This window comes from Saccopteryx leptura, chromosome 9, assembly GCF_036850995.1.
Source record: "Saccopteryx leptura isolate mSacLep1 chromosome 9, mSacLep1_pri_phased_curated, whole genome shotgun sequence".
Lineage (NCBI taxonomy): Eukaryota > Metazoa > Chordata > Mammalia > Chiroptera > Emballonuridae > Saccopteryx > Saccopteryx leptura.
Genome location: NC_089511.1, coordinates 93,033,027 through 93,321,384, shown reverse-complemented (window position 1 = coordinate 93,321,384; position 288,358 = coordinate 93,033,027). Strand labels below are relative to the sequence as shown.

Sequence of the window (288,358 nt, the reverse complement as noted above, 5' to 3'; positions counted from 1 at the left end):
TGACAAGCCGCCCCAAGAAGGGGCTCCGGACATACCAGAACTTTTGATTCAACACCCACATGCTCGAAGCCCCCCAAGGAGGAGCATTCTGGACATACCAGGACTTTTGCCTCAGTATCCCCTCAGGCTCTCCCAAACACTATATAACTCGCCCCTAGTCTGTAACCGGCGCTCTTCTCCCCCAGGAGAAGTGCCCGGCAGGGTTCCTTTCTTCCTTTCAATAAAGCCTGTTACTCTGGTCTTTCAGACTCCCATGGATTCCAACAGTACCTTACCATACTTCCTCTTCTCTTTTCTTAAAAGCCTTTAGAAAATAATGTTTATGTACCTTAATTAAGAATTCCTACACTCTGACTCACCCTCCCATCCTAAAGTCATGAGAGTAACTATACCTCTAAACAAAGGGATCACAAGCCCCTCCTTACCCATCTCAACCAGTATGTGATTTTGTCTTTAAAAGCAGACTCAGAATGTGAAAGGAGATCTGGAAAAACCAATTTTGGACTAAACTAAGAGGACTCTTTAACCAAGGAACACCAAAGAAGCCACACAGACTGGTAGGAAAAGCGGAAATGTGGAGAGGGCTGCCAGCTCCCAGGAGCGTACGGCAGCCCAGAGAGACCTGTGTGACAGGAAGTGAGTTTAGCAGAGAGGGGAGGGCCCTGAGCCCCAGGACCAAAGCTCCAGCCTGCATCCCCAGAGCCTAGAAGAGGTGTATGGACAGTATTTAGCTATGAAACAAGTCAGGATACTGTTTGTGAGAAAGAGACAGATTTCTCAGACCCAGGATTCTTCTTAAAGAGACCGCACAGAAAACCTCTTTCACAACCACTCACCGGGGGCTCCAGGGGGATCAGGAGAGCTGAGAGGACCAGAGTAGCAGGGAGAGAGTGTAATCTAGGAGGCACAGGGAGAAACACTTTGAGGGACAGCCATCCTAACCACTGGGCTGAGTCACTCCCCAAGTCTGAAGAGAATATTTCCCCTGGAAACAGCAATACCAGCAAAGGGAAGCAGGACACCAGCCAAACAAGCTTTTCTGTGGCACTCAGAACAGAGTTGCTTAGAAGGAAGGAGCCTTAAGGAATACAGTATTGAGTGCTAGGGTCTGAGGTGCAGTGCACCCAACCACACTGCTAAAGGCTAGCAGGAGGGCGGGCAGTGGCAGGACATGGAAGCGTGGACCCATCAGCGGGGGCAGAAGCTGGGCCTGCCATGACTGAGGCCTGGCATGAGCTCAGTCTCGCCCGGCAGGGGCAGAAGGGGCACACCAAAGTGGTCCAGCCGGCTGCAGGCCAGCCTGCAATCCCACCTGCAGGGGAAAGGCAAAATCCTGGGATCTGTAGAAACCCGCAGCTGAGTGCAGGCCTGGAGCCCCGCCTGGCCTGCAGAACCTGGGATTGCTGCCTGATGTGTGAACGCAACTCTGCCCACGGGGGTGGGGCAAAAGCCCAGGAACAGGCTGAGAACCACTGCTGAGTTCAGGCATGCAGCCCCTTGGCTGCGAGGGTGCAGCAAAAGCCCGGGAACAGGAGCAGAACCACGGCTGAGCTCAGGCATGCAGCCCTGCCTGGCCCGCAGAGCCCGGGGCTTGCAGCCAGACTCATGAGCACAGCTCCGCCTGTGGGGGCAGGGTGAAAGCCTGGGAATAGGTGGAGACCCACGGCTGAGCAAAGGTGCTCACCCCTGACCACAGTGCCGAGGCTTGTGGCCCCAGGCGCAGCACCCAGCCCTACCTGTGGTGACGGGGCGAAGGCTGAGGCCTGTAGACTGGGGCACATAAACACAGCCCCTCCCATGGAAGAGAGGCGGAAACCACAGAAACGTCAGCAGGCAGGGCAACACCCCGACCGCAATGCCCGAGGCAGCGGCAGAAGGGGTGGTGGGCCTGCAGACAGACCACACCCATTTGACTACAGTGGCCACACCCTTCTTATACACAGAAAAAATGAGAAGGTAGAGAAATGCAACCCAATACAATCAAGAAAAATCCCCAGAAAAGAACTTGAATGAGTCAGATATAACCAAATTACCAGATGCAGAGTTTAAAAAAATAATTGTTAGGATGTTCAAAGATTTTAGAACAATAGATGATCATAACAAACAACTAAATAAAGAGATAGCAAGTATAAAAAAGGACATTGAAATAATAAAAAAGAATCAGTCCGAAATGACAAATACAATATCAAAAATAAAGACCACAATGGAAGGAATTAAAAGCAAGGTGGATGAAGCTGAGGCTCAAATCAGTGAGTTAGAGGACAAGCCAAACAAAGACATGAAAGCAGAGCAGCAAAAAAGAAGAGACTCAAAAAGTCTGAGGAAACTCTAAGAGACCTCTGTGACATGAAGAGAAATAACATCCATATCACAGGGGTTCCTGAAGAAGAAGAGAAAGAACAAGGGATAGAGATGTTGTTCAATCAAATCATAGCTGAAAACTTCCCTAAATTGATGCAGAAAAAAGTCACACAAGTTAAAGAAGCACAGAGAATTCCATTAAAGAGAAACCAGAAACCCAAAGAAATCTACACCAAGACACATCATAATTAAAATACCAAAGCTAAGAGATAAAGAGAAACTATTAAAAGTTGCTAAAGAAAAAAGGCTATCATCTATGAAGGAGCACCAATAAGGATGACATTCGACTTCTCAACAGAAACACTGAGGCCAGAAGGGAATGGTAAGAAATATTCAAAGTAATGCAGAACAAGAGCCTACAACCAAGACTACTTTATTCAGCAAGGCTATCGTTTAAAATAGAAAGAGAAATAAAAAACTTCTTAGACAAAAAAAACTCAAGGAATTCATTACAACTAAACCAATGCTGCAAGAAATGTTAAGGGGCCTGCTGTAAACAGATCAAAGGGGAAAAAGAATATAGCAAAAGAGGAATACAGCTTTAAAGAATAAAATGGCAATAAACAACTACATATCAATAATAGCCTTAAATGTAAATGGATTAAATGATCCGATCAGAAGACATAGGGTAGCTGTGTGGATAAGAAAACAGGACCCATACATATGCTGTTTACAAGAGACACACCTCAAAACAAAAGATGTACATAGAATAGACTGAAGGTAAAAGGATGGAAAAAAATATTTTATGCCAATGAAAATGAAAAAAAGCTGGGGTAGCAATACTTATTATATCAGACAAAATGGACTTTAAAACAAAGGCTACAGTAAGAGATAAAGAAGGTCACTACATAATGATGAAGGGAGCAATCCAACAGGAAGATATAACCATTATAAATATCTACACACCTAACATAGGAGCACCTAAATATATAAAGCAGATTATGATGGATATAAAGGCGCGATCAACAGCAATATTATAATTTTATTTATTTATTTATTTTTTTACAGAGACAGAGAGTGAATCAGAGAGGGGGATAGACAGGGACAGACAGACAGGAGCAGAGAGAGATGAGAAGCATCAATCATTAGTTTTTCATTGCATGTTGCAACACCTTAGTTGTTCATTGATTGCTTTCTCATACGTGCCTTGACTGCGGGCCTTCAGCAGACCAAGTAACACCTTGCTGGAGCCAGCGACCTTGGGTTCAAGCTGGTGAGCTTTACTCAAACCAGATGAGCCCATGCTCAAGCTGGCGATCTCGGGGTCTCGAACCTGGGTCATCTGCATCCCAGTCCGACACTCTATCCACTGCGCCACCGCCTGGTCAGGCGAAATATTATAATAGTAGGGGATTTCAATACCCCACTAACATCACTAGATAGACCCTCAAGAAAGAAAATTAACAAAGAAACAGCAGACTTAAAGGACACACTAGATCAACTGGATTTAATAAATATCTTCAGAACCTTTCACCCTAAAGCAGAAGAATATATTCTTTTCAAGTGCTTATGGTACATTCTCTAGGATAGACCACATGTTAGGGCACAAAAGCAGTCTCAACAAATTTAAGAATATTGAAATTATATCAAGCATTTTCTCTGATCACAATGGCATGAAACTAGAAATTAACCACAACAGAAAAACTGAAAAATGCTCAAACACTTGGAAACTAAATAGCATACTATTAAATAACAAATGGATTAACAATGAGATCAAAAAAGAAATTAAAAATTTCCTAGAAACAAATGATAATGAACATAAACAACTCAAAATTTATGGGACACAGCAAAAGCAGTCCTGAGAGTGAAGTTCATAGCATTACAAGCATATCTTAGGAAGCTAGAAAAAGCTTAAATAAACAACTTGACCCTGTATCTAAAAGAACTAGATAAAAAAAAAGCAAGTAAAGCCCAGAGGTAGCAGAAGGAAGGAAATAATAAAGATCAGAGTGGAAATAAATGACATAGAGGTGAAAGAAACAATACAGATGACCAATGAAACAAGGAGCTGGTTCTTTGAAAAGGTAAACAAGATTGATAAACCTTTAACCAGACACACCAAAAAAAGAGAGAGATGACTCAAATAAATAAAATTAGAAATGAGAGTGGAGAAATAACAACTGACACAACAGAAATACAAAGGATTAAAAAAAAATACTATGAAGAACTGTATGCCAAAAAATTAGACAACCTAGATGAAATGAACAAATTCCTTGAAACATAAAATATTTTAAAAATCAATAGAAAATAAGAAAACATAAACAGACTGATTACAACAAATGAGATCGAAACAGTTATCAAAATATTCCCAACAAACAAAAGCCCAGGCCCGATGCCTTCACAAGTGAATTCTATCAAATATTCAAAGAAGAACTGACTCTTATCCTTCTCAAGCTATTTCAAAAAATTCAAGAGTAAGGAAGACTTCCAAGCTCCTTTTTTGGGGCGAGCATAATTCTGATTCCAAAACCAGGCAAAGACAACAGAAAAAAAGAAAAATTATAGGCCAATATCTGTGATGAATCCAAACGCTAAAATCTTCAACAAAATATTAGCCAACCGAATCCAGCAATATATGAAAAAAATCATACACCATGACAAAGTGGGATTTATTCTGGGAAGGCAAGGTTGGTACAATATTTGCAAATCAATCAGTGTGATCATCACATAAACAAAAGGAAGGAGAAAAACCACATGATAATTTCAATAGATGCAGAAAAGGCATTTGATAAAATCCAGCACCCATTCATGATCAAAACTCTCAACAAAGTGGGAATACAGGGAACATACCTCAATATGAGAAAGGCCATCTATGACAAACACACAGCCAACATTATACTCAATGGGCAAAAATTAAAAGTAATCCCCTTAAGATCAGGAACAAGGCAGGGGTGCCCCCTCTCACCACTCTTATTCAACATAGTTCTGGAAGTCCTAGCCACAGCAATCAGATAAGAAAAAGAAATAAAAGGCATCCAAATTGGAAAAGAAGAAGTAAAACTATCATTATTTGCAGATGATATGATATTGTATATAGAAAACCCTAAAGTCTCAGTCAAAAAACTACTGGACCTGATAAATGAATTCAGCAAGGTGGCAGGATATAAAATTAATACTCAGAAATCAAAGGCATTTTTATACACCAACAATGTAATGTCAGAAAGAGAAATTAAGGAAACAATCTCCTTCACTTCTGAAACCAAAAAATAAAATAAAATAAAATAAAGTACCTAGGAGTAAATTTAACCAAGGAGATTAAAGATTTGTACTTGGAAAATTATAAAACATTGATAAAAGAAACCAAGAAAGATTCAAACAAGTGAAAGCATATACCGTGCTCATGGTTAAAATGAATAAAAATCATTAAAATGTCTATATTACTTAAAGCAATTTATAAATTCAATGCAATACCAATTAAAATACCAATGATAGCCTGACCTGTGGTGGCGCAGTGGACAAAGCGTCAACCTGGAAATGCTGAGGTCACCGGTTTGAAACCCTGGGCTTGCCTGGTCAAGGCACATATGGGAGTTGATACTTCCAGCACCTCCCCCTTCTCTCTCTCTGTCTCTCTCTCTCCTCTCTAAAAATGAATAAATAAAAAAAAATACCAATGATATAGAACCAAAAATTTATATGAAACTAAAAAAGAACACGAATAGCCTCAGCAATCTTGAAAAGGAAGAATAAAGTGAAAGGTATCACACTTCCTGATATCAAGTTATACTACAAGGTCATTGTACTCAAAACAGCTTGGTACTGGCATAAGAACAGGCATATAGATCAACGGAACAGAACATAGAACTCAAAAATAAACCCACACCTTTATGGGACAACTAATATTTGACAAAGTATGTAAGAGCATACAATAGAGTAAAGACAGCCTCTTCAACAAATGGTGTTGGGAAAATTGGACAGCTACCTGCAAAAAATGAAGCTAGACCACCAAATTATGCCATTCACAAAAATAAACTCAAAATGAATAAAAGACTTAAATGTAAGCTGTGAAACCATAAGCATCTTAGAAGGAAACATAGGCAGTAAGTTCTCTGACATCTCTCGTAGCAATATATTTGCTGATTTATCTCCATGGGGAAGTGAAATAAAAGACAGGATAAATGAATGGGAGTATATCAAACTAAAAAGTTTTTGCTCAGCTAAAGACTATAAAAAGAGAATAGAAAGACAAACTACACAATGGTAGAACATATTTGACAATATGTCTGATAAGGGGTTAATAGTCAAAATTTATAAAGAACTTGTAAAACTCAACACCAGAAAGATAAATAATCCAATCAAAAAATGGGCAAAAGAAATGAATAGACACTTCTCCAAAGAGGACATACAGATGGCCAATAGGCATATGAAAAAATGCTCAACATCACTAATCATTAGAGAAATGCAAATTAAAACCTCAATGAGATATCACTTCACACCAGTCTGAATGGCGCTCATCAACAAAACAACACAGAATAAGTGCTGGCGACGATGTGGAGAAAAGGGGACCCTCCTGCACTGCTGGTGGGAATGCAGACTGGTGCAGCCACTGTAGAAAACAGTATGGAGATTCCTCAAAAAATTAAAAATGGAACTGCCTTTTGACCCAGCTACCTTACTTTTAGGAATATACACCAAGAACACCATAACACTGTTTCTCTTCTTATTTTTTTTTTATTATTATTAGAGTATCGGTGGTATTAGTATTTTTTTTTCATATTTTTTTTAATTTTATTTGTTTAATGGGGTGACATCAATAAATCAGGATACATATATTCAAAGATAACAAGTCCAGGTTATCTTGTCGTTCAATTATGTTGCATACCCATCACCCTAAGTCAGATTGTCCTCTGTCACCTTCTATCTTGTTTTCTTTGTGCCCCTCCCCCTCCCCCTTTCCCTCTCCCATTCCCCCCTCCCCCCGTAACCACCACACTCTTATCAATGTCTCTTAGTTTCACTTTTATGTCCCACCTACGTATGGAATAATGCAGTTCCTGTTTTTTTCTGATTTACTTATTTCGCTTCGTATCATGTTATCAAGATCCCACCATTTTGCTGTAAATGTTCCGATGTCATCATTTCTTATGGCTGAGTAGTATTCCATAGTGTATATGTGCCACATCTTCTTTATCCAGTCATCTATTGATGGGCTTTTTGGTTGTTTCCATGTCCTGGCCACTGTGAACAATGCTGCAATAAACATGGGGCTGCATGTGTCTTTACGTATCAATGTTTCTGAGTTTTTGGGGTATATACCCAGTAGAGGGATTGCTGGGTCATAAGGTAGTTCTATTTTCAGTTTTTTTGAGGAACCACCATACTTTCTTCCATAATGGTTGTACTACTTTACATTCCCACCAACAGTGTATGAGGGTTCCTTTTTCTCCACAGCCTCTCCAACATTTGCTATTACCTGTCTTGCTAATGATAGCTAATCGAACAGGTGTGAGGTGGTATCTCATTGCCGTTTTGATTTGCGTTTCTCTAATAGCTAAAGAAGATGAGCATCTTTTCATATATCTGTTGGCCATTTGTATTTCTTCCTGGGAGAAGTGTCTGTTCATATCCTCTTCCCATTTTTTTATTGGATTGTTTGTTTGTTTGTTGTTGAGTTTTATGAGTTCTTTGTATATTTTGGATATTAGGCCCTTATCTGAGCTGTTGTTTGAAAATATCATTTCCCATTTAGTTGGCTTTCTGTTTATTTTGTTATCAGTTTCTCTTGCTGAGCAAAAACTTCTTAGTCTGATGTAGTCCCATTCATTAATTTTTGCCTTCACTTCTCTTGCCTGTGGAGTCAAATTCATAAAATGCTCTTTAAAACCCGGTCCAAGAGTTGAGTACCTATGTCTTCTTCTATGTACTTAATTGTTTCAGGTCTTATGTTTAGATCTTTGATCCATTTTGAGTTAATTTTTGTACAGGAGGGCCCCCCCCCCCCCCCCCCCCCCCCCCCCCCCCCCCCCCCCCCCCCCCCCCCCCCCCCCCCCCTGTAGTCCAGTTTCATTCTTTTGCATGTGGCTTTCCAGTTTTCCCAGCACCATTTATTGAAGAGGCTTTCTTTTCTCCATTGTGTGTTGTTGGCCCCTTTATCAAAAATTATTTGACTATATATATGTGGTTTTATTTCTGGACTTTCTATTCTGTTCCATTGGTCTGAGTGTCTATTTTTCTGCCAATACCATGCTGTTTTGATTGTCGTGGCCCTATAATAGAGTTTGAAGTCAGGTATTGTAATGCCCCCAGCTTCATTCTTTTTCTTTAGGATTGCTTTGGCTATTCGGGTTTTTTATAGTTCCATATAAATCTGATGATTTTTTGCTCTATTTCTTTAAAAAACGTCATTGGAAGTTTGATGGGAATTGCATTAAGTTTGTATATTGCTTTGGGTAATATAGCCATCTTGATTATATTCTTCCTAGCCAAGAACAAGGTATATTCTTCCATCTCATTATATCTTTTTCGATTTCCCTTAACAATGGTTTATAGTTTTCATTATATAAGTCCTTTACATTCTTTGTTATGTTTATTCCTAAGTATTTTATTTTTTTTGTTGCAATTGTGAAGGGAATTATTCTTTTGAGTTCGTTCTCAATTGTTTCATTGTTGGCATATAGAAAGGCTATTGACTTCTGTATGTTAATTTTGTATCCTGCGACCTTACTGTATTGGCTTATTGTTTCTAGTAGTCTTTTTGTGGATTCTTTGGGGTTTTCGATGTATAGGATCATATCATCTGCAAAAAAGTGATACCTTTACTTCTTCTTTTCCGATATGGATGCCTTTTATTTCTTTGTCTTGTCTGATTGCTCTGGCTAGAACCTCTAGTACCACATTAAATAAGAGTGGAGAGAGTGGACAACCCTGTCTTGTTCCTGATTTAAGGGGGAAAGCCTTCAGTTTAGTGCCATTTAATATGATGTTAGCTGATGGTTTATCATATATGGCCTTTATCATGTTGAGATATTTTCCTTCTATACCCATTTTGTTGAGAGTCTTAAACATAAAATTGTGTTGTATTTTATCAAAAGCCTTTTCTGCGTCTATTGATAAGATCATGTGGTTTTTGTTCTTTGTTTTGTTGATATGGTGTATTACGTTAACCGTTTTACGTATGTTGAACCATCCTTGAGATTCTGGGATGAATCCCACTTGATCATGATGTATTATTTTTTTAATATGTTGTTGTATTCGATTTGCTAGTATTTTGTTTAGTATTTTAGCATCTGTATTCATTAGAGATATTGGTCTGTAGTTTTCTTTTTTGTGCCATCCTTGCCTGGTTTTGGTATGAGGGTTATGTTGGCCTCATAAAATGTGTTGGAAGTATTGCTTCTTCTTCAATTTTTTGGAAGACTTTGAGTAGAATAGGAACCAAGTCTTCTTTGAATGTTTGATAAAATTCACTGGTATAGCCATCAGGGCCTGGACTTTATTTTTGGGGAGGTTTTTAATGTTTTTTTCTATTTCTTCTCTACTGATAGGTCTGTTTAGGCTTTCTGCTTCTTCTTGACTCAGTCTAGGAAGGTTGTATTGTTCTAGGAATTTATCCATTTCTTCTAGGTTGTTGAATTTAGTGGCATAAAGTTTTTCATAGTATTCTACAATAATTCTTTGTATATCTATGGTGTCTGTGGTGATTTCTCCTCTTTCATTTTGGATTTTGTTTATATGAGTTCTTTCTCTTTTTTCCTTGGTAAGTCTTGCCAAGGGTTTTTCAATTTTGTTGATCTTTTCAAAGAACCAGATCCTTGTTCTATTAATTTTTTCTATAGTTTTTCTGTTCTCTAATTCATTTATTTCTGCTCTGATTTTTATTATCTCCTTTCTTCGGCTGGTTTTGGGTTTTCTTTGTTCTTCTTTTTCTAGTTCCTTAAGGTGTGAAGTTAAGTGATTCACTTGGGCTCTCTCTTGTTTGTTCATATATGCCTGAAGTGATATGAACTTCCCTCTTATCACTGCTTTTGCTGCATCCCATAGATTCTGATATGTCGTATTGTCATTTTCATTAGTCTGTATATATCTTTTGATCTCTGCACTTATTTCTTCTTTGACCCATTCATTTTTTAAAAGTATGTTGTTTAGTTTCCACATTTTTGTGGGATTTTTTTCCTCTTTTTTGCAGTTGAATTCTAGTTTCAAGTCTTTATGATCAGAAAATATGCTTGGTACAACTTCGATTTTACTGAATTTGCTGATGTTGTTTTTTTGGCCCAACATATGGTCAATTCTTGAGAATGATCCATGTACACTGGAGAAAAATGTATACTCAGTCTCTTTGGGATGAAATGTCCTGTAGATGTCTATCATATCCAGGTGCTCTAGTGTTTTGTTTAAGGCCACTATGTCTTTGTTGATTCTCTGTTTGGATGACCGATCTAGAGCCGTCAGTGGTATATTGAGGTCTCCAAGTATGATTGTATTTTTGTCAGTTTTTGTTTTAAGATCAATAAGTAGCTGTCTTATATATTTTGGTGCTCCTTGGTTTGGTGCATATATATTAAGAATTGTTATGTCTTCTTGATTCAGTGTCCCCTTAGCCATTATGAAATGGCCATTTTTGTCTCTGAGTACTTTTCCTGTCTTGTAGTCAGCATTATCCGATATGAGTATTGCTACACCTGTTTTTTTTGGATGTTATTTGCTTGGAGTATTGTTTTCCAGCCTTTCACTTTGAATTTGTTTTTATCCTTGTTATTTAGATGAGTTTCCTGTAGGCAGCATACAGTTGGATTTTCTTTTTTAATCCATTCTGCTACTCTGTGCCTTTTTATTGGTGAGTTTAATCCGTTTACATTTAGTGTAATTATTGACACTTGTGAGTTCCCTATTGCCATTTTATATCTTGCTTTCTGTTAGTTTTGTGTCTTGTTTGATCCTTCTCTTTCATTTTTCTATCTTTTGTTTTTATTTGGTTGTATTCCATACATCTTTCCTCTGTTGCTATCTCTTTTATCTCATGTGCTTCTGTGGTGGTTTTTTCAATGGTGGTTACCTTTGAGTAATGAAAAGGGTCCCTACCCTGTTCATTGTAGCGAACTATTTTGTGAGTACTTTTGCACTCCATCGTCCTTTGCTACTGTTAATCTCCATCTTCTCCCCCCCTTTCTTTTTGTTGTTGTCACAGTTTAAATTTGGTTTTATTGTGTGCTTCATTGGATGCATTTACTTGTGGCTCTGTTTTTTTTTTTTTCTTTGTATCTGATTAGGAGAACCCCCCTTTAGTAATTCCTGGAGTGGGGGTTTCTGATGATAAATTCCCTCATCTTTTCTGTATCTGTGAATGTTTTTATTTCTCCTTCATATTTGAAGGATAGCTTTGATGGGTATAGTATTCGTGGCTGAAAGTTCCTCTCTTTCAGGACTTTAAATATTGGGGTCCACTCTCTTCTAGCTTGTAGAGTTTCTGCTGAGAAATCTGATGATAATCTAATGGGCCTTCCTTTATATGTTGTATTCTTCTTTTCCCTGGCTGCCTTGAGAATTTTTTCTTTGCTGTTGGTTTGTGTCAATTTCATTATGATATGCCTTGGAGTAGGTTTGTTCGGGTTAAGAAAACTCGGAGTTTTGTTTGCTTCTTGAACTTGAGGCTTTAGTTCTTTCCACAGGCTTGGGAAGTTCTCATCTATTATTTGTTTGAGTATGTTCTCCATTCCATTTTCTCTCTCTTCTCCCTCTGATATACCTATAATTCTTATGTTATTCTTTTTGATGGAGTCAGATAATTCTTGTAGGGTACCTCATTTTTTTTATTTTTGAGTCTCTTTCTTCTTCTCTCTGTTGTGCCTCAAGTTGCTTGTCTTCTATTTCACTAATCCTCTCTTCTATCTGACCTGTTCTATTAGCTAAGCTTGTTACTTCGTTTTTCAGCTCGTGAATTGAGTTTTTTTAATCTCTGTTTGATTTGTTTTTATAGTTTCAATTTCCTTCGATATATATTCTGTGTGTTCATTGAATTGTTTTCTGAGCTCCCTAAATTGCCTTTCTGTGTTTTCTTGTATATCTCGGAGGATTTTTAGGATTTCTATCTTGAATTCTCTGTCATTTAGCTCCAAGGTTTCCAATATATTAAATTTTTTCTCCATAGATTTTTCCTCATCTAGCTGTTACTTCTCTCTTTCTTTTGTGATATTTGATTTTCTCTTCCTTAATGGCATCTGAGGGTGGTTTTGTTGATAGTATTAATGAGATTTAATAAAGAATAAAAAATAAAAAAAATAAAAAATCGAAAAGAGTTGTTTTTTTAAAAAAAATTAATAATGAAATAAAGAAAAATAAAATAAAATAAAAATTTTAAAAAAGGAAATTATTCCCCCCCCTCCTTTTTTCCTCTCCTCTCCTCTCCCCTCTTTCTTGAGAAAATCTTGTGGTGAACTGTGAATTATAACAAACAATGCCTGTGATGGAGGGCCTGAATTGGGGAAAAGTAATAAAGGGGCAAAAAAAAGAAAAAAAGAAAGAAAAAATAAGGGGGTATTGACCCACAAAAAGCAAATAAGGAAAAAATTTGGGTCAAGAATAAAATGATTTGCTTTTAGGTGTTGGTTGTCTAAGAGTTATGATGAGAGGAATAAGAGGAAAACAGAAAAATGGGGGGACAAATTAAAAAATTACTATTGTATTTAGTGTAACAAGAACTAGATAAAATGGAGAGCCAGGGATGGGAGCACTGCTAGTGAGTTAAAAAGGTGAAGTAAAAACCCCCGAAAATGCCACAAACATAAGTTTGAGTCCCAGATAAGATAATTTGTTTGTTATTGAGGTTTGAATGAGAGGAGATGTAAAGGAGAAAGGAAGAAACTAATATAGAGGGAGAAAAGAAAGAGAGAGAGAGAAAAAAAGAGGGAACCACTAAAAGAAGAAAAAAGAAAGGAGAGAGAGAGAGAGAGAGTTAAGGGTTTTTGAGTGCAACTCTCATAGAGAGAAAGGAAGAGGAGAGAAAATATAATGGGAGATGTAACACTTATGGGTAGTGTAGTTCAAGGAGAGGAGAGAGTAAGACCGGCAGAGAGTTAATCGGCCAAATTGGAGGAGGAAAATAAGTATCAAGAATGAAGATAAGAGAAACAAATGAACAAATATAATAAAATGGGATAGGTTATAAAGTCTGCAGATTATTCTTGATTTTGAGAGGTTATCTTCTTGCTTTTTCTTTTCTCTCCCTCTTCCTGGTCGGTGACTCTGTACCCCGGGTTCTGCCCCTTTGGCACGCTCAGGTAGAGGTTTGCAGTTGATAAGTCTCTATGGCAATGTCATGTATTGTGCTTTAGTCTCGTTGGCAGTCGAGGCTCATTAGCATTTATAGGCTCCGACAGTGAGAGAGTCCATGTTCCTGGAGCCTTTCTCCTAGTCTTTCCTTCCTCATTTAGTAGCCTGATAATCCAGCTATGGGGTTGCTGCTGCCTCTGCCTGGATAGTAAGAGGCTCAAAGAGCTGGCAACTCCCCACTCTATTTCCACTCAGCACAGGGCTCTGGGTAAGGCTCAGTCAGTCAGAGCTGCTAGCATAATCAGGCAGGGTTTCCGCCCACTCAAAGACCTCTGGCTCTGCCACTCTGTCCGGTAACACAGGCAGGCGCCCACTTCCGGGGCGCTTGGAGGAAACTCTCACTTACTGTCTGCGCGCGCAGACCAGGATATCTGGCCAGCAGTCTCACGCTCTGAGTGAAACCCCCAACCGCATGGAAAAGTTGCAGCGTTGGAATTGGCTTTCGCTCCGTCCCCGTGCGCGGCTTTTGCAAGGCGCTGGGGCAGCCCGAGATTCCACTTTGGCCCACACAAAGGCCCCTGATTCTGCCCCTTTGTGTGATAACACGGGCGCGCACTGCCGAGGCACTTGGAGGAATCTCTCACTCCCTATCTGCGCGCGCAGACCAGGATATGAGGCCAGCCGCGTTTCCCTCTGAGTGAAACCCCCACCAGCACGGAAAATTTCCACCGTTGGAATTAGTTCTCGCTCCCTCCCATGCGCGGCTTTCCCAGGGCACTGGGGCTGCCCAGAGATTCTGATTTCGGCCCACAGAAAGGCCTCTGACTCTGCCTCTCTGTGGGGTAACACGGGAACCACTCCTGGGGCTTAGGAAGAAATCTCTCGCCCACTAACTGCGCACCGACCAGGAGATCGGGTAAAATGGCTGCCCCCCTTGTCTTTCTTTGTTTGGGTTTGGCGCGAGTGTTAGCTTGTATTGCCCAGGTTGCCACAGGATCAGTTTTTCCTCGGCTTGGATCTCCGTGCCACAGCCTGGTTCGGCCGTTTGTGCCGCGGCCTGGATCTATTCACCCCCTTTTCCCGCCTCAGTTTCTATATTCACAGTTACCAGAGGAAGCCGCCCTGTTTAGGTTAGTGAGGAAGGCGGAGCATTTCTTACTCCCTATTTCCTTCGGGGTTTGGGTATATATTTAGCCAATATTTCACTCGACCATACCTTCGGGTGTATTGCGAAGCATCTGGAGGCTCCAAGTATAGGTTTTTCTGTTTCTGGTTGAAGATCTTGTTGAGTTTTGGGGGAGATTTATTGGTATCGCTTCCTACCCCGCCATTACTCTGACGTCATCTCCCCCATAACACTGTTTCTAAAGGAGAAATGCACCCCCATGTTTATGGCAGCATTGTTCACAATAGCAAAGATCTTGAAACAGCCCAAGTGTCCGTCAGTGGACAAGTGGGTTAAAAAGCAGTGGTACATATATACAATGGAATACTATGGGGCCATGAAAAAGAAGGAAATCTTACCTTTTGTGACAACATGAATGGACATGGAAACTATTATGTTAAGTGAAATAAACCAGGCAGAAAAAGAAAAATATCATATGACCTCACTCATTTGAGGAACCCAATGAACAATGTGAACTGAGGAAGGAAATTGAGACAGAGGAGAGATCAAAGGGACCAGAGGAAAAGAGAACAGAGGGAAAAAGGATGATAGGATGGGATAAAGCTGAAGGGAAGAGAGGAGGGCACTATGGGGAGGGTGGCACGGGAGATGTTGAGGGGAATATAAGGGAAGAGGGATGCATTTGGGGCAACATTAGAATCTATGTAAACACAATAAATTAAAATTAATTAAAAAACAGAAAAAAGAAAAATAAGAATGTGAAAGGAGGGGCAAGCCCCTTTCCTGAGAAGGAAGAAATGAAAAGAATACAAGGGAAAGGAATCAGCTGGGGTAACCGAGTCAGCCAGTGAAATTATCTATACCCCATAGTTACAATACAAAACAAGAATAGCAAGATCTGTATGTAACTATGGCCAGTGATCTGGAAACCCCTTCCCCCTGTTTACGCCACCAAAACTTTCCCTCCCCTCTCCTTGAGTCCTGGGAAACCTTAAACAAAGAAACCCCATGCACATTGCTTGGATACTATTATAACATGTAAGAACATCAACTTTGGAGAGCCCGTGTTTTGGAGCTACAAACTTCATGTGCTTCACCAGCTTAATAAATTTTCCCTCCTTTATTGATTGAGTGTGATCTGAGTGTCTATTCTCCGTTGGGTCGCTACCTGCAACAGTTTTGGTACTTGGGCCCGGAAGCAAGGAGGAGAGACGCCCGCATTTGACAGACTTTGGGTACTCCACTGGGGAGCCCCCAAACCGTCCTGTAGATGTGCCTGCTGAGTGCACACTGGGAATTTTCTTGTGCAGACACCTCACAGGGCAGAAAGGGGAATTCCCATCTGCTAGTCCCAGCAAGATTCAGATAACAAAGGAACAGGAACAGAGGCACATCTGAAGCACAGTAACGCATACTGGGCAAGGTTAGCAAGCTGAGGTCCTGCCCTACTGGGCAGAACAAGGACTGATCACCCTCTGGAGAGTCACTAATTGTAAGGTGACCAACATTTTTACAATGAAAAGGAGGACAAAAATAAATGGAAGAAAACAATATTATAAATAAAAGAAACATTTTATTCATTACAACAATAATATGATAAATGCATAATAAAAACATTTGTAATATTTTATATTGTAATTATGCTTACATGCCTATTAATTTTTAATATAATTGTAAGAAAAAAGTACTCATTTAGTAAAACTAATATCAAAAAACCCACTAATTCGGAGTGATATTTGGGTGTATTTATAATTTTCTAATTAAAAAATGTTTGTTTTATGCAACTATTTAATCAAAATGCATTATTAATAGATATGGTTTAGGTTAGATTTCCACTTTAAACTCGAATTTTGGGAAAATACTTGTAAATAAAATTATATATATTTGGGAATTATTAAATAGATAATGAATTAATAAAACGTGAATTGTGCTTACCTGTCTATGATTGAATATTCACTGAGAAATAAATATTCATGAGTCTACAATGTTGTATGTGCCTCACTGTGTTTCAGTAAGAAGTACACAAAGCCATTTGTATGATCAGTATATCGCGCTCTCTCTCTCAAGGTCTCCCGTGCAGAGTGCATGCATCTCATAATTGTGTCTCGCCACACTGTACTGATCCTTGAGGATTCGTCATGTCAAATACAAATATGTCACGTCACATGCAATGGATCGACTCTGCATTGATCGAATGTGGACATTTACAGATTAGTCTTCCAATATCAAAAAGGAGGACACTTTTTGAGTGAGGACGGAACTTACAATAGAAGGATTGTCCTCCCTAAAGGAGGACGATCAGTCACCTTACTAATCGTTCTCCTTAGGTTAGGAGCAGTGACTGTGAATTTTCCACTGGTGTGTGGGAGGTTGAGTGAAAGAGAGTGAGTGCAGAGTGAATGAGATGGACAATGGGAGAGGGTTCTGACTCTTTCCCACAGGGCTGAAGCAAGTGTTGGGTCCCTATCCGCAGTCCCGCAGGGCGTCTCATATGGTTCAGAGGCAGAATTGCATGCTGATGGTTTATATCAGCCTGCCATAAGCCAAGAGGGCCTGCCATTCCCGTGAGGGGAGTGTCTGGTGATGGACTGAAGCGAGTGGTATCCCCTCCAAGTTTCCCTTTTCCTTCCCCCATTCCTTCTTGTGCCATGACCGTTGTCTGTCGTGGGAGGGGGAGTATGAAAGGTTCAGAGGGAAAACCCACTCCTTCAGCCACAATGGTAAAGAATTTTAAGAGAGGGTTCTCAGGGGATTATGGGGTTACTATGTCCCCAGAGAAATTGAGGGCCTTGTGTGAGTTACAATGGCCCACTTTTGGGGTAGGGTAGCCATCAGAAGGAAGCTTGGATAAGTCTGCTGTACAGCAGGTGTGTCAGGAAGTCACTAGAGATCCATGCCACTCTGGCCAGCTTCCCTACATAGACACTGGGCTTACACTAGTTATGCACCCACCCACTTGGCTTAGAGGTCAGGCTTCTACAGTATTGGCAGCTAAGGCAGGAAAGCATTCCACCAGACCCAGAGAGCTGCTGCAGCAACCAAAGCCCAAAATTTTAATCCCTAGTGAACCAAAATAAGCAGAAACTGTGACTCCTCCACCTTATGTACTGGCGAGGCTCTACCTGTTTATACCTGACTCTCTGTCCACCCCAGAGACTGCCACTGACTCAGGCCCATCGTTGCCAGATATATCAGGTCCCAGCATAAGCTTGCCCAAGCCTGAGCTGGAAGTGACTCTCACTGCACTGCCAGAATCAGGCCCAGGCTCTCCTCCCCAGCTGGGAGGTTATGCTAAAAAACAATGCGTGGTATTCAGATGCCTCTGAGAGAAGTAAGAAACAGAGTAATAAATGAGCAAAGAAATATAGTGGAACGTCTAGTGCTGGTGTATCAACCTTTCACCACCATTGACCTCCTCAATTGGAAGAACCCCACTGCCTCTTATACAGAAAAACCTCAGGCCTTAATAGATCTCATGCAATCCATATTCCAGACCCACAATGCTACGTGGGCAGACTGCCATCAATTGCTACTCACTCTGTTCAACATAGAAGAAAGATGCTGGAATATGCAGGTGGCAACTAAATGGCTAGAGGAGAATGCTCCTGAGGAACACCAGGATCCCCAGGAACATGCAAGGGTCCAGATGCCAGGAGAGAATCCTAAGTGGAACCCAAATGAAGAGGAGGGTTTGAGATGACTCAGGAGATATAGAGAGGCTCTCTCTCCTCCAATGCCTACGGAAGAGAGGCCAGAAGGCCACTAATATCAACAAGGTGGCAGAGGAAGGATGAAAGTCCTGGTGACTTTTATGAGAGATTGTGTGAGACCTACAGAATCTATATCCCTTTTGACCCAGAGAATCCAGAGAACCAAAGAATGGTTAATATGGCCTTTGTCAGCCAGGGTGCAGGAGATAGAAAAAAGAAACTCCAGAAATTAGAAGGCTTTGTGGAAATGAATATATTCTAACTCCTGGAAGTAGCCAATAAAGTCTGTGTGAACAGAGAGATTACAAGCAGAAAGGAAAATGAGCGCTGAATGCAGGAAAAGGCAGAATTCATAGCTGCTGCCCTTCAGCAGAAGGAAAAAGGAAAATCTCTCCTGTTTGAAAATGAAAATAAGACAGGCAAAGGCAAGAAAGGGCAGTCAGGTAGAGCTCCCCTGCGTGATCAGTGTGCCATCTGCTGGGAAACTGGTCATTAGAAAAACGAATGTCCCAACCGGGACAAGGGGGAGGCGTGCTCGCCAGCCACCTCCCAAGGGGAAGGCACACTATTCAACAGCTGGGAGTCCCTCTTAGACTGAGGGTGACCAGACTCAGGGGCCCCCACTGAGTCTATGGTCCGCATGGAGGTAAGGGCCAGAAGAGAGACTTCCTGATTGATACAGGGGCTGACCACTCAGTGGTGGCACAGCCAGTAGTGCCACTCTGCACCTGTAGAGTGGACATTATAGGAGCTACAGGAACACAGGCTGAATAGGTGTTCTGTCTGCCCCGTAAATGTACAACAGGAGGTCATGAAGTTATACATCAGTTTTTATACATGCCTGACTGTCCAGTTCCCCTATTAGGACACAATCTGCTGAGCAAGTTAAGGGCTACTATATCTTTTGCTGACAATAGCCAGCTGGACTTACAAGTGCCTAAACCCAGACCTGTTCTAACTCTAACCAACCAGAGAGGAAGAGTGGAGGATTTTTGCTGCCGTGTCTGGGAAGCCTCCAAGCCAAAAACTAATTCAAAACTACCCTGGAGTCTGGGCTGAAGACTCCCCCCCCCCAGGCTGGCAATAAACCAAGTGACAGTGAGGATAGAGTTAAAACCTATCTGACAGAGTTAAAACCTGACAGCGGCCCTGACCGGTTGGCTCAGTGGTAGAGCGTCGGCCTGGCGTGCGGGGGACCCGGGTTCGATTCCCGGCCAGGGCACATAGGAGAAGCGCCCATTTGCTTCTCCACCCACCCCCTCTTTCCTCTCTGTCTCTCTCTTCCCCTCCCGCAGCCAGGGCTCCATTGGAGCAAAGATGGCCCGGGCGCTGGGGATGGCTCCTTGGCCTCTGCCCCAGGCGCTAGAGTGGCTCTGGTCCTGGCAGAGCGACGGCCCCGGAGGGGCAGAGCATCGCCCCCTGGTGGGCAAAGCTTCGCCCCTGGTGGGCGTGCCTGGTGGATCCCGGTCGGGCGCATGCGGGAGTCTGTCTGACTGTCTCTCCCCGTTTCCAGCTTCAGAAAAATACAAAAAACAAACAAACAAACAAAAAAAACAAAACATGACAGGGCACTGCCTATCAGCCAGAAACAATACCCAATTCCTAGGGAGGCCTTAGAAGGGATCCAGGTGCATTTACAAAGACTCAAAGGGTACAAAATCATTATCCCATGCCAAAACAAGTAGCAGTGATCCACTGCCGAGGACCCCAGAAGGGAGGAACGGTAGAAGCCCAGGGAAACGCCAGAGCAGATGCAGAGGCGAAGAGGGCTTCTACCCTGCCCTACCTCAAGGGCACTAGAGCCCCTCTCATCCTATGAGCCCTAGAACTTGCACCCAGATATTCTGAAGGAGAGAAAAGGTAGACAGAAAAAGAATGGGTCAAAGAATTAAAGGACAGCTGGATGCAACTGCCAGATTGTAAAGTTGTTGTTCCTCATCTGTTAGGGCCAGCAGTAGTCCAGGCTTTGCATGCTGCCACCTATCTGGAACAAGAAAAGACAGAAAAACTTCTAGGGAGATATTTCTATATCCCTCTCTTGGCAATCCTAGTCAAGAAAGTCAGCCTACGCTGCTCAACCTGCCATCAGAATAATGCAAAACAAGGACCTTCAGCACCCCCTGGTATTCAGTCCTATGGGGAAGCCCCCTTTGAGAGTATACAGGTAGACTTCACCAAGATGCCCAAGAGTCAAGCTTACCAGTATCTATTGGTGTTAGTGTGCACCTACTCAGGATGGGTAGAGGCCTACCCCACTCGGACTGAAAAGGCTAGAAAAGTAACAAAGGCACTGCTCAGAGAAGTCATTCGAATGTTTGGACTGCCACTTCAGGTAGGCTTCGACAATGGCCCAGGCTTTGTGGCTAAGGTAGTAAAAGGAACAGCTTAAGCATTGGACAACACCTGGAAGCTTCATATGGCATAGACCTCAGAGCTCAGGAAAAGTGGAATGCATGAATAGGACTCTGAAGTTAAGGCTTAGCAAATTATGTCAGGAAAAGGTCTTAAATGGGTACAGGTTTTGCCTTTAATATTGTTTAAGGTTCAGTGCCCCCTCTCCAAGAGCACCAGGTATTCACCTTATGAGATAATATACAATAGGCCTCCCCCAATATTACATAGCTTGCCAGGGACTCCCCGAGAATTAGGAGAAACAGACTACATAGGGCCTATGTCATAGGCAATCAGAAGCTTTAGGTAAGGTAGCTGGTACCATATCCAAGTGGATGCTAGATAGAGCTCCAATCAGTGTGTTTGCCCCTGCCCATTCTTCTTCCCCAGGAGACCAGGTGTGGGACAAGGATTGGAATCCAGCTCCCCTCCGACCCAGGTGGAAGGGACCCTACACCATGATCCTGACCACTCCCACTGCTGCCAAGGTAGAAGGCATACCTGCCTAGATTCCCCATAGCCACCTGAAGCCTGCTGCCCCAGTGAAGACATCTTCGTGGACAGCAGAGACTGACTCTGCCAACTCTTGTAAGTTGAACCTGAGAAGGACAACATGCCCTGCTCCAGTCGCAAACTGGGAGCTGGCTGGTCCATGTACAACCAAAGCCTGAGGAACCTCGCTATGGGACTCCTTACAATCGGACTCCGGGGAGGGAGGGAAACAAGGGCAGAAAACTGTGAACTGTGAATCCATGTCACCAAGGAAGGCCAAAAGGTCTCCACCACCTTGCTTTTCTATAGCTTCTATGAGTGTAAGGGACTCAGAAAGGAACTTGTACCTATAATCAGACTCAATAGTGTGTGACCCAGGGGATAACCAGCCCTATGTCTGTTATAATCCTACAGATCCTCCTACTTCATCAATATTTGAAATAAAAATAACAGCAGGAGGATGGGGGACATGGGTGGAAGGACCAATTACAGCCCAAACCAAAGTTAAAGGAAACCTCAGACAAGTCGCACTGGGTTTGATACACATGCAGCCATGAGCCAGGCACCACGGGATGAAGGAAGGACCTGCAGGTCTCTCCGCTGGGAGAGAAGCTACAGGGTAGAAGAAAAGTACATATGCTCACGAAGTTTCACCTGTGAAACCAGCTGTGTATATTGGTCACGTGTCTTACGGGCAACCTGGGAAAAGGACAGTTCCCAGAAGAGGGAAGTATACCTAAGGAAAGGAACAACCCTGTCCAATTGTACTAGCCATGGGTGCAATCCCTCACAGCTAGTTATAACCAGTCCTCTGGAACCCCGCTGGAGGAAAAATGACGTATTAACCCTTGGCATTGACGGAACTGGCTTAAACCCCTATGCTCAACTCATCATCCAGGGCCAGATACAGAACCACCTGGTTCAAGCCTTCCAATTATATAAATCTTTTTATGAAGAAATAATTAGACCCCTACCACCACTCCCACCAACAACTAAGAACTTGTTCCTCGGGCTGGCTGAGGGAATAGCCCAGTCCCTAAATGTCACCTCTTGCTATGAATGTGGGGGAACTCTTAACAGGGACAGATGGCTGTGGGAAGCCAAGGAACTAGTTCCCACAGAGGCTAGGCCAAATATAATGACCCCCTGCACCTCTGAGGACAGCCAATGGATTTTAAAACATACTATCATAGGGCAGTGCTGCTTAGCCAGGGGAGGAGGAGATCTGACTGAATCAGTCAGGGAACTGACTTGCCGTGGGCAATGGTATTATAATGCCACCTCCAAGCAGAGTGTGTGGTGGGGAAACCAGACGGAGAGAAATCCACTGGCCAGATTCCCTGAGCTAACTGGAGCCTGGCGGTACCCAAGCAGGGCCAGCGACTGGATAGCACCATGTGGACTTTACTGGATCTGTGGGAATAGGGCTTATACCCATCTCTCCAAGAATTGGGAAGGAAGCTATGTGATAGGTATAATAAAGCCCTCCTTTTTCCTCTTGCCTCTGACAACAGGGAAACTGCTTGGCTACCCAGCTCCACAACCCTTACAATGGGTAAAAAGAGAACTCCAGATAGGCTAGAAAGATGATAAGTGGCCCCCAGAGTGTATAATCCAATACTATAGACCTGCCACCAGGGCAGAGGAAAGATCTTGGGGGTACTACACCCCCATTTATATGTTAAACCAGATTATCCAATTGCAGGCAGTTTTAGAAATTATTACCAACCATGTCGGCCTGATGTGTGGATGTCCCGGGTTTGATTCCCGGCCAGGGCACACAAGTGAAGCGCCCATCTGCTTCTCCACCCCTCCCCTTCTCCTTCCTCTCTATCTCTCTCTTCCCCTCAGGAAGCCAAGGCTTCTTTGTAGCAATGCCGGCCTGGGCGCTGAGGATGGCTCTATTGGCCTCCACCTCAGGCGCTAGAATGGCTTCAGCCTCAGCAGAGCAATGGCCTAGATGGGCAGAGCATCGCCCCCTGGTGGGCATGCTGGTGGATCCTGGTTGGGTGCATGCGAGTCTACTGCCTCCCCACTTCGCTTCTAACTTTGGAAAAATACAAAAAAAAAAAAAAAAAAAAAAGAAATTACTACCATTGAGACTGGGAGAACTCTAACCCTCCTTGCACATCAACAGACTCAGATGAGAAATGCCATCTACCAAAACAGGTTGGCACTAGAGCAGCGGTCAGGAACCTATGGCTCACGAGCCAGATGTGGCTCTTTTGATGGCTGCATCTGGCTCACAGACTAATCTTAAATAAAAAAAACAGTAACGTTAAAAATATAAAACATTCTCATGTATTACAATCCATTCATTTCCTACCGCTCATGTTCATGGTTGTGGGTGGCTGGAGCCAATCATAGCTGTCCTCCGGGACAACACCAAATTTTTATTGGGTAATGCGTAACATACATGGGTCGTTGTATGGCTCTCACGGAATTATATTTTAAAATATGTGGCGCTCATGGCTCTCTCAGCCAAAAAGGTTCCCGACCCCTGCACTAGAGTATCTGCTAGCAGCAGAAGGAAGAGTGTGTAGGAAATTCAATCTCACTAATTGTTGCCTGCAAATAGATGACCAGGGCCAGGCAGTTGAGGATCTTGTCAAGAAGATGACAAAACTGACACATGTGCCTGTGCAAGTTTGGCATTGATAGCCTAATAGCCTTTTTAGGGGATGGTTCTCAGCCTTTGGTAGGTTTAAAACCCTAATAGGAGCAGTCTTACTACTCCTAGAAATTTGCTTAATAGGTCCATGTTTGTTGCCTCTATTTTTTTATTTATTTATTAAATTTACTGCAGTGACATTGATAAATCAGGGTACATATGTTGAGAGAAAACATCTCTAGATTATTTTGACATTTGATTGTGCTGTATACCCCTCCCCCAAAGTTAAATTGTCTTCTGTCACCTTCTATCTGGTTTTCTTTGTGCCCCTCCCCCTTCCCCAACCCCTCCTCTCCTTCTTCACCCCATCCCCCCACCCCTGTTGCCATCACATTCTTGTTCATGTCTCTGAGTCTCATTTTTATGTCCCTTCTATGTATGGATTCATATAGTTCTTAGTTTTTTTTCTGATTTACTTATTTCACTCCGTGTAATGTTATCAAGGTCCATTCATGTTATTGTAAATGATCCGATATCATCATTTCTTATGGCTGAGTAGTACTCCATAGTATATATGTACCAAAGCTTTTTAATCCACTCGTCCTCTGACGGACACTTGGGTTGTTTCCAGATCTTCGCTATTGTGAACAATGCTGCCACAAACATGGGGGTGCATTTCTCCTTTTCGAGCCATTCTATGGTGTCCTTGGGGTATATTCCTAAAAGTGGGATAGCTGGGTCAAAAGGCAGTTCGATTTTCAGTTTTTTGAGGAATCTCCATACTGTTTTCCACAGAGGCTGCACCAGTCTGCATTCCCACCAGCAGTGCAGAAGGGTTCCCTTTTCTCCACATTCTCGCCAGCACTTATCTGTGTTGTTTTGTTGATGAGCGCCATTCTGACTGGTGTGAGGTGATATCTCATTGTGGTTTTAATTTGCATTTCTCTAATGATTAGTGATGTTGAACATTTTTTCATATGCCTGTTGGCCATCTGTATGTCCTCTTTGGAGAAGTGTCTATTCATCTCTTTTGCCCATTTTTTGGATTGGATTGTTTGTCTTCCTGGTGTTGAGATTTACAAGTTCTTTATAAATTTTGGTTATTAACCCCTTATCAGACATATTGTCAAATATGTTCTCCATTGTGTAGTTTGTCTTTTTATTCTGTTCTTGTTGTCTTTCGCTGTGCAAAAGCTTTTTAATTTGATATAGTCCCATTTGTTTATCCTGTCTTTTATTTCACTTCCCCATGGAGATAAATCAGCAAATATATTGCTGCGAGAGATGTCAGAGAGCTTACTGCCTATGTTTTCTTCTAAGATGCTTATGGTTTCACGGCCTACATTTAAGTCTTTTATCCATTTTGAGTTTATTTTTGTGACTGGTGTAAGCTGGTGATCTAGTTTCATTTTTTTGCAGGTAGCTGTCCAATTTTCCCAACACCATTTGTTAAAGAGGCTGTCTTTACTCCATTGTATTTCCTTGCTCCTTTGTCAAATATCAGTTGTCCATAGAACTGTGGGTTTATTTCTGGGCTCTCTGTTCTGTTCCATTGATCTATATGCCTGTTCTTATGCCAGTACCAGGCTGTTTTGAGTACAATGGCCTTGTAGTATAACTTGATATCAGGAAGTGTGATACCTCCCACTTTATTCTTCTTTTTTAAGATTGCTGAGGCTATTCGTGTTCTCTTTTGGTTCCATATAAATTTTTGAAATATGTGTTCTATATCTTTGAAGTATGTCATTGGTATTTTAATTGGTATTGCATTGAATTAATAGATTGCTTTGGGTAATATAGACATTTTAATGATGTTTATTCTTCCTAACCATGAGCACGGTATATGCTTCCACTTGTTTGTATCTTCCTTGATTTCTTTTATCAATGCTTTGTAATTTTCCAAGTACAAGTCTTTAGTCTCCTTGGTTAAGTTTATTCCTAGGTACTTTATTTTTTTGGTTGTAATTGTGAAGGGGATTGTTTCCTTAATTTCTCTTTCTGACTGTTCATTGTTGGTGTATAAAAATGCCTCTGATTTCTGAGTATTGATTTTATATCCTGCCACTTTGCTGAATTCATTTATCAGGTCCAGTAGCTTTTTGACTGAGACTTTAGGGTTTTCTATATACAATATCATATCATCTGCAAATAATGATAGTTTTACTTCTTTTCCCACTTGAATTCCTTTTATTTCTTCTTCTTGTCTGATAGCTGTGGCTAGGACTTCCAGGACCATGTTAAATAAGAGTGGTGAAAGGGGGCACCCCTGCCTTGTTCCTGATCTTAAGGGTATTGCTTTTAATTTTTACTCATTGAGTAAGATGTTGGCTGTGGGTTTCTCATAGATGGCTTTTATCATGTTGAGGTATGTTCCCTGTATTCCCACTTTGCTGAGAGTTTTGATCATGAATGGGTGCTGGATTTTATCAAATGCTTTTTCTGCATCTATTGAAATTATCATGTGGTTTTTCTCCTTCTTTTTGTTTATGTGATGAATCACATTGATTGATTTACGAATATTGTACCATCCTTGCCTCCCCAGAATAAATCCCACTTGATCATGGTGTATGATTTTTTCCATATATTGTTGATCCGGTTTGCTAATATTTTGTTGAGGATTTTAGCATCTAATTTCATCAGAGATATTGGCCTATAATTTTCTTTCTTTGTGTTGTCTTTGCCTGGTTTTGGAATCAGAATTATGCTCGCCTCATAAAAGGAGCTTGGAAGTCTTCCTTTCCTCTTGAATTTTTTGAAATAGTTGAGAAGGATAGGAGTTAGTTCTTCTTGAATATTTGGTAGAATTCGTTGTGAAGCCATCTGGCCCCGGACTTTTCTTGTTGGGAGTTTTTTGATAATGTTTCGATCTCATTTTGTTGTAATCAGTCTGTTTAGGTTTCTGATTCTTCCAGATTGATTTTTGGAAGATTGTATGTTTCAAGGAATTTGTCCATTTTCATCTAGGTTGTCTAGTTTTTTGGCATACTGGTTCTTCATAGTATATTCTTACAATATTTTGTATTTCTGTTGTGTCAGTTGTTATTTCTCCTCTCCTCATTTCTAATTTTATTTATTTGAGTCCTCTCTCTCTTTTTCTTGGTGAGTCTACTTAAAGGTTCATCAATCTTGTTTACCTTTTCAAAGAACCAGCTACTAGTTTCATTGATCCTCTGTATTGTTTCTTTAGCCTCTATGTCATTTATTTCTGCTCTGATCTTTATTATTTCCTTCCTTCTACTACATTTGGGCTTTACTTGCTGTTCTTTTTCTAAGTTCTTTTAGATGCAGGGTAAGTTGTTTATTTGAGCTTTTTCTAGCTTCTGAAAGTGTGCCTGTAGTGCTATGAACTTCCCTCTCAGTCACTGCTTTCGCTGTGTCCATAAATTTTGAGTTGTTGTATGCTCATTGTCATTTGTTTCTAGGAATTTTTTTATTTCTTCTTTGATCTCTTTCTTAATCCATTCATTATTTTAACAACCTGCTATTTAGTTTCCATGTGTTTGAGAATTTTTGAGCTTTTCTGTTGTGATTAATTTCTAGTTTCATGACGTTGTGATAGGAGAAAGTGCTTGATATGATTTCAGTCTTCTTAAATTTGTTGAGAGCACTTTTGTGCCCTAACATGTGGTCTATCCTAGAGAATGTACCATGAGCACTTGAAAAGAATGTATATTCTGCTGCTTTAGGGTGAAAGGTTCTGAAGATATCTATTAAATCGAGTTGATCTAGTGTGTCCAATAAAGTCTGCTGTTTCTTTGTTAATTTTCTTTCTTGAGGATCTATCTAGTGATGTTAGTGGGGTATTGAAATCCCCTACTATTATAGTATTGCTGTTGAACTCAGCCCTTTAAATCCATCTAAAAGTCTGCTTTATATATTTGGGTGCTCCTTATTAGGTGCATAGATATTTATAATAGTTATATCTTCCTGTTGGATTACTCCCTTTATCATTATGTAGTGGCCTTCCTTATCTCTTACTATATCCTTTGTTTTAAAGTCCAATTTGTCTGATATAAGTATTGCTACCCCAGGTTTTTTTCATTTCCGTTTGCATGAAATGTTTTTTTTCCATCTTTTTACCTTCAATCTATGTGTGTCCTTTTTTTCTAAGGTGTGTCTCTTGTAGACAACATATGTATGGGTCTTGTTTTCTTATCCATACAGCTACCCTATGTCTTTTGATTGGATCATTTAATCCATTTACATTTAAGGTTACTATTGATATGTCATTGTTTATTGTCATTTTCTTCTTTAAAAGTGTACTCCTTTTTTGCTATATTCTTTTCCCACTTGGATCTGTTTACAACAGGCCCCTTAATATTTCCTGCAGCATTGGTTTGGTTGTAATGAATTCCTTGAGTTGTTTCTTTTCTGGGAAACTTTTTTATTTCTCCTTCGATTTTAAATGATAGACTTGCTGAATAAAGTAGTCTTGGTTGTAGGTTCTTGTTCTGCATTACTTTGAATATTTTTTGCCATTCCCTTGTGGTCTCAAGTGTTTCTGTTGAGAAGTCGGATGTCATCCTATGGGGGCTCCTTTGTAGGTGATAACTTTTTTTCCTCTTGCAGCTTTTAATATTTTCTCTTTATCACTTAGCTTTGGTATTTTAATTATGATGTGTCTTGGTGTAGGTTTCTTTGGGTTTCTCTTTAATGGAGTCCTCTGTGCTTCTTGGACTTGTGAGAGTTTCCTCTTGCATTAATTTAGGGAAGTTTTCAGCTATGATATGATTGAACAAAGTCTCTATCCCTTGTTCTTTTCTCTTCTTTTCAGGAACCCCTATGATGCGGATGTTATTTCTCTTCATGTTGTCACAGAGCTCTCTAAGAGTTTCCTCTGACTTTTTGAGTCTCTTCTCTTTTCTTCTCTGCTTTCATGCCTCATTCCAGTTGTCCTCTAACTCGCTGATTCAATCCTCATGCTCTATCTATCCTGTTTTTAATTCCTTCCATTGTGGTCTTTATTTCTGATATTGTATTTGTCATCTCTGACTGATTCTTTTTTATACTTGCTATTTCTTTATTTAGGTGTTTCATAGTGACCATCCATTGTTGTTCTAAGATCCCTAAGCATCCTTACAATCATTATTTTGAACTCCCGTATCTGGAAGTTTGATTATTTCCATATCACTCAGTTCATCTCTTGAAGGTGTCTCTTGTGGTTTCATTTGGATTGCACTCTTTTGTCTTCTCATCCTCTTTTTTTGGGTGTTTTATTTATAGAGTTGGTTGAGTCTAGGCTTGGTGTTGTCTGCCTCCAGTTTTCAGTTGTGTTATTTCTAGGTCTTCTAGGGTTGGTATCAGCTGTTATCTATAATCCACTTTCGGATTTGGGCAGCTTTGAAATCTTGATTTGTTTGTTTTCTTAACAGGTGATAGTCTTGTTTGCTGATCTCAGCAGGGGGCTTCCTTGAAACTGTATCCAGGAATGCGATGGGTGTAACCTGAGACTCTGAAGGCCTCTTTAGCCTGCTAATCTCACTGGGGGCAGGGTGTTTTCTCAGCTTCAGTAGGGGGAGGTATATCTCAGATCTCCATGGAGACCTGAGTTACTGCCCCTCCTCCCCACTTCTTGTTTTCAGCTGTGTCTTGTTGCGCTGATTGGAGCTGGAGAGATGTCCGGAGATCTCTGATCCGGAAGCACTTCAGCTCTGTTTTGTGAAAGGTTCAGTCCCTCCCCCAGCTATGGCTGCCTCCAGCATGGATGAGTCAGCCCTTTTAGCTCGTCTCTTGCATTCCTTAGCCCCTCACAGTCTGTCCCTCTCCCTGTCCTCTCCACCTGGGAGATAAGCTGGTCCTTTCAACGCACCTCGCTCCCTGGTCACCAGGCAAGTGGCTGTGAGCAGTAGTTTCTGCTCCCCTCCCTCTGAGATCTTCTCTGGGCTCTCAGCCCCACCCCCCCCCTCTGTTCCGGCAAGCAGAGGAGGTTCAGGGGCTCCCTACCAGGACTCCTGTGGTTTCTTCTTTGCTCCTTGGTTTTTGAGAGCCGTTCTTGCAGTTCAGAGTTGGTTTCTCATGCTGATTTTTCCTAAATTGATTTGTATTTCAGTTTGGTGGTGAGAGCTGGGCGTCTGTGCATCCGCCTACTCCACTGCAATCTTTTTCTCTGTTGCCTCTATTAATAAACAGCATTGAGAACACGATAGAGGCCACAGTACAGCCACAACCACAGCCCATGTATACTTTACCCACCACTATCAGGCCTTCCCCTTGGGATCAGATGAAGAATGTGAGACTCTAGTATAAAAGAAATTCTGAACTCTCAAAGGGGTGAATGAGGAAGGAAGGTCAGGCCCCTCTTCCCTGAGAAAGAAGAAATGAAAAGAATACAAGAGAAAGGAGCCAGCTGGGGTAACCGAGTCAGCCAGTGATAAATTATCTATATCTCATAATTACAATACAAAACAAGAATAGCAAGATCTGTATGTAACTATGGCCATTGATCTGGAAACCCGTTACCCCTTGTTTATCTCACCAAAACTTTTCCTCCCCTCTCCTTGAGTCCTGGGAAACCTTAAACAAAGAAACTCCATGCACATTGCTTGGATACTATAAAGGTATATAACCTGTAAGAAATCAACTTTGAGGAGCCTGTGTTTTAGAGCTACAAACTCCACATGCTTCACTGGCTCAATAAATTTTCCTTCCTTTATTGATTGAATGATCTGTCTATCCTCCGTCGGGTCACTTCCTGCAACAAGAACTGTAGTGGGGCTACATGACTTGAGATTGTGCCCCGTGTAGCTAGCGGCTAATAAACTCCTCTTTGAAATTTTACTGTAACTTGGGTGTTTTTGTGGAACTTGGTAGTCACTTTACCCATTCCCTCCTTAATTCCAAAAGCATGAAAGAAACTGCTAGTTGTTATTCTCAGGAACATTTGAGATCTTGCTTTCCAGCATAGGACATCAGTTTGGCTCAAATAAACTTTTATAAAAATTCTCTACTGGTTTGGTTGTTCTTACCTCAACACTAGTGACATTAATTAACTGCATAATTATTGCCACTTCTTTATAAGATAGTGATTAAAAATTTAAATTAGGATATATAAAAAATGGCTCAATACACTCCAAGCTTATTTCCTATCATAAACCACGTAGGACAGAAAGCAGTGAGATAACATAAAAAGTATAGAAAAAGTCTGACCAGGCGGTGGCGCAGTGGATAGAGCATCAACCTGGGACAAAGAGGACCCAGGTTCAAAACCCCCATGTCTCCGGCTTGAAGGTTAGCTCATTCAGCTTAAGCATGGGGTCGCTGGCTTGAGTATGGAATCATAGACATGACCCCATGGTCTGGCTTGAAGCCCAAAGATCGCTTGGTTGGAGCCCCTGGGTCAACGCATATATGAGAAAGCAATCAATGAACAACTAAGGTGCTGCAAGAAAGAATTGATGCTTCTCATCTCTCTCCCTTTCTGTCTGTCTGTCCCTATCTGTCCCTCTGTCTCTGTAAGAAAAAAAAGTATGAAAAGAAAAAGGATGTCAAACAAAGATTTTTTTTTTTTTTTTTGAGAGAGAGATACAGAGAGAAAGAGATACAGACAGACAGGCAGGCAAGGAAAGATGAGAAGCATCCACACAGCACTGTTAGTATAATTAAGGACTTTTTTTTTTTTGTATTTTTCCAAAGTTAGAAATGGGGAGGCAGTCAGACAGATTCCCGCATGCGCCCAACCAGGATCCACCCGGCATGCCCACCAGGGGGCAATGTTTTGTCCATCTGGGGTGTTGCTCTGCTGCAATCGGAGCCATTCTAGCACCTGAGGCAGAGGCCACAGAGCCATCCTCAGTGCCTGGGCCAACTTTACTCCAATGGAGCCTTGGCTGCTGGAGGGGAAGAGAGAGATAGAGAGGAAGTAGAGGGGGAAGGGTGGAGAAGCAAATGGGCGCTTCTCCTGTGTGCCCTGACCAGGAATTGAACCCGGGACTTCCTCACACAGAGCCCATACTCTACCACTGAGCCAACCAGCCAGGGGATTTCTTTAATATTGCTATCTGTAGGTGTCTCTCAATTGCTCCCTGTGTTGGCTCATCTCTCTGAAATTCCTGTGACTCCAGATAACTCCTTTGTGTTTCTCACCAAGCCAGGCACAGCATCTCCTCCTTCAGGCCACAGTTTCACCAAGCCCATCATTTTACCCACGCTGGGGCCTTACTAGGGCCTGGCCTTAGAGTCAGGCAGGTTAGGGCCCAGGCTCCCATCCATGGCAGTTTTTATTTGTGGGAAACAGGGCTGAGCCCACCCCCACCAGCCAGAAGGTGGCAGTCAAAGACTGTTCCAGCATTCTCCCTGCCTTTACTGCCACTCTTGCCTCTGAGACAATCCCAGGTAAGTAGTAAAGGGAGGGGAGTAGGATTGGGTGTCAATAAATTTGCTCACTTTTGAAGTTTTCTTTACAAGCCAGGACTGGCCCACTAATTCTCTTTTTTTGTTACTTCGTTTAGCCCACTAATTCTCATTCTCATAACATGTAAAAGGTTGACAGAGTGTCTGACCAGGCGGTGGCGCAGTGAATAGAGTGTCAAACTGGGACATGGAGGACCCAGGTTTGGGACCCTGAGGTCGCCAGCTTGTGTGTGAGCTCATCGGTTTGAGCAAGGCTCACCAGCTTGAGCCCAAGGTTGCTGGCTTGAGCAAGGGGTCACTCGGTCTGCTGTAGCCCCCTGGTCAAGGCAGCTATGAGAAAGCAATCAATGAGCAACTAAGGTGCTGTGAAGAAAGAATTGATGCTTCTCATCTCTCTCCCTTCCTCTCTCTCTGTCCCTATCTGTCCTTCTCTCTGTTTGTCTCTGTCACACACACACACACAAAATTAAATAAAAGGTTGATAGAGTAACCAGTGTACTAAATGTTCCTTTTGGGAGCCCCAACTTTCTCTACTTTAACTTGGTGATATTAGAAAAATTTCCCTCTGGAGGTAATTTGAAATGGGGTGTTCACCCAGTACATACTGAGTGCTCAATGCTGAATCAATACCATTACCATCACTTTCTCATATTTCTCATCCATTCTTACCACTGGCTGGTGCTGCCTCTTTAGGTGTGTGTTCCTATTGTTGCCCTAGGGCACAGCACTGGACAAGAATTGTTCTTGGCTTGACCTGATGAGGTTTTGGTGGGAAAATCTTTTCTTTTTTCTTTTTTTTTTTAAGTGAGAAGAGGGGAGATAGACAGATTCCTGCATACACCCCAACCAGGATCCACCTGACAATTCTCATCTGGGGCTGATGCTTGAATCAGCCAACCTATCCTCAGTGCCAAGGGCCGACCCTGGAACCAATCAAACCATTGGCTGCGAGAGGGAAGGGAAAGAAAAAGAGAAAGGAGAGAGGGAGGGAGGAGAAGAGAAGCAGATGATCACTTCTCATGAGTACCCTGACCGGGGATTAAACCCAGGATATCCGCATGCCGGGCCAATGCTCTATTCACTGAGCATATTGGCCAGGGTAGGAAAAACATTTCAGTGTCCAGGTGCCTTAGCAACTGTACTTAACTATTAAATATCTGAGTATATATTTACACATATAAGTGAGATCATATGGTATTTGTCTTTCTCTTTGGCTGTCCATTTACCATGCCTGTTCTTATGCCAGTGCCAGGCTGGTTTGATTACAATGACCTTGTAGTGTAGCTTGATAACAGAAAGTGTGAAACCTCCTACTTTGTTCTTCATTTTCAAGGTTGCTGAGACTATTTGGCTTATTTCACTTAGCACAATAATCTCCAGGTCCATCCATGCTTCATAGAAGGTAAGATTTCCTTCTCTTTTACAGCCGTGTACCATTCCATTGTGTAAATATACCACAGCTCTTTTATCCATTTATTCATTGTTGGACATTTGGGCTATTTCCAGATCTTGGCTATTGTAAACAATGCTGCAGTGAATATGGGGGTGCATTTCTTCTTTTGAATTAACGTTTTGGGATTCTTTGGATATATTCCTAGAAGTGGGATAGCTGGGTCATAAGGCAGTTCCATTTTTAACATTTTTTGGATAACTCTGTATTGCCTTTTTTTTTTTTTTTTTTGTATTTTTCTGAATCTGGAAACGGGGAGAGACAGTCAGACTCCCGCATGCGCCTGACCGGGATCCACCCAGCACGCCCACCAGGGGGCGACGCTCTGCCCACCAGGGGGCAATGCTCTGCCCCTCTGGGACGTCGCTCTGTTGTGACCAGAGCCACTCTAGCGCCTGGGGCAGAGGCCAAGGAGCCATGCCCAGTGCCTGGGCCATCTTTGCTCCATTGGAGCCTCAGCTGCGGGAGGGGAAGAGAGAGACAGAGAGGAAGGAGAGGGGGAGGGGTGGAGAAGCAGATGGGCGCTTCTCCTGTGTGCCCTGGCCGGGAATCGAACCCGGGACTTCTGCACGCCAGGCCAACGCTCTACCACTGAGCCAACCGGCCAGGGCCTGTATTGCTTCTTGCAGTGGCTGAATGAGTCTGCATTCCCACCAGCAGTGCAGGAGGGCTCCTTTTTCTCCATATCCTCTCCAACCTATGTTGTTTGTTGTTTTGTTGATGAGCGCCATTCTGACAGGTGTGAGGTGGTATCTCATTGTGGTTTTAATTCGCATTTCTCTGATGATCAGTAATGTTGAGCATTTTTTCATATGCCTATTGACCATCTGTATGTCCTCTTTGAAGAAGTGTCTATTCAAGTCCTTTGCCCACTTTTTAATTGGATTGTTTACCATGCTGGTGTTGAGTTTTATATGTTCTTTATAAATTTTGGTTATTAACTCCTTACCAGATGTATCAGCGAATATGTTCTCCCATCGAGTGGGTTATCTTTTTATTTTGTTAATGATTACTTTTGCTCTGCAAAAGCTTTCTAGTTTGATATAGTCCCATTTGTTTTTGTCTTATATTTCCCTTGCCTGAGGAGATATATCGGCAAAAATATTGCTTTATGAGGTGTCTGAGAATCTACTGCTTATGTTTTCTTCTAGGAGTTTTATGGTTTTTATGACTTACATTTAAGTCTTTTATCTATTTTGAGTTTATTTTTGTGAATGGTGTAAGTTGGTGGTCGTTTCATTTTTTTTGCATGTACCTGTCCAATTTTCCCAACACCATTTTTTAAAGAGACTGCCTTTACTCCATTGTATATACACTTGCTTCCTTTGTCAAATATTAATTGGCCATAAAAGCATGGGTTTATTTCTAGATTCTCTATTCTGTTTCATTGATCTGTATGCCAGTTCTTATGCCAGTACCAGGCTGGTTGATTACAATGACCTTGTAGTGTAGCTTGGTAATAGAAACTGTGATACCTCCTATTTTGTTCTTTATTTTTAAGGTTGCTGAGACTATTTGGGTTCCTTTTTGGTTCAATATAATTTTTTGGAATATTTGTTCTAGATCTGTGAAGTATGCCATTGATGTTTTAACAGGAATTGCATTGAATCTATAGATTGTTTTGGGTAGCGTGGACATTTCAAGTTAGTGACCTTTGGGCTCAGGCCAGCAACCATGGGGTCATGTCTATGATCCCACGCTCAAGCTGGCGACCCAGTGCTCAAGCCGGATGAGCCTGCGCTCAAGCTGGTGACCTTGGGGTTTCAAACCTGGGTCCTCTGCATCCCAGGCTGATGCTCTATCCACTGCACCACCGCCAGGTCAGGGTGATAGTTTTACTTCTTTTTTTCAATTTGGATGTCTTTTATTTCTTTTTTTTGTCTGATTGCTGCGGTTAGGACTTCCAGAACTATGTTGAATAAGAGTGGTGGCCCTGGCCGGTTGGCTCAGCGGTAGAGCGTCGGCCTAGCGTGCGGAGGACCCGGGTTCGATTCCCGGCCAGGGCACACAGGAGAAGCGCCCATTTGCTTCTCCACCCCTCCGCCGCGCTTTCCTCTCTGTCTCTCTCTTCCCCTCCCGCAGCCAAGGCTCCATTAGAGCAAAGATGGCCCGGGCGCTGGGGATGGCTCTGTGGCCTCTGCCTCAGGCGCTAGAGTGGCTCTGGTCGCAACATGGCGACACCCAGGATGGGCAGAGCATCGCCCCCTGCTGGGCAGAGCATCGCCCCTGGTGGGCGTGCCGGGTGGATCCCGGTCGGGCGCATGCGGGAGTCTGTCTGACTGTCTCTCCCTGTTTCCAGCTTCAGAAAAATGAAAAAAAAAAAAAAAAAAAAAAGAGTGGTGAAAGGGGGTCACCCCTGCCTTGTTCCTGATCTTAAGGGGATTACTTTTAATTTTTGCCCATTGAGTATAATGTTGGCTGTGGGTTTGTCATAGATGGCCTTTCTCATGTTGAGGTATGTTCCCTGTATTCCCACTTTGCTGAGAGTTTTGACGATAAATGGGTTCTGGGTTTTATCTAATGCTTTTTCTGCATCTATTGATATGATGATGTGAGTCCTTTGAGTTGTTTTAATGAATTGTGGTAGGCAGTTAGACAGACATTAGCAGAGAAAGGACTATAAGCCAGGCACAAAGGGTCATCAGGGTGGAAAGCCCCAGGTGCTGAGCAATGGGCAAAACTGGGAAAACAAGGACCTCTCCCCAGGGTAACTTTTTCTCCTTTAGAATATTGTTGGTCTTGCAGTTTAGACCCTTTGACATTTCTTTCCCTGCCATGTTGCTAGTCATGTGGGTTAGAACCCCTTAGCAGGGGCGTGAACAAGAGGGCCAGGGAATAGCCCTTAAGCTTTAATCACTAGGGATGACATCTAGTTCTCAGTTGTGTTTCAGCTTCAGGCCCAGAAAAACAGCAAAACCGGACAAGTGATGCCATGGCTGTCTCAGGACCAGCTGCATTGGCTAATGACCCCTTGTCCTAGTGCCAACCAACAAATGGGAAACCATGAACTTAAAAGAACACCCCTGGAAAGTTGACATATATTCTATTGAGATCCTCCTATGGGACCTTCCCTAAAATCTCTACCCTTAAAAACCCTTAGGACAGAAGACCCTGCACACTCTCCCTCCTAGGAGTACTCCTGTGCCCTCCTCTCCTCCTTCTCCTCCTCCTCCTTCTCTTTCACTCCTTTTTCTTTTTTCTTCCAGGCACATTTTCTTTGTCTCTCTCTTTCTCCTAATATCTAAGGGACCCCACGAGACTTGCAACCAGGGGAGCAATGGACAGCTGCAGCTTGTCCTGGGCTAACCTCCTGAACCTGTCTCCAAAGCCCTATTTCCTCTGACTTTCCAGTGAACCAAAGCAGCCCCACCTAGGCTCATTTCTTTCCTATAACATTTCTAGAGAACTCAAGCGGGTCCACCTAAGCTTATTCCTGTTGCTTCTTTTATCCCAGGCCTTTCCTTGTTCCATGTCTCCAGCTCTGTAAGAAATCGGGGCATCCATTCTCTCGAGTGAGTTGCCTGCTTAGTCCCTTCTGAGTGCATTCCTGCACAGCCAGTAAATCCTTGCTTTGCTTGTTGCACTTTGTCTCTTGACAAAGTCTCTTAAATTCTTTCCTTCAAGAAAACAAGAATGGAAAAAAAAAAAAAAGAAAAGAAAACAAGAATGGGGATCTCGTCATTCTGCCAGTAACAGAATTATCAAACTTGAGAGGTAATGGGAACCTCCAAATTTATAACCAGTTGGTCAGAATTTCAGGTGGCCTGGGGTCCCTGTGCTTGTGGTTGGTGTCAGAAGTAAGAGCAATCTTGTGGGAACTGTGTTCTTACCAATAAACTTTGTCTTAATGCTGGGTAGTTAGGACCAGAACTGTATATGCAGACACGTCTGTATTAATTCTGTTTCAGGACTGCTGCACCGACTCCTTCTTCTGCTGCAACACCTTGCCCCAGGTGGTATCTGGCACCATCTTCACCCTCTTCAAGTCAGCTTAGATCTCACTCAGTGGGAAACATCATATAAGTGCATCCTCCCAACCTCTGTCATTCATCTCTTTCTCTGCTTTTGTTCCTAATTAGTATTCTCATCTTTTAATATATATACTGTTCACAAAAATTAGGGGATATTTCAATGCTTCATATTCATTTTGAAGTATCCCCTAATTTTTGTGAGCAGTGTAATTTATCTGTTTTTTTTTTTCTGTTTATTGTTGTCATCCACTCCTATAATATGCATATGGGATGGGAATTTTACCTGTTTTGATCACTGTTCCATTGCAATGCTTAAAGTAATGCTTGACAAATAGCAAGTGCTCAAGAAATATTTGTTCAGTAAATAAGTAAATAATTGAAAAAATCTGTCAATTCCCCAAATGTCTACTAATGGGTAGAACTAGTAAACAAATTATAACAATACCAAACAACAGTCAACATGAACAAACAACATTCATCCACATGGGTAACCCTCACATACATAGTATTAATGATACAAGCAAGTGACAGTAGAAAATGTAGAATATGATTCTGTGGGGGCTAAAAAAAATAACTTTTCCTCCTACCTTCTAAGTTCTTCTAGCTGGGCTAATAATGCAAATAACATACAGCAGACTAACAGAAGATAAAATTTTAATACATGCATATGGTGAATTCACATCAGCCTGAAAATTCCAAAGACAGTGAGGCAAAATTGAATATAGATGTCATTTTGGATGATCCAGAAAAGGGGGAAAATAGGCTCTTTGATTTTAAAAGTGAAAATTGGCTATTTACAGGTTTTTGCTAGACAACTCAGAAACAATGGGACACAGATAGTAATGACCTTGTTAACAGGCCCCTGCTTGGTTTCTTCCTGTCTAATGCTAAGGTGGTCATGCTAAGGTTTCCTTCCTGAAGCAGAGGGTCAAAGGTTTGCTTTGAGTCTTATTTCTTTATAACCAAGTTAAAATCAATATCCTCAAAGGCAGTTTTAGGCAAAACTTGGATCCCCTTCAATTCCATTCTCGGAAGTTCTAAAACAGGCATACATATCTAGAAGTGAAAGTTTAAATGAGAGGTGTGGGAATAAAGACCAGTGTAACCAACCCCACTATTCTTTTAAACTTGTTTCTGTAAATGGTGACTTGTAAATTTACACCAATGTACATACTGATAAACAGCCTGTTTGTGGAAAGGATTCTAGGAGATAACCTCAAAGGAAGCAGACTCCAGCCTTCAGGCCTCCAGGAGATTTGCTCACTTTCAACTGGTGACATGTTACCTGAGCTCACTGTGCTGACTCATACAGAGAGCCCAGCATCCTCAAACAAGAGCCTACAACCCCCTCTGGTTTCCTTTGTTCTGCTTTCCCCTTCTCTCCTCACAACCACCCCTGCCTACACTGAGATGTGTGGCCAATAAAGGGGCCACATGCTGAACCTGGCAAGTTCAAGGAGGCCTGCAGGGTGACCATACAAACTCAGAAGCCTACAGTAACCACACAGGAAGACCTGAAATTAAAACATTCTAACTAAAAGCAAGTCATGGTGGGTAGTTGTGTCCTAAGCCAGTATCTTTCTTTTTCTTTTTTTATTAAGTGAGAGGCATGGAGGCAAAGAGACAGATTCCTGCCTGTACCCTGAATGGGATCCATATGGCAAGCCCCCTATGGGGCAATGCTCTGACCATCTGGGGCTGTTGCTTGGCAACTGAGCTATTCTAGCACCTGAGATGAGGCCATGGTGCCATCCTCAGCGGCCAGGGCCAACTTGCTTTAAATAAGCCATGGCTGTGGGAGGGGGAGAGAGAAATAGAGATAGGGATGGAGAGAGAGAGAGAAGGGGGAGAGATGGAGAAGCAGATGGTCACCTCTCCTGTATGTCCTGACCTGGAACTGAACCCAGGACTTCCACATGCCAGGCCAACACTCTACTGCTGAGCCAACTGGCCAGAGCCTGATATCTTTCTTAACAAAGATCAATCGTTCCCTTAATCTTTACCTTAATAGAGCCTGTCTGTTGTCTTTTTGCATCTATAACATACCTTCGGAATGTCAGGGTAATTTCAATTTTCCAGACCCCTCAGGACACAATCTTCCACCAGAAAAGAAGACCATGGAACCCTCATTGTTACCATAATTGTGTCAATTATTAATGGTTAACAATTAATTTTAACTGTTCTATACCCACCAATGTAAAAGAAGTGAATGTCTATTGGTTTTACTTTTTATCCATTCCCAGAGAGACTTCCCTGCTTTACTTTCTCCCGCCTCCCTAAATTTATCACCAGTGAACTTCATGTAACCCCCTTACATCTTCCTGTTTGATTCTGATGTGTAGAATAAGTGGTAAAACTGCCATTTCCTGGAGCATTTTCTCAGTCTATTGACATTTTGCTTCCTGGCAATTGTCGTTGATTTGGCTCAAATAAATTCATAAAAATTCTTACATTGATAGATATTAAGATGGTCTTTGTGCCTGACCAGACAGTGGGGCAGTGGATAGAGTGTCAGACTGGGATGCAGGTTTGAAACCCGGAGGTCGTCAGCTTAACCACAGGCTCATCTGGTTTGAGCAAGGCTCTCCAGCTTGAGCCCAAGGTCGCTGGCTTAAGCAAGGGGTTGCTTGGTCTGCTGTAGCCACCTGGTCAAGGCACATATGAGAGAGCAATCAATGACAATTAAGGTGCTGCAACGAAGAATTAATGCTTCCCATCTCTCTCCCTTCCTGTCTGTCTGTCCTCCCTCTCTCTGTCTCTCTCTCTGTCTCTGTCACACACACACACAAAAAGCAATGGATGACTGAAAGAAGGAATTGACCAACAAACATGAAAGTGCAGCAAGTAAATGAAAAGTAGTAATTGTGGGAGTGAAACTGGAATTGAATGTAAATGAAGCTATAGATGAAATAGTTGACCAGGGAAATGTTGACTCTGCTGTGATTCCAGAGACTCTAAATCTGCAGCCAGAGGAGCTTGTTGAAAAGAAACATCAATATAAATGAGGAAAATGTTTGTGATGAAAGAATGAAGGTGCCCTAAGGGAAGTGATGCTGGTAAATAACCACATTAAAGGAGTTTGGGAGATATTTAATGACATTAAATAGGCAAAGGAAAAAGCCCTGGCCAGGTAGCTCAGTTACTTAAGAGTGTCATCCCATTACCCTAAGGTTGTAGGTTCGATTCCTTGGTCAGTGCATATACAAGAAATCAAGCAATGGCTTAACCAAGCAGTGGCACAGTAGATAGAGCATTGAACTGGGATGCGGAGGACCCAGGCTCGAAACCTTAGGTCACCTGCTCGAGCGTGGACTCATCTGGTTTGAGCAAGGCTCACCAGTTTGAGCCCAAGGTCACTGGCTTGAGTAAGGGGTCAGTTGGTCTGCTGTAGCCCCCTGGTCAAGGCACATATGAGAAAGCAATCAATGAACAACTAAGGTGTCACAATGAAGAATTGATGCTTCTTATCTCTCTCCCTTCCTGTCTGTCTGTCCCTATCTGTCCCTCTTTGACTGTCTCTGTCTCTGTAACAAAAAAAGAAAAAAAAGAAGATGCATCTTGGAGGAATCCAGGGTAAGGTGGGCAGCAAGAGTGCTTAGGGAAACAGGACTGTGCCCTCCTCCCTCTTCTCCAACCCAACCACTTTTGGCTCTATCTGCAGTATACATCCAGTTGCAAACACTTCTCATCACCATGAGCACTACCATTCTGATCTAAACCACCATCATCCATCCTCTGACCATTGCAGCAGGCCTTTAACTGCTCCTTCCATTTACACTGTACACCCTAGAGACCCCTTCATCTTGCTGGCAACAGTAGCAATGCTATATTCATTGGCAGTAATGAATCATCCTGACTCCCCGCCATAATAATAGATATAACAAAAAAAAAAAAGAAAAACAAAAATCTGTGAATAACATCTGAACAGAAAGAAATGACAAGGCAGTCATAGGAACCCCTAACTATAGCTATATCTATATCTATATCTATATCTATATCTATATCTATATCTATATCTATACCTATATATATTTTTTGTGGCAGAGACAGAGAGAGTCAGAGAGAGGGACGGATAGGGACAGACCGACAGGAAGGGAGAGAGATGAGAAACGTCAATTCTTCATTGCAGCTCCTGAGTTGTTCATTGATTGATTTCTCATATGTGCCTTGACCGGGGGGCTATAGCAGACCGAGTGACCCCTTGCTTGAGCCAGCAACCTTGGGCTCAAGATGGTGAGCCTTGCTCAAACCAGATGAGCCCATGCTCAAGCTGGTGACCTTGGGGTTTCAAACCTGGGTCCTCCACATCCCAGTCCGACGCTCTATCCACTATGCCACTGCCTGGTCAGGCAGAACCCCTAATTATATTGAAGATTAAGAATGATTTTAGCGAGGAGTGATGTTGTCAGAGAAATGGCACCGTGAGGGGTGCTCCTGATATCTCCCCCTGAAATTTCAACAAAGCCAACAACTAGAGACAGAAATACAATACAATCTCAGGAGCATCTGAAATACACATACACCAAACAAAGATATGATTGGGCAAAATGGTGGCTGAATATATAATCCACTCTGAAGGAAACAAGACAGAGAATGGAGTATTCCACTTTCCTCACTGATCTGAGGAAGGGCCATTTTTGCTTGGAATTGAGAGGAAGGGAGGGCTAAGGGAGAGGAAAGAAGCTGGGCTAGGGCAGACGATCAAGCCGATGAGCGTGCGTGCCGGGGCTCAGCCTGAGATCACAGACATGGAGCTAGCACAAGTGGCAGACCCCGGCAGAGGTGGGCAAGTGGGTTGCCTGTGGAGGCCGGCACCAGAGTGGCTTTGGGCTTTGTTCACTCCCGATCTGTGATCATGGGCAGTCTGTAAGTGGCTCCACCTGGCACCTCTGGCATGGGTGCGGGTGTTTGTGGATGGACGGGCTAGGGCAGAGACTGTCAGCAGTGGACATCTGCATGGGCTGTAGCCAGAGTTTCTGTGTGGTCCCGGCTCCCCAACCAACAGCACAGGAAGTGCGCAAGGGCCAGGATCCCTAGGCCTGCACCTGTCTGGGCAGAGCGCCTCCCCCAGCCGATACAGGTTACAAAGCACATTCCCACAAAGCAGACCTCAGAGCACTGTGGAAGTGGTGCGGGCTGGGCTACGGGCTTCCAAACAGGGCACAAGGGTAAAAAGCCTGGGGAGAGTAGACCCACGGAGTGCTGAGGCATACTACACACGCCTGGAGGCTCTTAGAAAGGCACCTGAAAAGCAATTGACTCTGTGCCCTGCCTGCTTACGCTGGCGACTCTGGTTGGCAAAGCTTTACCCAGAATTGTGCTTTGAATGGTGTTGGAGGGGGACTTGGCAGCTCTTAGAGCATCTTGCTCTGCAAGCAGTGTCTGGGGCAACTTCATAGCTGGGTCCCCAGGCTGCTGGCTCAGGAGGGAAAGATGTGGGAAGAGGCACCAGGAAAATGGACTCTCCCATTATCAGAGCCTGCAAACCCTAACAAGCCCTGCCTACCAACAGGACTGAGGCCTAGTTTTTGTTATCACCATAGTAACACATCAGCAGATCTCTACTCAAGAGTGCCACAGGGGAAGAACCTGTAGTACAGTGCCACCTGCTGAAAAGAAAAAGAAAAAAGAAGATAACTTCTCAAAACCACAAAAAAAATCACATTTTTTATAACTTTTTCCCAATTTTTTCTTGTATTGTCTTTTTTTTTTTTTTCCACTTTGGTCATTTTATCCTCTTTCCGTCTTATTCTTTCCTTTTCATTTTGAACTTCATTACCCATAGGTGTTACATTTTCCATTCTTATATGTTTTTATTTTATGAGGGTTAGATTCCAAAAACTTTAACTTTTTCTTTCTTCTTTCTTCTTTTCTCTCCCTTTCAATCATCATTCACAAACAAATTATTTTATTCTGGATTCAAATTTTTTCTTTGTAGCATTTTGTGTGTTTTTTACTTCATTTTTTTTTAAATTTTTTTATTTTTTTTTTGTATTTTTTCTGAAGCTGGAAATGGGGAGAGACAGTCAGACAGACTCCTGCATGCGCCCGACCGGGATCCACCCGGCATGCCCACCAGGGGCGACGCTCTGCCCACCAGGGGGCGATGCTCTGCCCCTCCGGGGCGTTGCTCTGCCGCGACCAGAGCCACTCTAGTGCCTGGGGCAGAGGCCAAGGAGCCATCCCCAGTGCCCGGGCCATCTTTGCTCCAATGGAGCCTCGGCTGCAGGAGGGGAAGAGAGAGACAGAGAGGAAGGAGGGGGGATGGAGAAGCAAATGGGCGCTTCTCCTATGTGCCCTGGCCGGGAATCGAACCCGGGTCCCCCGCAGGCCAGGCCGATGCTCTACCGCTGAGCCAACCGGCCAGGGCCTTACTTCATTTTTTATCTCTTTGTCATTTCCCCCCAACTCAGGCTCTCCATTCTATGTAGTTTTTGTTCCACTTAGCACAGTAGAATTTTCATTTTTTCACAGTATTTTTTCAATTTATTTTTTAATCATCTCTTATTAGTGTTATTAACAATACCACTCTCAAATGCCATTAAAGAAAAAGAAATCAAATATCATGGATACAAAAGACAGAGATGTAGCTCAGATAGATGAGGAAAAAATCTATAGAAAAAATTTCAATTGCTTGGAAACCTTGGAGTTAAATGACAGAGAACTAAAAATTGAAGTCCTAAAAATACTCAAAGAAATACAAGAAAGCATAGAAAGGCAATTTAGAGAGCTCAGAAACAATTCAATGAACAAAAAAATACATCACCAAGGAAATTGAAACTATGAAAATGAATCAAACAGAGATGAAAAACTCAATTTGTGAACTGAAAAACGAGGCAACAAGCTTAGCTAATAGAACAGGCCAGATAGAGGAGAGAATTAATGACATAGAAGACAGGCAACTAGAGACACTACAGAGAGAAGAGGAGAGAGACTTATGAATTAAAAAAAATGAGAAAGCTCTACAGGAATTGTCTGACTCCATCAGAAAGAGCAACATAAGAATAATAGGTATATCAGAAAGAGAAGAGAGAGAAAATGGAATGGAGAGCATATTCAAACAAATAACAGACGAGAACTTCCCAAGCCTGTGGAAAGAACTAAAGTCTCAAATTCAAGAAACAAATGAAACACCGAGTTATCGTAACCCCAAAAAACCTACTCCAAGGCACATCATAATGAAATTATCACAAACCAATGACAAAGAAAAAATTCTCAAGGCAGGTAGGGAAAAGAAGAATACAACATATAAAGGAAGGCCCATTAGATTATCATCAGATTTCTCAGCAGAAACTCTACAACCCAGAAGAAGGTGAACCCCAGTATTTAAAGTTCTGAAAGAGAGGAACTTCCAGCCAAGAATACTATAGCCATCAAAGCTGTCCTTCAAATACGAAGGAGAAATAAAACATTTTCAGATATAGAAAAGATGAGGGAATTTTTTTTTTTGTAATTTTAAAATGGTTTTCTTAAATTTTATTTATTTTTAAACATAACACGAGGAAGGTGTTAAAACTGGTGTAATAGCTCAAGAGAATAAGTATTCCAGATTTTGGGGAGGGATGAATAGGGAGATATTCAGAACCCTTCACCAGAATCTCCCCAACTTGATCATAATGAATTAATGATGTGCTTTGTGGATGTGGTTAGTCAATGACACCAGCCTGACGGATCTTTCTTTCTGTACCAAATCCCATTGAGTTATCTGGTCCCCTTGGCTGACGAAGAACCATTAGGCGAGGAGCACTGGCATCATCCAGGGAGCTGTTCTTTAAGCGATTGACCAACCTATCAGGTCGTGGAGCTGCAACAGCCTTGGGGCCCTCGCAGACTCGCCAAACATTACAAGCACTGCACTTGCCAGTGCGCTGATTAAGAATCACCGAGAATTCCACCTTATCTCCAGCCTGTAGCTCAATGCCATCCTGAACTTATTTCACATGGAAAAAGAGCTTCTTGCTATCTCCTACTTCATAGTTAATGAAGCCAAACTGATCTTTCACACACTCCACAGTGGCCCTACGCAGAGGTGTGATGTTGTAGGCCATAGTTTGTGCATTTTGGCCCAGGACACACAATTGAACTTTGACACACTCCCCTTTCTGCAGGCAATCCCCTTTGTTGGCCATTCCAACTATGCCAAATGGATAGACCTCACCTTTCATATCCCCTTCGTCCATGATCTCAATCATTCCTTGGTACTCAGTTTGTGTTGGATCAACACTCCTCAACGGGCGAATGACTTTACCAGAGTAGATGGTGAGATCAGCTTCTTCAGTAATGCCATTCACTGAGTGTGTTTTGTTGACTTTTTCTGCACTGACTTTGTTGCCTTTGCCTTTGGATAAGCTGTATTCGACCATGTCCCCCAGTTCCAAGCTATCGACATCACCAGAGAACTCACTGTAATGAAAAAAGATTTATCATGATTGGCTGTTTCAATAAATCCAAAATTATCCTTCAGAGTTGCCACATAACCCAAGAGCCTCTTGGAGTTAGAATTATGACCTAAAAGTCGCACACAGGTTGCAACCTGCTGTCCAGGCCTCTGTTTGTCACTAATACTAAATTCAATCTTATCCCCTATTTGAGGAGAAGTAGATCCATCCACATCCTTGGCTTGAAAAGCAATAGTCAATTTCACCCCACAGTCATCATATGCAATAACACCATCCTCAGCCTCCTTTTCCTTGCCTTTGTTTGGGCTAGTGGTTTTAGGATTGGAAAAAGTGGCTTCTTTTTCTACAGTGCCCAAAAAGTGATGATCTGAGTGGGAATGGAACGAAACCGTGCCCTTGGGAAGTTTTTTAATCCTAATAGCATGATTTCTCTGGGCAGAGAGCATATCAGGAACCACAGTAAACTCTACTTCATCTGCAATGTGGAGCTGGTTCCCATCCAGAATCTCACTGTAGTAGAAGAACATACGAGCATCCCGGTCCACACACTTGATAAATCCAAAACCATCTCTCATGGCAGCAATTACACCCATTTCTCTGGCTTCATTAGTGAACTGAAATGTATTTGATAGAACTTCTATATTGGTTGCTCGTTCCAATTTGTCACGTCGGTCTGTTGAAATATTAAACCTAACATGGTCGCCTTCCAACAGGGTCACCTTGGATTTTGTATCTTTGTCTCCAAAGGGAAGTTCTTTAGAAATCACAAAGTCAACTTTAATGTGTCCTGGCAATGGGTCATTCTGATTTTTTGGGATAACTTTGGTTACAGTTCCTTCAAAATGTTCAATGCTGATATCTTCAAAAATGACGGTTCCTTGAGGCAATAGTCTGTTGCAACTTCTTTACCATTTCTCTCCTTGATTGTGAACTCCACATCATCTCCAGGCTGTAAGGCCTCTAAGTCACCCTTAAATTCACTATAGTGAAAGAATATCTCTTTTACAACATCACCTCTTTCAATAAAGCCAAACGCCTCCTTCATGGCACAAACTACTCGCTGGCAGCGGGTCTGTTTCTTTTTCAACAGCATAATGTTTCGAGCACTTACAGCACCAGTATGCTTATTGTTATCAATTACAAAGTTTATTTTATCTCCGGTATCCAGCTGAACGTTCCCTTCCACATCGTCAGGGGTGTAAGTCAGATAAAACACTTCTTGTCCATCCATTCGGTCTTCAGGGAGGATTTCTGATTTTATCTTCACCAGTTTGACAGCAATGGGTTTCCCAGTCCTCCGGTCAGATGATACTTCAAATTCAACATCATCTCCTACTTTTAAGTCCTGCAGGTTGCCATTATACTGTGAACAGTGGAAGAAAAGTCTAGCTTGACGTTCTGAACACTGAATAAATCCGTAAGAGGTTAGTAGTTTTTTCAATAACCCCGGTTTCACGCAGTGCTGCTGAAGTACCATTGGGGTACCCATTGTGTCCATTGTTGTGGAGAAGGTTTGGATCAAAGCTCATCTCGCAGTGATATTCAAATATTGCACTTTCAGTAGTATTTGCTGATTCTTCTTCAGCACACGTTTCAAAGGATGAAAGTTGCTAGTATTTTAAAAAAAGAAAATAAAAGAGCGAGAGAAAGTGATCTATCAAGCTAATAAAGAATATAACTGCTGCTGCACCGAGCAATCTCACAGCACAGCACCGAAGAAAACAAAGACTACTACAGCGTTGGGAAGTGCTCTTTCAAAGCTGTTGAGTAGGCACAAACTTCCTGTTTCAGATCAAGTGTTGTGTCTTCAACTTAAGTGTACTCTTCTTTGGTCTTGTTGGTTGTTTCAAGGTATGTTCTTTGTCTGATCTAAACTTGAAGCATCAGTTTCAGGTGGTAAAGTCTGTTCCGTTACACTTCATACCCAACAGCTCAGCGCCCCCTCTCCAGCGCCGCCATCAAGATGAGGGAATTTATTACCAGAAAACCCCCATTTTAGTAAATACTAAAGGGGGTTATCTGATCAGATACAAAGAACAAAACAAAACTACAAGTAAAAGATCCATCAAGATCATAATAAAAACAAGGTTAATCTGTGACAACAAAAACAAAAAAGGGGAAAGGACAAAGATTAGTAGCAAAGGAGAATGGAGTGCAGAAGCACTCATGAGATAATGTACTACAATGAATATGATATGTATTCTTTTTATTACTTAATGATAACCACCCCTGAAAAAATCACCACAGAAACACATGGCTTAAAAACAGAAGAAACAGAGGAAAGAAGTATGGAATACAGCCAAACAAAAACAAATGACAGAAAAACAAAAGAGAAGAACCAAACAAGATACAAAGCTGTCAGAAAGCAATATATAAAATGGCAATAGGAAACCCTCAAGTGTCAATAATTACACTAAATATAAATGGATTGAACTCACAAATAAAAAGACATAGAGTAGCAGAATGGATTAAAAAAGAAAATCCAACTGTATGCTGCCTTCAAGAAACACGTCTAAGCTACAAGGATAAAAACAAATTCAAAGTGAAAGGTTGGAAAATGATTCTCCAAAATAAAGCAGGTGTAGCCATACTCATATCTAACAATGCTGACTACAAAATAGCAAAGATAATCAGAGACAAAGATGGTCATTTCATAATGATAAAGGGGACATTGAATCAAGAAGACATAACACTTCTTAATATATATGCACCAAACCAACGAGCACCAAAATATATGATACCTAACTGACCTAAAAATAAAAACCAACAAAAATACAATCATACTTGGAGACCTCAATACACCACTGATGGCTCTAGATCGTTCATCCAAACAGAAAATCAATAAAGAAATATTGGTCTTAAACAAAACACTAAAACAATTGGATCTGATAGACATCTACAGGACATTTCATCCCAAAGTACCAGAGTATACATTTTTCTCCAGTGTACATGGAACATTCTCAAGAATTGACCATATGTTGGGCCAAAAATAACATCAACAAATTCAGAAAGATTGAAATTATACCAAGCATATTCTCTGACCACAAAGCTTTGAAACTAGAATTCAATGGCAAAAATGAACTAAACAAACCCACAAAAATTTGGAAATTAAACAATATACTTCTAAAAAATGAGTGAGTCAAAGAAGAAATAAAAGCAGAGATCAAAAGATATATACAGACAAACGAAAATGACAATATGACATATCAGAATCTCTGGGATGCAGCAAAAGCATCCCAGAGGGAAGTTCATATTACTACAGGTCTATATGAGAAAACAAGAGAGAGACCAAATAAACAACTTAACTTCACATTTTAAGGAACTAGAGAAAGAAGAACAAAGGCAACCAGCAGAAGAAAGGAAATAATAAAAATCAGGGCAGAAATAAATGAAATAGAGAACAGAAAGACTATAGAAAAAAATCAATAAAACAAAGAGCTAAAAGTTCTAGCCAGAGCAATCAGACAAGAGAAAGAAATAAAAGGCATTCATATTGGGAAAGAAGAAGTAAAGGTTTCACTTTTTGCAGATGATATGATCCTATACATCAAAAACCCCAAAGAGCCCTGGCCGGTTGGCTCAGCGGTAGAGCGTCGGCCTAGCGTGCGGAGGACCCGGGTTCGATTCCCAGCCAGGGCACATAGGAGAAGCGCCCATTTGCTTCTCCACCCCTCCGCCGTGCTTTCCTCTCTGTCTCTCTCTTCCCCTCCCGCAGCCAAGGCTCCATTGGAGCAAAGATGGCCCGGGCGCTGGGGATGGCTCTGTGGCCTCTGCCTCAGGCGCTAGAGTGGCTCTGCTTGCAACATGGCGATGCCCAGGATGGGCAGAGCATCGCCCCCTGGTGGGCAGAGCGTCGCCCCATGGTGGGCGTGCCGGGTGGATCCCGGTCGGGCGCATGCGGGAGTCTGTCTGACTTTCTCTCCCTGTTTCCAGCTTCAGAAAAAATGAAAAGAAAAACAACAACAACAACAAAAAAAAAAAACCCCAAAGACTCCACAAATAGACTATTAGAAACAATAAACCAATACAGTAAGGTCGCAGGATACAAAATTAATATACAGAAGTCTATTGCCTTTCTATATGCCAACAATGAAACATCAGAAAACAAACTAAAAAAAAAAAATCCCCTTCATGGTTACAACAACAACAAAATACCTAGAAATAAACATAACAAAGAATGTAAAGGACCTATATAATGAAAACTACAATGCATTGTTAAGGAAAATTGAAAAAGATACAATGAAATGAAAAAAATATTCCTTGTTCTTGGATAGGAAGAATAAATATAGTCAAAATGACAATATTACCCAAAGCGATATACAAATTCAATGTAACTCCCATCAAAATTCCAATGGTATTTTTTAAAGAAATGGAACAAAAACTCATCGTTTATATGGAACTATAAAAAACCCTGAATGGCCAAAGTAATTCTAAGGAAAAAGAACGAAGCTGGGGGCATTACAATATCTGACTTCAAATTATATTATAGAGCCATGATAATCAAAACAGCATGGTATTGGCAGAAAAATAGACACTCAGACCAATGGAACAGAATAGAAAGCCCAGAAATAAAACCACATGGTCAAATTATTTTCGATAAAGGGGCCAACAACACACAATGGAGAAAAGAAAGCCTTTTCAACAAATGGTGCTGGGAAAACTGGAAAGCCAAGTGCAAAAGAATGAAACTCGACTACAGTTTGTCACCTTGTACTATTAATTCAAAATGGATCAAAGACCTAAATATAAGACCTGAAACAGTAAAGTACATAGAGGATAGAAGAAGACATAGGTACTAAACTCATGGACCTTGGTTACAAAGAGCACTTTATGAATTTGACTCCAAAGGCAAAGGAAGTGAAGACAAAGATAAATGAATGGGACCACATCACACTAAGAAGCTTTTGCACAGCAAGAGAAACCGACAACAAAACAGACAGCCAGCCAGCTAAATGGGAAATGTTATTTTCAAACAACAGCTCAGATAAGGGCCTAATATCCAAAATGTACAAAAAACTCATAAAACTCAACAACAAACAAGCAAACAATCCAATAAAAAAATAAGAAGAGGACATGAACAGACACTTCTCCCAGGAAGAAATACAAATGGCCAACAGATATATGAAAAGATACTCATCTTCATTAGCTATTAGAGAAATGCAAGTCAAAACCACAATGAGATACCTCCTCACACCTGTTAGATTAGCTATTATCAACAAGAAAGGTAATAACAAGTTTTGGAGAGGCTGTGGAGAAAAAGGAACCCTCATTCACTGTTGGTGGGAATGTAAAGTAGTACAACCATTATGGAAGAAAGTATGGTGGTTCCTCAAAAAATTTAAGAATAGAACTACCTTATGACCCAGCAATCCCTCTACTGGGTATATACCCCCAAAACTCAAAAAGATTGTACATAAAGACACACGCCGACCCATGTTCATTGCAGCATTGTTCACAGTAGCCAAGACATGGAAACAACCAAAAAGCCCTTCAATAGAAGACTGGATAAAGAAGATGTGGTACATATATACTATAGACTAATACTACTCAGCCATAAGAAATGATGACATCGGATACAAAAACCTGGATGGACCTTGATAACATTATACTGAGTGAAAAAGTAAATCAGAAAAAACTAAGAACTATATGATTCCGTACATAGGTGGGACATAAAAATGAGACTCAGGGACATGGACAAGAGTATGGTGGTTACCTAGGGAAGGGGAAGAGAAGAGAGGGGGTGGGGGGAGGTTAGGGGCACAAAGAAAACCATATAGAAGGTGATGGAAGACAATTTGGCTTTAGGTGATGGATATATAACATAATCAAATGTCAAAATAAGCTGGAGATGTTTTCTCTGAACCTGTGTACCCTAATTAATCAATGTTACCCCATTAAAATTAATTGTCTAAAAAAAAGAATTATTTTAGCCTGACTCATGGTTGCACAGTGGATAAAGTGTGGACCTGGAATGCTGACATCACTGGTTCGAAACCCCAGGCCTGCCTAGTCAAGGCAGATATGGGAGTTGATTCTTCCTGCTCCTCCCCCATTTCTCTTTCTCTCTCTCTCATTTTTCTTAAAAAAGCTGTTAAAAAAAGAATTCTTTTAAGGGGTGGCCATATAGCTCAGTGGATAGAGCACTGTCCTGATACACAAAGGTTGCTGGTTTGATCCCTAGTTAGGGCACATACAAGAACAGATCAATCTTTTAATCTGTCTGTCTCTCTTTCTCCTCTCCTCTCTCTCAAAAAACAAAACAAAATCACAACCTCCCCAAACCCAAAAATTTATTTCAAATTTACATACAGTAAAATTCACTCTTTTTGATATACAGCTATGTGACCACCACCATGCATCAAGATACAGATACACTTTCAGGGCCCCTAAAATTTCCCGCATGCTGTACAGTTAACCCTCCCTTCCCGCCACTCTACCAGCCCTTGGGCACCACTGATCTGTTCTCCATCTCTATAATTTTGCCTTTTCTAGAAATGTCATATAAATGGATTCATACAGTTTTGAGCTTTTGAGTCTGGCTTCTTTCACTGTCATCCACGTTGTTGCTGAGTAGAATTCAACTGTCTGGATGCAGCACAGTTTGTTTACTTCCTCGCTCAGTGAAGGGCTTGTGGATTGTCTCCAGTTTGTCTTAGGAACTGACAGAATATGAGACACAATTCCATACAACAGAGACTTAGACGTGATTCACCAATCTGACCTAACTAATCTGTATAGAGTAATTATTCTTTTCAAGGACATACAGGACATTTACTAAAACAGAACATATTCTGAGCTATAAAGAACGTCTCAGTAGACTTCAGAAAATTAAAATCATTCAAAGTATATCCTCTGCCTGTGGTATAATTAAATTGGAATCAATAACAGGACAATAAATAGAAAAAACCCCTAATATTTGGAAACTAAAGAACACCCTTTCAAAAAACCCATAGGCCAAAAGAGAAGTCAAAATTGAAATAAAAAAAACAACAACTTGAGCTAGCCTGACCAGGTGATGGCACAGTGGATAGAGTATTGGACTGGGACTCAGAGGACCCAGGATTGAAACCCCGAGGTCTCCAGCTTGAGCACGGGCTCATCCTGCTTGAGTGCAGGCTTACCAGCTTGAGTGCAGGGTCACTGGCTTGAGCCCAAAGGTCACTGGCTTGAAGCCCAAGGTTGCTGGCTTGAGCAAGGGTTCACTCACTCTGCTGTAGACCCAGGTCAAGGCACATATGAGAAAGCAATCAATGAATGACTAAGGTGCTGCAACAAAGAATTGATGCTTCTCATCTCTCCCTTTCTGTCTCTCTGTCCCTAACTGTCCCTGTTTCTCTCTCACCAAAAAAATAAAAATAAAAACAAAAACTTGAGCTAAACAAGAAAAATGCACTTAAAATTTGAGAGGCACAAATTAAGCACAGTAAAATAGTGCTCAAAAGGAAATTTATAGCTTTAAATGTGTATGTGTGTGTGTGTAAAGAAAATATCCTGACCAGGTAGTGGCACAGTGGATAGAGTGTCAGACTGGGATGCAGAAGACCCAGGTTTGAAACCTTGAGGTTGCTGGCTTGAGCGCAGGCTCATCTGATTTGAGCAAGGCTCACCAGCTTGAGCCCAAGGTCACTGACTTGAGCAAGGGGTCACTCGGTCTGCTGTAGCCCCCTAGTCAAGGCACATATGAGAAAGCAATCAATGAAAAACTAAGGTGCCGCAATGAAGAATTGATGCTTCTCATCTCTTCCTGTCCCTCTTTCTGTCTCTCTCTGTCTCTGTCACACACACACAAATGTATATAGCAGAAAAGAAAGTTGAAAATCAATGAGTATAGCCTGACCAGGTGGTGTTGCAGTGGATAGTGTCAGCTTGGGACATTGAGGACCCAGGTTCGAAACCCTGAGTTTGCTGGCTTGAGTGTGGGCTCACCAGCATGGGCTCACCAGCTTGAGTGCAGGTCGCTGGCTTAAGCATGGGATCATAGACAGGACCCTAATGTAGCAGGCTTGAAGCCCAAGGTTGCTGGCTTGAGCCCAAGGTCACTGGCTTGAGCAAGGTGTCACTATCTCAGCTAGAGGCCCCCGGTCAAGGCACATTTGAGAAAGCAATCAATGAGCAACTAAGGTGCCGCAAATATGAGTTGATGCTTTTCATCTCTCTCCTTCTTGTCTGTCCTGTCTCTCACTAAAAAAACCCCAAAAAGCTAAAAACAAACAAAGAAACAAACAACAACAAAAAAGCTAATGAGTGTAGCTTCCAATTTAAGAAACTGAAAAAAAGGATAATAAATATCCCTAGAAGTAGGAATAATAAAACAATGAAATAAAAGGCACAATAGTGAAAACTCAACAAAGTTGATATGTTGGAAAAAATTATAAAATTGACAAAACCCCAGCAAGACTGAAGAAGAAAAGAAAGAGAAAACATAAAGATTTCCAAAATCATAGTGAAAAGTAGGACAACACTACTATAGTCTACAGCATTGGTTCTCAACCGATGGCTTTAGGCGACCTCTGTGTTTTGGTTGTTCGACCCCCGCCGGGGTCGCGACCCACAGGTTGAGAACCGCTGGCCTACAGACACCTGAGAGATAACACAAGAATGTTATGAACAACTTGTCAGTAAATCAGAAAACTTAGATAAAATGCAAAATATTGCAAAAGTGACATAGGAAAAAGTGAATAATCTATCTGGTTCTACATCCATTAAAGAATATGAATCTGTAATCTAAAATTTTCCCATAGTGAAAATCAAGGTGCAGATGGTTATTAATATTCTCACTGAAAGTCAATCAAGCACAAATTTATGATTTGTGTACTACCATCTATGTATATTATACCTACAAAAAGTTATACATCTTCACTTAAATAAGTAATATAGGGAGAGGTAAGTGGTGGTATAGATGAAACAAAATTGGCCATGTATTGATAATTGTTGCAGTAGGGCTATGGGGTTTATTACATCTTCTTAGCTCCTACTTTTGTAAATGTTTGACATTTTCCATTATCAAATGTTTTTGTAAAAAAAAAAAAAAAAAAAATAGACCATAACATTACTCTGTAAAATCCTCCACCAGCTTTGTAAGTTCCTCCCCGTCAGAACTGCAATGGGCCAGTGACACCAGGCTCTTCCTGATCTGTTCACCTGGCAGGTCCTGCAAGCTCACTCTCTACCACTCACTTATTTTCACACCACTCCGGTCTCCTTATTACTCCTGTCTCAGGGCCTTTGCATTTCCTGTTCCCTCTGCCTCAATGTTCATTCCTCAAATTTAGCATGGCTTGCCTCAGTCACCTTTTCAGCAAATATCTCCTGACTACCCAAAATAAAATAACTCCACAAATTGCACTCCCTAACCCCTCTCCCTGCCATGTTTTTCTCTGCATCATTTGGCATGTGGAATATTTTCTTGTGCTTTTTTTTTAAAGTGAGAGGAGGGGAGATAAAGAGATGAACTCCCTCATGTGCCCTGGCTAGGATCTACCCTGGCAAACAAAGTCTGGGGCAGATGCTCCAATCAACAGAGCTATCCTCAGCACCCCAGCTGAGCCACTGGCTGCCAGAAGGGAAGAAAGAGAGAAGGGGGAGAGGGAGGGGAAGAGAAGCAGATGGTTGCTTTTCATGTATATATGTCCTGACCTCTGATGGAACTCGGAAAGTCCTTGGGGCTGATTCTCTCTTCACTGAGCCAACCGGCAGGGCTTTTCTTGTGTTTTTATTGCCTGCTTCCCACAAGAATACAAACTTTAGTCAGACAGGAATATTCACACCAGTATCAGTGTCCAGACATGGCACTTGGCATATAGTAGGTGCTCAATGAACATGTACTTAATGAAATAAGAAAGGTCTTCAGTCTCTCCAAGGGGTGCTACAGGGCACCTCTCCAATCTTCTACCCGGAGACCTCTACCCCGTAGGCTTCCTGTCCCCGGATCCCTTTCACATTCACCTGAGTCTGGGCTGCCTGCAAAGGTCACTCCTGACCCCTTAGGGTTGTCGCTTCATAGACACAGGAGGTTCCACTGGGGGGTCAGAAGGCCTCCTGTTACTGTTTTTGAAGAATGGGGACTATGGAATCTCTCAAATGATTTTGGAGCCTTGCTCTGAGACTTACCAGCTCTGTGATCCTTTAGGATCACTTCACTTCCCCAATCATCAGTTTTCTTACCTGTCCAGTGGGTACAAAACCAACACCAAACTTACTGGGTGGTTGTGATGGTCAAAGGAACTAACCAAAGGGACCAGGATGTGCCCACGGAAGCGCTTTTACTGTCAGATGCCACTGATACAAATTTTGGCAACTCGCGGGAGTCCCCAAAGCACCTTTTACAGGAAGGAGGTGGCCACATTACCTTTTGGGCTGTGTTGTCTTATCCTCCTAAAAACGAAAGCCGGCCGCCCTCTCCCTGCGCCCTTCCCCTCCGACCTCCGCCCTGACTCCGCCCAGCGACCGGCCTCGCCGCTCTCTCTCCGCCACGGCACCTTGTCCTGCGCCCCTCTCCACGCGCCCGCCTGCTCCGAGCTCTCACACCGGCCCCCGCCCTGGCTTCTCTCGGGCTCAAGGCCGGTTCCGCAACTCGCTCCGCGCTCGCTCGCCCGCCCGCGCTCCCGGCGCCAGCTGCGGAGGGAGCCGCTCTGCCCGCAGCCGGCGCCGCGCGGGGGCGGCGGGTGGGCGGGTGCCCGGGCGCGGAGCATGAGCCGCCAGCGCCGGCCGCGCGCTGCTTCGGGCCCGATCGCGGCGAGAGGGTCGTGCAGGAGCTTCGTGGGCCCGGACCCAGGTAGGCAGCGGCTGCCCGGCCTCGGGCTCGCGGTCCCTCTGCTTCCGCGGGCCGTCCCCTCCGGTGCATCTCCCGGGCGCGGCCGTCGTGGGGCCGGGCGTGGGTTCCCGGCGCAGTTCGGCAGGCGCGCGTGGAGAAGGGTGGGCAGAAGCCCCGCGCGGAATTGCTGAGAACTCCCCCTCCGGCTGGACGGAGCACCGGAGGTCTCGGCCTGGGTGTGGCGGGGCCGCGCGTGGCGGGGGCGCACACGGCGGGCGGTCGTAGGCACCGGCCCGCAGGTCCGCTGTCCCGGCCCTGGCGTGGAAGGGGGGCTGGGGAGCCTGTGGAGATCGGGGCTATGCAGTTGGAAGTTTCCCTTTGCTTGTCTGCCTTCTGGGGCCCGCGATGGCATCTCGCTCCCTTGCTGTTTCGGGAGGAATTGGGGATGAGCTCAGCATTTGAGGGGAGATGGCATGGGCCAGGGCGAGAATGGCGCCCCGTGTACCACGGGCAGGGTCATTTGAAGGACCGTGCTATCTTTGCCCCAGGCCTTGCAGGGATCAGGGGCTGGGGCAGGTGCAGCTGGTGATGGTGGTGTGTGTTATGGGGGAGGAGGCATCTGCTGTCTAGGGAACACGCAGCGGGTCGTTCCCCGCATCTCTGTTTGCTTCTGAGGGCAGAAGCCAGTGGATATTCACAAGGATGCTGCCTGCCCATTGGGGGCGGCTTGAGAGCTAAGATGTGGTGCTGGCTGGGGCTCACTCCTTCCCATCTCAGAGCTGGGAGTCCCACTTGTGTCACCCTCCCCACCGCTGTTGTCCTTCTCCTACCCTTTGGTATAAGGGAAGGGTCCAGGTGGCCGCCTGCTAGAGGAGCTCAGGACAGTCAGGTTGGCATGCAGGGCAGCCTCACAGAGGCAGTGGCCTGTTCTGCCCCTCAGGGGTCTCCCAACTCCCTCTGGAGTCTTGCCCAGCCCAGCCTCATCTGGGTCTAGGCTCTTCCCTGCCTAGAGAGGGGGCCTAGAGAGCCAGCCGCAGCTCCTGTCACAAGCAGAGAACCAGGGATGCCACAGGTCTTGACATCTGCACGCCCCTCCAACACTCAGTTTCCCCATTTGTAGAATGATACTGTGGTTTCAGTGACTTATGAGGGAATTTCCCTCTATTACATACAGGGACACTTTGTAGTAGAACTTCAGAACCCCAGCCCAGAATAGGAGGAAGAGGATCCTGAGTGGGAGGAAGTGGGGGAGCTTTGGCTTGGGGCACTTAGGTGGGCTCTCTGTCTCTCCAGCGTTTTATTGCTCTGAGAGATGTGAGTTATACTCTCTGAGAGAACCTGATCAAGGGTGGCAGCAGAACCCACAGGCTCCTGAGAAGGGAGGGAGCAGTTCAAACCCACATACGGACATTCCCAGGGCAGCTGTGTACTCTTGCAGATGGCCCCAGGGTTTGGGAGCACAAGCTGGTGTCCCTGTGTTTGCCTGCCATGGTGCCTGAAAGTCAGCCGGCAAGTTTGTTTGTCTAGAACTGCCAGCCTGATGTCTCCCTTCCACCTGGAAAGTCATGGAAATGGAACAGTTCACACAGAGCAGAGGGATTTTTTTTAATGTAACTTAGCAACTGCAAGCAGAGGAGGAGGAGGGAGAAATGCCCGGACCATCAGCATTTGTACTGGGCAGGCCTGAGCAAGGCTGGTGGCTGGTGGGCTCAGGCTGACTGGGGAGGGTGTCCCTAGCACAAGTAGCCCACCCCCTAGTTGAGGAACAGACCCACTTCTCTGTCCCTTGGCCATCCAGGGCAGAGCTCACTGAGGCCAGATGCTCAGGTGTGGCCCCAGAGCCACTGAGCACACCTGTCTCTCTCTGTACAATCATGAGTAGAATGAGCAGGCTTATGATAACTTTGGTTGACTGCCGGTATTTTGCCACAGAACCCTATTCTCAAGCCACATGTATCACAGAACCCAAATTTATCAAATATGTCAAGTGAAGGTGCAGGGCCAGAACCTGGGCCTTTAAGGTCTAGTCATTGCCCTGGGGTGCTGGAAGGGGGCATGGCTGGTATAGGTGTATGACCCTCCCCGAGGCAGGGCCCCTAGCTTCCCCATAAGGCCTGCTGGGAGAAGGTCCCAGGGACATGGTGGAAGGGACAGAGATGCAGGTGATGGTGACTCAACGTGGCCCCCAGCCCTGGCCCATTTTCCTCTGCCCTGCATGGACTCCTTCCCCTTCTGTCTACCCCCTGAGGCCATCTGCTGCAGCCCTGGTTGCTGGGGCTGGTTTTCTTAGTGCTGAGATCTGCCTTGGGTGCCTCCTACCCACTCCAAGCTGCCGCTTGTTCCTCTGCCCTCGGGTGCCCACCTCCATCTGATGAGTGTTTACTTAGGAACATGTTTCCCAGGCGGGAAGGAGGCTGAGGCGGCACTGGCAGGGAAACTGTCATGGGGGGAGGGCCTCTGACACCCATTAGTCACATGTCAGGACCCCCTGACCTGAGGGGGTCTGAGGAGGACATTCTGCCCTCTTTTAAGAGTGCATGCCCTTCTCACCCCTTTCTGGACACAGAGGGCTGTGTATACATGGGTGTGTGTCAGGGACTGAATGTAAAGGATGCACTGGCCTGACCCAGAGGGGGCTGGCCTCTACAGATCCGTTCAGAACACCCCTGCACTGTGGACACCAGGAAGTGCCGTTCTAACAAACCTGGAGCTGGACTTGGGAAGGTCAGCAGAGGTTAACCTGGCAATGTTGTGGCTGGAGCCACGGAAGGGAAACCCCCTACAATATCCTGGCCTTCTCAGAGTTAAGGAGGGCCAGGGCCAGGGTGGAAGAGCAGGCTTCCTAGGGCAGGAAGGGCCTTGGGAGTGGGCTTCCTGGGATGAGCCTTAGGCCCTGAAAAGAGAGGCTTGTGAGAGGTGTCACCAAAAGTGTGATAGTGTTAGCATCTATCCTGATGCCTACCAGGGCCAGAAGTGGGTGGAGGTGTGAGTGCTGTCTGTCCCCTTGCTGTCCCTGCCTGAGGGTGGGCAGTGTGATAGCCTCAGGTTTCTGAATGCTCTCATCTGCAAAAGAACCATATTTCCTAAGAAACACATAGGTATGTTTTAGCATGATTCAAGATAACAGCCAGTGGTCCTGCCTCACTTATTTGACAGGCAGGCAGCTCCTCAGCGTCAGTGTAGCTTCCAGGATGTAGACAGCACAAGAGAAGAAGAGCCTTTTGTTCCTGTCCCCACCATGACCACCCACACGGAGAGACAGACCGAGCCTCTGCTGCCCAGGACTGTGGCAGGCACTCAGATCCCGCTGTCTCCCCTTTGAGCAGACTGTGGGGTTCTCTGTGGTGGATGGTGAGTTTCGGGAGCAGTTGAGGACCACCAGCTTAGGAGGAGGAGCCCACAGCTGGTTCTCTGTGAGTCTCCCTAACTCTCCAGAGGAGAGCATCCCGTTTCTTCTGTGGGATACACATGGAGAACCCCCCAAGTCAGGGAGCCAGCCCCATGGGGCACAGTGTTGGGCACTCGGGGCACTTCGTTCTGTTTGTCCAGCTCTCGAACCCCCTCCTCATAGGTGAGGTGTTGCTGCCCTAGCTGACAGGTGAAGTTACTTGCATAGAGCTTCTCCCACCTTAAACACAACAAACCTCAGTTGGCTGCCTCTTCAGCTGTTTTCTGCCCTCCTGTCCTCTCCCGTGCACAGGTGGACTTTAAAGCCATGTTCTCTGCTCACTCCACATCCTTACTTCCCACTCCAATCTGGAGTGTTCCCTTCACTCCAGGGAACTGGTCTTCAGAGGCCTGTGGACATCTGTAGGTGCTCACTGCCTCTGCTCTCAGGCGTTGGTCACCTGGGCTCTGCAGGCTCAGCCCTGGGCCTCCGTGTCTGCCGGCCTCCCTACAGGCCTCCCTGCAGGCTCCCTCTCCTCTCCTGGGCGCTCAGTGTTCCGGTTGCTCAGGACCTGGACCTGCAGCCTCTCTTCTCCAACCACAGCTTCTGTTCTCTCCTTGGTGCTGATCCCTTTCCAACTCGTTTTAGCCCCTCCTGACCTCTGGGCTCTGTCGACAATCAAGCTGGTGCATGCTGGATGCCTCCCAGGTGACCATGGGCAGCTTGTGCACAGTCATCACGCCCCAAACCTCTGCTGTCCTTTACACCCCCATCTGAGCAAGTGGGACAGCTGGGGTCTCCCACGTGCCTCTGCCAGACCCCCCTTGCATGGACTGAATTATCAGGCAGTCTGGCCCACCATCCCAGACCTCTCCTCTACTCCCTCTACCTGTCCCTGCCTACCACTGCCTCCCCTGGCCTGGACAGCTGCAGCAGCCTCCTTCTCCTGCAGTCCCTTCTCACACCACTGCCAGGAGACCTTTTCAGCCTTCTCTTTGTAAAGATGCTCAGAGGCTTCTGTTTCCACCAAGTCGGCCCCAGCCTTCCTGGGGGTGCTTTCAGTATGGGCATGCTGTGCCAGGTGGCCTGGGCCTCTGCTGTGTGCTCCCCCAAATGATTTCCCATCTGTGACTCCTTGGAGTCACGTCTACACCTGCGTAGTCTCCGGTTAAACACTGAGCTCAGACATGGTGGCCGCACTGGTAGGCTCAGCAAACATTGGTGGGATATGTGTGTAAAGGTCTGTGAGCAGTTGTTTGTGGTGGGGTGGAGGCACAGACTTGGGTGTGGGAGCCTGCGCCGGGTGGGTGGGTGCCTGGCCTGGATTTCAGTTGCTATCCCCATTCAGGGAGAGGAGAAGGGAGCAGACCCACCAGCTCTGGGACAGGCAAGGAGAAGGCCTCTGGGGTCCCAGACCTGTTTCGGAAGGATTAGTAGTGGGGGTGGGGCTGGAGGCCAGGCTCCTCCTGCCTGTTGTCCCCACCACTTCCATCTGTCCAAGTGTCACCCGCAGACTCTAACTTGAAGAGAGTCCTCCCTGGATCTGGTTGCTGTGGCAACTCTGTTAACAAAGAGTCTCTTGCGTGGAGGAGTCTGGCTCACCCCGAAGCTGAGGGGGCTGGGAGAGGACACACGTTCTGATGGGTTTATTACCAGAGCCTGTTGCCCACCCCACTCAGGCTGCTCACTGTGTGGGCCCCTCTCCTGACACGGTTTGCTCTGTGGCTCTGAGACCCTGGTATCCAGACTCTCCTGATGTAAATGTCATGAAGCCTCAGTTCTTCCTGGGTATTGTCTGGATCTCAGCCTCTGGGTCACCAGGCAGGCCCAGGGGGGGCCTCTGACTTGAGATATAGGGGGTTGTGCCCAGGCATGGCCCTGGGCACTTCCTAGGGGTGAGAGGTCCCACTTTGTCACTGTAGAAATCCAGCTCATGGGCCCAGATTTCTGCTTGAGACTTCCCTGAAGACAGATTCTGTGCCCCAGCCCTGCCATGAACTCTGCACAAGCCCTCTCCAGATTCCAGGTTTCGTGTCTCCTCTGAGGATATGGTCGTGATTCAGTGAGGTAACAGACAGCATGGTGAGAGCTGGCTGGATGTGAAGGGTTGGCCCTGGTTGCTGGGACCCAGGTGTCTGCCCTCAGGAAGCTGGGTGTGTGGACCAGAGGAGGTTAGGACGTTAGGGCTGGTGGAGTTGGAGGCTCATGTAGAAGTAGAAGAAGCTTGTGATCTTCCTAGTGGAGCCTCCATGGCCTTCATGAGTTACTCACTCAGAGCTGGCTGGGTCAGTGATTCACTTCATTTTTGTTGTTGTTAGTGGTGGGTGGCCCCTGCTGGGTGGGTGGGGCCATTAGCAGGAGAACATTTAGGCTGCCCACTGGGAGAGCTCATGTACTATCTAAGTGCCCATGGCAGGCCAGGGCCTTTCTTGCTTGGCCTTACCGCCCAGGCCTTGTGCCTCTCACTCCTCTAGCCTGGGGACCCCACTCACCCCGCATCTAGGTGAGTGTGGTTGATGTGACTCTGTGGGTACTGGCTGCAGTGGGGGACTGGTGGGTGCTGGTACCCTGGGTCACTGCTTGGTCAGCAAAGTGAGGATTCTCAAGGACTAAGGAGGGAGTGATGACACCAGGGATGTCCAGGGTGTGAGCTGCTCCTCTGGGACGGGCCAGAGCAGTTAGAACTGCTTTCACAAGTGGGCATTCCACACAGGCGGGACCTGGGGAACTCCCCACAGCACATGTGCCGTGGCCTGGGGGCAGATGAGCTGCTGCACCCAGCAGAACACCGCGGTCAGTGATGGGAGAGCTTTCCTGATCGCCTGCACACACGCACTGGGATTCTGACCATGCTTTCTGCCCTTCATGCAGTTGTGATAGAAATTAATAACAAACACAGCTTTAAATCATCTAATATTTGGAAAATTTAAAACACATATAAGTATTTACTGAATCAAAGAATAAATCATCATGGGTATGAGATGACAATGGAGTTAAATGGCAAAAATACAATGAGAGGTACTTGTGAGACACAGGCATAGTGGCACAGCAAATACGTCACCAGTTGGTCCTGTCCGGAGAGTCCAGTTCTTTGAGAACTTTGTTCCAGGTGCCCCCTCCTTGGCCTTGGTGATGGGAAATGGGCTATAAAATGGGTGCCTTGGGCAGGGGTTAGAGGAAGGGAGCAGTGGCCAGGCCTCCTGAAGACTAAGTTGTACCCTAGGGAGGTGTGGAATCCCCTGGCTTTTCTGCTTGCTGTTCGGCTTGGTTGGGTCTGGGGGAGTTGCCCTGCCCAGGATCTTGCAGAGACCAGGAGTTTTAAAGCATGCTGTCTGGCCAAGGTGGCCACCAAGATGTGGCCCCAGGTCACAGCCATTCATAGCCTTGGAGGGAAGGACTCCAGGCATGTCCAGAGTTTGGGCTTGAAGAGCTACTGTTAGTGAGGAGCCTGGGGACCCTGTTAGAAGAAGAAAAGGGGAGGATCTGCATCAAGTGACTTATGCCAGGAGGAGCTCAGGTCGCAGTGTGGAGAGAAGAAAGAGCAGCAGGGGTGTGGCAGAGCCCTCGCGCCACCTTGTTCGTGCTCAGTATATTGGTATGCTGGCCGCACGTGTGTGCATGTGTGTGTGCATGTGCAAAGATTTTGCTGAGTGTTTCAATATGGTGTGACTTAATTTAATGTCCTAGACATTATTTTTAATATATTCTTTTTTTTTTTTTTTTAACAGAGACAGAGAGAGAGTCAGAGAGAGAGATAGACAGGGACAGACAGACAGGAACAGAGAGATGAGAAGCATCAATCATTAGTTTTTCGTTGTGCATTGCGACACATAGTTGTTCATTGGTTGCTTTCTCATATGTGCCTTGACTGCGGGCCTTCAGCAGACTGAGTAACTCCTTGCTCGAGCCAGCAACATTGGGTCCAAGTTGGTGAGCTTTTTGCTCAAACCAGATGAGACCACGTTCAAGCTGGCACCACGGGGTCTCGAACCTGGGTCCTCAGCATCCCAGTTTGACACTCTATCTACTGCGCCACCGCCTGGTCAGGCCTAGACATTATTTTTATGGTGGCATCATAACGGTTTCACTGATGATGAGCCTCCTGGGTCTGAAGGGAAGGGCAGAGGCAGGCTTTCCCTCTGTGAGGGGAACACTTTGCAGAGTGGGTAATGTGCTTCTTTAGAGGCTTTTACCTGAGCCTTTCCCCATCTTTCACTGTGACCTCGCCTGCCCCCCGCCATGCTTCCCTGAACTCACATTTGCACCTGAGATTTCAGCGTGGGCAGGACTCCCAGTTTCTCCACTACCTGCAGTTGTTGGGCTGCCCTTCTTGTCCAAGCACAAGGGACTTGTGATGGTGGTAACCAGCATATCCCATGTATTGGGGTGCTCACTCATCTCATCCATGCCTTTTTTTTTTTAAAGATTTTATTTATTCATTATAGAAGTGGGGGGCAGGAAGCATCAACTCCCATATGTGCCTTGACTAGGCAAGCCCAGGGTTTTGAACCGGCAACCTCAGCTTTCCAGGTTGACGCTTTAGCCACTGCGCCACCACAGGTCAGGCCACTCATCCATGCCTTTTAGTGGCCGGCTGAGGTCAAGTTCCGCAGACACGGAGCCCAAGTTGGGGATTCAGAAGCAAGAGGTGCAGGGGTGTGCTCTCAGGAGACACCTGAAGGGGGTGAGCAAGTGTGGTTGGAAAGGGGACGATGTCAGACAAAGGTGCAATTTCCGCAGAGTCTCACCTCAGAATGTGGTTTCCCCGTGGTTAACTCTGAATGTGGACTGAACCACAAGTGTGTGTCACTAAGGCGGGGAGTTGGGCTCTGGTCCTCTGTACTGGTCAGCTGCTAGTTGCTGACCCCTGCGGTCCTCTGGAGAAGGTTAGAGGTGTGAACTGGGCAACATGCCAGCAGCCCTGGGGGACAGGTATCCCAGGCCAGTAGGGGACCTAGCAATGGGTGGGCCCCAGCAGCAGCATCCAGGTTGCACTGTTGCCTCCCTCAGACAGGACATTGTTGCTTTTCCACAGCCTCCCGCTAGCCAGCTTCTGCCTGCAGCGCCCTTGTCCTGGCTCATGCAACCTGGCTGCTTGGCTGTCAGGTCACCTTCCCAGGCACATCCCTGTGTACCTGCATCTTCTGCACTGTGTTGCTCCCTGCTGGGCTCCAGGACTGTGTTCTTTGCATGGAGGGACTCTTTCTAGGGAAGGACAGACTGACACTGAGGGTGGTCAGCCCTGGGCTCAGTGGCAGGAGGCTGGGAAGGACAGGGATAGGAGAACTTGAGACTGAAGACTGTCCAGAGCCCACCACACTTGAAGGTCCCTGGCCTCAGGCCAGTGAGGGCAGTGCAGGTTGAGGAGCCCTGGCCTGGGGGTCTGGGGCCTACAGTCTAGCCCCAGCCACTCTCTCATCACCCACTCCAAGCTGTCATGCTCAGTGATGGCTAGCTCCCTGGGGTCCCCACATGGCCATGGCCTGCAGCAAGGGAGCCCATGAGCTTTTCCTGGCTTCTTGCAGCCTGGCTTAGGGGTGTTAACACATGGACTGACTGGAGAGAGGGTGAAGAGGCTGAGCGCTTGGCAGTCAGTCATGGTGGTTGTGTTTGGCTCAAAGAGGGACTGTGGGCCTGGCCCAAGAGAGTACCAGGTCCAGTGCCTGTTCCACACCTGCCGGGCCCTCAGCAGCTCTGCTGTCCGCACTATTGGCTGGTTCAAACGGAGCTGCCCTCCTCCTCAACCCCACCTTCCCTCTGTGTCCTGTCCTTGCCTTCCCAGTCACACATGTTGGACTTTTCTTTCCTTGTGCTCCAAAGGGTGCATCTTCTTCCAGGGAGGGCCCTAAACTCCCGAGGGAGCTCCCTGCCTCGGGGCAGAAGCCGGAGCTGCTGGCACTAGAGTCCATGAGGTACAGGGGGCCCTCCAGGGGCTAGTGGGGACCAGTTCTGCTTTTCGACTCAATTTGTTCAAAATTAAAAACCCACCCACTTGCACCATTCTGACTGGGTACACACAAGTTTGCAGGGCTGTGGTAAACATGTATCTAACAGTTCCTCAGCTGCCAGCCCCCAGTCCCGAGCAGCTTTGGGCAGAAGGCCTTAGTGGCTGCACTAGGCCAGTGGCCTGGGAGAATAGGAGTCTGTCATTGTGGCCCCAGGGGCCTGCATAAATGCAGCCTGCTGGCATGGGGACATTGGTGGGCATACCAGACTCCAAAGCTGGGAAGGGTCACCCCAAGTTTTCACAGATCAGCAGCCTCAGCAGCATTTTCCACGGAGTGCTCTGGTGCACATGCTGCCGCCCGGAACCTGGAGGTTCTGCGTGCTGGAGGACCCGGGGCCACACTGAGAGCCGGAGAACAGCAGCTGACTCATTGGGGATTACAGAAAGTCACTTCTTTCTAACTCACAATCGCGTGGCTAGGAGGCTACAGAGTGAGATTTGGAACCTGTTCGCAGCTCTCTCTCCCTCACGTAAATACAGCACAAAATGAGGTTAAGATGAGGGTCTCAGTCCCCTCCTGTAGAAGCACTGTGGCCTATTTGCCCAAACTGTGGCCTGTCCTTCCTCTCTCCCTGTCTGCCTTCTGCAGCTTGGGCTCAGCCAGACCTCCCTGTGCGGGCCACTCCACAACTGGTGTGGCCATAGCCCCTCCTCCCCCCGAAAGCACACTATGCCTGTGGTCTCAGACACTGTGTGATAGGTGGTTTGTGGTCTCTCCCTCTGAGGGCTTTTCTCCCCTTGAAGCTGGACATGGGCACCAGGTTGGCCATGAGGAGATGAGGGCAGAGCAGGGGTGGGTAGAGCCCTAACCTTATCCTTCCTGCTCCCTCTGCCAGAAGGCGTCTTTACCCTGCTCCTGCCTTTCACCTTGGCCTTCTGACAGGGTAGGCTCGTCTGTCAGTGCCAGCAGTGGGCATCCTCATGTGTGAATCTCTCATCTCAGAGTTAAATACCCCCATACCCCCCCGATTCAGATGATGCTTAGTTGAATTAATCTGTACTGTGCCTCAGTTTCCCCATATTTCAAGGACAGGTTGACTGGAGCAGTGTCTCTAGAGCCCCAGGTCCCTGTATGGTCCAGAGGCAAGCAGGCCTCTATAAATATGCTTCTGTGCACTGCCCCAGCGACTTGGAGCCTGTCTGTGGTAGGTGCCGCTTTCCCGGAGGGTGTCACTGTTCTCCCACAGGTGACTCTGGAAGCCCTGGCCCTCCACAGTGCTGCCTCAGAGGCCTTTATGTCTGGGCCCCACTCTGACACCCACACTAGACTTCAGCTATGTGTATGGGTCGGAAGCCCTGGCTGCTAGGCCCTGGACAGTGGGAGGAGAGCAGACTGGGACTCCATGAGTATGTCCATTCGTGTCAGTTCTGAGGGGGCACAGCCTTCCCCAGGCCAGCAAGGATGGCCAGTGTGAGGCCCACATGTTCCCTGAGGAAGCCCAGTGAAGAGAAACCCTGGCTGCAGACAGCTGTGTTGCGGGAGGAACAAGAGTGATAAACAGCCTGCGCATGGGTAGTGCGCATGGATTCTGGAAGCTGTCATTGTCCTGCTCTATCACTTGCTGCTGGGTGAAGAGGTCTGGGAAGAATACCCCTTCATAGATGTAGGTGCTGGAGGGGCCTACCAGCCATGTAGGAGAGAGATGGAGGCTGAGGCCTGGAGGAACGGTGGCACCCAGATACTTATGGTGTGAGGCAGTTGTGGAGGGGCGATCAGACAGAGGCTGGTCCAAGGTGAGTGTGAAAATTGCCACCCATGTAGTAGCAAGGTTCTGAGGGTCTAAGAACTCTGCCTGGGGACACAGAGCCAAGGCCTGCCCTTACTGCATCATGTAACACACACACCCTGAGGTGTGGCTCACCCCTCCCCTGAGCTGGATTCAGGCAAAGCCATGGAAGAAGCACAGGGACCTGGGGAGATGTCTGATCATCCTGTTCCCTGAGGTACAGGGGGAGAACCTGTGTGCCAGGCCAGAGTAACTGGGGGCAGGAAGAGGGGCGTGGGGCTTTCAGTTTAGAGCAGAGTGACTAGGGCAGCCTCACTGGGAAGGCAGAACTTGAGGAAAGCCCTGAAAGGAGGAAGCAGGAAACCACAGTGACATCTGGAGGCAGGGGGCTCCCTGCAAAGGCAAGAGCTCGTCCCATGCCCTGATAAGGACAGTGCTGGTTGGGAATGCCAGAAAGGCTGTGGACTTGGACCATCAATGATGAGTTACCCTGGGGTGAGCCAGGGGACCACGGCGTGGCTGGGCTCTCACAGCACTTCACAGTTTACCCATGTTCACATATGGGTGGCTCCGACAGAGGGCACCTCACCTACCACACCAGCAATGTCCTCAGCTCCAGTGTGAGAGCCCTGCACCTCCTCTAGGAGAGAGCCTGAGGGTTATGCTTGGGAGAAGGGGCTGAGATGGAAGGAACAGCATTGGGTCTGGGGCGCCCTGGGAAGCTGAGAGGGAGAGATAAATGGCCATGTGGGTGGGGACTCTGGGAAGACCACTCTGGGTGACCCACTGCACCTTTTTTCTCATCCTTCTCCCTTTTCCCCTCTCTCCAGCTCTTTCTTTCTCTAAGATGAAGGACTCTCCTTCCCCCTCCTTAATTTACAAATCCTATTGATGTATTTAGTTTAATAGCTGTGATGTATTTAATTTAAAAGTAAAAAGCGTCCATGTAGAGCAGGTCCTCTTCCATCCCCACATCTCCTTCCAGCTCCTGCTCCTCTCTGTGCAGGTTGTCTGCTTCTGAGGGCCCTCTGGTCCACACACACATGCAGCGCGTTGTCCTTGCCATGCGCATGGCAGCGCCCTGTCACAGACCACGTGCCCCACTTTGTCTCTCTTCACAGTGCGTCTGGGAGCCCCTTCTCAGTGTATACAGAGCGCCTTGCTGTTTTTAACACCTGCGTGGTCCCCACTGATGGCTGTCTCATAATCCACTCATCACGACACTGCAAGGTGGCCATTCAGACTGTGCTCACTCTCTTCATAAGCAGTGCTTCAGCAACATCCTTGCACATGTGTCATCTTGCACATACGTGAGCATATTGTTAGAATAAATCACTAGGAGAAGAATCGCAAGGTGAAATGGAGGTGCATTGGTAATTTTGAAAAACTGCAGAACAATCCTCCATAGCCACTTTAATTTACACTCCTGTGGTCGAAGTGTGTGGGCACCTGTTTTTCCACCCCCTCATCTTTGCCCAGTTGACAGGTGAGAAATGGTATCTCATTGCAATCTTATTAGCATTTCTCTTACTGTGAATGAGCTTGAGCTTATTTTCATAGGTATAAACTCCACCAGTATTTTCTGTGACCTGGTGTTTGTGTTATTAACACTATTTCTGTTGGGTTTATGGCACTTTTCTTAGTGATTCATAAAAGTGCTCTCTCTATGTTAAGGAAACGGACACTTGGGAATATTAGTTGCAGATCTTTTCCCTAACTTATGGTATGTTCCTTTTGCTGGTTATGGTTTTTGCATGAAGAGTTTTTAAAATTCATGTAGCCAGAACCACAGATTTTCTTACGGTTTTGTAACATATGTATTAGATGTGGACCCTGCAGGATTACTGTTTCTGTAGGTCCACATGATTGCCTAGCAGTAATTTCATGGGGCTTTTCTACTCAGAAACCATTAGGGAATTCTCTTGTTTCTCAGAGGTGTATGGTTTCATTTTTCAAATATGAATATATGATCCATCTGGTAGGACTCCAACTTAATTTTTTTCCAGATGCCACCCATTTGTCCAACATCACTTACTAAATAATTACCTTTCTTCACTGATTTGAAACACCACCTTTATCCTGTCCTCAGCTGCCATCTGTATTGGAGGTAGCTTCTAGATTTCCTACTGTATATATCCCTGAGGTGGTACCATGTTTTAAAGTAATCATTATTATGAAAAACTTCAAATGCACTGTGGGGTATAGAGAGTAGAACAGTGAACTCCTGTGTTCTCATTATCTGGATTCAGCAGTTAAGATTTCACCAGCTTCACTACATAATTTTTTTTCTCCTTTCTTCCTTCCCTCTCTTCCTTTTTCTTTTCTTTTCCTTTGCTCTATTCTTTCTCCTTCTTTCTGAAGTGTTGAGACCAAACCTGTGACTTTAGTGTGGATCTCTAAAACAGACAAGAACTGGCCCTGGCTGGTTGGCTTAGTGGTAGAGCATCTGCCTGGTGTGTAGAAGTCCTGGGTTTGATTCCGGGTCAGGGCACACAGGAGAAGTGACTGTCTGCTTCTCTACCCCTCCCCCATCCCCTCCTCTCTCTCTCTCTCTCCCCCTCTCCATCCCACCTACTGCCATGGCTGTATTGGTTCAAGTGCATCAGCTTTGGGCATTCTGCCTCAGGCACTAAAAATATCTCAGTTTATTCAAGCAATGGCCCCAGATGGGCGGAGCATCCACCCCTGAACAGGGATTGTCAGGTGGATCCTGGTCGGGCCACATGCAGGAGTCTGTCTTTCTATCTCCCATCCTCTCACTTGGAAAAGAAGAAAAAATAAATAAATAAAACAAATGGCCATTTTCAGACAAAACCACACAATCATTCTCACACTTGATAAAATTAACAACTATTCTTTGCTGTCATCCAACACTCAGTACGTAGTCAATGTTCCTTGTCTTGAAAATCCTTTTCACAGTTGCTTTGCAAAGTTGGTAACCAAACTAAATCCATTTGTGGCACCTGGTTATTTTTTTCTTAAGCCCCTTTAACCTAAAGCAGCCTCTCCTTCTCCCACTACCTTTTCGTAAGCCACTGGCTTGTTGAAGAAACTTGGTGAGTCGTCTGCAGGATGTCCTGTTTTTGAGATTCTGTGTGCTTCTTCATGGTGTCATTTAACGAGCTCCTCAACTTTTAGGATTTCCTCTAACCTGGAATTTCGCTCAAATGACTTTGTTCATGGGGGCTTGTGTTATTTTAGCAAGAATCTTTCATGGTGCTGTTCTTGGCGTTGCCTTGCAGTGGGAGTCTACATAGTCAGGTCTGGCTGCAGTGTGTGTGAGCATGGGGGGTAGACCCTCCTTACCAGGCATCCATTCACCAGTCCTGACAGTTTCAAGCACTAATAACCACTATCTGAGTCAAGGATGGCATCGAGGTTTTCTTTCTAATTTTGTCATATCTTCCAACTGCATCTGTAGAATGCTTCTGTAAAGAATGTTCCCTCATCAACAGGGCTCCATAAATGTTCCTTATAAAATCAGTTGTTCCATGAAGCTCCCAGGACCTCCTGTCTGTGTGAGTGGAGTAGTGCTGGACAAAGGCACAATCAGACAAGGCTTTCTTCATAGAAGCCTGGGGTGTGCCTCCCAGCAGTGTGGCCTTCACTTTGAGCCACCTGCTTTTTCGCCCTGCCCAGCATGGCCTAAGCAGCCTGGGCAGGGCCCGGTGGGGCTGGCTGGCCGCACAGCGCCTCCTCCCTCCTGCTTCCCAGACCCTCACACAGATATGATTTCACATCCTCTGGTCTGCTCACCTGCTGGGCAGCCTGGGCACAGAGTGCTGGATGTGCATTAGCAGGAAAGGTAGGTCCAGTGGTGTGGCCACAGTCTGGTTACCTCCTTCCACATGGAGAAGGGATGAGGCTCTGTCAGCCCTGGCAGGTGAGGATGGGTCTTTGTGAGGAATAGACAGCCTCCCACGAGGTCCGAGGAGTTCACTAGGGACGCTTGGAGTTTGAAGGCTGTTTGCTCACAGAGCCCAGGCTGAAGTTTGCCCTTTCCTCACTAGTCCCATGGCACAGTGGGGCCCCTTCTACATGTCTAAGGCTGGGAGCCAGGAAGTGCAAGGGGCAAGTAAATGGGTCCTGGATAGATAAGGGCAGAGATATAGCTGTAGGAGGGGTGTGTGTGGTAGGACCCCTGACCTATCATAGCCCATGGGAAGTCCCATGTGGGGGCAGGTATGTCTGATGCCACAAAACGGCCCTTCCTTCATTCGCCCACAGAGCGGTGTTCACTGGCCAGGGCGACCAGCCTGCTGCCCACTGTGCCTTTCCCCTTCAGCTCCTTCTTCGTCACCCACAGTGACTCTCTCGTGGTTTCCACTCCACCAAGGATGCTGTCCTCCTTTCCCCCATCCCTGTCCAGCCCCCTGGGCCATTGCTTACCCATTGAAGGTGAAGGCCTCCCCTCCATACCCTTAGCTTACAGTGTGCTTGGACCCTGAGCCTCACTGTGGGGGCCTGACACTTGGGAACCTGTGCCTTGGACTGTTTCAGGGCTGGGGCCTGGAACTGAAGCCCTGGCAGAGCCGCACATCTCTGGGCTAAAGTCTGCCTGGTCCTTAGTGAACCCTGACCCAGACTGGACCCTGCCCTGGCACTGCCCTAACTTGGACTGTGTGCAGCCTCTGTCCCTGAGCAGCATACCCCCATGCCCGCCTCCACAGCCTGCATCTGTGCCTCATCCAGCTCCCACCTCCCACAGGTCACACCCTCCCGGCCTCCACCTTCCTCTCCCATAGCTGAGCCACTCACCCTCACCCTGCCCCTCCTGTGGGAGAATGGAATGCCAAATTCTAATGGGAGGAAGCTCAAGCCCAGACCAGCCATGACCTGTGGGGCCTTTTCCATGAGCCCGAGGAGGAAGGACAGGGAGCATCCTCAGGGCCTCTGCAGCCCCTCCTCGCTCCTTCTCTCCTACACGTGGCTGGGGGCCCCCAGAGATAAGCGGCAGGCTTGCCCTTCTGCTCCATAGGTGCCAACACGGGCTGTGAGCATAGGGGCTTATTGAGGGCAGCCCACATATGCCCCGTGGGGCCAGGTGCTGGGGGTATGGGTGGAGGAGGTAATGCTGGCTGTGCCGAGGCTTACAGAGGCTCGTTTGTGTGGGGTATGGTAGGCACCGTGTCTGTGCTCGCACATCCAGTCTGTGTTCATAACCCTGTGAGGCAGGGCTGCTCTGTCCTGCTTTTACAGATGAAAAAACAAGAGGTTAAGGGGCTGGCCAGGAGGTGCAGAGGAGAAAGGGGTACTGTAGGGGAGGGGGCCCGCTATTGGCCTCCAGACAGAACCTGCTCTAGGAGCAGGGGGAGCCCTTGGCACTGCATTCAGAGGTACCACTGAGAGAGGCCTGTGAGGTGCAGAGGCTGGAGGAGGGGAGGAGCACTCTGGGTCAGATGCAATGAGAGAGGGTCCAGGAGAGTTCCCTGAGGGGCTTCAGCAGGTTCTCTGCACACCAGGGGTTGTCCACTTGATATCAGGGCTGTTGGCTCCCATTTTGCTCTCTTTCTCTGTTACAGGAGAGAAGGGAGAAAGAGGAGCTCTGTCAACGTGCCCCAGGTAAACACCTGGGCTCTGGGCACCCTGCTGTGGCTCCAGGCCCTGTAGTCTCCCCTGGTAGGTCTGGCTTCTGAGTCTGCTTGTAGCACCCAGTAGAGGTGGCCCATGCACCGGCACTGTGGGTAACCTCTGTGCTGCTTTGCTGAGTGGGGTGAGGTGGCCAGACTCCCCTCCTCTTGTTGTCCACATGATGTAGTGGAAGCCACACTCAGAGCCACCAGGGTCAGCCCAGTGCCAAGGCCCACAGCCTGACTGAGCTCAGGACAAGCATTGTGACAGTCCCAGCCTCAGTTTCCCCACCTGCCAGTTCTGGCTCTCTCTAGAGTGTACGGAGGCTCAGCACACAATACCCAGGTGGACCCGTTCATAAGTTCCCTAAAGACCATCTCCCCCAGCCCCCATGTGGGTTGATCAGCCACCTTCCCTTGTAGTCCTGCTTGTGTGAGGCCAGGTGACATCCGTAACCATTTTTGAGGCCTGAGTTCCTGGGCCTGATTGGCCCTGTTGTCTCTTGCAAGTGGGCACTTGGATGGTTTGCTAGGGCATGGTTGGTGGGAGGTGCCAAGGATGCCAGGCCCAGGCCTTGGTCAGAGGTGCCCCAGTGTCCTGGCTGGGTCCCCAGGGCTGTAGCTGTGGCTTCTGTCAGGTGTCTCTCCTGGCTGCCCATACTCTGAGACACTGACCCTCCAGGACTGAGCACATGCTCAGGTGTGGGCCCTCTTGCCTTCTTCCCTCTACTAAGGAATCGGGAGACCTCTGTCCCACATGATCTTCTCTCTTAGGTGGAGAGGGTGCAGCGTTACCACCTCCTGCCTTGCAAAAGCGGCTCTTCTGTATCTCCGATGCCTCCTCTGTAAAAGGAGGTAACCTGTAAACTGTGCTCTAGGGCAAGGCAATGCTGCACATGGTTAGGGGCCTGGCCCCTCTCCAGTGTCTCCGCCTGGCATGGAGCCCAGGGCTTCCAGCCCTAGGCCGACATATTCTTACTTGGCTCAGTCTCTCTTGGTCCAGGTCTAGGAGTGTGTGAGTTCTGGCCCACCTGACTGAGTGTGGGAGCTCTGTATAGCAGTCCTGGCCTGTGTCAGGTCTACTCTGGGTCACCTCGGGGGGTAGACTCCTGCCTGCATGGTGCTTCCCCCAGGCAGGGGACACACTGCACAGACTCTACAATAAAAGATACTGGCAGAGGTTCTAGGGCACAGGGCAGGGGTAGAAGGAGGGAAGGTTGGAGGAGCCTCCCTGACTCAGATGCACGAGGCAACTTTTAGTGTTGGCAACCAGAGGAGGAAGGGCGGTGTCCGAGAGGAGTCCAGACTGCTGACGCCCCTGCCCCACTCTGGGCTGGTCTTCCTAGAGGGAGAGGGGCGGGAGCCAGCAGGCAGACAGAGCTGGTATCCAGGCCCTGGTTGCCACAGGCTATCCCTCTAGAGCTGTGTGACAGGTTCTCTTGGAAATGGTCACTCACCTACTGAACCAAAGTCTGACCCCATCTCCCCATCTCCCACCCCAGCACTGGGCTCCACAGGCCCCTGAGGTAGTACTCTGAACTTTGTGGTTTTTTTAGTGAGAGACAGAGAGGGACAGACAGGGACAGACAGACAGGAAGGGAGAGAGATGAGAAGCATCAGTTCTTCATTGCGGCTCCTTAGTTGTTCATTGATTGCTTTCTCATATGTGCCTTGGCCAGGGGTTGGGGGGCTCCAGCAGGGCAACTAACCCCTTGCTTAAGCCAGCGACCTTGGGGTCATGTCTATGCTCCCATGTTCTAGCTGGCAACCCTGTGCTCAAGCTGGTGAGCCCGCACTCAAGCCGGCGACCTCGGGGTTTCGGACCTGGGTCTTCTGCATCCCAGTTCAATGCTCTATCCATTGTGCTACCACTTGTCAGGCTGGGCTTCGGTTTTGACTTTGACCCTGACTAGTGTCCTGTGCCTTGGACACACTGCTTTACATTTCAGACCTCAGTTTGTACTCCTATAAAATGGGCCAGCAGCACTCACAGGGGTTACTATGACAAGTAAATGACAAAGTTGTGATGTTTTAATCCTGGACATTCAGTCCTCGGGAACATACTGAGCAGCCACAAGTGGGACTGGACTCAGGAAGCCCCATGGAAAGCAGCCCCTGCCCTCAGGAGTCTGCGGTCCAAGATCAGCAGAGAAGGACAGGGCTCCAGATTCTCTGCAGCCTTTGGACAGCCTGGGCAGAGGTGCAGCCTGGGCCTGCCTCAGCACTGGAGCCGGCTGGCCCCTCAGCCTGCACCACTGCACATCCCTGGAGGGGCCCACACCAGGGTAATGAGCAAGGCAGGGTGCAGCCTGGGCCTGCCTCAGCACTGGAGCCGGCTGGCCCCTCAGCCTGCACCACTGCACATCCCTGGGGGGGCCCACACCAGGGTAATGAGCAAGGCAGGGTGGTGGCAGTGGGCAGGGACGGAAGGAACACACCTGAGCAGGTGGCCAGCTGGAGGAGTGAAAATGAGTCACAGTGAGAATGGTGGTGGTGCAGGCTGGTGTGGGCTCCTGGGAGCAGACAGTGGCAGAGTAGTGACATTGGAGGGTTTCCTGCATCCACACACATGACCCTCTGTGTCATTTTCACCTCCATCAAGCCAGAGGCCAGGGCTGGGCTGGGCAGCACTTTCCTCTACCTGGGACTTCCCAGGAGGTTGCTGGAAACCCCATTGACCTCTTGGTTTCCTCTCCAGATGCCTGGGAATTTGGCGACCTGTGCCCAGGAGGAAAGTCCCCAGCTTTCGCAGCTTTGCTCTGTGGCTAGGGCTGTTGAGAAGCAGGAGCCTCAGGTGGCACTGGGGGTGGCCCTGGGGCCCACGGATCACTCTCCCATTTGTAGGAGGCAGCCATATCAGGGGTTTCATGTGATTAGACCCCAAAGGGGACATGAGCGCTACTCGTGTCATTGCTCATCTGGCATGAAGAGGCTGCCTCCCTCTCCCTCCTATGAGCCCTGACTTCAGGGTCCCCAGAGAGAACCTCTGCTTGAAACTTGCTCCACAGTGATCTGGGGCTGCAGGAATAGTTCCAGACTTGCTTTAGTAGAAACACTGTGCTTATGAACACAGCCTTATGGAAGGCAGCACCAAATGCCCACTGAGCGGGGCTGCCTGCTGGACCTCCCAGCCTTGCCACCCACTCCTGTTGCTCAGGCTCAGAACACCTGGTGTGCTATCACAATGGTGTGACTTGGGCATGAAGGTGTAAGCTCCAAACCCTCTGAGAAGTAGAGGCCAGTGGGACTCGACTAGATGTATAAGAGCAATAGAGAGCTGGGGAGACCCTGCAGCCCCTGAGACGGAGAGGGTAGCATAGAAGGGCCAGACAGGCTCATTCCCCCACCCTCACCCCCAGCTTCCACTGTAGATTTTAAGAGTTGGGGAATAAGTAAGGAGTTCTAACCCCAATTCACACCCTCCTCCCCTCTTTACAGATGGAAACAAAGCCTTGATCTGCAAAGTGAGCCCTCTGCTTTGGGGGATCCCCATGACCCCTGGCAGAGGGCAGATGCTGGGCTTGGCTTCAGAAGACTGTGGGGAGGCTGCAGGGGAGTCTGCAGCCCTGATGCTGCTCATGGCTGGCTGGACCTAGTTAGAAACAGGGAAGTGCTTCCATCCAGTTGGGAAATAGCTATGGCAGGTTCAGCCACAAAGAGGTAAAAGCTGCCGTCGCTCCAGCTACACTGACAGCTGCAGGCCTCAAGGGAAGGTGTCAGAACCTCGAGGCTTTCTGCACCAGAAGGTGTGGAAAGCCTCTCAGGTACCGTGTATCCCTCCTGGCCCCCAGCTTGTCCACTCTGCTGTGCCTCTGGAGAATGCCAAGGAGAGCTATGGGTGTCCATTTGTCTTTTACTATAGCCCCCGCCCCCCGCCACATTGGTCTTTCTGTGCCTTAAACACACCAAGCTCTTCCTGGCCTTGGGGCCTTTGCACTTGCTGTGCCCCCTGCCTAGCATGCCTGCTTTGGGTACCTCCAGGGACAGCTGTCACCAGCATGGCAGTCTCTGCTCCTGGCTTGCCTTCCCAGGGAAGTCTCCCCTGACTCACCAACTCAGTGCCACAGCCTTTCCCATCATCAGCTGTAATTTTGTTTGTTTACTTGTTTGCCAACCTGCATCTCATGGCCCTATGAGTGAATCACAAGAGCAGGGACCGTGTTTCTGAGAATTTAGCACGTGGTAAATGTTCATCAGCTTTTTAAAAAGTAAATAAGGAAATAGACTAGTTAGGAATGCACCTACCAGTCAATTATTGAAGGACCTGCAAACGAGGGAATCAGACCCTGGCCCTAGTGACTCCTTCTTCACACCTTCCCCTGAGTCAGACATCACTAATCCAACACAGAACATTCAACTCAAGGATCCTGGACAGGAGCTCCGATTCACACAGTGAGGCCCTTCAGGGAGCCATTAGCTGTCCTTGAGATGGTGGGAGGAAGACTAGGACCTAAGGTGTATGTTGTGAATGAACTAGCAGTCCAAAGTGAGGCCTTACAGGCTGCTCCAAGGATCAGGAATGCTTCCTGGAGGAGGTGAAAAGCACTGGGGGCAGAGGAGGAAGGAGAAGGACAATTTGGAGGGTGGGTAATAACATACGGCTTAGAGGTAAAAGTCAAGTGGACGAATCCCCAAGATAATAAAAGCCAGCATGTGTAGAGAGGAGGGCACCTGTTGGGCTGGCTCTGGAGCCCATTTGCCTGCTCACAATCAGCTCCCACAAAGTTTCCCTGCCAAGCGCCAAGCGCAGCCTTCTGGTGTGCCAGCTGGAGGGAGAAGCTAGTGGAGGGCAAGGAGAGGAGGAGAAGTGGTGAGCACTGAGGAGAACACAGAACAGAACAACTCCCGGTGGGTGAGACTGCTCAGCTGTTTGATGACAAAGTTGAGAGTCAGTCCTTCAGGGACCCAGATATCTGGAGGGTGCTGCTCCCATGCAGTCAGGTAAATAACCTGCTTTTCCAGGGTGGGTGCTGAGGCACAGAGGTGAGGTGGCCCTTGGGACCTCAGCACCATGCCCAAGACGGCCCCGTCTGTGTGCAGGGAGTGCAGGCTGCATCAGTCCTGGAGGGAGGGCTTCTCTTTGCTAGGCTCTGCCACACGTGTCTTTGCAGGATGGCGAGCTCCCTGCCAGGCTCAGCGGGATGTGGTGCTGTGTGTCAGGACCCTGCCAGCTGGCAGAGTGCAGGTGTGCTTCTGTACAGTGAGCCCCGCTGCCCTGCCTGCCATGCCTTCAGGTCCCTGCCTGGCCTGTGTGGCCTCAGTACTGCTACCATCCTGTGTGTGGTCCCTGTGCATAGTGGGGCAGGGCAGGTGTGCAGAGAGCTAGGCTGAGGAGTGGGGAGCTGTGGGGCATGTACCTGGCAACCCTGGGGTCAGCTGAGGGCTCTTCTTGACCTGACCACTGCTGGCCTGCTGATGGGAGATCAGTGACAGACTTGGCTGCAGAGACCAGCTGTGTCCCGGGCAGCCTGTTATGGTCAGCTACTCAGTTACGTGCTGGTGACATACATGCAGTTAGTTCCACACCCAGGGTGGGCGGGCATCCTGTCCCTGCATCTGTTACCACATCAGGACAAAGAGAGGCCACAGTTGAAGGACAAGTGAAGGTTGTGAAGAGAGGTCTATGGAGGTTTGAGCCCCCTTGGGGGCTGTTTATTTGGGCAGAGCTGTAACCTCTGAGATATGAGGGGGGCATCATTAGGACTAGCTGTCCCCCCACTCCCCCCCCCCCCATGCACATACCTTTTGTTCTGGTGCTGCCTGGAGTCATTAGTGATTCTTTGGCTTAGAATATTTTGCAAAAGGGAGTATCAATGGGGCAGAGTTAGGAAAATACAGAGGGTGGTATGGGTTCCCCAGGGGACAAATCATGCCCAGCTGGTTCAGGTCTCTTGGGAACAGGATCAGCAGCCAAGGGGAACTGGCACTCCCAACATCTTCCCTGGGTATTGGCACACCTTCCATGGAAAAGAATAACTTAAGCACGGCCCATCACACTCAGGTTGGAACCCAAGCTCTGCCTGCGTGGCTTCCCTGAGGGATGAGTAGGGGTGGATGGCACCCTCAGGCAGTGTGGGGCTGGGGAGTTAGTGCCAGAGACAGAGCCAAACTATTCTGCTCCCCCTCCTCTGCCCACTTGTATATGGTCAGTCCCATGGGCACAGTACAAACTGCCACCCATGCTGGCAACCTGGCCTCCCCTTGACCTCCCCACCCTGAAATCCAGAGCTCTTAGTCTTGCAGGGTCTTAGACCCTGAAGCACCCCCTGGGGGGCACTTAGGATGCCATGTCTTCCTTTGTTCTGCAGGGTCAGTCACCTGCCTCAGGCCTCCTTCCATCTCCAAAACCCAGACGCTAAGGCTCCAGCTTTGTGGAGCAGGGAGCATCTTTCCCATAGGGGCCTGGTCAGATAGTGGGTCATCACCAAGGGACCGCCAGGAGGAGAGACAGCTGTCTCAAAGCTCCTGGGCAAGGGTGGCATCTTAGGGTTGGCCTGGACACTCCTGGGCCCCCCACCCTCCCAGGGCATCCTGTCCCGGGGCCCCCTGCTTCTCCTGTTACAGGAAGCAAGAATCTCACCCCACTTCCTCTCCCCACTCAGCCTCTGGGCTCTCTGGTTCCAGCTCTCTCAGGGAGGGTGTTCCTTAGTCTTCAGTCTTTTTCATCTGAATTCTCAGAGCCTGAGTCAGGGCCACCGCAGAAACGTGGTGGCTGGGAAGACCTGTCACCTGGCAGGATGGCTTCCCAGCGTTGGGACTCCTGGGGATAGGATGACGCCTCAGTGTGTCATGTGTCGGGCCCACCCCGCGTGTGTCTCAGCTGAGTCCTCCCACAGAAGCAGCTGCTGTGTCCCCGCATTCACTACAGGAAATTGAAGGACAGGGTTCAGTGTGGTGGTCAAGGCCAGAGCAGTTTAGAGTGAGCACCCCGTCAAGGGAAGCATTCAAGCCAAACGCCAGCCAAGCACCTGGCTTGTTGCGGTGAGGGGGGCGGGGAGGAAGGCTCAAGGAGGGTGATGAGGGTGTGGGGCTCCCAGAGTGCGGGCTGTGCTCCTACCGCAGCCCCTTGCCCGGCAGGCCTGTGGGGCACCCCCCCCCCCGCTGCCTCTTGCACACCGCAGCCCTGATGTCGCCCCCCCCCCCAGTGCATTTAGCTCCTGCCCCACAGTCCTGCACCCTCTGCAGCATCCATGCCACACCTGTCCACACCCTACCTGCCCTGCCCCATGCCTGCCTGGTTACACCCCACGTCCCCTGCCCCCCACCTGGTCCCCTAGGTTCTCTGCTCCCCTGCACCCCGCTGCCCAGTCCCCTGGGGGCTCCACCCCGACCTCGCCCACCCGAGGCTGTGGGCAGTGTGGGGAGCAGGCAGCCAGGATGATTCTGGAGCCTCTGGTGGGGCTGCAGTGTGTGACACACAGGCTGTGGGCAGTGTGGGGAGCAGGCAGCCAGGATGATTCTGGAGCCTCTGGTGGGGCTGCAGTGTGTGACACACAGGTGCTGGGCAGTGTGGGGAGCAGGCAGCCAGGATGATTCTGGAGCCTCTGGTGGGGCTGCAGTGTGTGACACACAGGCTGTGGGCAGTGTGGGGAGCAGGCAGCCAGGATGATTCTGGAGCCTCTGGTGGGGCTGCAGTGTGTGACACACAGGTGCTGGGCAGTGTGGGGAGCAGGCAGCCAGGATGATTCTGGAGCCTCTGGTGGGGCTGCAGTGTGTGACACACAGGTGCTGGGCAAACACCAGGGCAACCTCTTTTTTTTTTATGATTTCTTTTTTTAAATTTATTTAAATTTATTGTGTTTACAGAGATTCAAGTGTCCCATTGAATACATCCTCCCTATCCCCGAATTCCCCTCAACAACCCCCTCGTCCCCCTCCCACAAATGCCCTCCCCCTTCCCTCCAGGATTTGCTTTTCTGCTCTCTATAACGCTGTGTTATATATATATATAATTTCACCAATCTCTTTCCTTTCTCTGATCCCATCCTCTCATACCCTTTCCCTCTGTCTGCTTTCCCTCTGGTCCCTGTGATCTCTCCTCTGCCTCTATTCCGTTCCTCAGTTCACATTGTTCATTGGATTCCTCAAATGAGTGAGGTCATATGATTTTTTTCTTTCTCTGCCTGGCTTATTTCACTTAACATAATAGTTTCCAGGTCCATCCATGTTGTTGTAAAAGGTAGTATTTCCTTCTTTTTCATGGCCCCATAATATTCCATTGTGTATATGTACTACAGTTTTTTAATCCACATGTCCACTGACGAACACTTGAGCTGTTTCTAGATCTTGGCTATTGTAAACAATGCTGCCATGAACATGGGGGTGCATTTCTTCTTTTGAATCAGTGATTTGGTGTTCTTAGGATATATTCCTAAAAGTAGGATGGCTGGGTCAAAAGGCAGTTTGATTTTTAATTTTTTGAGGAATCTCCATACTGTTTTCCACAGAGGCTGCACCAGTCTGCATTCCCACCAGCAGTGCAGGAGGGTTCCCTTTTCTCCACATCCTCACCAGCACTTATTCTGTGTTGTTTTGTTGATGAGTGTCATTCTGATTGGTGTGAGGTGATATCTCATTGTGGTTTTAATTTGCATTTCTCTAATGATTAGTGATGTTGAGCATTTTTTCTTTTGCTGTTGGCCATCTGTATGTCCTCTTTGAAGTGTCTATTCATTTCTTTTGCCCATTTTTTGATTGGATTATGTCCCTGGCGTAGAGTTTTCATGTTCTTTATAAATTTTGGTTATTAACCCCTTATCAGACATATTTTCAAATATGTTCTCCCATTGTATAGTTTGTCTTTTTATTCTGTTCATATTGTCTGTAGCTGTCCGGGACAACCTCTTGATTCCAGCAGTACCAGGCTGTGGTGGGTCCCTGCTCTGCAGAGCTGAGGAAGGGGTGCTGACCTCCCGTGAAGGAGCGGGACACTCTGGAACACGTCTAGTCTGGCCCAGAGGGAGCCTGCCTGAGGAACCACTTCTGCATTGTCTCTACTAAGGCACCTGCTGCCACATGGGTGGCATCCAGGCCTCAGAACTGGGAGGGGGGTGGCCTAGGCTGCCACTGCCCTTCCCAACAAGTCCTGCTGACACCAGTGATGGGCTGTGGCTGAGGACACCAGCAAACTGGCTGGGACTCCTGTGGAGTGAGCAGGGCAAGGGGAGGCAGGAGCCAGCAGTCCCAGGAGCAGAGCGTTCAAGAGGATGGCTGCCCCAGGACTGGCACAGTCAGGCTTATAAAAGACAAGAGGACCCTGGGTCGTTTCTCAGCCTTGGGGGGCCCACAACCACCTGTTTGCCCTGGAGGAGGTATATGGGGAAGGGGTCTGTGAAGAGAGCACAGGTCCCGGAGTGAGAGTGTGAAATTTCTGGCATGTTTATCTGTAGGGTGTGTGTGAGAGAGGGAGAGGCAGACTTGGGCTCAGGATTCTGCCTTGCGGGCCCACAAGTACCAGTGTGTTTAGGAGTGTGGACTCCAGGGTGAGGGTAACTTCTTCCCTTCTGGAAGGGAAGTTAAGGACCTGTCCTAGAATTGATCCTGAGCATGCAGCAGCATTGCATTTGCATGACTGTTTATTAAAGCCCTGCCTATGAGATGCACCGGCAATGTGAGAGTGCAGTGTGATCCAGGTGCAGTGTGCCCCCATGTTCCGTCCCCCTTAGCATTGAGCAGACGGTGCAGATGAGGGCACCAGAAGACAGCAATGACAGCCTCCTCAGTCTGGCAAGCAGGGCTTCAATGATTTGGTGCCCAGAGTACTGACTCCCAGTGTGGGGGTGCTGTTTGTGCCTTGGGTAGGGTGGTCAAGGAAGGCACCAGCATGTGCGCCCTGTGCATGAAGACCTGACCAGGGGAGTGAGGGAGCAGAGGAGCGCGCCAGGAAAAGGTGGGCCAAGGCCTTGAAGGGGAAGCTACCTGTGTGTCCAGGGTCCAGACTGGAACTGGGGTGTCAGGAGTAGAGCAGGTGAGAGGACACTGAGGCCAGCACAGTGGCCCGGGGGCTCAGAGCAGGGAGGGCTCAGAGTGAGGAGAGAAGGACCAGTGTGGACACACCCTGGAGGTAAAGCACAGTACCTTGCTGGTAGCAGAGGTGGGTGCTACACTCGGAGAAGAGGCAGACCACTTCAGGAGGGAGAGCGCTACCTACCCTCAGCAGAGGTGAGAAAGGATGCAGGTGGAGGAGGGTGGGAGACAGTGGCCAGGCAGCCAGGATGTTTCTGGAGCCCTAGGTAGGGCTTCTGTGTGTGACATGCAGGGTGGTGGGTCCTGGAGGTGGTGCGTGGGCAAGACAACCTGACATCATCTCCGGGAGAGTAAAGTTCCGGCAGAGGTCTGGCCTGGAGTGCAGACTTGTAGACTGAGCTTTCTCCTCCCTGCTCGGTCCTCTCTGCGTACCCCTTGCAGCTTCCTGGCCACACTGCCTACACATGTACCTGCTGGCTAAGGACAGCCTGTCCCTGGGCCCAGCTTGCCCAAGCAACACGCTCCCATCTGCTGGGGCTCCTACCGGCAGGCGCAGGCGGGAGACTCTGCATGTGAGCTCCACCTGGAGGGACGGTGAGCTGAGGGAGCCCCTGCATCTGGTAGGACTTGGCTGCAGCAAGCCTTGGGGTTGGTAGAGGTGCAGGAATACAGGGAACAGCACTATCTGCAGGTCACATAATCACCAAGTACAGGGACCATAGTGGTGCAGTTTTTGAGGGCTGAGCAGTCTGGGAGCCCCCCCAGGGGGAGAGAATCACATATTGGCTTTGGCATATGTAGGGTTTGACTTGGGCCCAGGATGGAGCTGGGGTACCTGTGGAAACTGCCTGCACCCTCCACACCCCTGGCTGCTTCACCTTCACCTTTCAGGGGAGCTGTTGGTAAGGGATCAGAGGAGGGCTGGGTCTGTGGGCACTGAGGTGTCAGCCAGGAAACCTGTGATACTGTTCTTCTGCTCTTTCTTCCCCTAACCCACTGGAAAACTAGTAATCCTTGGAAGCCCATCTCAAAAACCACGCTTTCTAGGAAACCCTTCCTAATTTCTCCATTCAGTATTAGTTCCCCCACCCTTGTGCCTCCTCAACACCCAGCAAAGACCCTTAATCCCAAGTTGCTCACACTGCACTGTGGTGTTACATCGGTCTCCCCTAGCAGACACTGAAGTCCATAGGTTCTTCTACTTTCAAGTGTGAGGCACAGGCCAGCAGGGCTTCATGGGTGTTTGTTGACTGAATAAGTGAGAGAAGGAAAGAAGGAACAAACCCATGATCAGGAAACAGCCTGTGGAGACGCCTAGTTCTGCTTCCTTGCTTTACACATAGGTAAACTGAGGCCCACAGGGGCCACAGCTTGTCTGAGTTTAGCCCAGCGTTCCAGGGTCAGAGCTAGCCCCCAGGCCAGGACACCTCCACTGTGCCAGGTTCTGTGCTAGCTGGGTCCTTGTGGGTTCCAGAACAAGGGGAAGCTAGAGGCCGACACACTTGAGGGGCTCTGGGGTGAATAGTCAGGTGGGAGTGTGTAAGACAGCAGCCAGGGGCCTCTGTGGTCAGAGGCAGATTAAGGTCAGTTGAGGCCCTGGGCACAGAAGAAAATATTGGGCCCCTTACATTAGAAAAAAGTGTCAAGTCGGGGTTTTATGGGGTCCTTCAAAAGTCGGGGCCCAGGGCGTGTGCCCAGTGTGCCATCCACCGTTAAATCCACCTCTGCGTGTGGTCCTTCCCTTTTCTGGCCTCTGCAGTCTTGCAGCTCCCAAGGGCTCTGGCCCTGTGGCCTCCACAGTCTCCAGCTGGTTTTCTTTGGAGAACACATTACTCTGTGCCTCAGTCCTCAGCGGAATAACCTGCCCTCAATGACCTGCTCAGACCAGCGTGCTGGGCTGAGGCCAAGCCCAAGGTACTTCCCAAAAGTCTGTATGGCTGTGCTGGCAGAGTCCACTGCCTTCCAGCATGAGGGGATCGAGAGACAGCTCCCAGGTCTCATTTAACCCCCACTAGGTTGCTGCTCCTAGAACACAAGTGGAAGCCAAGGCTTTGAGATCTGAGATTGCAGCAACACCAGGAGCAGGGGAGCCCACATTTGTCCTGGGACTGGCTGAATCCAGACTTGCTCTCCCTTGGGGCACAGTCCACAAGCAGCATCCTTAGGAGGGGGAGAGCCAGTTCCTGGAGGAGGCTGGGATCCGCAGTGCCCCGCCCAGAGGGCAGACTGGTGCAGTGTCATGGGCCAGGAAAGAGGACTGTGGGCCAGATGGTCGACCTGGGTGGCAGAGCAAGTCCACTGAGGAGACCGTGTCCCGGGCCAATGGCTGGGAGGCCTGCAGAGCCAGGAGGCCCAGAGCCTACAGCCACGCAGGCACCTGCTCACTCACAACCGCTGGTTTCTGTTCTCTCGACTGAATGGGAATGTCTTTGGGGATGGGGACACCCGTACCTGGGGGAGATTAATAACTAAGCTATTGATTTTTAAAAAATGTATGTTAAGTAACTGATGATCGAACCTCTTATTAGTTGGAACAGGTTTTCAGTTTGGTTTCCCAGAAAACCCAAGAAATTAATCATATTACTGCACATGAGGAACATTTTACCTATTTCTAAAAGCTCTTTTTTTGTTTCCTAAAAGGTGCTAAACAACATTAAGTAATAACAGTTGTCTTGGCTTGCTTTTCATATTAATGACAAGATTCTCTTGTTTTATTGTTAAGTCTGAACTTGGCCTTAAGTTTCAAGTAGATATTCTTCTTCATGGACATTAATCAGATTCCCACATTAATCGCCAAAAGTGTACACCGGAAATAGATACTCAGTTTCACAAAAGGCTTTTCTGTATTCAGCAAAATCATCAAATTTCTTTCCTTTTTAGACTTTATTAGTGTGTTGAATTATTAGCTTTTATGAGTGAAGTTATTCCGTGTTCCTGTGTTAAATCCCAGTGGTCAGGCTTGATTGTGCTTTAAATGGCTACCAGGTTCATTGTGCTGATAGGATGCTTAGGGTACTTTCATCTGTATTCATTGGTAAAAATTTATATGTACTTTCTTTTTTACTATTATGTATTGGTTTTGGGTGCACAGCTCAGTGGTTAGACAATCGTATACTTTACGTAGTGTCTCCCTCGACCTTGCCAGCACCCCCCTGGCACCGCACATAGTTATTGCAATATTACGGATTGTATTTCCTATGCCATGCTTCCTCAAAGATATGAACTTTTCTATTAGGGGACATATTTGACACATTTATAAGCCATAGTTATGTTAACTTCATACAATGGATAAGTAAGTTTTTCATATGAATGACGTAGTTGAGCTAGTTTAGATAGCATATAAAAATCTGAGGCTTGAAATAATTCACTTTAGAAACTGTCTCAGCTATGGCTTGCTTTTTGAGTGTGTGTGTGTGTGCTTCTCCAAAGTTAGAAGTGGGGACGCAGTCAGACAGACTCTTGCATGCACCCGACTGGGATCCTGGCATGCCCACCAGGGGGCTATGCTTTGCCCATCTGGGGCGTTGCTCCGTTGCGGCAGGAGCCATTCTAGCACCTGAGGCAGAGGCCACAGAGCCATCCTCAGTGCCCAGGCCAACTTTGCTCCAATGGAGCCTTGGCTGCGGGAGGGGAAGAGAGAGAGAGGAAGGAGAGGGGGAGGGGTGGAGAAGAAGATGGGGGCTTCTTCTGTGTGTACTGGCCAGGAATTGAACCCAGGACTTCACACACCGAGCTGATGCTCTCCCACTGAGCCAACCGGCCAGGGCCAGCTATGGCTTGCTTTTATTTTTCCCTGAGGTTTAGTTGGCTGTCAACTCACTTAATTTGTACCGTGGTTATTGGTCATTTTTGGGTTCTAAATATTTTCAGTCTATTTTGGTTGTTTATATTTTCTAGATAATATCCCAGTTCATCATGCTTTCAGATCTTTTAGCACAGATTTACATAATATATTCTTTTTTTTTTCTTTTTCTTTTTCTTCTAAGTGAGAGGAGGGGAGATAGACAGACTGGAATCCACCCGCAACCTCCATCTGGGGCCGCAACTGAGCTATTTTTAGCACCTGAGGTGGAGGCGGAGGCTCCATGGAGCCATCCTCAGCACCTTGGCTGATGCGCTGGAACCAATCAAGCCATGGCCGTGGGAGGCGGGGTGGAGAAAGAGACAGAGAGAGAGAGAGAAGGGTGGAGAAGCAGACAGCCGCTTCTTCTGTGTGCCCTGACCAGAAGTTGAACCCGGGACTTCCACACCGGGCAGATGCTCTGCCACTGAGCAATCTGGCCAGAGCCCGTAGTGTCTTCTTTCACAGTCTCTTCACAGCAGTGGTTACACTCCCCTTATCATTACCAACGGCTGGACTTTTGCATTCCCTGCCCCTCCCTCCCCCAGCCTCTCCCTCCCTCCCTCCTTCCCTCTCGGCCAGTCTCCTTCCTTTCTTCTATCTTTTTGTTGATTAGAATTTCAGAGCTTTATTTTTTAATTTGCATTTTCAAAGAAAATTAGTTCTTGAGTTTAATCAGCAAGTTCTACTCTTGCTCTTTCATTAAATCCACTAATTTATCTTAGTAATTCTTTCTTCCAGTTTGCTGCATGACTGTTTTGTTTAGAAGAAGCTCTTTTTTAGCTTTTTGAATCAAGAGTTTAATTCATTTGTTTTCATTTTTTATTGCTTATGTAAAATATACTCAAGTTGCCTGACTAGGCAGTAGCACAGTGGATAGAGCATTGGCCTGGGATGCAGAGAACTCAGGTTCGAAACCCCGAGGTTGCCGACTGAGTGCAGGCTCACCAGCTTGAGTGTGGGGTCACTGGCTTGCATGGGATCATTGACATGACCCCATGATCACTAACTTGAGCTCAAAGGCTGCTGGCTTGATGCTCAAGGTTGTCACTGGCTTGGCTGTAGCCTCTTTGTCAAGGCACATATGAGAAAGCAATCAATGAACAACTAAGGTGCCACTATGAAGAATTGATACTTCTCATCTTTTTCCCTTTCTGTCTGTCTGTCCCTCTTTCTGTCTCTCTCTCTGCCTCTCTCGCTAAAAATATATATATACGCTGAAGTCTATTAATTTTTTCTGAGTACAGCATTGGTCATATACAATTTCATAAGGAGTTTTCTCATAAGGGTTATTTTTCTGATGTGTTTGTAATTGGAGTTTTGATCATTTTTTAACACAAATGTAGTTGAGGGAAGTTTTTATCAAGTGGGCAAATTATTTTTGGTTTGTTCTGTGGTTATTCATACTCACCTGTATCATCCTGTCACCTGTGCATTTCTGTCTGTTTGGGGACTCTATTGGGGCTTCTCTGGTGCTCTGACGCATGAACCAGGTGTGTGAGAACTCGGATAGAAGAACATGTCATTTTGTATTCAGGGCGTGATGTTTCGTGCACTTGTTTCTTCATGTTTCTAAACCCCCTTTGGAGAGATCACACTGCAGTATTTGCGTTCCTTCCCGCCACTTGTCTCCTGGGGTATCTACCATGTGTCAGAAAGTTGAGACATTTCTAGCTGTCCTTTGGGCTGTCCTCTGGCCTGTGCAGAAGAGCCACTGGCATTGTGCTTGGGCACTGGGCCCATTTCTTGGATGTAGCCGGCAGATGTGTTCTCAGAATCTGCCTTTCACTCTCAGCCCTTGGCAGAAAGAACCAGCCTGCAGGCACAAGGCCTGGGCTGCTTCCCTGGCTCCACCCTACCTGACCAGTGTGGCCTCAGGCTGTCAGCCTTTTGGGCTGTACCTTATCTGGAAAGTGGACAAGAATGCCTTGGAGGTCACTATAGGGATGTGTGGGATGACCAGTAGGTGGAAAGTCATCCGTGAATGTCACTCACTGGCAGTCAGAGTGCTGGGCTGTCTCAGGAAGGGCCCGAGTCTGGCTGCCTAGCACAGAGCCCTTCGGGGTCACCTGCATGGCTGGTCCTCTGACCCTGGCCTGACCCCCAGCAGCACTGAGTTCCCTGGTCCCAATCTGTACATCCCAAGCTGTGGTACTTATGGGCAAGGCCTTATCCATCTCGCAGGAGCCCTGGCCAGTCCCCACTCGCCGTTCTCCTGAGCCCACACAGAGGGTCTCAGGTTTGGATCACATCATAGTGGACACATTCACCAGGGTTCAAACCCCGGCTACCCTGTTTCAGAGATTTAAGACCAAGAGTTGATGGCTTAAGCCCTTTGGCCTTTGTTCCTTTGTCTGAGAAATGGGACTGTGGCTGCCATGCCAGGCAGCATGAGCGGCAGAGTGAAGGGAGTGTGCTTCCCTGGCAAGGGTGGATGGGTGTGCTGCTGGTACTTCTGGGCACCAGGCTCTAAGTGTCCAGGGCCAGGGAACACAAGGCATGTGACAGAAAGCTGCTTGTACACAGGGTGGGAGATGTCTTTATTGGAGGGCCAAGACACGTGTCCTGGTCCTGATTCTGAGAAAATGTGGCCTCTGTACAAGGCCATGGCTCTCTGGGCCCAGCAGGGAGCTGGCTGCCCCTTCCCCAGTGCACCCCTTGTTTGGCACCCAGGTGCCCCTGCTCATGAAGCACAGTGGGGACCCAGGGGACCCATTTTGGACATTTACCAGGAGAATGAAAATCCAGGTGAAGGAAATTGGATTTTGTTTGTTTTTACACACAAAGGAAAATCATTGTTTAACATAATTAGATGTCACTTAAAAATAAAAGAACTGTGTGTTCCTTTTTCCCATACCCCAGTATCCCAGCAGCCTTGTGGGGGTTGAGCTGCCGTTCGCTCCTGGGAAGGTCCCCCATCCCACCTGCTCATCCAGAGGGGCCCAGCCTTCCTGCTTCTCAGGGACCCTCAGCTCTGACACCGTCCCTTCATTGTGTTGCTCATTCACGGCCGTGCTGCACTGCTTCTCAGACAGGGACCTGGGCAAGATGCTCCCTCCTGGAGCCCAGGGCCCTCCCCCCCAATGGGTGGGAGCGCCTGTGATGGCCCCACGCTCCCCTCAGCAGCAGCCTTGAGTGGGTGCCCATACACCCAGGGCATCCAAGAGCGGCATTCTCACCTGAGGTGGGAATCTGCACCCAGCTCCCCACCTCCACCTTGGAGGCACCTTGAGGAGGCTCACAAAAATGACAGGACTGACCCCCCAGTTTCCTCTCAGTTTGTACACTCTCTTGTCCAAGCCCTCATCCAGCTCAGCCTCCTGGAGTTCGAGTCGCCCACCCGCCCACAGAGCACTGTAACAACAGATGGAATTAGCTTGAAGGAAGGAGGCAAGAGGTGAAGGGGTAGCGGAGGCCCCGGGCGTCCTCCCCCAGCCCTGAGGGTCCTGAGTGGGAAGCCCGTATGCTAGCTGCCCACCCTGCGGAAAAGGGCAGGGATTCTTGAAATCCTACCTGCTCGTCCTCGGGCCCCTCCAGTCTCAATAATCGGACGATTATTTATGGACAATGGCATTTTGTCCCCTGAGCAGCCATGCAAGAAGCTCACTGGACAAAAAGGGAGAAAAGGAGGAAAAAAGAGAAAAAACCCCCCAGACTCAGCAGAATTTGTATGTAAGACTGTGAGGAGGAGATGCAAGATTCCTCTCGTCGCGCCGGGGTCGCGACCCACAGGTTGAGAACCGCTGCTCTAGTCAATGCAATAGTATTTGGAAATAGGAAGGGATTCAGAAGGGAAAACATGAAGCATGCATCTGTAACAAAGCTCTATTTGTCAGCACTGTCCCTTTCCCTGAAGGAGGAGCGGGGTGAGGTGCTGGGTAGCTCTGGTTCCCATGGCAGTGGCCTCCTGGCTCGAGTCGGGCTTGCAGCCCAAAGGGCACAGCACATGAGGGTGAATGTGGCCATCCTCATGGCATCTGGCAATATGACTTCTTGAGGCTAAGCTTACATGAAAATGTTACTGCTCGCCCTCTGGCCCCCAGTGCCCACTGGCTGGAGGGATGCAGAGATGGGAGCTGCAGGGCTGGGGTCAGCCATGTCCCCAAGGATTGTCCAAAGAGTGCAGAGGGAGGAGGGTGAGGGCTAAAGAGGCCTGTCCACAGAGGTGTCACTTCTGTCACTCCCCACCCAACACTGGTCAGGCAGCCACACACGGCAGTGTGACCAGGCCATGGGTCTGCCTGCTTGAGAGCAGGGGCAGCTTCTCTCCCTTCTCTCCCTGTCTGGGGAGGGGCACAGTGACAGCACTAGGCATGAGGAGGTGAGAGGAGCCCCAGAGGCAGGATCAAGGAGAGGGGCAGCAGCAGCCCCTGTAATCTGTGTCTAGGAAGGTAGTGGGTAACCTGGAGCACAAGTGCCCATCACTGTCCTGCAGTTGTGATGGTACCCAAACCAGCAGGACCTAAACATGTCCTGAGCATAGTGGCCTCATGCCCTGCTCACTGCCACCTATGAAATAGGCACTGGAGGTACAGAGGAGGGTGCTGGCTTCCTGCTTAGGGGGTGCCCAGGCCTTCCTCCTAGCCTGCTGGCCCCCCAGCTTATGCTTGCAGCCAGACCCTGAGTATCTGTGGCATGCTGGCCCAGGTGGCAGGACCAGGGCTTTCTAGAGCTTAGGAAGAACTGAAAGCTGAGGTTTGGGGAAGGGAAGGAGAGCAGCCAGCAGGGAGCTGTGTGCTGTACCCTTCGGTTGTTGGGGTTTGTAGAAGTTGGGCCCTTTCATCCTTGCGGGTGGAGGAGCCAGAGGCAGATGGGCAGCAGAGCTCAGGGGAGAGGGTTCCCATGTGAGGCAGAGGACAGACAGGCCTGGGACCACCCTGGGGGCGGGTGCAAGGTCTGGCTTGCAGGGTCCAGGCTTCCAGAACCTCTTGCACCCATTAGACTCTCTGGAAATGATGGTGAGCTAAACATGAAGACTCTCAAGTAGGTGTTAATCACCTGTGCTCTATGCAGGTAACATCAGAGGGCCTGGCACTAGCAGGTCACTGGGCGAGCAACACCTGGCCCCAGGTGGGGGTCACAGTCTTGATGTCATTGGTGGAAATGGTGTTCTTTTGTGGAGTTGCGAATACAACATTTTGGGGAACTCAAACGTGGGAGGTTGAGGTGGTGTAAAATTTAACAGGGTTAAATGGAAGGCGGTATGCAGGTTCCCAATGTCTCATCTCTGTCCATCTTGCTGTAGAAAAAGTCCAACCTTGTCTTCATCAGGTCTAGAACAAAGATCAGGGTCCACAAATTCTATGCCACTGGTTCATTCCATATCAAAGCTTAGTTCAGTCAGCTTTTGTTCCTGTCCAGTTGCCAAAGTTCTCTTCCCAGCTGCCCTTCGACTAGCACTGCATTGCCAACCGAGGCTTGTGCCGGGAGCCGTGTCTGGAGTCCACAGGGTCTGCCACGGGCCCCAGGTGGCTGCTAGGGCTGCATGGCTGCTATGGAGAGAGAACCAAGAGAGAACGTGTGAACAAAGAGAGAGAGAAAGAGAATGAGCGCTAGAGCTTTGTTAGGCTGATTATATTACCCCGGGCTTGGGAAGGACCAGGTGCTCTTTCACACTGACCACTCAACTTCCCAGTCTTTCCTGGGCTTGCATTGGGTCATCCCCCTAACCAAAACATTTCCTAGATCTTCTGGGGTTCTGTGTCCCTTAGCCAATCTGATCCATTTCCCAGGTTAGGCTTGGCCCCTTTATGGTTTCCGTTTTTGTTTCTACTGCTCATTCCTCCAAGTATTATAGAAGCACCTCCCCACGTCTATGTTGACTGCTATTGCAGGGTCCAAGAGCTCTGCAGCAGCATCTGGTTCCACCGTGCATGTGCGTACCTCCCCAGCACCATCTTGGCATCAACTGCGCACGTGCCCAGCAGAGGAATTTCTCCTGCTGTTTTTATTCCTCCCAGTAATGACCAGTAATAATCCTTCCTGCCTGCTTCAGGGATTAAGTCTTGAGGGAAAAGGATGCAGAGGTCCCTTGGGGAGTGTGTGAAGCTGTAGCATCCTAATGAGGCAGGCTTTTAGTGTCCAAGTCCCTTTGCTCCCTTTCGTTAGTAATATACAGCTACCTACACTAACACTAATAGCTCCAAGAAACTTTGGGTCCCAGAATGGGAAGGGATGGGGTTATGGAGTGAGGGAGAGAGAGACACTGAGCTTTCAAGAGCAGGGGAATTAAAGAAGTGGGGAGAGGAAGGAGGACCTGAGAAGGGAGGGTTTGTGCTTGAGGTGAGCAACCCTGTGCTCCTCCAGCCAGAGGGTCCAGTGCCTTCTGCCCTTAGCGACCCTAGGCTCTCCTGAAAATAAGAGAGCTCCCCCGTCTCTCCCTCTCCCCCAGTACCCTGAAATGCAAGTGGGACCCTAAGAGGCCATGGTGAAGTGACCCATAGACATATTGGTGTGTTTTTGTTGTTGTTTTTTATTGTTGTTGTTTGTGTGTGTGTGTGTGTGTGTGTGTGACAGAGACAGACAGAAAGAGAGACAGAGAGGGACAGATAGGGACAGACAGGCAGGAAGGGAGAGAGATGAGAAACATCAATTCTTTGTTGCAGCACCTTAGTTGTTCATTGATCACTTTCTCATATGTTCCTTGACTCGGAGGCAGGGGTCTCCAACAGAGCAAGTGACCCCTTGCTTAAGCTAGTGACCTTGGGCTCAAACCAGCAACCTTGGGTTTCAAGCCAGTGACCTTTGAGCTCAAACCGGCAACCATGGCATCATGTGTATGATACCACACTCAAGCCAGTGACCCTGTGCTCAGCTGGTGAGCTCACACTTAAACTGGATGAGCCTGCACTCAAGCTGGCGACCTCAGGGTTTCAAACTCCGGTACTCTGCGTCCCAGTCTGACACTCTCTCCCAGGCACGGCCAACATATGGCCAGCGGGCCAGAATTGGCCCGTGTAATAAGTTTATGCGGCCCGCGATTAAAATTTTTTTTTTTTTTTTTTTTTTTTTTTTTTTTCATTTTTCTGAAGCTGGAAACAGGGAGAGACAGTCAGACAGACTCCCGCATGCGCCCGACCGGGATCCACCCGGCACGCCCACCATGGGGCGACGCTCTGCCCACCAGGGGGCGATGCTCTGCCCATCCTGGGCGTCGCCATATTGCGACCAGAGCCACTCTAGCGCCTGAGGCAGAGGCCACAGAGCCATCCCCAGCGCCCGGGCCATCTTTGCTCCAATGGAGCCTTGGCTGCGGGAGGGGAAGAGAGAGACAGAGAGGAAAGCGCGGCGGAGGGGTGGAGAAGCAAATGGGCGCTTCTCCTATGTGCCCTGGCCGGGAATCGAACCCGAGTCCTCCGCACGCTAGGCCGACGCTCTGCCGCTGAGCCAACCGGCCAGGGCCGCGATTAAATTTTTAATATTCTCTGCTACTTTAAAATCCCAGCTACTCAGAAGCAGAAGCATCTTTGATTATTGGAAATCGAGATATTTAAGAAGATAGTGATATGCAGAAAAGAATTCCGTGTGTGAATAATCTAGGGTTAACTTCCAATAATTGGTCGAATGGATTCGCAATACTTCTTTATTTTTTAAAAAAATTTCATTATAAAGATTTACAACTTTTGTACTTGTCTGTACAAAAAAATGTGTGCCAGTGTGCACCCAAGGTAAAAAAAATTTGTTATTTTTGTGGTCAAGTGAGCTGAATCAAGTGGCATTGTAGCATAGACAATAGCTGCTGTTGATAACTGAAAATGTGTCCAGGCTGTTTGTAAAGCGAAATAATTGTTTTATTTGCAATATAACCCCTTCAAGCTCATTCTATTAATTATATATTGTTTTGATTGATTGCGATACAGTTTGGATATTTATACGGTATGTAATTATATTTTTATTAAAATATATTTTAAAAATAATATTGTATATTAAAATTTTTTTCACTCACATTTATTCATATATAAATTACATAATACAATTTTGTTTACTTAAACTAATCATTTTTGTATTTAACATTTTTAAATTTTAATATTTTATCTGGCCTGTGAAAAAAGTTTTCTTTCTAATCTGGCCCGGGGGCAAAAACTGTTGGCCACGCCTGCTCTATCCACCGTGCCACTGCCTGGTCAGGCTGGAAGTACTGTTGTTCAAGCTGCCTGTCACCATGCAGCCTAGTTAGTAGAGACAGGGTGCTTATTCAGATGGCCGGCAATGTGAGAAGATAGGGTTATGTTCCCAAAGCCATCTCCCCATCCCGTCCCAAGTCAACCTTTTCTTTTTTAAATAAAGTGTTTTATTAATATCAGTTGGATATTACAATGATAAATAAACTTTAATGCATATAAGAAATTGAAGTAAAAGGTTACAAGTGACTGTCACAAAATGATTCGGACCTCAACATTAAATTTCTTTTGCTTTACAGGTTTAGGATAATTTCCATTCCAACAGATAATTAGTAAGGAACTGGCTTGCTTAATATTGTAGGAGAAGGCGTGCTCGGCTTAAAATGGGGATGAGAGGAGGGGGCATGAGAGTATAAATTCCAGGATATTGCATTCCTTTTTAAAATTTTTATTAATTTTAATTTATTGTGTTAACATAGATTTAAGTGTCCCACTGACTATAATAACACCCTCACTGTCACCCCTGTGTCCTCTATTATACTCCTTCCCCCCCCTAACTGCCTCCCCCCTTCCCTCTGGGATTTGCTGTCCTGTTTTCTGTATCTGTGTGTTATGTATATATTGTTTCACTAATCCCTTCACCTTCTCTGATTCTATCCCCTCATCCTCCTTCCCTCTGACAGCTGTCCCTCTGCTCACTGTGACCCCACTTCTGCCTCTATTCCATTCCTCAGATCACTTTGTTCATTAGATTACACATATAAGTGAGGTGATATGATACTTGTATTTCTCTGCCTGGCTTATTTCACTTAGCATAATAATCTGCAGGTCCATCCATGGCATCATAAAAGGTAAGATTTCCTTCTTTTTCAAGGCTGCATAGTATTCCATTGTGTATATGTACCATGGCTTTTTAATCCACTCGTCCATTGTTGGACACCCGGGCTGTTTCCAGATCTTTGCTATTGTAAACAATACTACAATAAACATAGGGGTGCATATCTTCTTTTGAATCAGTGATTTGGTATTCTTAGGATATATTCCTAAAAGTGGGATAGCTGGGTCAAAAGGCAGTTTCATTTTTAATTTTTTGAGAAAACACCATACAGTTCTCCACAGTGGCTGCACCAGTCTGCATTCCCACCAGCAGTGCAGGAGGGTTCCCTTTTCTCCACATCCTCACCAGCACTTACTGTGTGTTGATTTGTTAATGAGCACCATTCTGACTGGTGTGAGGTGATATCTCATTGTGGTTTTAATTTGCATTTCTCTGATGATCAGTGATGTTGATCATTTTTTCATATGCCTATTAGCTATCTGTATGTCCTCTTTGGAGAAGTGTCTATTCAGTTACTTTGCCCATTTTTTTAATTGGATTGTTTACCTTCCTGGCATTGAGTTTTTACAAGTTCTTTATAAATTTTGGTTATTAACCCCTTATCACATGTATTGTCAAATATGTTCTCCCATTGTGTGGTTTGTCTTTTTATTTTGTTCATATTGTCTTTTGCTGTGCAAAAGCTTTTTAGTTTATTTTGTCCTTTATTTCACTTGCCAGTGGAGATAAATGAGCAAAAATATTGCTATGAAAGATATCAGAGAGTTTACTGCCTATGTTTTTTTCCAAGATGTTTATGGTTTTGTGACTAACATTTAAGTCTTTTATCAATTTTGAGTTTATTTTTGTGAATGGTGTAAGTTGGTCGTCTAGTTTCATTTTTCTGCATGCACCTAATTTTCCCAACACCATTTATTAGAGACTGTTTTTACTCCATTGTATGCTCTTACCTCCTTTATCAAATATCAATTGTTCATAAAGGTGTGGGTTTATTTATGAGTTTTCTATTCTGTTCCATTGATGTGTCTGCCTGTTCTTATGCCAGTACCAAGCTGTTTTGATTACAGTGGCCTTGTAAAATAACTTTACATCAGGAAGTGTGATACCTCCCACTTTATTCTTCGTTTTCAAGACTGCTGAGGCTATTCGTGCTCTTTTTTGGTTCTATATAAATTTTTGGAATCTTCTATGTCTTTGAAGTATGCCATTGGTATTTTAATAGTAATTGCATTGAACTTATAGATTGCTTTGGGTAATATAGACATTTTAAAGATGTTTATTCTTTCTATCCATGAACATGGTATATGCTTCCACTTGTTTATATCTTTCTTGATTTCTTTTTTCAATGTCTTATCATTTTCCAAGTACAAGTCTTTTACTTTTTGGTTAAATTTACTCCTAGGTACTTTATTTTTTTGTTGTTGTTGCAATAGTGAAGAGGATTGTTTCCTTAATTTTTCTTTCAGACAGTTTATTGTTGATGTATAAAAATGCCACTGATACCTAATAAATATTAATTTCATATTCTGCCACCTTGTCAAAGTCATTTATCAAGTCTAGTAGTTTTCTTGACTCAGACTTTAGGGTTTTCTATATACAGTATCATGTCATCAGCAAATAATGATAGTTTTACTTCTTTTTTTCCAACTTGGATGTCTTTTATTTCTTCTTGTCTGATTGCTGTGGCTAGGACTTCTAGAACTATGTTGAGTAAGAGTGGTGAAAGGGGGCACCCCTGCCTTCTTCCTGATATTAAGGGATTGTTTTTAATTTTTGCCCTTTGAGTATGATGTTGACTGTGGGTTTGTCATAGATGGCCTTTATTATGTTGAGGTATGTTCCCTGTATTCCCACTTTGCTGAGACTTTTGATCATAAATGGGTGCTGGATTTTATCAAATGCTTTTTTTTTGCATCTGTTGAAATTATCATGTGGTTTTTCTCCTTCCTTTTCTTTATGTGATTAATCACATTGATTGATTTGTGAATATTGTACCAGCCTTGCCTCCCCAGAATAAATCCCACTTGATCATGATGTACCAAGTCAACCTTTTTATAAGAGGAGGAAAAGGGTAAGTGTTTTGGAATTTTAAGGTAGAGTTAATCAGATTGTAGTCAAAGTTAATTGGATCATAGCTGAAGACTTTGCTTGCAGACCCTGGGCCACAACTGTGGACTACTTGCAGTGCCCTGGGCCACGAAGGTAGATCCCTGGCAAAGATCACTAAGTCATGCAAACCCACTCAGGCATCCCAGCTTCTGGAACAAAGCCTCTACCTGCATTAATCAGTAAGCCCACTGACCATAACCATAGTCACCATTACTCAGACTAAAATTTTAACTCTTTGAGTTCTCCCTGTCACACCTACTGCCAGCTTTTGCTGCATTTTTTGGTCTGTGAAACCAGTAGGGGGATACCAGGACTGGAGGATAGAAGATTATGTGAGACCATGGGTGAAATAAGGGGCTGCAGCGGTCTCTGCCACCTCACCTGTCCTGCTAGGGGGTGAACTTAACTCTCCTGTGCAGCTGGTGGAAGGAGGTCCAAGACATGGGCGCAGACCTTCCAGCGCAGAAAATACAGGCAGAATGCACTGCGGTCTGTCCCCAGGTGTCTCTGAGCCTCAGTGTGAACCAGGAGGCCTCCCAGAATGCTCACCTCTCCCCATCCACAAGGAGTGTCTGAGTAAGTATGTGACCAGGGCCCCAGGATCATCAGCAGAACTACTCTCTACCTCCCCAGCCAGGCAGGTTCTTAGTTACAATTTAGAGTCACAGGCTCCAGAGAGTCAAGGTCACCTTCAGCATCCTGATGGCTTCAGCCTGGCAGGCGTAGAACTCCCAGTCTCCCCCTTCAGGTGGGGTGACTAGAGAGGACCCAAAGGGTAGACCCAAATCCTTCCTAATGTAGAGGACCCCCTAAAATTTACCCAAAGGTTTTACATTTGCTCAAAGAATCCTAAACATGGGGTGAAGGTAGGGGCCATGCATTTAAACAAGCATTTTATTTACAAATTTGATCTGACTTGTGACTTCCTACTGAGAGTTTCCTGCTGTGTAAAGCGAGGGCTCCCTTTGTTAATCCCTCTTCCCAGACTATCCCCCCAAGGGGGTCACCTGCCCAGGTCCTGGCCTAAGGTGCCCACCTGAAGCTCCCATGCAGGCCTGAGTGGGACTGTGCTGGAGGAGGGCGGGAGGGACCCTCCTTTACCCCTGCCTAGAGCCCTGCAAGGGGACGTCGTGTGACTTGACTCCAGGGACTGGGGCAGGGTAAGGGGCAGCCTGGCACAGATCTACGTTTAGCAGGACTGACCCAGACAATTAGGAGCTATCTATTTTGAAGTGAGTGAGCAAGTAGACGGTGCTTCAGGGAAGACTGTTTCTAGAGAGCAAGTGCAGGTCTCGCTTGGGCCTGAATGCTTTGGTACCAGCCCTGCTCTGTGCTCACACTGCTCTTTTCCAGAAGTTTCCTTCAAACCTGCTTAGATCTCGCCACCTGGGGAAGGCCACTGTCATTTTCCCATTTCAAACACTGACCTCATCTAATCCCTTATATCAGGGCCTTCTCTGTGTGGTCATCATGAGTGCCGGCCACAACCTGCTCCTGTGGGGGCTTAGCAGAACAGTGGGCCCTGCTTTCTTCATCGCTGTGTCTCCAGTGTCTAGGCAGGTCCTTATTGACATTTGTGATTGAATGAATGAATAAGTGGACAGATGGGCAAGGAGTACAGGCTCGGTGGAGCACCCCACCCTCTGCCACACCCCAAGTGCACGTGATGTCAGAGAACCAGGCCACCAGCCTTTAGAAGGGCAACAGAGTGCATTTTGCAGGTGGGACAGGAGGCCCCACCTCGGCTGCCAGAGCTGGGCTCACATGCCACTGGCATGGTTCAGTGAGCCAGCATTGTCCCTCCCTGGTTGTGTCTTCTAATTGCCAATGGGGCTTCTGCCCTGCTCCCACGGAGGCTGGATGTTTTTTGGAATCAGGATGAAGCTTGAGATAGCGCCACTAAAGCACCCATTCTGAGATCTCTGCCAAGTCCTGCCCTCCTGATTTAAGTGGCCCAGCAGGGTGGGGGCCCACGGCTGGTGCCCTGCTCCCTACTGGTGTGCTTTCTCTGGTTCTCGTGCGCAGCCAGCAGCAGGGAGGCTGGCGATATGTGTAATTCTCAGTTGCTAATTGTGAGGTCCGAAGCCTGCTGAGCTAAAAATAATATCCATTTTTGTTGAGTAGGTTAAAAAATAGAAGCCCATGTGTGTGCCAACGCTGAAGGAGGCACCCTCTGCAAAGCCTGGCAGGGGCAGGGGCTGCTGGCTCCCAGCTCCATGTCTGGGAAGATTCCTGGGGGCTCTTGTGGCATGGGCCATTTTTGTCCATTTTCCAGGAAGCTAGGATTCTTTTTTATTTTGCTTTTTTCCTTTTTCTTTTTTTGAGGAAGGGAGATAGAGAGACTGACTCCCGCATGCGCCCCAACCAGGATCCACCTGGCAACCCCCATCTGGGGCTAATGCTCGAATCAACTGAGATATCCTCAGCGCCTGAGGCTGACATGATCAGACCAACCAAGCTATCCTCAGTGTCCCAGGCTGATGCTTGAATTGAGCCACTGGCTGCAGGAGAGGAAAAGGGAGAGAAAGGGAAGTGGGAGGGTGGAGAAGCAGATGGGCGCTTCTCCTGTGTGCCCTGACCAGGAATTGAATCCGGGACATCCATATGCCAAGCCAACACTATTCACTGAGCCAACCAGCCAGGGCTGGAAGCTTAGAGTCTCAACTTGGCATACAGGACTATCTTCTGGGAGCCCTGTCCCTGGAATCATGTGCAGAATGCCCAGGAATGAACATTTTTCTGTATGTACAGGGTAAGGGCTTCCTGCTTTCCCAGCTCCTCAGAGGGTCATGCCAGGCTAGCATAGGGATGAGGAAGTGACAGTCCTGAGAAGAAACTGGGCTGTGAGGCAGGCAGGCTGGGCAGACCTGTCGTCGCTGCTGCCTGAGCCACGTCGTGCCAGCCTTCATCCGAGAAGTGGGCACCTCTGCACTGATCCAGGTTAGATGAGAAGGGTAAAGCCTAGCACACACTGGGGCTCCAACTCCTGAAAATAGACATTTAAAGGTTAGACAAGAGGAAGCTTGTCTCTATTTCTGTTTCTCAGAAATGTTCAGAACTGCAGACTCTAGGGTCTGGAAGGGGTCCTCACATTCTGACGGTGCCCTGGGAACCTGCCCCAGACAGTTCTTCACAGTGGGATGGAGGCCTGACACTGCTCCTGTTGAGACAGTCCCCTCCCCAGTTTGTCACCCCCACTGCCAGCCGGGGCAGAGTTGGCTGTGTCTGAGGCTGGCCAGTTATCACCAGTGCCACCTTCCAGTGTTTCTCCTTTAGTCCCTCTGGGCTGAGAAATGTGCTTTGTGCAGACACCCTGGGCAGTGGGGGGTGAATGGTCATCTAGGCCTGCCTCCTCTCCCCCAGAATGTGCCCTTGAGGGCAGCATTGGTGCCAGGCTGAGCAGCATCTGAAGAATGGCATTTACACCTGTACCGACGTGCCCTTGCATAGGTGGCCATGTGAACACATTCTGGGCCAGAAGCTGTGTGCCATGCCATCTCTCCTCCCACACCACCACACCCCACACCCATGCCTGGAAGCTGCAAAACTAGTGTCCTTCCTAACCTATGTGCTGTCAGCGTGTCTATTCTAGATGTGGGAGGGGATATGGAAATATGACACCAGCTGCTCTTCCTTGGGCTGGCTTTTCCAGAGACCAGAACCTTTGGCAAATCTCATGTGTGAGCACTTTGTTGGGGAGTGTGGTCCAGGGGAGCAGGAGGGAAGAGACACGTGCACAGACCCAGGCGAGGTCTTTCGACAGGACTCAAGGCTGTCTGTGGGGAGAAGCTTTTGTCCAGTAGGGGTGGGGAAGCAGACTTCTTCTGGGTCCAGTGTTCCATTGACCCATGCTTCCTCCAGTTGTTGCCTGGCCCCACCCTGACTTCTGAGCTGTGCATGTGAACTGGATGGATCCACAGGTGAGAACCTGTAGCCCAGGGCAGGAGTTATGTGGCCTGCTGGTGGCTGTGAGGCCCTAGATCACAAGCCATAGATGTGGCCTTCTCATCTGGCACCCAGGTACCTCTTGAGACTTGGCTAGGAAGATACATAGATATTTTTCATTTTGGAATTAAGTATAATGGGGTGACATTGACATAGGTTTCAGGTGAACATCTCTATATCATTTGAATTATTGATTGTGTTGTGTGCCCATCACCCAAAGTCTAATCATTTTCCTTCACCATATATTTGTCCTTTTTTATTCTCTTCCCTTTATCCCCTTCCCCAGGTAACCATTTCACTTTTATCTGTGTCCATGAGTCCCAGTTTTATATCCCACCTATGTGTGAAATCATATAGTTCTTATCTTTTTCTGATTTACTTATTTCACTTAGTATAGTGTTCTCAAGTTTCACCTATGTTGTCGTAAATGGCAACAGGGCATCATTTCTTATGGCTGAGTAGTATTCCATTGTATGTTCTTGAGAATGTTTCATGCACACTGGAAAAGAATGTATAATCTGATGTTCTGGGATGAATTGTTCTGTAAATGTCTAATATGTCCATTTGGTCTAGTGCAGTGGTTCTCAACCTTTCTAATGCCGTGACCCTGCAATACAGTTCCTCATGTTGCGGTGACCCCAAACCAAAAAATAATTTTGGTGGCTACTTCATAACTGTAATTTTGCTACAGTTATGATTCGGGATGTAAATATCTGATATGCATTATGTATTCTCATTGCTACAAATCAAACATAATTTAAACATAGTGATTAATCACAAAAACAATAATTATATATTGAGAAATATTTATTACTAATGGACCTCCTTACCTAGTGTATTGGGGCTACCATTCCGTAAATAGCTGCTTAACTAATTAATGGATCTGTTTTTTCCAGATTAGTGGCAAGTTTTCTATATAGAACAGGGTGAACTACGTCATAGGATACACTGCAGTTTCTGCACAGCATGGTATCTTTCAGGGCTCTTTCACACTATAAAGCAGTGGTTTCTGCGGTGGAATCCACATCTCATTTACTTCAATGGGAGACCCGTGGATTCCGCAGAAGAGAGATCCCCTGTACGGCAGAAATGCAGTTCCGACACATTTCTTCTATAGGAGGCAGATCTTTTACACTGCAGAATCCGCACAGCAGATTCCTCAGTATGAGGCCTCTTTCAGTCTATTGGGGGTGGCGGATTCCACCTTTGGAATTTTTCCGCTCTAGGAAAAGTTCTAGTGTGGAAAAAATTAAGCAACATGCTCTCTATTTGAGCGGAATCTGCTGCGGCCTCCCATTGACTTGAATAGGAGAGGAAGAAATGTGTTGGAAACTGTCATTTCTCCACCTCTTATTGAAATCAAAAGGAGGCTGCGGCGGATTGTGTGGTAACCCGAGATTCTCGGGAGCTCTCTTCCACAAAATCCGCCGCACTCCCAATGAAATCAATAGGAGGCGGATTCAATGCCGAAAACCGCTGATTTCAGCAGTTTCCTCATTCAGAATATGGGGAAATAGTGGGAGATATGGGAGATAATTATTCATTGGGGAACAGTGTGAACTACATCTTATAGTGGTCTCTTATAGTATAAGAACGATGTAGTTCACACTGTGTGAATGTATGGTGCTTTGTGTAAGTGTAAGCTGCTTTGTGTACTGTGTAATGGTTACACACAAAGCACCTTACACTTACACAGTATTGTGTGTATGGTGTGTGTACTGTTTTTACATTATTAACCTTTTTTACACCAGCAGGCTGTCTCGCAGGCTCTCCGCCTCTTGCCTCTCCGCCTCTTGCCTCTCCGCCTCCTAGGCTTCTGTCCTCCGGCGCTTGCTGCACCCGCCCACTGATGACGTCAGCAAGCGCCGGACACACGTAATGCGCTGCTATGGACTGTGGAGCGTTCCCCCCACCCCTTAGGCCCCCCCCCATGGATGATGCAATCACGTCTGCGCATGACCGCAGGCATTCAGTTTGGAACGCACGTCCATAACAGCGTGCGCGTTCAAGCTGAATAGCGCTGCTGCAGACGGTAGCGCGGCTTCTCAGCGGCTAAAGCCATCGGGAAATATGTATTTTCCCGATGGCTTTAGGCGACCCCTGTGTTTTGGTCGTTCAACCCCTGCCAGGGTCGTGACCCACAGGTTGAGAACCACTGGTCTAGTGTGTCATTTAAGGCTGATTTTTAAAATTGATTTTCTGTTTGGATGATCTATCTAAAGCTATCAATGGTGTGTTGAGATCTCCAACTATGATTGCATTTTTGTCTCTATTTTAAGATCTGCTAGAAGAGCTATATATATTTTGGTGTTCCCTAATTTGTGTGTGTGTGTGTATTTTTACGAAGACAGAGAGAGAGGGGGACAGATAAGGACAGATAGGCAGGAAGGGAGAAAGATGAGAAGCATCAATTCTTTATTTCAGCTCCGTATTTGTTCACTGATTGCTTTCTCATATGTGCCTTGACCAGTGGGCTACAGCAGAGCAAGTGACCCCTTGCTCAAACCAGCAACCTTGGGCTCAAGCCAGTGACTATAGGGTCATGTCTATGATCCTACGCTCAAGACAGCAACCCTGCGCTCAAGCTGGTGAGCTTGTGCTCAAGCAGGATGAGCCCTGCTCAAGCTGGCAACCTCAGGGTTTAGAAGCTGGGTCCTCTGCATCCCAGTCATTTTATCCACTGTGCCACTGCCTGATCAGGCTCAGTGCATATATATTAAGAAGTGTTATGTCTTCTTGATATAGTGTCCCCTTTATCATTGTGAAATGTCCATCTTCGTCTCTTGTTACTTTTGTTGTCTTGAATCAGTATTGTCTGATATAAGTATGGCTACACCTGCTTGTCTTTGGGTATTATTTGCTTGGAGAGTCATTTTCCAACCTTTCACTATGAATATACTTTTTTCCTTGCAGTTTAGATGTGTTTCCAGAAGGTAGAATATGGTTGAATTTTGCTTTTTGTGTGTATGTGTGACAGAGGCAGAGAAAGGGACAGATAGGGACAGATAGGGAGAGAGATGAGAAGCATCAATTCTTTCTTCATGGCATGTTAGTTGTTCATTGATTGCTTTCTCATATGTGCCTTGACTGGGGGGGCTACGGCAGACCGAGTGACCCCTTGCTCAAGCCAGCGACCTTGGGCTCAAGCTAGTGAGCCTTGCTCAAACCAGAAGAGCCTGCATTCAAGCCAGCAACCTCTGTGTTTCGAACCTGGGTCTTCCGTGTTCCAGTCTGATGCTCTATCCACTGCGCCACCACCTAGTCAAGCTGGGTTTTGCTTTTTGATCCATTCTGCTACTCTGTGCCTATTGGTGAGTTCAGTCCATTTACATTTAGGGTAATTATTGGCATATGAGGGTTTCCTATAACCATTTTATGTTTTGTTTTGTAGTAGCTCTGTGTCTCCTTCGGTTCTTCTCTTCTGTGTTTCTGTCATTTGTTTTTGTTTGGTGGTATTCCATATTCTTTCCCTCTATTTTCTCTTTTTAAGTTATATGTTTTATTGTTTTTTTCATGGGTGGTTACCATTAGGTTATTGAGAAAAATAATTTCACATATACAAGAGTCTTTTGTCTTGTGAGTGCTTCTGAACTCCATCCTTCTTTGCTACTTCAAACCTTTATCCTCTCCCCTTTTATGTTTTTGTTGTCACAGATATTCTTGCTTTTATTGTAATCTTGTTGGAGCTTTTACTTGTAGTTTTGTGTTGTTTTGTTCTTTGTATCCAATAGGATAACCCCCTTGAGTATTTTCTGCAATGAGGTTTTTCTGGTAATAAATTTCCTCAGCTTCTGTACATCTGGAAAAGTTTTCATTTCTCCTTCATATTTGAAGGACAACTTTAATGGATATAGTATTCTTGGCTGGTAATTCCTCTCTTTCAGTACTTTGAATGTTTGGGTCCACTCTCTTCTGACTTGATGATAACCTGATGGCATTCCTTTATATTTTATATTCTTTTCCCTAGCTTCCTTGAGGATTCTTTGTCATATATTTTTGATATTTTTATTATAATGTGCCTGTTTGGGTTGAGGTAACTAGGCATTCTGTTTGCTTTTTTGATTTGAGGATCTAACTCTTTCCATAGACTTGGGAAATTCTAATCAATTCTTTGAATAAGCTCTCTATTCCCTTCTCCCTCTCTTCTTCTTCTGAAATATCCATTATTCTTTTTTAAAAAATTTTATTTATTCATTTTACAGAGGGGAGAGAGAGAGAGAAGGGGGGAGGATCATGAAGCATCAACTCCCATATGTGCCTTGACCAGGCAAATCCAGGGTCTTGAATGGCAACTTCAGCATTCCAACTTAACACTCCATCCACTGTGCCACCACAGGTGAGGCAATACCCATTATTCTTATATTGCTCTTTTTGATGGAGCCAGACAGTTCTTGTAGAGCTCTATCATTTTTTAAAATTCTTGAGTCTCTTTTTTTCTCTCTGCAGCAACTCTAGTTTCCTGTCTTTGATGTTGCTAATCCTCTTCTCTGTCCTGTTCTATAAGCAAAACTTACTAGCTCATTTTTCAATTCATATATTGAGTTTTTCATCTTTGTTTTTAAAGTTTCAACCTCCTTAGTGAGGTATTTGTTGTTTTCTGAGCTAATTAAATTGCCTATCAGTTGTTTTCTTGTATCTTGTTGAGTATTTTCAGAACTTCAATTTTGAATTCTCTCTCTCTTCTTTTGTTCAGTGAGAGCAGGGGAGGCAGAGACAGACTCTTGCATGTATCCCAACTGGGATCTACCCAGCAAGCCCAGTAGGGGGTGATGCTCTGTTCATCCGGGGTATTGCTCCATTACTCAGCAACTGAGCTCTTCTTAGCACCTGAGGTGGAGGCCATTGAGCCATCTACAGTGCCCAGGCCCACTTGCTCCAATTGAGCTATGGCTGCAGGAGGGGAAGAAAAAGAGAGAAAGAGAAGTGAGAGAAGGAAAGAGGGATAAAGAAGCAGATGGGTGCCTCTCCTGTGTGCCTTGCCAGGGAATCAAACTGGGACATCCACATGCTGGGCCAATGCTCTACTGCTAAGACAACTGGCTAGGGCCAAATTACCTATCGTTTAACTTTAAGATTTCCATATGATTGAGATTGCTTTCTGGAAATTTTTCATTTTCTTTCTGAACTGCCTCTCTTGGGTAGTTTTGGTATTCTTTTTTTTTTTTAATTTGTTAATTTTTAATTTGTTAATTTTCTTTCTTGAGGATCTATCTAGTGATGTTAGTGGGGTACTAAAAACCCCTACTATCATAGTATTACTGTTGATCTCGCCCTTTTATCCATCAATATCTGCTTTATATATTTAGGTGCTCCTATATTAGGTGTGTAGATATTTATAATGGTTATATCTTCCTGTTGGATTGCTCCCTTTTTTATTATGTAGTGACCTTCTTTATTTCTTACTATAACCTTTGTTTTAAAGTCCATTTTGTCTGATATAAGTATTGCTACCCCAGCTTTTTTTTTCATTTCCATTGCATGAGATATTTTTAATTGATTTTAATTTACTGTGTTTACATAGATTCTAGTGTTGCCCCGAATGCATTCCCCCTCCCCCTTATTACCCTCAAAATCTTCCTTGCCCCCCTCCCAAGAGCTCCCTCCCCCTTCAGGTTTAATTCTGTTCCTCAGTTCACATTGTTCCTTGAATTCCTCAAATGAGTGAGGTCATATGATATTTTTCTTTCTTGCCTGGCTTATTTCACTTAACATAATATTTTCCAGGTGCATCCGTGTTGTTGCAAAAGGTAAGATTTCCTTCTTTTTCATGGCCCCATAGTATTCCATTGTATATATGTACCAAGCTTTTTAATCCACTCATCTACTGACGGACACTGGAGATATTTCCAGATCTTGGCTATTGTGAACATAAACATGGGGGTGCATTTTTTTTTGGAATCAGTGATATGGTGTTTTGGGGATATATTCCTAAAAGTAGAACAGCTGGGTCAAAAGGCAGTTCGATTTTTAATTCTTTGAGGAATCTCCAAACTGTTTTCCACAGAGGCTGCACCAGTCTGCATTCCCTCCAGCAGTGCAGGAGGATTCCCTTCTCTCCACATCCTCGCCAGCACTGATTCTGTGTTGTTTTGTTGATGAGCGCCATTCTGGCTGGTGTGAGGTGATATCTCTTTTTGGTTTTAATTTGCATTTCTCTAATGATTAGTGATGTTGAGCAATTTTTCATCTGTCTATTGGCCACCTGTATGTCCTCTTTGGAGAAGTGTCTGTTCATTTCTTTTGCCCATTTTTTTTATTGGATTGTTTGTCTTCCTGGTGTTGAGTTTACAAGTTCTTTATAAATTTTGGTTATTAAACCCTTATTAGAACATATTGTCAAATATGTTCTCCCATTGTGTGGTTTGTCTTTTTATTCTGTTCATATTGTCTTTAGCTGTGCAAAAGCTTTTTAGTTTGATATAGTCTCATTTGTTCATCTTGTCCTTTATTGACTTGCCCGTGGAGATAAATCAGCAAATATATTGCTGCGAGAGATGTCGGAGATCTTACTGCCTATGTTTTCCTCTAGGATGCTTATGTTTTCATGACTTACATTTAAGTCTTTTATCCATTTTGAGTTTATTTTTGTGACTGGTGTAAGTTGGTTGTCTAGTTTCATTTTTTTTCTGGTAGCTGTCTAATTTTCCCAACACCATTTGTTAAAGAGGCTGTCTTTACTCCATTGTATGCTCTTACCTCCTTTGTCAAATTATCAGTTGTTCATAAAGGTGTGGGTTTGTTTCTGGGTTCTCTGTTCTGTTCCATTGATCTATATGCTTGTTTTTTTGACAGTACCAAGCTGTTTTGAGTACAATGGCCTTATAATATAACTTGATATCAGGAAGTGTGATACCTCCCACTTTATTCTTCTTTTTCAGGATTGCTGAGGCTATTCATGTTCATTTTGGTTCCATATAAATTTTTGGAATATGTATTCTATATCTTTGAAGTATATCATTGGTATTTTAATTGGTATTGCATTAAATTTATAAATTGCTTTGGGTAATATAGATATTTTGATGATGTATATTCTTCTTAACCATGAGCACAATATATGCTTCCACTTGTATGTATCTTCCTTGATTTCTTTTATCAATGTTTTGAAATTTTCTGATACAAGTCTTTAACCTCCTCGGTTAAATTTACTCCTAGGTACTTTATTTTTTTGTTGTTGTTGCAATAGTGAAGGGGATTGTTTCCTTAATTTCTCTTTCTGACAGTTCATTGTTAGTATATAAAAATGCCTCTTGATTTCTGAGTATTATTTTTATATCCTGCCACCTTGCTGAATTTATTTATCAGGTCCAATAGTTTTTTGACCGAGACTTTAGGGTTTTCTGTATACAGTATCATATCATCTGCAAATAATGATAGTTTTACTTCTTCTTTTCCAATTTGGATGCCTTTTATTTCTTTTTCTTGTCTGATTACTGAGGGTAGGACTTCCAGAACTATGTTGAATAAGAGTGGTGAAAGGGGGCACCCCTGCCTTGTTCTTGATCTTGGGGGGGTCACTTTTAATTTTTGCCCATTGAGTATGATGTTGGCTGTGGGTTTGTCGTAGATGGCCTTTATCATGTTGAAGTATGCTCCCTGTATTCCCACTTTGCTGAGAGTTTTGATCATAATGGGTGCTGGATTTTATCAAATGCTTTTCCTGCATCTATTTAAATTATCATGTAGTTTTTCTCCTTTTTTTTTTATGTGATGAATCACATTGATTGATTTGCAAATATTGTACCAGCCTTGCCTCCCCAGAATAAATCCCACTTGATCATGGTATATGATTTTTCATATATTGCTGGATCCGGTTTGCTAATATTTTGTTGAGGATTTTAGCATCTAAGTTCATCAGGGATATTGGCCTATAATTTTCTTTCTTTGTGTTGTCTTTGCCTGGTTTTGGAATCAGAATTATGCTCACCTCATAAAAGGAGTTTGGAAGTCTTACTTCCTTGTGAATTTTTTTTAATTTTTTATTATTTTTTTATTTTTCTGAAGTTGGAAATGGGGAAGCAGTCAGACAGACTCCCACATGTGCCCGATCGGGATCCACCCGGCATGCCCACCAGGGGGCGATGCTCTGCCCATCTGGGGCGTTGCTCTGTTGCATCCACAGCCATTCTAGCACCTGAGGCAGAGGCCATAAAGCCATCCTCAGTGCCTGGGCCAACTTTGCTCCAATGGAGCCTTGGCTGCAGGAGGGGAAGAGAGAGACAGAGAGGAAGGAGAGGGGGAGGGGTGGAGAAGCAAATGGGCGCTTCTCCTGTGTGCTCTGGCCGGGAATCGAACCCGGAACTCCTGCACACCATGCCGACACTCTACCACTGAGCCAACCGGCCAGGGCCTCCTCTTGAATTTTTTGAAGTAGCTTGAGAAGGATAGAAGTTAGTTCTTCTTTGAATCTTTGGTAGAATTCACCAGTGAAGCCATCTGGCCCAAGACTTTTGTTTGTTGGGAGTGTTTTGATAACTGTATTCGATCTCATTTGTTGTAATCAGTCTATTTAGGTCTTCTGATTCTTCCAGATTGATTTTTAAAAGATTATATGTTTCAAGGAATTTGTCCATTTCACCTAGGTTGTTTAATTTTTTGGCATACAGTTCTTCATAATATTTTCTTACAATCTTCTGTAGTTCTGTTGTATCAGTTGTTATTTCTCCACTCTCATTTCTAATTTTATTTATTTGAGTCCTCTCTCTTTTTTTCTTGGTGAGTCTGGTTAAAGATTTATTGATCTTGTTTACCCTTTCAAAGAACCAGCTCTTGGTTTCATCAGGTCTATATTGTTTCTTTAGCCTCTATGTCATTTATTTCCGCTCTGATCTTTATTATTTCCTTCCTTCTGCTACCTCTGGGCTTTACTTGCTGTTCTTTTTCTAGTTCTTTTAGATGCAGGATGAGGTTGTTTTTTTGAGCCTTTTCTAGCTTCTTAAGGTATGCCTGTAGTGCTATGAACTTCCCTCTCAGGACTGCTTTTGCTGTGTCTCATAAATCTTGAGTTGTTGTATGCTCATTATCATTCATTTCTAGGAATTTTTAAATTTCTTCTTTGATCTCATTGTTAACCCATTCATTATTTAATATCATGCTATTTAGTTTCCATGTGTTTGAGTATTTTTCAGTTTTTCTGTTGTGGTTGATTTCTATTTCATGCCATTGTGATCTGAGAAAATACTTGATATGATTTCAATCTTCCTAAATTTGTTGAGACTGCTTTTGTGCTCTAACACGTGGTCTATCCTAGAGAATGTACCATGAGCACTTGAAAAGAATATATATTCTGCTGCTTTAGGGTGAAAGGTTCTGAAGATATCTATTAAATCCAGTTGATCTAGTGTTTTCTTTAAGTCTGCTGTTTCTTTGTTAATTTTCTTTTTTGAGGGTCTATCTAGTGATGTTAGTGGGGTATTGAAATCCCCTACTATTATATTATTGCTGTTGATCTCGCCCTTTATATCCATCAGTCTGCTGTATATATTTAGGTGCTCCTATGTTAGGTGTGTAGATATTTATAATGGTTATATCTTCCTGTTGGATTGCTCCCTTTATCATTATGTAGTGACCTACTTTATCTCTTACTATAGTCTTTGTTTTAAAGTCCATTTTGTCTGATATAAGACCTGCTACCCCAGCTTTTTTTTCATTTCTATTGGCATGAAATATTTTTTCCATTCTTTTACCTTTAGTCTATGTGTATCTTTTGTTTTGAGATGTGTCTCTTGTAGACAGTGTATGTATGGGTCCTGTTTTCTTATTTACACAGCTACCCTATGTCTTTTGATTAGGTTATTTAATCCATTTACATTTAAGGTTATTATTGATATGTAGTCGTTTCTTGTCATTTTATTCTTTAAAGCTATCTTCCTCTCTTACTATATTCTTTCTCCCCTTTGTTCTGCTTACAACAGGCCTCTTAACATTTTTTTTTGCAGCATTTGTTTGGTTGTAATGAATTCCTTGAGTTTTTTTTTCTGGGAAGCTTTTTATTTCTCCTTTGATTTTAAATGATAGCCTTGCTGGATAAAGTAGTCTTGGTTGTAGGCTCTTGTTCTGCATTACTTTGAATATTTCTTGCCATTCCTTTCTGGCCTCAAATGTTTCTGTTGAGAAGTCACATGTCATCGTTATGGCGGCTTCTTTGTAGGTGATAGTCTTTTTTTCTCTAGCAGCTTTTAATATTTTCTCTTTATCTCTTAGCTTTGATATTTTAATTATGATGTGTCTTGGTGTGGATTTCTTTGGGTTTCTCTTTAATGGAATTCTCTGTGCTTCTTGAACTTGTGTGATTTTTTCCTGCATCAATTTAGGGATATTTCCAGCTATGATTTGATTGAACAAAGTCTCTATTCCTTGTTCTTTCTCTTCTTCTTTAGGAACCCCTGTGATGCGGATGTTATTTCTCTTCATGTTGTCACAGAGCTCTCTTAGAGTTTCCTCAGACTTTTTGAGTCTCTTTTCTTTTTTCTGCTCTGCTTCCATGCCTTCATTTATCTTGTCCTCTAACTCACTGATTCGATCCTCAGCTTCATCCATCCTGCTTTTAATTCCTTCCATTATGGTCTTCATTTCTGATATTATCTATATATTTGTCATTTTGGACTGATTATTTTTTATTATTTCAATGTCCTTTTTTATACTTGCTATCTCTTTATTTAATTCTTCATTATGATCATCTATTGTTGTTCTAAGATCTTTGAGCACCCTAACAGTCATTATTTTAAACTATGCATCCTTCTCTTTATTTAGTTGTTCGTTATGATCATCTATTGTTTTTCTAAGATATTTGAGCATCCTAACAATCATTATTTTCAACTCTGCATCCTGTAATTTGTATATATCTGACTCATTCAATTCTTTTTTGGTATTTATCTTGATTCATTTGGGTTGAATTTTTCTGCCTTCCCATTTTGTCTGTGTATGAGAAGGGTGTGGCCACAGGAGTCCAATGGGTGTAGCCTCTGTGTTCCCTAAGTGTGGTCTGTCTGCAGGCCTGCCACCCCCTCTGCTGCATTCGAATATGGGCATTGCTGGCGCTGGCCCACTGCGGCAGTCACTGCGGTTTCTGCCTGTCCTCCAAAGGTGGGGCTGTGTTCACATGCCCGGGTTGCAAGCCCTGTCCTGCCTCGGCCTTCACCCCAGCCCCTCAGGTGGGGCTGCGCTCCACGCTGGGGCTGCAAGCCATGGCACCACAGGTAGGGCTTTGCACCTAGGCTCTGCCCATTTCTGGCTTTCACCCTGCCCCCGCAGGTGGGCCTGTGCTCGCAAGGGCCTCAAGACCCGGCTCCAGGGTTGGGGCTGCATGCCCCTGCTCAGCCATGGCTCTCCACCAGTTCTCCAGCTTTTGCCTTGCCCTTTCTCTTGTTCACCCAGCCTGCAGCTGGGCTGGACCGCTTTGTGCATCCCCTGCGCCCCCACCAGGCAAGCTCATGCTGGGCCTCAGTCGTGGCCGGCCCGGCTTTTGCCCCCGCTGACAGGACTGTGCTTTCATGTCCAGCCACTGCCCTCAGTGGTGAGCCCTCAGCAGTGTGGGTGGGGGCACTACAGCTCAGACCTTAGCACTCAATACTGTATTCCTGATGACTCCCTTCTTCTAAGCAACTCTGCTCTAAGTGCCGTGAGAGAGCTTGTTTCGCTGGTGTCCTGCTTTCCTTTGCTGGTATTGCTGGTTCCAGGGGAAATATTCACTTCAGATTTGCAGATTGACTCAGTCCAGGGGTTAGGGTGGCTGTCCCTCAAAGTATTTCTCCCTGTGCCTCCTAGATTACACTCTCTTTCTGCTACTCCAGTCCTCTCCTCTCTCCCCGTCCCCCGGAGTCCCGGGTGAGTGGTTGTGAAAGAGGTGTTCTGTGCGGTCTCTTTTAGAAGAATCCTGAGTCTGAGAAATCTCTCTCACAAACAGTATCCTGACTTGTTTCCAGCTAAATACTGTCCATACGCCTCTTCTAGGCTCTGGGGCTTTAGGCTGTGGCTTTGTTCCTGGGGCTTAGTACCCTCCCCTTTCTGCTAAACTCACTTCCCACCACGTGAGTCTCTCCGGGCTGCCATTCGCTCCGGGGAGTGGGGCAGCCTTCTCCGCGTTTCTGCTTTTCCTACAAGTCTCAGTGTGGCTTCTTCAGTGTTCCTTGGTTGAAGCGTCCTCTTAGTTTAGTCCAAATTTGGTTTTTCCAGATGTGGTTCTTAAAATTAAGTTGTAATCCACTTTGGTTCTGGGAGGTGGATGTTAATATGTCTGCCTACTCCATCGCCATCTTGCTGCCCTGGTATTTTTATTTCTGCTGTGGCTGCATTTGAGAGTAGTATTGTTAATAATCAAGCAAAAAAACAAAAAAACAGATAAAAATAAATTTAAAAGTTAAATTAATAAAAAATTAAATTTAAAAATTAAAGAGAACAAGCAAAATAAAAAACAGTAATCAAAAACAAAGAAAACAATAACAATAAAAATTAAATAACAAAAACAATTAGAAGAAAATAAAATTTTAAAGATTTTTGTCTTTCCAGTAGGTGGTGCTGTGTTACAAGTTTTAGCTATGTAAAATCCCAGGCTGACCTCTACTGAGAAGTTGCTCTTGTGATGATGGAGGTGGGGATGCAGTCGTGATAATGGGTGGGGTGTGTTGTGAGGGTTTATGGCTTTAGTAATGGAGGTCTCAGGCCTCAGGGTGCTCCTCACTGTGTCCCAACAGAGTAGGGGATCAGACATGGAGCCCCTCTGTTTTTCAGCTGTGCAGTATATCTCTGCCACTCTTTGTACCTGTGAGGGGGGAGGAAAGCAGTATTTGGGAGGCTGGGGGGCACACATGTCTTTTTGTGTCTTTGTTTGAGTGGGGGCTGAGGGCTGACCCCTCATTCTGCTGCTTTAGTTCAGTATCACACCAAATTCCCCCAATCTCATTCTCCTCCCAGCAGATGAAAGCTTATAGAACAGGCCTGTTCCATCTCTGGAGCCTGACTGGGAGTGTTTCTTATCTCCCCCCCCCCCATTTTTTACCCTCCTCGCCTTTAGTGGATAGGATGCGCAGATCTTTAAGGCAAGCCTGCGAGCCTAGCTGGGATTCCTTTGCTGAGTTATAGCTGTTAAATTTCTTGAAATTTCAAGGGAAGAGATCGGGGTAGCTCTCATGATGCCATTACTCTGACATCATCTCCCTGCAGATATTTAGGACCTCCCCTTTCTTGATGGTGGCTCCAGAGACCAAGTAAACCCACGTGTGAAACAAGCACATGGCTGCTGCCTCTGAACTCAGAGTCACTCTTTCTGGAGCTGGCAGGAGGGTCCCTCCCTCCTGAACCTGGGCCTCCCCTTGTGCCCCCCGCCCCGGCCCTATGTGGGAGGTGGGAAGCTTGCAAGTCCCCGCTTCTAGGAGAGGGTGATTCACTTCCATCTGTCTGGCTGTAAGCCACTCGTGTCTTTAATTAGAAGGTTTTTGCCTTCCTGCCTGAACAGAGGAGGGGCTGCAAGGAGTCAGAGGTGGCAGGCTGGGTATAAACCTGCCCCCCAAGTTTTCCCAGAAGGGTTGCTGCTTTGTCAAGGTCAGCTCCAGCTGACTTGGGCCAGAGACACGGTCTGCGGGCTCCTCCTGCAGGTGCAGAAGGCTGGCCCACCCCAGCTCCATCCTCCCTACCCCTTGGGCCTGACCTTGGGAGATTTCTTGAATTCTCCACCAAGTCAGAAGCCATGGAGGCAGGAGAGAAGTTCCCTGTGCTTCCTGACCCCCATTTTGCCTGGTAAATTTTGAACAATGGCAATGCCCAGGCTAGAGCCGAGGCCAGTGAAATCAGAATCATGCCGTGGGGGGCTGGTCAAAGGCCTTTTTTAAAACTTCCTAGGTGCTTCTGGTATGCAGCCAGAGCTGAGAGGCACTGGCAAGGTGAAACCAATGCTCCTTACCTGCAAGCTAAACCTCTCAAAGGGACAAGCATGTGCCGAACATGTCCAGCTCGACCCAGCAGGCCTGGGCTGGAACTCGAGGTCCTGCATCCTGCATTTTAGCAGTCAATCAGGTGATGGCGCTGCTGGTCGGGGAAGTTTTAGGAGAGGAATTAAAACTCCAGAGAAGAGTCAGTCTTGATTCAGAATGTGCACCGTGGAAAAGTCTCCAGTGATACTGCAGGTCTGGGACACATTTATTAATCTTTGAAGGACCTGGATTTCTGGGGCCTTTGGGAGCCTGTGCATCAAGAGCAACCCAGCACTTCTGTGTCCTGGGTATGCCCCATGGCCTGTGGGGGGCACTGAGCAGTCAGGGCAGTAGAGTCGGCTCCTCGGGGAGTGGTGATTCTGTGTCTAGTTCATAGCATTTTCCAAAGAGGTCTCATTTAGTCCTCCCAGCAGATCTCTGAGGTAGGGCGCCTTGTGCCCATGGCACAGATGAAGAAAATCAGACTCTGAAGGGTTGATGATTCTGATGATCAGGCCTTTGGCTGCCTTTGCTGCCATCCTGGCATTGGTGCTGTATCGCTGTGTGACCTGGGGCCCTGTGCCGTGTCCTCAGCTGCAGCATGCAGAGAATGGCTTCTTGTAGGGAAAGCTGCTGTGTTAGGCTTGCTTGCTGGTTTTCCGGTTGTAAACACTTTGCATGATTAGTGCGTGAGCATGTGGCAGAAAGACGTGTGTGTACAGCCTATGTAAGACTACGAGTGCTTTTCTTCGGTGTGGACCACTCGCCCACCACCGCAGGGGTTGGTTTTCCTGATTGCTGGCCTACCACCCTGATAAGTGGTTTTCCCAGGTGCATTTGCTCTCCTGTCTATGCGAGAATCCCATAAACGGAAGTGCTCCCATGCCTTTTGATTCTGTGATTCTTCTGTGGTCTGCCAGAAGCCAAGGTCAACCCACCTGGCCTCGACCACTGGATTGTATCAATACTTCTCATGTAGGGTCATCGTGAAGATTGAGGATATGATTCAGCTTGTGATGGTGTCACTGGAGGTGGCTGTGAAGCACTCAGTCTTAGCTACTGTGTTCTTAGGGTTGCTCTTGTTGTGTGTTCCCTCCCAACAGGGAGCCCAGATTTCCTGCTCTGCTCTGAGTGGCCCTTTTCTGAGCAGGGGGCCACGTGGGGGTAAGATCACCCATGTGTGTGGCCAGAAGCTGTGATTTCTTCTCTTGCTGGGTCGTCAGTGCAAGAACAGAAAGGACCACAGGGCTGGGTGTGGTGGCCAGCAGGGCTGCCAGAGGGCTCAGCAGGGGTAGTCCTGAAATCCCCATTAACAGCTGGGGAAATTGAGGCTGGTGAGAATTGTTCAGGAACAAGTTGCTGGTTTGTGATAGAGCTGGGATTCAAACCCGAGGCAACCCTAAATTACTGCCCAGGAGGACCCGCTCAGGGGACCTGCCTCCTTCCACTTGTTCCTGAGCCTGGTGCTCATGGCCAGGTGAGGTTGGGTTCTCCTGGGGACTGAGGTGGGGCAAGGAAAGGTCTCTGGGGGTCCCTGGTACTCATGGTGCTCTGCGCGCAGAGGAGGGGAGAGGAGTGACATATGGGCAGGACATCTGGTCAGAAAGGTCTGCCCGAGGCCTCTGTGGGCTCTGCCCATCCCCAGGGGAATTCCAGCCCTGGCCTCAGAGCCAATCCTCATAAGTGGCCTGTTGGATGAACACCATGCCCACATCCACAGGCCCAGCCCTGGGGCCCCTGCCTCTTTGATATGCCTTTAACAAAGTGCTAATTTCAAAACTGAGTCTCTTTGTACTAAAACAACAGTTGTTTAAAAAGTGACAAAACTATATGTGATGTTTAGAAAAGTTACCAAATAGTTTATAAATGTTTGGAACAGAAAGTGAATGTCGCCTCTTCCTTGCTGGAAGCTTTGTAGTCAGTGTGGCTGTGGGTGGCCAGATGTTTTCTGTGCATTTACGTACACGTTAAGGACTCTTCTAGTGATGTCATTTAAAATGACAAACATGGAATTTTGTGCAGTTGGGGAGTTCAGTTGTGGGTCGCTGGCCCAGCTGCAGCAGGAGGGGCCACTTGCCCTAAGCAGAAGAGATGAGTGTGTGGGGTGCTGCACGGGCAGTGTGTGGGTTACCTGTGAGCTGGTGCCCAGCACAGAACTCAACACCCTGGCCTCCTGCTAAGCTCAAACCCCATTGTGGGCAGCAGGGGTGTGGGGATGAGTCTCCAGTCTGGCTCCCACTGGCTCAGTCCCTTCAGCACTGGGATGGGTCTCCCTGCAGGCTGAACCAGCATAGCCTACAGGGACCGTGAGTGTGAGTGACGTGGATGTTAGAGTGCTCCTCCCTCACCACCTCCTGACCAGAGCAGCCTGCAACCTCCACAGCAGGAGAGGCCAGTGGCTCAAAAAATGCCCACTCTGATGAAGAAATTAGGGGTCAGGATGTCCAGCTGACAGAGGATATCATGCTTGGTCACCTTTGAAACTAGAACTCCGTGATCTTGGGGAAGGAGCCCGCAGCACATGGGTGTCCAGTGAGGTGCTGGGGCTCAGGTGGCCCGGGAGCCAGTGAAGGCGCAGCAGAGCAACTGAGGGTGTGGATGTGCCTGGGAAGCCCAACTGGGCCATTTCACTTCAGTGTAACAAATGGTTACTGAGCATCATGGGCCAGGCTCCAGCTGGGCAGGAGGATGTAAAGGCCATTTCTAACCACGTGCATCAGTAGTCTAGGGATTAACCCAAGGAAGCTTCCTGGAGGTAGTGACACCTGTACTGGACTTGGAAACCCTCGAATTTCCTCAGCCAATTTCTTTCCCACTGAGTTTCTCTTTAAACATCTAAAGAATGCAGGGTTTGCTCAGATCAGTGATTCTCTGCCTACACGGCATCAGGACCCCAGGAGGATTGGTAGAGTTCAGACAGAGGGCCAGCCCTGGGTTTCTAACACAGCAGGGTCCAAGTGTGTGCCGAGTGGTGTGTTCCGAGCCTTAGCCCCTGTCTGGGAGAGAAGCAGCACTGAGTATGGGCTGTGGATATTCCAATCCTTCCTTTTCACGGGGACTTGCCTTGATCTCTTGCCCTCCTTGCAAAGGATTTCCAGAGGATTCTAAGATGCCTCTAGATGTTTGGCCAGGAGGCTCAGTTGATGTACTTTGGGATGGAGTCTGTTCTCATTGTGCCCTCCTTGGAGGACAGCAGCCCCGGGATCTCTCATGGCAGTAAAATAATCATGGCTACATTTTTCTCTGCACAGTGGAGAAAGTGAGGCCAGGATGGTTTAGAGCAGGGGTCGTCAACCCTTTTATACCTACCGCCCACTTTTGTATCTCTGTTAGTAGTAAAATTTTCTAACCGCCCACCAGTTCCACAGTAATGGTGATTTATAAAGTAGGGAAGTAACTTTACTTTATAAAATCTATAAAGCAGAGTTACAGCAAGTTAAAGCATATAATAATAATTACTTACCAAGTACTTTATGTCGGATTTTTGCAGAATAAATCTTTATAAAACAACTTACTATAGTTAAATCTATCTTTTTATTTATACTTTGGTTGCTCCGCTACCGCCCACCATGAAAGCTGGAACGCCCACTAGTGGGCGGTAGGGACCAGGCTGACTACCACTGGCCTAGAGTCTTGCCCTGGTTGGGACAGAGAGCAGGCGAGGGCTGGGACAGCGGCATCAACGGCAAGCACTGAGGGTCAAGGAGCCCAGGGAGGGGGTGTGCACTTTCCATCCTCCTAAGCATGAGGAGGTGCCCAGCCCAGCAAGGGAGGGGCATGTGGCTGCCTGGGGAGGCTGGCTCTGGGGCAGGGCATCTGCTTGCCAGTAACAGGAGAGGGCATAGCCTGGCTTTGCCCTGCCCAGTCAGGGAGGCCTATCTCCTCCACTCTAACCAGCCCCCCTGCCCCCCAAGGTGGGACTGTCTGCAGTAAGGGGGAGGGGTTGGGGGCATCAGGCCACACCAGGCCAGCAAGAGGGAGCACTAGCTTTGGAGGCCTGAGGCTGGCAAATCCCCATGCAGCCCCTACCAGGTGCGCTGGCTGCCTTAGGCAATGAGGAACTAGTGGGTCATAGGGCTGCAGACTGCCAGGCTGCACGAGCACTTCCAGCACAGGCACTGCTGCAGTGCGAGGTGGGAACCCTCTGCTCCATGACACAGCCCGAGGGTGGGGGCAGCCTTAGCCCGGACACACCCCATCCCCAGACATCTGCGTCTAACGGACATCTCAAATTCAACATGCCTGACAAGTTCCAGGTGTCTCCTCGAACCCCACCCTCATGCCTTCCCCAGGCAGATCAGTCACACGGGCCAGAGACCATCCTTGACGTTCTCCAAAATCAGCCCCTCTCCCCTCCTCCGCTGCTGCTACCATGCTGGCGGCGAGGCTAGGCTTCAGTTCTTGAGTTCAGCAAAGAAAAAATTTCAGAGTTAAGAACTCAAGTTATAAGAGAAAGTTTAGAGTTTATTTAGAGAGTTATAGAGGTAGTAGAAGGGCCCTTGCAGCTCAGGAGCAAGAGGTGACACCCCGGGGGGGCAACAGGGGGAAGCAGAGGGGGGGGGGAAGCATGCAGGCGTGCTCCTGAGAGGTCTTTCCTCTTTTTTAATTTTGCTTTTCTATGATTTATTTATTTGAGAGCGAGAGTGATAGAGAGAAGGGCGGGGGAGGAGCAGGAAGCATCAACTCCCATATGTGCCTTGGCCAGGCAAACCCAGGGTTTTGAACTGGATACCTCAGTGTTCCAGGTCGACACTTTAACCGCTGCGCCACCACAGGTCAGGTTAGGTCCTTCCTCTTGAGAGTTTTAAAGGCTGAGAGTTAGGGGTGGTCTTAGGGCAGGTCCTCAATAGAATATTCTCAGCTTTATGCTGATATACCCAAATGAGATATATTCCTCTGACTTCTCTGTTCTTGGGTGTGGATGGCACAAATCACACTAATTGGGTTTCTGTTTTCCATCTCTTGTGAGTAGGATGATTTAAGCTCCCTCTGGTTGGGGAGGAGACATGTAAACCATTTCATCTTCAGTGTCCTTGTTTAGGGAACCTGGGGTTTTGTGATTTACTAGATGGCTGTAAACTGTTTGGCCATTTAATTATCTGCCTCAGTTTCCCTATGCCACTTGTCTTGGTTTCCTGATCTGAGCAAGGTCTCCCTGAGTTATGGCAAAACCCATCACCTGGTCTCACATCACAGCCAACGTGACCTTCCCCCTGAGTCAGGTCACTGCTGTACTCAGAGCTCCCACACTCCCTGTTGTAGAGAGACTGCATGCCACACTCTGGCCCCTGGGGGTCAGCCTGTCTGTTAGTTTCAGACCACTCTCCCTGCTCATCCCTCAGCATACAGTGGCCTCAGAGCCATGGCACCTGCTGTCCCTTGTACCTAGAACATTTCTTTCTTTTCCTAGAGAGCTGCCACGCCGACGCCATCCACCTGTTCAATGCCACCTACCCAAGGCTGCCTTGACCCATCCCTCACCTCACGTGCTCAAGCTCTCCTCCTGGCATTGTATTTCTCCATGGTTTTTTTTTCTCCCAGTGTGATATAATCCCAGGAGGCAGGGCTCTGTGTGTCCCAGTGCCTGGAAGGAGGCATGGTGTGTGCATGGATAGGTAATGAAGAAACAGTTATCAGACACCTAGCGGTGGCAGGCCTGCCCACACCAGCTGATGTCTTAATGGCACACCACTCACCATGAGGCCAGGAGGAGGACCCGGGGGAGACTCCTGGGATGTCTCATAGCCTTGTTCCTCCTTCATAGGAAACTATGCCCCAGACATCCGTCATCTTCTCCAGTATACTTGGGCCCAGTTGTAGTGGACTGGTGCAGCCCAACATGGGGGAGTGTGGAGGCGTGGCCAGCAGCTCCGGGGATCTCATCTTCCAGGATGGACGCCTCATCTCTGGGACCCTGGAGGCCTTGATGGAGCACCTGGTCCCCACAGTGGACCATTACCCTGATGTGAGTGCCTGGGCCTTGAGAAAGTGGGGACTGGTGGGGGAGATCTGGGCTCCAGGGGTAACTGCTTCTGGGTTGGGGAGGGAGGATCAGGGGAGAGGTATGACTTCCCTGTGGCCTCCAAAAAGGGGAAGAGGGCCCTGGTGGCACAAGCAAGCGATATAGGTTATGGGCGGGGTCCTGGGGGATGAAGAGGAGTCTAAAGGGCCAGGCCCAGTGGTGGGATTCAGCCAGTTCACACAGGTTCAGCAGAACCAATACCTAATTTTTTGTTGAGTTTTGCAAACCACTTATTAAAATGGCACTTGTAGTCAGGGTTCTAAGGTGGGTGCCTGGACAGTCGCCCAATGTGGAAATCACAAATTTACATTCCTTACTCTTTTTTAATGTTCATCTGTGCCACAGTATATTCTAAGCGTCCATAGTCCATAGTAATGTATATTGTGTCCATTGGTGAAAAAATTGCAAGTGAGGATGCCAATCAGGAAGCAATATGGAAATATCTTAACAGTTTTATTGTTTGTTTTTGTCAAGTATTATTTAATGTTTTTCATTAATATCTTAAAGCTCTTTCTTATGGCCCTGGCCAGTTGGCTCAGTGGTAGAACATTGACCTGGCGTGTGGAGGTCCCGGGTTCGATTCCCAGCCAGGGCACACAGGAGAAGCGACTATCTGCTTCTCCACCCCTCCCCCTTTCCTTTCTCTCTCTTTTCCCCTCTTGCAGCCAAGGCTCCATTGGCTCCATGGCCTCTGCCTCAGGTGCTAGAATGGCTCTGGTTGCAACAGAGCAATGCCCCAGATGGGCAGAGCATCGCCCCCTGGTGGGCTTGCCGGGTGGATCCTGGTTGGGTGCATGAGGGAGTCTGTCTCTGTCTCCTCACTTCTCACTTCAGAAAAATACAAAAAATAAAACTCTTTCTTATAATCTAGTTCTATGTACCTCTTTTATTTTTATTTAAGTATTAAATGCATGAAATAATAAACTACCTTTCAGTATATCATTTTTTAATACTTAAAGTGGTCGTTAGGGCAGAGAACTGGTTGTTAAATTATTTGAATCCCACCACTGGGGTGAAGTAGACCACGCAGAAACCATGGCTGCCGCCTCGTGACGTTGGGCTTGGGAGCCAGCAGGGCCAGATAGAGCAGCAGCCTGGGGCCTACACCAGGCTTGACCTCATGTCACCCTCTCTCCCTCTTCTTCCTTTCTTCAGAGAACATACATTTTCACATTTCTCTTGAGCTCCCGAGTCTTCATGTCCCCTCATGACCTGCTGGTCCGTGTGGGGCAGATCTCCGTGGAGCAGAGGCAGCAGCTGGAGGCCAGGTCTGAGAAGGTAAAGGTGTGCGGACTGGAGGCTGCCCCTGTCACCCCTGCTCCAGGAGAAGCATGCTCAGAGCCAGCAGGCAGCACAGGGTCTGGCTGAGCTTGGCCTGAGGCCCTTCCTGAGGCAGGCAGGTTTGCTTATTTCTGGCCACCTGGCATACCTGGGGTGTGCTCACCTCCCAGAATGCAGAAGTAACTGCTGCTGGTGAGCATTCACTCCCCCCCATTCACCCCCAAGAAAGGGCCCCAGTGGACTGCTCTGTCAGCTCTCCTGACCAGTGCCAGGACCCTCAAAATGGAGCCCTGGCTACATCTGAAGGAAATAACAGCAAAGCCTGGGATGCCCATGCAGTGGACTCTGGCCAGAAACAGTGGCAATGGGATTATGGGGCCGGCTGGGAGAGGCTCTGCCAGGCATGGGGAACTGTCACTAAAGGACCAGCTAGAGCTAGGGCAGCCAGAGTCAGGTAGGCTACAGGTAGCAGAGGCTTGGGAAGATGCAGGGCTGGGGTATATTGGGTCCTCTGGAAGCCTGGCCCTGAGGGCAGTTTTGGCCACCAGTAGGTGGAATGGCCCAGGTTGGGAAGGCAGGGCAGGTGATCAGGGAGGGCAAGAAGTGGTGGTGGCAGCACAGGAGGTGCCAGGGGCAGAGGTGGTGGTGGTTCCATGTGGGCATTTCAGGGGGATACTTTAGCCAAACACCTGGCACTACCTCCTCTCCTCTCCTGGAGCCACAGCAGGGTGCCAGGACCATCTTTAATGACACAAAATGGGGAGGAGGCTGCCTCCATGGGTCTGTGTTCCTCCCCAGCACTTGCTAACCTGCTTTACCTGAGGGGGCAGGCAAGAGCCTCTCATTTACTGTAAGTGAATTTGCTAGCTTTTCATTGCATTCTTGTTGATGGGTAACTACATCAACAAACTATAGCAGACAAAATTAGCTTTTTATGCCATGGCAGTGATGAGGCAGGTTTTTAAAAATGAATTTACTTAAGTGAAAAAGAATGCTGACTTATGGGTGCCAAGTGATGGTTGTTGGCACCAATTTAATGCCAACAAGAATCCCCAATTTGGGGGTTCGTGGGGAAATAAACTATTCAGTGCAAGCAACTCAATTGTATAGAACAGCTGAGAACAGTTCAGAAGTGATGAGCTCAATTATGAAGCAGCACAGCTATGAGGCAGCCGTGACACAGCTGTGAGGCAGCTCTGGGTGCTTTGGCCAGCTGTCTGGTGCTTCAGATCCAGCCAGGAAACCATCTTTACTGGGAAGAGAAGGCATATCCTCCTAAGCAAGTGTGGAGCTGATTTACATAGAGAAGCTCCTGCCCTTGTTGGTCCATCCTCATGCAAATGAGGACTCCAAATCCTTACAATCTGATTGGTTCAAAAAACACTGTCCTGATTGGTCAGAATGGAGCTGCTCTGACTGGTGGGTGAAGATGCTATAGCTGAGCAGCCCTGATTGGGTAGAGAATGCATCAGTTCTATTGGCTGAAATACAATTCCAGCAACTCCTTTATAAGGGCTGGCTCAAATGGCAGAAGCATACTGCAGGCAGGCAGATCAGTGCAGGTTTCTCCCTGAAGCATGGCTTGGGTGAGAGATCCCTGTGTAGAAATGGCTGCTAAGCTGTTTTTTAAAATTTGAGCCCAGTTAGCTAAGCAGGGGTCCTTCTTGGTATCTTCTTTCTCAGGGTCTGCAAGGGAGTATGAAACAAAGCAGGTATGATAAAACTGCAGGTGGACCAGCTAGGGGTCATTCCTGCACCAGCACAGGGGTCCTGGGGGGTTTGGTATACCACTTGTCATCTTGTCACTCATTCTGGTGGGTCAAGCCTCACTCTTTGCCCTACCACCCCAGGCCATGCTGAAGTCTTTCTCAGCCAAGATTGCACAGCTGCTGAAGGAATGGACAGAGGCCTTCCCCTATGATTTCCAGGATGAGAAGGCCATGGCCGAACTGAAGGCCATCACCCACCAGATCATGCAGTATGATGAGGTGAGGTCCTCCTGCAACTCTGATGGAGCTCCTTGGTGTGTGAGTGTGTGTGTGTGTGTGGGGGGGGGTTCCTTAGGGATAGCTCTGTATGTGGTACCCTTTCCTATAACTCCCCCAGGAGGACAGCTGGGGGTCTCCCTTTGGTCATTTCTCTCATGTTAGCAGCACAGACTAGACTCCGCTCTGCATGTGGGAGACATTGAGCAGGGAGAAGACCTTGGCCTGAGGACATGGAATGAGCTCTGGCCTCACCTTCACTGGGGCTCTGGGCGGGTAGAGTGGGGGCCTAGAGAGAAGAGCCTGTCAACCTTTCCTGGTTCCCAGCCTGCTTGTGCCTTCAGTGGAGATGGAACCTGGTAGGGCGACAGGGAGCTTGGGCTGGCTGCGCCGTGACAAAGATGGTGCTCCATGTGCTCAGCAGTGCCCGTCTGCCCAGAGGATCAAAGAGCCTAGGGAGAGCTTTGGCAGGAAGGACTAGGTCTGCCCCCAACCAGGGAGGGAAGGCTGCTGGCTCTAGAAGGAGCCCTCTGAATGCCTTCTTCCCTCTTGCTATGGGACAGCCCTGAGAAGTAGCTTTGCTGGCCACCTTTGCTTCCAGTGAAGTTGGTTTTCAGGCTGTCCTCTCTGGTCCTCAGATCTCATTCTCATAGAACAGCCTGCTAAGCCACCCTCTCTGGAAGGCTTCAGAGGAGCCTGCACTGTACCCCTCTCTGTCAAGCCTAAATGCTGATGGCAGGTTTGAAAGACCTAAAGTTTGAAGTCAGGCATGTCTGTGGAGAGGTGATGGTCCTGCCAGAGGTAGTGGTTTTGCTACTGGCCCACACGGACACCTTTGTTGCTCCTGACCCAACAGGAGAATGGTACGGTGAAGAAGGCCATTGCCCAAATGATGCAGAGCCTGCTGCTGTCCCTGGCTGCCCGGAGCCAACTCCAGGAGCTTCGGGAGAAGCTCCGCACACCAGCTGTGGACAAAGGGCCCATCCTCAAGGGCAAGCCGCCAGCTACTCAGAAGGATATCCTGGCCCTATGCTGTGACCCCCTAGTGCTGGCCCAGCAGCTGACTCATATTGAACTGGTCAGTGGTGCAGTGTGCCTGCCCAGGATGGGGCTGGGAGCCTCTACTCATGCTCATGCTGGGTCCTGGCACCTTTCTCAGTATAAGCACTGCAGGATTTCTCTCGCTGGGCAGACTGGGGTATCAGGGGAAGCCTACTTTCCAGCTGATCACTGCCTCTGGCTGGTGTGTGTCCACCTAAACAGCAGGTTTCTCTGTTCCTGATGCTTGGGTCCTAGGAGCACAGCATCCCTGTGTTAATGGGAGGGGACGGGGTATTGAGGACTGAAGCGGCCTCAGGGTGGAAGATCAGCCAGGGAGGAGGTGAGGGGCTTTGAAGGGAAGAGCCATTTTCCTTACTCTGTCAGCTTATCCTGCTTCTGCCCTGGGCTGGGAATGTCCCCTGTACTGGGAAGCCACTGCCCTGGGGCTTCTACCTCCCTCCCTTGAGGCCTTGTTCCCTCCCTTTCTGGGAGGGCCTTCCAGACCTGTGGGGTACATTTGGGGGCCCTGGCAGGACCTGCCCACTGGCTGGGTGCTCTGATCAAGGAAGGGCTCTTGAGCACACCTGCAGGCGAATCCTGACTGCTGCTCCAAACATATCCTCCACCCAAGTGTGGGGCCTGCCCAGGACTTAATCACTTCTGCACTGTCTCCTGCCCCAGGAGAGGGTCAGCAGCATTCACCCCCAGGACCTGATGCAGATCATCACCCACATGGACTCCCGGGATAAGCACAGGGTAAGGAGCTGTAGCTGGAGGATGGGCCTGGCACCTAAACCCATGGATGGTGGGTGTGGACCCCACCCAGCACACTTGAGCATCTCTGGTATCTGACCTCACGACTCCCTGGATGTGGGTCCCAGGGACTTGGGCAGCCAGCCTGACCTCTAAGACTAGCCCTGGGCTTCCTAGACACCCAAGCTAGCCAAGGACCTGTCCACTTGCCCCCCGTACACTGTTTCCTCCTGTGGCCGAGGTTCCCGTTCCTCCATTTGGGGGCAGGGCAAGGCAGGGCTGGACAACACCCACTGGCAGCATTCTTGGGCTTCCTGTGACTTGCTTTGTCCTCCCCAGTGCCGAGGGGACCTGACCAAGACCCACAGCCTGGAGGCCTACGATAACTGGTTCAACTGTCTCAGCATGCTAGTGGCCACGGAGGTGTGCCGGGTAAGCGCTGCTGGTGGACACAGGCAGGGCGACACCATCTCCTCCCCAGTCTCATGGTGCTGCCTGAGACACTCAGATGTGAAACTCAAGAGTGGAGATGAGAAGCCTCCATTGCCAGAGCCTTGGCAGTGCTGACCCCGTCCCCATCTGCGGAGTGCACCCTGTGCCCAGTACAGTCTGTGAGCTCATTCAGGGGCCCTCGTCCTCTCTGCCTGCCCTCCTGTCCTCTGCCTGACATTGGAGATGCCTCAGCTGCGTGTCCCCCACCCCCTGCAGCCTGCCAGTACCCCCACCATGGCTCCAACAGCTCTGTGGGCCCCTGCGTAGCTCCGCCAGATTCCCTCCAGGGCCCGGTGTGGGGGAACTCTTGTGGGGCTCACAGGGAAGCTGCCGGCCGCCTCTAGGTTGTGAAGAAGAAGCACAGGACCCGCGTGCTGGAGTTCTTCATCGACGTGGCCCGGGAGTGCTTCAACATCGGGAACTTCAACTCCATGATGGCCATTATCTGTGAGCGCCTGGGCCTGGGCTTCCCAGCAGCTTCTGTCCCCCGACCCCCATCCTGACCCTGCCCGCCATCCTCTGCCCTCTGCAGCTGGCATGAACCTCAGTCCTGTGGCTCGGCTAAAGAAAACATGGTCCAAAGTTAAGACGGCCAAGTTCGACATGTTGGAGGTAGGCACCCAGCCTCACCCTGTGTTGGCCTGAGGAGGGCGGGCCTCCCCTCCCACTCTGCCCCTGGCCAGGACCTCTGTCCACAGTGCCGGCTGGTGTTGGGCTGTGCAGCCTGCCTGACCTGGTCATGCTGGAAGGCCAGATGTTTGAACTCTCCTCAGCCCTGACTTTCGTCATCAGGCTTCGCCTAGAGCAAGCTCTGGGGAGTAGTCGGTAGAGAGTTGACAAAGGTGGGCTCACAAGTCCTGCACTGGCTGCTGCTGACTGAACAGCAGTGGGACCTTACCCTGGCCCAACTTTCCGTGGCACTAGGTCATCTGGGTGGTCCCGGGGCTGACAGGGGAGTTCCTGTGTAGCCTTGCCCAGATATGTTTGATTACAAAATCCATTTTTTTGCAACGTGTCTGTGGAGCTGGTCAGTTTTGGGAGGTGTTGGTCTAAGCAGAGGAATGAGGGAAGGTTTTGAGAGGAAGGAGACCAGGCTCAGCAGAGCAGGGACACTCAGCTATGTCAGACCAAACCCGCAAGGCTGGGGCCTGTGCTAAGCACGGCGCCCCTGGCTCCCTCCATGGAAGGAAGGCCTTTTCTGGGTGACAGCCTGAGTGGCTCAGAGAGGACACATCACGCCCCTCACCTGGTTTTCTGCTCTGCCCACCATGTGCGGCTCCCTACCTTCTGTCCACAGCACCACATGGACCCATCTAGCAACTTCTGCAACTACCGCGCGGCCCTCCAGGGGGCCACCCAGAGGTCCCAGAGGGCCAACAGCAGCCGGGAGAAGATCGTTATTCCTGTGTTCAACCTCTTCGTTAAAGACATCTACTTCCTGCACAAAATTCACGCCACCCATCTGCCCAATGGGCATATCAACTTCAAGGTGAGCTCTGCCCCACAGCAATCTGAGGGGAGGGGCCAGGCCAGGAGAGGAGCACAGGGCAGGGGACTCCTTCAGGGCTGGGCAAGCAGCAAGACCGTGCCCTGTGGCAAAAGGTCTTTAGGACTGATGGTTCCAAGGTGGGTCATACTATTTGATCTTGAGGTGTAAGGTTGGCCCTACCCTCCTGGGTGGGTGATCTGGTTATAGGGCTCGGAGCCACGGGGAACATACATTCCCCCCAGGACACTGGTCCCAACACCGACCCCACGTGGAGACAAAGGAGCCACCTCTGGGGGTGTGGGAATCAGGAAAGCTTCAGGCAGGAGGGACAGAAGCAGGGAGGAGGAGGCAACAGAATTCCAGATGGAAGTGGAGACCTGTCTGGCCAAGGGCAGGAGGGTAGGACAAAGGTGACGGGGGTGGTGTAGGGGAGCTAGGTGGTTCAGTGTTCACTTCACACAGGTAAGGGGTGGGAAGGAGTTACGTATTCCCACCCAGGACCCAGAGTGAGATCCCAGTGTCCTGGGTAGTGGTACTTTGCTGGCTGACATGCCTGCCTCAGCGTTGGGTCACAGATGGGGCCCTATTGGGGTCCCTGAGCTGGGGGGGGGGAGACAAAGACTGCTGCCATCACGATGGCCCAAGTCGAGGGCGGGAAAGTGTGTCCTGGAACACCTGCTGGCTCTGACAAGTGCTTCCATGGCCATGAAGCCAGCTGGGCAGGGCCACTGTCCTGTTGCTGGGACAGGGGCTGAGCAGCAGACCCCAGAATACACAGCCCTACCACTCACCAGTCTTCTAGCTTAAGGTGGCAAGTGAACACCCAGCTTGTTCTGTGGCTCTTCAGAAATTCTGGGAGATCTCCAGACAGATCCACGAGTTCATGACATGGACCCAGGTGGAGTGTCCCTTTGAAAAGGACAAGAAGGTTCAGAGTTACCTGCTTACGGCACCCATCTACAGTGAGGAAGGTGAGGCCGCCCCCATGTAGTCCACGTCCCCAGACTCCCCTCACCCAGGGCCCCATGTTACACAGGGAAGCTCAGCTGACGGGGAGTTTGTGAGAGTGGGGTGTGGGCAGTTCACATGAAAGATAGAGTCAAAAGGAGACCAGGCCCCAAGTCCTCCTGAGAGAGCCAGGCAGCTTCTCAGTCACGGGGAGCCCTGGGCCTGAGGCTGGAACCGCACACAGCAACAATGTGTGGATGAGCCCAGGCCAGAGGGCACTGTTCCCTTGGTCCGGGAGTTCCTTGCTAGCCTAGCTGTGCCCTGGAGTGAGGGTGAGAAGGGATACCTGACCCGGTGGTGGGCTGATGCACATGGACACAGTGCTGAGGGCCCTCTGTCTCCCAGCGCTCTTCATCGCCTCCTTTGAGAGTGAAGGTCCCGAAAACCACATGGAAAAGGACAGCTGGAAGACCCTGAGGTAGGGGTGAGAGGGGCCAGCCGGGAGTCCCCCAGACCAGCTCTACGCGAGAAAGGGGGAGAACTAAGTCCAGGGAAAGCAGGGACCCCGGTGCAGCTCCCTCTGGGAAGGAGGCCGGGGCCCGGGGACCGACTGTGGTTGCTGGTCCCTGGAGAGCGGGCCTCTCCCGATAGCTGGGCCTGCAGTCTGCATGCTCACACTGACTGTGCTGCCCTTCGACCTCTAGGACCACTCTCCTCAACAGAGCCTGAAGGTGTGGAGGCGGCTGCAGACGTGGATGAAGCACACACATGGACCAAGCTTTAATCTTGACCTGGGTTGAGACGAGGTGGCCTCACTGGTTGGGGTCTATTTTGTATATAACTTTTATCGGGGGGAAATGTTAATTATTTCATGCATCAGCCTTTGGCATAAAGTTTTGTTTGTTTATTTTAAGTAACAGGGCAGTGCCCTGGTTCGGGGAGGGTGGGGAAAGAGTGTCACGGGAGATGGCATCCATGATAAAATCTTGGTCTTAATGAAATGTAGATTTTTATTTTCTACTTTTGATTATATTCACATCTTATGGAAAAATATATAAAAAACCCAACCAAAACCAATGTGTACCCTGCCTGCTTGGACGCCCTTCCAGCCAGTGTCTGTCGGGCTAGTGCCTTAGGGGGCTGGGGGCCGCCTCCTGCCACTCTGACTGTGTGCTGTAGGAGGCACTGTGCCAGCTCCCCTTGGACTGCAGGCGCCTGCCCACAAAGCCTGTGCCAGGGAGGGCCCAGGTTCCAGTAAGGCTTCGGGAGGCAGGAGGTCTCCTGTGCACACTACTGGAGGCAACCCTCCGAGTGCAGGCTTTCCCAAGCTCACATTTTTCTTTTCCTTTGTCAGGGATCTATGGGGTTGAGCGGGGCCACAGGACACCTGGCAGCACATTTTTCTGTTGGAATATGTCTGGTAAATCAGCTGCATTCTAGGAATACAGGAAACCTAAAATGATGTAAGGCAGGGGCAGTTTTCCAGGCTGTCACTGAGAGACACGCTTAGCTGTAATGAAGAACACACTAAATAGACTTAGGATGGGGACAGTTAAGCCATTTTTGAAACCCAACCACCAAGTGGAAAGAACCACGCATGAACCAGTGTCCAGTGGACAGCTGCCTCCTCCCCTAATTGCATCTGAAACAGGAAACTAGCCAGGCCAGCACCTGCCGGAGCCTGTGCACACACAGCTGCCTGTCACTTGGAGGTGTTTTCCACCCCCAAACTCAAGGAGCACACTCCACTCCTGACTTCCTCATTGTGGGATGGCGACGTCCAGCTACCTGGGAAGTGGGAGGTGGGCCCTCCAGGCTGACTCCACCTTCCTCACAGTGGGCTTGCACTGCTGTGCACCCCGTCTCCTCGGACGCCTCCAGTGGGCCCCACGAGGTATTTCCCACAGCGCCTGGGAGGCCCGGAGATGTGCGGACGCGGCCTCAGGATGGAGGTGTCTGGTGATACGAGGTGCTGTGGACGTCACCGTTAGCTCTAGGTGGAGCAAGAATATTTACACTGTATTGTCACAGTGTTTTTGTACTTTTCAGATGTTTCAGATAGTACATATTGTATACTGATAGTACATAATGCTTTGTTTATGTATTTGAGATAAAGGCTTAAAACTTGAGAGTATATATTTGGAATATGCTGTTAGGACATCTTCTGTGTACCTGTGCCAAGGAACTTTTCCATCATGCACACACCACTGGGTCCTCATACCTGGCATATTGTGTTTGCCACCTCATCTTCCCAGTTGGATACATTTCCTAACTATGATGTTTTGGTATTTTTCGATGAACTGTAAGTGTAGAGCTGTACTGTGACGCAGCATGTCAGTTGTTGAGTGACTGGACACACTTGCATCAATAAAGAACATGTTGCTCCCCTACGTGCCTGCTCTGTGCGCAGCCAGTGTGACTGCACAGCCCGGTGCTGGTGGCCGGCAAGACTGCCGGACCCACCACGGTTTTTTAGGAGTAGCTGTCATCCACATGACACATTCTGACAAAGGGCTTTTCAGATAAATAATGCAAAACAAAAAATTATTCAGGTGGCCTGTTCCTGTCCTGCTTTCCTCAAAGTATGATCCCAAAAGATGTTAAAAGCTGCTTGTGTGACATGGTCATGCAAGTTTGGGAACCCCAACTTAAACAGGATTGTAAAGGTTGCTCTACTGCAGGACACATCAGAACTAACTATTTGTGAGCACTGTGGGTCTCTCCTGGGGTGGGGGAAATGCGGTACCTGCTGGCATCTTTCTGAAGAGCAATTTGCAGGACGCAGTTCTAGAAGGGGCTCTTTCTGTTATAATGAGTTACATTCAAGAGCACTAAAGAAAAGGGATTTAGGAAGGGCACATGAGAGGCTGCAGAATTAAAGAAAAAGAAGAGACTAGAACGGAAGCCAAACTCCCACCTGCTTCTTCCCAGCCTGTCTCACCAAACCTTACCCTAAGGCCAGCTCAGCCCATTTCCTGTCACACCCACCAGACTAGCACTGCCTAACAGGGGACTTCCTGTAGAGAGGGCTTGTTCTGCAGCTGCACTGTCCAGGCTAATAGCTATTAGTTACATACAGGTACTGGGCACTGAGACGTAGTCAGGCCAGCTGTGGTTGCATGTTTAAATAGCATCGGACAGCACTGGACAGAAGGCTGCCTCCTTCCCCCAGGGCCTCTGGAGTGGACAGCACACAATAGGTGCTCAGGTCTTTGGAGCAAATGAGGACACCTGCAAGTATAAGTTTTGGATAAATGATACCACTTATTAGGGCTTTAAATTCAATGGCATCCTTAATTTCTTGATAAAGTTAATTTTGGAAGTCTCTTCCTGTTTCGTCTGAGAATGGACAGCTCATTTGGGTCTGTCTTGGACACGGAGCTTGAGCTGCAAGTGGACAGTGAGCTTGCTTGGCTGGAGCTCTCCTGCTCACCCCTAGGGCAGTCCCTCCAGGCCGTGCTCTGGGTGTGGGTCCCAGACCAGCAGGAGCGGCACTGGGACCTTTCTGGAATTGATGCTCAGGCCCACTGTACACCTGCTGAGTGGGAAACGGGGACTCAGGCAAGCCTGAGGAGCTCTTCCAGCAGGTGAGGCTCTATAGGAACTAGCTCCTGCTCACCCTCACAGCCCACCTCTCCTGGGTACCCTATCTCTCTGGCACAGTACACTCAACACGCCACAGTCTGCACCTCCCTGTTCCCACACACACTGTGGGAGAGCCTCCTACGTCTTCCTGGTGAGGCACTGAGCTTGTCCAGGCCCCACCTTCCTTCCACTGCATTGCTGGCATCTGTCTCATGCGCTAGATCTCGGCTCTTTCTGGGAAGGAGCCACTTGTGAGCTGTGTGGCTAGTGACCAGCATGGTGTGCAGTTCCTAATAACATCGCATGATGACTGAATGCTACCTTTCACTTGCCACACATTTCAGAAACAAATTTATGTCACAGATCGGATGTGACTGGAAGAGAAGCTAAGGATCTCACTGAAGGCCACAGAGCCTTCTGTGACAAAGCTAAGACGTGAAGTCACCTACTACACCTGTATATGACATGGGTGTTTAGATTCCTTAGGGGAGGCAAAACAGGCTAAGTGTAAGAAGGTTCGATTTCTAGCTTCCAACTCCCAGTTGGGTACCCTGGGACATCCTGTTTCCTTACATTGTCTCATGATTTGAACGGCTGCTGCTCTCTCTCGCAGGGTGGCTGCAATGACAGAAGGCACGGAGCAGGCACCTGGTCCCTTGGAAGCAGGCACTGTGAGCTAAGCACGTGCAGTGGTCCCTCTGTTGACACAATGCTGTTCCTCCTGCAGAGAAGAACCTTTTGGGGAAAGGGAAGCAAGATTTTAAGTGCCCTCCTCAAAGGAACAGCAACACACACATATTCTAACATTACCCAAGAGTAACTTACGTGTTTTTAACCATTCCATACATTTACACAAATTTCAGATTCAAAACTACTTTCTAAATGAGAAACTCACCTCCAGGCTGGTAACCTCAGATTATGACAACACAATTTCTAGCTTAATTTCCAAAAAGGAAGCCATGACGCTGTGAGGAAGGTGAAGAGCTGCTGAACCCCACAAAGATACCCCCACACAGTAGAGCTTCAGGTGCAGACCAGCAGCCCCTGTGGAGGAAGCGAGGTATAGAAGATGAGCCGAGCTCCTGTCCACCTCTCGCAGCATGAAGGACATAGTGCTCGCCTGCTGAAACCTGCTAACAAAGTTATGCAAAACTGAAACCGTCCCCATGAAGGCAGGAGCCCAGAGGGTTAGGGAAGCACTGAGGCCAGCTTCTGCCCAGAGTACAGAGACCCTGAGCTTCCACTTCCAAGTCTACAGTGGGGCAGGGAAGAAAGTCCAGGGCTTGCTTCAGAAGAAGGGTCAGAAAGGAGACCTTGTCCACAAAGCTGGCACCTCTCTGCATCACAGTGAATCTGAAATAAAACACTCCACAAACCTGTATTTACCCTCAGCCTGAAGATGAGGAAAATTTTAACTCTAATAATTTGCAATCACAATTCAGTGAATTTCCTTAAGTCTTGTAGCACAGATCACAGTGGTAAAAAGAAAAAAAAGTCCAGCCAAGATCGAGTTTAATGTGGCCCTAAAGTGGCACTGTCCCTAAGTTACCCTGTCGAAGAAAAGGTTCTGACCTCCTGTAATGCTGGTGGCTGAGGTCAGGCTGGTTGATACTGGATTTGGGGAGACGGTAGAGGAACGGTGGAGCTGGAAAGCATCAGGCCATTCCTGTTTACTGGAGGCTCACAGAGTCAGGTGAGCAAATAAGCAAAGGAAAACTTTCGCAGCGAAGGGCAAGGGATCAGGAAAACTGCCCCATACAGTGGCAGCGGAGGGGGTCAAGGAACTGCACCTCACCGTGGCAGGAGAGTGATCTGGGAGAGTGCCGACTGAAAGCACCCAGAGCTTTCCTAGAGACACATGTGAGTTTCTCCATGCGCTCCTGCACTGACTGTGCCTAGTGCTTGCAGGTGGGGAACCAGCAAGCAAGCCTAACACAGCTGTTTTCCCCACATCTATATTTTAGTTTAAAAAATGTCTTCCCTTAGCTGTGTCTAATTTGTAAAACCCACCTGTTGGATTTCAAAAATTCATTTTCATTTCTAGAATGACCAAATAAAGTTTCTTTCCCAAATCCATTTGGTCATAATTATGAAGAAATTACAGGAATGTAACAGAGATAAAGACTGGGAAAAGTGAAACAGGTTGAGAGGCACGGAGGATACACATTTAACATGTGTTATCAGGGAGAGGGAGAATGAGGCAGAAATGAAAATGTTAATAGCCGAGAATCTTTCAAAATCGATGAAAGGCAACAATTTAAGGAGCCCAGAGAATCTCAAGCAGGATCAGAAAAAAATAAATCTGCACACCTATAAGTCAAGTGACACAGAACAGAGATAAAAAAGAAAAAATAAGTGATTACCTACAAATCAGCTGTGGAGATGATAGCTCACTCACAACACAAAGAGTTGACGCCAGAAAACAAGTGACATCAGCCCGGGTCTGAGAGTCCCCCAATCTAGAATTCTATATCCTTCAAACATATTTTAAAATAAGATAAAGATATTTACACACCAAAATGGATTTTGCTCATAGCAAATTGTTACTAAAAAACTTCTAGAGGATGAATTTGGCTCCTGCTGCATACTATATACAAAAATCACTTTCAGATATATCACAGATCCAAATATTAAAGGCAGGCAGTAAAATGTCTAAAAGAAAATATAAAAATTTTTACTGTTTTAAAAAATTGGACACCAAAATCACTAGCCATAAAAGAAAGAAAATTGATAAAGTATACGTTATTAAAATTAGGAAGTTTTGTTTATTAACAGATAACATTAAGAGAACCAACTATAGGCCCTGGCCGGTTGGCTCAGTGATAGAGCGTCGGCCTGGCGTGCGGGGGACCCGGGTTCGATTCCCGGCCAGGGCACATAGGAGAAGCACCCATTTGCTTCTCCACCCCCCCCTCCTCTCTGTCTCTCTCTTCCCCTCACGCAGCCGAGGCTCCATTGGAGCAAAGATGGCCCGGGCGCTGGGGATGGCTCCTTGGCCTCTGCCCCAGGCGCTAGAGTGGCTCTGGTCGCGGCAGAGCATCGCCCCCTGGTGGGCAGAGCGTGGCCCCTGGTGGGAGTGCCGGGTGGATCCCGGTCAGGCGCATGCAGGAGTCTGTCTGACTGTCTCTCCCCGTTTCCAGCTTCAGAAAAATACAAAAAAAAAAAAAGAACCAACTATACTCTCCTGCCTGGTAGAAGATATTTGCAATATCTAAATCTGACAAAAGACTCACATCTAGAATAATACAGAAGTAACTTCTGGGATTAACTTTTTTTTAAAAAGCCTGACCAGGCAGTGGTGCAGTGGATAGAGCGTCGGCCTGGAACACAGAGAACCCAGGTTCAAAACCTGAGGTCCTTGCTTGAGTGTGGGCTCATACAGCTTGAGCACACACACACCAACTTGAGCATGGGGTTACTGGCTTGAGCATGGGATCACAGACATGACCCCATGATCTCTGGCTTGAGCCCAAAGGTTGCTGGCTTGAAGCCTAAGGTTGCTGGCTTGAGCCCAAGGTCACTGGCTTGAGCAAGGGGTCACTCACTCTGCTGTAGCCCCTGGTCAAGGCACATATGAGAAAGCAATCAATGAACAACTTAGGTGTCGCAACGAAGAATTGATGCTTCTCATCTCTCTCCCTTCCTGTCTATCCCTGCCATCCCTCTCTCTGTCTCTGTCAAAATAAATAAATGAATAAATAAAAATAAATAAGTATAAGTAAATAAAATAAAAAGGGAACTAAAAAACAAAAAAATATTTTAACATGCATTTCACAAAAGAAGATATATGGCCAATAAGCATATGAAAAGGTAACTGACATCACTTCCTTGATAATAAAATAAAACCAACCAAATAACTCTACTTAGGAGTGGGCACAAGTAGGCTCACTGCTGTATGTGAAACAGTTTATTCTTGCATTCTTATTTATTAATTATTGTATTGTTATATGAACAGCTATAAGCCTACTTTTGCCCAACCCTATATACCCAACAGGAATTTAAAAATCTAAGTTAAAAACATTGAAAATACCATGTTAAGAGTATGTGAAGCAATTGGTTCTGTCATACGTGGCTTGTAGACGCCAGTTATTTGAAAGGACTGAAAAAAATTTGTCAACCTCTGGCACAGCTAATAAAAAAAGCACAAGTAAACAATATCAGAAACAAAAGAGAGGCTATCACTATAGGTCCTGTTCATATTACACAGGTAATAAGAGTATACTGCAATCAACTCTGTATCTTTCTTCTAAGATTTCAAACTTATCAGTATAAATTCCTAGAAAATGTCACCTTACCTCAATTAACTCAATCAAAACTGACTCTAGAAGAAAAAGAAAATCTGAGCATGATCCCACGCTCAGGCCAGCAACCCCATGCTCAAGCTGGTGAGCCTGCACTCAAGCCAGCAACCTCAGGATTTCAAATCTGGGTCCTCTGTGTCCCAGTCCAATGCTCTATCCACAGTGCCACTGCCCAGGCAAGTTAGAGACACTCTTACTCATTGACATAAATGAAAAACAGCTGAAATACATATACACACACACCCATACAGAGATATGCACATGGTGTGTACATGTATGCAAATGGATCTGGCAATGTGTAATAAGGATAACACATGACAGACTGTAGTTTATTCTAGGAATGCAAGGGTACTTCAGAAAACTGATTAACTCATTTCATCAATTTAACATATTAAAGATAAAAAAAATCATATGATCATCTTAATAAAGTAAAAGTACTTGATAGATGCTCTCAGGCATGATAAAAACTTGCCAAGTAGTAACAGAAGTTAACTTGGTTAACTTAATGGAGGGTTTTTACAAAGACACCTCTAGTAAACAGCACACTTAGTGAGGAAACACCGTGCGTGTTCCCCATGACATCAGAACACGACAGAAAGCTCACAATCGTCACTGCCAGTCAACATGGTACAAAAAAATCCCAATTAGCAAAGACAAAAAAATAAAGATATAAAAATTAAAAAAACAAAAATTTCACTATTCATAAATGCATGATTGATTACATAATATAAAAATGCAAAATATCACTATGCATAGATTTATATGATTATATAACGGAAAAAATGCAAAAGACTAGAAATAACATTTTAGAATTCTTTTTGGCAAAGGTGCTGAACACAAAATTACCAAAAATCAATTTGTTTGCTCAACAACAGCAATAGGCAATAAAAATAAGAGATAGTTACAATGGCATCAAAAATAAAAAGTATCTAGGAAAAATCTAAAAATGATTCTTAAGGCCACTGTGTAAAAAGTATAAAACTTAAGACAATGAGACCTAAAGAGATGGGTCATGATCAAGGATTGGAAAACTCTATAGCATAAAGGATATGAATTTTCCCCAAAGTGACCTTATAGATTCACTGAATTTCCAATCAAATTCATAAAGGTTTTTTGTGAAAATTAACAAGTTTATTCTAAAACATACATGAAAGTAGGCTTTAAATAGACAATCTTTAGAAACATGGCAAGTGGACTAACTCTCAGAGATAATAATTTGTGTCAAGTTACAGTAATCTAGACTGTAATCTAACGGCATGATGATAGACAGAAAGCCTGATTGAACAGATGAAGATCCACATCAGACCTGTGAATGGGTGGACATCTGACAGATGAGAGTGGTTTGGCAGATTAGTGGGTAAAATATGGACCATATAGTAAGGTGATGCTGGAATGAAGTAAAACACAATCGTTAGACTCACAAAGATCTCTTCTACTTAGGTTAAAGACCTAACCAGGAAAAGCAGAGATATGTTTGAGGTATTCAGATCATATTTACTCACAAAGATACATGCACCCCCATGGTCATCGCAGCATGAAAACAACCAGAGTGTCTCTTGATAGAGGATTGTTTAAAGATGTGGTACAGCCTGACCAGGCAGTGGCGCAGTGAATAAAGCATCGGAGTGGGACGCAGAGGACCCAGGTTCAAAACCCTTAGGTTGCTGGCTTGAGTGTGGGCTCATCTGGCTTGAGCAAAGCTCAGCAGCTTGGACCCAAGGTCACTGGCTTGAGCAAGGGATCACTCACTCTGCTGTAGCCCCTCAGTCAAGGCACATGTGAGAAAGCAATCAATGAACAACTAAAGTACTACAACGAAGAATTGATGCTTCTCATCTCTTTCCCTTCCTGTCTGTCTCTATCTGTCCCTATTTCTGTCTCTTTCTCTGTCACACACACACACACACACACACAGATGTGGTACATATATAAAATGGAATACTACTCAGCCATAAGAAACAGTGACATAGTGACATTTACAACAATATAGTTGGACCTTGAGAATATCATGCTAAGTGAAATAAGTCAGAAAAAACTAAGAACCATATGATTTTACTCAAATGTGGGATATAAGAAACTTACAGACACAGACAGCAGTAATCGAGGTTACCAGCGGAAAGGGGTGGGGGTTGTAAAGGGAAGACAAATCACATCCTGGGAGAAGGTGTTTGCAAATATGTAACCAACAAGAAATTATATCTGGAATACATGAAATATTTCTATGAACTGCTAAAAATGGGCAAAAAGACTGGAAAAGCAAATTATAATTCATGCCTAAACCTGCTAGATTAGCAAGAATTAATAAACCTGACAAAATTAAGTATTGCCAAGAATGCAAAGTGAACTCTTTCACAGTGTGGATGTGGTGGATCTACTCTGGAAAGTAAGTTGAATGTGCACACAATGAATGGCCCAGTGCTGTGACTCCTGGAGAAACTCTTGCACACTTGTAAGAGACATGTAAAACAGTATTTATGACAACACTGCTTATAACAGCAAAAGCAAACAAAAAAAACTACAAACAATCCAAATATCTATGAACAGTAGAATTAATAAATATTGTAGTTTATACAGTTACACACTGCTTAATGATGAGATACATTTTGAGAAATGAGTCATTAGGCAAGAGTGCACTTAACAAGCCTAGATGGTTAGCCTACAACAAACTCAGGTTACATGGTATAGCCTATTGCTCCCAGGCTACACACGTGTGCAGCAAGTTCCTGTACTGAATCCTGTAGACAACTTTAATACCATGGTAAGTACATATGTATCTGAACACAGAAAAGGTCCAGTAAAGGTGTGCTATAAAGGATAAAAATGAAATCCCTGTACAAGTCACCACGGATAGAGCCTGCAGGACTGGAGTTGTTCTCGGTGAGTCAGTGAGGGGGTGGTGAGTGAGTGAAAAGGCCGAGGACATCACTGTGTGCTTCTGTAGACTGTATATACTGCACATGTGGGCTACACCACATTAATAAAACAACGTGGGATGAAATCAAGCACAAGAGAAAGTGATGTGGTCAGGAGCAGCAGTGAACAGGTCTGTGAGGGTGCTGCCAATGTAATACCACACACTTTTTTTTCATAAGTAAGAACACACTCTAAAATTACAGAAGTGTAGTATATCTATAACCCGGCAACACAGTTGTTCATCATCACTATCAAGTGTGATGCACTAAACATGGTTTACGTGCTGTGCTTCTCTAGGTCTGGCAGCGCAGGCGTGGTCACACGAGCACCACCGCAGACATGTGCTGTGCTACAGCTCTGTCTCCAGAACTACAACAGGAGCTCCAGTAGTTTTGTTCACTATGGCCCTGAGTGTCTAGAATGGGCTAATCATAGAGTGGGGTTTCAATACACATTTTGAGAACATGGATGGACCTGGAGATTATTCTAAGTGAAGTAAGTCAGGCAGAGAAAGACAAATACCACATGATCTCACTTACATGTGGAATCTAATGAACACAATAAACTGAGGAAAGAAGTAGAAACAGAGGCAGGGTTACAGGGAACAGGCTGACAGCTGTCAGACGGAGGGGAATTAGGAGGGCTGGGTGAGAGAAGGTGAAGGGAATAAGCAAAAATAAATTCTCTATATAAATAAGTAACACACAGACACAGACAACAGTGTGGTGGCAGCCAGAGGGAAAGGCGGTAGGGCGGTGTGGAGGGGGGCAAAGGGGGTGGGACAGAAACCATGCCTCTACAAACCACATCACTCCTATAGAACAAGATGAAATAGTAAAGCTATTTCCTACAGGTTTGGGGAAGAAAAGAGTGGTTTTGCTATTTTAAGTTCATTAAAAATGAGATCCTGTCAATTAATCTTTTTTTTTAAGTTCAGCTGTATTCAAACGGGCTGTGGTACAAAAAGAATATTAGCACAGACTCTAATCAAAACAACCAAAATCATTTTGAAAATGAAGAGGAAAAATAAATGGGGGTTTCATGGCATTTTTCCCCCTAGAAACTACAGCAATTGGTTAAGGATTTCCAGTAGTTAATTAAAATGTTAGGAGCAAAATAGGTAATACTGTACAAATGACAAATTGTATTCATTCATATTCCAAGACCTTAATACTAAATTTTCAAAATGGAAGCTCTATTACTTCTAAAAATGAACCTAATGTTTTATTACAAGCAAAAAGTCTACACTGTTCTCCAATTACAATCCAATTAGTCTACCCTCACTGGCAAAGCTTTTAAGTTCAACACAAAAAATGAACAGTAATTAGCCTGAGGTATTTTAAATGTGGCTCTACAGTCTCAAATTTAATGACATCCCACCCCCACCCCCCAAAACGGTCTTATTTCTATTTTAGTACCATGATCGATCTCTACAATATGGTCATAACTAAAATACCTAAAAACAATCCTTGGACCTTTTGAAATAGTTGATTACTCATCCACTTCTATTAAAACAGGAGCCACACAAAGAGCACTGACTGACCAGATCCAAGTACTTAACTTTGTTTTCTGGTTTACCAAACTGTGGTAGAATAAAATGCTATCATACTTGTGGTGCACATAGGTCCAAATTTTTAAGCTTTTAATAAGATTGAGAAACAATTCATATAATTTAACTTAGTATGCCTAATACATGTGAGGTAGTTAAGTAAACAGTACTTCCCATTTTAATACACAGTACACAGAACACATGGGTAAATAACATACTCATACTTTCAACAATAAAAATTGGAATTAACCATAGAGACTTAGGACCCTCTCTTATTCTAACCAAAGAAAATAAAACTTAACTTTTTAAACTTTCTTTTAAAAAATTACACCATTTGTCTTAGTTTCTTACACTTTCCTAGATGCAGCACATTGGCTTGGGCCGATGGGTGCACCATGCGTGTGCAGATGATGTTTTCTTGGGTTGTACACTTGAAACCTGTATGGTTCTGTGAACCATGTCATCCTAATAAATTCAATACAAAAAGGCGATGACGTGCTCCTTAGTCCTCAAGACAATGATTCTGATGTTTAGACATCATAAGGTAACAGGATTTGTCAGCGCCATTAATCATGGGACTGCTGTCATATAGACAGTCTGTCATTGACCAAAAGGTCATTATGCAGTGCATGACTATGTTCACACAGTGGAATACTAGTGAACAATAACAATTAATTTTTAGAATAACATGAGTAAACCTCGAAAACATAATACTGAATTAAAGTTTAAAAGATATACTGAAATAATATGTACTTAAATTAAAAACAGGCAAACTAAATAGTCTATTGGGTAAATATGCACACACAGTTGGGAAAACTAAGAAGGAAAACAAGTGAAAAATTACCACAAAAATCAGGACAGTGACAGAGCAATGCGATGTGACCAAAAAGGGACACACAGAAAGATTTTCATTGGTAACATTCTGTTTCTTAATCTGGGTAGCTGGTGATTTAGTGTCTGCTTTACTAGTCTTTAAAGTACACAATTAGAGCTGCACACATTTCTGTACTTATGCTATTTTACAACAGAAAAAAATTAATTTATTACATTTTCATTTAATTTTTGGTAATAAAATATTTTATTGGTACTGTTTAATGCCAAAAACATAGTACTATTTCCACTGCTTAGCTTCCATCTTTAAATTAACAGCTAGTTAATTAAAATTAATATTAAAACAGGAATAAAGATAAAGTCATTTGATCCTGTCAGAAAACAAGCTGAAACTTACCTTTGCAAATAATTAGGTTCTTTTACTTTCACTGTCCTTCATAATAAATACTTGTATATAAAAGGAGACAATAATCTGAATAATTTTGCACAGTCATTTCATATCTTAAAACAAGACTAAGTGCTACCCCAACTTAAAACTTATAAGAATAATTAGTAAGAGTTATTACAAAATTGAATTCATGTAGCACCAAGAAATTTGAAATTTATAATATATATTTCAGATGGTATGATTTACTGAGCCAAAAGAGTAATGATTTTTCTTCTGTGATTTTTCAGAGGTTTATGTACAAATAGAAAGAATACAACATAGGTCCCTTTTTAAAAGCCAAATGTTTGCCGAACTGGTGGTGACAAAGTGGATGGAGTGTCAACCTAGAATGCTGAGGTCACCCAGTTCAAAACCCGAGGTCACTGGCTCTACTTAAGCCTGAGGTAACCAGGCCAATCCTCTGGTCAAGGCACGTACAAGAGGCAATGTACAACTAAAGTAAGCAACAAGTGGATGATTCTCTCTCTCCCCTTCTCTCCAAAAAAAAAAAAAAAAAAGCCAAGGTTTCAAAAATCTATGCATGCCCATGCATTTCAAACCATCTCCAATTTCTGGATCTAGTAATTGATCCCAGGGCAAAAGATGTGTGATAAATAACATGGTATAGTCCTATCTGAATATAATTTATTATTTATCTTATCTCATGTATTATACCTCAAATCATTCTTCTATCTGCAAGTGATATATAACTCTAAAATTTTCTATAGTTTAGATTTCCATTAGCACTACCTTCCCTCTCCTCCTTTTTTCTCAAATCAGTGTGAGCTTATGGTATCCCTCATTAAATTTCTTTTTTCTCCCTTCAGTGAAACTCTCAACTCAAAGTATTATAATAATGCAAATACAAGTGGAGCATATAACATATTAGGAAAAAATGAACAGTGAATACATATGGGCCCATGCTAAATGAAACAATACAAAGCAAAGCCACAGAGTGCCATGCTATGCTCATCTACTCTGCACCATCCACCACGAGGAGGCCCTGGCAGCCCTGGCTCATGTACACTGAGGTTCCCACACACTACTAGTGTCTTGTGTTCCAATACACATAAATGTCTGTCAGTGATGTTTCCATGGTGATTTCAAAACAGGCTACAGCAACTTTGACTTCTAATCCTGAACATAATGACAGATAACACTTCATATTTTGAATCAAGTCATAGATTCTAATCTGAGTACATTCTACTATAACCCATTTGTTCAAAAGCAGACATTCAGGGGACTAAGTAACATGGGGGTTTTAACTTCTGTCTTCTCTTGACTGGCTGGGAATTTCAGATGTGTCACTTAATTAGCCTCTGTTTCAGTGAAAAAAAAAAAAAATCTTTAAGCAACTGACCAAAGATCTTCGTTTAAAAACCAAGGAAGTTCACTCAGTGGTCGGCAGGTGAAGAACCCTTGTCCACACACTCAACCTGTCTCCATCTCTGTGGGAGCGGGGTGCCCCTTCCCTGCCATTGTCACCACACATCCCACCCTCAGCCCAGAGGCAACCAGGACGCCCCAGAGCATGAGCACAGAGTAGAAACTAACTCAAAACTACTTCTGGGACCAAACACCAAACTTCAATTTTTAAATGATTCCATAATGCAGTACTCTTACAAAACAGAGGCTCTGCATTGAAACAGTTGCTTTTTCTTCTCATATGAAGTTAACTGTGAAAGTAAAGCAATGTCAGAAAGAACACAAAAGATAAGCATATCTGCTCTGAAAGAGGCACTGCATCTGGGACAGGAATTAAGGCCAAATAAATAAACCTGGTCTGTGGTTCAGACGTGGTGTATCAATGATGAAGTCAGCCGGCAGCTTCGCTGTTTGTCCTGTACGCCTGTTTGCGGAGGTGTGTCTCTATTTCCTCTCTGAAGACCAGCATTCCCATGTGCGAGTGCGAGGCTTCGTTTATGGCTTTGGATAGGATGCACATGCGGTACTGCTCAGGGGTCAGCTCATCAGCACAGAGCTTCTCATGCCACAGGTGGAAAAGGCCAGGAACCGGAGTCCGAATCACAACCAGGTCACTGTGTAAGTATTTTCGATAAAGATGAACATCTTCTCCACCCCAACCTTTAACTTCTATGTCAAATCCACCTGTAGGGTCAAAATTAACATTATATGTAACTGCCTGGCAGCCAGGACACAGTCAATCTGATAAAGGTTTAAGTGTTCTGCTTCAAATGAGACAGTATGGTATAGAGCCCACAGATGCCTCATGTTGAGGACTGACATCCTAGTTTGGAAGTCCAGTTACCATATGACATCTAGGAGCTCAAGGTCTGTTAAGAGTATCAAAATGAAATTAAATATGTGAGATTGCTTTGTAAACTTCAAAGTTCATAGGAAATATTTAGAAAGTCAAGTAGGGTGATGTCACGGAAATGGCGCCGTGAGCAGCGCGTCTGACAGATCTCCCCAAAATCTCAACAAATTTATCAACTAAAACAGAAAAATTTATCCTCGGAGCATTCCGGAGTTCCACACATACTGAAGGCGAAAGGGCTGCTATCACTTGAATCTGAGAGTCGGGAGGGAGCTGAGGGTGTGGAGGAAGCTAACTACCGCACAGACGTTCATTCAAGCCGAGGAGGGAGTGCGCCTGTGGTGAGTCAACCCACCGTGCAACTGCCCGCCCATACTTGGGGAGCAACAGCCCGTGCACTGCGAGCGAGCGTCCCCCGCTACCGGCGTGCCCAGAGCACCCCACTCGCCCGCACACCCAGAGTACCCCATTCTCCCGCGCCCAGTGCACCCCAGCCGCCAGCGGCAAGGCAAGCGGGAAGGGCGCCAAAGCGATCTTCCCTACACCAGAGCTTCTCTCCGTGGGCGGGGCACCTCACCCAGCCATTCAAGCTAACAATCAAGCGTTGGGGGAGGGCTGCGCGGGCAGCTTGCAATCCTTTCTAGAGCACATCTGTGGATCCAATCACTGAAATTAGCTTAAAAGACAGTCTGTGCACCTCCCAACTGACCCACGGGGTTCTAATTGATAAGATCTCTCTCAGTTCAGCGATCCAAGACAAGAGGCGTGATATTTTTTAGTGCCTCTTGCTAAAGGGGCGGGGGAACTTCTGATTGACAGAGCCTTCATACTCAGGGATATATGCTAACAAGAGGGACTTGGCAGATGTTAACATCTATACTGCAAGCAGCAACTAGTGCTTCTTCTTCCCAGCCAGATCAGGCTACAAAGTACGGAAAGCCTGGGGAGAGTGGTCCCACTGAATGCTAGGCGCTGAACAGGCCTAGAGGCTTACTGAAAGTCACCTTGAGAATAATTGGCTCCCAGCCCCGTCTGATTACACTGGAGGCTCTGACTGCCAGGGCCTTACCCAGAGCCTTGCGGATAGAGTGGGGATAGAGTGGGGATTTCCCAGCTTTTTGAGCCTCTTACTCCCCAGGCAGAAGCAGTGGCAGCCTCATAGCTGGGTCACCAGGCTGCTAATTCAGGAAGGGGAGACTAGGAGAGAGGCTCCGGGAAAGCAAACTCTCTCATTGTTGGACCCTGCAAACACCAACAAGCCTTGACTACCAATGAGACTGAAGCCAACTATATGACATTGCCGTAGAATCTCATCAACTGCAAATCCCTACCTAAGAGTGACACAGGGGCAGAGCCTGGGGTACAGAGTCACCGACCAGGAAGAGGGAGAGAAAAGAAAAAGGAAGAAGTTAACCTCTCAAAATCAGGAAAAATCCACAGACTTTATAACTTGTTCCACTATTTTTTGTTGTTGTTGTTTCTTTTATCTTCTTGCCTTTATTATTATCATTTCTATTTCCTCCACCTCGGTCCTTTTATTCTCTGCCCATCTTATTCTTCCCTTTTCTTGAACTACAATACCCATGAGTGTTACATTTTATTTCTTTTCTTCGTCCTTACTCTCCTTTAGGGTTACACTCCAAAACCCTTAACTCTCATTCTCTCCCCTTTTGTTTTTTATCTTTTCCTCTTTCTCTTCCTTCGTTTTCCCCTTTTTCTTATTTCTCCCTTTCTATTCATTTCTTCTTTTCTCCTTTTACTTTTCCTCCCATTCAATCCTCAATCACAAACAAATTATTTAATTTGGGACTCAAGTTTTTTTTTGTTTTTGTTTTTGGATTTTTTTGTTTGTTTTTGTGGCATTGTGGGTGCTTTTTATTTTGCTTTTTAACTCATTATCATTCCTCCCAACCCAAGGTCTCCATTGTATTTAGTCTTTGCTCCACTTAATACAACAGATTTTTATTAATTTATTTATTTAATTATTGGTTTTTTTCTCCTTTTTTCTGTTTCCCTCTTATCCCTCTCATTATATCTCTTAGTTGACCATCACTTAAAGCAAATCATTTTATACTTGACCAAGGTTTTCTCCTTTTTTTGCATTTTGTAGGTCCCTACTCCCTTTTTTGCCCCTTGAATACTTCACCCCAACTCAGCCCCTCCGTTATAGGCAGTTTTTGTTCCATTTAGCATAATATAATTCACAGGTCATCATGATATTTCTCTAAGGAGGAGGGGAGAGGAGGGAAAGAGAAGAAAGAAAAGAGGGGGAAATAATAAATTATTATTGGGTTTTTTTGTGGGGTGCTTTTCTTTTTTCCTTTTTTTTTTCTTTTCCCAAAAAATTTTTTCCATTTTTTTTACTCTTTTTACTTTTTATTCTTTATTAATGCTAATTAGTGCTATCAACAAGACCACCTTCAGATGCCAATAAGAAAGAGGAAATAGAATATCATGGATACAAAAGATAGAGAGGTAACACAAATAGATGTGGAAATATCTATGGAGAAAAAATTTAACATATTGGAAACCTTGGAGCTAAATGACAGAGAATTTAAAATAAAAATCCTAAAAATACTCAGATATACAAGAAAACACAGAAAGGCAATTTAGGGAGCTCAGAAAACAACTCAACGATCACAAAGAATATATTATCAAGGAAATTGAAACTATAAAAACAAATCAAACAGAAATAAAAAACTCAATTCACGAGCTGAAAAACGAGGTAACAAGCTTAGGTAATAGAACAGCCCAGATAGAAGGTAGGATTAGTGAAATAGAAGACAAGCAACTTGAGGCACAACAGAGAGAAGAAGAAAGAGACTCAAAAATAATAAAAAACGAGAAAGCCCTACAGGAATTGTCTGACTCCATCAAAAAGAATAACATAAGAATAATAGGTATATCAGAGGGAGAAGAGAGAGAAAATGGAATGGAGAATATACTAAAATAAATAATAGACGAGAATTTTCCAAGCCTGTGGAAAGAACTAAAACCTCAAATACAAGAAGCAAACAGAACACCAAGTTTTCTTAACCCCAACAAACCTACCCCAAGGCACATCATAATGAAGATGGCACAAACCAATGACAAAGAAAAAATTCTCAAGGCAGCCAGGGAAAATAAGAATACAACATATAAAGGAAAGCCTTTTAGATTATCATCAGATTTCTCAGCAGAAACTCTACAAGCTAGAAGAGAGTGGACCCCAATATTTAAAGCTCTGAAAGAGAGGAACTTTCAGCCAAGAATACTATACCCATCAAAGCTATCCTTCAAGTACGAAGGAGATATAAAAACATTCACAAATACAGAAAAGATGAGGGAATTTATCATCAGAAAGCCCCCACTCCAGGGAATACTAAAGGGGGTTTTCCAAGCAGATTCAAAGAACAAAACAAAACAAAACCACAAGTAACAGCTGCACCAAGAACACAATAAAACCAAATTTATACTGTGACAACAAAAGAAAAAAAAGGAGAGAGAGGATGGAGATTAACAGTAGCAAAGGACGATGAAGCGCAGAAACACTCATAAGATAGGGTACTACAATGAATATGGTAGGTACCCTTTTCATTACTTAATGGTAACCACCCTTGAAAAAACTACCACAAAAACACATGACTTAAAAAAGGTAGCAACAGAGGAAAGAAGTATGGAATACAAACAGACAAAAACAAATGATAAAAAAACAAAAGAGAAGAATCAAACAAGATACAAAACTAACAGAAAGCAATTTATAAAATGGCAATAGGGAACCCACAAGTGTCAATAATTACACTAAATGTAAATGGATTAAATTTACCAATAAAAAGACACAGAGTAGCAGAATGGATTAAAAAAGAAAATCCAACTGTATGCTGCCTACAAGAAACACATCTAAGCAACAAGGATAAAAACAAATTCAAAGTGAAAGGCTGGAAAACAATACTCCAAGCAAACAACACCCAAAAAAAAGCAGGCGTAGCAATACTCATATCTAATAATGCTGACTACAAGACAGAAAAAGTACTCAGAGACAAAAATGGTCATTTCATAATGATTAAGGGGACACTGAATCAAGAAGACATAACAATCCTTAATATATATGCACCAAACCAAGGAGCACCAAAATATGTAAGACAGCTACTTATTGACCTAAAAACAAAAATGGACAAAAATACAATCATACTTGGAGACCTCAATACACCGCTGACGGCTCTAGATCGGTCATCCAAACAGAGAATCAATAAAGATATATTGGCCTTAAACGAAACACTAGAACACCTGGATATGATAGACATCTACAGGACACTTAATCCCAAAGCGACAGAGTATACATTTTTCTCTAGTGTACATGGAACATTCTCAATAATTGAACATATGTTGGGCCACGAAGACAATATCAGCAAATTCAGAAAAATTGAAATTGTACCAAGCATATTTTCTGATCATAAATCCTTGAAACTAGAATTCACCTGCAAAAAAGAGGGGAAAAAACCCACAAAAATGTGGAAACTAAACAACATACTGTTAAAAAATGAATGGGTCAAAGAAGAAATAAGCGCAGAGATCAAAATATATATACAGACTAATGAAAATGAAAATACGACATAGCAGAATCTCTGGGATGCAGCAAAAGCAGTAATAAGAGGAAAGTTCATATCACTTCAGGCCTATATGAACAAACAAGAGAGAGCCGAAGTAAACCACTTAACTTCACACCTTAAGGAACTAAAAAAAGAAGAACAAAGACAACCCCAAACCAGCCGAAGAAAGGAGATAATAAAAATCAGAGCAGAAATAAATGAAATAGAGAACAGAAAAACTATAGAAAAAATCAATAAAACAAGGAGCTGGTTCTTTGAAAAGATCAACACAATTGATAAACCCTTGGCAAGACTCACCAAGGAAAAAAGGCACAGGACTCAAATAAATAAAATCCAAAATGAAAGAGGAGAGATCACCACAGACATCATAGATATACAAAGAATCATTGTAGAATACTATGAAAAACTATATGCCACCAAATTCAACAATCTAGAAGAAATGGATCAATTCCTAGAACAATACAACCTTCCTAGACTGAGTCATGAAGAAGCAGAAAGCCTAAACAGACCAATCAGCAGGGAGGAAATAGAAAAAACTATTAAAAACCTCCCCAAAAATAAAAGTCCAGGCCCAGACGGTTATACTAGTGAATTCTATCAAACATTCAAAGAAGACTTGGTTCCTATTCTACTCAAAGTCTTCCAAAAAATTGAAGAAGAAGCAATACTTCCAAACACATTTTATGAGGCCAACATAATCCTCATACCGAAACCTGGCAAGGATGGCACAAAGAAAGAAAACTACAGACCAATATCTCTAATGAATACAGATGCTAAAATACTAAACAAAATACTGGCAAACCGAATACAACAACATATTAAAAAAATAATACATCATGATCAAGTGGGATTCATCCCAGAATCTCAAGGATGGTTCAACATACGCAAAACGGTTAACGTAATACACCATATCAACAAAACAAAGAACAAAAACCACATGATCTTATCAATAGATGCAGAAAAGGCTTTTGATAAAATACAACACAATTTTATGTTTAAGACTCTCAACAAAATGGGTATAGAAGGAAAATATCTCAACATGATAAAGGCCATATATGATAAACCATCAGCCAACATCATATTAAACGGCTTAAAACTGAGGACTTTCTACCTTAAATCAGGAAGAAGACAGGGTTGTCCACTCTCTCCACTCTTATTTAACGTGGTGCTAGAAGTTCTGGCCAGAGCAATCAGACAAGACAAAGAAATAAAAGGCATCCATATCGGAAAAGAAGAAGTAAAGGTATCACTCTTTGCTGATGATATGATCCTATACATCGAAAACCCGAAGGACTCCACAAAAAGATTATTAGAAACAATAAACCAATATAGTAAGGTCGCAGGATACAAAATTAACATACAAAAGTCCATAGCCTTTCTATATGCCAACAATGAAATATTAGAAAACGAACTCAAAAAAATAATCCCCTTCACGATTGCAACAAAAAAAATAAAATACCTAGGAATAAACATAACAAAGAATGTAAAGGATCTATATAACGAAAACTACAAGGCATTATTAAGAGAAATAGAAAAAGACACAATGAGATGGAAAAATATTCCTTGTTCTTGGATAGGAAGAATAAATATAATTAAAATGGCCATATTACCCAAAGCAATATATAAATTTAATGCAATTCCCATCAAAATTCCTATGAGATTTTTTAAAGAAATGGAACAAAAAATCATCAGATTTATATGGAACTATAAAAAACCCCGAATAGCCAAAACAATCCTAAGGAAAAAGAATGAAGCTGGGGGCATTACAATACCTGACTTTAAACTATATTATAGGGCCACGATAATCAAAACAGCATGGTATTGGCAGAAAAATAGACACTCAGACCAATGGAACAGAATAGAAAGCCCAGAAATAAAACCACATATATATGGTCAAATAATCTTTGATAAAGGGGCCAACAACACACAATGGAGAAAAGAAAGCCTCTTCAACAAATGGTGTTGGGAAAACTGGAAAGCCACATGCAAAAGAATGAAACTCAACTACAGCCTGTCCCCGTGTACTAAAATTAATTCAAAATGGATCAAAGACCTAAATATAAGACTTGAAACAATAAAGTACATAGAAGAAGAAATAGGTACTAAAATCATGGACCTGGGTTTTAAAGAACATTTTATGAACTTGACTCCAATGGCAAGAGAAGTGAAGGCAAAGATAAATGAATGGGACTACATCAGAATAAAAAGTTTTTGCTCAGCAAGAGAAACTGATATCAAAATAAACAGACTTCACCCCATTAAAAAAATAAAATTATTAAAAAATAAATAAATAAACAGACAGCCAACTAAATGGGAAATGATATTTTCAAACAACAGCTCAGATAAGGGCCTAATATCCAAAATTTACAAAGAACTCATAAAACTCAACAACAAACAAACAAACAATCCAATAAAAAAAATGGGAAGAGGACATGAACAGACACTTCTCCCAGGAAGAAATACAAATGGCCAACAGATATATGAAAAGATGCTCAGCTTCATTAGTTATTAGAGAAATGCAAATCAAAACTACAATGAGATACCACCTCACCCCTGTTAGATTAGCTATTATCAACAAGACGGGTAATAGCAAATGTTGGAGAGGCTGCGGAGAAAAGGGAACTCTCATCCACTGTTGGTGGGACTGTAAAGTAGTACAACCATTATGGAGGAAAGTATGGTGGTTCCTCAAAAAACTGCAAATAGAACTACCTTATGACCCAGCAATCCCTCTACTAGGTATATACCCCAAAACCTCAGAAACATTGATACGTAAAGACACATGTAGCCCCATGTTCATTGCAGCACTGTTCACAGTGGCCAAGACATGGAAACAACCAAAAAGCCCTTCAATAGAAGACTGGATAAAGAAGATGTGGCACATATACACTATAGAATACTACTCAGCCATAAGAAATGATGACATCAGATCATTTACAGCAAAATGGTGGGATCTTGATAACATTATACGGAGTGAAATAAGTAAATCAGAAAAAAACAAGAACTACATGATTCCATACATTGGTGGAATATAAAAACGAGACTAAGAGACATGGACAAGAGTGTGGTGGTTACCAGGAGTGGGGGGAGGGAGGACATGGGAGGGAGGGAGGGAGAGAGTTAGGGGGAGGGGGAGGGGCACAGAGAACTAGATAGAGGGAGGCGGAGGACAATCTGACTTTGGGCGAGGGGTATGCAACATAATTTAATGACAAAATATCCTAGACATGTTTTCTTTGAATATATGTACCCTGATTTATTAATGTCATCCCATTATAATTAATAAAAATTTATTAAAAAAAAAAAAAAAAAGTTGTACGGACAAGGAAATCCAAGATGGCAATGGAGTAGGCAAATGGACATTCCACTCACCCCCTCCCAGTACCTAACTGGAGTTATAACTAAATTTAAGAACAATCATCCTGAAAAAACCAACTCAGGACTAAATGAAGAGGAGTATATAACCAAGGATTCACAGAAGCTATACTGAGACAGGCAGGAAGGGCAGAGATGTGAAAAGGGCTGCCCCCGCTCCCAGGAGAGTGGCAGCTAAGGGCCTGAAAGGAAATCTCAGCTGCAGGGGGGTCACCCTGAGAGGTGTGGGTCCTAAGTCCCAGGCTGGGCACCCCACCCTAGAAAACTAGAGCCTAGAAGACGCACCCACATAGCATTTGGCTGTAGAAAGAGGCAAGGTTACTGCCTGTAAGAAAGAGACAGGAAATTTCAGAGACACAGGCACCAGAGCCCTTATGCTGAGTCAGGCACCAGAGCCCTTGTGCTGAATCATTCTCTGGTACCCCAGTCCCCATCTTTCTTGGATGGAGAATCCCCTCTGTGTGGCATCAGCATGGGGAAAGCAACTGCCTGACCCTTGGAAATTTCTCTTGCCTCACCCTATGGCAAAAAGTAAGCAGCCTTGGCCAGGAAGCAGGGGCTGAAAAGCCTCAAGGGAGACAGTGACTCAGCTGCCTGAGGTCAGAGCTTTCCCCACCATGTTCCCAAGAATATGACTGGTGCTTCCATCTCACGGGTAGGGAGAGAGGCTTGAAGCTCAGACACTCAAAGTGTGAGTTCCTTGGAGCCTACTGCTGGGACCAGTTGAGGGGCTTAGCCACTTCTAGGGGAAGGTCCCAAACAACACCAGTGGAAGACTCTCTCAGTCTTCCTCCGAGACCAGGAGCTCCTCAGCTGAAAGGACTTCTGCAGAGAGGGCTGTCAGCCCCTCCCAACCTGAACCTGCTGCTCACTTCTCTCGGGAGAATTACAACTGGAGTATTCAGCAGTGTCTGAGGGATTAGGCTCTGGAGTAGAGGTCACTTTCCCCGTACTGAGCTCCTGAACAAGAGACCCCTGAAGCAGTTTTCCCACTAACATTGTCCTGATCTCAATGGCCCTAACCCAACAAGCTTGCAACCTGTAGAGGGGTGGGTGGGGTGGGGCCAGTCTGCACCCACTCTACAATCTGTCTACCGAAGACCCTTTGGGAAGACCAGGCAGCTGCAAGAGGAGGTGGAATAGCTGAAAAGTGGAGGCCAATCTTAAGGAAACTGGGCCCTTTTATGGAGCTGCTGTCAGCTCTAAGCAGGACGAAGCCAAATTTTATTCACAGGTTAGTCCCTCCCACACACACCCAGGCACAGGAAACCCAGGCACAAACAGTAAAGAGTGGTAGCTCCAGCCAGGTAGCTGGTGACAGATTACAAAGAACAGCTGACATCAACCCATTCCCAAACCCCGCCCAAGAGGACCCAGAACCAACACAACCAGCAGTGGTTAACAGACCACTCCAGTGTGAGACTCAACTAGCCGCACAAGTGGCACACCCAAAGAGCACGTCCAGCAGTCACCAGACTCTGCTGAGAATAACTACACTCCAGAGAACAGACACTGCACAGCGTCTAATACAGATGATCAATGTTGACCCATAGAGCCAGCAAGCCTGACCGGTTAATTATATCCATTAAAGGGCCAACAGAATTCAAGACTCACATACAACAGGAGGGCAAATACAACCCTCAGCAACACCTGAGCAAGTAGCTCAGGTGGCCTGGAGATTTGTACCACTGAGCCCACCATCCTCATAAAGACATCACAACAAATTTTGAAGTCAGAGCAGAGATACCTAATACACAGAGACAATGGGCAGACAAAGAAATATACCCCAAGTGACTCAATAAGAGAAATCCCCAGAAACAGAATTAAATGAAAAGGAAGCAGCCAAACTACCAGATGCAGAGTTTAAAATAATGGTTATTAGGATGCTCAAGGATCTTAGAGTAAGAATGGATGATCTCAGTGAGAACTTAAAGACATAGTAAGCATTAAAAAGGACACTGAAACCATAAAAGAACCAGTCAAAAATGGCAAATTCAATATCTGAAATGAAGACTGCACTACAAAGAATCAATAGTAGGTTGGATGAAGCGGAGGATCAAATCAGTGATTTAGAGGACAAGATAAACATAAGCACAGAAGCAGAGTAGCAAGAGGTAAAGAGGCTCAAAATGGCTGAGGAAACTAAGAGACCTCTGTGACAACATCAGGTGAAACAACTCACATCATAGGGGTCCCTCAAGGAGAAGGCAATGAACAAAGGATAGAGAACTTGTTTGAGGAAATCATAGCTGAAAACTTCTCTAATTTGTTGAAGGAAAAAGTCACACAAGTTCAAGAATCACAGAGAGTCCCATTAAAGATGAACCCAAAAAGACCTACACCAAGCCACAATTAAAATGCCAAAGATAAGAGGCAAAGAGAGAATACTAAAAGCTGCAAGAGAAAAGTACTTAATTGCCTACAGATGAGACTCCCACTGACATCTGACTTCTCAAAAGAAACATCTCAGGCCAGAAGAAACTGTCAAGAAATATTCAAAGTGATGCAAAACAAAAACCTACAACCAAGACTACTCTATCCAGCAAAGCTATCATTTAAAATTGAAGAAGAAATAAAGAGCTTCCCAGACAAAAAAAGCTAAAGGAGTTTATTATCACCAATCAGCACTACAAAAAATGTTAAAGAGACTGCTATAAAAGGAGAAAAAGAAAAAAGAAATAGAAAGAAGTATAGGTTTACAGAATACAATGGCAACAAATAAGTACATATCAATAATAACTTAAAATGTAAATGGATTAGGCCCTGGCCAGTTGGCTCAGTGGTAGAGCATCAGCCTCGTGTGTGGAAGTACCAGGTTCGATTCCCAGTCAGGACACACAGGGAGAAGCACCCATCCGCTTTTCCACCCCTCCCCCTTTCACTTCTCTCTTTGTCTCTGTCTCTCTATCTCTTCTCCCTTCCTGCAGCCATGGCTCTATTAGAGCGAGTTGGCCCTGGGTGCTGAAGATGGCTCCATGGCCTCTGCCTCAGGCACTAAAAAATGGCTCCAGTTGCAACTGAGCAAGGGCCCCAGATGGGCAGAGAATTGCCTCCTAGTGGGCATGCCAGGTGGATCCCAGTCAGGGCACATGCAGGAGTCTGTCTCTGCCTCCCCTCCTCTCACTAAAAATAGTAACAATAATAATAGTATTAATGTAAATGGATTAAATGCTCCAATCAAAAGACAGGGTAGCTGCATGGATAAGAAAACAGGACCCATATATACGCTGTCTACCTGAGACCCACCTCAGAACAAGAGATACACAAAGACTGAAAGTGAAGGCATGGAAAAAATATTCCATGCAACTGGAAATGAAAAAAAAAAAAAAAAGCTGGGGTAGCAATACTTACACCAGACAAAATAGTCTTTAAAACAAAGGCTATCTATAGTAAGGGACAAATAAGGTCACTACACAATGGTAAAGAGAGCAACCAAACAACGGACGGATATAATCATTGTAAATATGTATGCACCCAATATAGGAGAACCTATATATATAAAGCAGATTTTGATAGCTATAAAAGGAGAGATTGACAGCAACATGGTAATAGTAGGGCATTTTAACACTCCACTAAAATCAATGGATAGATCCTCCAGACAGAAATCAACAAAGAAACTGCGGCCTTAAATGACACACTACATCAAGTGGATTTAATTGATATCCTCAGAACATTTCACCTAAAGCAGCAAAATATACATTCTTTTCAAGTGCACATGGTACATTTTCTAGGATAGACCACATGTTAGGACACAAAGCATTGAATCTATGGATTGCTTTGGGTAGTATGGACATTTTAATGATGTTAATTCTTACTGCCCATAAGCACAGTATATGCTTCCACTTGTTTATAGCTTCCTTGATTTGTTTTTTTCTATATCTTATGATTTTTTAAGTACAAGGCTTTTATCTCCTTGGTTATATTTATTCCTAAGTACTTTATTGTTTTGTTGCAGTAGTAAATGGGATTGTTTCCTTAATTTCTCTCTACAGAGTCAATGCAATTCCTATTAAAGCCCCTGGCTGGTGGCTCTGTGGATAGAGCATTGGCCTGGCATATGGACGTCCTGGGTTGTATTCCCAGTCAGGGCACACAAGAGAAGTGACCATCTGCTTTTCTCCCCCTTCCTTTTCCTCTTCTCTCCCTCTTCCACTCACATAGCCAGTGGGTCGACTGGGTTCAAGCATAGGCCCTGGGTTCTAAGGATAGCTCGGTTGGTCTGAGTGCATCAGCCTCAGGTGCTAAAAACAGCTCAGTTGATTCAAGCATCAGCCCCAGATAGGGTTGCTTGGTGGATCCTGCTTGGGGCGCATGTGGGAGTCTGTCTCACTATCTCCCCTCCCCTCCTCTCACTTAAAAAAGAAATTCCTATTACAATACCAGTGGCATACTTCACAGATCTAGAACCAATATTCCAAAAAAATAAGGGACCAAAAAAGAACCCAAATATACTCAGCAATCTTGCAAATGAAGAACAGAGTGGGTGGTATAACACTTCCTGATATCAAGCTATACTACAAGGCTATAGTAATCAAAACAGCCTGGTGCTGGCATAAGAACAAGTATGTAGATCAATGGAACAGAACATAGAACCCAGAAATAAACCCATGCCTTTATGGCCAATTAATATTTGACAAAAGAGGCAAGATTATACAATGGCATAAAGACAGTTTCTTTAATAAACGGTGTTGGGAAAATTGTGGACAGGTACATGCAAAAAAATGAAACTACATTACTGACTTACGCCATTCACAAAAATAAACTCAAAATGGATAAAAGACTTAATAAATGTAAGTCGCAAAACCATAAAATCTTAGAAGAAATCATAGGCAGTAAAATCTGAGACATCTCTTGCAGCAATATTTTTGCTGATATAGCTCCTCAGGCAAGTGAAATAAAGGACAAAATGAACAAATGGGACTACATCAAACTAAAAAGCTCTTGCACAGCAAAAGACACCATGAACAAAATAAAAAGACAAGCCACACAATGGGAGAACATATTCACCAATATGTCTGATATTCCTCCTGATTCACACGTGGGTGTGAAACTAGCCTGTTATACATCTCCATCCCATTAACAGTCTCGACATGGCTTCTTCTTTATATTCTTAATTATAGGTATAATGCTCACCTCATTTTCAGATGATTGTCAAGGGTGGTTATTCTATAATTTGGTTGTCATTTTGATGTAATTGTGGGAGCAGGCAAGCAGTGTGTACCCACTCTGCCATCATGACTGGAAGTCGCAGCCTGCTGTCTGAAACTGTGCTCTGACACTTTATTTTCTGCTGGGTAGAATGGAGCCGGGTGGGGCAGGTCATCTCTGGTTTAGTGGATTGATGACTAAGCTAGAAACCTCACGTGCCCCACTCCAACTTCAACCACAGTTAGAGAGAGAAGCTGTTTTCTCATTTGTTTTAAATACTGGAATTTTGTATAACAGTTTAATAAGATAATTAAAGGGGATTTCACTTCTCAATAAAAACATAAAACCCTCAGACTAGAAAACGCAACATTATTTCCTGCTGTAACAATCCACCAGTACAATACCAAAGTTATGTAATAAGCTTGTTAGAAAAATCAACTGTGAATATGGGTAACAAGCCACAAATATTTTTAAAAAATAGTGCTTTGATTTTAAAGAAATAGTATTATATACTGTTATTTTATCTTTGACCTTAGTTTTGTTATTTAAAGACAACAATTATGAACTCACTTTGACTTTTCTATCTCTAGACTCTTCTTTTGAACTATTCGCAGACGTTCATATTTTAACAGAAAACTACTCAAATCTGAGACTTGTTAGAAAACCGCCATTAAATGACATTGTAAATACATAAAGTCCTATCCTTAAACATAAGGTGTACTTACCAACAGTTAGAAAATCTGATTGGTACTGACAAGTCATTCCAAAGCCAAAATCTCGCCAAAAGCCAGAATCCTTTTTGTGAACCTTAAGTTAGAGGGGAAAAAATAAATTTAGTACCTTAAGAACTAGAAAAAGTTTTAATCAACAATGAAAAAATTAATACTTTCCAAATAATAATTTCCCTATCGCTTATATTTCTGATAATGAATAACATGCATTTATCTTGTTTTATAAATCCTTATAAAAGCAAAAAATATACATATAGTAATCCCTAAAAGCCGAGATTCTGGCCACTTCCAATTTATTTGGATTCAAGCCCTGTATAAGGTACAAGCTGGGTTACTAATAAACAGCATGGTACCTGATCTCAAGGGCCTTACATTCAATCTAGGAGGACAACAGTTGCACACACCATAATACCCTGTGATCAGGGTCAAATAGGGTGGACCTTATTTGGTGCCTACCCAGCACCCATTCCCTACTCCCTTCCTAATTGTATACAGTTTGGGCCCCATGCAACCCATGAGCTTCAAGCAAGCTCCTTCTACCTGTATTTTTAGACTGGGCCATGAGAACGCTACAGCAGTATGACAATCTCACCCCAGGTAACTTTAGGAATTGATCCATTAACAGACATTAGACAAAATTCAGGCCAGCATGTTTCAGGGCAGATTGTTGGGAACTTTGGTAAACAAAGCCCCCTTGTCCTTCTGAGAGAGCTACTAGAAAAGACACTAGCTCTTTCTGGATGGTATTCGGCAGAAGTCAGCAACATGCAGCCTCTGGCCTAGAACTGGCCTGCCACCTGGTTTTGTAAATTTTACTGGCACACAGTCACACTCATTGTTTACAAATTCTCTGTGGTTGCTTTCATGGTACAATGATAAGAAGTTGAATAACTGTAAAAGGGACTATATGGACTGCAAAGCCCCAAATATTTTCTATGTGGCTCTATATAGAATAAGTTTGTCGACCTCAGGTGTAGGGTGTAGCAACATTTGGGACTACAATAGTCCTTTTCCACCATGAGGGAAACCAGCTTTGAAATGAAGCTGTCACCACTGAACCTCAAGCAAAGAAAGTCAGAGCTTTAAGGATAATGAGTCCCCAGAATCAAGTAAAAGTTGAAGCCTAAGAAACCTTTTTTTACTCATACAACGCTTCACTGGGTGAAGTCTACGAATGCTCCATACTATCTTTCCTTCTTTTCTATAAATCTAAATTATGCTAATATACTAAGTTATTTCAAAATTTTGAAAAGCTATATAAGTATATATAACTATTATGCTGATGTAAGTACAAGTGTAAGTTCTGACATGTGACATTCCCATGACATGACTTTTAAAATAATTTCCTACAGTATGTTATTTCTTCTTATCTAGTTTTAATTTCTAGTTAACAGATTTTGAAAAGTATAATTTATTTTTAGTATTACTATAAATATATTGGCAGAAATGACTGTACAATTTTCATATTCTGGAACATGAAGTTTTCTCTGTGGCCTAAACTTTTTTTCCTTCCAGAATGACAAAATTCTAAAACAAAAAATGTGAAGCATTTTATGGAAGGTGGTAAAAAGAGACTATGAAAATGTGTTTATTCTAAATAAAAAAGAAAATGTGTTTATAACTGCAGTATTTTATAAAATTTTTGTTTTCTTCTTGTGAAACAGATATAAAGGAACCTAGAGAGGATCTTTGTTGCCTTCTTAACACCGTGAGACTTACCAGCTGCTGTTCCACAGGAGGGGGTATGTTCTGATTGGCATAGACAATGGCAGGGTTGTAGAGACTGAACACCACAGGGTAAAACACCTTCTTACCTACAAATTAAAATATACATTTATATCACACAAAGGAGTCATAAAATGAAGGGCTGACCTGTATTACATATCTATTAATATTCTGTTGAAGTCTTAATTCTACATGACAATTGTATTTTATCAATATTGTACTTTATCATGTTCAGGCTAGTGAACATCCGTAAACATAATGATGATTTTATAATATATCAGTAGACCAGACTATGGAACTATAGCCTTCCAAAACAACAGAGAAAAAATAGATTAATGGGCGCTCCACACGTTAATTCCCTTGACTTTGGGGAAATACACAAAGGCATTCTCTCAGCTATTCATTAGGTGATCCATTTATTATTCATTCTTTCATCTAATTAGCAGCAGTAGATACAGGTTAACTTTAGTAACCACCAATAAACTTAAAAACGTATGCTAAAGCCACCCTTCATAGAAACAGTTGGTAAATCCTAAGAACACTGTACAGTGAATAAATATATAGCAAATAATGAAAACATTGACCTGCAGGTAGATCTGATTAAGATTTAAAAATATTGGAAAGATTAGCATCAAAATTACTTGATGTAATAGCCCTTGCAGAAAGCCTTGTCATTGTCATTCAAATGGTAGCACTGAAGAGGCCTTAAAGGCTGACTGACTAGCCCATCTCACCTCAACAAGGCACCCCTTGCTCACACTGGCCTCAATCAGATGTGATAATATAAAGTGCTCAGTGATTGTCAAGGACCCTGTAAACACAAGATTCCTAGCAGATACTCATCTCACCTTCATCAAAACCCACGTAGGGATGAGAAGCTCGTTTCCCAGAGGCAAATCTATTTCTGGATTTCAAACTATTTCTTTCATATGGAGCAAATGTCTCCTTCAACTTTCACATTTTGATCTTCATGCTGTCTGGTGTTAACAAAAGTAAACCCAACCCTTATTTACTCACTTGGCTCTGAGAGAGGTCCTGACAATTATCCCACCAAACTAATTAACAAGAAGGTAATAAATTGTATGATGTAAACAGTTCTACATTTAAAAAGTATGAGATTTTTTAAAATACAGAAAATATTTTCATTTAAAGTTAAGATTTAAATTATACTTAAAAGATTAAAAACATTTAAAATAGGTTTGATTTCTAAAAATGTCATTTGCTCATAATATAAAAAAAAACCTGTAACATAAAGCAAAATATAGTGAACCACCCCAAATGCAGTCTGGAGACCAAGCGTGCCTTGTGCACCCACGCCGCTGACTGGCGCAGAGTGCTTCTGACTCTCACACAGCTCCTGTTTGCTTGGTTCTTTTCTGATGGGTGCCCTTGTCAATTTAAAGACTTTTTATTTCTTTGCATTTGTTTACATGTAGGCATTAGAATTTGGACATAAGAGAACAAGGGGTATGAACGTGAGAGGGACAAATTTTCACTTTTCTACTTAACATTCCAGTTATTTATGCCTAATATAACTTTAAAAAACATAATTAACTTGATTCAAAATATGGGAGACTACTGACATTCTACACTTGGTTCACCTACTAACACTTTACGTACCTGGCTCAGCATTTAACCGGCAGCTGTTAAGGAATTCGGCTGAGAAATATATATCAACATCGCAGAAAAACATCAAGACCTCTCCCTTGTCCCAAGCTCGGGCACCCACATTTAGTCCTCGTCCACGATTAAATTCTTCATTCAATGAGACCAAGGTATAATTGTGAAAATTAGACACACTATGAGGAAAGCACATACAACAAATTAGTCCCACTTAAAGCTTAACAACTCTTCCTTCCAAACAACTTACAAGTATGTTTTTCACTTCAGATACAGTGTGTCCGTAAAATCATGGTGCACTTTTGACCGGTCACAGGAAAGCAACAAAAGACGATAGAAATGTGAAATCTACACCAAATAAAAGGAAAACTCTCCCAGTTTCATACCTATTCAGTGCAGTTCAATGTGGGCGCATGCACAGATTTTTTAGGGCTCCTTAGGTAGCTATCCCGTATAGCCTCTACAGACTCGTCAGACTGATGGCCTACCAGAATGGGGTTTCTCCACCAAATAGCCTGTTTCCTTCAACGGCTTATCCCACCGAGTAATGTTATTCCTATGTGGTGGTGCTTTGTTATAAACGCGCCGATATTCACATTGCACTTTGGACACGGATTTGAATCTAGCAAGCCACAGAACACACTGAACTTTCCTCTGTACTGTCCACATCTCAACTGGCATGGTTGTGGACTGCTCCGCTGTATACACGGTGTTATGTCATCATCTGCTCATGCACACATGCTGCCACATCATCCTACAGAAACTGGGAGGGTGTTCCTTTTATTTGGTGCCGATTTCACATTTCTATCGCCTTTTGTTGCTTTCCTGTGACCGGTCAAAAGTGCACCGTGACTTTACGGACACACTGTATTATGTTGGCTCTACATTCATGCAGGGAGAGAAAACATCAGCTTCATGTGTATGATGAACAACCAGGACAGACAGTCCCTAAATGTCCACATGTGAAGCAACATGATAGGGGTGTGAGGTTTCTAAGTGTTGAGAGGCTGCTGCCCTTCAGAACCTTAAAAACCTATTGAAGAAGATAAGAAATGTACACATGGAAAACAGACATAATGTTTGGTAATTAATACATTCCACATGAATGATACATACAAAGAGTGCTCTTCTATTGAGTTCTTCAGATCTTTGCTCAAATGCCTCTCAGCAGAGACACCACTCACACCATCTGTGAAGGAGCCCCAACCTCCCTCTCTTTCATCTGTCCCCTCACTCAGCTCTTTCCTTCCGTCCCATCAGACATGTTTGAGTGCCTCCTTTCTGGGATGTAAGCTACATGAGCTCAGGGATTCTGTTTGTTCATTCCTATGAACACAAGAGTCCATCGTAGTGTAGGAGTTCAATAAATATTTATTAAATAAACAGCAGTTCTGAGAAAAAGATATTGCTTCTGTCTGAAGTTGTTTCAGAAGATGTTAGAATTGGAAGTTAAGTTATGACTTGGTTAAAATCCTGAATTCAGTGGTGAGTGTAAAGGTTGTTCCAATTAATTATTCTCAAAGGCAAAGAAGTAAGAAAGTATAAAGCATTTTAAAGAACAGGATCAGACAAATCAAATTGGCAAAGAGAGATCCTAGAATGGGAACAATGAGAGAAAACCAGAAAGGGGTCAGACTGAGGGGGTACCTTCCATGAGAAATGAAATATCTTGGTCAGTGTCCTAAAGGCAAAGGCAAAGAAGAGTCAGGGTTCTTCCATCAAGGCAGGGGTTCTCATGGTGAAGTCCCTGCACCCCGAGCATCAGCTGCCCTGGACACATGTTAAAAATGAAAATTTTTGAGTCCCAACCCTGACTCCTGGATCAGATGTTAGAAGTGGAGTTGAGCATCTACGTCTTTTTCTTTGAGAGGAGGGTAGGCAGAGCCAGACTCCCACATGCACCCCTACTAGGATCCAGCTGGGAAGCCCACTAGGGTACAATGCTCTGCCCATCTGGAGTCCTTGCTCTGTTGTAACTGGAGACATTTTTTAGTGCCTGAGGCGGAGGCCATGGAGCCATCCTCGGCGCCTGGGGCTAACTCACTGCAATGGAGCCATGACTACAGGAGAGGAAGAGATACTGTATTCCCCCATGTATAAGATGCTCTAATGTATAAGACGCACATTAATTTTGGGGCCTAAAGTTTGGAAAAAAAATGTGTTACATAAAGTTATTGAATTCAAGTTTTATTCAAAATAAAATTCATACAACTCTTCATCACTGTCAAAACTCCCATCCCTTAGCTTGTCCTCATCTATGTCTGATGACGAATCACTATCTCCAACAATGAGTGCAAAAACAAGCGTGAAAAAGTGGTAAATGCAAGTAAAAATATCTACAACCACTGTATAAGATGCATCCAGTTTTTAGACCCCAAATTTTTTGGGAAAAGGTGCATCTTCTACCTGGGGAAATATAATCAAAAGAGAGATGTGAGAGGGGGAGGGGTGGAGAAGCAGATGGACGCTTCTCCTGTGTGTGCCCTGGCTGGGAATCGAACCTGGGACATCCACATACCAGACAGATGCTCTACCACTGAGCCAACCAGCCAGGGTTGAGCATCTGTGTCTTAATAAACCCTCCAGGTGATTCTGATGTTACATTGGAGATTGCTGCACTAGGACATAGTCAGATCAAAAGAGGCCTTTTAGGAAGATTACTTTTACAATAATATAGAATGAGCAATGGAGAGATGGAAGCAAAGACTCAAACAGCATATGGAGTGGATTCCAAGTGCCCATGCTCCCCTTCTTATGGAATGTAAATATCTCCCTTTTATGGGCAAAACTGCTCATCACACCTCACATTCCCAGGACCAAGTGGAGGAACTAACCATAGAGCACCCCAACCATAGTAATTTCCTAAGTCTCAAGCTGGGCTAATCACATGCTCCCACCTGGCCATAGAGATTGGCTCAAGAGTGGGCAAAAGTTCCTCCCTGGATTTTCTCATTTGCATCTGGGAGAAAGCTCTTTCCTCTCTGATGGCAAAGCTGAGAAGATGTGAGCCCAGAACTGCCAATAGCCATAGAACTCACTGTGGAAGAAGGCAATCTCCAATAGAAAAAAAAAAGACACGATGCAAAGAAAAGCAGATAAGAAGAGAATTTTGATGGTATTCAAGTCTTTGGTTCCAGTCCCTAAGATATCAAAGCTGACTTGGCTTTCTTCTCCCTTTAGCTGTGTGAGTTACCCACGACTTCAATACTCATTTTCCTTAGGTGAGCTCAAGACAGGTTTCCATCATTCACCACACAGAAGTCTTGATTACTGTAGGGATGGCTGCAGGAGTACCACTGTGAGTGCTTGGCACTTAGTAGGTGACCTGAAAATGGTGAGGAGGAAAGAGAAAAAGGGAAGAAGTGGGGTGGGGTGAGGGAAGCTAGGTGGTGGCAGCAGCAAGGGAAGGACAGAGAAGAGATCCTGAGAAGTAAGCAGGAACTGACTAATCAGAGGGGAAGAATGAGTGGAAGATGCTGCTCTCAGACAGCAGGCAAGGGGTGTCATGGGAGTGGTCTCAGCCTGAACTAAACAAAAGAGGGCCACTAGGAAGAGAGGTCAGTATTTGGGGGTTTTTGCATCAATGCTGTGAGAGAGCCCCTCAGAGGTAGGACTACAGCTCCCTGTTCCATGCTCAGTCCTATTCCAACCGCTCTAGGCAGGCCCCCAAGCAGGGTACCTCGAACACAGCTGATAGGACTCAATGCATGTTAGCTGAATGACTCAAGAAGAATGGCCAGCTAGGTCTGGACACCTAGGAAATGGCCACAAGGAGAAACACAAAGAAGCAAGTAAAGGATACAGAATTGGTGTGGTAAGAAAAGAAAATCAACTTACTATCTTTCATTATAACATTTACATTTATAAAACATTTACATTTTACAAGTATCAGAGGAATGTTTCAAGAAGGAAGTGTTCACCAGGTGTCAATGTAAAAAAGTGATAAAGAGGATGACAGAAAAAAGGCTGAATCTGGAAATTAGGTCATAATTTCGGGACCATAACTTAGAGATGAAGACTAAGAAGCTATGGAATTAATAATGGAGTATTAAGGAATTACTAATTCATTCATTCATACCTCTAAGCACCTACTATGTACCAGGTACAACACGAGTTGTTTGGTTAAAGAACTACTGTCTTTTGAGGTGTGGCTAAAAGGACAGAAACCTAAGAGAAGCTACTGGATACTGTAGAGTCAGGTGGAAGTTTCTTAAAGATAAGGGGAGACCTAACCATCATTTACAGCAGCAGTTCTCAACCTGTGGGTCGCGACCCCGGTGGGGGTTCAACGACCAAAACAGAGGGGTCACCTAAAGCCATCGGAAAATACATATTTATTATACAATACATTTTTAAATAAAATATGTATTTCCGATGGCTTTAGGTGACCCCTGTGTTTTGGTCGTTGGACCCCCGCCGGGGTCACGACCCACAGGTTGAGAACCGCTGATTTACAGAGTAAGAAGAAGGAACCTGAAGAAATGGAAACACAGATGACAAGAGACAAGCTCAAGAAATAATATCAAAGTGAAGGGATTAGATTTAGAAAAGGGAAAGAGTGCAGCAGGAGAAATTAAGAAAGTAATAAATGGAGGCACACACAAATATACTAGCTAGTAGGTGGGCTGCAGAGTGAGAACACCCTGATCATGCCAGCTGTCTGCTCAGAGGCTGAGTGAAGATGACTCATTCAGAGTTGCAGGAATAAACCTCAGAGTAAAATAAGGGACTTACCATCACCACTCACGTGCTCAGCCAACTTTCAAACAGCAGCTATTCCAAATCAACTCATTAAATATCTGAAATTCTCACTCTTCTAATGTTACATATCAAGGACTTCTTGTGGACATGGCTTACCCACCTTGTGACAGATTCTAGGATGGACTTGACTTTAGACAGTCCTTCTTTACCAAAATACACCACTGTGAGATGAATCCTCTTGTCCTGATGAATACAGACATCCCTAACAGAATTGAAAAATAAAGGTCATTCAAAAAAAAACCATGAGGTTCTATTCATTCAGAAAGCAATCACATGAAGCTTTAACAAGAAAACGAACAAGGCATAATTAATTTAAAATAAAATCACATGAAATTTTAAGTAAATTTATATATAAGTGGCAATATTGATCAGTTATTAAAGGCATCACTGCAAATAAATAACGATGTATATATGTAAATAAGTAAATGAATACAGTCCAACAACGTTGCCAAATTTCAAAACATTTTGGGAACTTTTGCTTTGGTATTGCCTTCAAATTACAAGCTACTCAAGGAAATAAACCTAGTCAGTTTAGAACCAAATAAATAAATATTCATCTTTTGATTCAAGAATTTTTTTTTTTCAGATTGGCTAGTACCAGAAATTACACCTATCAGCAAGGAATAAATATTTGCTACAAAAGGTTACTTACTGTAAAGAATAATGTAGCATCTGGCCCTGGCCGGTTGGCTCAGTGGTGGAGCGTCGGCCTGGCGTGCAGAGGTCCCGGGTTCGATTCCCGGCCAGGGCACACAGGAGAAGTGCCCATCTGCTTCTCCACCCCTCCCCCTCTCCTTCCTCTCTGTCTCTCTCTTCCCCTCCCGCAGCCGAGGCTCCACTGGAGCAAAGATGGCCCGGGCGCTGGGGATGGCTCCTCGGCCTCTGCCCCAGGCGCTAGAGTGGCTCTGGTTGCAACAAAGCGACGCCCAGGAGGGGCAGAGCATCACCCCCTGGTGGGCAGAGCTTCGCCCCCTGGTGGGCATGCCGGGTGGATCCCGGTCGGGCGCATGTGGGAGTCTGTCTGACTGTCTCTCCCCGTTTCCGGCTTCAGAAAAATACAGGAAAAAAAAAAAAAAAAGAATAATGTAGCATCTGAAGGCAATTCCAAGAAAGGCAATAAGAAATGATTTAGGAAATCAGATCTCAAGTGAGCTAATTCAAACATGCAAAACTGAAGCAGGACTTCTAGATATTCTGCTACAGGAGTGTGTTAATTAGTTTTAAATCCAACAATTTCAATACATGAATAAAGACTGGGGTTACAAAACATTAAAATTAGCATATTCAAGTATTTAAAACATAGTGACTCTTGAAACAAAAAAGCAAAACTTTCCTCAAATAGTTATTCTAATACATAGTTAATTCTTCAACACTTCAAAATTTTAAAATATCTAAATTTAATGGCAAACATTCTTTTAAAAAATATTAGTCTCTGTGTCCCAAGAAAGAATAATGTTCTCCCATTTTTGTTGAATGTTTGTATTTCTAAAATTTATTTCAATTTTATAATTAAAATTGTTAAGGGAATTTCTGTGCAGATAGCAATGTTCTATATTTTGATCATGAAGGAGGCTACATGAGTATACATTTGTCAGAAGTCATGAAACCTGTATCCCTAAAATATGTGAATTTTGTTGATGTAAATTATGCCTCAATAAAGTTATTTTTAAAAATCGGACTTGTCCTAAACAAATTCACACACAATTATAAAAGTCATCAAATTTTGTTTCTCATAGTTGTCACCTTCAATTTACTTTTTAGTTCAAATTGCCAAAAACACAATATGCTATACATGCTTTACAGAAAAAAAAAAAACAGTATAAAAAAATGAAGCTCCACCCTGGCTGATTGGCTCAGTGGTAGAGCGTCGGCCTGGCGTGCAGGAGTCCCGGGTTCAATTCCTGGCCAGGGCAAACAGGAGAAGCGCCCATCTGCTTCTCCACCCCTCCTCCTCTCCTTCCTCTCTCTCTCTTCCCCTGCCGCAGCCAAGGCTCCACTGGAGCAAAGTTGGCCCGGGTGCTGAGGATGGCTCTATGGCCTCTGCCTCAGGTACTAGAATGGCTCTGGTTGCAATAGAGCGACGCCCCAGATGAGCAGAGCATCGTCCCCTGGTGGGCGTGCTGGGTGGATCGGGCGCATGCAGGAGTCTGTCTGACTGCCTCCCCGTTTCCAACTACAGAAAAATACAAAAAAAAAAAAAAAAAAAAAAAGAAGCCCCCTAAAGCCTACAAAATTACCCTGCAATGTTAAGATGTTAAGTAATCCTAGCCAGTGAAGACAGATTAAGTAAATGTACATGAGGTGTGATATTTTTCAGGCATGCTTAGCCAAACCATTAGGCCCTGAGAGTTACCTGAAGTTCTGCATAAACTGTACAAATGCTTCAGTTCTTTCAGCAAGTGGCACAATTATATTAATAGTCAATCTAGTAATGTCAATCATCTCACTCTTCACTTTCATGAGAGGTCCAAAAGGGCGGAAGAGAGTCACATGTCTATATTCCATAAGGTCTGCTTTCTTAAAGAAGAGTTCATACTGTGTGCCCTTATCTCTCTCGGTGCGGTAATAACCTGAAGGGAAGAGTCAGGAACAAAGCTGTCTCCATGTCAAAGTTTATAAAGTCAAAGTGAATACTGATTTTACTCAAAGATCAAAAGTATGAAACCAGATATGTAGGGTTTTTGTCTGTTTGGGAAAATATTTATCCCCACAACTATTTCTTTATAAAAGGAGAGGTTAAAAATAAGTTCACAGCTCTGCTATATTATTATTCAATCCATAACATATGCTTCAAATGGCAATTGTTCCTTTTTTACATATGATTTTTTTAAATACTAGAGCCTATTAACACAGTAACCATATGATGAAAAGTACTTCTAGCAATATTAAATTCTAGACCTGAAAGTCAAAACTTTGGTTGCTTGGTTCAGCCCAAGAAAAATGAACTGAATGCTTTTGTGTCAATCACTGGGAAATAAAAAGGGGTACATGGTCCCAAATTTGAGATAAGGTTGGCTTAGTGAGACAGAAAAATAAAGATGTAATAACAAGACACACCACGCATGCACACATATATGTTGAGTACAGTGAAGTCAGACAAAGAAAAATTAGTATAGATCTAAATATGGTGACTTGAAATGCCTTTGGGAGAAAAATATAGATGTCTACTGTGCTGATTTTTAAGTGTGACACTGAGTAGAAAGGTTAGACCTACAGATATGTGAGTCATTGTCAATATCTGGGAATAAAACAAGAACACAACAGACCCGGTCCCACTCCTGAGACTCAAGTCAAGCAGGAGCTACAAAGCAGGAAATGGGCAATACCATATGACAAGAATGGAGAAAGGAAACAAGGCAACAGTTATAAAGAAAACACTGTTATCTTAGGCTTGCAGGTTGCAGATGACTTCCCAGGAGTGCCACCTCAACTGAAGTTTGGGAAGAGGAATAGGAGTTGCTCAGTTGTCGTCAGTAATTATTTTTTGGTAAGGGAAGCGGCACAGTGGAGGAAAAACGAGGGACAAAATATGTTCCATGCAAAGAAAAATCTTGTGACAGACTCTAAACAGAGTTATAAACAATATAAAACTGGCCTTGGCCGGTTGGCTCACTAGTAGAGCATTGGCCCAGTGTGTGGATGTCCCAGATTCGATTCCCGGTCAGGGCACACAAAAGAAGCACCTATCTGCTTCTCCACCCCTCCCCCTCTACCTTCTCTCTTCTCTCTCTCTTTCCCTCCTGCAGCCATGGCTCAATTGGAGCAGACTGGCAGCAGGTGCTGTGAATGGCACCATTTCCTCCACTTCAGGCGCTAAGAAGAGCTCAGTTGCTGAGCAACGGAGCAACATCCCAGATGGGGACAGCATTGCCCCTAGTGGCTTGCTGGTCCGGGCACATGTGGGGCTCTGTCTCTCTGCCTCCCCTCCTCTCACTGAATAATAATAATAAAAAAAGGATATAAAACTGGCATTTGGTACTTTCTTTTCAGGCAGATGTGAAGACATTTCACATATTCCTTAGTTACAATACTTTGCAGCTTTCACAAATATAGAGTGAAAAGACAAAAAGCTAAGCTTGCAGAAAAATTAGAAGAATTTTGAGAGAAATGACCCACTAAAAAATGGCAGGCAGTTTCAGGAGAAAAAGAGGTGGCTCCAGGGAGAAGACAGTTGAAAAGTCAGAAGACACACTTCTCTCCCAGATGGCCTCTGAAGATCTCCAGGTGCTACACTACAGCACAGCAGTGACATCCATGACAATGCAGGGTCAAAAAACCATACTTGGCAGACTGTTTATAGAGTCAAGAAAAGAGTACTTTATTATTATTATTATTTTTTATTTTTATTTTTTCTGAAGCTGGAAACGGGGAGAGACAGTCAGACAGACTCCCGCATGCACCCGACCGGGATCCACCCGGTACGCCCACCAGGGGGCGATGCTCTGCCGCAACCCAGAGCCACTCTAGCGCCTGGGGCAGAGGCCAAGGAGCCATCCCCAGCGCCCAGGCCATCTTTGCTCCAATGGAGCCTTTGCTGCGGGAGGGGAAGAGAGAGACAGAGAGGAAGGAGGGGGGTGGGGGTGGAGAAGCAAATGGGTGCTTCTCCTATGTGCCCTGGCCGGGAATCGAACCCGGGTCCCCCGCATACCAGGCCGATGCTCTACCGCTGAGCCAACCAGCCAGGGCAAAAGAGTACTTTAAAGAAAGGTTTATATCTAAAATGGTTTTGAGTCTGCAATTTAGTATCTAGCAGGGGATATTACAGTAGAAATGGGTGGGATCTGTAATTATTCCTGTATACCTGTATAACAATCAACAAATATCTCAAATTCATAACAGTGTTCCTTAACTTCTGAGCCATATCTCATCTTAATATATAAAAATCCATGCATTTTCTGTAGTTTGTATTAGGAAAATACTTTTCCAAATGCCAAATGTGTTTTTTAAAACTATGTATGCTTCCTTGAAGTTCTCACATGTGCTTCTCTTCTCCCTCCAAAATATAGAATAACTACCAATCTACAAAATTAGGTGTTTACTTTATCAAGTGGTTTTTAAATCTTAGTTTATACATTTTTTTAAAAATATAAGAAAGGAACATCAATACCAGACAAGGGAGGACTGCAAATACATACACATGTAAATACACAAACAGCCCTAAGAGCCCTGCAACTTGGGTAGTATTCTTCTATATAAGCTTAGATTTATTCTATTTCACTGGTTCTTATTCTCGACTTTATTACAATCACATTATAACTTTTTCCAAAAAGACACTTTAAACTCTTGGTGGAATGAAGTGGGGAAACACCTAAATACTGTGGAAGATGACTGACTTACAATACTGGCATACAGAAATAGCATTTTATCATACTAACATAACTATGGACCAACACGTTTTTTACATTACCTTCTATGAAGTCATTTTCATTAAATATCAGTTTCTCTCCAAGGGGACCATCCTCATCTTCCTGTTCATCCTCTTCATCAGGATTATTAATGACCTCCAAGCCAGCTTCAATAACTTCTACCAATTCATCTCGCTTGTCTTTTCTAACTGGCTTTTCCTCAGGATGGCGCGTGAGACCCATTTCCAATTGGAATACTTTCATTAAGGTAAAACTTTCAAAGGGAATGACCCCATACTCACTTGGCAGTTTGGCTCCTATGCTAACTTCAGCTTTGTCGATCTGCGAATGAAGAAACTCTAAAAGATCACTAGGTTCTTGTTCTTTGTGGCCTTGATAGCCTATGCCATTAGCCCCTACATTCTTTCTCTCTTGTAATGATCTCATCTTCTCACCCATTTCTTGTAATTCTTGTTTTAGCTGGGCAATCTGGCGTTTCAGACTGGTTGCCCTGGTTTGATAATGCTCTTCTTGCTCCTGCAGGAGGGCTTGATAGTACTCTTTACCATAAGTTTCCCCAATGACCCCGGGAAGAGATGCATTTCCATCAGTCTGGGGAGCACATTCCAGAAGATATAAAAACACTACCAAACTGCAGAGTAAAGCAAGACCCAACAGCAGCCAGTGGGTCCGGGTCTGAAGAATCAATCCTCTCCTAGGCATTCTTATTAATGTGGACTTGCCCTAATGAAGTAAGTTCTTTGCTTGTTCATACCTTTAGCAAAAGTTTACCAAGAAATAAAAAACAAAATCAGGATTTCCATAAAAGTTACCAAAATAAATGTTGCTGTAGCTTAAAAAATTTCTTCCTTCAGCCATCAAGACTACTTACAGAAATAAGAAAGTATTCATACTTCCTCTATTGTCACCATGATATCCAGAATGAGTAAATTTGACCTGCTGAATCATGTACAATTCCATTACTTGGGTAGTGTCCTTTCTGAAAGAAACAGATCAGAATCAATAAGAATTTTGTTTTCTTAAGTACATCAAATTGCTGGCAGCCTCAGTAAACCTCTGTGACCACTGTATGTTGAGCACCATGATTTAGAATATTCAGTAAATTGTGGGAGAAAATATCAGGTCTACCGGAAAGTTCTGTCCGTTTCTATCAAAACAAGTTTCAACACGTAAGCTCATGTTTATTTGGCGCATGTGTGCCTCTCTATTTTTATCACTTAATGTATACATACTGATGTAGCAAATTAACTAAAACAAAGTTGATTCATGTTAGTCTTATGTGTGAAGCGATAGTGTACCCATAGCTACTGATAAAGTTCATTTACACCACTGTAATTTTTACGAATTTCAACAAGGAAGAAATGCTACAGAAGCATGTAGAAATTTATTGAAAGTGTTTGGTGAAGGTACAGTTTCTGATAGGACATGCAGAAGATGGTTCGAAAAATTCGAAACAGGTGATTTTGACCTTTCTGATAAGCCATGTTCTGGGCGACCATCTTTGATTGATGACGATGTTGTTAAGACCATGTTGGAGCAAGATCCTTTTCCGACAACATCGGAGATCGCATAAAGGCTTAATTCAGCTCAGCAAACCATTTCGGACCATATTCGGAAGATAGGATTGGTGTGGACATATTCAAGATGGGTGCCACATGAATTAAGTCAGAAGAATTTGGATGATCGAGTCGTCATATGCACATCTCTGCTTGCTTGGAACAAAATCGAGCCCTTCTTGAACCAGATGATAACTGGGGATGAAAAGTGGATTACCTACGAAAACATCGTAAGGAAAAGGGCATATTGTGAACCCGGAAAACCTAGCCCTTCCACCTCTAAACCACATTTGACTCTGAATAAGAGAATGTTGTGTATATGGTGGGACATTCGAGGACCAATACATTATGAGCTTTTAAAACCAAACGAAAAGCTCAATTCGGAGAAGTATTGTCAGCAACTGGATAATTTTTTTTTTTTTTTTTTTTTTTGTATTTTTCTGAAGCTGGAAACGGGGAGAGACAGTCAGACAGACTCCCGCATGCGCCCGACCGGGATCCACTCGGCACGCCCACCAGGGGGCGACGCTCTGCCCACCAGGGGGCGATGCTCTGCCCCTCCGGGGCGTTGCTCTGTCACGACCAGAGCCACTCTAGCACCGGGGGCAGAGGCCAAGGAGCCATCCCCAGCGCCCGGGCCATCTTTGCTCCAATGGAGCCTCGCTGCGGGAGGGGAAGAGAGAGACAGAGAGGAAGGAGAGGGGGAGGGGTGGAGAAGCAGATGGGCGCTTCTCCTGTGTGCCCTGGCCGGGAATCGAACCCGGGACCTCTGCACGCCAGGCCGACGCTCTACCACTGAGCCAACCGGCCAGGGCCGCAACTGGATAATTTAAAGACAGCAGTCCAAGAAAAGAGGCTGGCGATGTTCAATAGGAAGAACATCATACTGCATCATGATAATGCCAGGCCACATGCTGCTTTGGGGACTCGTCAAAAAATTGCAGAACTAGGCTGGGAAATTCTGTCGCATCCACCATATTCCCTGGACTTAGCACCCTCCGACTATCACTTGTTTTTGTCCTTACAAAATTTTTTGAAGGGCAAAAAAATCAAAAATGAAGAAGATATCAAACAAGCACTGGTTCAATTTTTCGCATCAAAAGATAAAACATTTTTCAAAAATGGGATATACAAATTGCCCTCACACTGGCAAGAAATCATTAATAATAATGGCAATTATATTATTTAATAAAGTTCACTGACGGTAAGAAAAATTTATATTTTGTTTTATTCCAAAAACGAACAGAACTTTCCGGTAGACTATATATTAAGAAAAATATCTTACAAAATACTAACATATGAGATGTAATACTCTTAACCGAATATCTACATATCCATGACTTCCTGAATTAATCAAAGAAAGGTTACCATAGACAGGCAGGGAACACCAGGGGGTCTCCCCCATTAGCCCAGAGGACTGCAGGGGGAGGTTCTTACACTGAGAGCACCGAAAGCTACTGAATGAACGTAAATGGACAGGGTTCCAGCGCTAAATGCCAGAAAAAAGAATGGGTAGGATCTTAGCAGAGCCAAAAGCTAGAAAGATGAATAGACATGGCTCAAGGGCCAAAAGCTAGCAAGATAATCGGAACTCTCCCTCTCCCTATTCCTATAAGAACTGTGGGCTTGAGCAGCAAGGGGAGATGGTCTTTGAGATGGAAGTCCACCGTTCTCCTAGGTCCTGGCACCTGAACAAACCTCTTTCCTTTTGCACCAGCACCTGACTTACAATCTTGACTTTTGTTGTGGCAGGCAGCTGAACCTGTGTTTGTATTGTTTGGTTACAGAAACATTAAAATTACCATACGTTTAGTATAGTTTGTGTTCTCCAACTATTTCCATAAACACACCATGCCCACCAATCGCACATCACAGTTTGGGAACTGAGTTTCTATAAGCAGTTTTTGTTACCTTAATCATGACTTACTAGAGAGATGTCCTTCCAGTTTATTCAATTCAAGAACTCTATTTCATTTATTTTTATGGCTCAGATCAGTCTAAGAGCCTTAAAATTAAGTGGAGGAAAAAACAATTTCAAAAGATCACAGACACATTAAGAAACACTTTTTACATCCAAAATCCTCCAGTAGATTACTGGAGCTTTAGATCACACAATTCTTTCAGAGCAACCAATTTCCCACAAATGTGGAAAGGCTTAGAGCAGGGGTCCCCAAACTTTTTACACAGGGGGCCAGTTCACTGTTCCTCAGACCGTTGGAGGGCGGGCTATAAAAAAACAAACAAACAAACTATGAACAAATCCCTATGCATACTGCACATCTTATTTTAAAGTAAAAAAACAAAACAGGAACAAATACAATATTTAAAATAAAGAACAAATAAATTTAAATCAACAAACTGACCAGTATTTCAATGGGAACTATGGGCCTGCTTTTTGCTAATGAGATGGTCAATGTCCGGTTCCATATTTGTCACTGCTAGCCGTAACAAGTGATATGACGCGCTTCCGGAGCCGTGATGCGTGCGTCCTGCGTCACCGGTAGTACTGTACGTGAGTGATGTCGTGCTTTGCAGCGCAGCCACAACAGTGCTCCTCTCACTGACCACCAATGAAAGAGGTGCCCCTTCTGGAAGTGCGGCGGGGGCCAGAAAATGGCCTCAGGGGGCCGCATGTGGCCCACGGGCCGTAGTTTGGGGACCCCTGGCTTAGAGTTTATATAAAGAAAAAACATGAGCCTGACCAGGTGGTGGTGCAGTGGATTGAGCGTTGGACTGGGATGCAGAGGACCCAGGTTCGAGACTCTGAGGTAGCCAGCTTGAGCGCAGGCTCATCTGGTTTGAGCAAAGCTCACCAGCTTGGACCCAAGGTCGCTGGCTCGAGCATGGGGTTACTCAGTCTGCTGTAGCCCCACGGTCAAGGCACATATGAGAAAGTAATCAATGAACAACTAAGGTGTCACAATGAAAAATTCATCTCTCTCTGTTCCTGTCTGTCTGTCCCTATCTATCCCTCTCTCTAACTCTCTCTCTCTGTCCCTGTAAAATAAATAAATAAAGAAAGAAAGAAAAAGAAAAGAAAAAACATGAATAGTTAATGTTTTATTGTTTTGTGTTTTGTTTTGTTTTTGTTTTTGCAGGGGAAAAACATCAAAAACCTTTCATACATTTACAAAATTATATGGTACTGTTCATACCACAACCAATTGTTTCTTTTTAAACTAAGGATTCTTAACTGTAGAAATAGAGATGGCTAAACTTAGCAGACAGGAGACAGAATAGACCTCTATCACAGGGAGAACTTCATTCTAACAAAGTTTTTCAAGAAAGATATGTAGGTTTTTAACAGATGGTCTCTACCAGTTTAGCAGAACCTGTGGAAGATGACCAGGCAACATGAGTCCTAGTCATTTCCTTCCTGATTAGGAAAGCCTGATGCCTTCTGTGAAAATGATGTACTGGGTACTTTTCGTGGCACATGTCTATATAAAATGTGGGATAGATTCAAACCTCTTATGGCTAAATCACAAAACATGAACTTAACTACCCTTAGCCATTAATTACTTCAGTTAACCAAATGATAACCAAGTATCTTGAAAAATTTAATTCACCACTGAAATAGCAGTGTATATCATATACAGTTTGGGGTTACAATGATATATACAGATATATATTAATCCCAAGCAACCCTCAAAGTATAAATTGCAGATAGTAAAGTGTTCTGAGGAGAGCACAGGAAAAATGAGGTGTTAAAGATATGGAGTACAAACCTGACCAAGGGGTGGTGCAGTGGATAAGAGTGTTAACCTGGGACTCTGAGGACTCAGGTTTGAAACCCCGAGGTTGCTGGCTTGAGTGAGGGCTCATAAGCTTGAGCGTGGGGGTCGCTGGCTTGAGCATGGGATCATATACACGACCCCATTGTTGCTGGCTTGAGCAAGGGGGTCACAGGCCCCCGGTCAAGGCATGTATAAGAAAGCAATCAATTAACAACTAAGGTGCCGCAACTATGAGTTGATGCATCTCATCTCTCCCCTTCCTGTCTCTTTTTTTTTTCCATCTCTCATGCATGCAAAAAAAAGATACGGAATACAAAATCAAAGATCCCAGAGTTGAAAAAGTCTTAGAAGCCATCAATTCTTACTCTCTAAAACAGACTAAAGGGTCTTTCCCTTACAACTAAGATTGAGTAACAGGGACCAGATCTACCCACACTTGAAACCAAAAACAAACAAAACCCCCCCAAATATGAAACAATGGTTTTCAAGATACTGAACACTGGTAATAAAAGATAGTGACTCATGGAGAAACAGAAACAATTGCCCAGATTACTGCCTTAGTTTCCAGGCCATAGCACAGGTTGAACCTAAACAGAGCTCAGCAGATTCCTTCAGCTGAAGAGCTGGAGCTGGCCAAGTTGATGAGTCTGAGGAGACCAAGGCAGCCAGGTTCAGAAGATACAGTCTGAGAGGAGAGAGCTGCACAGATAACTCTAGAGACCTGAAAAGGACACTCTGGGAATTCAGCAGAGCTCTGATAAGCACAGCATATGAAGAAACTGATGCTAAGGAAAGAACCACACAAAAAATTAGAGGACAGAGAACTCAGCACTCATACAGGGTGAATAATAGTTCCCACCGGACAGAATGGAAAAACTTCCAAATTCATGAAGAGATGGGTAGTCTTGCCTCAGTAGTAGGAAATAATTAGCTCTAGATTAAACATAGCTTTGGTCCTGCTTAACAAACCTTTTTTTAAATCATTTTTATTTTCAATTACAACTGACATACATATTATATTAGTTTCAGGTGTACACCCCAGTGATTAGACATTACATAACTTACTATATGAAATTTATCCCAATAAATTTCATACTCATCAGACACCATACATAGTTGTTACATAGTCATTAGAATATTGACTATATTCCCTATGCTGTACTTTATATCCACATGACTATTCTGTGTCATCCAATTTCTATTTAATCCCTTCACCATTTCCACCTATCCCCTGAACCCCCACACACCTGGCAACCATCAAAATTGGGAGACAATAAAATCTAAAGTAAAAACCAAGCTGGTCCAAGGTGTCTTGCAGGCTGTAAAATGCAGTTTAATCAGAGTGCCATTTTTTTTGTTACAATGATTTTAATTATTGAAATATACATTTTTTAAAATATGCAAATAAAAAGTTTTAAAAACTAAAAAAAAAAATCTCTATACCTACATCTGATAAAGCCACTCCACAAAACAAGAATAGAAGGAGCCTGACCAGGCAATGGTGCAGTGCATAGAGCATCAGACTGAGATGCAGAGAACCCACGTTTGAAACCCTGAGGTCGAGGGCTTGAGCATGGGCTCATCTGGCTTAAGCGGAAACTCACCAGCCTGAGTGACGGGTTGCTGGCTTGAGCATGGAATCATAGACATGACTCCACAGTCACTGGCTTGAGCCCAAGGTTGCTGGCTTGAGCAAGGGGTCACTTGCTCTGCTGTAGCTCCCTGGTCAAAGCACATATGAGAAAGAAATCACTGAACAACTAAGGAGCTGCAATGAAGAATTGATGCTTCTTATCTCTTTCCCTTCTTGTCTGTCTGTCCTTCTCTCTGACTCTCGCTCTGTCTCTGTCAAAAAAAAAAAAAAGAATGGAAGGAAACTTCCTCAATCTGATAAAGGGAATATATAAAAAACTCAGGCTAACTTCATATTTAATTGTGAAAGACTGAATGCTTTCTCCCTAAGATCAATGGCAAGACAAAATTATCTGTTCTTGTCATTTCTATTTAACATTGTACGGAAGTCGTTTTAGCCAGGACAATCAGACAAGAAAATAAAATAGAATACATCCAGATTGGAAAAGAAGAAGTAAAATGATTTCTATTTGCAAATTATATAATCTCGCATACAGACAATACTAAGAAATTCCCTAAAATAATTCATTTTAATATTTATTAATAATAATTAATAAATAATTCCTTTATTACTAATAAATGAATTCAGTCAGTTTATGGCTATAAGATCAATATATAAAAATTGTAATAACTGCATTTCTATATACAAGCCATGAATAATCTGAAAATGAAATTTAAAAAACTCATTTACATTAAAAATACAATGCTTAGTAATTTTCACAAAAGACATAAAAGACCTGTACTCTGAAAACTACAAAACATTGTTGGAAAAGTAAAAGAAGATTTAAATAAATAGACACCTATCCATGTTCATGAATCAGAAGACGTAATATTATTGATGGCAATACTCAGATTGGTCTACAGATTCAAAGTAATCCTTTTCAGAATCCTGACTTCTTTACAGACATTGACAAACTGATCCTAAAATTTATATATAAATTCCAGGAACCTAGAATAGCCCAAACAGTCTTGAGTAACAACACAACTGGAGAACTCATACTTTATCATTTCAAAATTTACTTCAAATGACAGTAATCAAAGTAGTGAGGTATTATCAGAAGAACAGACATATAGATCAATGGGACAGAATTTAGAGTCCAGAAATAAACCTTCACATTAATTCAACTGATTTTTTACAAAGGTGGCAAGGTAATTCAATAGGCAAAAATAGTCTTCTCAATAAATGATTCTGGGACAACTAGATATTCCCTTGCAAAAGAATGAAAGTTGTCCCCACCTCCCCCTATATTAAAAAGTTTAGTAAAAACGGCTTGACCGGTGGTGGTGCACTGGATAGAGTATTGACCCGGAACATCAATATTGCCAGTGTGAATTGCTGGCTTGAGCCCAGGGTTACCAGCTTGAGCCTGAGGTCACCAGTTCAATCCCCAGTCAATACACAACTATTAATAAGTGGAGCAATGAGTTGATGTTTCTCTCTTTCTCACTCTTGCTCTCTCTCTCTCTCTCTCTCTCTTAAAAAAAAACAACAACATAAAAATGACCATATTGACCAATGCTCTAAATATAAATATCTTAGAACAAAACATAAGTGTAAAATCTTGGTGACCTTGGATTAGGCAATGATTTCTTAGATATGACATCAAAAGACCAAGGACAAGATAAATAAATTAGACTTCATTAAAATGAAAAACTTTTCTGCTGCAAGGATATCATCAAAAAAGTGTAAAGACAATGCAAAGATTGGGAGAAAATATTTGTAAATCATATATCTGATAGAGGTCTGTGTCTAGAACATATAAAGAATTCTTACAACTCAACATGAAAAAGATATAGAACTTTGTGGACAAAAGACCTATATGGAAACCTCTCTAAGGAAATATAAATATGGCCTCTAAGTACCTGAAAAAATGCTCAGCCTGACCAGGCAGTGGCGCAGTGGATAGAACATCGAACTGGGATGCCGAGGACCCAGGTTTGAGACCCAGAGGTCGCCAGTTTGAGCGCAGGCTCATCTGGTTTGAGCAAAGCTCACCAGCTTGGACCCAAGGTCTCTGGCTAGAGCAAGGGGTTACTCGGTCTGCTGAAGGCCCGCGGTCAAGGCACATATGAGAAAGCAATCAATGAACAACTAAGGTGTCACAACGAAAAACTGATGACTGATGCTTCTCATCTCTCTCCATTTCTGTCTGTCTGTCCCTATCTATCCCTCTCTCTCTCTCTCTCTCTCTAAAAAAAAAAAAAAGAAAAGAAAAAGGAAAAAAAAAGCTCAACATCATTAGTCAAAGGGAAATGCAAATCAAAATCACAATGAACTGCCCTCCAAATCCCACTGCAGCCACTGCCCCAACCATGACGCCAAAATGAAAGCAGCAGAATCAGCGTAGCAGCCCCAACTAGAGACGAAGAGGATGGAGTCCTATTGGATCACTCAGCCTTCTGGGCCCTCCCACCATGGCGAATGTAAATCCTGGTGACCCAAGTCATCCCCAAACTAGAATCCACCCATATGTTGGCCATCATCAGAATGAATAAATTGCTATGTGTGCACACAATGGGATACTACACTGCAATGAAAACAAATGAACTCCTGATACAGGCAACCTGGATGAATCTCACCAACAGGATGTTGAGTGAAAGGAGCCAGACACAAAAGAATGCAGGCTCTCTTCACAGAGGTCCTCAGGATGAAGAAGACTGATAATCCACCACTGCAGAGTGTCCTACTTCTTCCCTAGGGCAAATGGCCAATTTGGGGAGGCTTAGGCCCCATGTCCAGCCCGTATGGTCATGGTTTGTGAGGGGGTCAATGCTGAGCTTCCTTTTTCTGGACCAGGCCATGGTGGTCCCTCCAGGAGAGGCTTTCATGAAGAATAGGGACATCTCTGAAGGCTTAGAAGCTGGATGCTTGTCAAGAATACCTGCCCACCCAAGGATGATATCCAGGTTATAGAACACAAATTTGACCACCTCATCTGCCGACACTTGCCCAAAAAGGGCTACTGTCAATATGAGGACCTCTGTGCTTTCTACCACACAGGCTTCAACAGAAATCCTCTGTGAGACTGTGCCTTCCCACTCAGGCTGGAAGGAGCCCTCTGTGACCCAGTGGCACTTCTGGCTACATAGTGTCAGCCTCTGAACAACAGCTCATGCACTGAAGTCATGGCCAGTCCTCACAACCAATCAGCTTGAGGAGCAAACCCACCCATTTACGTGCCAACACCAATGAAGGCTCAACTACAAGATAAGAATGTCCACTTACACCACTTTTATTCAACACATTATTGGGAGTCCTAGTCACAGCAACTGGACACACACACAAAAAATAAAAGGCATCAATTGCTGTAAATTGGAAAGGAAGAAGTAAAACTCTCATTATTTACAGATGACATGACACTACATATAGAGAACTCTAAAGATTCTAGCAAAAAAAAACAAACCCAAAAAACCTAGTAGAACTGATAAATTCAATGGAGCAGGATACAAAATTAATATTCAAAAGCCAGTTGCATTTTTATATACCAAGGAGCAGATAGAATTAATATTGTTAAAAATGTCCATTTTACCTAAAGCAATCTATAGCTTCCATGCAATCCCTATCAAAATACCAATGGCATTATTTCACAGAACTAGAACAAATACTCCTAAAATTTATATGGAACCACAAAAGTCCCTAAATAGCCACACCATTCTTGAGTATATCAAATTATATTAGAAGGCTATAGCAATGAAAACAGAATGGTACTGGCAAAAAAACAGAGACACAGATCAATGGACTAGAACAGAGGACCCAGAAATAATCACACACCTATATGGACAATTAATCTAGGACAAAAGAGGCTAGAATATACAATGGGGTAAAGACAGTCTCTTAAATAAATGGTGTTGGGAAAACTGAACAGATATCTAAAAAGAAAAGAAAGAACTAGACCACTTTCTTACACTATATATAACAATAAACTAAAAATGGAGTAAAGACTTTAACATAAGACCCAAAAACATAAAACTCTTAGAAAAAAATATAAGCAGCAAAGTCTCTGACATTGCTCTTAGTGACATTTTTTTAGATCTAGCTTCTCAGCCAATGGAAACAGGAAAAAATAAACAAATGGGACTACATAAAACTAATTTTTTTTTACAGCAATGGAACCAAAACAAAAAGACAACCTACTGAATGGGAAAAAGTACTGGCAAATAATATATCTGATAAGGGGTCAATATACAAAATTTATCAAGAACTCATACAACTTAACACCAAACAACAAGCAATCTATTTAAAAATGGGCAAAGAACCTGAATGGACACTTCTGCAAAGAAGATGTATGGATGGCCAATACTCATATGAAAAGATGCACAATATCACTAATCATCAGAGAGATGAAAATTAAAACCACAGTGAAATATCACCTCACTTGTCAGAATGGCTATCATCAATAAATCATCAACCAAGCGCTGATAAGGATGTGGAGAAAAGGAAACCTTTGTGCACTGTTGGTGCAAATACAGATTGGTTCAGCCACTGTGGAAGACAGTGTGGAGAGTCCTCAAAAAATTGAAAATAGAACTACCTTATGACCCAGCAATTCCACTTCTGGGCATTTATCCAAAGAAATCCAAAACACTAATTTGATAAGATATGTGTACCCCTATGTTCACTGTAGCATTATTTAAAATAGCCATGGTATGGAAGCAACCTATGTGTCCACCAGCAGGCGACTGGATAAAGAAGTGATACATACATACAACAAAATATTACTTGGCCATAAAATAAATGAAATCTTACCAATTACGACAATATGGATGGATCTAAAGGGTATTATTATACTAAGTGAAATAGGTCAGACAGAGAAAGAAAAATACCATGTGATTTCATTTATTTGTGGAATCTAAAAAATAAAATGAATGAATAAACAAAATAGAAAAGGGACTCATAGATACGAAGAGGAAAATGATGGCTGCCAGATGGAAGGGGAGTTTGAGGCCTTGGTGAAAAAGGTGAAGGAATTAAGAAATATATATTAGCAGTAAACAGTTGGGGAATATAAAGTACAGCATAAGGAATATATATGGTCAGTAATATTGTTTTTCTTTTCTTTTCTTTTTTTTTTTTTTGACAGAGACAGAGTCAGAGAGAGGGACAGACAGACAGGAAGGGAGAGAGATGAGAAGCATCAATTTTTCATTGCAGCACTTTAGTTGTTCATTGATTGCTTTCCCATATGTGCCTTGACCAGGGGGCTACAGCAATGAAAACAGTAAATATTTACAGCAGACTGAGTAAACTCCTTGCTCAAGCCAGTAACCTTGGGTCCAAGCTGGTGACCTCAAGCTGCTGACCTCGGGGTCTCAAACCTGGGTCCTCTGTGTCCCAGTCCGACACTCTATCCACTGCGCCACCACCTGTTCAGGCTATGGTCAATAATGTTGTTAATAGCTATGTATGGGGCCAGGTAGATACTAGACTTATTGGAGGGATCAATTCATAAGTTATGTCTAACCAGTATGCTGTACATTGGAAACTAATATAATATTTAAAGTCAAGCGTAACTGGAAAACAAAGTATGAAAAGACAAGTCATACACACTCATAGAAAATATGTGCAAAGCATATATCATAAAGGACATGTATTCAGAATATATTTTTAAAGCTATCAGAATGCAATTATAACAAAATAAACATAACTCAATTAAAAATTCAAAAAAGATTTGAACAAAAACTTCAAATAAGCACATAAAAAATACTCAACATTGTTATTTATTAGGAAAATACAAATTCAAATCACAATGAGATACCACTACCCCGAATGGCTAATTTTAGAATGGCTAAAATTAAAGACTGATGTGATGGTGACAATGTGGAGGAACTAGAAATTTCATAAGCTGCTGGTAGGAAAAGATGTTTTCAGTTTCTTAACCCTTTGGGTAGTACAAATGTTCATGTATATCCTTGTACCTCCTGACCATACAGAGTACAATTGATTTATTTTAAAAATGTGTAAGGCAACATAAAAAAAAGGCAAATGTATGTTCTTCTTGTTTCCATAAATTGGTTATCAAACTTAAGTTAATAAAACTGTAAATGGAACTAATTTCATTTTTTGAAAAAACCCCAAAAACCTCACTCCTGGCAGTCAGCGAGCATAAAATAAACTCACTACTCAAAGGTTTAACAAATTAAACATAAACTTACCATACACTCCATTCCTATTTATGCAAGATCAGTGAAAGCATATATTCATAAAAAGACTTGTTCACAAATGTTCAGAGCAGCTTTATATATAACAGCCAAAAACTAGAAATAACTCCAATATCCATCAATAGGTGAATAGATAAACAGTTTGTGGTACAGCCATACAATGGAACACTCTTCAGCAATAAAAAAGAATAAACTACTAATACATGCTTCAACATGAGTGAATCTCAATAATTACTCTGAGTGATAGAAGCCAGACAACAAACAAGTATATAGTATATGAATTCATTTATAAAAAATTCTAGAAAAGGTAATTTGTAGGGACAGAACACAGGTTGAGTCAGTGGCTGCCCGGGATAGGTGAGGTAGGTAAGGAAGCATGTGGCAGGTGTGTAAGAGATGTTGCCAAGAAGGAATTATAAAAGGGCACAAAGAAGTTTTTTGGTAGTGATTGACACTCTATCATTTTGGATTTGTTGATGATTTCATAGATGTATACATATGTTCAGATTATCATATTGTATGCTTTAAATATGTATAGTTTATTATATGTCAATTATACTTCAATGAAGTTGTTTAAAAAATAAAACCAAATCAGTTACAGTTTTAGTAGTAGTGCCAAAGAGGCATGTGTAAGAAAATGCCAATCTGGTCATTAAGAAAATAAGTATGAAAACCAAAACTAAGTCCCTCGCCCAATCCTGAAAAAAAAAAAAAAAAGTATAATCATATTACTCTGAAGGTCTTGTTACATCTTTCCTATTTGCCTTGTGATTTCAAAACAACAGAAACTGTTAAAGATAGTTCATAATATGACCTTTAAGGAGTTTCTATTCAACTTTCTGATTCCATAATTTTATCCTACTAAGGCGTATTTCATACATCATTTCCAGGATACTTACACTGCAGTGTGCAAAACTAACTTCTACAATAAAAGTAACCTACTGCTTCTGCAAAATATAAACAATTTGAATCTACTTACTTTTTAATTGAATTTATTGGGGTGACATTAGTGTGCAAAACCATCCAGGATGAATCTATTATTTTTAAAGTTCTATTCTGATAATCTTTCTAAATGTTCTGTATAGAATTATTCTTAAAGTTTTCAAAAACTAAATTTTAGATGGTTTGTCTTTTTTTGTGTGGCAGAGACAGAGAGAGTCAGAGAGAGGGACAAATAGGGACAGACAGACAAGAAAGGACAGAGATGAGAAGCATCAATTTTTCATTGTGGTTCCTTAGCTGTCCATTCATTGCTTTCTCATATGTGCCTTGACTGAGGGGCTACAGCAGACCAAGTGACCCCTTGCTCGAGCCAGTGACCTTGGGCTCAAGCTGGTAAGCCTTGCTCAAACCCAATGAGCCCGCGCTCAAGCTGGAGACCTCGGGGTCTCGAATCTGGATTCTCCACGTCCCAGTCCAATGCTCTATCCACTGCTCCACCGCCTGGTCAGGCCTAAATTTTAGTTTTGAGTTCACTTTTTACACACTCAAAAGTCAGAAAATTATCTGGAAAACATGACCGGTCAGAAAAATAAAACTAAAATGTTACGAAGCATGAAAATTTGTAAGGGAAGGAATTAGACTTTATTTCTTGAGCAACTGAGCATTAAAAATGATACATGGAGCTATTTCCAAATAGCTCCAGATATATGGAAAAGATTTATATAGGCGGATGGGGATCCTCAAACCCCTCAGCAAGATCTTCTGAGCATGACTTTTAAGATACCAACAGGCAGAAAAAGCCCAATAGAGATCAGGGGAACTACCAGCTTTTAGGATACACCCTTAAAGGTTCCAACGCCCCAAAGGGGTCTCACAGGATGCCATCTGGGTTCTGCTTCAATAGTGGAAAGGAAGGTCATTGAGCTAAAGCCTGCCAGACTTACATGCCTCTGCTGTGAGGAAACAGGGACACTGGAAGGTAGGCTTCCCCCTCGCTCCTCTAAGGGAGGGTTCAGTCTCTTCCAGCCCTGCTCTAGCCACCTATGACCTAACCTTGCCCAGGATGCTGGGGTTTGCCACTGAAGGCTGAAGGTGCCCAGGGCTGTCGGCCCCATCTATGACACTGTGGACGAGCCTAGGGTATTTCTTCCAAGAAGCAGGTAAACTGATCTCATTTGCACAAGGGCCACTTAACTATGTTTTGCCTGAATAGTCAGGTTTTTTATACTTCCCTCAAAGATCTCTGTTGTGGGTGTTGATAGTCCTATTTTCTGCTGCTTTGTTTAATATATAGTGTTTCCTTTATTCCTACCTCAATGCCCCACTCATATTTCAGGCTGGGACCTACTCCTAATTTAGAGCTCTCTTTCCCCCTTTTGCCAACTTCTATTATGAATCTACCTTTGCCACCCAACTTAGTGTATCCCAAGGTTCTCTTTATCATGCCACAGTCGCAGAGCTCCAGGGAAAAGCACCCTGGTCTCATCTCTCCAGGCAGAGGAGAACAGAAGCTCCATCTCCACACATGCTGCAGATGGTTTTTCCAGTCTACCTGAATCATTACCAGCTAGAAGCAGCGGTCATGGGGACTTGGACGTGAGCTGCAAAGTATAGAATTGTGACGACAATTCCAGTGCCATGCGGACTTTTCCTGGATGTGGACTTTTCCTGGACTCCTGATCCTTGTGACAGCTCCTAACAGACTGAACTGGGGTTGGGTTGCATTTTTCAGGGATTTGGCATGGTGTAGGGGCCAACTTGGACTTGGTGAACATGTTAAGGACACTACTCTTTTATAGATTCTTGCTGTATTAGCCAAGAGTTTGCTTAAAGGCTTTAATCACTGTAAAAAAAAAAAATAGAAGACTAGATAAAGAATATGTGGCACATATACACCATGGTATACTATTCAGCCATAAGAAATGATGACATCGGATCACTTACAACAAAATGGTGGGATCTTGATAACATTATACGGAGTGAAATAAGTAGATCAGAAAAAAACAAGAACTGCAGGATTCCATACATTGGTGGGACATAAAAATGAGACTAAGAGACATGGACAAGAGTGTGGTGGTTACGGGGGGCGGGGGGCGGGAAGGAGGGGGAGGGGGAGGGGAGGGGCACAAAGAAAACTAGATAGAAGGTGACGGAGGACAATCTGACTTTGGGTGATGGGTATGCAACAGAATTGAATGACAAGATAACCTGGACATGTTTTCTTTGAATATATGTACCCTGATTTATTGATGTCACCCCATTAAAATAAAAATTTATTAAAAAAAAATATATATATATACATGGATTCTTTAACATGTCAATGAATCAAGTTCCCACCTTTTCAACCAACTTTAAAATGATGTTGAATGTTCTAAATTACAGACTTTATAACTATACTTACTCTTTTATGAATTCCTTAACATTGCATCAAATTCTTAGTATAGTTATTAATACCTTGGAGTTGAGAAGTAAGTTTTACTGTTTTCTTTGGTCACTATTTCTTGAACTCCACATCTTGGATTGATTTTTTATTTGATATAGTACATCCTGGGGAATCCCTCATGGGTATGGATGAAAACGACTTTATTTTGCTTCCACTTTTTGTGTGTGTATGTGTGACAGAGAGGGACAGATAAGGACAGAACAGTTTCCTTAGTTGTTCATTAACTGCTTTCTCATATGTGCCTTGACTGGGGAGCTACAGGACAGCGAGTGACCCTTGCTCAAGCCAGTGACTCCAGGCTTCAAGCCAGCAACCTTTGGGCTCAAGCCAGTGACTGTGGGGTTGTGTCTATGATCCCATGCTCAGACCAACGACCCTGCACTCAAGCCGGAGAGCCTGCACTCAAGCCAGATGAGCCTGTGCTCAAGCTGGCAGTTTTGAACCTGGGTCCTCTGCATCCCAGTCCAACACTCTATCCACTGTGCCACCACCTGGTCAGGCTATTTTGCTTCCACTTTGATTGACAGTTTAGTTAGGGATGAGATTCTGAGTTCAAAACATGTCTCATGAGCATGTTTTAGTTAGCTGACTGCTCCATTGTCAGCTATCATTCCGTGTCTAATTACAAGTCTGATTTCCACCCCTTTATAGATAACCATATGCTTCTCCTTGAAAGTTTATGAGATTGTATATTTATCCATGAAATGAATAAACTGCATCACAACGTATCCAGGCGTGTCTAAATATTCCTTTAAGATTCAGTATGTCTTTTCCATTCACAAACTCAAATACTTCTATTCAGAGAAATTTCCTTGTTTTCCTCCTTTGTTCCTTTGACAATATTTGGGTTCCATTCTATTATACAGTAAGAATTGGAAATGCAGCATCTACTGTAGGTTGCAAGGGTAGGAGAATGGGGAGGAGGCGTTAACACAGAAGAACCCTTCAATCTTTCCACAAGCTCCTTAAAAAGGTACACTTTCTGATCATCCCCCTGCACAGATGAAGAAACAGAGACTAGAGAGGGAAGGGTTGATTTATATTTGCCAGGATGTACTGTATTTTGTCTCCTAATACATCTTTCTGTTTGGCTTCAGCTGTCCAAGACTGCCTGGATATTCCTACCCTCATCATTTCCATTCTCTCTGTGGTTATTTCTTCTCTTCCAATATTTTGTGTGTGTGTGTGTGACAGAGACAGAGAGGGACAGATAGGGACAGACAGACAGGAAGAGAGATGAGAAGAAGCATCAATTCTTTGTTGCAGCACCTTATTTGTCCACTAATTGCTTTCTCATATAAGCCTTGATGGGGGGTGGGGGTGGCTACAGCAGAGCGAGTGACCCTTTGCTCAAGCCAGCAACCTTAGGTTTGAGCTGGTGAATCTTGCTCAAACCATATGAGCCCGTGCTCAAGCTGGTGACCTCAGGGTTTTGAACCTGGGTCCTGCGCATCCCAGTCCAACGCTCTATCCACTGTGCCACCACCTGGTCAGGCTCTCTTCCAATATATATATATTACTTCCTAGAACTCCTATAATATATAAAATGGTTCTTCTGGATCAATTTTCCATGTCACGGCTATTTTTTCCCATTATCTGTGTTTTAATATTCAAGAACTGATGACTTGTTTTCAGGGCAGCTTGTTATGTGCTCAAAAAGCATGATATCCTCCTAAATCTGAGCATACTAATATTTAAAGTTTCTTCTGTTTCTTACACAAACTCCATTGTTTCAGGTCTAGTCTTATATTTGCTCAGTCTGGGGCATCTCTTACATGCTACTGATTTCCCACAAATGCTTAGTGACTTTTGTTGTTTATTCCCCTTACAAATGTATCTGTATCTTAGTATAGTACCCTGCAAATCACTGTACTCCCTTAGCAAATTCACATTTGTAACCAACCCTGTAATTCAATTACATATTTATAACCATACTTGTGTAGTATGACAGAAACAATGTAATAAATTCTTGGATTTGCAATCCCATGATTCTTTGATTCTTCATATTCTTCAATTAGTTTTAGTCATTTCTTTTTGGTGTTTCATTTCCCCTAACAACCACTAACTTGAATAACATAGTCTTTACCTAAGTGTTACACAACAAGCTTCCGGGACAACTTCAACACACAGTTATAAAAATAGTAACAGTCTGGTAGAAGATCGTCATAGATACGCTATCCAAAGAGTAATAATAATAATAATAATAACATGATAATGAGTCACTTAAGTCTTAACATCATAATACTTACGCCTTTTACCAAGTTAAAATAAGAAATTCTATTCTTTAAAAAAGGAAGGCTCCATGGTCAACGTGATTTTCTGCCTGGCCTATGATTCAACCATTCCAGACTACAGAAACACGAAGATGTTTACAAGAACGTCCACCATAGTCTTCAAAACACATGGACAAACATCAGAAACACAAATATCCATCAACAGAAGAGCCACCACATAATCATACAAATGAAAGCTGCACAGCAATAAAGAATGGACTCCTGACACCCCATGGGTGAGCCTCACAGTAGTGGGCTGAGCACACTGTGCAGGTAAATCAACATTAAGCCCCCAAAAGACAAGACTGACAGAGGAAGACAGAAATTCAAATACTAATAAGGGGCAAAGGTATTTCTGACTTGGAAAAGCAGAGGGGGACTTCTGAGATGATGGAAAGGTTTTATATACACGTGTAACTTAAGCTGGTGATGACACAAATTAATATATAAAAAATTCATGGAGCTGTACGATTAAGATTTATGCACTTGATGACTTCATTTGTATTTGACACCTCAATAAAGATAAGGAAAAAATGCAATTTTCAAAATGGTTGGAGCGAAAACGATGCTTATTTATCTAAAAATTCTAGGCCATCAATACTGGAAACTCAACATCCCTTTTGTATGTCTTCGTCACGTGACAATTTCACACTAACCACACCAGAATGACAGCAGAAAACCGACGCTGACATCCTGTGCGTGCAGCACTATTTTAATGCAACAGGAGAAGGCAACATGAATCCCACCGGAAACGGCCCGGCTCACTGTCCAGACGCCGCCTGTCACTCTCAAGAGCAGACTGAAGGACAAAAGCTACGTTTATGGTCAGACGTCCATTCTGCAGAAGCGTCCGCAGCCGGCGGCTCAAGACCGGGTCATTTCAAGCCGGACTCGGAACCGGTGAGGCGCCCGCCCGGAGCCCCGCCGACAGTGCTGTCCCGCGCGCCCCTCGGGAGCCGCCCGCCGCCCGGCCGCGGCGACAGAAGACGCGATGTCACAGCAGGGACAGGAACAAACGAGCACGCCCACGATCTCTGCTCGAAATGCTCCGAAAACCCGCGGCTTCTGACACCGGCGACGACCCCGGAGGGCTTGTCCCGGAGCCAGCCGCACGGGGGTCTCGAGCCGGACACCGGAGCCGTCGGGGTTGCAGGCGGGCGAGGCCGTGCGCCCCAAGTACTCACCGCGCTACGGGTCCACGCGCGGACGCCGCAGGCCGCTGGCGGCTCCCAGCAGTGCTGGGGACGTCCCGCCGCCCGGGGCCGCGCGCCGCGCCGACACGGCTACTTCCGGTAGGCGTGAGGAAACGAGACCGCCCCTGGGCTCGCTCCGCGCCGGCCCCGCCCAGCCAGCGGCCCCGCCCAGCCAGCGGCCCCGCCCGCGCCCAATGTCCGGCCTGCAAAGCGCCACAACTGGTATATATATATAGTATCGATTAGTCGGTTATCTGTTAGAAATATGTGTGTTGTGTGTCCGTGCATACTTTAGGCTAGTCACAACACTTCTTTGGACCTGAGTTTCCTTACATGTGAGTTGGGTAGACATTCTGGGAAGTGGCTTCTAGGCCTCCCACATTATGTGAGTTCAGTGAGGGGGAAAAAAGAAAGGCCTCCCATTCGACTGCTTATTCCAGGGACGTCCCTATGGTACTTAATCCTGCCCTGAGAAGACAAGAGGATGCCAGGCTGCAACACCTTGCCTGTGTCTATCTGGGTGGACAGGTTGTGCTGAGAGAATGGCTCTGGGGTCTGCCTCCCCACCGCTCTGCTTTTCTTATCAAGTTACCTTGGTAGGTTATCTGAGCTTAGGTTCTCTAAGCCTCTGTTTTCTCAGCTGTCTTGTGGGGACAATAACAATAGCATGTGATTGCTAAGATTGTTGTGAGCATTAAACATAATTTTTTATTTGAAGTGTTTGGTGCTGTGCCTAGTGGGCGGCAGGCAGTGGGAGCTCACTGTCATCAGTAAGTGTGTTAAGTTGGAGCAGAAGGCCAAGGTGACCGTGGGGTGCATCCAGTAGAAGTGGCATTCCGGGAGGAGAGGATGTGATCCTAACAACTCTTCCCCCAACCTGGCCCAAGAGGAAAGACTTTCTCTAGTCGTAGATTCCATGGCTCTGCGAACTCCTGAAGACAACGACCATGTCTTGTTCATCTCCCAGTACTTTGCAAGTAAGTACTGTACATGTTCAATATATATGAATTGAATTGATTAAAGTAAGAACATGGGCCCTGGCCGGTTGGCTCAGTGGTAGAGTGTCGGCCTGGCGTGCAGAAGTCCCGGGTTCGATTCCCGGCCAGGGCACACAGGAGAAGCGCCCATCTGCTTCTCCACCCCTCCCCCTCTCCTTCCTCTCTGTCTCTCTCTTCCCCTCCCACAGCCAAGGCTCCATTGGGGCAAAGTTGGCCCGGGCGCTGGGGATGGCTCCTTGGCCTCTGCCTCAGGCACTAGAATGGCTCTGGTCGTGACAGAGCGATGCCCCAGATGGGCAGAGCATCGCCCCCTGGTGGGCATGCCGGGTGGATCCTGGTCGGGCACATGTGAGAGTCTGACTGCCTCCCTGTTTCCAGCTTCAGAAAAGTACAAAAAAACACAAACAAAAACTAACATTTCCCCCCAAAATCTCCAATTTGAGGCTTAAAAAAATACTATAAAAAAAAAAAAACCCCAGCAAAAAACACTATAAAGGTTTCGCACTCCCGTAGCCTGCCTTAGTGTCTCTGCCAAAAGCAAGTGATGGGTGGGATGTGAGGGGGTAACTCCATTGTTATAGCAAACCTGTATTCATTTCTGTGATCTTCCCTTTTTTTTTTCAAAGTTTTTCTTGTGATCCTACCAAGACATGATCTGCACTATTTGTTGCCTCAATCCGCAGCCTTCAATCAGGTGCAATATCCACAGAGGCCTCGTTTGTGCCTTGCTGTTCTTGGTTTATCAAGTCCATAAGGACATGGTAGGTCGGCATTGGGTTTGACCTCTGCTCTCTTTGCGTTGAATTCCTTGGCTATTTATTTTCAGTGTGGTACTCAGGTTTTGTTACTGATTCCCATGTGTTTGGCATCTTTGATGGAAGCAGGCCATACTTCTCATCCTTTTTGCTGTCTTTTTTGTTACTGTTTTGTATGCTATCTGAAAGTGTCACAAGGAAGAGAATCATAGAATAGGACACAGGCACAGGTCCAAGAACAGTGTTGCTGGAGTTGGCCTCATAGATCCATTCAGTTTGGGATTCTCACCAGACCAGCATCCACTAGGACAAACTTTGCTGTAGAGTCACCAATAAAACTGGATGAGGTTCTTCCATCTGGATGCTGTGTCCTGAGAGGTGAACAGGCATTATATTCCTACTCACTGTCACCAGCTCTCGTGATGTTGTCCTCTCCTCCTCCAGGAAAAAATCCTGCTTTTGTATGCATTCTCTTTATGATCCCAATATTGGCATCTCTAAATGGCATAACTTCACCAAGAAATTCTGGGCCTTCATTAACCACTCTACGGAACATTCAACTTGAACAAGTTGTTCATTCAACAGATACATTAGAAAAGAAAGGGAATAAGATTTGCCAGGCCCAATGTCAGCATTTTTTATTGACATTCAGAGGACTCCCAACAGTATTCTGACTAAAAACTTATTTCACTAAAAGATTCTTTGGTAAAGCTAATGAGCAATTTGACAAACAAGGAGCAACAAACACATGTTCCTAGGAAAACCCTTCTCTGCTTGTCCTCCAGTTTTCTTATATATCCAGTTCTCCCTTTTCCCCTCATCCTTCTGATCTCTTTCCTACTATAGCTCTATTCATTTCTCCCTTCTCTTTCCCTTGTCTAGAACTCTTACCTTTCCCCAAAAGCTCTCCCAAGACCATCAAATTCCATTTGCCAGGTCCAAAGGTCCAGGCAAATGGACCTTCATGAACCAGGTATGCAGGCTACTGTAGAATTTAAACCTTGGATCCAAATGGTGTGCCAAAGGTAGTTGCTCAGTAGCTTTAAATGAGTTCAAATTAGCTAAATTTCTCCCTTAAACTACTCATAAGTTATACATTGATTACTAGCTTAAATCAATGCTAGAAGAGGAGCTTTAAAAAGACTAGAGGTTATTTTTAAGTGATCTGTCACCAGCCAACAACATAATCCTGGAAAAACTATAAAAGTGAGATACAGACAGGAACCAAAGCCCTGGGGACCCTTTGAACACCTTTAGATGAATTTTATCCAGTTTCCACTCTCCATGGGCTTTGAATATGTTTTAGATTTGAATATGTCACAGAAATGAAACCTTATCCTTGAGTTCACGTTTACAACTAAAGAAGAAATCTGGAATTCCACACAATTGGAAGGTTACTCCAATAGGTAACTTCAAACTGAGGACTCTCAGAGATCTTCTAAAAGCAACCAGTCTTCCGAAGGAGACAGCTGGCTAAGCCTTGTAGAATAAGCACATGACCTAGTATTGTAGACAACTTCTGTTCAAAATGTTGGACCAAGCCCCCTGATTCCTGTTTATCTGTTTGCATGTAACCATTCTTCTCAATAGTTCTGTAGACCCTGGTTTTCATCCACCAGTAATTGGTCTTTTTCTTTGATCTCTGCTCTTTATATACTTGTTAGGTCAGACTATATTAATCCTAATGCCATTATTAGATTATCCCAAACAGGCACAGTCCTAGATCTCATCAACTTCCCTCCATCACCAAATCTCCACAATGAAAACCTCTGAGAAATTACAACCTCATTAAAGGAAACAGTAGAAAATTATAACTTATGGCAGATCCATTTGTAGTAACATGAACAAAAGATTTTATTTATTTATTTATTTATTTATTTATTTATTTATTTATTTTCATTTTTCTGAAGCTGGAAACAGGGAGAGACAGTCAGACAGACTCCCGCATGCGCCCAACCGGGATCCACCCGGCACGCCCACCAGGGGCCACGCTCTGCCCACCAGGGGGCGATGCTCTACCCATCCTGGGCGTCGCCATGTTGCGACCAGAGCCACTCTAGCGCCTGAGGCAGAGGCCACAGAGCCATCCCCAGCGCCCGGGCCATCTTTGCTCCAATGGAGCCTTGGCTGCGGGAGGGGAAGAGAGAGACAAAGAAAGCGCGGCAGAGGGGTGGAGAAGCGAATGGGCGCTTCTCCTGTGTGCCCTGGCCGGGAATCGAACCCGGGTCCTCCGCACGCTAGGCCAACGCTCTACCGCTGAGCCAACCGGCCAGGGCGAACAAAAGATTTTAAACAAGTTAACCTTTGACTTTCTTAGCATCCTTCTTTCCCAGAAAAAGAACCAGTTATTATAGTCTATCACTCACACCCTAAATTTGAATTCAACAACCCTCAAAGGCTGAAGAGCCAAATACATGCTGCCTATAGGAGACTCACAGAGGTCCAAATATGTAACCAACTGATGTAAGAACTGATTCAGGCCTTCTATTGTGAACAGATTTTCCCCCTAAATCTCCATGTCTCTGCAAGATAGTACATGTTTTGTGGTCAGGATGCCTGGTTCTGTTTGCTTCAGACTAACATCTCCTGCATGTAGGAATAGTATTTCAAGCTTGTCTGCACAGAGATCCTAATTTTGTAAATTATCAAAGCTGAAAATTCTGATTCAGAAATTAGTTCCAAATGAAAGCCAGCCTTGATTATTCAGAACTCTTCCTGAGGGAATGGCTTACTCATTGTTAACAGATTCCTATTGGTGGGAATTCCTCACACAGGACTATGAAAAACTTATCACCAATTCTAGCAGCTCATTAATGGTACCACCTTTTCCCTAGACGGAACACAGATCCATCTCAACTTTTTGGTGTGAGCACTGAGGGACATTGGTCTGGATTTCATGTTGGTGAGTCATGGTCTGTGCCATTCCTAATATGGTACTTGGATCAGTGAAACCAGGAAAGTGGGACAGGTGATATGATGTCTTAAAACTAAAGCTACTTGTCTCTTTAAAGTGAACCCTAATGGCTTATATAGGACTTGTTTTGGCCGGGGTTGGAGCTCTTGGTTCATAGCACCTTACAGGGATTATTGATTGCTCTTGTCTGTCATAGTGATCATGATGTTGGTCCACTGCATTCTATCCAGGGTCCGAAATGCTTATGCACAGCCACTTTCTTGTCAGGTGATTATCATGATGATAAAACAGAAAGATCAAGACCTCATGATAGATTTGTCCATGGAGATTACTGAACAATCAATCTTTAAGTGGTTGAAGATCTGGATTTCTTTTTTTTTACTTCCTTGAACTTACTAACCTACAAGTAAAAAAGAAATATGACCAAAATTGGGGACCGAGACTGATTATGCAGAGACAATGGTTGGACCACATATAACCAAACCTATGCAGTCATCAACCCAGAATAACTGACTTGGTCAATGACTGTCAGCTTTCCTATTTTTCTGCTCCCATTTCCAACTTGAATCCAACTGAAGGAAGCCAGCTATGTCTCCCTGGTGAGTCACGCAACGTGCCCTACTTCTAGTCAGCCTACCTCCAGCTTCACCATGGCAACCACCTCTGATGACAACACACCTGAAGTCTCCCCACCTCATTTCCGCTGTCAAGCTCTTGCACACCTCTGCCTGCCTTTGTGTCTCTGCCAAAACCAGATGATGGTGGTGGAGTCCCAGCCACAGCAAGTTCAGAATAAATAGCTTCTGCTTGTCCTCATTTTGGTGGTCTTTGTTTCTACAAAGCTAAGGATTCTAGATTACTGGACCTCTCTTAAAAAAATACAATTTCCTCCCACAATTCTTTTACTTCTTCCAATGACTGTCTTGAGAGAGACCAGAACCCTCCCCTCTGCATTACTATTATGTTTTTACAGAGACAGAGAGAGACAGAGGGACAGATAGGGACAGACAGGCAGAAAGGGAGAGAGATGAGAAGCATCAACTCTTCATTGAGGCACCTTAGTTGTTCATTGATTGCTTTCTCATATATGCCTTGACCGGGGGGCTACAGCAGACTGAGTAACCCCTTGCTCAAGCCAGCGACCTTTGGGCTCAAGCCAGCGACATTGAGCTTCAAGCCAGCAACCTTTGGGCCCACACCAGCGACCGTGGAGTCATGTCTATGATCGACTCTCAAGCCAGCAACTCTGCGCTCAAGCTGGCATTCTTATTCTTAAATCTTTTCTACAGTCTTCCTTCCCTCTTCCCCCTCCCCCCATTCATGAAGTCTCTCAAACCCTTGGGACGTTCCTGATCCCTCAGGCCCTGTGGCCAAAGAGCCTCCAGGAAAAATTTCAAGCTTTTTAAAGCTCTGAGAGGCAAAAAGCGTGGAACAGTTCATATGACCTTGGTGGGCAGAACTTTGCAGGACAGGGCAATCAATGACAGAGGCACTGTAAGGACTCCTGCCCCACCCTCCAGACTAGGCCTTTGCCTGAGGTAGACTTTCCTCAGCGGGAATGACAAGTGCAGATAGGACTGGAGGTAATGTGAGAAACAAAAGTAATAAAAAAAACAGGGCTCACTCTGGCACCGTTTACAAAATTGACAAAAATCATTAAAAACATGGACACTTAAAATAGACTTTGCATTTTTATTCAACAACTTGATAGTGTGCAATGTAAACACTGTCTGTATGAAACATCAAAATGAGTTCCTGTTCAAAAAAATAACTTTTTTTAGGTTTAGAATTGGCTTTCCTTACCTTGTATGCCCACATTTTGAACTTGAATTGTTCAGTGTCATCAAAAGGGATGCAGGAGTGTGGTCTTTCCTGGTATAGGATAGAATTCCTGACATTACAGTGTTGGGCAGCCTCAGGTCATTGCTCCCTCCACATTGCCTGGCCCAGTTCCCCAGGATGCCCATGTCCCTGAAGCCTTTAGCCTACAGCCACTACAGCTAGGTGGCCTCCTTGTCCTGTTTCCTTGCTGGGGCTCCCACTGAGAGGTCTCAGTTGGCCGGGTCCTGTGAGTTAGCATATCTCAAAACACATCTGTGAAAATACCTTCTTACTTGACACAGCAATCGAAACCTGAGTTGCAAGGATTAATCATGATTTCTGTTGAGTGTTCTCAGTGTGTGCATTAACTCGAGTAGGGAAGCTGATGCTCCCAGCTAGCTGACAACCACCCCTCTGGCCTCACCTGCAGGGTATGGCAAGGCATCCCAACCTGAGAACTTCTCTACCAGGTATTATCTCTACCAGATAATTTTGTATCATCTCACCTAAGGTAATCCTTCACGTGAGTCCCAGCTCCCCAGAGATAGACCATGCAAAGTTCTAACAAGGCCATCAAGGCCATTGTGGTGGAGAAGGGATGGGGATAGCACCAAGGAGAGGTGCTTTCTATGTGTAATAGTGCACGGGTAGAGGCAGCTCTACATGTGCCTCGTGCTGAGACGTGTGGGGCGTGCACCGGGCTGCCCGTGTCCTTCACACCCACTCTCACTGTGTCTTCCAGGGCCATAGAGCTAACAATTTCTTAGGCACTTTCCATAACCACCCTAAATACGAACAATATTCAATTCACCAATATTCACTGGGTAGATATGCTGGAAGGAGAGAAAGCCATTTCCTTCTGTAACTGGTTGTGTGTGGGGGTGGTTTATTATTACTGAATGTGCTTTTCCTTCAAATTTTCTTTTATACATGTAATATTGATCCAAGTCCTGTTCTCAGACATTTTATTCAACTATGTCTGCACCCAAATAAGCTGGTCTTGTGGTGGGAAGGGATTGTTTGTGGAAGATGGCGGAGAATGTGCTTTCTAAACCATAAACCAAACACTCCTGATAGAAGTTCTATGTTCTTGAAAAGGGGCTTTTAGTGTTTTAGTATTAGCTTTTCTCATCAGCTACAGGGTTTCCAAACATTCAAAGATCAAGGCTGTAGCAAATGACTGCCCCTAGAAATTGGGCTTGTTTCCAGTCCCTGTGGTCCAGACCGAAGGAGGAAGCTGAGAGCGGATGCAGGTGCTGATGGCCCGCGGTGGTTGCACTGGGGTGTGGGCAGCCCCTGCGTCAGGCACAAAGGAGCCCGTATGTGCACACACATACATGTGCACCCAGGAGATGATACAGGTCCTCAGCAACCACAACTCAGGTTTATGTTGGTAATAGCTTATGCTGGCCTCCGGACCCACCTGCTCCTTGCCAGATATTTTGAGAAGCAGCTCACAGAATTCCTACACAATCCAATGGGAGGATGGAAAGAGAAGCATTCAGTCTTTTAAACCTCATAGTGGTTTGGGGCATAATTTTTCCTCCAACTTCCAATGGACTTTCCATCATGAATATGCATTTTTATATCCTCTCTCCCACAACTGTCCAACAGCAGCTTTAAGAAATGAGCAGCAAGCACATTGCTAGGAAACTGCAAACACCTGAGCCTGACATTGGCTGCTGTTCTATTCTTTTTTCTTTAATTCATTGGGGGGGGGGGGGGAGCAGAAACTCCCGTACGTGCCCCAACCAGGATCCACTCTGCAAGCCCACTAGGGGGTGATGCTCTGCCCATCTGGGACATTGCTCCATTGCTCAGCAGCTGAGCTCTTCTTAGTACCTGAGGCAGAGGGCATGGAGCCATCCTCAGTGCCCAGGGCCAACTTGCTCCAATCGAGCCATGGCTGTAGGAGGGGAAGAGAGAGAGAGAGAGAGAGAGAGAAGCAAGGGGGAGGGATAGAGAAGCAGATGGGTGCTTCTCCTGTGTGCCCTGATCAGGAATCTAACTTGAGACATCCACACGCAGGATGGACACTCTACCACTGAGCCAACCAGCCAGGGCCACTGTTCTATTTCTGAGAATACTTGAAGGAATTCTTTGAATGGCAGAACTAGCTGAGTCTTAAGTTACTAGAATCTGCCTGCTCGCACACATATTGTGCAAGATGAGCTGACACTATCACCAAGAACCTCCTAAGTCGCCAGCACTGTTAGTGCCCCCTGATCACCCAACAGAGTCCCTGGTGATATTTTAATCCTGGCATCAAAACCTCAAAGTCAAAAGCCTGATGTTCCCAAGGAGGGAGTCAAAGCGAAAAGAAGTTTACATGTGTTATGGTACATGATTTTATTTACATAACTGAAATTATTTTCTTACTCACCTTGATTTACAAAAGCAAATTGACACGACATGGTTTTACAACTTTTCATAAATAGATTTTACAAATTTTAATAACTGAAAGGTTGCTACTTAATATTCAGCAATACTTAATACTTAGTAACTTCTGCATTATATGCAGGAAAATTCTGCTGGATGAGTAAGTAGGAGTACTTTTATAACTCAGGACTAGGCAATTCGATTAATTAAAGGGTTAATTTCCCATTCCCTGGGTCAGTCACTCAGACCCGGAGTTTTCACCCTGCTGAGGACAAATCTACTTCAGTAATTCACTTATTGACTGTGCACGTTGGATAATTTGAGAGTGTATCCTTATTTAATAAGACTAGCATTAAGCAAATCTGAAAACCAAAAGCTGAAAACTATCTTTTAAAGAACTGATCATAGTGCATCTGAAAAAATGGCCACAACAGCCATCCTACATCTCCACCAACTGTTTTCCCAGCTTTTCCTCTGGCCTCATGCGCGCACGCACACACACACACACACACACACGCACACACGAGGCTCCAACACATCCTCAGCCAAGCCCTCCTGGCCACAAACTGCTTTGTGAAATGCCTATAAAATACAGTATTGTAATGAAACTACAGTTCAGTCCATTCACAGTGCTTTGCCTCTGCAGTCCAGGCAGTGTTTGGTGAGCAGTCCTCTCCTGTGAAGTCACAGTGCTGAGATGTACAGAAGAGCCCCCCAACACTTTCCACAAGCTACCCCAAGATGGGAGGAATGCAGTGTCTGTTACCACAGACGAGCAGTGAACAATGACCAGAAGCTTATGAGTCACAGTCAGAGCCTAAGAAACAAGTATGTCTTACTCTAGCAGCATTAAGTTAAACACAGGAAAAGTGGATACATGTCTTTTTCCACAGAAACTCTGTAAGAGCCAAAAATACCATCTTTTCTATATCAGGACTGTAATTGGAGGTGTAGCAGTCCTTGGTCATTGTCAATGCTACTTCTAACAAAGCAAGCTGAACAGTGCCTTTTAAACTGAGCACCAGCTCCACCCACTCCTAATGTGCCAGGGGAGCCATGGCTTTTTGGTACTGAGTGTGCAGTGTACCGACAGCCAGGGTGGAGGGTTCACAGCAGGCTCATCTCTGCTGTCGGCAACCCTGGACTGGAGGCCCCTTCACTCAAATGCCCCTTTTCTTCATACTGTTCCTAATGGGGCAGTGACCACTCTGACAGCTCAAGTGATGGGGCAAATGAGCCTCTCTTTTCCTCACACCTCCTGTCTACACAGCAAATAGAGCATCAAATCTCTCTATTGTGCTAAATCTAAGAATCGTGTTACTTGTGATTTTTAAAAAAATCAAGTGTCTTTCCAAGAAAAGGTTTTCTTTTAATAATAATTAAAAAAAAATCTTAGGATCTCAAATGCTAATCCGAGGCCTGTCCCAAGATGCTCTCCCACCACAGCCCTGCAGGGTTTGGACACGGCCACTCGGGCCCTGCCAGGCTCCCACCCTCAGCAAGGAAAGGCTGTCCCGGCTAGTCTTTTTCCTTGCTGCCTCTGTGTATGTGTGTGCGCGCACAGTGGGGATGTGTGCTTCGTGTTTACATCTTGTTGCTTTTTTTGGTCGCAACCAGAAAAATCAAGCAGATCAGGTAGTGAGTGAGGGACCCAAATGTGTGAGCACAGAGTACGGTGATCCCTGATAAACACAGACTGACACTGGCACCGCTGAGGGCTGATGAGAAAGGAGGGGCCTAAACACTGGACTCTGAACCTCTATCCAGCACACACACCTGCTGGGAGGGAAAAATCTCCAGCCACAAGAAAGGGCGCAGCGAGGGGCCGGTGGGCAGTGCGGGCATGTTCCGCTCCTCAGGAGCCTCCATCACCTTTCACAAAGAAATGTTAACTATCAGATGAGTCCATTAACTGTGCCGCTGAGGGTGAAAGCATCCAGTTAGCATATACACTATCATTTGCATATCTTGTACACCCAGTGTTAATGACATCGGCTCTCGTGAGTGGTACAGGACTCTCTTCAGGCCAGTTCGGGTCTGACATGCCTAAAAATGAAAACAGATCATTTGTTCTGCACTGAAGAACCCAAAGTTCATGTGTAGACAGTCACGCCTTGGCAAAACTCCCTTTGAAGTTCAAACCAAACTTCTAGTTTCTATGCCAATTGCACAAATGGTTTCATGCTCCAAGTTCCCAAAACACGCATCTAGGGTAAATATCATAAGCTCTCCTGTGTGATATTGTTGTAATTGTAACAGAACAGTTTTGACTCTTATGAGCCTCAGACTCTCAAACCTGGTATGCATTGCTGACCTGTTTAACTCTTTCCCTAGGGCAGTGCAAAGCATCAACGTGTCGCTGTACTAGGTGGCTTACTGCAACAGGCAGCTGCTGTAAAAAGTTCTCTAACAGAAAGAAGCCTGCTGTCTCCCACCCACATCTACCCTGCAGGACAGGAGCTTCCAGACGAAGGGTGCACACAGGTGAGTCTCACAGCGGCAACAGGACACATGGCAGGTAGCACTAGACCCCAAAGCCAACAAGGAATCAAGTGACGTAGGCATGCAAAAGAAACAATCACAGCTGAAAATTGCTTGAAACTCTCAAGATTAAAAAAAAAGTTAGAAAACAGAAAAAAAAAATTTCAAGTATTTAATGGAAGACAAAAGAAGGAGTTTTGGCAAGAGCCATATTTACTGTCCATTGCAAGACAACAGCACCACAACACACATCCTTTCAAAAAGCATTTGCTCTCGCTTTTGGTACTGGCTTTGTAAGTGACAACCGTCACGTTGGTGTGTAACACAAAGGATGTGAAAACAGTAGCCTGCATGTGACCTCCCCAGTGGTGGCTATACAGCCAGAGCACCCAGCACTGAGTGGCTTCCCAGGGCTGCCCACTCACCCAGATGGAGTCTGGGGGATCCACTCACTGGCTGTGTGCTTAGGGCAGGCAGGGTGGTGCCGGCTTCTCCCTTCTAAATTAAATGCCTCCCCAGATTTGGTAAGTTTATCCAAGCAGTTACCGTGACTGGATACCCACCCCAGAAATGATTTATTCATCATTTTTCTCTATATTTTCCTTGCTCTCTTTCTTCTCTGCCACCTTAAATTGCTGGAAAATATAGTAATTACACTTATTTTCACATCCTTTAAAAAAAACATAGTTGCAAAAATGCCTGAATGTAAACAGAGGCAAAGTCAGACATTACAAATAAAAAGGTACAGGGTTTCATTCAGACCAGAAAGACTCTTAAAAAGCATTCCCAAGAATAAGGATAGTGCAGAGAGGAACAATGTTGCTAGAATCTAGTAAATGCATGTGAAATTCTACCATAGAGTTTGTTTTCAATCCACGTGGAGGGGAGGGTTCGAGGGAGGGGAGCATTATTACAGTCCACCAGGGGCATCTCCTCTTCTGAGAGGCCATCATCGTAAAGCAGGGAGTCGGACGGGGTGGATGCGGCCAGATCCAAATAGTCCTGGAAGAGAAAGATGGCTGGTCACCACCTCCCCCATGTGTGCCACAACTGGACATGCCCCTGGGCATAAGCCCTGGTCATGTCCCATCCCACACCAGCCTACTGGCTCCTCAGAGAGGCCTGAGCCCCTCATCAGATTGCCTTCATTAACGGCCTCCAACCCTACCTCACCTGGCTCTGTTCCGCAGCCCTCATTACTCCTCCCTAGAAAGTCACCTTGTTGGGGGCAGAAATGTTCTCCTTCATTGTTCTAGTCCTATCTCTGCAGCACTGTGCACCATGCCCACCGCTGGGGAACTGGCCTGTTTATAACCGAGGCTCTGGTACTCACGCAGAAGTGCCAAGACACATCGCGCATCTGTGAGACACTTTCCAGCTTTCTTCCAAGGACTGCTGCCACCTGGAACTTCCTGTCAGGACTCTGAAATCTGCAGTCACTAATGTGGGTTTTTCATAAGCTTTGGCTCCCAAGCAGGTCTCTGCAGTGCCTGCTGCTACCACTGCCCTAGTTCATGTGTGAAGACAGCCCCAGTGTTTTCCTGTCTCTCAGCCCTGTCTTAGGAGTGCTCTCTCTCGGCATCAGCTGTCACTTGCTTAGGACGACCCTGCACTCGCAGGACTTGGTGGCTCTAAGTGACACACCAATGTTAGGTTTCATTACAAATGGCCGGGCCCTGGCCCATGCATCTTGCTTTTCCTGTCTACAGGAATTACCACTGTTGGTAAATGGGAGGATGAAACATCTATGTAAACACCGTGAAGGCAGGATCTGTGCCTGTTAACTTGTATTCCCGTGATCTTAGACTACGGTGCACAGACACCAACTGCTCAGTGAGTATTAGTTGAAGCTTTGTCGACCATCTCATTTCCCTATAGAGATGTAAACTGGAGACACATGGGCTGAATCTAGCCTCCTGGGTGTGTTTTGTTTGGCCCACCCTGGGCTTTTGAAAATTTAAGTGAGTTGCTAACATCAAAAACTGTGAAGCTTAATATAAATATACCTTAAAACAGAAGACCTGGCCTGCTGGAATTCATTTCCCTATAGGTCATGTGTGGCTACAGCAAGGTGTCCTTCAGAGGGGCTGGTGTGCTACATCTGAGCACCATACTTCCCTAGGTATAGGACGCTCCCGTGTATAAGAGGCACCTTAATTCTGGAGCCCAAAATTTGAAAAAAATGTATTACAAAAGTTATTGAACTCAAGTTTTATTTATCATAAAATTCATACAACTCCTCATCACTGTCAGAACTCCCATCCATTAGCTTGTCCTCATCTGTGTCTGATGACAAATCACTGTCTTCAACAATGAGAGCAAAAACAAGGGCAAAAAAGCAGGAAATGCAAGTAAAAAATCTATAACCACTGTTTAAGACACACCCAGTTTTTAGACCCCAAATTTTTCCAAAAAATGTGCATCTTATACATGGGGAATACAGTAACTTCCTACCCCAGCCGGCCCCTGGCCCCTCACAATATTTGATTTTAGCACCTGCACTTTAACTCTTTCCTGTGATTATGTTTGGCTTTGGAATATTCCCTTACACACCTGTCTCTTCCTGAGTGTCAGCTAAGAATCTTGGTGCCTTCATAATGTAAAAGGCAGCCCAAGGGGTCTGGAGCCATCAGCAGTGAACATGGCCATCGCCCACTGCACGGCTGTGCTCTGCTCCTGCACAGGGACCTCAAAGGACCTGGGCTGGGCTGGAACCACCCGCTTCCCCCGCCCTCCCACACATACACCCCACGGCCACGTCGGCCTGTCGGGCCCATGTGGAGAATCTGCTCTCCCTACTCACTCTTCTCTTGACCATCATCTTCTCCAGGTCTTTGCTGATGTCGGCAAACACTGGCCTCTTGTCCGGCTCCTGCTTCCAGCACTGCAGCATCAGACTGTACCTGGTGAGAGTGCAGATGGGTGGCTACAATCCAGCACAGGACTACCCTGTTGTGGCCTCCATGCCCAGCACAGTGTCTGGGGCCTCAAAGTAGTTTCTGCCTCACTGACATCCTTCTCAGAGCTGGGCCAGGGTCTGAGGGGTCATCGGGGACTCAGGGTGGCCAGTGTTGTAAGCTTCCCTGTCCTTGAGAAAACCTGTTTTCATGACCCTTTCAGGGACACTGTTAAATATTTAACAAGATGCCATGTCTACTATGGTGGCTGAGTGGGAAATGCCAGTCCTTAAACTCTTAGGAAGGATGAACTAGGTACAGAAACAAACAAAAACGTCTGTCTCTGTCTTATACCTGCCTTTATTACCATCTCACATCTGCGGGGTCCCAACATGGCTGCATGGCCGCCACAGCTGTCCTGTGTGAAGTGCTGGGCCAGCTGGCTGCCAGCCCAGAGTCCCAGGAAGGTGATGCCACTCACCCTTTTAGCCCTGAGCCAGGCACATGTCAGGTGTACACTGACTTTGTAGACTAAACTGACCAGCATGGTTCTGCATACAGACAAGCCTTTTCTTATGTGTTCTCAATCCGTCCTCTAAGAATTATCTGGGACAACCTGTGTGTGTGAAGACTTACACCCTTAGGCTGAAGTCTGGCTCCCCCTGCCTGTGCCTTGCCTGCCTTTGCACCTCCACTTGGGCACTCTCCAATATGTGCCCATGGGTCAGCATGAATTACCTGCCCCTCTCCAAGTAACCTGCCTGGCCAGGTCTCTGTCCTTGAGCTCAGCTGCTCTCTTAGTCTGAAGTACCACCTTATCTTTCCCACAACCCCTGCTCTAGGCTCAGCTTCCCTTCATCCCTGTAGGTCCCCCCAGGAAGCTCCCCCACCTGCACCAGCCCCCATTAGAGCCGGACCCTTGGCAACTACGGCCATGAGCAAGTGTGGTTCTGTGACTTCTGCCCTGTCACTCCCCACTACCAAGCTCGCCACAGACTGGCGCCCAAGGCTGCTCAGGAGGGGGAGGGAATAAATGATTGGACCCCTCCACTCCAAAACCCGTATGTCTGCATCAGAGAGAAGCTGGGCCAAAGCAAAGCCTGCTCACATCTCCTCGCTGCAGTTGTCAGGCCTCTCCATCCGGTAGCCTGTCTTCAGAAGGTTGAAGAGCCGCTCAGGAGGAATCCCAGGGTAGGGGTTGCCCCCCAGGGTCATAATCTCCCACAGCAGGACACCAAAAGACCACCTGCAAGGAGCAAGACAACCAGTGGGTGGTGGCAACAGGCCTGCAGTGCCCTCTGGGAAGCTCAGCCATCTGTCCCTTCCTAGCAGCTGCTGACCCATCTGCCCTGAGGGCCCCGGCCACCTCCAGAGAGCAGGTCTCAGCCCGAGTCCCACTGCTCCAATGGACGCAGAATGGAGGTGAGTACGGCCATCTGCCTGCTCTGCCCCTGCAGCTGGGATGGCCCAGAGCAGCCAACCAGTGCACCAAACACAGGCTGGACCCAGGCCAAGGGCCCAGGTTCCTGGGACACGTCCTTCACTTTCTCTGTGTGCTTGGAAACTTTCATCAAGTCTTAGAAGAAAAAAAAAATTGCAATAAAAAAAAACCCTTAACTGTAAGGGAAAACTTAGTCAAGTGGGGGCCAAATCATATCACAAAACAGTATTATCACATGAGACTCCCATAGTGATAAAAAAAAAACCCCTGCATAGCACATGAAACCCTAGAAGCCATGCTTGTGAAGGCGCATGAATCAGCAGTTACTTAGGGGTGGTGACTTCAGTCTCTTCATTATATGTTCCTCTAAATTTCCCAATTGTGTTATGGTCAACTTCCACAATCAGAAAACAGTTGTTTAAAACTGTAAAAACGGTTTTTTCACAGCCCACACCATTCAAGACGTTTTATGTCTACTGACAGCAGAACACTTGGGAGAAACAAGCTGCTGTGCTTTTGAAAACTATTTTTGTAATTTGACCTGAAGACTGAGTTTTGGTTCCTGTATCTGAGCAGTTTGGGGGCACACTAGCCTAGAACCTACTCAGGGCCATTCCCTCCTGTGGGTGGGCCCCAATTCTAGGGGCCCTGCCTGTGTCCAGTCCTGCTCAGGTACAGGGGGGGACGCCTGTGTGCCTGGTCCTGTGTGTCACTGGAACTCCCACATGAGGGAGAGAGGAGAGGGGACGGGAAGAGGGGAAGGTGAGGGCGATTTGTGCTCACTGCTCTCACAAATAGTACTGTGGCTTTCAGAGCTCCTGCCTGGGCCCTGGTCACCTGCTAAATGAAGACATGAGGCTCCCTCAAATTGGGTGGGCGGTCACTGCAGATGGTTGGCATGGGCTGAAAGGCACTCATGGCCAGCGCTGTTCCCCAGCTGACCTGCCCAGGCAGGAGTCATAGCCTCCTGGGATGTCACAGGCAACCTCCACCCCAGGAAGGCAGTACCCACACTTACACATCACTTTGGGTGGTGTAGATATGATCAAAGAGGGACTCAATTGCCATCCATTTGACTGGAATCCGGCCCTACAGAGGAAGTGAAAGAAAGGGCATTAATGTTGATCCGACACCATGGGAACTGAGGAGGAGAGTGCAAAGAAGGGTGTGGCAGGTGCTCCCTGCTCTGGGGGGTGTGAGTAGTGACAGCCAGATGCTCCTAGGCACACAACTGGCAGCACAGCTTCAGGGGCCGGAGATTCGGCCTGGCCTCCCAGACATGGCTGAGGCCAGAGGAGTCTGCTAACTTGCCCACAGACACACAGGGCCTGCTTGTCATGCACAACATTCTGTGGAGAAGAAACCCCAGAACTTGATACCAAACCCCAGCCAGGTTTCCTAGACTCACATCTGGGTAACTCTGGGGCCCCCTGGGTGGTGCTGCCCCCCTGGTAGGCCAAAAACACCATCCAGCAAGATCTGCGCTGATCTCTGAGGGCAAACAACTTTGGGAAACTAACGTCCAGCACTTCTACCTTAGGGACTTCTGACGCTAACTCACACACTAAAGGCTCCTCTGACAAGCTCTGAGAGAAGAGATCTGTTTATGTGCCTTGAGGCTGGTATTTCCCTTATTTTACGTCTGGGCCTTTTCAGCATCCTTTGGAAGACTGCACCCCACTGCAAGAGGTGCTGGGGTCAGATCTAACAAATAATTTTTCATGCAACTTAAAATTTTTTTATTTTTTCAATCACAGTTTACATTCAATATTATATTAGATTAAACTGTACAGCCTAGTGATTAGACATTTACATACCTTATAAAGTGATCCCCTGATAAGTTCAGTACCCACCTGACACCATGCATAGTTATTACAATATTACTGACTATATTCCCTGTGCTGAATTAACTTCGCATCCCAGAAACTATTTTGTAACTGCCAATTTACACTTCTTTAAAAAAAAATTTTTTTTATTGATTTAGAGAGAAGGCGGGGAGACGCAGAGTGAGAGAGAGACATCGATTTGTTGTTATGCTTATTCATGCCATCACTGGTTGATTCTTGTGTCTGCCCTGACCAGGGATCAAATCCACAATCATGGCATATTGGGATGACGCTCTAGCCAATTGAGCTACCTGGCCAGGGCACCAATACGTACTTCTTAATCCCTTCATCTTTTCACCCAGCTCCCCAAACCCCCCATCTGGCATCCATCCCAATGTTCTCTGTATCTATAAGTTTGCATCTGTCTTCTTAGTTTTTTTGGATTCTACATATAAGTAAAATCATATGGCATTTGTCTTTCTCTTGTCCAACCTATTTCATTTACCTCAGTACTTCCCTAAGTTCATCCATGTTGTTGCAAGTGTGAAGTCTTCATTCTTTTTTTTTTTTTTTTTTTTTTTTTTTTAATACAGAGACAGAGAGAGAGTCAGAGAGAGGAATAAATAGGGACAGACAGACAGGAACGGAGAGAGATGAGAAGCATCAACCATTAGTTTTTCATTGCGACACCTTAGTTGTTCATTGATTGCTTCTCATATGTGCCTTGACCATGGGGCTACAGCAGACCGAGTAACCCCTTGCTCGAGCCAATGACCTTGGGTCCAAGCTGGTGAGCTCTGCTCAAACCAGATGAGCCCACGCTCAAGCTGGTGACCTCAGGGTCCCGAACCTGGGTCCTCCGCATCCCAGTTCGATGCTCTATCCACTGTGCCACCGCCTGGTCAGGCCAAGTCTTCCTTCTTTTTTATGGCTGCATAATATTCCATTGTATGTATGTACCACCTCTTTTTTATCCATTTACCTTTTGATCGGAGCTTTTAATCCATTTACATTTAAAGTAAATATTGACACCTATGTAGTTACTGCATTTTAGTAATTGTTTTCAGATTGTTTTTTAGTTCTTCACTATTCCTTTCTTATTCTCTTGCTCTCTTACCTTGTGTATTGATGACTTACTGTAGTGTTATGTTTGGATTCCTTTCTCTTTATTTCTTGTGTACCTCTTGTGGATTTTTGGTTTGTGGTTACCACATGCTTCATATATTCCAAGCTATGTTCACAGTAGTCTATTTCAAGATGATAACTGCTTAGGTGTTAAGTTGATAGTTGAGTAACTGCTTAACATATTCTATATATAATCACTATCACTTTTACTCACTTCCCTATACTTATGTTGTCATTATTTTTTACTTTTTTGCATGTTGTACAAATTCTTTAATTCACTGTTGCAATTACACATGATCTTGCTACCTTTGCTTATTTACCTCCGTATTAGCTTCAGTGTTGGTTGATTGATCTACTGCTTTTATTACATGTCTGCTTTTTTCAGGGAGATTTTTTTGTGGTATTTTCTTCTTTACATTTTTTTTCTTCTTCTTAAAAAATCTCTATAACATTTCTTGTATTAGTGGTTTGGTGGTGATAAACTTCAGATTTTCTTGTCTGGGAAGCTCTTTATCTTGTTCAATTTTAAATGATAACCTGGCTGGGTAGAATAATTTTGGTTGCAGGTCCTCGATTTTCATTTAAGTATTTCTTGCCAATCCCTTCTAGCCTGCAAAGTTTCAGTTGAGAATCAGCGGATAGTCTTATGGGAGCTCCGTTGTAGGTAACTAACTGCTTTTCTCCCACTATTTTAAAGATTCTCACTTTCTTTAACCTTTGGCATTTTAATTATGATGTGTCTCAGTATGGGCTTTTTTGGGCTCATCTTGTTTGGGTCTCTCTGCATTTCCTGGACTTGTGTATCCATTTCCTTCACCAGGCTGGGGAAGTTTTCAGTTATTATTTTTCACTTAGGTTTTCAATTCCTTGCTCTGTCTCTCCCCCTCCTTCTGTTGTCACTATGATGTACATCTTGTTATGCTTGATGTTGTACCAGAGGTTCCATCTCTTAAACTATACTCATTTTTAGGGAGTTTTTGTTTTGTTTTGGCTGCTCTGGTGGGTGCTTCTGCTTTTCTCTTCCAAATCGCTGATTCGACCCTCTGCTTCATCTAATTTATTCTAATGTATTCATTTCAGTTTATTGTAGTCTTCATTTCTTTTCCATACTTTTTATCTCCTTTTCTATGTTTCCTATTGCTTTGTCAAAGTTCTCATTAAGCTCATCTATTCTTCCCCTAAATTCATCGAGCATCCTTATAACCAAAGTTTTGAATTCTACATCGGTAGATTGCTTGCCTCCAATTCATTTAGATTTGGTTCTAGAGTTTTGTTCTCTCCTTTCATGTGGGACATATTTCTTTGTCTCCTCATTTTGGCCACCTCCCTGTGTTTGTTTCTCTGTATTAGGTAGAGCTGCTGCGTCTCCCAGTATTGGCAGAGTAGCCTTATGTCACAGGTGTCCTGTAGGGCCCACTGGCACAGTCCCCATTTACCAGCGCTGGATGCTCTCAGGGTGTCCTTGTATGGGTTGTGTGTCCTATTCTGTTGTAGTTGAGCCTTGATTACTGTTGGCACCTAGTGGGTGGGACTGACCCCCATGCAGACTGGCTGTGAGGACTGGCCACATCTATAGCGAACAAGCTGTTGTGTGGGAACTGACTCCAGATGTGAGATTCGCTGTCATGGGGCTCAGGTAACTGCTGACTCCACATTTTGGGTGTGATGTTTCCAGTGCTAACTGGGTGGTGTTCTGGTGTGGTCTAAAACCATGTGTGTTGGTTTTGAGGCCTTTTGGGTGGGGCTCCAGTGCAGGCCAAGGCTATCTGGTAGGAGTTACAAAGTGATTATCCATTGTTATCTTCCCGTGTTGGGCTTAGAGGCAGCTATGAGTGATTATGCTATGAACCAAAGCTGGTTGCCACTATTGTCAGGCTTGGGGCTGCTTAAAAAGAGGTACAGGGGGGCATGCCAAGGCCAGTAGTTTCTTGTTTGGGGTTTGTGGACCTTTGAGAAATTTTAGAAAATTCTACAGTGTGAGCCCAAGTTGGCAGCTTGTATGGACTACCCTCTGAAAGAGGTTGGGACCAGGCAGGGTGTAAGAGAATCATCAGGGTGGTGTGGAGACCATGCCAGCCTGGTTAAGGGGACTCAGACTTTGTGCCTGGCTGTGCTTGTAGGCTGGGTTGGGGGAGGGCTCAACAAAGCAGCAGTGGTGCCTGCAGGTACTCTATTCCAGGACAGAGGTGCCCCTCCAGCCCTTGCACCAAAACCAGATTATTTAGTTTCTGTTTGTCCCTGGCACTTTTCAATTTGCTGTCCCTATGCTGGAACTTAGGGAGAGTGTTTATGAGCAAGTGAGTCTATGCTCAGGCCTTTTAAGAGGACACCTGGGTCTACAGCAGCCCTCCATCTCACCTGGACAGAATCTCTGCCGATTTTCACAGCCAGCTATTGTGGGGAACTTCTCTTCCTGGCTCTGGTGATCAAGGCTGCGGAGCCTGGTGTGGGGCTGTAACCCCTTGCTCCTCACTGGGGACCGCAGCAGCTGAGATGTCCTTCCTAACTCTTCACCACCACCACACGTGGGTATGGGACCAGCCCATTCTGCAACTCTGCCCTTCTTACCCATCTCTATGCCATTATTTATTTATATCCTTGGTTACAGTTTTGTTCATCAGCTAGTCTTCAGGTGGCTCTGCAGGGTGGTTGTGCTATCCGTTGTCATTTGTATATGGTCATGGGAGATCTCAACTAGAATGTGTCTCATCCACAATGCAACTTAAAAAAATAGTTTTTCAGTAGGTCAGTCTTTAGGCACAAATCAATTTAAAAATGTGCACACTGTTTTCACTGCGCCACCACCTGGTCAGAAAATGTGCACACTTTTTAAATGCAGCATTTACTATAATTCCTTTTTCTTTAAAGCATTCTTTAGGATTCATGTCCTTAATAAAATGTGACTATTTCTGGGGCATATGTTTACAACACCACTGCCTACAGCCCGTGCTCTCTGGGACCCTGTGTTTGAATTCCTTGTGCTTCTTTGCTCTGTGACACAGGGTTTTCTTAGAGGATTGGTGGGACAACAGGAAGGCTCTGTCCACATCCCTTAACAGGGTGGGGAGTAGCCCTTCTCCACTTCCCCTTCAGCAATACTGAGACACACTGTCAGAACGGAAACCCCAAAACACACGAGACATCGTCCTCACACCCACAGCAGCACAAGGGCTTCTCCCCACTGCACAGGTGGAACCAAGGTGCAGTTGCTTCTTGTGCTACTTTTTTCTGAGCAGCCTGTATTCTGAATGTCAGGTCAGCTGTGACTCCTACACAGCTTGTGAGCTGGCCCTGTCTGGTCTGTCAGAGGGAGGCTACAGGAGAGGGGCTAAGTGGGCAACAGAACTAGAGGGCCGAGACAAATGCCACAAGCAACTGGACAATGCTATGAATCGGGTTTCCCCAGAGAGGCTCCAAATGACCCGCTTCAGAGATTTGGAGAAATCTTTTGAGAACCCAATACTGAGGCCTCTATGAGCCTCCTTGTACTTTTTCAACTCACCTGGCCAGGGGTTCCCAGGGCACCACCCCAGAGGAACCTCCACCTATATAACATGCTTCATTCCTTCCTGCAAAGAAAGGCCACTTCTGCCTGACCAGATGGTGGCACAGTAGATAGAATGTCAAACTGGGATGCAGAGGACCCAGATTTGAAACCCTGAGGTCGCAGGCTTGAGTGTGGTAGGCTCATCCGGCTTGAGCACAGGCTCACCAGCTTGAGCATGGAGTCGCTGGCTTGAGTGTGAGATCATAGACATGACCTCATGGTCGCTGGTTTGAGCCCAAGGTCTCTGGTTTGAGCAAGAGGTCACTTGTTCTGCTGTAGTCCTCCGGTCAAGGCACATATGAGAAAACAATCAATGAACAACTAAGGTGTCACAACAAAGAATTGATGCTTCTCATCTCTCTCCCTTCTTGTCTGTTCCTATCTGTCCCTATCTCTGATTCTCTCTCTGTCTCTTTCAAAAGAAAAAGAAAAAGAAAAAAAGAAAGGCTACTTCCCTCTCTTCTGGGAAAGAGCTAAATAACACAGAAAGAAGACTATGACCTCCACTCTGTAGAAGGGAGAGGGACCCTGGAGAAGGGGATGGCTGTTTTGCAGCATTAGGTGACCTTCAAAAGTGATAGTGAGTAAAAGCAAGAGAAACATTGGGGCCTTGCTCTCCAAGGGCCAGCTCTGCAGGGCAGGGTGTGGACCTCAGGCAGAGAAAGAACAGATAGGGGATCAGTCCTGAACTGGGTCTCTTAAGATTCAAGATCAGAGAAAGAGCCTGACTGGGCGGTGGCGCAATGGATAGAGCGTCGGACTGGGATGCGGAAAACCCAGGTTCGAGACCCCGAGGTCGCCAGCTTGAGCGAGGGCTCATCTGGTTTGAGCAAAAAGCTCAGCAGCTTGAGCCCAAGGTCGCTGGCTCGAGCAAGGGGTTACTCAGTCTGCTGAAGGCCCACGGTCAAGGCACATATGAGAAGGCAATCAATGAACAATTAAGGTGTTGCAATGCGCAACAAAAAACTAATGATTGATGCTTCTCATGTCTCCGTTCTTGTCTGTCCCTGTCTATCCCTCTCTCTGACTTTCTCTCTCTGTAAAAAAAAAAAAAAAAAAAAAAAAAAAAAAAAAAAAGATCAGAGAAAGATTTGGGGATGAGGGCTAGAAGTTTATACTCTAAATACCCACTTTGCTCTCTCCAGATAGTCTAAGGGGTTGGCCCCCACCCTGTGGGCACCCTGACTGCTGTCCCCACCGAGCCCGGGATCTCAGGCCAGCACACCCCGGACCTGGTACCTTGCTCCTCTTTACATAGGAATCCTCTTCGTATACATCCCGGGACAGGCCAAAATCCGAAATCTTCATCTTCCGCCCTTCAGCCACTAGGACGTTTCTGGCTGCTAAGTCCCGATGGACGAGCTGCAGAGAAGACAAGAGCAGGGACACCTAGAACCCAGGCCTGTCACAGGCAGTTGGGGGGGGCTGGAGTGGCACCCACCTTCATCTCAGCTAGGTACCGCATGCCCCGTGAAATCTGCCAGGCGAAGGAGATGAGGTCACCCATGGTCAGGGCCCGCTCGTCTGGGTTGTCCAGATAGCTGGAGTTGCGGCTGCCTCTGCTGCCAACGTAGCCAGGCCCCGCCTTGCGGCTCTCTCGCAGGAAGCCCCGAAGGGAGCCATACTTGGCGTACTCAACGATGAGCAAAAGTGGCCCTGGGGACAGAGGGGCTGTAGGCTGGCTGCTGGCCAGGGGCTGGAGGCTGGCTCCTCACAGCCCAGTGAGAAGGGGCTGTGGTCCCCCCAGGGCAGCTCTGCACTACACCAGTAAAGAGGCAGGTGAACACAGCCCTGTTCTGGGTGGCGAGTGCCTGGGTTCCAGGCAGCTCCAGGATGTGCTGAATCCCATCACTTGCTCTCCACCCCGTGAGGTGTGTGCTGAGCCACTGCCCAGGTGGTTGAGCATGAAGTTATCCTAGGGTGCCCAAGGTAGGGTGACCACACTCAGTGCTTCCTGGGGATGCTCACACTTGCTCTGATAATAGCAGGCCTTCCTACATGCCCAGTGCTGCTGCAGCACAGTCTAGGAACGGCGGAGGGAGGCAGAGGGTCTGGGTCATACATGATCCACCTGTTCTTAGCAGCTCTTGGGTTGAAGTCCTGCCCTTGGCCCAGCCCTGAGTTCTGCCACTGCTGACCAGCATCCCTACTGCCCTCTCTTTGTTGGCTCTTCGTCCCTTCCCACCCCCAACACACGTGCTCAGACACACGTGCACACACAGTGAGAAGCCCCTCGCAGTTGGTCTCCTATGTCCTTATGTGACAATTGGTGACAATGTCTTTGTCAGGCAGGGCTGGGATCACTTAGAGATCATGGCATGCCTAGTCCCCAGTAGTTGCCTGGGAGGCACCATCCATCTTTGGAGCTCCCTGCCCAGGGGATCTGCCTGGGGCAGGGTGCTGACAACCAGAACGTGACCAGAGACCTCTGGGCAGCTCCAGTAGACATTCCTGCAGCATCCCCCTCACTGACACAGGGGCCAGAGCCAGAGAGCATGCTTCAAGGACAGGGAACAAGGGCCAGAGAAGGAGGATGAGGATGGGAGTGGGTAAGAAGAGCACAGCAGCCCAGAGCTCCTGGCCTGGGCCTGGCCTCACCATCCTGGCTGCAGGCCCCATACAGCTTGATGACGTTGGGGTGGTTGACCTGCTTCAAGAGGTTGAATTCTGACAGGAGGTCCCGCAGCTCATTGGGGGAGGCATTTTCTGAAACACATGTCAACAGAGAAGACTGCAAACCTGTCCTTTCTGGAAGACCCTTCTGTGACCAGCAAGGTCACATTAGCCACACTGGGCTTCTGCACAGACCTGTGCTCTTCTCAGATACCTTACGCAAAGATCCTGTAGTTAGAGCTACTCTCAGCCCATAGGATGATCAACAGCAGCCTCCCCTGCATCCAGGGAATAAGAACCCCAGGAACCACCATCCACATAAGGGGGATCTCTCCATGAACACCCTCTCAGGGCTGGGCTTTGTCTATGTGGCGGTATTTCCTTGCTGTTGCTATATTTCAAAGACAGGAGTGCACAGAGCCCCCCCCCCCTCCCCCCAATTAATCCTGGAAAGGTAAGGAGACTCCTGATGTCCCAATGACCAAGCATCAGCAGAATGGGGGTGGCAAGGCCCTGGAGAAAGGTCAAGATCACAAGATTTTATAAAGTCCTCTGGCTACGAGGACAATGTGTATCCTGAGAGTGGGCACAGCTGGGTTTGGGTTCCCACCAGGAGCCTGGTGTGGAGGTACTGAGTCAGAAGCTCTGGCTAAACCGTCTCCTAGGTCAGCATCCCATGACCGACTGCCCTGCTGTGCTATGCCACTGCCTCTCCTGTCTGAGAGCAGGAGGACGGCCAGAGGAGACAAAGTATCAGGCATCAGGACTTTCTATCACATCAGGGAGGCCCCAGGCTGGCCCCATTGTGCCCATAGGGCAGGAGTCTCTTGGGTAAGTGGCAATCCCAGTCTGAGGGCGTGGGGAAGCATCCAGAGCACTGTATTGTGTCCCCCGCCCTGACTACTGTACTAAAACTCATGTATACATCAACCAACTCTCACCCCCCAAACTGCTGCTGGGACTTTGGTCAGTCCACTTGGACCAGAGCCCAGCCATGGCCAGAGGGCCATCTGCCCAGTCTGAGGAGAAATGTGTATGCACACGTGTGTGTTTTCATGTGCCTGCACAGAGCCAAGCTTGTGGCACAATTGGTCACTCATGGCAAGATTGGGGCGGTACAGCATGCTGGGGGCCCTAGGGGTGGGACCAGTCTTCTCAGGTGGTCTGTTCACTAGGACCCTAGCAGACTGCCAAGAGCAATGAATGGGGCAGAGTGAGGTAGGAAGAGGTATTAGTTCAAAACAAAAAGGGCTTTTTCATTTTTTAAAAACTCAGATCTTTACTCAGTGTTGGTAAAGAAGCAACACTACTCTAGAACCTTCCGAGGCAGGAAAGTCCTCACATTGCCTCTCCAGGGGCCACCCTGACCAAGGCCATCAGTGATGGGTGGGGTCCTCGGACTGCAGCCACTCAAGAGCAGCCACAGAGGCTGCCATGGGGCAGCTCGTCTGCTCCTCGAGGCTCCTTCAGCGTGCACGGCGGGGCCCCTGTGCATGCTGCCTGCACCAGTACCTTTCAGCATCTTCACGGCCACGGTCATGTACCCCGCTTTGCCTTTCAGCCGGAAGGCTGTTGCCTCGACCACTTTCCCAAACTCGCCTTCTCCCAGAGTTTTTCCAAGAACCAGGTTCTTACGAGGAAATTCCCACTTGGGATCCTCCTACATTGGGGTTGAAGGAAGGAAGAGAAGAGGTAAGGGGAAGAGAAAAGGAATAAGGCGAGACCCACAAATGAGCCCTGGGTGGACAAGCTCCAGTGTATAGAGAACTGACCATGATCTGAACCAGCAGGGTATAGTCACCAGTCACCCACGGCCATAAGGGCAGGACCCAAGAGTCAGGCCCTGGAGTGCCATCCATGACAGGTCTCTACAGACTGGGACTTGATGCCTGCACCCACACTGGTCCTCAGTTTACTGAACACGCCCTGGGCTACCGTGAGCCCATGTCCTCATCTCTCAAATGAGGTGTTCAGGGCTTACTCAACACGGCAGGCGCTCATGAGGAAGCCTGGCCTCTTCCCTGGGAGGCAGGCCCAATCTTCTCAGGCACTATCTCCCCATCCCCACTTTAGACACCAAGCCTGCAAGGCTCTGAGTAGACTGCAGCCCAGGCCCTGCTGTGCTGCCCCTCAAGACGCCCAGGAAACCTAAGAAGACTGAATTGGCACCAGTGGCTTAAGCTGCATCCTAGCCCAGAGCCTCCACCTGTAGGTGGAGTATCCAGGGCGACCTCCCCGGGAACCTCCATCCAATTGTGTGGAAGACGCTGCTACTCCCACGGTGCTGGCTATCGCCCTGAACCTGCGCATACCTGCTTCGTATCACGTTCCCCTTCACACATCTGGTTTTCCTACATAGTCTTGTTCACATGCTCAGGGCCAGTGTAGGGTGCCTCCTCAAACACTCAGTCTGGCCTGTGTGGGACCTCCCCTCCTGTGCCAGAACGGGGAGTCTGTCTCCCCAGGGATCCCTGCAGCTGGGTGTGGACATGGCTGCTGGCCATGGTTGCTCACAATGTGCCCTACCAGGCCCACCCAACCCACAGCAATGACACTGCTGGGAACCTGCGTCCCCTCAACAACCAGAGCCATGCTTTCTGATGCTGGAGCACAAAGGTAGCCTCCTCTCAGCACCATGGCAGGGGGTACCTTCCAGCCAGCTCCCAGGTGTTCTGGTTGTTGTCTTAAGCTCCCTAGGAATCCACAGTAAGGGTCAGAGTTGACAGCACTATCATCGCTGCCCTGGTGTCTTCACCTCCACACTGCATGAGACAACTCCATTTACAACACAGGGACCATATTAAGCACAGGTGGCTATCACCAACTCGATTCTCTTAAAAATACTAAATATTGTCTTCCCTACTTTATATAAATGAGTGAACTGAGATTGAGGTTGAGTACTAGGTTTGAGGCCTCAGAGCTGGTCAGTGTGGCCCTTGGGTCTCAGGCTGGGTTCCGTTCACTTTGCATTCTGGGCAGAAGGTGATGTGGGCCCAGGTGGTGTGCATCCACTGATGTGAGCACCCGTCAGACCTGCTCTTCTAGTGGACCTCACTGCAAACTACCCAGGTATATGAAGCAGTTACTTGAATCCTCCCAGAGACTGACTGTGGAAGCTGAAAGCCTGCTGGGCCCAGGTTGCAGACCCTTCAACTGCTGAGTGACCAGAACTAAGAAAGCTACTAGGGAGGCTGCAGTAGCTGCTGCCTCTGGGAGTGACCTCCATGGCCAGACCCTCACTAAGGGGCGGGCACCCCCTGAGTGGCTCCTGCTACAAGCCTCAGCTACCTCCCAGCCCCAGCTGTGCCCTGCCAGGGCTCCATGGCCCTGGGATACTGAACTTCCTGCCAGGAGGTCCCAGGAGGTACACACGCTGAGCTCTCCCTATCCAGCACCCTCACTGAGTACTTTATTCAGTCCCTTTCAGAACCTGGGCTCCGACCCCTCAGGCAGTTCCCAGTGAGAATGCTGAAGGAGCACTACAGGCAGAGGGGGGCCTGGCCAGGATGGGGGCTCTGAGGGACCACAGATCCAGGTCCTCCCACTGAGAAGAAGACATGGAGACCTGCTGGCTCTGGCTGGCACTCTGTCAGCTGCCTGTTCACAGAGCCAAAGGGCCTGGTTTCACTGCAGGGGCCCATGCACCCCTCTGAGCTCCCATCTTCCAGGCCACACATGGACTCCCCTCCTCGCTGCTGCCATGTCATGGGGACAGTGCCTCACTACTGGGCTCCCACATGTGCACCCATTCTACTACAGACTCCCCAGCAGAGCATCCTATCAACATGAAGACAGACTGAACACCCCTATTGTTAAACTTCAACCTCTAGGGGTCCCATTCTCTGAGAAAAATCCATACTTCTCCTCAGGGCCCCCAAGCCTCTGGGGCACCAGAGTTCACAGTCTAGTAGGGCATGGACTCCCTCACTGTGCGCCTAGGGCCCAAATCTCAGTCCATCTGAATAAGCACCCATCAGTCCCTGCTCGCTGAACTGCCTCCATACTGCTCACCCCACGGCCTTCTGCCCTCCCTGCAGGTCACTCTGATGAAGGCTGGGGGCTTGCTGGAACACTAATGCACTAGCTGCTGTGAGGCGCAGGGCAGCCTTCCGAGTCACCCTCCCTGGGTGTAGCTCCCAGAGGCTGGTACGACCTACAAGCCTCCCAGGGCCCCACGTGAAAACTCACTGGGATCTTGAAAGCATCCACAGAGACTTGGTTCTCCATGGAGTCCAGGGAGGGCCGGCGGGCATTAGACGAGGAGTAGCTGACCGGAAAGGCCTGGGTGGGCCGGCGGAACGTCATCTCAGCGGAGGCAATGGGCGGCTTGTGGGCATTCTTGTGGTAGCGGTGGATGCAGAAGGTGGACAGCAGCACAGAGATGACGAAGGAGAAGAGCACGGCCGCAGCGATCACTGTGCGGCAGAGCTCATCACACAGCGGGTCTGCAGGAAGGGGTGGCTGTGAGGGACGGGTTCCCCTGCATCCCAACAGGAGCCAGCATGGTGCAGTTCTCCAGCTGGCCACGCCCACAGCAGCTAGGGAACGCTGCTCTGACTGACTGAACAGCCTGGCCAGTGCTGCTGGGGTGAAGGCAGGAGAATACCTGCAAATACTCCAACAGCGCAGGCTGCAGGGCAGGTGCGGCCGAAGACATCCCTTATCTGGAGGGGTTATCAGCATCGTACAGAACACGAGGACAATCTGAGCAGACACTGAGTTATTGGGTAGAAGAACTAATTTTTCCAGCTCAGCCTTTGTCATGAACTGCGGGCCATAAGACACTATATTGAAGCCTGGACCCAGTTCCCTGTCTGCAAATAGAGGGAAATTGAGGCCCAGAAAAAGGAGTGTCTGCTGGGTTTCACCTGCCTTCCTTCCGTTTCCCTCTGGCCTCTGGGAGGTGTACAGAGCTCGGCCCCACTCACCCTGGCTGTCCTCTGGCTCACAGAAGCACTTCTTCTCTTCAGGAAAGCAGTTGCAAGTGCCAAAGCCAGCTTTAATGCCTCCGCGCTCCCCTGGCTCGTGCCCACCAATGATGCTGCCGCTGCCTCCTGCTGACAGAGGGATCCTGCTCAGCCTCTTAAGCGACCCTATGAGCTAGGACCACTCAGGCAGGTGTGTGAGCGATTCCTCCCTGCAGGGGTGGGAGTGTGGGGTTCCTGAGCTCAGAAGTCCAGGTCACCCAGACAGGACTCTCAGCAGGAGCTGTTCCCATGCTGTTTCCCGATCACTGTGGGAAGGGGGAGAGACCCACAGGGTGCCCAGGGCCCTCACTGAGGTCCACACATGGCTGCCTTTCAGCAGAGAAGGGGCAGCAGGGGACAGCAGACACCCCTGGGGGGAGCTGCACCCTGTGAGCTGGCCAGGCTGACAGTGGAGTGACCATCAGGGCACCAGGCTCCGATGGGTTTTTTTTGGGGGGGGATGGGGAAGAGTACTTCATTCACATAAAATGTTAGAAAAGGCCAGGCACATACAAGCCAGGAACGTGGCTGCTCTGGCTGACATGCAGGTGGGAGTCCAGGCCTCCCCTGCTCACTGCCCCACTGCCCGGGACACTGCCCCAGCTCAGGCTGGCAGACAGGCCCGGTGCGCTGCTTACGGAGGCAGTCCTGGGGGCAGACCCTCGGCTCCTTGCTCTCCACGGCGTCACAGTGACCATCCGGGCAGGTCCGGATACTGGGGGAGCAGGTGGAGAAGTTCCTGGATATTCCTGCAACATACAGCAGGCTGGTCACTACCACATGGGGGCACTGCCGCAGCTGGACTCTCAGACCAGGAGAGCACCCTGGGGCCTCCGGGGCCAACCCTACCCCTCCATGGCAGCCCCATCAGCACGGGCATCCCCAAGAAGTGCCTGGTGGTTCTGAATGCACAGGGAGGCCTGGGTGGTGAGGGACGGAGGGGCTGGGCCATCCCAAGGCTCTGCCAGCCTCACCTCTAGGAGACAGAAGAGGCCAGGCCCTCTCAAGGCAGCACCTTGAGAGGAGAGGGACTTTCATTGTGGTGGGTGCAGCCTGGAGCTGGGCGCTGTTCACACAGAAGCCAGCTTAGGCTCTTCCCGCTTCAGAAGACACTCCCTGGTTTGAGGCCTACATAGTAGACCCTCTCTGTCCCTTGCATGTCCAAGCTTTGGCCCAGATTTTTCCAAGTACAAAGGGAGTCCAGCCACGAGCACCTCTGCTCCCTCGGCAATGAATGACCTCAATGTCCTCCTGCCACCCACACCCTGAACCCACACCCGCCTCCCAGAATCAGGAGCCACGACAAGCACAAAGCTCTGGGGCACAGATGAGGAGTGAGAAGGGGCCGCATGGACCCCATTTCCATTCAGCTATCGTCACCCCCCTGACTGCCTGGCTGCAGGCCCTTGGCTCTACATGGGGCCTACCTTTGCCATCTCCCTGTCTCCACTGGCACCTGCCTGTCAGAGAGCCCAGACCACCGCACTCCTCACATTCAGACCTCCTCTTGCTGACTGCGCAGGACAGGGGGCAGCCTGGCTCCTCGGCCATGTCTAGGGGTGGAAGAAAGCAAGTCACACGAGGCCAGCCTGGGCCAGTGTCCAGCCAGCCCCGGCTAAGCTTCCCCCAGGGGTTGAGCCCAGAGGGAGGGAGTAACTCAGCACCGGGTGCAAAGGAGCGATGGGGCTGCTGGGGAAGGGAGGTGGCATCAGTCGCAAAGGGGGACCGTTACTGGGCTGAGACTGTATGGAGTGAAGATGTGGCCAAGGACATAAGGGGTGCCCAACTACACCTGAATTTCAGATAAACAATAAACACCCACTTCATATAACTATGTCCGTTATGTTTTGTTGACGTACCTAGACATTTGTCTCTCAGGCAACTCTGCAGAGGCTGCATGGGACATAAACTAAAAAATTGTTTCTTTGTTTTACCCAATACTCAGATTCAACCAGGATGCTAGTGTTTTTTTTGTGTGTGTTTGTTTGTTTTATGAGAGAGACAGGGACAGACCGGAAGGGAAAGAAATGAGAAGTATCAACTCATAGTTGAGTTGACCTTAGTTGCTCATTGATTGCTTCTCATATGTGCCTTGACCAGCTGAGCCAGTGACCCCTTGCTCAGCCAGTGACCTTAGACCCAAGCCAGTGACCATAAGGTCATGTCTATGATCCCACACTCAAGCTGGTAAGCCTGCGCTCAAGCCAGATGAGCCTATGCTCAAGCCAGCAATCTCGGGGTTTTGAACCTGGGTCCTCACCATCCCAGGCAGATGCTCTATCCACTGTGCCATCACCTGGCCAGACAGGATGCTGTGTTCTATCTGGTAGGCCTTAAGCAAGTGCATGAGCAGGATGCACTGATGTGTCCCCCCCGTCGTCTCTCCATCTCGGCTATGCAGTGTACACTGTTATTCTCACTTTGTAAGGATGGAGCCTCAGGCTCAGGGAAGCCCCCAATCCATGTGAAGGAGCAGGACCAAGTCCCTTCTGTGTGTGGGGGACGTTCACAGTAATATGCCCCATTGATCCACCCTTCATGGGGTCCCAGAACTCACATGTCCCCTCCACAGTGACAAGCAGTGGGGCCTGGGCCTGCTTGCGGGTTGACCGGTCGACAGCCACCACCATGTGCTGGAGCTGTGTGCACTCAGGCCGCTGCAGGGCCTCTGTGGCATTCACGAACAGGGTCCCCATGGTGCCATCGGCTGAGTCAAGCATCCCCAGAGCGCTGCAGTTGGTACTGGAAGGCTGCAGCTTATAATGCATGTGGATGCCAGTGAACTCCTGGCTGTTCTCCACAGAGACTTTCCCAACCTAGGCATGGGGCAATGGGAATACCTCAGCAGGGAGGCTGTCCTAGAACAGTCCCCAGTTACCTGGGAACGGCAGCACCCCCAGAACTCCCCATCCTCTGTCCACCTGCTTGGCTCTGCCCTGCCCAGATGATCACACCCCACCGATCCCTGCTCCTAGAAGCAGGGCACTGAGGTCTGGTTCAGCGGCCGGCTCTCCAGCCAAAAGCAAACGCCCTGGATCAATCTTACCAGCTCCCTCATTCAGGCAGAAAGGCCCACTGGCTCCCTCCTATATGCCCCCCTCCCTTCTTCTGGCCACACCAGTTTTGCCCTAGAGCGCAGTTTCTGTTCTCAGTGCAGATGGCTGGGTGGTCCACCCCCGCCAGGTCACCTGTCTGGTGCAGAGCACTGCACTCGGTTGTGTGATTGTAGAGTGGTCGACTATCTCATGCAGGACCACGCTGAAGTTCCTGGAAGAGAGGGTCTGCCTTGCCACCCTCTACCCCCTTTGATGCCACCTTCCACAAAAGGACCAGGATGGTGGCAAGTCAGGGAGCTTCGACGTGTCCAAGGGAGGAGGTAGACACCCTCTTCTTCCTGTGCTGGACCCAGGAGGCTATTGCACATGAAGGTGGCATGGGAACCAACCACAGAAACTACCACTGAGACAATACAGATGGCCCTAAAGCAGGGGTTGGGAATCTTTTTGGCTGAGAGAGCCATGAACGCTACATATTTTAAAATGTAATTCTGTGAGAGCCACACAATGATGCATGTACCTTACACATTATCCAATAAAAATTTGGTGTTGTCCTGGAGGACAGCTGTGATTGGCTCCAGCCACCCGCAACCATGAACATGAGTGGTAGGAAATGAATGGATTGTAATACACGAGAATGTTTTATATTTTTAACGTTATTATTTTTTTTATTAAAGATTTGTCTGCAAGCCAGATGCAGCCATCAAAAGAGCCACATCTGGCTCGCGGGCCATAGGTTCCCGACCCCTGCCCTAAAGCAACACCCACAGCTGCTCCGTTGGAAGCAGTACATTAAATCGCATGCCCACTGTGATTTCAAGCAAACTTTAAAACGTGCTTCCAAGAAACATCCTAGAAAGAACTGTACCAAAGTGCTAAACACCTTGATCCATCTTCTTTGGCGAATATTGACTACTCTACGTTTTCCACTTCTAATCATTATTTTTCTGACAATGCAGATGCACTTCCCGTTCCTCGCAGCAGGGGCACCTCTGTTAGGAGATTCCCACCCATGAAGAGTTGGTTTTGAATACATGGAACCAAAGGACACCAACATTTCTGCAAACCACCTTTTCATTTAATAATTGACCAGGAACATCCTTCCAAGTCAGCATGTGTATATTTACCTGGCGTTGCTCTTACACTAGCACAAAACCTATCTTAAAGGTACCGAGCAGGACGAGGCCCTGTGCCCCAGGCTCCCCCTGGGCCACTCCATGTGCTTATTGTTAGCCCAGGGACAGGGTGTTGCTCACTCCCAGCTCTGCTTGCAATCTGCCAGAGTGCCTCACCCATCTGGTGTTACCCACTCCCCTCCCCCTCCCAGGCTGGCAGTGGGCTGAAGGTTCACCTGGGCATAGAGATGGGCCCGCCTGTTCACAGTGAAGGAGTAGGCGCTGGGCAAGCACAAGCTGACGGGCAGCACGGACACGTTGAAGTGGAGGATGAGGAGGCCCTCCCCCGGGCCCTGGAAGTCGGAGTCGTTGACCAGCACCGCCAGCTGCAGGGCGCGGCTCTCAGAGATGGGGAGGCTGCGGTTGAGAACCAGTCCTGCGGGTGGGGCATGGTGATGACTGCCCCATGCCACTGCATGCCTCCTCCCAGATGCACACCCTGCCCACACATGCACATGGCTGAAAGCATGTGCTTTCATACACACGGCGCACAGGTAACAGACCTGGCAGCTGGTGACCAGTTAGAACCACTGTTTAAATGTTAGTCCTGCGCTGGAAATCCAGACACTTCTCAGCCGGGAGACAACATTGTCACAATGTCTGTGTGTGTGTTGTGTATGGGTTGTGTGTGTGGAGTGTGTATGTATGAGGAGGATGTAATGTGTGTTTTGTGTATGGGGTACATGTATGTGTCTGTATGGGGCTTATATATGGAGTATGTATGTGTGTGGAGTGTGTGGTATGTGTGTGGGAGGGCATACAGAGGTGAGGACCCGACACCACCAAGGCCCTGGGAAAATGCACTAGCCAGATGCCCTCACAGAATTCTGAACAGCAGCAGCCTCCCCTGGAGCCTGGACTCTACAGGCCCCCCAAGCCTAGGAGCTTGTGCACCTCTGTGCAGCTGCCGTATGCCAAGGCTACGGTTCTAGCTCGGGAGAGACAGAGGATGGAGGGGTGGCTCTGGCAAACAGAATGCAGAGTGCAAGGGCATGCTGATGTGTTCCTTTACACAGGCAGAGGAGGGGAGGGTGTGAAAAAAACAACCAGGCCAGGCAGCAAGAGGTAAAAGCATCAGTGACCCTGGGCTCCCCAAGAAGCAGATCACAAAACAAGGATCCAAGTCCAAGAGGGGTATTTGGAAGAGGATCCCAGAAAACACGGGTAGGAGGGCTGGGAAGGGAGGCAGAGAGGACAAGCAGCTATGAAAGACGCCGCATTCTATAGGAAGACCTGCCAGCACCTGGCACCTAGCCTGCAAGGACATTCCAGAAGCAGACAGGACAACTGTCTCAGGGTCTTCCAGCACAAGAATAGAGCTGCTTCTGTACACCAGCTTGTTAGGAGAGAGCTGCTGGCTGGGACAGGGTAGAAATAAACCCGGGGTACCTGGGCACTTGAGGGGCAGCAAAGTAGGTGCCAAACCAAAGTCCAAGGATGGACTCAGGTGTGACATACGTGTTTGGGGTCAGTATAAGGAGGTGTAATGGGGCCCTGATAGGATCAACCGTGGGGCAATTCAGGGATAGAGGACAGTGTGTAAAAACCCACTAGGTGGTTGAGGTGAGCCAGCACAGACAAAGGCCTGGGTGGAGGACAGAAGGAGCATCTGCCTGGGGCTCCGAGGGCCAGGCCAGGTGTCTGGGTGAAGCAGGGTGCTTCCCAGTTTCCTGGGGGCCCAGCCAGGCCACGTCCAGCCCCTCTTACTGTAGTCATGAATGGTTGCCCGGACGAAGCTGCCGTTGACCTGGACCAAGGTCTCGTTCGGTGAGTGCTCCACACGGAAGGTCTGGAGAGCCCAGGCGTCTCCAGGGAGCAGTGTGCTGGTGTACCGCCTCAGGAGCTCCCCGGATGCTGGCACCACATCTGAGTCAAAGACATGCAGCGCGGCCACCACAGTGCCCTGCAGAAAACCGGAGGTGCCAGTCAGAGCTCCTGCAGCCCAGGACTGAGGGACAGCATGTGCCCCACAGGCAGACCAAGTACACACAGAACTGGCTCTAGGGACAGACTGACCTGTGTTCAAGTCCCCACAGGGCCACTTGACAACTCAGTCCTGTCACCCTCCGAGCCACTGTGCTTCACCTGACCTGTGCAACAGGTGTGATAGGTATCTACAGATTTCCTCTGAAGATGGAGTAGAGCAGATGCAGTGCCACACAGCGACACCTGGCAGAGCCAGGATCTCAGTCATGTGTGTGCTAGGACGCTGTCTCTCAGGCAGCTGTACACCACGTTAGAAAGGGCTGTAAGGAAGGCACCTCTGCTCTTTCTGTTAACTAGGTTCCCTGCTGTCAACCCCAGCCATCCTTGCCAGACTCAGGGGACATGTCCTCACAAGATGTGCTTTCTTTGTCACTGGCACCTCACCAAACCTAGTCCTGTGGTGCCTAGAGAGGCAGGCAAAGACAAAATGCCACCTGCCCACCTTCACGTTACACCTGCCCCCTGACAGGCTGCAGGAGAGCCAGAGGCCCAGCAGGTGGCTGCTGTGCTCCGTCTGTGCCACCAGAGAGGGCTGGGGGTTGGGTGGGTGGGACGGCCCCTGGAGTTCCCAGTCCTGCCTTTGCCCACTGCTGGCTCCCCTCCAGGAGCCTCCAAGGCCTCCCCTGTGAAGGCTGAGTGCTGGGGGAAGGGAGTGTCCTCCCAGCCAGCCACTGTCCTCTCCCCTTCTTGGGGGAGTCTGTGCCTGCAGACGATACTCTCAGCCATGCCCACCTGTTGGGACACAGGCTGGGCCCCCAGAACCCCTGGCCTCCCAGTCAGGGGTAGGATGGGAGCTGGCCAGGTTGCCATGGAGGAAGGCAGGAAGCCCCAACAGACACAACTGACAAAAAACAACTAGAAGGGTGGTGATCCTCATGGCTGGATGGCCAGATGGACAGCTGAATAGACCAGGAATGGACAGCTGATGGAGAGACAGACACTGACTAGATGGACGACAGTGGACAAGCACACAGGGGGACAGGCACCTCTTTCCGCTTGAACTCCACAACAGCACTGGCAGTGTCAGCACCCCCGAGGAAGGTGGGCGCCGAGTCGTCCTCGTCGTACACAGTCACGGGGAAGGGCACCATCACCTCCTCCTCACGGGAGCCCACGAGCACTGTGCAGGCAGCCACCAGGTCGTACTTCTCCTGGAGCTCGCGGTCCAGGGCCCAGCGCATGCTCACCTCCTGGCTGTCCGAGGCGCAGTGGAAGGGCAGGTTCGCACCTGTGCACCAAGCAGACCAGGAACCCCGGCTGTGATCCCGGGCTGGGGACTGCTGAGCTGCCTTCCTCAGGGCCCAGCTGGGGTGGTGGCAAAGGAGGGGACTGGGCTCTGAGGGACTCCCCCGCTCGGCTACGTGGGAGGCACGGTGCTCCAGGAACAGTCCACAGGGCTGTGTGCTAATGAGCTTCCTGGGGCTGCAGCCCTCACTTGTGCTGGTGGAGGAGGGCTCTGCAGCCTGATGCACACCTCGCTTCGGCTGGTGCTGCCGCCAACTCAGCCAGGCTGCAGGCCCAGAGACTCAGCTGTTGGCATTTGCTTTTTGAAAACCATGTCAGTTTTTTTAAAAATTATGGCAGCAACACATACTCACTTTAGAGAATGTGAGACGGAAAGCCACAACCCCACCACTCGAAAACACACACAGGGCACATTTGGCAAATGATTTGAGGTTCACACACAGTATTTCCGACGGCCAAGTTTGCACCCATGCTCTGCAGCTCCTGGCTATCTGCCCTGAGGCTGGTCCTTGTGGTTCTGTGGGTCTCAGTCTCCTTCTCAGGAAATGAGTGGATGAGACCAAGGTTGTCTGCTTCTCCCCAGGCACTGTGTACACTGAGGTATCTTCCCACCTTCCCGTGAGGGAGGGGCCAGTAGTGACAGCATGCTCTTTACCCCAAGCCTGTCCTGAGCTTCATCCTCCAGGAAAACCCAGACGAGAGGAAATGCTGAAGGCTTGAAGGTCATCACAGGAAGGTCACGTCAACTCCACTTGGTGGGGAGTCACCAGTCTCTCACACCAGAGTCGAGTACAGTATTTACATTTGGATTACAGATGTGGGAAATACGTATCATACAAAGTTTCCCTCCATCGTTGATGGTTACAAAAAAACATGCTAAACAAAATTTAATTACACAATTTTTAGGCAGAAGGAGCAGCATGCTAAATCGTATGCTTTGTGACACTTTTGCACAAGGTCATCCTGCCGCACACAGGACAAAGGAAAGGAAGGGGCAAGGCGAGTGACCTCTATTTTACAGAGATTTCTTTAACATTATTACTGTGTGTTTGTGATAACACGGTGTGAATCCAGGTTCCCCACACCAGCAGTGCAGCCTCTGTGTCCTTGCTGGGTACCACTTTCTTGTCTTTAAGTAGTTTTTACCGGGTGATCCCACTCTGTCCTCCCCACACCACCATGCCTATCACGAGGCATGGCCCCCATAGGCAAGGCCATTTCATCAAGGCGGCTGCCCTTGCCGCTGTTCAGGCAGGATCTTGGAGCCTCTCTCCATCAACACTCCACATTCAACTTACCAGGAACTGCTGGATCTTCCTTCTAAACGTGCCCAGAACACCCCTGCTTCTCGTTGCCCCATGGTTCCCTCCCAGTCCTCATCCTCTCACTCAGGGGTTTCTCCAATAGCCTCCCAGAATTTGTCTCCATGCTTCCACCCTAAACCACCCCTGCCTATGTCATTCCCAACACAGCAGCCAGACTTATCCTTTAAAGGTAAGTTAGATCTTCTCAATGCCCTCCGCCCCTGCAAAAGCCTCCCATGATTCCCCAGTCCCTCTGTGGGAAGCCCCACCCACTCCCAGGAACTTCTCTGCCCTCATCCAAGTTCCCCTTCCCGTCACTCACAGGAAGGGGCTCCAACTAGGTGGGGGCCCCACTCTTGAAGGGGCTGGCCCTGCTTGCCTGGTGCCCTAGTGCCTTTGCTCCAGCACCTTGCCTGGCCACCTGATTTAAGACCATAGTCTCCCCCACTCCACGCTCTCCTGCCCATCTAGCCCCCTGCGGAGGCCACCTGATTTACTTAGTCCAGGGTGTTCCCCATCTTCCCCAGGAATGGAAGCTCCAGGCAGGCAGGAGTTCTACTGGTTCTGTCACACCCTTAGCAGCCCTTAGAACAGTGCCTGGCCCAGTGCGGGCACACTGCTGGAATGTGAGAGGAGCGGGTGGGGTGGCGACAGAGGGCACTGCACAACTCACGTCACAGGCTTACTGGTCTGTGCCTGGCACACAGTAGGCACCAAGGAATGGCCTCACAAGGCCAACACTCACCTCCCAGGAGCCTGTAGGTCACACTGATGTTGGGGCAGAGGAACTGCGTGGGCAGGAGGCGGAACTGGTGGAAGGTGCCAGGAGGCCTGTTCTCCCGAATGCGGAAGGAGAGGCCTGTCTCAGGGAAGCAGAGCTCCTGGGGCTTGAGGAAGCCGCACGCCGGGAAGGAGGTGTTGATGAAGGAAAAGTACACACGGGCACAGCCTGGCCACTGGCATTCGCCCTCACGCAGGGATGTGGGCCACAGGAAGACCTGGAGGTAGACAGTAAGCAGGGGGAAGCCACCATCTGCGGAGAGAGAAGTCAGGCCAGAGGGGTGTCAGCCACATCTGCTAGGTGTTGTGGAACAGAAAGGGGTAGGGTGAGCAGCTAGGGTTAGTGGAAAGCCCAGTCTCCATTGTGGCCCACAGACCTCTGCTCGGAACTGGCCCATCACCTCCTGCTTGCCCCCCACTGCCCTGGACCTGGGTCTGTCTGCCTCAGGGCCCTGGGGTTCTGCTTCCTCTGCTTAGAGGTGTGTCACGGGCCCATCTCTCATCATTCAGGTTTCAGCTAAATTCTTCCTCCCCTGGGTCTAACATCAGGTGGAGAGCTTCCCCAGGGCCACTTCTGCAGAAGGTGGGCCTCCTGTCTTCACCCCCCCCCAGGCAGTTTCACCATGGAACATCCCTGCAGAGACACAGCCTGTGGACAGAGTACCTAACACCTACAGGTGGGGTTTCCAGCAAATTCCATCATGGATGCTTCACAGTGACTTCCTTTCCAATGAGGTCTGAACCGCAAGCTAGGGTGAGGGGCTCTTCCTGAATCCTCTCTAGGCCCTAGTGCTATGGCCACTCCTCCCATCTGCTCTTCCCCTAGTTATTAGTTCTTTTTGTGTCTTGCTAGCCTGTTCTTCATTGTTCCAATCCGTTCTAGTTACTAGTTCTCTATACAAAGTTTCCCTGTTCAAGTTACCATGTGATTTCTCTCTGGACTGGACCCAACAGGTGTGTGAGGCTGCTCTCCAATCACACATAGAAGGGCCTTCTATGAAATGGCAGCTTTGGCCAATTCCACTCTGGCCTCCACCCCAGCAACCTTGGCTCTCCAAGTTCCCACACTGGGCCTGGGATGAAGATGATGGCAACTATGTGTGTGCTTAAACAAGATCCATCTGGGGTGTCCTGGGGGTGCCCTTTCTACTTGAAGACCTTGATTTTATTTGGCAAATGAGCCCAGTCATTCTGCGCTGTCGGGCAGGGCCACTCACCTGCATTCATAGGCTGCGCTCCCCTGACTTGCACACAGCAGCTCAGAGCTGGAGTCAGGGTCCAGTGGGGAGCTACTGAGTGTGCAATGATCATTTTGTGCCACAAGCAAAACTCTGCTTCACAGTCCTGCCCTCCTCTCCCCCCGGACCAGGGTCACACATGGCCTCCACTCGGGCTCTGACCCCTGCTCTGAGGATCTGGCCAGGTCTTCCTCTGCCCCACTTTCTTCCCTGGCATCAGGCTCAAGTCCCCACCAGGTGCCAATGGACAGCTTGCTGCTGCTGATGACATGGGCATTCTGTGAAAACTGTTGTTTCTCTGGCAAGTTACAGACCGTTTACTAAATAAAAACCCTGGGGTTTTTCCAGGCTCCCTTAATCTTTCTCTCACAGCCTTAAATCATTGCCATACCAACTGGTAAAGGCACCTGGGCCCGGCATGGAGAGAAGCATCTCCAGGGGTCCCCAAACTTTTTACACAGGGAGCCAGTTCACTGTCCCTCAGACCGTTGGAGGGCCGCCACATACAGTGCTCCTCTCACTGACCACCAATGAAAGAGGTGCCCCTTCCAGAAGTGCGGGGGGGGGGGGCGGATAAATGGCCTCAGGGGGCCGCATGCGGCCCGCGGGCCGTAGTTTGGGGACGCCTGACTTACACCTTTCACACAGGTGCTTCTAAACACCCCAGAGTCATCAGCAGCCCCCACACTTATTCTGGCTCCCTCGCCAGGCTGGACACCGAGCCCCAGCCCAGCCTCTTTCCCTCTTTACACAGCAAGAGGCCACCCTCTGAGCTCAGTGCCTGTGCTGAGGGCTTTGGGACGAGCAGGTGAGGGCGGGGCTTCTGCTCCCTTACTGCGGAGGCTGAGCTTCTCCCAAGAGCTGTGATCCAAGCTCCGGTTAAGGTAGAGAAGGCCGGTGTCCTCCTGGATGCGAACCCAGTTGTTCTTGTGCAGCGGTGTGCGGTAGGCACTGTACAGGTGCTGGCCGAGGCGGAAGCTGGGCACCTCCTCAAGGAGGTCACGCAGGGCATGGACGTACAGCAGGGGCATTCCAGCTGGCTGGTTCACATACAGCTTCTCCCAGTAAGCGTCCCTGGAGAAGTAGAGTCCCAGCGGGGCTGCAGGGAACAGGGAACTGAGTGAGGGAGGAGGAGGGGTGATGGAGCCAGGAGCAGGCCCCCTAGGCACACTGGTTCCCCAGCAGCTGTACTTCACACTTTGGTAAAATATTTTCGTAGACCAAGAAAAAAAAAGATAAAATAAAAATCACTAATGTGAAACTCTGAACTTAGTAGGACTTTCTCATCAGTAGTTCTAAGGAAATCAACACACAATTATTGGTATAGTTAAATACTAGCTGAAAGGTACTGCTTTACAATAGAAAAAGAAGAAAAAGGTGTAATACACACAGCTGCAGAATTATTCTCAATCTCCCGAGCTAGATAAGCATGTTAACAACACAGAGGGCAGTCACGCGCGTTTCTGAACAAGTCACAGGGGGCCAGAGTTTTCAAGTGTAGAAGCTGCCAGACAAGCAGGGCAGGCGGGTGTTGCTCAAAACAGATGAAGTACTTTACCTAAGAACGTAACAAATTTTTATCTAGAGTCAAACACATTCTTACCATATGACCCAGAAATTCCACTCCATTTGTCCAAGGGAAATGAAAACAAATGTCCACCAGACAACTTATTTACCAATGCCAAAGTCACCCACAGCCACGAACTGGAGGCAACCCTGATGCCCTTTAAGGGTGAGTGGATGAGCCAACAGTGCTTATCACAGCACGGCACACTATGCAGCCACATGAAGGGACGAGCTGGCGACACACACAAGCTGGATGGGTCTCAGACATTGGGCAAAGCAGAAGTTCAGCACAAAAGAATACATATGACATGATTCTAGACTGACTTGAGATGACAGAAATCAGACTGGGAAGGCGGGAGACATGCTCTGGGGAACATAAAGGTTCCATGTCCCAAGAGCGGTGTGGATCACAGGGGCACAGTCATTCGTCAACAACGTATAGTCAAGATTTGTGCATTTCAACCTGAAAATTTGCTCACCAATGGGGCTGTGCATGGAGTTGGGAATGCTCGAGGAAGGCACACATTGGCCACGGCCACTAGTGGAAGGGCACGCACCAACCACTAGGGGTCTGAGAGGCTGACCGTGGGTCCCAGCTCCCAGGGTTGCAGGGAGCCCTGCTGGGGGAGGAGGATGAGTATAGGCCCATGAGTCAGCACAAAGACCAGGGACGCCTGGGTGTGCCAGAGGCCCACAAGATGTTGGCTTCCTCCATGGGGGTCTTCATTTTCGCTCCAGGGTACCAGCAAGGGAACAGGGTGGCCATCTGACGACCATGGTTACACCATGAGAGGCCACATAGCTTCTGCCCTGGTCAGCGAGTAAGAACCTGCTGCCTTTAGAACCACTTTACAAGATCATGTAAATGGGTCTTGTCGGGGAGAGAGGCTCCATCCAGCATGCCCCACCTGCCAGGCAGGTAGGAGCAGATCCAGTATGGGGCTTCTTTTCTGGGGGTCCTCCCTAAGCATACATACCTTCAGAGGTTCAGGGGCTGGCAGGTGGGATGACCCGAGCTCCTGGGAGCCCCTGCCTCCAAGCTGACCCAGTCCCCCATGACACAGACCATCTGCAGGGAGAAGGGCTGTGGGCTCTCGGCTCACAGAGCACAGCCTTGCAGAACCTACGTGAGGCCCAGTCTATTGCTGCCAAAAGGGATTTGTAGGCCTGGCAACAACTATGAGCAGGAACAGACTTAACTGTACTTAAAATGCTTCCCAGGTCCCTGCAGCAGGGTTGCCTCAGTGCTCCTCTTTGTCACAAGCACTTTTATATGGAAAAAACACATGCTCCACGGTGTGAGAGTGAGAAGGGGTGAGTGCAGGGCCGGCCCTGGGCCATGGTCAGCTAAACGCTCTGTTAGATACTGCCTTGAGATTCTTTGTAATTTTAGAACAAAGGACTCACGTCGTCATTCTATTCTGGGCCCTGCAAAGGATTACCCAATCTCGGTGAGTGAAGAGCACCTGGGATGGGCCACTGGTGTCCATTTCCATAACCTGCAGGATGCTGGTCTCCTCTGGGCCTGTTTCTCCCACTGAACCAGAGAAGGACATGCTGAAGAGGGAAGCAGCTAGCATGAGTGCAGAAAGACCTTTGCACAGGTACGTCCTAGATAAACCAGTGTTTTTTAGCAGCCAGTCCGCAGGCTACTCTGCCAGAAATTTCACGCTGTCTGCAGAAGAGTTAAGCATCCTTATGTTGCATGAGGATTATAGACCCAACGATCTCAGTTGAATTCACTTACACTCAGGCTGATATCTGCCTTAGCAGCCTCTGAAATAATTCTATTTTCACCAGTCCTCAAGTATGAAAAGGTTGAAAGCCACTGGTTTAAACCTCTCACTTCAGATTCAAAGCCACTGTGAGCTTTGAATGACCCCATTTCACATTTAAGAACACGGAGGCTCAGAGATGAGGAAGGTCACCAGTCAAACAGCTAAAAGTTCTACATCTTGAGGTACAGCATAATGGCTAACAAGTGGTGGCAGGAGTCAAGATAAAGACAGATGCTGAAATGCCAAGAGGCTCAGGGCCCTTCTGGCTGACCGCCCCCCACTGCTGGCACCCTTCTGCTGGGGAGGGCTGCCTGGCAACTGCCTCTGCCACTTTGGGCAGGTCAACATCAGGACTTGCAGTCTTTCCCACCCATGTCTTCCACCTCTGAAGGCTGTGCAGTGACAGAATTCTTCCCCCACTCCTCGCCTGACATTTTGCCTAGACAGGCTTGACTAGTGTCTTCCTCCAGCAGCACCTTGTGATGCTGGTTCCTTAGGTTGCCCAGAGCCCGGGCACCATGCGGAGGGGGGAGAAGTTGGCCTTTGCTCACATAAGACAGGCATGTCCTGCACACCTGCCAAAGACACCCCAGGAAACTACAAGATCTATGTGAGTTCCTGCACACATGTGCACCATGTTGTTTGTGCACATGGGCGTGCAGGATATGGAAAGAGACAGATGTCCATTGGGCCAAGACCCCATCTGTTCTCACTCTCCCCCCAGCCAGGTGGGAAAAGACACAGAACTAAAGTTCAATGGGGTGAAGTGCCATATAGTTACTACAGACAGGAACCCTGGGAAGTCTTCCCCATTGACCAGCATGACTGCAGGGGGAGATTCTTACACTAAGCACGCCAAAAGCGACACACATAAATGGACAGGGGTCCAGCAACCCAAAATCTAGCAAGATATATTGGATGGAGATAAAAGCCTTCCTTATCCCTTTAAGAACGATGGGCTTCAGCGGGAAGAGGGCTGGTCTCTGAGACAGGAGCCCCCCAGGTTACGGCACTTGGATAAATAAACCTCTTTCCTTTTGCACCAGCACCTGATGGGATTTTGGCTTTTGCTGTGGCATGCAGCTGGACCTGTGCTTGTGTTTAGCATCTCCTTCACGAGCACCCCTCTCGAAGTCTGCCACACGGGCATTGAAGCTTTGTTACCTATCTGTGGCTTTGCTTCTACCTTTACCTGTCTGTAGCTGGACAAGGCAGGTTCCAAAGCTCCATACTTGGTTGGGATCTTTATTCACATTTGACGCAGATAAAGCAAGGCCCAAGTCCACCCCTCCCTCTTGCTTATTCAACCCTTGACAAGAGTACACAGGTGCCCACACGCACACACACACACATATACACACATGGCACAAGTTCTTACCCGGCCCTCTTGGAGACCTCTTCTGCACTGAGCAGGTACTAAGCTTCATCAGTGGAGCCACTGTGGCACACAAGGGCTTCACTCCTGCTTTTGGTCATCACACTGTGCCTTCTGTAGCCCCTGCCACATAGGGGTGGAGGAATCTTGTGTGCTCTGTCCTAGCTGCATGCAGTCCCTAAGTGCCTGCATAGCCCCTGCCTCAGCCCAACAATCACTTTCCTGAAGCCCCCAGACACACATGTTCTTGTGTGTCTGTCCACAGTCTCAGTTCCCCTGTGCCCTGGAGGGTCACCTCCTGCTGGCCTCACAACTACAGGCCAGCCCTGGCCCTGGGTCACCCTGCCACTTCTCCACACACAATGGGCTACAACCCAGCTGCTCCAGCGAGCTCTGACCCCAGCCTGGGGAGGAGGCTCCTTCCCTGGGTACCCTCCCTCAGTCTGAGGGTGACCACAGAACTCTAAGATCCTCACTGTTCTCTTATTATAACTTAAAAAACGCTTGTGTGAACTTCTTCAGTATTGATGGCTATGTGGGTGCTGTTTCCTGGACTCAGAATGGTACATCTGTCTCTTTCTCTGTCTCTCACACACGAGCATGGTAGCACACTCTCACACTCACCCCCCCAGACATGATTGCATTCTATCACACTCACACATGGACATGGTTGCACACACTCACACGGCTATACTCTCCCACACTCACACTCACGCCCCCAAGACATGGTTGCATTCTCTCACACACACATATTCTCTAACTTTGTTGCACACTTCCCCCACCCCCATTCTCTTGTTCATTTATTTCAGACACACTAAGCCCTGCCTCGCCTTGACTATGGGGCTCACCTTCGTCAACTCTCCATGGTCCTGGCCAGCCTGGCCATTAAGGGCCACACACAGATCGCCTGAATTTCATTCGAACTCCTCACCCCCTTCTATGGTGCCATCTGATCATGCAGGCACCTCCTGGCCTGATGCCTGTGGTCTCTCATCCCACTTCAGGGCCTGCCTCCAGGCTGTTCTGAGTGTTGCCAGGTCACATTCACCATGGTCACCTTGCCATGGAAACCCATAGAGCTCCAAACAACTAAAACAAAAGCCAGATTTGGGGCTTTTAATAGAAAGAAAATTTGAAATGGTCTGACCTAAGAAGAGTGTGTGGTCAGCAGCAGCACCTGTGTGTGTGCAGGGACCACCTTTCCTGTAGGTGCACTCACCAGTCGGCCGGCTCCCCCACTTGCCAAGCGCCAGACAGTGCAGGTGTATGTTTTATCAAGGCCCAGCAGTCTCTTTAACCGACGATCTCCTAATGCCATCATCTTTGTTAGATAGGACCAGGCTCCCAAGCTCTAGGCAGTTCTTACTAAATGTTATTCTTGCTAAATGTTAAAATGTAGCACAGTGTTTTGCATAGGCAACTGTAAACAGGATGTGTTTGATAGGTACCCAATCAGGTAAGAGTAGCCAACTACAAAGAAGAAATCAATAGGTGATTGACGAAAATAGTGTATAGAAACCATGGCTAAACCTCAACCTCAATTCAAGAAGACAAAGTGGGGATGTGAATCCCGTACCCTTTACTCGCCACAAGTAAATAAAACTATCTAAAAACAACTACATCTCAACATCCCAAGGGGTGAACCCTTTGAGTTGGGTAACATCTTTGCTGGGAACACAAACAAGTATCTTGGGCTCCTCCCCAGGGTGGCCCTTCCCCTTGCAGAACACCTGTATCTGTGTTGTGTGTGTGGGACGGGGGGAGGGGGGGGGTCCCTCCAGCCTCAACCCAGGACCAGCACCTCAGCTTTTCGTGATTTGGCCTATCTACCCACCGCCCCTCCGCCCATACCCCATTCATGTTTTCTCTTTATTCTAGTTGAACATTTGATACATAGAAGGGATACGTTTTGCTTATTATTAGCCTGAACTAGACACTATGACGAACACCGTGAATGCATGGCCAGACTAACTGGACACTAAGCAAACCTGTTGCCCCCCATGTCCCCACCCACCCTCCACTCCATCCCACTCACAGCAAACATGACCTTGTGTCTTGTGTTTGTTGTTGTTTTTAAATAATCTTCCCTACTCTAGACTTGCAGGGGTGGATCACTTATGTTACAGAAATGTCTAAGGTAATCCCATTGTCAGGGCCTGGCAGGAGCTAAGTGTGTCTGCCTGAAGTGAGCAACTGTAATTGGAAAATTAAAAAACTTTTAAAGAAACACTTTAACCTCATGCTCGGAAGGCATTTTAGCTGGGCAGAGAATTCCGCAGGCCCGTGTCTTCCTCAGCCCCACAAAGGCACAGGTCCAGTGCGTTTCCTGCTGCTGAACTTGTACTATCTCCAACTGTCCCTCCTTCCTGTTCTCGCTTCTCTCCAGTTGCTTTTACAACCTCCCGTCGGGTGGTCCCCAGTTTCACCACCATCAGCCAGCCTGCTCACCTCCTGTGATGGTCTCCTCCTCTAGGTACTGGGAGCTCCTGTTCTTTCTCCAAATTCTCCTCTAGAAAACGGCAGCCAGCCCCAATGGCTCTAAAGACAGCCTTTACAGATGCTGCCGCTCACCAGGTCACCAGCCCTGACACCTTGATCCCCAGGGCCTGATGCACGTCTCCATCAACTTGTTCATTGCCATGTCCTACTCTGGCTTAGAGGACAACCCTCCCCTGCTCCTCCCACTGTTCTCATCAAAGTCAAGGACACTCTCTGCTCTACCCTGTTTAGGCCAAACGTCTCAGACTCACCCTGAGCCCTTCCTCCACCCCATAGCCCAGCCCATAGACAGCCCTCCGCCACACCCCAGCCAAGCTGCCATGCTCCCTCATCTTCTTTCCCTGACAACACCACAGTGCTCAACCCATCCCCCTGAGCCCAGTCTTGACCCCCTCAGGCCAACTGCCAAAGAGCAGCTAGGCTCAGCTGAATGATGTTACCCTCTGCCTGCAGCGCAGCATCCACTCTCTTCTGCTTGCAGAATCAAACACAGCTTCTCGTGGGGGGGGGGGGCCCACTTGCCCCACTCCCAATACACTCTTCCCTACTCTCTCAGTGCTCCCACCTTCCCGCCACACAGGCCATTTCACTGATGAGTGAGCCAGTGGATGAATCAATGAAGGACAAACTAATGAATACATGGTTTCATGAACAGGATGGGGAATGGTTGAGCACTTTCAAGAAATGGTTAGAATTTGGATTGGGAAGAGGGTGCACCAGGGAGGTGGGAGAGATTGGGTGCAGCTAAGATACTTTCTAGCTGAGTCTGACGGTTGGCCAGGCAGCAGCAGGATGTGAGGCTCACAGGGCCAGCGATGTGGATGGATGCCTGCCCTGTTCACAAGGCTCTTCTGGGCATGCAGTGCCCTCTAGTGCTCTAGCCATCCTGGTGAGGCCAGTCGTTGGTGTTAAGCAAACAGCCATCAGACTGAGAACAAAACCACAGCCCTCAGCTCAGGAAATGACTCCCTGCTGACCGGGGAACACTTACACCGGGTCGCCATTAGTAGTTAGCCAGAGCATTTGCGCTCGCTCATGCACATGTGTTGTGCCCAGGCAGGGTCACCTGCAGCGTGCTGTACACACCCTGAAGTCACTGTGCTGTGTCCCCCTTGGGGGCTACTTTGGGCAAGGGACTGCAATGTTATTTTGCTTTTAGGAAAAGAGCAGAGATTGGGGAAGACTATATGGCAAATAAATTTCTTCTGGGGGGGCCGTCTTTAAAAAAAATCTTAGTCTTTTTAATTCATTGTGGTAAAATACACACAATATCCAATTTACCATCTTAATAATTAAGTGCCCAGCTCAGTGGCATTAACTATAACATCTACATTGTTTTTGCAACCATCACCACCATTCATTTCCAGAACTCTTGTCATCTTATAAAACTGAAACTCTCTCGACCATTTAATACTAATTCCCCATTCCCACTCCCTCTCCAGCCTGATAACTACTATTTGATTTTGTCTCTGAATCTGACGACTCTAGTACCTCATTTAAGTGGAATCATACAATACTTGTCTCTTTGTCACTGGCTTAATTTCAGTTACCATATGTCCTCAAGGTTCAGCCATGTTGTAGCATGGGTCAGAATTTCCTTCCTAAGGCTGAACAATATTCCATTATATGGATATAGCAAAGTTTTGTTTATCCACTCATCCATTAATGGACACAGGTTGCTTCCACCTCTTGTCTATTGTAAATAATGCTGCTATGAATATCGGTGTATAAATCTCTCTCTGAGATCTTGATTTCAGTTGTTTTGAATATATACCCAGAAACAAAATTGCTGGGTCATATGGTAAGTCTATCTTTCATCTTCTGAGTAACCTTCATACTGTTTCCCACAGTGGCTGCACCATTTTGCATTCCCACCCTGTAACTGCACAAGGTTCAAGTTTTTCCTCATCTTTGCTAGCACTTGTCAACTTCTGTGCTTTTCATAGTATTATCCTCATGTGTGAGGCAATATCTCACTATGGTTCTTAAGAGTCTTTTCATGTGCTCATTGGCTATTTGTATACCTTCTTCAGAGAAGTGTCCATCCAAGTTCCTTGCCTGTTTTTTGCATTGGGTTTTTGTTGTTGTGATTGAGCTGTAGAAGTTCTTTATATATTCTGAATATTAATCATTTATCAGATATACGATTGCAAATATTTTCTCCCATTCCCTAGGTTGCCTTTTCCATGTGTTGGTGGTATCCCTGGATGCACAAAAGTTTTAAATTTTGATATAATACAATTTATCTACTTTTGTTTTTGTTGCTATATATGGGGATATCAGCTTTAAAGATGTGCCTATAGCCCTGGCCGGATAGCTCGGTTGGTTAGAGCATCATCCGGAAGCGTAAAGTTGTGCCTATAGCTCCATTGTTTGCTAGCACCAGGGCCAGTCAGAACCAGTAAGATCTTGGTCCTGTCTGGCCCCCACTAACGCTCTGGCAGCCCGCCACAGGCACTGTTGGTGTCAGCTATGGTTCCAGCCTCAGCTGCTGGTCACTCACAGGACCACAGCCCCCAGCTACAGGTGAGACGGGAATGGCTGAGCAGCTCACCAACCCATGAGTGAGGTCACACACAGATCTTCTGTTCCAGACAGGCACACTCACCACCACTGCTGTTGCTGCGTGCCCCTCCAGTGCCCACCACCCAGCAGGTACAGTGGGCACAGGGCCTGGGGCCCACACAAGTGTTTTAGTTTTAATTTACTTTAAAATCAGAAGAAAGAAAGAAATACAATAAGAATATTGTATTTGTCTGTAAACCAACACTGTCATAATACGTAATTGTACGTTCTTTGAGAAAAGAGGCCCATGGAGGTCACAATACCTGAGCCCGTAGTGGTCATGATGTGGCTGTGGTTCCAGAGTCCCTTGTTCCCCACAGAGTAGGCAAAGCCCAGACTTAGGCCAGTCGAGCTGATGCAGAGTACTTCCCTCTGCCTGTGTGGCCACGCCTCCTCCCCACGTGTGCCAACATGCCCACCCCAGGAGCCCCGTGTGACCACTCACAGCACCTGCTAGGCTTCTCACTAAACTCGCCACCTTCTTCGGGCCTTCCCTGTACCCAGGGACTCAGTGGCCTCCCAGTCTCTCACCTGCTCTGGGCAGCCATCATATCTTTTCAACCAGGTATCTTTCTGACCCATCTTCTGGGTCTCTCAGGCCTAGCCCAGTTCCTGCAGCCTCAGCCTGCTGCTCCCAAATTCAGACCTTGGCTGTGGGCCTTGAGCTCACTCAGTCCAGCCTTGCTCACAGCTCCTTTCCCTGGATGAGCCATGTCCAGCTCAGCCCCCTCCTCCAGGCCCGTGACCATGCTGGCCTTGGCTCCTCTCCTTTCAGAGAACTTACCTCATGCCGACAGAGGCAGACACTGACAACCGCCAGTGCCAGGCCCGGTCTCAGCATGGCACCTACTCCACACTGTTCTACCATCACGACCTCCCGGGGGTACTCTCATCAGTCCAGTTTCAGATGAGGAAGCTGCTGGCAGAGCTCATGGAGCTTCCAGGCCCCATGGCAGGAATGGGAGCAGCGGGCAGGCCTCGGCTCAGGGGAGAACAGAGGGGGGAAGGGCTACTTCTCCTCAGCAGCCCTGCTGTGGCACTGAGAATAGGACACTCGGCACCTCCTTGTATGTGGCTACACCACCTCCCTCGTCACCACCATTCCCTACTACTTCCCAACTCCTATCACCACCACCAACACCATCAGCATGACCACAACACCACCCTCACCACAACCACTATCACCAGCACCTTCACTTCACAACCCCCCTCATCCCCCTCATCCCCCACCATCATCCCCCTCACCCCCCACCATCATCCCCCTCATCCCCACCATCATCGGCCTCTTAGTTCCATCCCCCTGCCATCGCCACCTGCATCCCCAACCCCCCAAACCACCACGACATCATCGCCACCACGACAATCACTTTCCCAGCCACCCTGAGGCTTCCAAACAAAACCAGCTTTGCCGGCTTTGACTCAGACGAGTTGTGGGAGAAGAGCTGGGCTGCACAGGCCTCTGAGGGCCTCACTAGGCCCGTCTTGCTCACTGCTGTGTCCCCAGAACCCTGTCTGATGCTGGCACAGAGAAAGTGTGAAGGGAAGGCTGGGGGCAGGCTTTACTAACTTTTTTTTCTTATTTAGTGAGAGGAGGGGAAGCAGACTCCTGTCAGACAGACTCCTGCATGCACCTCGACCGCGATCCACCCGCAAGCCCACTAAGGGACTAGGCTCTGCCCATCTGGGGCGTTGCTCTGTTGCTCAGCAACTGAGCTCTTAGCACCTGAGGCAGAGGCCATGGAGCCATCCTCAGCACCCGGGGTCAACTCACTCCAATCAAGCCATCGCTGCAGGAAGAGGGGGGGAGAGAGAGAGAAAGAGGGAGAGAGAGAGAGAGAGAGAGAGAGAGGAGGGAGAGAAGCAAGAGAGGAAGGGGAAGAGAAGCAAATGGGTGCTTCTCCTGTGTGCCCTGACTGGGAATAGAACCCAGGACATCCACATGCCGGGCCGACACTCTACCACTGAGCTAACCGGCAATGGCTGGCTCTAGTGACTTGACCGTCCCTGGGCACCTGACATTGAGAGCCAGCTGCCTCTGCTCATGATTCTCTGGTTCAGCTCAGCTGTGCTCCCTCCCAGGCCAGTGCCTCCTTTGGGGAAATCTGACAGCTTGTCTCAGTCCTGTTGCTCTAAATTTAAGCCTCTGTTTGCAAAACCACTGAGAAAAAAATAAAATAATTAAAACATCTCTGGCCTCTATGAATATTTGGCCAACAGATAGACAGCTTAGTGCACATATTGGGTACTCAATAAATGCCAGGGACAGCTACTTCCCTGGTGCCCAGAGAGCTCAGTAGTCACCCCTAGTGTAGTTTCAGTCCCAGTCCTAAATTCCTTCTTCCCAAAATGCTGCCAGTAGCCTTCACTGGGCAGCTGGTGCCACTGTGGCCACGAGGCTGAGTGGCCTTCCTAGGCTGGGCTGGGCACAGAACAAGGGCAAGCTTGACGGGCCCAGCATATGGGAAGGAGCAAACACCCATCCTGGCACGCACTGGATGCTGGGTTTTCTAGAATGACTTCTGGAACTGTCCACGTTCCACCACTGACACAGAGCCCAGGATTCCTGCCCACCTCTCTGGTTGGCGGCTTCACACACAGCACAGCTCTCAAGGCCCTTCTCACCATCATCTTTCTAGCCTGAGCCCCCATGATGTGCTCCACGGTGGGGGAAGGGTCAGGGACCCAATGTGAGATGCAGTGTCTTCCCAAGACATCTATCCTTCTGGGCCCTTGCTGGTCGAGGTGGCTGGCAATCTGCAAGAGCAGCTGGTGAAGGAAGAGAGACAGAGGGGCCAGCTCTCATCTCAGAGGCCCCCTGCTCCCAGCATGGACAGGGACTCCCCCAGTCTTGTGAAAAGCTCTTCCTTGAACATCTGGGCTGAGCTATCCATGATGGTTCAAGACTTCACTCTCCCCATTCAACGCTGGGAAACAAGCCCAGAGTTTACTTCTCACACTCATGATGATGGAACTGTAGACAGGGCTCAGTTCTCTGGAAACCCCCCATGCATCATCCATGTAGCCCTCTGCTCGAGGTGAGGAAAGGGCTGGACTTGGCTGAGGTTTGGGGGACTGAGGTCTGCAGCCTGGTAGCATGGGAGCCAGCAGCCCAGACTCATCCTCTGCCCACAGCCCCGGCCTTCCACTTCTAAGGACGGGGCCACAAGCTGTAGCTAGCATGTACCTGCAGCTACCACCTGCCCTTCCTGCCCCGCCAGACCAGCTGCAGTGGCCCCACCAAGATGATGGACACTCCTGCTCAAAGGTGATTTCCCAGCTGCCACACTAATCACCAGCCCTGACAGCAGTTCCTTCTGGCTTCTAAGCAAAGGAAACTACCCCCCACTGGGTTATAATTAATTTCTCACTCAGCAAGGCCAGCCTGGAAAAAGACTGACCACTCGAGTAGTGGACTGCTGGTGACCATGGTTGGGTCAGCAGGCCCCTTTGGCTCCAGGGCTCTCGTACCCTGCAGCCCAGCAGACTGGATACACCAGCCTTGGCTCTCCCTGCCCCGTACCCTCCTCACCACGTTCCTAATCAGCCAGACTTCTGCGGAGCCGTCTTCACGAGAGGCCCCGCTCAAAGTGCGGCACGTGCACTGTCCCACTGAACACAACTGCCAGAGGTAGGAGCATCTATGATCCTTGTCTTGTAGAAGGGAAACGAAAGCAGAGCAAGTCCACACAGTAAGCCAGGTCTTAAGTCCAAGGTCCCCCCACAGGTCAGTGTGCAAAACCTCAGGGCTCCTCTGCTGTGTGACAGCCATATACACAGGTGTAGAGGAGCCAGGGCACTGTGACCTGGGAACCCAGGACACCGACCCACCTGCTTGCAGACCGGGCGGAACACGCTGCCATAAAGAACCATTCATGGCCTCCTTTACCCTCTTCTGAAAGGCAGGTGTCCCTAAAAGTTTCCCCGCATGAATTTGTTCTTTAACATTTCGGTGAAGTTTAATTAAGGCCCAGGAAGGGGTGATGGACAGGGGTTTGTTCAGGCTGTGCATGGCTGACAGAGACAAACACAGTAATGGTTGTTGTGTGCACAGGGGCACCTGCCGGTGGCCCACAGATACTCGGGGCCCAGACACCTGACAGGCCCATCCCTGTTGGGCACAGAAGTGAGCTAGGAGGAATTCTTTCCTCTGGATCTACTGGGTCCTACAACCACTAAACAGTGGAGAAGGTGGATCCAACCAAGTCTGCTTCTGCATCTGGGTGGTAACCATGACTGTATCTGCTGGGGGTGGGCACGGTCAAGGCAGCCCCTGGGAGAGCAGCACCCCCACAGGGACACCCACACTAGAAGACTGGGATAGAGTTGTCTTCACAAGCCCTCAGTAGTCTGCTAGACAGAACTGGCCTTGCCGGTGACCTCTGCGTCCTGAGGGAGCTGGAACGCCACCTTGTAGTCTGGACGTGCTTCCTTGTCACGTCTGGAGTCGCCCCCCTCATGGCAGTCCCGTCTCTTGGAGGGCTAGGGGACTCCTGCCCAGCCGGCCTGCCCTCCTGTCCCCAGCACATACTCCCCCATTCTGTGGGGACGGCAGGGTGGGGATGTCACAGTGCTCCCCACTGCAGCCCCTCCCGGCCGCTGGGGTCTGCTGTCCTCTCCTCTCTACTGCTGCTGTGAGCATGAGCACAGGCAGAGCAACCGGGGTGGGCTGTGGGCAGGACCCCCAGGTACAGCACCACAGTCTCTGGAGCAGAAGCAGGATGTGGGGTTCCCAAAGAAAGCTTGAGGGTCTGCTCAGCTGGGAGGGTGGAGGTAACAGAGCTAAGGAAGCCTGCGAGAGAGGCAGGCACCAGCAGAGCATGGACTGGGGCCAGACTAATCAGAGAGTTCTGACGGCCCCACCGCGTACCCTGTGGACCAGTGCTGGGGCACACACTGCCTGCATTTGGATGCTGTCAACAAGTGCCCTGGGGTCAAAAGACCTTGAAGACTTTGACTTCAAGAGTGAAAAAGGAACCCAACTCCTGGGCTGGAGGAGCTGTGTGGAGAACAGGTCATGGCCACCAAGTCCTCAACTGATGCTGCTCCCATGTGGGACAGCTCACACCCCCTTCTGGGCCTCAGTTTCCACATCTGTAAAATGAGCGGGTGGTACCTGACACTGAGGCTCCTTTCAGACCAAATCCTGATTTCCCTGAATCTATGTGACGTCTGTGCAGAAGCTGTCACAGAATGAACTTCCTGACCAGGGGCCAAGAGGCAGAATGGTGGGCATGATGGAACTTGGGGTGGGCTCTGGCAGAGGTGGTCACTGTGAGGCTAGTGATATGGGGTTGGAATTAGGCTAGAACCACACATGTCCCCCTAGGCCAGGAGTCGGGAACCTTTTTGACTGAGAGAGCCATGAATGCCACATATTTTAAAATGTAATTCCATGAGAGCCATACAACGACCCATGTACGTTACGCATTATCCAATAAAAATTTGTTGTCCTGGAGGACAGCTGTGATTGGCTCCAGCTACCCGCAACCATGAACATGAGTGGTAGGAAAAGAATGGATTGTAATACATGAGAATGTTTTATATTTTTAACGTTATTATTTTTTTATTAAAGATTTGTCTGCGAGCCAGATGCAGCCATCAAAAGAGCCACATCTGGCTCACGAGCCATAGGTTCCCAACCCCTGTCCTAGGCCATAATAATGAGGCCCGAAAGCATGAGCATCATTAGTCAGCATGGACAAAAGGTGGACACAACCCCAATGTCCACCAACCGATGAATTCTACGGGCAATGGAACATCACTCACCCTTGAAAAGTGATGCAGTAATGACATGTGCTACAAGGCAGGATGCACCTCAAAAACATCAAGGTAAGTGACAGACCCGTTTGCGAGCATGACCCAGAAAAGGCACAGCCACAGAGACAGATGCAGAGTGGTGGTTATCAGGGGCCGGGGATGAGGGATAGGCGGCATTGCCTAATGAGCATGAGTTTTTCCTCTCAGGGTGATAAAAGGGTTTGGGCACTACTGGAGGTGAGAGGCCTATGCACCACTGTACCAAATGCCACTAAACTGTTCATTTGAAAATGGTTAATTTTATGTTAGTGAATCTGACCTCAAAAAAAAAAAAAGAAATTTGTAATTATTTGCTACCTTCTCCTTCTCCCTTCCCTGGCCTCGCTGCCGGGCCCAACACAGGGGCCTGCTGTGTGGATGAGAAGTCGACCCAGAAGAGTTGGTGTGCAGGGTCAAAGCCAGAGAGGGGACCCCCAGGAGGACGTGGTAAGATGTCAGCCCATGAGATGTGGACAGCTTGCTGTGGGCCCCTCCAGGCCTGCCTGCTTAGAGCTCTGAGCCCCACCCCTCTACCTCTGGCTGTGGGGAGCCTGTCAGAGGCCTCATGAGGAGGAGACACACAGACTGCTGAGTCAGTGAAACAGTGAGAGTTTCTGTTACCAAGTGATATTCCACCAGCCCTCGCAGATACAGGTAGACAGGAGGCTGGGATCCTGTGTCAAGACTTTTCGAGTTTCTGTGGGGTCATGTCTGTGGTCCAGCAAGGACCACCAGCAGGCTGTTCATGGAACAATGCTCAGCCCCTGCTTATGGTGGTGCCCCGGCGTGTTAGCACTGCACCCACTCAATGGCTACATGGCGGCTAGCAGAGGCCTGTGCCTGACTCTACCCTCTCCTCTCCAGAAAGGACAGAAAGGAAGGCAGCAGTCCCACAGCCATTGCTGGAAGGGCAAGGAAGGGGAGTGGGCAGAGAGGAAGCCTGTGCCTAGGGCCAGCTGGGCTCATGTGTCTTCTCCCTTTTCACTGTTTCTGCTGGTTTCATTGGACAGAAACATTTGAGGAAGAAACTATCTACTCTCTTCCCCTCTGCTCAGAGGCCCACAGTCACACTCTGAACCACCAGCTCAGGCCCCAAACTCACCCCCACCCTCAGATCCTGGCATAAAGAAGACATATCTTTCCCAGCTACTGCACACAAAAAAAATTTTTTTTGTATTTTTCTGAAGCTGGAAATGGGGAGAGACAGTCAGATTCCCGCATGCGCCCGACCAGGATCCACCCGGCACGCCCACCAGAGGGCAACACTCTGCCCACCAGGGGGCGATGCTCTGCCCCTCCGGGGCGTCACTCTGTTGCTACCAGAGCCACTCTAGCGCCTGAGGCAGAGGCCAAGGAGCCATCCCCAGCGCCCGGGCCATCTTTGCTCCAATGGAGCCTTTGCTGCGGGAGGGGAAGAGAGAGACAGAGAGGAAGGAGGGGGGGGGGGTGGTGGAGAAGCAAATGGACGCTTCTCCTGTGTGCCCTGGCTGGGAATTGAACCCGGGACTTCTGCACGCCAGGCCGACGCTCTACCACTGAGCCAACCGGCCAGGGGTTGCTACTGCACAAATTTTAGGAGATTAATTTTTGATTTTCCTCTCTCTAAAGAATCGAGAATCATTAAAATTTTCTGTCAATGACAGAGGTACCTGCAATGTGGTGGGGTAGGGGGTTAGAACCAGTCTGATGGCCAGTGTCTTGCCAGGTGCTTCCTGATCGTTTTGGCAGCAGAGCCCAGGTCAGGGCTGGGGCTGGGGCTCAGGGCTGGGCTCGCCGCTTCACTGCACCGCCTCTTCCTCCAGGGCCACCATCCCCTTAGGCACTTCTCTGGAGCCCTAGGCCCTGCAGAGCACAGAATCTGCATCCGGTGTCACAGAGCAGCAAAGGCCCAAGGTTGCATTGCGGTAAAGCTGCCAGCACCTGAATCTGGGAAGGGAACTAAGGCCCTAGGACCTGGGCCCATAGGGACACAGCTGCTTCCCCTGAGCAGGTATGAAAAGCACCAGCAGTGGCCCCAATGGACATGCTGATGTCACGGAGAATCTGCACTGGCCAGCCATCAGGCACACATCTGTACAGGTGCACAATGACGATCCGTGGTGGTGCCTCGTCTGTGGCACTCTGTGGAACCAACTACAAGGCAAAAGCAAACAGAGGTATTTGCTGAAGGCTGGCCACCTGCTCTGCTTGAGGGCCCAGGTGCAGCCTGGCCGCCTCTCTCCAGGTCCCATTGGCATCGTCTACCCTACAGCCGTGCTTTCTAGAGGCACTGGCTCTGGCGGTGTAGGGGTTAAGGGAAACAGGGGCACCTTGCCACCACCTCTTGCCCCATCTATGCCTTGCCCAGGGTTCTCAGGGTGGACAGCTCAGAGGTCCACTGGCTTCACAGACTCCTGCCTCAGGGGCAGATGGGGGTCCCAGGAGCTCCCCCAAATACATAGCTGTAAGGCCAGAGCTCTAGGAAAGTCAAGGCCTTATCTGGCCCCAGAACTCTGGGAAGGTGGGTGGTGGGAAAACCAGATGGGAGGGAGAGCAAGAGGGGCTCCCAAGTGTCTTGTAATGTCAGCCAGAAGGCCTCTCCTTTAAGGGCCTCCAAGGTGAGGCAGAGCCCTGACTCAGGAGTCATAGCTTCCCCTAAACTCCCAGCACTGGCCTGGGGCTGCCACTCTGTGCCAGTTGGGCAGGGAAGGGAAGCCAGGTAGGCTATGGGAGGCCTGAGTGGTCTCACCCTTTTTTTTTTTTTTTACAGAGAAAGAGATAGGGACAGACAGACAGGAACGGAGAGAGTTTTTCATCAGTTTTTCGTTGCGACACCTTAGTTGTTCATTGATTGCTTTCTCATATGTGCCTTGACCGAGCGCCTTCAGCAGACTGAGTAACCCCTTGCTCGAGCCAGTGACCTTGGGTCCAAGGATGCTGGTGAGCCTTGCTCAAACCAGATGAGCCCTGCTCAAGCTGGCAACCTCGGGGTCTCGAACCTTGGTCCCTCCGCATTGCAGTCCGACACTCTATCCACTGCACCACTGCCTGGTCAGGCGTGGTCTCACCCTTTCAAGTGACCCAGGAACGTCCTCCCCAGGCTCCCAGAGGGACACCCTGGGCTTGACCTCTTTGAGTCTTACTGTCTCTCCCCCACCCCTCAGTCTGCCTCCTGCCTCACTTCCATCTGAAATCACACATACACTCTCTCTCTCTCTCTCTCTCTCTCTCTCTCACACACACACACACACACTTAAGACAAGTGACAGCTTCCTTTATTGCTCATGTCTCTCCCTGCAGGTAACAGCTTTGAGGAGAAAGGGCCCTTCTTCCGTCCCCCACAGTGCATCCCCACCCCTGAGAAGTGCCACAGGTAAGAGGTGGTCCCTCAAAGAGTGTGGGTGAGCTGATCCTTATATCTGTGACTGTTACTGTTCAGTCACTCAGAAAAAACAACTACAAATATGAGGAGGAGGAGGAGGAAGAGGAAGATGATGAAGACCTGGGGGAAGACTGGGATGAGTGACAGCCAAGGTCAGGAGCCCACATCAGGAAGGGTCCTCCTCCAAACCCAGGAGAGGAAGGAGGCAATCCACAGTGGAAATGCAGATACTTTCACAGTAGAGAAGCAAGTGCTCCTTTGAGGGGCACTTCTCCAACCTTGCCCCTTTTTCAGGGTGCCAGGGTGGCGGATGACTTCTCATAGCCTGACCTGGAGCTCTGGGGAGGAAGGCCCTAGAGAAGGGTGCATGGTTGCACCCACTTCCTGCGAAGCCCAGCGCCTCTTCCCTCACCCCCTCGCAGTAGCTTCTGTCAGGTGCTGGGTCTCTAGGCAAAGGGTAAGTGCAAGAGACACACCCCAAGTTTGTACTACCAGCACAACGGCCTTTTCCTGACACAGGCCCTCTCCTCTGGGGTTGGCTATGACAGGGGCAGAAGGGCTCCTGTTCTAGGTGACTCAGCACAGAGCTATATGTCATTCACATACCTGAGCCAAGCTGTCCCCAATACTCCTGGAAGCCCAAGCAGGTGAGTCACTGGTAGAGAAACAGGTTCAGGGCCACCTTTACCTCCCAGAACACCTCCTCAGCCCTATCCCTGGTACCCATGACGAATGGCCCAGAGAACTGGCTTGCTGAAAGCCAGACGACCAGGGGTGGGAGTCACTACATCCTCTCCTTGGGCTCAAGTTCACAGGCTATGGGAGCTAAGGTTTCCTCATCTGTGACATGGGAAATCAAGGCACCTTGCTTAGGGTTTCGGGAGGACACGGTAAGCTAGCAGACGGGCAATGCCCAGCATAGACCAGCCTGCTATGAACCCTCTGTGGGGAGTGGCCGCTGCTGGCATCAGCCTTATCCAGTTAAAACCAGAACACCAAGGAGTCCTCTCTTGGGTTGCAGAGAGGAGGAAGGCCTCAGGGGAGGTGGCAGCTCAGAGCCTCCCTGCACCTTGGCAGCTCAGGCTCTGAATTAACAGATACCATACTTTTTAATGAGTTACCTCCTTCCTTGGCTAAAAGGCTATTAGCTGCCTATTAGGTGAACGCCTCCCACTTCTTTCACATCACCAAAGAAACTGCGATTTACTTAGCCATCCCTAAAGCAGTTCTGCAGAATGAAGGCAATTTAGCAGTGGCCTCAACAAACGTCCCTATTAGGGCGCTGCTCTCAGACTCTACCCTTAGGAGCCCACAGACTGGCTCACTTCTCTGTTCCTGACTAGGCTGGGCCTCGCTGGGCCTAGGGCAGCCAGTATGGGACACAGGTAGCTCCCAGAAGCTAGAGAGGTTCTGCAAGGTGGAGGAGGGAGAAGAAGACTGGGCCCAGGTAAGCCTTCAAAGCAAGATTTATACTATATTTTCCACTAGTCCCTAGCCAAAGAGAAGGGAGGTGCCAGATGAGAAAGGAAGACTAGACCGAGCAGCCTTCCTGGCCAAGGGGCTGCTCTGTTACCTCCTGGTCCAAGCAGGAGTGCCTGCCCAGGCCCCACTGCAGAGGGATGGGCCCCGCAGCCTGGAGAGGGGGCCTGTCAAGTCATGGCAAGTACTCCTTTCTTTGGTGCCTGGGAGTCTAAGGTCTGGAAGTCCCCAGGCAGAGATGGCAGGTCCTTCCCTGCAGCAAGGGGTTATGAGCAAAATGGAACCCAGGAATCCAGGCTAGGAAGATGAGATGTGTGAATCCTGCCCAGAACCTACAGAAGGTCAGGAGGATGGTGCTTGGGAGCCCTAGAAGCCAGGGTTTGGATTCATCTGTGTCACAGCGATGGCTGCACCTGCACTGAGCAGCAGAAGGCCAGAAACTCTTAAGAGCTGTTAAGTAGAGGTTCCCCAGCTCTGGCTCCAGCACACCCAGGGTGGGTATGGGGAGTGAGGGGCAAGTGTCTCTATGTGCATGTGTAGAATCCCTGTGTGAGTGGCAGGGAGAGGGTCTGGGTCCCCTGGGTGAGAGTGAAGTATGAAGGAGCCAGGCCATGGGGCATGCCGTGGGACTGTGTCCACAGGCATCTTCAACAAGTGCCCTTGAGAAAGGGCAGGAGTGTGTCTTGGTGATGACTGAGGGTGTGTAAGCATGGGTGCAAGGGTATGAGTGAGAAGAGCAGTCCTGCCCTACTTGGAGGAGTGTGTCTTGGTGATGACTGAGGGTGTGTAAGCATGGGTGCAAGGGTATGAGTGAGAAGAGCAGTCCTGCCCTACTTGGAAGTCTGTGTCTGCGTTGGCATCTTTTTCTGAAGGTGTGCGTGGCTACACACAGTGACAGTGTGCACATGTGGTGAGAAGGCTGGGAGAGGACTGGGGAAGGCTGTTAGTCAATGTTCCACGGCCTTGCTCTGGGTTTCCTTGGATCCAGCCCATCCCTACAGCCCGAGACAGTGCTGCCCCTTTCCCTGTTCTCTGGTCTTGCCCATGACCTCTTTATCTGGGTTGCTTCTGCAACCCCCTCCTGTCAGCCCCCAGCATGGAAGGGAGCTTCCTGTCTTGGGGAGGTGTTTGGTCAGCCAAGGGATGGCCTTTATCCTCTAGAGGCCCAGCCTATCCTCCAGGCAACAGGCCAGACTGCTGGAGTACCCGATCCACAAGAGGGCGCCCGGAGACTGAGCTGCTCCCAGTTTGGGTGGGTCCCCCTGCAGTGGCATGCACACTAGTGGCAGTGTTGAGCAGCTCACTGAGAGTCATCAGGCTCTGCAGCTCCAAAGGGCACCCACAGGCCTCTCCAGAGGCCCCAGATGTCTCCTCCAGGGTGTGGTGCTGTGGGGCCATTTCTCCACGCTCAGTGCCACCAATTGTGCTTTGTTGGTCATCCTAAGGGAAGGTGGGCAGGGTGAAGGGTGCTCATTTTCCCTGGATTAAAGAATTTGCCTTCTGCCACCCAACTCCATGGACCAAGGGTGTAAAAAAGCCACCTGTTTCTGCCAACTGCCCCAGGTCACCCTTGCAGCCCAGCCCCCACAGTTCAGCCACTGGCAGCCTCACTTAGCACCCTGGCTAAGCAGAAGGCTGTGGAAGGACACCGGAAACCTCTCAGCAGGAAAGTCCCTGCTGCTGTTGAGGCTGCCCTGAGCACATTGCTTCCTGCTCACACCTGACTCCAAGCCCACATGTACAAAGTTGCAAACCAAGAGTTACAAGACATTACAACTCTCTGTTGTCGTTTTTACTTCTGCCTTGACTGTTTACAGTTACCTGCCTGTCTTCCTCTTGCAAGCACTGTGACCCCAGAGTCTCCATACCGGAAAAGCCCCCTTCCTCCTCGCTTCCCTGGGGCAAAGAAAGGGCATCTCACCCTGGGGACCATTCTGGCTTCAGTATCTGCTCTTTGAGGCTGGGATCTAGTCTCAAGAACAAAGCCTTGGACAGGCCCGTAAACCTCGAGTTTGCGCAGGAAGGGGTTCTAGAGGTGCCATGCCACCCTCCCCCCCCCCCCTCTTCTATTCCCAAAGGCCAAGAGAGAGAGAAAAAGCTCTTTGAAAGCAGTGGGGGAGGATGGCCAATGCTCCCTCCTTCTCAGGAAGACACCTCCTGCATGCAGGAGCCCATCAGTCAGGGACGGTTTGAGGGAAACTGAAATGCATGGCCAAGGAGGTCAGATTCTACAGTCTTGCGGTTCATTCTGTTAGGGTTTGGGGATAGGGGCAGTGACCAACCTTTGCAAGGCCATATCTAATACTCTCACCGTAGCACATAAGCCAGGAGGTTCAAACGCTCTTGGTAAAGGCTGGCTCAGAGCCGTCATATGGATCCAAACGCCCCTGCCCCGCAGTTAAGTGCGGATCTAAAGCAGCCCTGTGGGTCTCGACCCTGGCAGGCCACCCGCCCCGCTGCGCTGGGTCAGAGCGGGCCATCGAGGAGAGCCTACCAAGAAACTACAGGTTCTTAGGTTTTTAAAAAGACTTGTGCTGCAACAAAAAACGCACGGGAGAAGAGCAACCTTTAAAAAGAAAAAAAAGATGCCTGCCGCGGGGCGCGGAGGGGGTGAGAGCGCGCGGAGGGACGCACCAACGGGGAGCGCGGAAAGAAAACCAGGGCACATTCTCCCGCTGAAACAAAACTCCCCACACAGGTTGCTGGCTTTCCAGAGCCACCTCACCTGTCCCCTCCTACGTGCGCCGAAACCGCGACAAGATCCGTACGCTCCGCTCCAAGAACCACCAAGCTGGGACGCGCGGCTGGTGGGCACCGACCCCGGCCGCCCGGTCTGGCCCGCATCCCGCTCTGGCCCGAGACACACCCAGCCCGGGCCCAAGGCGCCCTGCCCATCGCACCAACTCGCTCCCGCCTGGACTCCTCGCCCGCAAATGCGCTGCGCGCTGTCCGCCGCGCACAGAAAGGCGTTTTCCAAGCGTATAAGCCGCCGTTCCGCGCGCGGCGCCAACTTCGCCGCGGCCGCCGCCAGGCTCACCTTCGCTGAGCAGCGGCAGGAGTAGCAGCAGCCACCTCAGCCCCGCGGTGCCGTCCCTCGCCTTCGCCATCGCCCGTGCGCACCGGGGCCGCGGCGAGAGGGTTGGCGGCTCTGGCAGGGGTATTGGCGGCGGGGTGCGGCGCTCAACCTGGCCGCACCATCCCGCCTGGGTTGCCGGAGGCACTGCGGACGCGAAGGTTCGGGAGAGGATCCGTTCCGGCACTCCCCGGCACTCTGGTCGCGAGACTGATGCGAGGCTGGCGAAGGCTGCGAAGGAGGTGCTGTCAGGGGCGGGGCGGGGCGGGGCCAGGGGCAGGCGGGTGCGGATAGGGGCGGGGCTCCGGGGACCCCCCGGCGCCGCTGAGTGCGGATCAAGGGAGGCGCGAGTAGAGGGTAAACGCGGGGTACCTGGCGAGGGCGTGGGTTGGGCTGGGCTACGCTAGGCTGGGCAGGAGCGGAAGCGGGGCGCGGGCTTGCCTTCTGCAGCGCCCTCCGCGACCCCCCAGCAGCGGAGTCCTCCGTCTTAGCCAGTGCGCCTCGCCCTTCCCTGCGGCCGCACAAGGCAGGGGAACTATGCAGGGATGTGGGGTCTGGGAGGCCTGGCCGGGATGCACCCGAGCAGATGTGGGGACCAAGCGAATGCCCCGCCTCCAGGCTCTTGGCTCGGAGCGCATCCTCCGCCATTTCTGAGAACGGAAGGCGCGGTGGGAGCGCGACCTCATTTGGAGCGCGACTCGGGATGAGGGGACGATCCAAGGCGAAGACAGGGAGCTGGAGCGCTCCTGGGGCCAGCCTGGGGTGTGGCTGACATGTCTATGTTTGCGGCGCAGGACACCTTAAGGCTGTCCTAAAGTCAGTTAGTGATATCCCTTCTTTAGATCTGGTCCAATCAGTGGGAGCAATAAACTGCTCTGGACACACCTTTCAAAAAGACCTGGCGCTGGTGGCCTAGTAAGGTGCTTCGGGGTTATAGTCCACCCTCCACGCCCACCCCCACCCCCACAACAGAACTCTTTGGATGTGGAGCTGACTGGGTAGGAGAGCTAGCAACAGGGAGGAACTAGAGCCCCAAATAATTTAATGTTTGCCCAAAGAAATGATGCTCGCAAACACATATAATCCTAAAAAGGGGAAACACCAGGCCCTTAACACAGGTGCCCGGGGTAAAGTTGAAGATGGGTTCTGTATCGCTGGGGAAAAGTAAACTGTTCTGCACACCAACTAGCTACCTTTGGAGATCTGGCTTCCACCTGGGGCAAAGGAATGGAAGCCCTAGGGTAGAAGGGTCCAGGAAACCTAGCCTGGGGGACCCCTATTTCAAGGCCTTTTCTTCCAGCTGTGTATAGAGCCCCACCCACCTGCCTGGCTGAACTCAGGGCTGTAGAAGAGATGTGAACATCATTTTGTGGATATGGAGTCAAAATGAAGTCACCCTGGCAGGCAGCAGGAGGAGCTGCCAAGACAGAGGCTAGGGGCTCTGCCAGCCAGGATGTCCGGAGCGGACCTGCTGGCAGAAAACCAGGACACAGTGTTGCCAGCTCAGGAGAGCCATCCTGCAGCTACCAGGCCTTGTGCTGCCTGCCACATATGCCCAGGGCTCCAGAACCTCAGGTTTATGGGGCTGGAGTTGGCCAAAGAGGACTCCCTTGAATGGAGTTGGGCCCATGGCTTCCAAGGCTGCACACTCAGGGCTACGTAGGTCAGGGAGGGAACCTGAGTAGGAGGGAAGGGCTGAGGGGTTTTCTTTGTTTTAAACAGGCTCCTGTGGGAGGAGACTGCAGAAGGAAGAGGGGTAGCTTGGCCTATTCTCCCAACCAGCCCCTCTCCCCTCCCCTCCTTCCAAGAAACACCCTGGCCAGGCCATGGCCGACACTGGACAGGCTGGATGTCTGGTTGTCTCTGTATGTCCCATCTAAGGCAGTGCTCTTTCCTGGGCCCCCTCCCTCTTTTTGCCCTCTGTCTACTTCCACCTTTGGAGGGCTTGAGTGGACACCTGACACTGTGGAGAGGGCATTGCCCTCTTCTCACATCAGTGCTTTGGGGGGCTCACATGTACATGTATGTATATGCACATGTGTACCACATGTGCACATCCATGTGCCCACATATGTGGACATGGCTGCATACCTTTGCTCTTGTGCATGCTCAAGGACCTGACCAGAGGGGCACGCAGTAGAGGGCAGGGGTAAAATCCTGGGTTTGCTGGCCTCAGCTGCAGGTGAGGAGTGATTTATTTAGCCTTGCCTGGGACTGTGCATTGGCTTTGTGATCCTGAGACTCCGAGTAGCAGGAAGGCACCTTCTTCCCCAGCAGAGGGGAAATTAATGCCTCCTCTCTGAGTTTCCACAGGAGAGGTCAGAAGCCCAGCTAGGGCAGAATGCTAGTCTTGACTCCCCAAGAAACCTCTTCCTTGTCTCTACTTTGTTCCAGGGGCCCCAGGAGATTGTGCAGGAGGTTCCTGTTCTCTGTCCTGGCTTCCCCAAGTTGTCTTCCTCTGTGCCTCAGTTTCCAACTGTAAACATCTTGCTCTCAGGAGTGAGGATAAAGAGACAGAGTATGCATGAGGGTGGAGCTCAGTGTTGGACGCACAATAAGTGCTCAATAAATCACAGCCATCATCTTGCCCAGGCTTAGGACTTGGCTCTAGCATCCTTGCCCTCACCACACTGTTGAGGGCTATGGGCTCCCATTGGCATGTAAAGTTCTCTGGGAGCTGGGGGCGGGGATGTGTCACAATGTGATCAGTGCTCCCCAACCCTCCTCCTCACAGCCCCCCTTGGACTATCACTGGGGCAGCTTTTATCAATAGATTCTTGGGCCTCATCTCCATAAACATCCACATCTAAAAAAATAGCTCCACAAGAGGTTCTGATACAGGATTCTGCTTTGGAGTGAGTCAGATCTAGGTTTGAATTTTGCCACATATAATCATGTGCCATTGCACAGGTCACTTTATCTCTCTCTGCCTCAATTTTGCTGTCTTCAAAATGGGGGCTGAAATAGTGATCCTCTTTCGCTGGGTGGCTGGAAAGAATGACTATAAGAGTGTTTGTGAGGCCCTGTCCCCAACACGGGATCAGGTGCTTTGTGGGTGCACGGTTCATGTGTTGTTCCTGCAGCATTCTCACTTCTGCGCAGGTGAGGCTTATCTGGAGCCCCTTGGGTCTGGCTCCAAAACATAACTCAAGGAAGGAAGGGTGGTGGCCCAGCCAAGGAGACAGGTATCTCATGTGGTGCAGCCTGTGTGAGTGTGGAGGAGCTGCTGGTGTGGGTGGGAGGCAGGGAGGGATGCTTGCCGTCGTGGACCTGCGTGGCTGTGGGGAATCAGGGAGAAGGACTGCTTTGAGGAGCAGGGGCTGCGTGCAGCAGCAGGAAACCCTGGCCTCGGGGGCTTCGTAGGGAAGAGGAAACAAAGTCAGGAGTGCAGCCCAGTCCTGGAGGCACTGGAGGCTTATGGAGGCTGATGTGGGGCCAGACTTGGTCAGAGTGGACTGGGAAGGGGTCTTACTCCCTTGTGCAAGCATGCGATGTAGGGGCTGATTGTGAGGCTGTAGCTAGCTGCTTGGTCCCTCCGCATCCCCTCAATAAGCAGAAGTAATTACAATACCACCCCACTGCTATCCCTGTGGGCACCGAGGGACTGGCAGGTCTGTTTGCCCTCCTCTAGGTGCAGCTTCCAGGAAAGCCAGAGCCTGACAGCTGGCTCTGAGGGCCCACAGCACGTCTCACTGTCTGTCCACCCCTATGAGAAATATGCTGTCCTCATCACACACAGCACAACAAGCTAGGGGTGAGCTCGAAGGATGTGGCCCAGGGACAGTGTTCCCCTGACTGTGGAGGCCCAGCCTACTGCCTCATGGCCACAGTTGGCGTTTGCTGACAGACCCCAGCCTGAGCAGTGAGGGGACTCTTCTCAGGCCTTCCTAGGAACTGGGTGCATGCGGCCTGAGCCCAATACTCTGAGCACAAGTCACTGGGTCCAGCTTATCTGTCAGAAACCCTTTGAGGCTTATAGAAGACCCACATCCACTCAGAAGGCCTGACCGCTTAACCCAAATCACCCTTCCAAATGTTCCTATAACAGACTTGTTTTTTCCTCTGAGTTTCCTTACCATTCCTCCTCCCTTCTCTCCTCGGCTGTCCTTCCCCCCTTCTCTTGGAGGGATATGTGTCTTTTCCTGTCACCTAGCGCAAGAACCAACTAGCTGCATCACTGGGCCTCGGTTTCTCATCTGTAACATGGGAGTGCCACATGGTAATTGTCTTGCAGTGTTGTGAGACCAACCCCAGATGAACCCTCAGGAGGATCAGCACAGTTCCTGGCTCAGAAGAAAACGGGCATTTTCCTCACTTTTCCTCTGGGGTCCCCTGAGGTCCAGGAAGCTGTCTGGGTGAGAGGCTGGGCTCGTGGCCTGGTGCAGAAGCTGCCAGTGGGCCCTAAATTGTGTCCAGGTCATGTCTTTCCTCTGTGTGAACCAGCATGCTCCCAGTGTATCTGGACCTCAGTGGGGAAGCGGCGTCCCTTCCTCCCAAGTGCCTGACAGCAAGTGAATCCCTGACAGCCAGTGAGAGCGGTCACTGCTGATTCCATCAGCTTGAGGCCAACAGTCCACAGAGGCCAGAGCACATTGCAAAGTTAGCATGGAGAACAGGCGGCCCCTAACACTCGCTGCTGAGACTGGCCTGCTTGAGCTAACACCTGTCCTTCACCCTCTCCACCCCACATGATCTGCAGGCTTCTCAGAGAAAGGACCAGAGTCCTGGAACCCAGGAGTCCTCTAGGCCACAGCAGCACTTCCCTGGCTGTCATTATACATTCAGGAGCCCTACCTGGGCCCACACTGAGTCTGATAGTGCCCAGCCCAAGGACACTGCTGGTCCTGGGCAGTGGGAGCCTGACAGAGCCTCAGGCCTGACAATGCCTGCCTCTTGCATTATCCAGCCGAGGAGGAGGCCAAGCCTGGCTCACTAGCAGGCTGCGCAGATATTAGGAAGCTGAATTGGCAAGTCCAGCAAAGATGGCCTGAATGCTTTTTAGATTAAAAAAAAAAAATCTCCCCAGGCGGTTTCATAATCTGCCTTGTAATGCAGATTTAGACAAGTTTTTACAAATGCACTTTTTAAAATAGGTCTTAATGGATCCTTTGCAGTAGTTACAGTCCATTGCATAAATGCAAACAGAAGGCTTTTTGAAAACATGTATTATTGATCAGAAGGGCAGCAGCAATTAGAAGCCAGTGTGTCATATCATTCGATACACACTTCCTATACAGCCCTGCTCTTATTCACTTGTAACTTTTTGACAAATTATCCTGTTACGAGTAAGCCTTTCTTCTCCCTTCGGCTTCTGGAGTCAGTGAGGAGCGCTTAATGGTTGGATGTGAGTGAGAAATGAACTCACTATAACCATTTCAAAACCTGTTTGAAACTTCTCTGGTTTCAGAATAAAATGCAAAACCTTCAGATAAGGTGGGTGATGCATCCCGATTTGGTCTATGGCCCACAACACAAACAAACACTGGTGAAAGGTGACACAGTAGCAGCAGGAGTGAGCTGGAGGCCCCACAGGGAAGCCTGTTTTGTGGGAAGGATACTGAGGTACAGGAAAGTGACTCAAAGAGGGTCCACAGATAGAGATGCCACCTGCTCCCAGAATGTCTCCAATATTTTTTTTCCCCTCCCTAGTCATGGAACCTGAAATGATCAACTAGTGTAATGCTGAGACTTATTTTTATTTAAGCACTTGTATGTGAGTCTTTGTGTCCCCCAGTGTACACATCTCCCATTTGCCCTTCATGAAGAATTCATTTATTTAACACACATGTGCTGCGTGCTGACTAGATTCCAGGTGTCATTTGCAGCGATGGAGATACCACAGTAAACAAAACAACGACTTCCTTCCTTGGTGCTTCTCACGGATGAGTGCCAACACATGAAGCACACAAGCAGTGCGTCTATATGTGACCCCAATGTCAAGGTGTCATCAAGGCTGAGCCTCCTGGAGAGCTAACTTTGACAAAGAGGATGGAGCTGCCAGAACAGCACAGCATGGCCCCCTCTGGAAACCCCAGGACACAGGCTGGGCTGTTGCATTCCCCACGTTGCCACAGCACGGACAGGAGCATTGCTCTCCAGCTCCTCACAAAAACATCTGCTTGGCAGCCTCACCCTTGCCCCTCCAGAGGCTGCAGCTCGTATCTAAGAGGGTCACAGTGCAGGACTTGCAGGTGAATACTCCATCCAGGTGGTCTTTTGGAGCCAGAAAAACTTGCCATGCTGTTGGAGTGCAGACAAATAGGAAGTCCATTGACTTAATGCCCCATAATGACTTCTGAAGGCTCCATGCCCGGGATGGTATGGGCTGCAGCTCCAAGCACAATGTGCAAACTCCAGATTCATCTCAGGCTTGAGAGTGCTGAAGGGGTGCTCTGTGAGATGGAGGGATGGCACGGGGGCCCACAGCTTGCTGGTGGGCAGGTATAATGCATGAGGACACAGCCTGGGTGGCTCCCCCTGACCCCTCTGTTTGCAGATGGGGCCAGGAGCATGGTACTTACTTGTCCCCAACCCTGGTAGCCCCTGCACACCTGCCCAACTTTTTCGTAAGCCCAGGTCTGGTGCCCTCATGGCTTCTTCTCCAGCAACTCCCTAAAGTAGCTATCTGGGCCCAGACCTCTCAGGGCTCCCACTGTTGCTACAGACCCCTCACAAAGGCCAGAGAGGGCTCCCTTCCTGCTTGTGGAGAAGTTGGCCAGCCTGGCTTTTATCTCCTAGAACAGCGCTGTCTGACAGAATGTTTCCAATGATGGAACATCCACTCTGTGCTGTCCAACATGTTGGCCATCAGCCAAGTGGGCTGTTCTGAATTGTGGCTACTGTGACTGAAGAACTGAATTTTTTTTAAGACTTTATTTATTCATTTTAGAGAGGAGAGAAGGAGGGGAGAGAGAGAGAGAGAGAGAGAGAGAGAGAAGAGGGGAGGAGCAGGAAGCATCAACTCCCATATATGCCTTGACCAGGTAATCCCAGGGGTTTGAACCGGCGACCTCAGCGTTCCAGGTCAACGCTTTATCCGCCACCACAGTTCAGGCACAAGAACTGAATTTTTAATATTACTGAATTTATACTGATATGAAATTAGTCATGTGTGGCTAGTATACTTATCAGGCAGCAAAGTTTAAGAAACATCTCCAGCCTCTCCCTGGAGCTCCTGGGGGGGACAGACTCCTGGCACAAACTCCCCCGCTGAGGGGAGAGCAGAGAAGCCAGAGCCCACTGTGCTGCCCAGCCCCAGGCCATGTGGGCTCTGAGTTGCCCTAGTGGGCTCCCTGATCCAGCACACTCTGATGGTTTGAAGATCTACAGCCCCAGGGAGAAGGGTGATATTGCTGGGATTTGCATCCCAGGCACCCCACTCACCCTGGGGAATCTTCTGTTCCTCTCAGAACCCAGCCCCAGGCCTGCTGAGGCCTGCTGAGATCCCTGCCCCATCAGACAGCATCTGTGTAGCTCAGCAGATCCAGGGCCCTTCTCTCAGGGGCCTCTTTGGAAAGGGACTGATGAGTACGTGCATATTAAGATGCAGCGATGAAGGGCTGTCAGGGGACTCCGTGCAGCAACCTGAGACTCAAAGGCCTGCTTGCTAATGCTGAGATGCAGCCCCCAGCCTCTCTCCACACCCTTTCCCCTCTACTCCCGACTCCTGAGCCCTCCACCCCCAACGCCTCAGACTTCCCCACCTGCTCCCTGGCCACTGGCTTCCATTAGCTGGTCCTCCTGCCTGGAAAGCTCTTCTCACCTCCTCCCAGCCCTTTCTGTTGTTCACTGCCTACTCATCGCTCAGACATCTTGATTCCAAGGCACCCCTCTTCCCAATCCATGCTCAAAAGCTCCATGGGAGCCCTGGTCAGTTAGCTCAGTTGGTTAGCTTAGTTGGTTAAGAGCATTGTCCTGAAACAAGTTTGCAGGTTTGATCCCTGGTCAGGGCACATATAGGAGCAGCTCAATGTTCCTGTCTACTGTGCTGGGCTTATGTCCGAGTCCTGTGAATGGAGACCTGTAGAGGCTGTTTCTGAGTGCTGATCAAATGTCTTGCAGTGAGAAATGGTCCTCCAAGGAGAGAAGACAGCACGGGCAACAGTAAAGCATGTGCTCAGGGGTGCAGATGGGGTTGTTTGAGGCCCCTTCTCCTTCTGGACAGCCTGTCTCGGGGAGAACAAGACACCCCAAATAAATCACTTGAGGCCTGACATTTGGAGCATTTGAGTTTGAGACCAAACACTGATGCCCTTTCGATAAATTCCTCTTTGAGCCATGTTTCGCAGAAGTTTATGACTTTAACAGGTTTTTAGTATAAGACAAGCATCAGAAAATGTTTGTTGAGACTTTCTCTTAAAAGCCCAGACTCCTTTTCCCCTCTGGCCTTTTTAACGTAGGGATACAAGGATCCTCAGTGAGAGGAGCCTGCTCATCCAGGTCCCTGGGGACTTGGCCTGGCCAGGGATTACTCCAGTGAGGAATGTCTCAGGGGTCCGCGGAGGGGAGGAGAGCAGAGGGGAGGCTCTCAGGAAGCTGCCATGGGAGCTTAGAAGTGTCTTCTTTGTGCAGAGCAGGTATCCCCCCCCACACACACACCCCTACCCAGGATCCTGGATGGCTGGTCCTCAGGGATGAGAAGGGCTCTGTGTGGAGGATGTAGGTGCCCCCAGAGGCTGGAAGTATTTTGTAGACTGAAAACTTGACAGATTTCCCCCACACTGAAGCCCAGGGTGTACAAGGAGCTGAGCTCACTGCGGGCCCCATGCCAGAGAGAAGAGACATGAGGAGAAGGTCAGATGCAATCATGTCTGGAAGCTTCTCCCTTCCAGCTCAGAGACAGGCCTGCACCTGCTTATCTTGGACTCTGTATGCCTGGACTGCCAGCAAGCCCTGGGTCCTGCAGCCACCCTCTGCCCAGCTCTGCCCTGGACACCAAATGGCCACATGTGGGGCTGATTCCAATAGCCCTGTGTGTACTCTGTTCTCAGTTCCCCTGCCCCACCTCCAGGACAGGGGCTTTGTTTTGAAGGCAAAGATGTCACCTTCAAACTGCGATGTATCCTCGAATGAGGCCAGCACCGAGGAACTATATGCCATAGTGTCTGTGCTGCTGGCCATAGTGTCATGGCTCTGTGCCATGTGGGAAGAGTTGGGGGGCATCACCCTGGCCAAGCTGAGCTGACCTCAGGCTTGTCTTCCTAGAAAAACAGATGTGGGTGGGGGGTGTCACGCAGAACTCAGGTGGGAGCAGGAGGGTCACAGTGGAGACCCCGGATCTGCTTGGCAGAACGCACACGAGAAGGATCGAAATGAAGGCAGTGAGGGTTCACGGTCGTGTGGGTCGAGGACACCAGCCGACCCCCTCTCAGCACAGCTTGGTGATGAGCGCCGGGGGTGTGGGGTCTGGAGAGAAGGGTCCCTAGATGGGACAGGATTCCTCCTGAGGGTGACAGAAATGTCTAATCAGTCAATGCACCAAGACTCAGTGTTGATTGTAGGCGGGGGTCATGTGCCACTAGGTGACTTCTGTGGACACACAGAACCATGTTTCCAACTGCTGTAACCAGGAAACTTGGCCTTGGGTTTTCATTTCTGTGGGTATTCTGCCCTCTCACCTTGCCCCTCCATCTTGCACCTTTAGCTTGGCCCTCAGGGGACCCTGCTCAGACCTTGCCCTAGACCCCACTTGTGAGAGTTTCAGTGTCTCCTGAACAAGAGCAAGAGTGGTCATGGGTCCCAGTCATTTTATCCTGGGTGCCCCTTCACCCCTCCCCCACTGTTCCCCAACCTACACCCTGGCCCCTGGGACTTGCCAAGACCCTCCTCTGGAGTCCACAGTCTTCTAAAGCCTCATTTCTGTGTTGTGATTCATTTCTTTACAGGACACAGACACTCAGATGTGGCTGGTTTCTTGTACTGTTCACAACAATCTTTTGTTGTTGTTCATTTTTTCACTGTGTGTCTTAAGAGCAGCTACCCACAGACTGAAAACTGCTCATCAACTATGAACCATCTCTGGGGCCTCTCATGACCTTGCCTATGTGAGGGGGGGGGGGGGACAGAGGAAATAACCTGTTTTATTTCCCAGGTTAATACCCAAGCTGAGGGCAGGTTTCGAGGGGTTACCCATGTGCACTTATCATTTATCAGCCCTCTCCAAATCCTAAAGACTGGGGTTTAATTATACGTGTCTGACTCCTGGGAGAAAGGACAAGTTAAGTCATTCCAGAAGGCAAAACTTTGCAGGCCTAAAGCATATCTCCTACAAAAAGATGGAGGCCAGGGTGCATAGGCCTGAGTGAGAACGGCTGACAGCTGTCGGCTGTGAGAACCTACCTACAGGAGCCCCAGACAGATGCCTCCAGCTCGTTCAGGGTCACAGAACCTGTCCAGGTGGTAGCAGTGTCTCATTTTACAGGTGTGGTTACTGAGGTGCCAGCCAGGTGTTCTTTTTCTGGAATCTCTGCTCCATAGCACTCTGGCAGAGGTCTGGTCAAACACAACTCAAGCCCCCAGGTCTGACTCTGGAACTGGGGTGGGATGAGAGACCCCGCTGGGAACAAGTTACCAGGGGCTGCTGATACAGCTGGTTCAAGGCCCACACTGTGGGACCCCCTGCTCCAGAGCATGGTGGGATGGGTGTCTCAGGGGGCATGGTGCCCACCTGCTTCACCCTGCAGCCGGCACACCTCATCCCCAGCACACCTGGCTTCTTCTTCTGTGTCTGCTCCGTTTCTGGCCTTCACCTGCCCCTAATGTCTGCCCACGGCCCTACGTTGCTGGGAGCCCACTCAGAGCTTGCTGCTGCACTCCTCTTCAGGGACCCACCTGCACTTACAGACAGTTCTCAGTCTACATAGACCCATTCCTTCAGCTGGGCCCCTTGTGTGGGGCTCAGACCCCCCAGAGTCCACTGGAGTGCCCAGTGTCCTTCCTGTGCAGGCACACAGGGTGGTCATTCCCATGACTGGGCCAAGTTCAGCCCAAGATATAACCTGTGTCACCCTTGCGTGGCCTTAGCTTCAGGAACTCAGCAGCTAACCCATTTCTCTTGTCTGCAGAGCAAGACAGCTGTTGCCATCATCTTGATGACCATGTGCTCAGCTCTTGGGGACCAGGTCTCGGCCAAGCTGTGGTCACCTCATAAAGGCTGTTTTAGGACCTGTGTGTGGCCAAGAAGGATCTGAAGAAGCTGAGGGAAGAGGGGAAGCCATGGGAACAAGCCCTTAGTTGCATCCTGAGTCGGGAGCCCTCAGGCCCTGCTGGGCAGCACTCACTGACCTGGGCAGTAACTCTGGCCTGGGCATTGTTGTTTCCCGAGACTGAGCTTTTGAAGCATAGGAATTTTCAGCCTTTAGTGAAAACCTTGCAGCCACAGCAAGCACCACTCTAAATGACTGATACTTGAGATATGCACTGCTCAGAAATGCTTCCTAGTCAATGAAGAGGGGATAATAGTACATTGAATAAAAATTACTCTGGCCCTATAGGGATTAATAGAAAACCATCAGATGCAAGACTTCTAAGGGAGACCACCTCCATCTAACCGTCTGAGTTAAAAAGCCCTGGACAATGATTGACATTCTGTGCTTCAGGGCTGTACAAGCATAATCGACAGGGACGACACATGGGCTGCCTGACCATGCCTGCTCACAGGGTTGGGTTGGAGGGAGCCAGGGGGGCACAGGGGCTACCCTGGAGGCTACTGGGAGCAGGTCGTCCATCTGAACCCACCCAGTTTCCTTCCCCCTTCTTCTACTTTCCTGGTGAGCTCTAGGTCATTAACTAACAAGTTTCTGAAGGCCTGGGCCATGGTGCTGTCTCCCTAGGCCAGGGGTGGGGAACCTATGTGGCTCTTTTGATGGCTGCATCTGGCTCGCAGACAAATGTTTAATAAAAAAAAAATAATAACGTTAAAAATATAAAACATTCTCATGTATTACAATCCATTCATTTCCTACCGCTCATCTTCATGGTTGCAGGTGGCTGGAGCCAATCACAGCTGTCCTCCGGGGCAACACCAAATTTTTATTGGGTAATGCATAACATACATAGGTCGTTGTATGGCTCTCATGGAATTACATTTTAAAATATGTGGCGTTCATGGCTCTCTCAGCCAAAAAGTTTCCCAACCCCTGCCCTAGGCCTTACCCCTGCTCCTTACCTCTCCAGGGGCTGCAGAAAGTGGCCAGAAATGAAGGAAGCAGGGCAGGCTGGGCCAGGCTCTGCCTGAGACCAGAGCAGTGAGACACCCCTGGGCTTGGGAAAACATCCTGACAGTAATCAACCATACACACACCCATCTTTGCTCTGTGACAACTACTGCTCCAAACTCCTGGTTTAGGTAAAGCTTGCCTAAGCAGCATGAATTCCTACGCTTCCTAATTGGGATCTGCAGTGCCCCCGAGGAAGCCTTTGCTAGCCAGTGCCTGGGGGATTCTCTGCAGGGAGCTTCAAGCAGGGGCTAGTGCACAGGAACCATTGGGTCTCATTCAACTGCAGGTCTGGCCTTTGCGTTGTGCCAGGTGAGCCAGGTGAGCCAGGTGAGAGGAGAGGTGTTGGTACTCTTCTGTGGTGAGGGCTGTGCTTGCTCATTCTGCCTCTCGTCCTCCTAACCCGCCCCCCACCCCACCCCAACCTTGTGCACACGCAGCACCTGAGCAGAACTGACAGTAGGCAGGCTGGCGGAGTCAGGGCCAGTGGACCTGGCCTTCTGTAGAGGTGTTTGCCCCACATGTTCCTGGGGGAAGGAACACATTGTCATCTGTCCCTTGATATGAAGGCCCTGGAGTAGACCAATGCATGGAGGACAGAATGTTTATTCCTCAGCCCCTCTATGCCAAGCATGCACCTTCCCTTGGTGGTCCATTGCCATCAGCCACATTCTCTGTCAGGTCGGGAGTTCTGGCAACCACAGAGGGTAAGCAATACCACCTCCCCACAGTGCCAGCCTCTCCCCCTGTCTTGCCCAGCTTCTGCTCTTACATTTAACCCTACTCACTGCCACTCAGTTGTGCCTTCTGTTGGGCTCTGACCATACAGCCTCCAAGGAGAATTCCTGCAGGGATTAGTAGTGAGGACACTCTCAGGGAAGGGTGGGTGCCTGTTCTTGAGGAGATGAGAACCTGGCCCTTTCAGGGAGACATTTGACTCTGTCTTTGCATACCCAGGCCCAGGTCAGTGGGAGTTCCCCAAAGATGAGGAGCCCCGTGTCCACCCAGGGGTCTCAATCAGTCATCTGAAAAGTGTGTGTTGTCTCCTTCAGACAGAGAATTCCCAGGGAGGGCCAAGGGGTCACTGAGAGCAATGGTCTTGTTTATGGCTACGTAAAAGATTATCCGCAAACTGAGTGTCTTAGAGCAATGCCCTCATTTCCTTTGCTCACAAGTCAGCAGTTTAGGCTTGGGCAGTGCTTAGATGGGACAGCCCGTCTCTGCTCACTCCACTAGCTTAGAGCCTGCAGAGAGCTTGCGTTCTACTTGGGGAGGCAGACAGTGAGCGGCATGCCTGAGCAAACTGTGCAGTATGTTAGATGGGGAGCAATGCTATGGGGATAACAGCTGAAACCGTGTGGCAGCCAGTTTGGGAGTGGCTTCAGGTGTTTATACTCTTGTGCAATCCTCCTCCTTTGATTGTGGGCCGGACCTATGACTTGCTTCTAAGGAATAGAAAAGGAGGAAATGATGGGATGTCACTTCCAAGAGTAGGCTACAAATGGCTGTGAATCTGTCTTACTGGCACCTCTCCTTTTCTCTCCCTTGTTTACTGTGATGTTTTGAGCAGCACTGTGGTGGGCCCATGTGTCAGGAACTCCATCAACAACTCTCCAGAAGATGATTCCTGCCCACAGCCTCATGATGGAGCCTGAAGCAGATGCATCCCTGAGATGACTGTAGCCCAGCAGACACCTGGACAGAGCCTACAGGAGGCCCTGGGCCAGAGGGGTGGTGAGCCCACACCTGGGTTCCAGCCCACAGAAACCTTGAGACAGCAGGTGTACAGATGTTATCTTCAGACACTACATTTTTGGGTTAATTTGTTACTCAGCCATAGCTAACTAAAACAAAGAACAGAGTGCTGTGGTTTAAAATAGGGTGGCAAAGGAATTATTTGAGAAAAGGCTTGAAGAAGAGGGAGGCCTAGGACTCCAGGGGCAGAGTGGGACTTGGAGACACAAGTCTGTGGAACCCAGGAGACAGGCAGGGCTGGAATGGGTTACAGAGGGGGGAGGCACAGGGGCAGGCAGGGAGGGGCAAGGGGCTTTCACACTGGTATTTCGGCTTCAACTCTGAACTTGAGGGGCCTTTAGGAATTTGAGCAGTTGCATATTTTAACAGGGCCCAGATTGCAGGAAGAGTGTTTGGAATGGTAGAGGGTACCAGGGGGATGACCAGTAGAGAGCAATCCTAGGTTTACTCTAAAGGTGACCATAGATTAGATGTGGGGTATGAGGGAAGATAGCTGTTAGTACACCAAAGACATAGAGGTGGCAGACAAGTGTGGGGAGACCTGGAGGTCAGGGTTTACAGCGTAAGCAGAGATTCTGATCTGACCTGGAGGCAGAGACATGGGCCAGGCAGTCTGTAGAGTCTTCAGAGCCCTGAGGCAAGAGTGAGTGTGGAGAGAAGTGAGGAGAGAGCAGAGGCGGAAGGGGCTGGGACAGGGAGTCTGGCTAGAGAACAGGACATTGAGGAACAGGTGAGTTTACTGCTGACAGCCCGTAGGCAAGGCCAAGCACTGACTGCAGCTCAGGCTTAGCAATAGTTAGCGATAGTGCTTCAGGCCTTTGCGGTGGGCTCATGAGAGTGTGCGAGGGGTAAATTGGACAAAGGGACACATTTGAACCAGTTTTGTTGTCAAGAGGAGCAAAGAAACAGGGCAGCAGCTGAAGGACAAAGTGAGTCCAACAGAGGAGCGTCTTCAATGGGGAGGTGGCAGTGTATTTGGACCTGACTAGGGAACACCAGGACATGGGCATAGGGACAGCGGCCGCTGGAACCAGTGAGCCGAGGGAGGTTGCCCTGGGAGCCAGCGGTAAGCCAGTGTCTGGTCCTCAGGAGGTCCTGGAGAACGCGGGTACCCCTACAGCATGTGCTGGCCCCCTGACATTTCACCACACTGGCGAACAAGTGACTCTGGGGGTGACTGAGCAAATGGGAGCTGGGAGACTGCACTCGGAATTTCCTGACCTGGATGTGGTTCAGCTTTTTTTTTTATGTTGCATTTATAGCCTTGTTTCATGTGGTTTGTGAGAAACTGGGGGCGAGGGCAGGGGAGATAGGGGGAAGGCTGATAAGCTTTACAGAGGAGAGGAGAGGTCAACCCAAGAACCTTTGACTGACCTGCCGAGGCGCCAGGGGCAGAACAGAGTCTGGGGGGACAGAGGCCACTGTGGAGGGTGTAGCTGGGTGGTGGAGCATCCTGAGTTGCAAGACCAGTTTCAGATCCAGGCTCTGGCTGCAATATCAGGCAAGGCATGGTTCTCCCAAGCCTCCGTTTCTTCATCTGGACAATGGAACCAACAAGAGCACACAGTCTAGCAGGCTGTGGGAGGGCGGCAGGAGCGGAGGTCCACAGCAGGGCAATGACTGTGTAGATGAGTCCTGGCATCAAGTGAGGGACCAAGATGGCACTCACAGGACAGGAGAGTGCCCTGAATGGGCAAGCATGGTTTGTGTGGGGAGCCAAAATCAGTACAAAAGTATAAACTTGCTCCTAAGCCCCTTGTTGGGCCCACCGTCTGTTTCCTTTCCTCTTCACCTGGCCCCAGCACGATTTACAGCCAGTCAGTGGCCAAGAATGCAGGTCGTGAGAGCAAGTCCTGAGGGCTGAATGTATCAACACTTGAAATTTTTCTTCTTTTCTGGCCTCCTGGGAGAGATATTAATTCCTCCCTTGATGCAAATGTGTTCAAAGCAAACTTTCCACAAATCCAGGAATAATGCAGCACCTCTCCTCCAATGCCTGGGACGGTGGCTGTGGCACTCCTGCCGAAGGTGGCCCATGGCTAGCCTCAGAGCCAGCGCCTGGCTCTGGTGCAGAACCCAGGCTCCGTGACGAGCGAGACGGAAGATTTGCCCTCTGAACACTCACAGAGAAGAGTGACCCAGAAAACACCCTACCCACTCCTTCGTTTGCCTGGTAAGGAACAGGGCCCAGAGAAGACACTAAATTGTTTGAGGGATATGGGGAGTCTTGGGTCCCTATCCTGCCTTTTCTCCTCCACCATCCCTCTCAGACCACGCTCATTTCAGGGAAGCTGCAAGGAGTTTGCAGCCAGGTGTTGGTATTCAGCCAGGAGTGTGAGTTGCAGCCAGGAGCTGGTATTTGTTACAAGACATGAACATGTTGGACCTGTTATCAAGAGTGTGTATCTGGGGTCTGAGTTCACTGCGGGGTCTCAGGAACTAGATACCATCAGCCTGGCTGGCCCGGCAGACAGGAAGGGAGGCCGTGAGCGTCACACATGGGAGCTGCTTAATCCCTGGCTGGCTGGCTCAAAGGCTCCCGGGAGCCCAGGAGATGGAGAACGAGTTAATAGTCCAGGAGGAAATGAGTGGAGGAGCCCTCGCTTACCTGGAGTGGGCAGCAGTGGCTGCTCCTGACAGACAGGTTGCTGAGTCTGGGAATTGGATTATTTGGGGGCCTTAGAAGCCCTGTGTCTGCTCCATATAGCTCTCAGCCTTGCTAAGTTCCCAGAGAATGTGAACTTTCAGCTGCTCCACCATACCCCCCCTCCCAGCTAGATGTTCCCCTCCTGTTTCCTAACAGGTAGACTTCTACGTAGATGAAACACATGAGCAGAAGAGAGCTAGAAACACGGCAATGGCCCCATTGTTCGGTGAACTCCATCACCCACTCCCAAATTCACAAAAGCTTGGCCACACAGATTTTCCTTTTGTGGGACAAAGGAAATAGTTGCAGGCTCTGAGAGGTCACGCCCAACCTCCTTTCCCTTGCGAGCTGCACTAAAGGCAGTGGTGGGATTCAGCGGGTTTGCACTGGTTTACCAGAACTGATACCTAATTTTTTTGTTGAGTTTAGCAAACCAGTTATTAAAATGGCACTTATTTTTTTTTTTCTCTTTTTTTTTTTTTTTTCATTTTTCTGAAGCTGGAAACAGGGAGAGACAGTCAGACAGACTCCCGCATGCGCCCGACCGGGATCCACCCGGCACACCCACCAGGGGCGGTGCTCTGCCCCCCAGGGGGCGATGCTCTGCCCATCCTGGGCGTCGCCATATTGCGACCAGAGCCACTCTAGCGCCTGAGGCAGAGGCCACAGAGCCATGCCCAGCGCCCGGGCCATCTTTGCTCCAATGGAGCCTTGGCTGCGGGAGGGGAAGAGAGAGACAGAGAGGAAAGCGCAGCGGAGGGGTGGAGAAGCAAATGGGCGCTTCTCCTATGTGCCCTGGCCGGGAATCGAACCCGGGTCCTCCGCACGCTAGGCCGACTAAAATGGCACTTATAATCAGGGTTCTCTCTAAGGTGGGTGCCTGGGCAGCGCCCAATGTGGAAATCACAAATTTACATTCCTTATTCTTTTTTAATGTTCATCTTCACAACAATGTATTCTAAATGCCCATAGTAATGTTTATTCCGTACCTGAACAGTGAAACCAGTAGGAAGCTAGTGTTATAAAGTACTGTAATCGGTGGGTTACACAGAGACACCAGGCAGGTTATAGAAGAAATTTGAAGAGTTTATTAATTAGCCAGCTAGCTAGCTACATGGGGCACGATCCCAAATCATGTAGGCCCTCATACTGTCCTGTGCCTTCTTTTATATAAAATCAAGTACTGGTTGTGGTGGATAAGGCGGAAGCATGGTACAATACTCAATTACTAACAAGCTTACAACATCTATCAATAGGATCTATTAAAAAGAAAAAGCATTTCCACACATCAAGACCACAAGATAACACAGTAGTGATAATTGTTTTACATACCCAGCAAAGACATTCCCAAATCTTCTAGTGTCTACCCCCCATCCATGTCGTTACAAAATGTTTAGCTTAAAATAAGGAGAGAAGCTAAATGAAATTACTTTTGCTAAAAGTGTTCGAGCTAGCTTATTAGGAAACCTAATAAGCTAGTCCCTGCTTGCTTAGTTCACAAGTCTTATACATATAAAGAATTTCAAAAGGAGCTTGGGCATGCAGTCCTGCCTGGTGGTAGAGTCAAGGCTAGCAGCTGTCCCTCGAACGGGCTCTCCTGCAAGGGAAGGGCGAAAGCCTGGAAACAGGCGGAGACCCCAGCTGAGCAAAGGTGCTCGCCAGTGCCCTCAGGACCGAGCATAATGTCACACACGGGGGCGAGGCAAAGGCCAAGGCCACCAACGCTTGTACACCCGAGCGCGTGATCACAGCCACTCTTGCGAAGAGAAAATGCGGAGGCAGAGAAATACAACACAAATAAACCAAGAGAAATCCCCAGAAAAGGACCTAAGTGAATCAGATATAACCAAATTACCAGATGCAGAGTTTAAAATAACGATTGCTAGGATGCTCAAAGATATTAGAACAACCACAGATGGCCATTACGAAAACCTAAATAAAGAGATAACAAATATAAAAAAAGGACATTGAAATAATAAAAAAGAATCAGTCAGATATGACAAATACAATATCTGAAATAAAGAATACAATGGAAGGAATTAAAAGCAGGATGGATGAAGCAGAGAATCAAATCAGCGAGTTAGAGGACACGATAAATAAAGGCATGGAAGCAGAGCAGAAAAAAGAAAAGAGACTCAAAAAGTCTGAGGAAACTCTAAGAGAGCTCTGTGACAATGTGAAGAGAAATAACATCCGCATCATAGGGGTTCCTGAAGAAGAAGAGAAAGAACAAGGGATAGAGACTTTGTTCAAACATATCATAGCAGAAAACTTCCCCCGATTAAGGCAGGAAAACATTTCACATGTTCAGGAAGCACAGAGAAGTCCATTAAGGAGAAACCCAAAGAAACCAACACCAAGACACATCATAATTAAAATACCAAAGCTAAATGATAAAGAGAAGATATTAAAGGCTGCTAGAGAAAAAAAGACTATCACCTACAAAGGAGCCCCCATAAGATTGACTTCTGACTTCTCAACAGAAACACTTGAGGCCAGAAGGAAATGGCAAGAAATAATCAAAGTAATGCAGAACAAGAGCCTACAACCAAGACTACTTTATCCAGCAAGGCTATCATTTAAAATTGAAGGAGAAATAAAAAGCTTTACAGAAAAAAAAAAAAAAAAAAAAACTCAAGGAATTCACTGCAACCAAACCAAGGCTGCAAGAAATGCTAAGGGACCTGTTGTAAACAGATCAAAGGAAAAAAAGAATATAGCAAAAGAGGAAAACAGTTTTAAAGAAGAAAATGGCAATAAACAATTACATATCAGTAATAACCTTAAATGTTAATAGATTAAATGATCCGCTCAAGAGACATAGGGTAGCTGCATGGATAAGAAAACAGGACCCATACATATGCTGTCTACAGGAGACACACTTTATTTCAAAAGATGCACACAGACTGAAGATAAAAGGATGGAAAAAAATATTTCATGCAAATGGAAATGAAAAAAAAGCTGGGGTAGCAATACTTATATCAGACAAAATGGACTTTAAAACAAAGACCATAGTTAGAGATAAAGAAGGTCACTACATAATGATAAGGGGAGCAATCCAAAAGGAAGATATAACCATTATAAATATCTACGCACCTAATATAGGAGCACCTAAATATATAAAGCAGACATTGATGGACTTAAAGGGCGAGATCAACAGCAATACTATAATAGTAGGGGATTTCAATACCCCATTAACATCATTAGATAGATCCTCAAGAAAGAAAATTAACAAAGAAACAGCAGACTTAAAGGACATATTAGATCAACTCGATTTAATAGTTATTCAGAACCTTTCACCATAAAACAGCAGAATATACATTCTTTTCAAGCGCTCATGGTACATTCTCTAGAATAAACCACATGTTAGGGCACAAAAGTGGTCTCAACAAATTTAAGAAGTTTGAAATCATATCGAGCACTTTCTCTGATCACAATGGCATTAAACTAGAAATCAACAACAATAGAAAAATTGAAAAACATTCAAACACTTGGAAACTAAATAGCACGTTATTAAATAATGAATGGGTTAACATTGAGATCAAAGAAGAAATTTAAAAATTCCTAGAAACAAATGATAATGAGCATACATCAACTCAAAATTTATGGGACACAGCAAAAGCAGTCCTGAGAAGGAAGTTTATAGTATTACAGGCATACCTCAAGAAGCTAGAAAAAGCTCAAATAAAAAACTTAACCCTGCATCTAAAAGAACCAAAAAAAGAACAGCAAGTAAAGCCCAGAGCTAGTAGAAGGAAAGAAATAATAAAGATCAGAGCAGAAATAAATGACATAGAGGCTAAAGAAACAATACAGAGGATCAATGAAACCAGGAGCTGGTTCTTTGAAAAGATAAACAAGATTGATGAACCTTTAACTAGACTCACCAAGAAAAAAAGAGAGAGGACTCAAATAAATAAAATTATAAATGAGAGTGGAGAAATAACAACTGACACAACAGAAATACAAAATATTGTAAGAAAATACTATGAAGAACTGTACGCCAAAAAACTAGACAACCTAGATGAAATGGACAAATTCCTTGAATCATATAATCTTCCAAAAATCAATCTGGAAGAATCAGAAAACCTAAACAGACCGATTACAACAAATGAGATTGTAACAGCTATCAAAAAACTCCCAAAAAAGAAAAGTCCTGGGCCTGATGGCTTCACAAGTGAATTCTACCAAATATTCAAAGAAGAACTAACTCCTATCCTTCTCAAGCTATTTCAAAAAATTCAAGAGGAAGGAAGACTTCCAAACTCTTTTTATGAGGCGAGCATAATTCTGATTCCAAAACCAGGCAAAGACAACACAATAAAAGAAAATTATAGGCCAATATCCCTGATGAACTTAGATGCAAAAATCCTCAACAAAATATTAGCAAACTGGATCCAGCAATATATGAAAAAAATCATACACCATGATCAAGTGGGATTTATTCTTGGGAGGCAAGGCTGGTACAATATTTGCAAATCAATCAATGGGATTCATCACATAAACAAAAGAAAGGAGAAAAACCACATTATAATTTCAATAGATGCAGAAAAAGCATTTGATAAAACCCAGCACCCATTCATGATCAAAACTCTCAGAAAAGTGGTAACACAGGGAATATACCTCAACATGATAAAGGCCATCTATGACAAACCCACAGCCAACATCATATTCAATGGGCAAAAATTAAAAGCAATCCCCTTAAGATCAGGAATAAGGCAGGGGTGCCCCCTTTCACCACTCCTATTCAACATTGTTCTGGAAGTCCTAGCCACAGCAATCAGACAAGAAAAAGAAATAAAAGGCATCCAAATTGGAAAAGAAGAAGTAGAACTATCATTATTTGCAGATGACATGATATTGTATATAGAAAACCCTAAAGTCTCAGTCAAAAAGCTACTAGACCTGATAAATGAATTCAGCAAGGTGGCAGGATATAAAATCAATAGTCAGAAATCAGAGACATTTTCATACACTGATAATGAACTGTCAGAAAGAGAAATCAAGGAATCAATCCCCTTTACCATTGCAACCAAAAAAATAAAGTACCTAGAAATAAATCTAACCAAGGAGATTAAAGACTTGTACTCGGAAAATTATAAAACATTGATAAAAGAAATCAGGGAAGATATGAATGGGTGGAGGCATATACCGTGCTCATGGTTAGGAAGAATAAACATCATTAAAATGTCCATATTACCCAAAGCAATTTATAAATTCAATGCAATACCGATTAAAATACCAATGACTTACTTCAAAGATATAGAACACATATTCCAAAAATTTATATGGAACCAAAAGAGAACATGAATAGCCTCCGCAATCTTGAAAAGGAAGAATAAAACGGGAGGGATCACACTTCCGGATATCAAGTTATATTATAAGGCCATTGTACTCAAAACAGCATGGTACTGGCATAAGAACAGGCACATAGATCAATGGAACAGAACAGAGAACCCAGAAATAAACCCACAGCTCTATGGACAACTGATATTTGACAAAGGAGGTAAGGAAATACAATGAAGTAAAGACAGCCTCTTCAACAAATGGTGTTGGGAAAATTGGACAGCTACCTGCAAAAAAATGAAACTAGACCACCAACTTACACCACTCACAAAAATAAACTCAAAATGGATAAAAGACTTAAATGTAAGCCGTGAAACCATAAGCATCTTAGAAGAAAACATAGGCAGTAAGCTCTCTGACATCTCTCGCAGCAATATATTTGCTGATTTGTCTCCACAGGCAAGTGAAATATAAGACAGGATAAACAAATGGGACTTTATCAAACTAAAAAGCTAGTAAGCTCTCTGACATCTCTCGCAGCAATATATTTGCTGATTTGTCTCCACAGGCAAGTGAAATAAAAGACAGGATAAACAAATGGGACTTTATCAAACTAAAAAGCTTTTGCACAGCTAAAGACAATAAGAACAGAATAAAAAGACAAACTACACAATGGGAGAATATATTTGACATTGCGTCTGATAAGGGGTTAATAACCAAAATTTATAAAGAACTTGTAAAACTTAATATCAGAAAGACAAACAATCCAATCCAAAAATGGGCAAAAGAAATGAATAGACACTTCTCCAAAGAGGACACACAGATGGCCAATAGGCATATGAAAAAATGTTCAACATCACTAATGATTAGAGAAATGCAAATTAAAACCACAATGAGATATCACCTCACACCAGTCAGAATGGCGCTCATCAATAAAACAACACAGAATAAGTGCTGGCGAGGATGTGGAGAAAAGGGAACCCTCCTGCACTGCTGGTGGGAATGCAGACTGGTGCAGCCACTGTGGAAAACAGTATGGAGATTCCTCAAGAAAATAAAAATCGAACTGCCTTTTGACCCAGCTATACCACTGTTAGGAATATATCCTAAGAACACCATAGCACTGTTTGAAAAGAAGAAATGCACCCCCATGTTTATGGCAGCATTGTTCACAATAGCAAAGATCTGGAAACAGCCCAAGTGTCCATCAGAGGACGAGTGGATTAAAAAGCTTTGGTATATATATACTATGGAATACTACTCAGCCATAAGAAATGATGACATAGGATCTTTTACAACAACGTGGATGGGCCTTGGTAACATTATACTGAGCGAAAGAAGTAAATCAGAAAAAACTAAGAACTATAGGATTCCATACATAGGTGGGACATAAAGATGAGACTCAGAGACATGGACAACAGGGTTGGGGTTACAGGGTGGGGGGAGGAGGAGGGGGTTGGGGGAGGGGAGGGGCACAAAGATCATGGCTTTTCAGCATTTGCCATATTCCCCCTTTAATGTATAGACAGACAGCAAATATTTACTTATGGTGTTTCCACTATAAAGACTGCTGTCTTAGGGACAAATGCTGATGAACTATTTCAGCAGTTCCTCCTTCTTCAAAGACTTATATGTCAACATAGAGCTCCATGTTTCATAGGACATACTCAAGCTCACTTCATGCTCCCTGGAGCTTTAGCACAAGGGAACGCCTCCCCTTTTTTTTTTCTTTTTTCTTTTTCTCTTTTCTTTTCTTTATTTTTTTTATTGTTGTATTTTGTCTTTTATTTATTTATTTTTTGTATTTTTCTGAAGATGGAAATGGGGAGGCAGTCAGACAGACTCCCGCATGCACCTGACCGGGATCCACCTGGCATGCCTACCAGGGGAAAATGCTCTGCCCATCTCGGGTGTTGCTCTGTTGCCACCAGAGCCATTCTAGCGACTGAGGCAGAGGCCATGGGGCCATTCTTAGTGCCCAGGGTGGCTATGCTCCGGTGGAGCGGGAGGGGAAGAGAGAGACAGAGAGGAAGGAGAGGGGGAGGGGTGGAGAAATAGATGGATGCTTCTTCTGTGTGCTCGGACTGGGAATCGAACCCGGGAATCCTGCACACCAGGCCAAGGCTCTACCACTGAGCCAACCGGCCAGGGCCTAGGAATGCCCTTGTTGATCAAGCTATCCAAAAGAAAATTATATAGAGCAACCATGACAGACCGAACAAGTCAGTCTCATACTATTCATCACCAGAACGCTGCAGCCCGGTGTAAACAGTTTCAACTTTCTCGGGAAGTAGCACGGCAGATTGGGAAATCCTATCCAAGGGGTCCTATAGTGCCCCTTCATTTAGAGTTAACCCTCAAGGACTCCTACCAGGACAACTTTGGCAGATGAATGTTACTCATATACCTTCATTTGGTAAACAGTCGTATGTCCACATTACAGTGGATACATATTCCGGATCTATAGTAACCTCTGTCAGAACAGGAGAGGCTGCTAAGCATGTTATAGCTCATGGTCTGTATGCATTGTTCTATTATTGAATTTCCTAAACTGGCTAAACTGAAAATGCTCCTGCATAGGGAGCAAAAGCATTCACTGTATTTTGTCATGCTTACAATCTTTAAAGTTAAGGTATTATTAAAGTGTACTCAGCAAACATTTTAAGGTCAATTTAAAAAAAAATTTTTTTTAATGGGGTAGTTATATCCTGGAACTCCTATGGGTCTACCATATCATACCTTTTACTTAAAAAAAAAATTTTTACATTTCTTTTGAATGCTGATGAACAGGAGACACCAAATCCTTTTTGCCTGCAAACTACTACCTTCTTTATTAGATCCAGCTAATAACACTGTTTTGTCTTTTTCCAAATAGCTCCAGATATATGGAAAAGATTTATATAGGCAGATGGGGATCCTCAAACCCCTCAGTGAGATCTTCTGAGCATGGCTTTTAAGATACCTAGAGGCAGAAAAAGGCCAATAGAGATCAGGGGAACTACCAGCTTTTAGGATATACCCTTAAAGGCTCCAATGCCCCAAAGGGGTCTCATAGGATGCCATCTGGATCCTGCTTCAATAGTGGAAAGGAAGGTCATTGAGCTAAAGCCTGCCAGGCTTACAAGCCTCTGCTGTGAGGAAACAGGGACACTGGAAGGTAGGCTTCCCCCTTGCTCTTCTAAGGGAGGGTTCAGTCTCTTCCAGCCTTGCTCCAGCCACCTATGACCTAACCTTGCCCAGAAAGCTGGGGTTTGCCACGGAAGGCTGAAGGTGCCCAGGGCCATCAGCCCCATCTACAACACTGTGGACGAGCCTAGGGTATTTCTTCCAAGAAGCAGGTAAACTGATCTCATTTGCACAAGGGCCACTTAACTATGTTTTGCCTGAATAGTCAGGTTTTTTATTCTTCCCTCAAAGATCTCTGTTGTGGGTGTTGATAGTCCTATTTTCTGCTGCTTTGTTTAATATATAGTGTTTCCTTTATTCCTCCTACCTCAATGCCTCAGTCATATCTCAGGCTGGGACCTACTCCTAATTTAGAGCTCTCTTTCCCCCTTTTGCCAACTTCTATTATGAATCTACCTTTGCCGTCCAGCTTAGTGTATCCCAAGGTTCTCTTTACCATGCCACAGTCGCAGAGCTCCAGGGAAAAGCAACCTGGTCTCCTCTCTCCAGGCAGAGGAGAACAGAAGCTCCATATCCACGCATGCTGCAAATGGCTTTTCCAGTCTACCTGAAATATTACCAGCTAGAAGCAGCAGTCATTGGGACTTGGATATGAGCTGCAAAGTATAGAATGGTGACAACTCCAGTGCCATGCAGACTTTTCCTGGATGTGGACTTTTCCTGGACTCCTGCTCCCTGTGACAGCTCCTAACAGACTGAACTGTGGTTGGGTTGCATTTTTCAGGGATTTGGCATGGTGATGGAGCCAACTTGGACTTGGTGAACATGTTAAGTACACTACTCTTTTATGGATGCTTGCTGTATTGGCCAAGAGTTTGCTTAAAGGCTTTTAATCACTGTAAAAATAATAGAAGACTGGATAAAGAAGATGGGGCACATATACACCATGGTATACTATTCAGCTATAAGAAATGATGACATTGGATCACTTACAGCAGAATGGTGGAATCTTGATAACATTATGCAGAGTGAAATAAGTGAATCAGAAAAAAACAAGAATTGCAGGATTCCATACATTGGTGGGACATAAAAACGAGACTAAGAGACATGGACAGGAGTGCGGTGGTTACGGGGGGTGGGGGGAGGGAAGGAGGGGGAGGGGGAGGGGTACAAAGAAAACTGGATAGAGGGTGACGGAGGACGATCTCTCTTTGGGTGATGGGTATGCAACAGAACTAAATGACGAGATAACCTGGAAATGTTTTCTTTGAATATATGTACCCTGATTTATTGATGTCACCCCATTAAAATAAAAATTTATTTATAAAAAAAACAAACAAAACAAACAAAAAAAGAATTTCAAAAGGGATGATTATTATTTTTTTTTCCTTTTTTTTTTTGTTGTTGTATTTTTCCGAAGCTGGAAACGGGGAGAGACAGTCAGACAGACTCCCGCATGCGCCCGACCGGAATCCACCCAGCATGCCCACCAGGGGCGAAGCTCTGCCCACCAGGGGGCGATGCTCTGCCCCTCTGGGGCGTCGCTTTGTCGCGACCAGAGCCACTCCAGTGCCTGGGGCAGAGGCCAAGGAGCCATCCCCAGCGCCCGGACCATCTCCGCTCCAATGGAGCCTCGCTGCTGGAGGAGAAGAGAGAGACAGAGAAGAAGGAGAGGGGGAGGGGTGGAGAAGCAGATGGGCGCTTCTCCTGTGTGCCCTGGCCGGGAATCGAACCCGGGACTTCCACGCACCAGGCCGACGCTCTACCACTGAGCCAACCGGCCAGGGCCAAGGGATGATTATTAGAAAGCATATAAAATGTTCCAGAATGCAGGTTTTTCAAGCAAGGGAAGTGGGCTCGTGATCCCTTTGTCTAGAGCAGGGGTAGTCAACCTTTTTATACCTATCACCCACTTTTGTATCTCTGTTAGTAGTAAAATTTTCTAATTGCCCACCGGTTCCACAGTAATGGTTATTTATAAAGTAGGGAAGTAACTTTACTTTATAAAATTTATAAAGCAGAGTTACAGCAAGTTAAAGCATATAATAATAATTACTTACCAAGTACTTTATGTTGGATTTTCACTAAGTTTGGCAGAATAAATCTTTCTTTTTGTAACTAATTATTTATTTATTTATTTTTTTCAGAGACAGAGAGAGAGTCAGAGAGAGGGGTAGACAGGGACAGACAGACAGGAACGGAGAGAGATGAGAAGCAACAATCATTAGTTTTTCGTTGCGCACTGCAACACCTTAGTTGTTCATTGATTGCTTTCTTATATGTGCCTTGACCGCAAGCCTTCAGCAGACCGAATAACCCCTTGCTTGAGCCAGCGACCTTGGGTCCAAGCTGGTGAGCTTTGCTCAAATCAGATGAGCCCGTGCTCAAGCTGGCGACCTCAGGGTCTCAAACCTGGGTCGTCTGCATCCCAGTCTGAAGCTCTATCCACTGTGTCACTGCCTGGTCAGGCGACAGAATATATCTTTATAAAACAATTTATTATAGTTAAATCTATCTTTTTATTTATACTTTGGTCGCTCTGCTACCGCCCACCATGAAAGCTGGAATGCCCACTAGTGGGCGGTAGGGACCATGTTGACTACCACTGGAGAGGTATACATCACTCTCAGGACCCCAGGAGGGGAGGAAGAGTTAGAATCAGTGTATGAATTTTTAACTAATATGTAAACATTGTCTCCTAAAGGCTCTTAAAGAAAGAGAGGAAGAAGAAGTTTTCAGATAAGTTTTACCTTCTTTGCTGTCTAGCAAGTGGAATCAATCTTTCTAAAAAACTAAAGGAAATTATGATTAACTACTAACTTTTGCCCCTTTAATCTCTTTCTCTTGGGGTTTTTTTTTTTTCTTCAGAAAGTAGGGGTAAGGGGCCTGATTCTTCCTTTTAAAATACTAATGTTAACAATTTTTTCAATTCCTTGGCATCTTATCACACTAGGACAGCGGTTTTCAATCTGTGGGTCGCAATCCCGGTGGGGGTCGAATGACCAAAACACAGGGGGTCTAACAACCAAAACATCGAAAATACATATTTCCGATGGCTTTAGCCGCTGAGAAGCTGCGCTACCGTCTGCAGCAGTGCTATTCAGCTTGAACGCACGCCGTTATGAACATGCATTCCAAACTGAATGCCTGCGGTCATGCGCAGACGTGATTGCATCATCCGTCCGGGGCCTAAGGGGTGGTGGTGGGGAACGCTCCACAGTCCATAGCAGCGCATTACGTGTATCCAGTGCTTACTGATGTCATCAGTGGGCGGGTGCAGCAAGTGCCGGAGGACAGAAGCCTAGGAGGTGGAGAGCCAAGAGAGCCTGTGACTGAAAGAGGCCTCACACTGAGGAATCTGCTGTGTGGATTCTGCAGTGTAAAAGATCTGCCTCCTATAGAAGTCTATAGGGGGTAGCAGATTCCACCTTTGGAATTTTTCTGCTCTAGAAAAAGTTCTAGCATGGAAAAAATTAAGCAACATGCTCTCTATTTGAGCAGAATCTGCTGCGGCCTCCCATTGACTTGAATAGGAGAGGAAGAAATGTGTTGGAACTGCATTTCTGCCATACAGGGGATCTCTCTTCTGCGGAATCCACGGGTCTCCCATTGAAGTAAATGAGATGTGGATTCCACTGCAGAAACCGCTGCTTTATAGTGTGAAAGAGCCCTGAAAGATACCATGCTGTGCAGAAACTGCATTGTATCCTATGACGTAGTTCACCCTGTTCTATATAGAAAACTTGCCACTAATCTGGAAAAAACAGATTCATTAGTTAAGCAGCTATTTACGAAATGGTAGCCCCAATACACTAGGTAAGGAGATCCATTAGTAATAAATATTTCTCAATATATAATTAAATATTGTTTTGTGATTAATCACTATGTTTAAATTATGTTTGATTTGTAGCAATGAGAATACATAATGCATATCAGGTATTTACATTCCAAATCATAACTGTAGCAAAATTACAGTTATGAAGTAGCCACCAAAATTATTTTTTGGTTTGGGGTCACTGCAACATGAGGAACTGTATTGCGGGGTCATGGCATTAGAAAGGTTGAGAACCACTGCACTAGGAGAAAAGGAAAGAAAATTGCAAGTGAGGATGCCAATCAAGAAGCAATATGGAAGTATCGTAAATAACAGTTTTATTATTTTTTGTCAGGTATTATTTAATTTTTTTTTTTTTTTTACAGAGACAGAGAGAGTCAGAGAGAGGGATAGATAGGGACAGACAGGAACGAAGAGAGATAGGAAGCATCAATCATTAGTTTTTCGTTGTGACACCTTAGTTGTTCATTAACTGCTTTCTCATATGTTCCTTGACCACGGGACTTCAGCAGACCGAGTAACCCCTTGCTCGAGCCAGTGACCTTGGGTCCAAGCTGGTGAGCTTTGCTCAAACCAGATGAGTCTGCGATCAAGCTGGCAACCTCAGGGTCTCAAACCTGGGTCCTCCACATCCCAGTCCAACGCTCTATCCACTGTGCCACCACCTGGTCAGGTAATATTTTTTCATTAATATTTTAAAACTTTTTTTATAACATAATCTAGTTTTGTGTACCTCTTTTATTTTCTTAAGTACTAAATGCATGAAATAATAAACTTCCTTTCGGTATGTTGTATTTTGCTGTTGATTTTTTTTTTTTTTTTGTATTTTTCTCAAGCTGGAAACGGGGAGAGACAGTCAGACAGACTCCTGCATGCGCCCGACCGGGATACACCCGGCACGCCCACCAGGGGCGACACTCTGCCCACCAGGGGGCGATGCTCTGCCCCTCCGGGCGTCGCTCTGCCACTACCAGAGCCACTCTAGCACCTGGGGCAGCGGCCAAGGAGCCATCCTTGCTCCAATGGAGCCCTGGCTGCGGGAGGGGAAGAGAGAGACAGAGAGGAAGGAGGGGGGGTGGAGAAGCAAATGGGCGCTTCTCCTATGTGCCCTGGCCGGGAATCAAACCCGGGTCCCCCACACGCCAGGCCGACGCTCTACCGCTGAGCCAACCGTCCAGGGCCTGCTGTTGATTGTTTTTACTTAAAACGGTCATTAGCGCAGAGAACCGGTTGTTAAATTATTTGTATCCCACCACTGAAAAAAGGTAACTACAAGATGCTCCCAGCCTATCTTGAACTAAGTGCAGTCAAATGACATGTTTCGGTCAATGAGGCAAGATTGGCAGTCAACTTGGGGATTCTAGTGAGGATTCTTTTTCTCAATAAAAGAACCAAAATGTGGCCAGTATTTCCAGTTTTCTTTCCATTTCCCTGTTTCCTTCCCTGAAGGTGAATACGATGTCAGGAGTTGGGGCAGCTATGTTGCAACACTGAGGCAGCATGCAGGAAAGAGAGGCTAAGCATTTGCTGAGACAAAGCTGAGCTGCTGCACCTAAGCCAACAGCCATCTCCTTGTGGTTCTCTTATAAATTGAGGCAAAACAAAACCTTATTTCTTTGAAATTCCTACAGCTGAAAAAATAATGTTTTTTGAGTGTTTATGACATGCCAGCTCCTACCCTAAGCATTTAACATATTTACTCATTTGATCTTCCAACTACCCCATGGGGGACATTTTATAAGTGTCAAAAATAAGGCCCAAGGGGTGGAGGGAACTTGCTCAAGCTGGCATGCAGTGAGCCATGTGAATTCAGAAAGTCTGGCTACAGGATCAGTCCTCCTAATCTTACACAGGACTCTATATCTAACTCTAAGATCAGGAGGCAGGAAGAACAGACTGAGGCCTCCTGTCCCAGGTCTCTGTGGTCACCACATTTTGTTCTCCATGCACCTATGCATCACTCTGGGGAAGATAGTTACCTTCTTCTTCTTTAATTTTTATTTTTAATTTATTGTGTTGACACGGTCTCAGGTGTCCCATTCAATATAACACTCTCTTCCCACCACATAGTGT

At 46.7% G+C, this 288,358-nt stretch overlaps 3 protein-coding genes, 1 long non-coding RNA gene and 1 pseudogene across 10 annotated transcripts; 2 read left to right on the top strand and 3 right to left on the bottom strand.

The window, feature by feature from the left end:
- Positions 1 to 45,234: 45,234 nt before the first annotated feature.
- On the bottom strand, positions 45,235 to 47,663 carry LOC136380834 (cold shock domain-containing protein E1 pseudogene; annotated as a pseudogene).
- Positions 47,664 to 56,546: 8,883 nt separating this feature from the next.
- RASGEF1A (RasGEF domain family member 1A) lies at positions 56,547 to 132,629 on the top strand. Of its 3 annotated transcripts, none has more exons than XM_066349545.1 (14): positions 56,547 to 56,842; positions 106,535 to 106,668; positions 122,001 to 122,201; positions 123,414 to 123,536; positions 125,390 to 125,527; positions 126,381 to 126,602; positions 127,247 to 127,321; positions 127,658 to 127,750; positions 128,155 to 128,257; positions 128,343 to 128,422; positions 129,108 to 129,299; positions 130,147 to 130,270; positions 130,653 to 130,725; positions 130,952 to 132,629. In XM_066349545.1, exons 2-14 carry the CDS (start codon positions 106,618 to 106,620, stop codon positions 130,974 to 130,976), a joined length of 1,500 nt encoding a protein of 499 aa, XP_066205642.1. In that variant the 5' UTR covers positions 56,547 to 56,842; positions 106,535 to 106,617; the 3' UTR covers positions 130,977 to 132,629. The 3 variants fall into 3 exon arrangements, with proteins under 3 accessions (XP_066205642.1, XP_066205641.1, XP_066205643.1); XM_066349544.1 differs by having other exon boundaries at positions 130,102 to 130,270; XM_066349546.1 differs by lacking the exon at positions 106,535 to 106,668 and having other exon boundaries at positions 130,102 to 130,270.
- Positions 132,630 to 143,634: 11,005 nt separating this feature from the next.
- Positions 143,635 to 193,481, bottom strand: CSGALNACT2 (chondroitin sulfate N-acetylgalactosaminyltransferase 2). Its single transcript, XM_066349739.1, has 9 exons — positions 193,373 to 193,481; positions 174,318 to 174,425; positions 173,488 to 174,200; positions 170,434 to 170,650; positions 168,181 to 168,282; positions 163,320 to 163,498; positions 161,694 to 161,788; positions 159,969 to 160,050; positions 143,635 to 145,962 (listed from the first exon to the last, which is right to left on the bottom strand). Exons 3-9 carry the CDS (start codon positions 174,146 to 174,148, stop codon positions 145,670 to 145,672), a joined length of 1,629 nt encoding a protein of 542 aa, XP_066205836.1. The 5' UTR covers positions 174,149 to 174,200; positions 174,318 to 174,425; positions 193,373 to 193,481; the 3' UTR covers positions 143,635 to 145,669.
- A 116-nt stretch (positions 193,482 to 193,597) lies between these two features.
- On the top strand, positions 193,598 to 206,713 carry LOC136381242 (uncharacterized). 2 transcript variants are annotated; one of them, XR_010747034.1, is made up of 4 exons: positions 193,598 to 194,358; positions 197,969 to 198,036; positions 204,583 to 204,732; positions 206,000 to 206,713. It is a non-coding gene; the product is annotated as an uncharacterized lncRNA (long non-coding RNA). The 2 variants fall into 2 exon arrangements; XR_010747035.1 differs by lacking the exon at positions 197,969 to 198,036.
- On the bottom strand, positions 202,213 to 257,645 carry RET (ret proto-oncogene). Of its 4 annotated transcripts, none has more exons than XM_066349735.1 (20): positions 257,386 to 257,645; positions 234,765 to 235,028; positions 232,657 to 232,944; positions 230,349 to 230,590; positions 229,084 to 229,279; positions 227,553 to 227,752; positions 225,703 to 225,961; positions 224,573 to 224,698; positions 223,784 to 223,894; positions 223,107 to 223,235; positions 222,367 to 222,623; positions 219,691 to 219,838; positions 218,164 to 218,271; positions 217,007 to 217,221; positions 216,805 to 216,927; positions 210,086 to 210,156; positions 208,735 to 208,872; positions 207,533 to 207,632; positions 205,584 to 205,731; positions 202,213 to 204,294 (listed from the first exon to the last, which is right to left on the bottom strand). In XM_066349735.1, exons 1-20 carry the CDS (start codon positions 257,453 to 257,455, stop codon positions 204,137 to 204,139), a joined length of 3,351 nt encoding a protein of 1,116 aa, XP_066205832.1. In that variant the 5' UTR covers positions 257,456 to 257,645; the 3' UTR covers positions 202,213 to 204,136. The 4 variants fall into 4 exon arrangements, with proteins under 4 accessions (XP_066205832.1, XP_066205833.1, XP_066205834.1 ...); XM_066349736.1 differs by having other exon boundaries at positions 223,107 to 223,232; XM_066349737.1 differs by lacking the exon at positions 257,386 to 257,645 and adding an exon at positions 241,097 to 241,243.
- Between the last annotated feature and the right edge of the window lie 30,713 nt (positions 257,646 to 288,358).

Coding starts and splice junctions, on each gene's coding strand:
- RASGEF1A (XM_066349544.1), top strand. CDS start 106,618: ATGGCAACTTCAGCATTCCAACTTAACACTCCATCCACTGTGCCACCA. Junction 122,202..123,413: donor CAGTGGACCATTACCCTGAT/GTGAGTGCCTGG, acceptor TCCTTTCTTCAG/AGAACATACATTTTCACATT. Junction 123,537..125,389: donor TGGAGGCCAGGTCTGAGAAG/GTAAAGGTGTGC, acceptor CTACCACCCCAG/GCCATGCTGAAGTCTTTCTC.
- CSGALNACT2 (XM_066349739.1), bottom strand. CDS start 174,148: ATGCCTAGGAGAGGATTGATTCTTCAGACCCGGACCCACTGGCTGCTG. Junction 168,283..170,433: donor CAGTTTATGCAGAACTTCAG/GTAACTCTCAGG, acceptor CAATTCTGTTAG/GGATGTCTGTATTCATCAGG. Junction 163,499..168,180: donor ATCCTAGAATCTGTCACAAG/GTGGGTAAGCCA, acceptor CTTTCCTCATAG/TGTGTCTAATTTTCACAATT.
- RET (XM_066349735.1), bottom strand. CDS start 257,455: ATGGCGAAGGCGAGGGACGGCACCGCGGGGCTGAGGTGGCTGCTGCTA. Junction 235,029..257,385: donor CCTGCCGCTGCTCAGCGAAG/GTGAGCCTGGCG, acceptor TGTTCCCTGCAG/CCCCGCTGGGACTCTACTTC. Junction 204,295..205,583: donor GATTGAAAACAAACTCTATG/GTAGAATTTCAC, acceptor TTTCATTTTTAG/GCATGTCAGACCCGAACTGG.